Source organism: Apodemus sylvaticus, chromosome 9, assembly GCF_947179515.1.
Source record: "Apodemus sylvaticus chromosome 9, mApoSyl1.1, whole genome shotgun sequence".
Lineage (NCBI taxonomy): Eukaryota > Metazoa > Chordata > Mammalia > Rodentia > Muridae > Apodemus > Apodemus sylvaticus.
In genome coordinates this window covers 61,824,609-62,112,966 of record NC_067480.1, presented here as the reverse complement: position 1 = coordinate 62,112,966, position 288,358 = coordinate 61,824,609, and the positions used below count along the sequence as shown (strand labels likewise).

General features: G+C 35.3%; 1 pseudogene; it reads right to left on the bottom strand.

The window, feature by feature from the left end:
* Window positions 1-253,143: 253,143 nt before the first annotated feature.
* LOC127691909 (zinc finger protein 728-like) lies at window positions 253,144-255,087 on the bottom strand (annotated as a pseudogene).
* Window positions 255,088-288,358: the final 33,271 nt, after the last annotated feature.

Sequence of the window (288,358 nt, the reverse complement as noted above, 5' to 3'; positions counted from 1 at the left end):
AATTTAATCCAAAAATTTTGATAGATTGTTAATAATTTGCATAATGCCAATGCAGTCTTAAAATTATAGGGAAATTGGAGACAAAGACTGCTAGACTACAATCATGGTTACATACTTGGTATAAGAATACAAATTAGACAAAAGTTCAGAAAATATGTGATGAAGCAATGTAATTCAGAGTGAGAAGTTGTGTTTTGGAATATATGCATGCAACATCAAGTACTGAAAAATTAAACATAAACTTGAAAGGTATCAAGAAGAGGTAGATTGGAAAATTTGTGGTGAGGAAGGAACGGGAAATGATATAATTATATTGTGACTCAGCTTGGAAGCCCTGAGATACTATTCAATAATAAAATAAGAGTTGATGTGCTCAACAAATTTCAGAAATCTGTGAATTTCTTCTTTGGTTGCTTTTACAGTGGAGAGACATTTTAACATTCTTTCTATAGAAGAAAAGTGTATTTATGTGTCTCGTTTCCTTCTCTGTTATTTTCTCATTGCAAATGTTTACACCTCCATTATAAATACTCCCTTTTCAGAAGAATTATTTGGTCACTGAAATAAATCCAGTCAATCTGTAACAAAATTTATAAAGTCCATTCATAATAAGACTATAACTTAAATTTCTAAGTCAATGAATTTGTTATGTTACCAAAAAGGCAAACTTCATGTTACATATAATTGATGATAATATTTGCGAAGTTTGAAGAGTGATGTTTTTGTAAAAAATTTTAATACATATTTAACATATAATACTAACACTTAGTTAACATTTCTGTTTTACATTTTTTAATTATTTGGAAAAAAGTCCTAATATCACACTGTCTTCCTAAGTGTGTTTTTCTGCAAACATTCAGTTTTTGTTAATTTACATAACCCTCATGAAACATGGGCAGTAGGCTCTGTAGCTTTGGTTGCAGGTACTTTCATCACCTGAACACTTCAGTGCAGGAAAAACAATAAACTAATGTCTTCTCACTGACTTATCACCACTCACAAAACCACTGAGTATTTGTTGGGTACCATTATGGCTCCATTAATGATTAACCAAAAGCTTTAAAAAATGTAATACTATCTTTCAACTCATAAGTAACAAGTTAGCACAACATTTTAGTTTGCTAAAACAATGATTTAGGTGCATTGTGTTAAAGATATTATATGATATCTTTACCTTGATTACACATCCATGTGAATGTACACAAACATGCTTGAACTCATAAAGCACTATTCCTGATGCTATGATACATTGCAAAATAGCATTGAAAACTCATTCCTTGAGATACAGTTGTCTTTCATTTCATTTTAAAATAATTAATTAATTTTAATTATCATTAATCTTATTTTTACAGTCCAGTCATTCCCTTCCCAGTCCACCCCCAATAGGATGTCCCCACCTCCCCATCCCACTCCACCCTGCCAGGCCTTCCCACTCCATGGGGCTTCAAGTCTCTCAAGAGTTAGACACTTCTCTTACGGAGACCAGACCAAGCAGTCCTCTGCTGTATATGTGTGGGGAGGCCACGTACCAGTGTATGGTGCCTGGATGATGATTCAGTGTCTGAGAGATCTCTGAGGTCCAGGCTAGTTGAGACTTCTGATCTTCTTAAGGGGTCACTCTCCCCCTCAACTTTTTTCAGCCTTTTCCCTAATTTAACCACAGGGCTCCTTGACTTCAGTCTATTAGTTGGCTGTAAGTATCTTCTTCAGTCTTGATCATTTGCTTGTTCAGCTTCTCAGAGGGTACCCATGCTAGGTTTCTGTCTGTGAGAACACCCACGTATCAGTAATAGTGTCAGGTCTTGGAGCCTCCCATTAAGATGGGTTACAATTTAGGCCAATTACTGGAACTCCTTCACTCAGTCTCTTTATTTTTGTCTCTGTGGTTCTTTTCAACATGAGCAATTATGCATCAGAGATTTTGACTCTGGGATGGCAACTGCATCTCTCTAATTAATGTCCTGTCTGCTACTGAAGGTAGACTCTACAAGTTCCCTCTTTCACTGTTGGGCATTTCATCAAAGGTCCCTCCCTTTGAGTACTGAGAGACTCTCACTTCCCAGGTCTTTGATACATTCTATAGGGTTCCCCCACCTCCCACCTCCCAAGGTTGATTATTTCTATTCATGCTGCTGAGTCTCAGGGCTTCACTCCTGTTTTCTAATCTTTGTCCTTCTGAAGTCAATACAATAGTTCTAATATTTATATTTAAGTTCAGTTATATATATATATATATATATATATATATATATATATATATATATATATATATATAGAGAGAGAGAGAGAGAGAGAGAGTAGAACCATTAGGCACCCATATTGTACAAGATAAAGGTAGATACACTTATATAAATGCTATATTTGATCATGGAATATAGATTTAAGGCAATCAATTTAATGATGGGTGTTGGGGAGTTGGCAAAATAGTTAACAAAGTTTGCAGGTCCTCAAGAGTTTGATTTCTAGCATAAATATTAGACAGCTCACAATGGCCTTTAACAAAAGTTCAATTGCCTCTGATGCCATTGTATGGCTCTTGTGGTCACCTATGCACAAGCTTACAATTACATATACACAGAAACAAATAAAAATGAATTTGAAAAATAAACAAAGGACTAGATAATCTTTTCTAACATGGGGTTCCTTACCCTTACAGAAAAGATATCTATGTTGCTGATTTTGTTAAAGATTGAATTCATATAATTAAACTATAATAGGGAATAAGTATATTAAGGCCTTATATTGTATCTTCTGCTTTTCTTATCTCCTCAAATAGCAAACAGGCTTTATATGCAATCTTAATTCTTACCATTTCTATAGGTGAGAAAGCAATTATACTCTATCTACCAGAAATTTTCTTCAAAATGTATTGGTGTTTTCTAAACTGAGAAATAGAATATTTTCAACTCTTTTGGAAATGACTATGCCAGGAAAATATAAACTATGGTATTTTGTATTGAAGTCAGTACAGTTAACTTGCACACTATCAATGGAGTAAAATTCATGTTAAAATGGTAGAGTACTATATTGTTTTAGGTGGAGGACATCTAGAACAAGGCAAAATATGTCAGTGCCACTATGTTGGGACAGAGAAGAATGAAGAGAGCACAGAGGGAACATGGAAGGTGGTAATGAAGCTGTAAAACATTGTGCATGATACTATAATGACAGTTTAATGCTTAGAAATTACAGAGTGGATATTAGATGAACACTTGCAATCGAGTTTATGTAACCAGAATGTAACAGTAGAAGTTCATCAGTTCTAAGAATATCTTAATTGGGTGGGGAATGTTTATATAGAAAAGTTTTAGAAGGTACTATAAATTATAACAAGAATACAAAAATTGTTACAAATTTCAACTGGAAAATATAATATCTAACTAAAATCAGTTTAAAAAGTGTACTAAGATTCTGTGACCAGACTCTGTTCTGAGCCAGTGCTCTGACCTTGGGTGCTAGCGTGGCACCCAATCCCACAACACCCAGAGGAAGCTCGACTCTCAGGCACTCTAACACACCCAGTACCATAGGATCACAGGATCTCAGGAGCTTGGTCATTGCAGGATTTCAGGAACCTAGAGGCAGCTAGACTCCCAGGAACTCTGACACACCCAGAATCTTAAGATCACAGGATACCAGAATTATAGAATCACAGAAATAGCTAGACTCTGAGAAGTTCTGACACAACCAGGACTGTAGGAGGGACAGGCTCTAGTAAGAGACAGCAAGAACAGGGAGCACCAAAGATAACCAGACTGTGAGAGGCAAGCATAAGAATATAATCAACAAATACCAAGTTACTCGACATCATCAGAACCCAGTTCTCCCACAATAACAAGTCCTGGATATATCATCACAGCATTAAAGCATAATTTGGATCTAAAATTGCTTCTCATGGTGATGATAGAAGACTTTAAGAAGGACATAAAGAACTCACTTAAAAAAATGTAGGTAAGCAGGTGGGCAGATGTCACACAGACCCTAAAAGAATACAATTGTCAGCCTAGGCTACTATAACCAGCAAAACTTTCAATTACCATAGATGGAGAAATGAAGATATTCCACGCCAAAAACAAATTTTCACAATATCCTTCCACAAATTCAAACCTACAAAATCTAAAAAGATATAGAACAACCCTTCATATTCATGAAAGGAAGAATCTACCAAGATGGGCTCTCAATTATGAACATCAATTCTCCAAATTCAAGATTACCCACACTCATAAAAGAAACTTTATTAACACTCAAAGCACACATTGCATCTCACACAATAATAGTTGGGAGACTTCAACACTCCACTCTCAGTAATGGACAGATCATGGAAACAGAAACTAAACAGAAATACAGTGAAACTAACAGAATTTAAGAACCAAATGGATTTAACTAATATTTACAGAACATTTCATCCTAAAACAAAAGAATATGCCTTCTTCTCAGCACCTCATGCTATCTTCTCTAAAATTAAGTACATACTTGCTCACAAAACAGGCCTCAACAGCTAAAAGTAGATAGATTGAAATATTCCCATGCATCTAAGTAAAAGGCTTGTCTTCAATAACAAAAAAACAGTGGAAAGCATACATACACATGGAAAGTGAACAATGCTCTACTCAGTGATAACTTTGTCAAGGAAGAAAGAGAGAGAGAGAGAGAGAGAGAGAGAGAGAGAGAGAGAGAGAGAGAGAGAGAGAGAGAGAGAGAGAGAGAGAGAGAGAAATAAGCAACTTCAGTAAAATGGCTGGATATAAAATTAACTCAAACAAATCAGTACACTTCCTCTACTCAAAGGATAAACAGACTGAGAAAGAAATTAAGGACACTGTTCACAATAGTCACAAATAATATAAAATATCTCGGTGTGATTCTAACCAAGCAAGTGAAAGATCTATATAAGAACTTTAAGTCTCAGAAAATAAATCAAAGAAGATCTCACAAGATGGAAAGATTTCCCATTCTCATGGTTTGGCAAGATTAATGTAATAAAAGTAGACATCTTGCTGAAAGCAATCTATAGATGCAATTCCCATCAAAATTCCTACTCAGTTCTTCATGGAGTTAGAAACAACAATTTGCAAATACATTTGGAATAACAAAAAACCCGGAAGAGTGAAAACTCTTCTAAATAATATAAGAACTTCTGGAGGAATCACCATCCCTAACCTTAAGCTGTATTACAGAGCAATTGTGGTGAAAACTATATGGGATTGGTACAGACATAGGCAGGTAAACAATGCAATGGAATTGAAGACCCAGAAATGAATCCACAAACCTATGGTCACTTGATATTTAACTAAGGAGCTAAAACCATCTAGTGGAAAAAAGACAGCCTTTTCAACAAATGGTGCTGGTTCAACTGGTGGCCAGCATGGAGAAGAATGCAAATCAATCCATTCTTATCTCCTTGTACAAAGCTCGAGCACAAGTGGATCAAGGACCTTCACATAAAACCAGCTACACTGAAACTAATGGAAAAGAAAATAGGGAAGAGCCTTGAAAACATGGGCACATGGGGAAATTTTCCTAAACAGAATGCCAATAGCTTATGCTCTAAGATCAAGAATTGACAAATGGGACCTCATAAAATTGCAAAGCTTCTGTAAGGTAAAGGACACTGTCAGTAGGACAAAATGACAATCAACAGAGTGGGAAAAGATCTTTACCAATCCTACATCTGATAGAGGGCTAAATATATACAACTAAACCAAGAAGTTAGAATCCTGAGAATCTAATAACCCTATTAAAAATGAGGCATGGAGCTAAACAAAGAATTTTCAACTAAGGAATATTGTCCAAGAAGCACCTAAAGAAATATTCAGCATCCTTGTTCACCAGGGAAATATAAATCCAAACAACGAGATTCCATCTCTCTCACCATTCAGAATGTCTAAGATTTAAAAAAAAAAAAAAAAAAAGGTTACTGCCGATGCTGGCAAGGATGTTAAGGTAGAGGAATACTCAATTTTTGTTGGCATTGCCAGGTGGTATAACCATTCTGGAATTAGTCTGGTAGTTCCTCAGAAAATTAGACATAATATTAACTGAGAACCCAGCTATCCCACTCCTGGGCATATACCCAAAGATTCTCCAACACAAATCAAGGACACATGTTCCACTATGTTCATAACAGCCTTATTTATAACAGCAGAAACTGAAAAATATACAGAAGTCCCTCAGCAGAGGAATGGATAGAGAAAATGTGGTACATTTACACAATGGAGTACTATACTCAGCTATTTAAAAAAAATTTTGAAAAGAATTTTTCAGAAAGTAAAAACTGTTCAATAAATATTTGTAGAACTAATGACCACATGTACACTTGTTAAAAGACAGTACCAAGAGATTAGAGTACCTGATACTCTTGCAAAGGACCTGGATTCTGTTCTGGTATGCTCACAACCATCCATAATTAAGTTCCATGGAATTTGATGTTCTTTTCTGACCTCTATAGGCATCAGGGTATTTATGCATACTTAAAGGTAAAATACATAAAATAAGATCAAATCAAAATTATTATTTATCTTACACATTTTAGCAGCATGAAGCAATTAATATAGCCATACTGATTGGTGAATATGTATATTTATATTCATATATATATATATATATATATATATATATATATATATATATATATATATATATGTTTTGTCATAGAATATCTTAATTACCCCATCTATGGTGATTTAGAGTTTTGCTGTGTAAAACTCTTGTTTTCTCTTTGGTCTTCATGACATCTGTCCATGATCTTTTGGCTTTTAGAGCCTTTGTTGACAAGTCTGGTGTGATTCTGATATGCCTGGCCTTTTTTAGATTCCCAGTTCAGTCAGGTAGTGGGGCAGGGTCTCACCTTTGAGACTGGTTACAGCAGATCTCTTAGGAGATAGGTGTCTCTGGGGTGGAGAAGAGGTGTAGGACCACAAGGTCTGCTTTGGGCAGAGTTGCAGAACAGAAGGAAGATAAGTCTCAAAGCTACTCATTATTGTTTGAAAAATATAGGAATTTTGCCCTAATTCCTTCTGTATCCTGCTTTATCCAAAACTTTGATTAATATTTAATTTATACACAAATACATACAAGTATATACATATATATGCCATGTATATTCTATATATCTATATATATATACATATATGTATATAATTGTATGTATGTGTGTATGTATGTATGTATGTATGTATGAAGTATGGCATACTTTCACTAAACTTGAGTCATTATTTATTTACCTTTCAAGTATTTGAACACCAATTCCTTTTTTAGGATTTTACTGAGTTTGAATTATCATTCATATTTAATTTTTTAGTTACATAAATGTCTTGACATAACATCTAAGCCTTGTGTTTTATAAAGGCCACAAGATCAGAGTGGTGGGATATATTGCTGTCTCTTTTAGGTGAGTGTGTCCTTTCAGTTTTCCCATTTGTCTAAAATCTATGCTTCTATTATTCAAGGTGACCGTGAGGGACTTCTTGTTATTGCAGGACTGGTGAGGGAATTCATGAGGCTACCACACTTTTATGAAAAACATCTTTCTGTGATTATAATTCTCTACATTCCTGTATGCATGTGGTCACTGACACATAAGAAGGCACAATATTTTATCTACTCAGCAAAACCAGTAGTCCTGTATCTCCATTAGCTACTGAGAATTGATCCCACGGGGTACTGAAAAAGGCTTTCTGTTATCATTAATAGGTGTGAAAGAGCAACGCACCCATCTGATTACTACTGACACAGAAGATGAGCTTTGTTGCTGCCTGCCCTGATGAACAAAATCCCCATTTCAAAGCTCAGTTGTCTATGACATTGCAAGAACTTCTGACAAGCCTACCCTGTAGGCTAGGTGAGAGACTGTGAGGAGTTGAAGGGAGCATCACATTTTGCAAGCAGTGTCTGATTAGAAATAATAATTGTTGTCAAGAAGATCCCTAATTCCTACATGCCCTTCATTTCTAGTTTTTAGTTATAGATGGACAGCTTTCATAGGGTTAGTACTCTATCCTTACTGGCTGGATTGGTTTGCCAGGTTTGCTAGTTCTCACTTGCATAGGAATCCTAATCTTATTTAATGCTCAAGGCCTCACTGTTAGCATTATTTTCTTTAGCTTTCAGAGTCTTATTGTTTCTACACAATATAAAACTTCCAGAGGTTACTCTAACTACAGATGGAAGCAGTTATAAACTTATCAGGAAAACTTCATTTAATACTACAGTTAATAGTAATCATTATTATTACAAGAAAAAAAAGCTTGGTATTTATTATTGTATATTATTGTTTCCTGTTCATTAAAATAAGCAAGTATAATTTAAAAAAGCATTTTGAAACTAAGAAGTAATGTTCTGGTCGAAATTTTAAAATCAGTCAGTATAGAAGAAGCCTTTCGTACAGGAAAATTATGCAAACATATGTGGGTTTACAGAATATTTAATTGGCTTTCACCACACATGTTCTATAAATACAACCCCAATCTATACTAACTTATCACAAACATGAAGCATTAATCTTCTTGGCATATTGTGAAAGACAGTCATCTCATGGGACTCTGTTATTTCTGTTACTCAGCTCGGTTTCTTCAAGTGAAAAAGTGAAACCATGACATTTTATCTGGCATTGGCAGAACAGTGAGAGCCACAGGAAAGATGGACTCTAGTTCTATGACAAGACAGGCATGAAATGAACTTACTCTAAAAACCTGATAGTAAAATAATATCTGTTATTTGATTAATTTTGGTGTATTTCCTAATTATTTCCATATGCTAGGGATCCTGCCACAAAAATATATGTACAAATGTTGTCAACGTGCCTGTGTTGATAGCACATAACCTGAGATGGAAATGTACATAAAATATTAGTGTGGTCACTCCAAAAGACAGATTTTTGTGAAGATTTGTGAAGCATTGCAGAGTTTTAAAAACATTAAACTGATAGATAAAAATTGTTATATCAGTATTATTTTACAATCAGTTTTTAACACTTGAAACAAAATATGTTATGAATAAAAATTGATTTTTTTAATTACATAATCACTAATGTGTACAGACTTTTTAAATTTATTACACAATTATGAATGGTATAGGGCTGAAGAGGTAGATCAGTGGTTTGATCATCTAGGGTACCGTTGTTCAATATCTAGCAACAATCTGGTAGCTACCCACTATCTGTAGATCAAATTCAATGAGATACAAAGCTCTAGTTTTAAGTACAGAGGAATCAGATACACATGGTATACAGAAATACATGCAAACACTCACTCATTGAAAATATAATTAAATAAAATAATTTTTAAAAACAAAAAATCATTTAGTGAGTGCATTAAGTTTTGACCCACAGAATGTATAATGATGAGTAAAACAAAAACAGTTTAATTCATCCATAACTTTTATATTAGTTCCAACATTCCACTTTTAAAATATAAATGAAACAAAAGTGACAGAGGATGGTAGATGTAGGAAGAAGGAGTGCCATGGATCTTTATTTCACATATACTTTTCTTTCTACATTCTATTTCTTCATTGTGACTTGTGATGTAGCATTCTAAAATTATTAAGTTTCTTTAACCTTGTTTTATACTGATTTTCTTTGTTTAGTAATATTTCTCCTTTTAAGCATAAGAAAAGTATCTGAAATGATTCAGATGTTAAAACAGTGTTTTTATTTTAGTTTTAAGAGGTCACTAAAGCTGAACAACAGTAAATTACACTGCTGAAACCACAGTGTCTGTCAACAGGGCACACTTTCACAGCTGGCTTTCAGAGTTAGATTCGCATTTTGGAAATCTTATTAAGGTGCCAGCAAGGGGTAAATTGAGCTTCCCATTTTGATTGGAAATTTTGAAATAGAGAAAGAATATTTTGTTTTGTTTTAATGTATTAAAATATGTTGTATATTTATGCTCTATTGTTAATATAAACATGAAACATATGCATTAACAAACATAATGAGAATCGTAGGTACAAAATACTTCCTATTTATTTTTCTCAACAATTGTCAGAAAAAAAATGTCAAATAGAGATGAAGCTTCTCTTTTTTTTTTTTAGTTTTTTTTATTCGATATATTTTTTATTTACATTTCAAATGATTTCCCCTTTCCTAGCCCCCCCCACTCCCAGAAAGTCCCGTAAGCCCCCTTCTCTCCCCCTGTCCTCCCACCCACCCCTTCCCACTTCCCCGTTCTGGTTTTGCTGAATAATGCTTCATTGAGTCTTTCCAGAACAAGGGGCCACTTTTCCTTTCTTCTTGTACCTCATTTGATGTATAGATTATGTTTTAGGTAATCCAGGTTTCGAGGTTAATATCCACTTATTAGTGAGTGCATACCATGATTCATCTTTTGGGTCTGGGTTACCTCACTTAGTATGATGTTCTCTAGGTCCATCCATTTGCCTAAGAATTTCATGAATTCATTGTTTCTAATCTTCTTAAAACGAGTACAACACAAACGCATGGGAGTCACGTGATAGGCAAAAACATGGGGAACCACTACAGGTTCGTGCTTTTACTCTGTAGAGGAGTGGACATTCCTCCTTTGCTTCCTTCCTCCATTTACTGATTTTATTAGAGTCTAAAAGTTACATCATTCAATTTGTTATTTGTAGTTGAAGAACCTTGCAGAAATAGAGAAGGCGAGCACCTCAGCTGTTTGAATGTTGAGTCAGTCTCTCTGAGTCTACTGGTTATCTCCACATTTGGTAGTCTTGGAAATAGTGCAAATTACAAGAGGGTCATAGTGACAGTTTTTTGTTGTTATTGGGTACATATTCTTCAGTAAGATCACATAATATTTAATTGATTTTGAATTTTACCTTTACGGGCATAAAGGAGAGAGTTAACTATACCTCATGTTCCTGCTATGATGTCACCATGGGCATAAAGCAGCCATGAAGGAAACCTGAAAAACTGAAGCTAAAATGCAATGTTTCATTTTATAAGTAAAATTATCATAGAGCTCCTTTTTACTAACCTAAATAGATTATTTCCACTCATATGTAGAATGTTCCCCAAAGGTATTTGTGTTTGAATACTTTGATGGCAGTTGGTGGCACTTTTTGAAAAAGTTACTCACCTGGGAGGAGGCCTATCCTTGCTAAAGGAATTGTTTCTGGGAGAGCACATTAGACTTTATAACCAGGTTTCATTCTCTATTGCACCTTTGTTTAGAAGAGCAGATACAATGTCATCAGCCAGCTTCTTGTTCCTGCTTAAGGCAATCCCTAAAATCTGCCTTGTCTTCTAAACCAAAAGGACTGTATCCTTCTGGAACTGGGAGACAATGGAAAACTTTTCTCCTTTGGGTTACCTTTGACAGGGTATCTCTCACTGCAATGAAAAAGCAAGACAACAGTACTGAGACATAGAGTATAAAAATGTGTTATTATACATAATATTGAGGTCTTATGTGATAAAATGTTATCATTGAACGATCACTGTGGAATATTTTAGAACAAAGGATGTATGATTTTCTGGCCCTAAGTGTAAAACAGACATCAGATAATCCAGTATGTTTTAGAAACATAATCCTGTATGTTAAATAAAAATTGTTTAGAAATTGTCTATGTTACTGATCAGATTTGCAGTTATTACTCTTTTGCCAGTCACAGGAAGGGATATTGCTTACAAATTTTATCAATAAAGTAATGTGAAAGCACATTATTAGTTTTACCTTTGAAAGATATTTCTTAAACTGGGGATGGTTGTTTTGAGAGAACACTGAAACAATTGGTAAGGTACTCTGTTGCCAAAAAGTTAAAGACAGAGCAATTCAGCTGCTACGTTGTATCTCCCACAAATTTTACCTTCCAATTACATGGTAGTACTTCTTAGGAAATTTTTTTTCTGATGCTACTGTTTCATGGATCATGTTAGAAGACTATTAATATATAATAAATGTATCTGCAAGAGTGTTTTCAGAATCTTCTTTATGTTAGATGTTAAATAAGGGAGAAGTTTCCTCCATGAAGTTGAGCAGCAAGATTTCCTTGACTGGAACCCCAGATAGAGTAGAGGAGGAGGGGGGAAATGTCTATTTAAGGAGTTGAACTATGTGTTGATTGTCAGGATATAACAGACAAACAGTTCCATTCCCACAGGCCATGATGACTGGCCACAACATGGCCCAGTAATAACAGAGACCACTATCCATGAATTGATAGATTGCTTTTCTAAGCCTTGTCACAACTGTAGGAAATAATGAAGACTGAGTAAATTGCAATTTAGTCATCATACCTGTTTTAGGTATGTAGGAATGTTTATTGCAATTATATTAGAATGTAAAGCATTTAGATGACATATACTTCATAATAAAATATTTGATAATATAAACATTAGAACCATGTTCAAAATGAGAATTTTTTTTCAAAAGGAGAATTTAGTATGGAAATAAGGATTTTTTTCAAAAAGATATATACACACTCTGATAGTAGACTGATACTTCACAAAGTAAAAGATATTGAGATATATTATATACAAAGGAATAGTCAAAACTGATTTTTATTTTTGGGAAGATAATGTTTCTGTAGTAAAGAAAACATTTATTAATTTTAGTAATTTTGGATAAACTTTAACAGTCTTCCATCAGTTATAAATCACTAAAGGGAATTAGAAATGCAATGGTGCCATTTTAAAAATAATATTAAATGCTGATAATTTTTATTCGGTATATTTTTTAATTGCATTTCAAATGATTTCCCCTTTTCTGGCCCCCCACTCCCAAAAAGTCCCATAAGCCCTATTCCTTCCCCCTGTTCTCCCACCCACCGCTTCCCAATTCCCTTTTCTGGTTTTGCCCTATATTGCTACACCGAGTCTTTCCAGAACCAGGCCACTCCTCTGTTCACTTGTACATCATTTGATGTGTGGATTATGTTTTGTGTACTCCAAATTTCTAGGCTAATATCCACTTATTAGTGAGTGCATGCCATGATTAATCTTTTGAGACTGGGTTACCTCACTTAGTATGATGTTCTCCAGCTCCATACATTTGTCTAAGAATTTCATGAATTCATTGTTTCTAAAGGCTGAATAGTAAGTACTCCATTGTGTAAATATACCACACTTTTTGCATCCATTCTGCTGTTGAGGGATACCTGGGTTCTTTCCAGCTTCTGGCTATTATAAATAGGGCTGCTATGAACATAGTGGGGCATGTATCCTTATTACATGCTGGGGAATCCACTGGTTATATGCCCAGGAGTGGTATACCAGGATCCTCCAGTAGTGACATGCCCAGTTTTCTGAGGAAACACCAGACTGATTTCAAGAGTGGTTGTACCAATTTGCAACCCCACCAGCAGTGGAGGAGTGTTTCTCTTTCTCCACATTCTCATCAACACCTGCTGTCTCCTGAATTTTTGATCTTTGTCATTCTGACTGGTGTAAGGTAAAATCTCAGGGTTGTTTTGCTTTGCATTTCCCCAATGACTAATGAAGTTGAGCATTTTTTTGAGATGCATCTCAGCCATCCAAAGTTCTTCGGGTAAAAATTCTTTGTTTAGCTCTGTACCTCATTTTTTTTAATAGGGTTATTTGGCTTTCTGGGGTCTAACTTCTTGAGTTCTTTGTATATATTAGATATTAGCCCTCTATCTGATGTAGGGTTGGTGAAGACCTTTTCCCAAGTTCTTGGTTGCCATTTTGTCCTTTTGATGGTGACTTTGCCTTACAGAAACTTTGTAATTTTGTGAGGTCCCATTTGTCAATTCTTGATCTTAGAGCATAAGCTATTGGGGTTCTGTTAAGGAAGTTTCCCCCTGTACTGATGTCCTCAAGGGTTTTCCCTAGTTTGTTTTCTATTAGCTTCAGAGTGTCTGGCTTTATGTGGAGGTCCTTGATCCATTTGGAGTTGAGCTTAGTACAAGGAGATAAGGATGGATCAATTCACATTCTTTTGCATGCTGACCTCCAGTTGAACCAGAACCATTTGTTGGAAAGGCTATCTTTTTTCCACCTGATGTTTTCAGCTCCTTTGTCGAGGATCAAGTGGCCATAGGTGTGTGGGTTTATTTCTGGATCTTCAATCCTACTCCATTGATCTGCCTGTCTGTCACTGTACCAATACCATGCAGTTTTTAACACTATTGCTCTGTAGTATTGCTTGAGGTCAGGGATAGTGTTTCCCTCAGAATTTCTTTTGTTGTTGAGAATAGTTTTAGCTATCTTGGGTTTTTTGTTATTCCCAAATATTCCCAGATGTATTTGAGAATTGCTCTTTCTAACTCTATGAAGAACTGAGTTGGAATTTTGATGGATATTGCATTGAATATGTATATTGCTTGTGGCAAAATGGCCATTTAAACTATATTAATCCTGCCAATCCATGAGCTTGGGAGATTTTTCTATTTTCTGAGGTCTTCTTCCATTTCCTTCTTCAGAGTCTTGAAGTTCTTGTCATACAGATCTTTCACTTGTTTGGTCAGAGTCACACCAAGGTACTTTATACAGTTTGTGACTATTGTGAAGGGTGTCACTTTACTAATTTCTTTCTCAGCCAGCTTATCCTTTAAGTATAGGAAGGCTACTGATTTGCTTGAGTTGATTTTATAACCTGCCACTTTGCTGAAGTTGTTTATCAGCTGCAGGAATCCTCTAGTGGAGTTTTTTGGGTCATTTAGATAGACTATCATATCATCTGCAAATAGTGATAGTTTGACTTCTCCCTTTCCAATTTGTATCCATTTGACCTCCTTATATTGTCTAATTGCCTGAGCTAGTACCTCAAGTACAATATTGAAAAGATAAGGAGAGAGAGGGCAGCCTTGACTAGTGGGATTTTAGTGGGATTGCTTCAGGATTCTCTCCATTTAGTTTCATGTTGGCTACCGGTTTGCTGTATATTGCTTTTACTATGTTTAGGTATAGGCCTTGAATTCCTGTTCTTTCCAAGGCTTTAAGCATGAAAGGATGCTGAATTTTATCAAATGCTTTTCCAGCATCTAAAGAAATGAACATGTGGGGTTTTTGGGGGGGTGGTGGTGGGTTGAGTTTGTTTATGTAGTGCATTGCATTGGTGGATTTCTGTATATTGAACCATCCCTGCATCCCTGGGATAAACCCTACTTTATCATGGTGGATGATTGTATTTATGTGTTCTTGAATTCCGTTGGCAAAAATTTTATTGAGTATTTTTGTATCAATGTTCATAAAGGGAATTGGTCTGAAGTTCTCTTTCTTTGTTGGATCTTTGTGTGGTTTTGGTATCAGCATAATTGTGGCTTCCTAGAAGGAGTTTGGTAGTGTTCCTTCCATTTCTATTTTGTGGAATAGTTTGAAGAATATTGGTGCTAAGTCTTCTTTGGAGGTCTGATAGAATTCTTCACTGAAACCATCTGGTCCTGTACTATTTTTTGGTTGGGAGACTTTCTATGACCCCTTCTATTTCTTTAGGGGATATGGGACTGTTTAGATGAGCTATTTGGTCCTGATTAAATTTTGGTATTGGTATCTGTCTAAGAAATTGGCCATTTTTTCCAGATTCTCCAGTTGTGATGAGTATAGGCTTTTGTAGTAGGATCTGACGATTTTTTTGAATTTCCTCAGTTTCTGTTGTTATATCCCCCTTTTCATTTCTAATTTTGTTAATTTGGATACTTTCTCTGTGCCCTTTGGTCAGTCTGTCTAAGGGTTTATCTATTTTGTTGATTTTCTCAAAGAACCAGCTCCTGGATTTGTTGATTCTTTGTAAGGTACTCTTTGTTTCCACTTGATTGATTTCAGTCCCGAGTTTGATGATTTCCTGACTTCTGCTCTTTCCAAGTGAATTAGCTTCTTTTTGTTCCAGAGCGTTCATGTGTGCCATTAAGCTGCTAGTGTATGCTCTCTCCCATTTCTTTTTGGAGGCACTCAGGGCTATGAGTATTCCTCTTAGCACTGCTTTCATTGTGTCCCAAAGATTTGGGTATGTAGTGCCTTCATTTTCATTAAATTCTAAAAATTCTCTGATTTCTGTCTATATTTCTCCTTTGGCCAAGGTGTCATTGGGTAGAGTATTGATCAGCCTTCATATGTATGTGGGCTTTCTGTTGTTTTTGTTGCTATTGAAGACCACTCTTACTCCACAGTGATCTGATAGGAGGCATGGGATTAGTTTGGTCTTCTTATATTTGTGGAGGTCTGTCTTGTGACCAATTATATGGTCAATTTTAGAGAAGGTACCATGAGGTGCTGAGAAAAAGGTATATTCTTTTGCTTTAGGGTGAAATGTTCTATAAATATCAGTCAAATCCAATTGGTCCAAAGCTTCAATTAGTTTTACTGTGTCCCTGTTTAATTTCTGTTTTCCTGATCAGTCCATTGAGGAGAGTGGAGTGTTGAAGTCACCCACAATTATTGTGTTAGGTGTAATGTGTGCTTTGAGCTTTAGTAAAGTTTCTTTTATGAATGAGGGTGGCCTTGCATTTGGTGCATAGATGTGCAGAACTGAGATTTCTTCTTGGTGGATTTTTCCCCTTGACCAGAAAGAATGGTCCTTCCGTGTCTCTTTTGATGACTTTAGGTTGAAAGTCAATTTTATCTGATATTAGAATGGCTACTCCGGCTCGTTTCCTGAGATCATTGGCTTGTAAAATTGTATTCCAGCCTTTTACTCTAAGGTAGTTTTTGTCTTTGACACTGAGGTGTGTTTCCTGTATGCAGCAAAATGTAGGGTCCTGTTTCCTTATCCATTCTGTTAGTCAATGTCTTTTTATTGGGGAATTGAGTCCATTGACGTTAAGAGATATTAAGAAATAGTGATTATTATTTCTTATCATTTTTGATGTTATTTTTATATTTGAGTGGTTATCTTCTTTTGGGTTTGATGAAAGGAGGTTACTATCTTGCTTTTTCCAGGGTGTAGTTTTCCTCCTTGCATTGGAGTTTTCCTCCTATTACTCTTTGTAGGGCTGGGTTTGAAAGGATAATGTATAAATGATAAGTTTTGTCATTGAATATCTTGGTTTCTCCATCTATAGTGATTGAGAGTTTTGCTGTGTATAGTAGTCTTGGCTGACATTTGTGTTCTCTTAGAGTCTGCATGAGATCTTCTCAGGATCTTCTAGCTTTCATGGTCTCTGATGAGAAGTCTGGTGTAATTCTGATAGGTCTTCCTTTATATGTTACTTGACTTTTTTCTCTTACTGACTTTAATATTCTTTCTTTGTTTAGTACATTTGGGGTTTTGATTATTATGTGATGGGAAGTATTTCTGCTCAGGTCCAGTCTGTTTGGAGTTCTGTAGGCTTCTTGTATATTCATGGGCATCTCTCTCTTTAGGTTAGGGAAGTTTTCTTCCATAATATTGTTAAAGATATTTGCTGGTCCTTTCAGTTGTAAATCTTCACTCTCATCTCTACCTATAATCCTTAGGATTGGTCTTCTCATTGTGTCCTGGATTTCCTGGATGTTCTGGGATACAAGCTTTTTGCATTTTGCATTTTCTTTGTCTGTTGAGTCAATGGTTTCTATGGTATCTTTAGCATCTGAGATTCTTTCTTCCATCTCTTGTATTCTGTTGTTGATATTTGCATCTATGGCCCCTGATTCCTTCCCAAGGTTTTCTATCTCCAAAGTTGTCTCCATTTGTGATTTCTTAGTTGTTTCTACTTCTGTTTTAAGATCCAGGATGGTTTTGCTCAGTACCTTCTGTTGTTTGTTTGTGTTTTCCTGTAAATCTTTAAGATATTTTTGTGTTTCCTCTTTCATGACTTCTGCCATTTGACTCACTTTCTCCTGCATTTCTTTAAGTTTTTATTTATTTATTTATTTATTTATTTATTTATTTATTTATTTATTTTTGCTTTTCTTCTTTATTGGCTTCTATCTCTTGAGCCTTATTCTCCTAAATTTCCTTAAGTGATTTTTGGGTTTCCATTATATGGGTTTCTAGCTCATTCATGTTCCCTTGTATTTCTTTAAGAGATTCATTTATGTCCTTTCTGTGTTCCTCTAACAGCATCATGACCAGTGATTTTAAATCAAAATCTTCTTTTTCTGGTGTGTTGGGGAATCTAGGACTTGCTGTTGTTGGAGAGTTTGGTTCAGATGATGCCATATGGCCTAGATTTCTGTTAGTAGTGTTCCTACATTTGCCTTTTGCCATCTTGTTATCTCTGGTGTTAGTTGGTCTTGTCTCTGTCTAGTGTTTGAGGCTCCCGTGAGGCTGTAAGGCTATTTTTGCAACAATGGATGGCTGGGTTTCCCCTGTCACAGATTGCTGATGTGCTGCCCTCAACTTGGTTGCCCTTGGAGCCCTAGTGTGCTTTGCCCCAGATGGTCTCTGTGAACAAAGTGATGCCCGTTTGCTCTTTCAGGGAGTGCTGATGGTGTATGCTGTGTGGACCTTTTTGAGTGCTGATCATGCTGCCAGGCAACCAATCCCTAAACCGGGTTGGTGCACACAAGGCTAGCCTAGTTTCTCAGGCCCTGAGTTCAGTCAAAAGCTTGACAGGCTTAGGCAATGTTCCCCTCAGGCTATGACTGCTTATTAGTTCTGTCAGGTAGCCAAGATGGCACTGTGTGTGCCCCCTGCAGGTCCCCCGACAGTCTGCCGGGCTGACAACATCCTGGCTGGGTTTGCACACAGATGGCCCACTGGACAGCCCAGGGGCTGGGTGCAGTCCAATGCCTGTGGGGCTTAGACCCCCATGACATTAGCCTCAGGCTATGACTGTTAGCTGGCTTTGTGTGCTAGAACTCTCTGGTGTCCCATAGCCAAAATGGCAGTGCACACTTCCTGTAAGTGCCAGGACAGACTGCTGGGCAAACTACCTCCTGGCCAGGTTGACATACCAATGCCCCCCCCCAAACAGGCCAGGGCCTGGGTGCAGGCCAATACCTGTCGGGCTTAGACCCCCACGATGTTGGCCTTGGGCGATGTCTGCGTACCTGGGGCTGTCAGATCTCTCTGGCATCTGAAAGCCAAGATGGTGGAGAGTCTTTCGTAACTGACTGGCAGGAGGCAGAGTTCTTATGTGGCTTCAGTGTGGTGAAAAGTGCTGTAACTCCTCTGCCACTTGAAGCCTGGCTGGCCAGCTATGGTCAGTGGTAGCAGGTGCAGGGCCTGCCAGGACCCTGTCGCCTTGGTTCCACTGGTGGTGGCCCTTCCAATGGACGAGTTGCTACTTGCTGATAATTTTTAAATGCTGAAAATTTTTGTTTTTAAAATTTGTAGTTTTAAATATAAAGTTACATTTACAAGAAGATAGCAAGAGGTACAGAAAAATGTGGTGTGTAGTTTTAAATAAATATCATAATTCTGACCAGGCACTAGCATTGGAGATTTTGCCCATTCCCCATGGCTAGCTCTATGCAATGGTCTTGCCTGGTTGCCACAGCTAGCTTGATAAGCTAACCAAACCAGTTCAACATGAAATGCCTGGAACTGCATTTTTCGGGCCATCTACCCACTGTGCTTGGTCTGTAGAACCCCAGCTACCACTCAGCCAGCTCTCCTTAGACCTGTGATATGAAAACACAGCAGATTTATGAAGATAAATCTCCAATCCCAAAATGCCCATGCAAAGAACAAAAAACTCCATAATACAATAACAAACTGCATGCTTAGATTGGATAAATATACCAGTACACTACTCTATTGCACATCTATGAAATTCATAACTACTTGCAGCTCCTCCAAGCCACACGGATCTGCTCCACCTTCAAATTCTTCTTCCTTCATCTTCTTCTCCTTTAGTCCTCTGTCTCTCTTTTCTCTTCTTCTCTTCCTTCTCTAAAACTTTCAGCTCTGCCTTTTCTTTCACTGTCCAATCAGAATCTCTAGCCTTTAACCACCTAAGATTTCACCTGACATCAACTAAGTACATGATCTACTCATCATCTGAGCACTGCTCTTGAAGGAGCAGAAAATACAAACAATCTACAACAGAAAACACAAACTAAAAAGAAAATTTCACTTGTATGTAGTCCTTGTATCCATTACTTGAATGTTTGGTAGTTTCCTTCATCAATGATATTTAAAAAAATGGTAGTGATTCATTTATCATGTTAAAGTTTTCCTTTTTTCATCAATAATAGGAAATGTGGGAGTATATATTCAGTATATAACAGGTTTTTATTTGCTAGGATAATTGCTATGAGAATTATCAAAAAGAATGATAATGATATCAAAGCTCCCCATTGTCAACATTCTTGAACTAAATGCAAGTTGCTAATGTTTACAAACAGCTAACACTTTAAAAACATCACCTTGTTCCTAGGAAAACTCAGACAATTTCCAAAAGAATTTAAACATTTGAAGCTCATTTTTCCTACTTTGGTTGTATGAGATATTTAGTTCAATTTTAAAATTCAAAAGCAAAGGAAATAAATAGATAAATAGATAAATAAATAAATAAAAAAAAATCCCATATAAGAAAAATGTGTGAGCATTTTCTGGGAATTCTCCTAACTTACTGCTTGATCATTCAGTAATATGTAACATGCTTCACATGTGGTGATTAACTGAGTTTCTCTAATTGTATATGACTAAATAACTTTACTACTCTGAAATTCTAATCTGCAACCCTGTGACATCCTGAGTTCTGAGTTTAGAAGCTAAGAAAGATAACTATATCAAATTTAATTAGGTATTTTATTTCCATTTCAAATGTTATCCCCATTCCCAGTTTCCCCTCTGCAAATTTATCTATTCCCCCTTTACAATGTTTCAATGAGCGTGCTCCCCCAACCACCTTCCCACTCCTGCCTCACTGCTCTAACATTGGGGCACTTCCATCACTGCCCTAACATTCTTCTACATTGGGACATCCAACCTTCATAGGACCAAGGACCTCCCCTCCCAATGATGCCAGATAAGGACCTTCCAGCTCCTTCATTCCTTCCCCTAACTCCTGCATTGTGGTCCTTGTGCTCAGTAAGATGTTTGGCTGCAAGTCTCCACATCTGTATTGGTCAGGAGTCGGCAGAGCATCTCAGGAGACAGCTATATCAGGCTCCTGACAGCAAATGATTTTTGGCATCAGCAATAGTGTCTGGGTTTGGTGTCTGCATGTGGGATGGATCCCCAGATGGGACAGACTTTGGATGGCTTTTCCTTCGGTCTCTGCTCCACTCTTTGTCCCTATATTTTATTTAGAGTTAGGAGCAATTTCTGGGTTAAAATTTTTCAGATGGGTGGATAGCTCCATTTCTCAAGAGAGGAACCATGCCTGACCTCTGGCTTTAGTCTCAAGAGGTTCTTCCTTCCTTTTGTGGGGTATTTCAGCTAATGTCATCTCATTGGGGTCCTGGGAGGCTCTTGTTTGCCTGAGTTCTGGGACTTTCTTGTGACTACCCCCAGTTTCCCATTCCCACTGATACACACCTTTGTTCAAATTCGTGACTCTGTACATCTTCTCCATCTCCTCCCATACCTGATTCTTCACATATTTGCCCCTCCATAGTCCCTCCCACCTTTTTACTGCTAGTAATACACTCTTGTACTAATGTGCCATATTTTATTTATCGATTCTTCAGTTTGATTCCAATTTCTGACTGTTAAGAATAAAACTGATATAAACATACTTGAACAAATGTCATTATGTAAGGATGGGGTGTTTTTTGGATATATTCCTGTGAGTTGTATAGCTGGATCTCAAGACAGATTGATTACCAACTTTTTGAAAGCCTGCCAAATTCATTTTAAATGGCTGTACAAATTTCTGCTCCTACTAGAAATGGAGGACTGTTTTCGTTGGTCCAACCAACATTGGGCACAGTCTTGGGAACCTTCCTGAAGAGGTAAAAAAGAGGTTATGTAGGAGCCATGGGATTAAGGACATCAGAAGAAAACTCACAGAATCAAAAAACATGGACTCAGGGGCATTCATTGAGACTGAACCAAATATCAGAGGGCATGTATAGGTCTAATGTAGGCACTCTACATACATGTTATGTTTATGTAGCCATGTGTTCTTGTGAGACTCCTAATAGTAGGAGTGTGTGTTGTCTCTGACTCTTTTATCTCCTGTTAGGACCCTAGATGTTTGCCTTGTTGAGCCTTAATATAAGAGGTGGGTTACAGAAGAACAAAGGGAAACTGCTAGAGGGTATAACACATAAGAGAGCATGTTAATAATAAAAATAATCTTTTAAAAATGGCTCTTAAGACAGTCACAGTAGTAGGGCTACATATCTATATGTATACAGCCAAAGGTAAGTATATCTATTATACCTCATCAAAGAAGCTTCATTTTTCACTATTTATGAAAATCCCTACAAGATCAAAAGGCAGAGAACAATTGGCAATGTGGCACTCATCCCTATTTGATCCATCTACAATAAAATTTCTGCACCAAAGTGAGGATGAATATAACAAAATAAAGAGCATAAAGCTTGTAAAAGCCAGAAGACCTAGGCATCTGTGGCTAAATAATGTCTTCTTTTATGACAAGGCTGATGGAACCATTGAACTTTAACAATGTGGTCATCCCAACAAGATGTGCACAATCAAAACAATAGCTGACACCCCAGAGGGGGTATTACAATACCTCACTCCTCAATGAAGCATTATAGCAGTTAATGAATGCTAAGCTAGAGAAAGTAGCACCACCTTTATAATCTCAGTGCCACACAAATCTGCCAGGGGACTTGAACACTTTCTCCTCTCTAATGTTGTTCACAACACAGTTCCATGTTACATGCACTGCCTATATATGGGATGAACCTCCCCATTTCCTCATATAATAAAGACACTATTTGCTATAACTCAAGCACAAAATTCTGAAGCAAAGTACTTGGTGGTCCTTTCTCAAGTGAATTAAGCAAATTATTGATAGCAATGTAACAGTTTTAGTAACTACACAGAAAGGAGTGCCACTAATACATGGGCTATGGCTGTGTTTCTAATAAATTAAGCAGAGATTATTATTTTTAAAATAACAATAGTAGGAGGGTCAAACACAAGGACAGTCCAGGTTTAAGAAATTCATTGGAGCTGCAATAGAGAAAGACTAGTTATTGCAATATTCTCTTTTGGTAAAGTATATGGGTAAAGGTACACTTAAACTTGATAGCATTTTCAAAATTGTATTGCTCCTACTGATGTGCTACTTTAATTTTCATTCCCATATGTTTCTCTTCTATTTCAAAATAAACATTAAAAATAAATTATTAAGTAACATAATTTGAGTGATTTTCCCACATTTATTTTCCAATTTTTCATAGCCCTTTACGCATAACTCTCTAAAATAGGATATAATTATTTAGTATCTTGTCTGCTTGTTTATGAATATTGAAATATATAAGCCAAATCACTACACAGTTTATTCAAGTATGATAATTTAATTACACAGGAAAGGGGGAGATGATGATTAAAATAGAATCACATGGTTGGGAATGATGAAGCTTATTCTAAAGTGTTGGGCAATTTAAAATGAATTTATGTTAACTAGAGGGTTTAGAGCTATCAAAAGATTGTGAAAAAATTAGGAAGTGTATACAAAAATTACTTAGAAAAAACAGTAAAATTAAAAATTATCTTTGAACTTGTCTTTTACATGTCATAAAAATCATGTACATGAAGGTCATTTTCATTTAAAATAGCAGTTGACTTAGTTTAATAAAATCACACATTTAGTAATCTTCCAATCAAGCATAAATTAAAATTCAGTACAAAAACAAAAATATCTTCAATTTAACGAGTGGCCCACAAGTATTATGACATCACCATAAAATCTGACTCGGTCACAGGATTGTCCCAATATAATTTAGTAATTTTCTTTGTAAAAACCTTTATTTATTCATTCATTTAAAAGGGCCATAACTTGATCCAGGCAGGCTTGGAATTTACTAGGTAACCTTAGCTGGACTACAACTCACAAATTTCTTCCAGCTTTCTCATGATATTAAAGGTGTAAGCCACCAACCTTTGTTTATATCAACCTTTGTTTATATCTCTCTCTGTAAATTAATTTTAGAAACACATGGGATAAATGACTGTATGTTTGACTAGGGGATTTGTTTAACATTTTAATTTATGCTTTAGGTGTTATGGGTAACATCCATATAGCCTTAGCACACTACTAAAGATGAAATTACTTAAATAGTAAAAAATTCTTGTTTTGAAGGCTAGAATTCTAATGAAAGCTGAAAGATTTTGTTTCTCCTTGGGCCTATGTCTTTGATCCTTTCATTTTTTCCTTTATTATTAATTTTATATAATATATTTTGATCATATTTTCCCTTCATATAACTCTTCCCAAAAACTTACTACCTTTTTAATGCACAACACTTTATGCCTACTCTCTCTGTATCTCTCTCAAAAACTAATCAAAACAGATATACAAGCAACAAATAAAATATAATAAAACAAAAATAAAAATAATACTCACATAAGCAAAACAAAACAAACAATGTTATGGATTTTATTTTATATTGGCCAAACCACTCTTGGGCATGAGCCTACACTGCAGTGTAGTTGATATCCCAGTGTCACAACATTGGAAAAACAAAGTTTCCTATTCCCAGTAAAAGTCAGTTGTGAAGAGATTCCTGGTTATGGTTTGGGATTATCTCTCCATTTCATTTTCTTCATGCCAGCATTTTGTCTCATTTGAACTTCTGCAGGTCTTCACATTATACAGTCTTTATGAGTCCATATGTCTGTGAGGCCTGTGGGGTGCAAAAAGTTCTGTTTTCAGGATTCATCCATCACTTCTAACTCTTATAATTTTTCCCACCTGCTGTCCTGCATAGATCTTTGAGCCTTGACTGGAGAAGGGTAGACAAAGACATCACATTAATAAGCAACTATTACAATGTCTTACTCTGCATGTTGTCTAGTTGTAGGTTCTTGGGATCAGGAGTCACCTCAGAAACACACAAACACTGATCACAATCAGACAGGGAGAGATTAATAAGCATACCGTGCCTGGTCAATAAGAGCCAAGGTCCAGATTAGACAACTGAACTATGACTGCCAAATTAATCTCTCACAAGATTTTTAACCTCCACATTCATACACTTCTGTGACAAGTTATTTCATCAATCATGATTTAGCTATAAGGGGATTTCCAGAGGAACATGTTTTGTTATACATTTATCCTACTCCTGTTGGCTGGGGTATTTAGCTGTGGCAGGGAACTAGCTTTGTCTATCAGTCTTGTTCTAACTTGTCTATCAGGATGGGACTTGAGTAATATTCATGTCTTAACTTGCCAACCAGAATGTCAGTTAGTCACCTATGTACAGGTCTCGTTTTGCTAAGTTAGGTGTCAGTTCCAAGGGAGGTCTTGGGACCTTAAACTTTGTTGACCATTACTCAAAATGGAAGTCTTATTCCAAATAGTTTCTTATATTGGTGAAGGTGTCTCTCTTATGCTCAGTTGGCAGCTTATATAATAAAAGCTTATGTATGGATATAGGAAGTACTGTTTGGTGGTTGGTTATAAGGTCCAAGCTTATTATGGTTAACTTAGTAAAAGTTATATTGACTTTTATCATGATTGGTTTTTAAAGTCATAGAACAAAACAGAATATGTAAATAATCTTGACATTTAAAGTTTCCTAGTAACAACTAAAGCTTCCCAGAAGTTTCCTTGTACAGTCTAGCCAAGTAACTGCTACCTAGGCCTTAATATTTTACTTGGGCCTTAACAATCTAGGATTTAATATTTTACCTTAATATATGTCTCTGTTTTAATTGCTATCTACTAGAAGACACTTCTCTGATGAGGACAGAACAATATTCTGGTCTATAAAAACATAATTATGTCATTAGAAGTGTCATGAGCTATTTCTATTGTCTAAAAGATATATTTTTCACTATGCTTATTATAGGAGTCATTTTATTGATGTTCCTTTAAGTGAATAACAGTAATAGATTTTAACCCAGCACCCATGACCAATTCAGTCTCAGATTCCTGAGCATCTTACTCCTTGAAGCATCAGGTAAGAGTTTACCTCATGGGGTGGGTCTGAAATATATTAAAAGGTACTACTTACACAAGTCACATTTTGTAAATTGGATGGACCAGCATATTTTACCAGAAGGATGAAGGTTGGAGGTTTTGTAGCTAGGTAATATGGATTGTCACTTTTCTTCTCTTGTATATAACTACTTTGCAGCACTATGAATCTAGGTAGAAATAATGAAGCTTCCAGTTGTGTACCAGCTAAATTTATGTAAGGAAATGATATTTTTGCCCTACTATCAGGTTGTAGAAGGTTACTAATATCCTTAAAAATAGTCTGTAGTTTCAGAGCAGTATATGGAATCCTTTTAACTGCCTTCTTTTGAGGTTTTTCTGTATTCTTTTATATATACATGGTGCATCCTAAGTTTCATCCTATTGTTATAGCAATACTAATTATGGGAGAATAAGGAAATAAATCACATGAATTAAGCTTATCTTAAATGCTACTCCCAACAGTCTGAAATAAAGCTACAATGTGGAAAAGAAATCAATGCACTGAAATGAGAGGGAATAAGGGGAGGATGATAAGATGATAACAGTTCACAAGACATTAATCTGAACAATGTTTCTTACCTTAAACATTATTAGTTCCTAAACTAAGAGACTTAAACATAATTTTATTGTTCTAGAAAATCATGTTGTGTACTTTAAACTTATCAAGATGTATTTTGTTGGTATATAGAAAATATAGTTTATAAAGATATTATTCATATTTAGTTTGCTAAATTTTCATTTTTCAACAAAAATAATAAAAATATTTTAAAGAAAATTGTTTTAGAGCTATCAACATCTGATTATTTTTAGTTTTCATGAGCCATATAAATGTTCTTTAAATAATTTATGCAATATTAACTTCCTTTGACTTTGTCTGGTATATTTCCTGACTAGCCTAGAGTCATCAAGAATACATGGACTTATTTTGGCATTTTTGCACATTAATTTCTCTGAATACAGAATCTGAGAAAAATCTTAATTTTGTTTTAAAAATTCACTCAATTTTTGTCTATGTGATTTTGCTTTTCTCATGACAAAAATAAAGTTTCTACATAAAATTTTGCCTCAAATTCTCAGAAAACATTTACTAATTTATTATTGTTATTATTAGACTAAAACATTTCATATTTAAGTCTAATATTGAATCATATATTTTATTAATATGAAATAATTTAATCACTATTATAATAAAAATCAACAATAATAGAGCAACTTTCACCAGCAATAAAACAAAAATACTCTTAAATATTTTTTATTATTCTTATTATCATTATTACTCCTATTATCATTACTGTTGTTATTACCATCACTATTATTTTAAGTAGAAAATGTGGCTAGAAATATAAATTTGATATTACATTTGTAAATGAAATGACAGGGATTAAAGCAGACAGCCAGCTGTAGAGATTTCAGCTTCTAGCTACTAACAAATATATTCTAATATTTTGACTCACCTGCTGGAAGCAGTTATCAACCTAGCCATCAGGGAAATTAGTACTTTTTTAACTGATATTTGGAGATACAGTGAGATAAGCAATGATTTTTGTTTTGTTTTGTTTTATATTCAATTGCTTTGTCCAGTATTTTCTCATGGACCACAAATAGTGCCTCAGGTATTCAAAAGTATTTACATTTTTCTATGAAGTTGTCAGTTATCAATTGATTCTGATATAGACACTGAGTTTCTCTGGCAGTAGGGAAGCATTTGCATGTCAAAACAAGGTCTCTTTCCTGAGGCAGAGGCAGTCCTGGCTAAACAGTCCAGTAAATTAATTTCAGCCCTAAGTGGCTACTCTGGAGGGTAGTCTTTGTTAGGTGAGCAAAGTCTGCATTTCATTTTCACTACCCCTAAACAGTCTACATCACACAGCAGAACTTACTCAGTATATCTCTGTTTTGAAAAAGCTCTCAGTGATTTAAAACTTCCAAAGAAGTCATATAATTTCACACTCACCAAATTGGATCAGACCATAATTGATGTGAAAAGAAAGAATGAAATCAATTCTCAACTGCATATCCAGTATATTTAAAGACCGATTGAAACAAAATGTAACCACAAGATGCTGAAAATACCTATTAAGATTTTTATTTCTTTAAGGTTTCATTTTTCCATTAGGTTGTTCATTATAAGACAAGATAATGTGAAAAAATGCATTTTTCTTAGATTCTTTTGTCAAATTAGACTTTCTCAACAATGACAGTTTTTGTACTGTTTATGACTGTTTTTTATTATGTTAAGGATTTATTGCTTTTTATCTTGTTGTGTAGATATTTTGTCTCCATATTTGTCTGTGACCCACCTACATGCAATGTCCATGGAGGCCAGAAAATGGTATTAGATAACCTAGACCTCAATACAGAAAGTTTTTTTTTTGAGAATTATATATAGCATATTTTGATCATATTTTTGACCTTTTTTATTAATTTCTGTGCCTTCAACTTTCTGTTCCTTTTCTCTATTAAAAACCAGAAAAACTAAAACAAAACAAAGCAAAATACACACACACACACACACACACATACACACACACATACACACATAACAAATGGTATTCATTGAACGATTGTTAAACAACTATATAAATTTAACAATTTAAAGATTGTTAACCAACTATTCAAGGGCATTGCATGTGTCACTGGTTGAATGTGAATGGAAATCAAAAATTTCCAGTAATACATTATTCAAAATAACCCTTAGAAAAAAATTATTTTCATCCAACAAGTAGCTGTTATTGGTTCTCATAGGTTGACGTGTCAGTTAGAATAATATACTACCTTCCAATAGGCTTCCTTCTAAATTTTGTGAAAATTTTCTTTAAGGTATTAAAACCTAAAAGTTAGAAATTTTAGTTTATAAAATTTCTAGTTAGAAATGTCTCACTATTAAACATTTTAAACAACATTTTGAGCAAATATTGTTTTAATAAATAGTAAAGCTTTTTAAATGCCTTATTTTTTTATTTTTATTTTCTATATTTTTTGTTTACATTCCAAACTTTTCCCTTTCCTAGTTCCCCCCTCCCCATATGTCCCATAAGTCCTCTTCTCTCCATCCATTCTCCTATCTTTCCCCCTCCCTTTTCTCTGTCCTAGTACTCCCCTACAATGCTGGATCAAGCCTTGCCAGGATTAGGGCCCTCTTCTTCCTTCTTCATGGGAATCATTTGATATGCTAACTGTATCTTCAGTATTCAGAGCTTCAGGACTAATTAATATCCACTTATCAATGATTGCTTTCCATGACAGCAACCAACAAATCGGGAAAAAGATCTTCACCAACCCTACATCCGATAGAGGGCTAATATCCAATATAAACAAAGAACTCAAGAAGTTAGACCCCAGAGAACCAAATAACCCTATTAAAAATGGGGGTACATAGCTAAACAAAGAATTTTCACCTGAAGAACTTTGGATGGCTGAGAAGCACCTTAAGAAATGCTCAACATCATTAGTCATTAGAGAAATGCAAATCAAAATAACCCTGAGATTTTACCTCACACCAGTCAGAATGGCTAAGGTTTTAAATGCCTTATAACAACACGTGAAATTCCTATATGGATGGAGCGTTTCTCATAAAACCTCAAGTTTTTTGAGGAGGTATAGGCATGTAATGGTCAGTAAGAAGGAAAAATAGTCTTCTGCATGGACAAAGTCCATCGTAAGTTTTCAAGTCCAATAATCATACCTAAACACACACTCACTCACACACACACACACACACACACACACACACACACACATATATATATATATATATTAATATAAATATAAATATATATATACATAGTGGACACTGTAGTTTGTATTTATATGAACATATATTGTAACAAGAATAATTAAAAATGAAGTAATCATACAATATTGATGTGTGAAAATCTCAAAACATTGAAAAAAATAATGCCTTCCTACCCCCTTTGTTAAGCTTTCTTAAATATTAGTATGATATCTAGTGTGTGAACTGTTGACATAGACTACATATTCATACTAAAATTGGATTTATATTAGTTAATACACATAATATTTTAAGAATAAGTCTTGTCATGTAACCAACGCTACCTAAAAAAAAAGTATATGTAGTATTACAACATATTTTAGAATATAATTCACTTACATATTTAGATAAATAATGCAAGTTTTGGTTTAAGAAATATTAAAGGATTCTTAATGCCTTTTCACTTAATACACAGCTAATTTTCAATAAAATATTTTGCTTAACTAATAGTTTTCAAAACTTTTTGTTAGTAATATTGTTGCTTTGCTTAATCAACAATAGAAGAGATTGTTCTTTGTTAAGGTGAGCAAATGAAGTTATATATTTTCAAACTGTTTTTTAGTCATTCATACAGCATGCAGGTTAAGACGTTATTGAACATTTTCAGCCATATTACACTGTGAAATGAAGCTAGTCTGTACCAACCTAGTAGAATCAAAATTTCAGGAAGGTACTAGTGATTTGCAATAGCTACTTTAGTGGGTGTTTTTTATTGTTGTTGTTGTTTTGTTTTGTTTCTCTGGTACCTATGCCTGCAGTTTTGTGTTGTGGTTCTAACATTTTCTTCATTACTCTTTCCCCAATTACTTTTGTCAGAGTATGGTCTCCATATACTTTCTGCACATTAATCAGAGGGTTATTAATTTTTTACCTATGTAGTTCTAAGAAACATATTTTGTGATTTTGGTATTAAATTTGAGCACACATTAGAATTGTTGGTGCATTGCTTTTGGTTAAAGAAAAGATTCATTGTTATTTATATATAAGCATGTTATGTTTACATGAGATCAAGATTACTGACACAAAAATAATGTAAATAGAAGGAAAGGCATGAAAACCTACTGTGGTATGGAATCTGATCCTTCTGTGCCTTCAAGAAGGTATGTAATCACTGAAGACTCAGATTATTTTCCTAGGTACCCATATTGAATATTCAAAATTTTTCTATAATTCTCCCTATTTGTTTTTACAGTGATGTAGAAGTTAATTCTGGTTTTTTTCCATATCTAGGCTCCAAAAAAGAAGACTCAGATGCAAATTCATTTCCAAATACCTTGACCAGGTAGTTGGGCTCTTCTCTGACTACATATAACCTAAAATATCCCATTTGTTCACGGGGCTCATTACCTATGCTAAGGTACTTTATCTCCAGCAAATCTCCTGCCTACTTGTCCCAGAATTCTTTTCTTTCTGGGATGCCCCACCTCTGTTCCCTGCCTAAGACATAGGCCTTTTTAATTGACAGGTGATGCACCCACACAATATGCAAGATATTCTTTGAGCAGCCAACCCTAGTATAGTTTAAATGTTACTCTTCAGCTAACTTTTCAAAAGCTGACATTCATTTTACATTCTTTGAATGTATTTCTTTTTATTGACTTGCTATAGCCAACATAATATGTGAAATGAAGTAAAAGAATCAACTATCAATTGAATGGCTTCTTCACCAACATAATCAATTGAACTGGGCAGAATTTATAGTAAAGACCAGGTTGCCTGAGGCAGGTCTTGGAAGATTTCACTGACCTCACAGGGGGGATCAGTGAAGTCTTCAGAATGGCCTGGAATAGAGCTTCTTAAAGGAGAATGGGGAGAGTTGTGACATGATGATGAGGTACTGATGCTATAAGTGTACTTGGTGAGTTTAGTGGCCAATAGGTAGGTCTTAGGTCCAGTATTTACTTAGGAGATGGATTTGTATAGTGTTTTTCACAGGCTTCTAAAAGTGTGGGCTCCTGGTCAGAAGAAAAGGGCATGAACCTCTTGGCCTGGGCCATCTTGCCTTGGTATCCAAACCTCCACCTAACAAATGTAAGTCATAAGAGGTTTTGAGATTCTGAAATTTATCTAATTAAAATTCTAGTGAAAGTGACTGATGGAAGCATCCCAAGCCAATGCTTGGCAACAAATCTTACTTACACAGTTCAAATTAAGTCAATTTTACTTTATTCTTGTCACTAATATGATTTATATTTAGAATAGCAATGAATAACTAATACAGTTTCTAAAAAGGGAAAGAAGAAGAAATACTCTTTAACACTTAACTCAGATTTGATAAATCAGAACTTCTCAATAGACTATTGGGAAAGACTGTTTATTTCTGAAATTGTCTTTCAAATATGAGATCTGACAGCTCAAGTGACTAAATATAAAGACAATGGAGGTAGATAGCCAATCATATAATAATGACCTGCCCATCAATTATAAGACTAGCTTCTATTAAATCAAAAGGAAGGGTATAAAGGAGGAAATATAAAGGAGAGAAGGAGAGCAATAAATGATTAAAATAAAGTACATATATATGAGGATTTCAAAAATTAAAAAAATTAAATGTAAAAGTATATGTATACAAAATAATTGTTCTAAAATTAACACCTCTATAGCTTAAAAATTAAAGGAGATTCAACAACTAAAATAGATACAGTTGCTTCCAAGGATCATCATATATCCTATAGTCTCCACATTAATTAGACTGTAAAAACAATACAGGATAGATAAAATTACCTCTTTAAAGAGTAGAAATATCAACTGGAAGACATCATAGTATCTTCTCTATTGGTTCAGGATGTACATATGAAGACTGTATTGAAATGGACTGTAATATGTAAGAGCATTAGATTATAGAAATAGAAGTTCTGATCTGTGCCAATTAAATGACAGAAGTCTCTATTACAATGCATAGTTCCTCTTGAGCAACTACGACTGAATTTAATACCCTCCTAGCTAAATTAAACTGCATTAAATAGAAGCCTTAACTGAATACAGATCAATATGTTGGAAATTATTTAACAAACTAGAAATGGGGACATCCAGTGTTGAATGATTAAGGAGTTAGGCTAAGCAGGAACTGCTTGTGTAATAATATCTTTAACCAATGCCATCATAGCGACCAACATATTCAGCAGTCTGTTAAGATATGCATACATGATATGAAAAAATGCTACCTTTTTGAAAACAGAATTTTTCCTTATAGTCTGGGTGGAGGCAAAAATGGTGAACAGGCTTTCTTTCTTTTCAGGGGAATATGGAATTTCAGAAGTGTAGAAGGCAAATACAACTACCTCAGGCCACAGAAATGGAAAAGTAAACAAATCTCTTTGTCCCTCAAGTAATTTGCACGAACATTGATTTTGATACAAAGTCACAAGAATTGACATAAATGAGAAGATTAATAACAAGAAACTTCATACAATCAGGTAGACCACCACTGCTTCTGATGGCCAGGTATGACATTCCGTTTTGACAAAGGAAATTCAAAACCTATCATTAATATGCTGAACCTGAAGTCATTGTAATATATTACCATCTTCTACTGGTGAATAAAACATTGTATAATATCCTCAAAATTTCTTAGTTATGAGAGTCAGACACCCAGACAGGTAGACAGACAGACAGACACATACACACAAAGGATAGGCAAAAGGAGAGCAGGCAGAATGAGACAGATCTTAAATCAATTTCAAGTCATTTACTGAGTAAATTCAAGTGAATTGTGTGAAGAAAATAGACTTTTGGTGATTATTACAAAATTGCTAAACTGTTGTTTTCTACAGAATTCAAATATTGCATGGAAATACATATGCATATATATATGCATATACATATACATAAACATATCAGATGTTCACTGCTGTAAAAACTACCTGCATTAACTGAAATTAAAGCAGAACAGATGGTTGCAGTAGGAAGTTTATCTCCAGCACTGGAATAGAAAATTACAAATTATGGGTAGCATCTCACATTCTCCCTTGAAAGTTTGCCTCCAATGACCTAAGTCACCCAGCAAAACCCTGCCTCTAACATTTTCCATTTCTTTTTCATAGTGCCAGAGTAGAGTGCAGGCTTTTATACAGCAATGCCTGAAAAAAATATATAATGAAAAAAACAATGAAATAATTTTGATTTGAATTTATGTTATGATATGGGGAATGGACCCTTGATTCATTGATCCATCCTTTGGCTTTGTTTCTAAAAGAAAAGAGTTATATAAAATAGAATTTTTTTGAATAATCATATATTATGACATAGGCAAAATTACAGCCATATAATTTTATCCCAGAAACTTTATAAATGTACATAATCTCAAAGAAATATTGTATGTTTTTTTAAATTTGTAATGAGAAATATTAAATAAATCCTACTAGGTAATTCAATATTCACTGAATCAAGAACTTGGATTGTCTTTAAAATGTGAGTCACATGGGTATATGCTCAGTAGCATCTTGGACTAAGGATATGAAAATCAAACTATAATGACATTAGACTTGTAAACACTAAAACGATTAAAAATAACAGTAATTGCTGAGGAGGCTATAGATAACCTAGACCTATGCACTGCATGTACAGATGTAAAATGGCATAGACACTATATCAAATACTTTGTTATTAAATAAAAAAAGCATGTGGCAGACAATCAAATTATTTATGACTCACTCTGTAAAAAGAACAACTTTATTTTATGTTTACCCTTTTATTTCTTTTTGTAGTATTTTAATGGATCCAAATTGTATTCTTTCCAAGTATCAAAAATGGCAGTCAATATCCCACCATCATATGGTTTTCCAGGGAAGGAAGCAATGAGGACAATGGCAATCACAGTGGCCAACGTTAAGATTGCTGGAGCAGAAGTACTTTATTTTGGGAATGTTTACCATTCTTTTTTTTTTTTTTTATTGAATATCGTCTTCATCTACATTGCCAATGGTAAAATCTTTCCCGATTTTCCCCCTCCTGAAAGAACCCCAACCCCTCCCCCACCCCTGCCTCCATGTATATGCCCCTCCACCCAAACCCAATCCAACCTCACCTCTTGCCCCTTGATTTCCCTTTGTTGGGGCATCTATTGAGCCTTTACTTAAACTCTTTGCTATCCTAACATTTCTAGTAATTGACTCCTGTTGAGAAGCACCAAGGAATTGCATAATTAGTTGTTAGAGTTCTTTTCTTTCTTGCTCCAAAGACTCTTTCTGGCCAGACCAGAGACCTGGACTCCTTAACTCTTTGTAAACCTGAGAGAAAAGAAATGAAAAGAATTTAAATCTTTCACACAGGCAATATGCACAGACTCACAGTCATACACCCACACACTCTGCTCAGGTCAGAACACCTGTCTCATTTACTCCACAATTCTTCACGAATATTTACATGTGTACCTACACACACACATATAAACATGTATATAGATTGACATACAGACATGTACATTTCGATGGATGGACAGACAGATGGATGGGTCACAGATCCCCAAGCAAACACTTTATTTCTTTTCTCTAGCCTTTAAATAGACAAAAGATTTTAGAAAATTACTTCATAAATAAAATGTTACACAAAAGGAGAGTTATAGAATAGTTGATACTAAGTTCAAAGCAGAGTTTCATTCTATATGGTCATAAGTTCAAAGCAACATTTTCACAGGGCCTCACATTATCATTGGGCACACTGGTGACTTCATCCTTGGATCTGACCTAGAGTCAATGTTTTTTCTTAGTCACAAATTTATCTCAAGTCTATTTCTCTTTTTAGTGGTATTGCAAATGCTTGTTGTATTTCTTATCATGCAACTTTTACTTACTTTTCTTTGATGAATGGGTACATATACTTGATTCTAACTTTATGATAACTTTCTGGCAAAATCATTAATTCATCTAAATGAATTAATTCATGAAAGCTTATCTTTATGTTGATCTGCAGGGAATCTGCTCAACAGGGTAGGGTAATTCCCAGGAATTGTTATATTATGCAATAGTGATAAGAAAAATGCATATCAATAGTGATAAGAAAAATGCATATCAGCTACAAGAATCAATCTGAAAATGAAATTTATTTATTTCTTTTCTTTTCTTTTCTTTTTTCTTTTTCTTTTTTTTTTTTTTTTTTTTTTTTTTTTTTTTTGTATTTTGGTTTTTTTTCGAGACAGGGTTTCTCTATATAGCCCTGGCTGTCCTGGAACTCACTCTGTAGACCAGTCTGTCCTCAAACTCTGAAATCTGCCTGCCTCTGCCTCCCAGAGTGCTGGAATTACAGGCATGCTCCATCCACCACCGCCCGGCAAAATGAAATTTCTGAAGACCCTGCAATTCAGAGTTTTCCCATTGCAGCATGTAAAAATGGTGGGCCATCACCAGGAAAGTCACCTGCCTGCCTTTACCCTGTATTAGATGGCTCCTGACATCAAATTTCAATAGACTGATAGTTAATCAAATTTGTTATATGTCACATCTGTTCAAAACAAGGATCTTAACATAATGACTGATATATATAACATATCGTAAAATAACATAAAATAACAAATATTTGTTACTTTTTCAGTCCTTATAATGTTTTGTACAGTGAACCATTAGTATTGGTAAGTAATTGTTGATGGTGTCATTCTTGGGCTGGTAAACTTATGGGAGGCTGAGTCTGTCACGATAAGCAAGCTAGTAACAGCCCCATTCCATGCATGTGCTTCTGCCTCCAGATTTTTACCAAATTTGAATTCCTGTCCTAGCTTTCTTTAATGACAGACTAAAATGTGGAGTGCAAGCCAAATAAACCCAATTTACTTTTGGTCATGCTGTTTCACAGCATCAAGAGAAACCCTGAGACCTGTCTTCTCTCATCTGAGCCTCCAAGCTTAGCTCCAAATCTTCATATGTGAGTAAACAGGTCCGAGTATCTGTACAAACCAAGAAATTAGAAAAGAATCAGTGTAAGAATGGGATTAATAGCAGGGACTGGAATAGAAAGGAACATACAATCTACACTGGGAAAATATGGGGATGCTAGGAGATAGGAGAGGAGAATAACACAGAAAATGGAAGGAATACAAGCCATATGATAGGAAATCTGGAACATTCATAAGAAGTCATCCTAGTAACTATCTACCTAAAAGGCATAAAGTACATCTAAGTTGGTATATACATATACATATAAAGATTAAATGAAAAATTTCCATCTGTGCTGACAATCTTACCCCCAAAGAATAACCTATGTAACAAAAATTACAATGTCAGGCATATCACTCTATGGAGTTTTAAAAAACATTTTTCCTTTCTTTATTAGATATTTTCTTTATTTGCATTTCAAATATTATCCCCTTTCCTCATTTCCCCACTAAAAGGCCCCTATCCCCTCTTCCTCCTGCTTACCACCTCCCATCTCCCACTTTCCTGTCCTGACATTCCACTTCAATGGGGCATTGAGCCTTCACAGGTCCAAGGGCCTCTCCTCTCACTGATGTCTAACAAGGCCATCCTCTGCTACGTTATGGGGCTAGAGCCCTGGGTCCCTCTATGTGTACTCTTTAGTTAGTAGTTTAGTCCCTGCGAGCTCGGGGGTACTGATTGTTTCATATTGTTGTTCCTCTCATGGGGGTGAAAATTCCTTCAGCTCCTTGGGTCCTTTTGCTAGCTCCTCCATTGGGAACTCTATACTCAATCCATTAGTGGAATGTGAACATATTCTTGGATTTAGCAGAGTGGAAAATAGATAAACCACAGATATAATATTAAGAACTTAGAGTTTATTATATCCATTCAAATGATGGTGACATGGTTACTAGCTTTCAAGATTATCTACTAAATATTACTCTTATGCAAAAATATATATTACCAAGATTTTATTTCAAATAACATTAAAATGTATAGTGAGTATATTATACATTATAAGAAAAGAAATAACAAAGTTCTGGATCTTGAAATAGATACTGAGGAATTAGTATCTTATTGTTTATTTGAATATTTGAGTATATTCTAATAGAAAATTTAAAACAGTAATTTTCAAAGGTAACTCATTGTAACTTTTATTTATTAATATGTAAATTAGTATGTTGCGTCAGATTAAAATGTTTAAAATGGTACAATAGAACAAATTTAAGAGTTTCTATTTTGGGATTTATCATATAGTATTGTTTGTAGAGATGACTAATTTGAAAAGGTTTTTAAAAATAGTTAGCAATTGATTAATGTTTTTTGATTCACTTTTATTCTGTAGTTATCAAGTGAAGAAGTTTAGTCAAAACTGTGTTTTCAAATTGCCAATAGAGATACAGATAGTAAGAATACATTATAAACATATTTGGAGAGCCATGGACATTTTACAAGCATTGTGATTTCTATATAATATATAATGCATAATACTGATATAACATGTAATGTGCAATATAAAATGTAATACATAATGTACAATAAATAATGTATATTATATGGTATATAATATATTATTTATAATATATAGCATATAACATATAGTATATATTATATAATATATAATGTATAATGTATAATATATGCTATAATAATATGTATGGTATGCATTTTGCAAAATACTATATAATATACACACAGTATATAACATAGAACATATAACATATGACATAAAACAACATATAACATAAAACATATAACATGTAACATATAGTATATAATATGTAGCACATAAATAATATGCATTATATAATATACAGTATACACATACAATATGTAGTATACAGTATATAGTACATAGCATATAATATGTAATATGTAACATGATATATAGTATAGTATATAGTAGCTAGTATACAATAAATACATAATACACAATATATAATATATTTAATATATACTATGTATTTTATATTTATATATTTACAAAATCTATTTGGTGATTTTTTCCTAGAGTGCTACTGTTTATTCCTAAATCTTTCTATATAATAAAGACAAGATGTAAAAGAATACAAATGAATCAGGGACTGACTATACATCCAAGCAATTTCTGCCCCAAATCCTACATGAAAGCCAACCCTTATAACTACTATTGACACCCTGCTATGCTTACTGTAGATTTAAAATCATTTTTTATCTGATAAAATTTCCACTCTCAACCTGAGAATTCACAGTATATATTATTGTAAGAAAAACGAAGTCCTCCACATACATGATTTCTACTGACTATTCAGAAGTAGTGAATGTGTTATTTCTCATTTGTAATTCATAGCAACATGCATAGACAATACCATTATTTTAGTGCCTAGCTTCTGTAATTATGAAAATGTTGATGGCATTCTTAATTATAGGGTTTCTGGGTCTGTGTGTTTTCTTGCCTTTAACTAGCACCTCACTTGAGTATGGTTGATTACCTGGTGAACAGCTCCCAAAAATCACTGACATTCAGAAACATCGTGAATAATCTAGAACTTCTGGGTTTTCACAGATTTTCATTGTATATGGCACTGCTGCAGAAGGTCTAAACCACCTAGTTTCCTAACTGTGTTAATGATTAAGGTTAACTAACACAGCTTGGCACACTGAAATCACTAGTTTTTGTAAGACTTTTTCACTGTGACTACATGCAGTGCTAAATGGATAGAATGGTAACATTTTGCTCTTTGACACAATCCCTTGCGTGCTCCACTTCTCTCTTTGGTGTTCTATTGAACTGCCATTTCCTCAATATATTACCCTCTACTTGCAATATACCTCTCTCATTTTAAAGCATAACAGCTTTATTAAAATGCAATTCACAAACAATTACAGTTTTTTTTAGTTATCTGTATGAGCCAGTTTGTTCACAGATATCATCACTACAGTCTTAGAATATTTCCATAATTATCATGATTATCCCACTTATGTAGAAAATATAGATCATCCTGATGCTATCCTTCGGAACATGGTCAATTTGATGATCAGTTTTTCTCCTTTATTTTCTCATATATGGTTTTTGATATCTTAACTGAGACTTCATTTACAAATAAAATGCTATTCAGAGATATTTTACGTTTTGTAATCATTTTAATTTTTCCCTTAAATTTATTGTTCCTTTCTGGAAGAACTGTAGGGATGGAAATGGAGAGAAGTCTGAGGAAAAGAAGGTCCAGCAGCAGGCCCAAAGTGGGATCTAGCTCCAGGGGAGATCCCAAAGGCTGACACTATTACTGAGGCTATGGAGTGCTCCTAAAAAGGGACCTATCATGACTCTTCCGCAAAAGACCCCACAAGCAGCGGAAAGACCCAGATGAAGATATTTGCACACAACCAATAGACAGAAGCTGCTACGTCCTGTGGTTGAATTAGGGAAAAGATGGAAGAAGCTGAGTAGTAGAGCAGCCCGGTAGGCGGACCAGCAGTATCAATTAACCTGGACCCCTGAGATCTCTCAGACATTAGACCACCAACCAGGCAGCATACACAAGGTGATATGAGGCCTCCAACACATATAGAGCAACAACAGCAGGATCTGCGTTCAGTCAGAAAAGATGCATTTAACCCTCAACAAACTGGAGGCCGCAGAGTTTAGAGATCTGGTAGGGTGGGCGTGGGGGTGGAGATATCTTTGTGGAGACTGGGGGGCAGGGAGGAGGTAGGGCATAAAAATCTGGAGTTTAAATAAATAAATAAACAAACAGTTAAAGAAACCGTTAAATAAAAATTAAAATTCTGCTGTATTTTGTGTTAATTTGTGTTTGAGGTTCCTTCTTTGACATTGAGATATCCAGTGGACATTATTTGGCCATTATTAAAATGATGTGACTTTAAACATGCGATTTCACTTTGGAACTTTATTCCATTTTATTTGTCTAGGGATAGATTTGTCATTTGCTCTTAATGTACCTCCATAAAATTACATTTGACATGATCAGCAGGCAAATTTAACAAGTGGATTTATACTTTTGAAATGCATTGATATCACAGTAGGAGAAAGGACACAATTGTTGAATTCTTTCTTCAAGAGTTTTGGACAAGATTCAGTAGATCATTCCAGACTCAACAGAGCTTAGGACACTAACATTTCTATTCTTAGCCTATACATATTCTCCATGTATCTTTTTTTTTTTTTTTTGGTTTTTTTTTTTTTTTTTGAGACAGGGTTTCTCTGTATAGCCCTGGCTGTCCTGGAACTCACTTGGTAGACCAGGCTGGCCTCGAACTCAGAAATCCGCCTGCCTCTGCCTCCCGCAGTGCTGGGATTACAGGCGTGCGCCACCACTGCCCGGCCGATTCTCCATGTATCTTACAGTTTCTTTTCTTTTCTTTATTTCCAATTACAATTTAGATTGCTAGAAAATTATTTTAATGTTAATATTAAAGTAATTTATTATTCTGTAAAAGTGTAGACAGATTTGAAATGGCATTGACATAGAAATCTTTTAAAATAATTTATATATGTACATATACTCTGTTCTAGAAAAAATTCAGGATATTTTCACATATTTTAACATGCACAAGGATAGCACATTTATATCAATAGTAGTTCTGTTCTTGTCTGAAATTTTCAATATCTGCAAAGGGTCCATGCAAACTGGGGAGACAAACAGGTGGATTTCAGGAATAATTTGTTAGGTCTAAGTCTACTGTGCCACATCATACTTAATAATACTGAGTTGAAATCTAAATAAAATTCTTTGACTCTTGGCACTTTTACATATTGTCTCTAGAGAAGGCTGGCAAACTGTGAAGGTCAAATAATACACAGTCTACATAATACACACTTCTAGTGTTTAATTTCCTGATTTGGTATATTTAACAATAAATGAATGTATGGGAAGACCTGCAAGTTCATATTTCAGTGCTGTTATCAATAGATAATTAGACAATTTCTACAAACGGACTAGCATGTTGTGCTTTTTGTTAATGAGCTTGTCTGTTGGATTTAGCTCCTTTATCCAGTGTCCAGTCCTGCATAGTACCTCCCAATCCACATTCATAGATATTCTGCTTCTTCATATCATACAGTCTGTTTTCAGTACATTATTCTCTTAGCCTGTGAAGCATTTATCTGGGATACATCTTAGCTTCTTCCATATTCTTTTTTCCTCATTAAGAGCTATAAAATTGCTACCCACATCTTCTATTTATTTCTTTTGTGTTTTTATACCCTCTATTATAGTAGATAATTGTTTTGTAGTGATTTGTAAGTATTTACAAGAATGTTTTTCTTTGAATCACTAAAATGGTTCTTAATCAATTGAATGGCATATACCCACTGGAATAAGGTATATACTTAAATTTTAGATACATAACATTTCAGTATAAAATACTAATATAATATTGTTTATCATTTTAATAAATGTATGACATTTAGGAAAACATTATTTGAGATTAAATTCTTCTCCACCTCCAAAGGCAAGTGATTACTTGTTATCTAGTTACTGCTTTACAATATTATGATAAAACCGAAGGGAGATTCTGATTTTTAGCTAAGTTTTTATAATATTTATTGAATTTCTATCTCTGACAAATGAATGAAGTACTAAATAATTTAATGAATGATAAAAATATTGTCACAAACTTGTTACATGTTACCAGTATATGGAAAATCACCCAAAACTAAATGATTATCAGAAATTATATACATCTATATTGCCAGATTTAAGTTGAAATTAGAATTTAAACAAAGGCTTGTCCTTTATTTTATCAGACATTTACTTTTCTTTGAATGATGATAAAATTAATATATTCTTCATATGATTGTAAAGGAGCTAAATTTTGTACAAAGTCATAATAACATTGTACATTTAATATGAGTATATAAATTCTCTTTAAAATATAATTCTGAATTTTATGTTTGTGTTCACTTAACCTGTGAGCAATGATATCATTTTCTTGAGACAGAAAAGTTTTCACTGTCAATTAGATCGGCCTTCAAATCAAGAAACTTCAGCGTGCTGGAATTACAGACATACCATTTTGCTGTGTACCTTTTTAGCCATAGTATTGTATTGCTTACAAACACAAACACACACAGAAATACAGATACAAATATATTTTATATACATAGAGTGGAACAATATATTTGTGTGTATTATATGTAATCATATATATGTATATATACATATATTCCATAAAAACACATTTAATCAAACATTCTTTCTCATCTTTCTTACCTGAGACAATGCTTTCTATATTTCCTCATGATTTTTCTCTTTTCTTTTTATTAGATATTTTCTTTATTTGCATTTCAAACATAACCACCTTTCCTGTTTTCCCCTCCAAAAGGCCCCTATCCCATCCCCACCCCCTGCTCACTAAGCCACCCACTCCCACTTCTCTGTCCTAGAATTCCCCTACACTAAGACAATGAGCCTTCACAGGTCCAAGGGCGTCTCTTCCCATTGATTGACAAGGCCATCCTCTGCTGCATATGTGACTAGACACATGGGTCCCTCCATGTGTACTCTTTGGTTGGTGTTTTAGTCCCTGGGAGGTCTGGGGTGTACTGGTTGGTTCATGTTGTTGTTTCTCCTTTCCGGTTGCAAACCCCTTCAGCTCCTTGGGTCCTTTCTCTAGCTCCTTCATTGGGGATCTTGTTCAATGGTTATCTGAGAGCATCTCCCTCTGTATTTGTCAGGCACTGGAAGGTTCTTCCAGGAGACACTTATCGGGCTCCTGTCAGCAAGCATAAGTTATCCTGGAGAGAAAAAATTTAGGGTTAACTTTTTAAGGGATTCATTATTTCTGGAATATTTGAAAAGAATCCTTAATAGATGCACATCTTTTCTTGTAATAGAGCAGACCATCCTTCTTCCCTGGATAATTACACTTCAAACTTTCAAACAATTATACATGTTCTGTTTTTAAAAAGGCTCAATATGCTTTCAGAAACCTAAAATTTGTGAGACTTCTCAGCTCTTAGTTCTTTGAAATATTTAAGGTAAAGTTAATATATTGTTCACTATAGGTCATCTCCAAAGAACACTATAATTAAACGTCCAATCTCTTAAACAGATGTCTTAATATCAAAAATAAAATTTATTTTGTCCAGAAGTTAATTTAATTAAATATGTAAATTGAAACTCATATTTAACTGTGATTCATATTTTTAACTTTTAAAAAAATAATAAGTATTATATAAATGTTTTAATTATTATTTTAATAAAAACATGAAATATAGTTTATAATTATGAATAGATTATTTGGTAGAAAAGTTATAATATAGACCTTGGTGGCCTAAATATACAATTAAGGTGGTGATGAGAAGAAGAGAAGAACCCTGCATAAAATGGCTGAATCCTCTTGCAGAAACCATAAACTTTGTCATCCCTTCTTATGAGTTATTTGTCAGAGGAACTCCAGAAACTCTCAAACAAATAAAGCCTACTGTTATCGACTTTGCTTGCTCATTAGAACCAGATAAGTGTCTGTGGCTGAAAATGCCATACATTCTACACAAGATACATAGAATCAAATGGGACTCTTCTGGAAGTTTCCTCCTGGCCACCTCAGGGTACCAGAAAGAGCTGTGTAGGCTACTGTAGGAGAAAATTCATTAAAACTTTTCCAGTTGTAGAAACTATGTGTCCACACAATGTGTTGGCAATATAAATGCCACAGCTAGGATGGCAGTAAGGCTGTTTAGGAGATAACTACTTCTGATAGATTTTGAAATCTTAAAATGATATTATTAATTTTATAATACAATATTATGCTTCCTTTTACCATTTTCTATTAACAAGAGAACTCTACAATTTATCTAGTCAAGCTAGAGAAAATAAACTGTTCACAAAACATTGGCAGATGAAATTTAATAATTTACTGAGAAAAGGCAAAACAGAAAGAAAACACAATCTCAAATCACACTCCTTGATCCTCTGTCTTTTATAGTCTGACAACACCAATAGGCATGCTAATGTAGATGGGTAGAGGTAGGAAACTTACAAAACCTCACCTCTATATTAAAATCTACAACCTAGTCCAGAACACTGAGGCAGGAGAAATATGTTTTCCCCAGGGAACAGAACAGTATTTGTTTATCCAATACCTAATGGTCACCATTGAAAATGTATATACATGTAACATTATAAAAACTCAACAGGTTCTGTTTATGTTTTGGGAATATGTATATATATATATATATATATATATATATATGTATATATATGCATTATATATAATATATTGCTATATATATGCATTATAGCAATTACTGTACAAATAACAATTATTGTAAAAGAAAACGCAAGAATCTGAAATAGATCAAGGAAAAGAACATGGGCAGCTTTTGAAAAAGAAAAATGAAGGAGGGAATGTTATAATTATAACCTCAACAAATAAAATATAATAAAAATTAAAATCCCATAAAATAAACAATATTTGCACTCTTATTTCAGATATTTGGAAATACAACAGGAAGTAGCCAGAACCCTCATTTACCACATAAATAAATTCAAAGTAGAACACATTGATTACAAAGGCTTTTGAACCTAGATATTAATAACAAAATATAAACTTAAGTTGCAAAATCCATAATTAAAAACCTAATGAGGAGAGATGACTACTATCTTCTGTAATTTCCTTGAGTGTTGCCCAGCATTTTAAAAATATAATAACTTACATGCTGTATTGCCCATTATGGTTGACCTTCTGATCCCAAGTACTTATTTTTTTCCCCATTAGATATCTCTTTATTTGCATTTCAAATGTTATGTCCTGTCATTGTTTCCCCTCCAAAAATACCCTATCGCATCTCCCTACCCCTGCTCACCAACCCACCCAGTTCCACTTCCCTGTCCTGGTATTCCCCTATACTGGAGCATTCAGCCTTCTCAGGGCCAGGGGCCTCTCCTCCCTTTGATTTCCAACAAGGCCATCCTCTGGTACATGTGTAGCTGGATCCATGGGTCCCTCCATGTATACTCTTTGATTGGTAGTTTGGTCCTTGGGAATTCTGGGGGTACTGCTTGGTTCATAATGTTGTTCCTCCTATGGGGCTGAACACTCTTTCAGCTCCTTAGGTCCTTCCTCTAGTTCCTCCATTAGGGACCCTGTGCTCAGTACAAAGGTTGGCTGGAATCACCCACCTCTGTATTAATTAGGTACTGGCAGAGCCTCTCAGGAGACAACTATATCAGGCTCCTGTCAGTAATTGTTTGTTGGCATCTACATTATTGCCTGGGTTTGGTGACAGTATATGGGGTGGCTCCCCAGGTGGGGCAGTCTCTGGATGGCCTTTCCTTCAGTCAGTACTTTGCTTTCTTTTTTTTCCCAAGACAGAGTTTCTCTGTATAGCCCTGGCTGTCCTGGAACTCACTTTGTAGATCAGACTGGCTTTGAACTCAGAAATCTGCCTGCTTCTGCCTCCCAAGTGCTGAGATTAAAGGTGGGTGCCACCACTGCTAGGCAGTACTTTGCTTTCTTAATGATTAATTTTGTTCATTTATACATTTGCCTTTTGTAATGACAACAAGTAAATCACCAATGTTTCTAAGTGTAGGGAATTATTATAATCCTTTATAAATAAGAGAAAAAATTAACTAGTCACTCCAAAAAGATAAAAGGAAAACTAACATAAAAACAATTCTAGGATGAATGGTAGTTTAGTATTCTATTAATCTCTTCTGAGCTGTGGTTTATAAAAATATTATTTCAGTTAACAAAAACATATTTTTATAAGTCATATTTCTGTAAAATGTATAAGCAGAACTTATTTACAAAGAAACAGGAAGCAAACCCAAACTGTGACTTGTTCTATAAAATATTGTATAATATACTTATCATGTTATGATTGCTTCTTAAACTACTATGCTTCAGATTATTTCTTCTTATAGGGGAAGACACTAATATTTAAACCAGAACAAAATGGGCGTATTTGTTTACTTGGTTAATAATTTGACTATTTTTACCTAACTTACAAAAAAACATTTTATTGAGCAGAAATTTGAAAATTGAAGAGGTTGGAATAATATGTTTAAAATTTTGATTCATAGTAAGTTAACTGAGAAGGATTAGTATGTTTTTTGTTGGAAGAGTTACATCTTTTTTATTGGTTATTTTATTTATTTACATTTTACGTGTTATCCCATATCCCTGTTTCCACTCCAAAAACCTCTGATACCATCACACTCCCCATGCTTCTATGAGATAGCTTACCCACTCATTCACCCACTCCTGTTTCAGTACTCTAGCATTCTCCTATACTGGGTTATCAAATCTCCACTGGACTCCCTACCCACTGATGCCAGATAAGCTTTATAAGCAGCTGGTGCCATGAGTCTCTCCAACTCTTTGGTTGGTGGTTTATTCCCTGGGAGTTCTGGGTGGTCTGGTTGGTTGATATTGTTCCTCTTCCTTTGGTATTGCAAACTCCTTAAGCTCCTTCAGTCCTTCTTCTAATTCCTCCATTGGGTTTCCCATGCTCAGTCTGAAGGCTGGCTGGTTGCAAGCATCCACATCTGTGTTGGTCAGACTCTGGCAAAGCATCTCATATAAAAGTCATACCAGGGTCCTATCAGCAAGCACTTCTTGGCATCAGCAATAATGTCTGGGTTTGGTGTCTACAGATGAGGCGGATCCCTAGGTAGGTCAGTGTTTGAATTGCCTTTTCTTCAATTTCTGCTCTACTTTTCATCCCTGAATTTCTTTTAGACAGGAATAATTCTGTGCTAAAGTACTTGAGACAGGTGGGTATTCCCATTCCTCAACTGAGGGCCACTGTGCCTACCTTTCGGTTATGGTCTCAACAGGTTCTCTTCCAACTTTGTTCTGTATTTCAGGAATGTAATCCCCATTGGGTCCTGGGAGCCTCTTGCTTTCCTGGCATCTGGAACTTTCTAGTGGCTAACCCCAGGTCCCTTTCCTTCACTGCTACACAACTCTGTTCAATTTCCTGACCCTCAGTACTTCGCCCCATTCTCCTTGCACACCTGATCCTGACCCCTTTTTCTGTCCCCCTCCCTCTCCTTCCCAGGTCCTTAACTCCCTCTACGTCCCATGATTATTTTACTCCCTCTTCTAAGAAGGACTGAACAATCCACACTTCAATCTTCCTTCTTCTTGAGCTATGTACGATCTCAAGTTTTATCATGGGTATTCCAAAATATTTTCCTAATATCCACTTATCAGTGAGTACCTACCATGTACATTCTTTGGGACTGGATTTTCTCACTCAGTATGATAGTTTCCAGTTCTATCCATTTGCATGCATGTAGTCTTTAATAGCTGAATAGTACTCCATTGTGTAAATGTGCCACACTTTCTATATTGATTCCTCTGTTGAGGGACATCTAGATTGTTTCCATCTCTGGTTATCATACATGAAGCTGCTATGAATATAGTGGAGCATGTGTCCTTGTTCTATGTTGGAGCATCTTTTGGGTATATACCCAGAGTGGTATAGCTGAATCCTAAGGTAGTATGATGTTCAATTTTCTAAGGAAATGCCAGACTGATTTCCAGAGTAGTTATACTAGTTTGCAATCCCACAAGCAATGAAGAGTGTTCCCTTTTCTCTACATCTTCGACAGCATCTGCTGTTACATGAGTTTTTGATTTTTGCCATTCTGTCTGGTGTGAGGTATAACCTCAGGGTTGTTTTTCTTTGCATTTTTCTTATGACTAAGGATGCTGAACAATTCTTTAGGTGCTTCTTGGCCATTCTATATTCCCCAGTTGACAATTTTTTTCAGCCCCATACGCCATTTTTAATAGGGTAATTTGATTCTCTGGAGTCTAACTTCTTGAGTTCTTTGTAAATTTTGCATATTAACCCACTATAGGATACAGGATTGGTAAAGTTCAAATTTTTTTCATACAGATCTTTCACTTGCTCGGTTAGAATCATACCAATGTATTTTATTTTATTTGTGACTGTTGTTATGGGTGTCATTTTCCTAATTTCTTTCTCACCCTTTTTATCCTTTGAGTAGAGGAAAGCTACTGATTTCTTTGAGTTAATTTTATATCTAGCCAGTTTGCTGAAGTTGTTTATCAGGTTTAGATAAACCTGGTAGATTCCTCTGGTGGAATTTTGTGGTCACTTAGGCATACTATGACATGTTCTTCAAATATTGATATCTTGACTTCTTTGTTTCTGATTTCTATCATTTTGACCTTCTTTTGCTGTCTCATAGCTCCAGATAAAATTTGAGTACTATATTGAATAGTGCAAGAGTGGGCAGTCTTGCCTAGTCCCTGATTCTTCTGAGATTGCTTCTTGTTCCTCTCTATTTAGTTTGATGTTGTCGATTGGTTTGCTGTATATTGCTTTCATTATGTTTACTTAGGGGCCTTGAATTTCTGATCTTTCCAAGGCTTTTTAAGACGAATGGGTTTTGTATTTTGTCAATACTTTTTCAGTATCTAATGAGATGACAATGTGTTTTTTTCATGAGTTTGTTTATATAGTTGATTACATTGATGAATTTCCATATATTGAACTGTCTCTGCATCTCTGAAATGAAGCCCACTTGATCATGGTAAATGATCAGTTTGAGGTGTTCTTGGATTCAGTTTGTGAGAATTTTGTTAAGTATTTTTATATCAATATTCATAAGGGAAATGGTCTGAAGATGTCTTTCTGTGGTTTAGGTATCAGTATAATTGTGGTTTCATAGAACGATTTAGCTAGTGTTCCTTTTGTTTCTATTTTGTCGAATAGTTTTAAGAGTATTGGTATTAGGTCTTCTCTGAAGGTCTAATAGAATTCCGCACTAAAACCATCTGATCCTGAGCTTTTTGGGGGGGAGAGTTTGGAGACTTTTAATAAATGTTTCTATTTCTTTAGGGATTATGGACTGTTTAGGTGGTTTATCATATCCTGATTTAACTTTGTTACCTGATATCTCTCTAGAAAATAACCCATTTCATATAGATTTTCTAGTTTTGTTGAATATAGGCTTTGGAAGTAGAATCTGATGATTTTTTAAATTTCTTCAGTTTCTGTTGTTATTACCCCCTTTACATTTCTGATTTTGTTAATTCTGGATACTGTCTCCATACCCTCTGGTTTGTCTGGCTACAGATTAATCTGTCTTGTTGGTTTTTCTCAAAGAACCAGCTTCTGGTTTTGTTGATTCTTTGTATAGTTTTTGTTTGTTTGTTTGTTTTTATTTGGTTGATGTCAGCCCTGATTTTGATTATTTCCTGCCCTGTACTCCTCTTGAGTGTATTTGTATTTGTTTTCTTTTTTTGTGTGTGTGTGTATGTGTACGTGTTCTAGAGCTCTCAAATGTGCTGCCACTGATTTGAATGGGCTTTGAAATTCCAAAGGACTTCTTTTCTCTCTCCCTCTCTCTCTCTCCCTCTCTCTCTACCCCTCTCTCTCCCTTTCTCTACCTCTACCCCTCTCCCTTCCTCTTCCTGTCCTCCTGTCCCCCCCCCTCTCCCTTTTCCCTTTCTTCCCATTCTATTCCTCCCTTGATGTCATCCTGTTGATCAATGTATGCTCTTAGGTTTGGCTCCAGCATCATGCCTACCTGCTGTCTGTTTTCCCACCATTATTATCATTGATTAATCTGATTTGTGTGATGGCTATTCCTGGTTGTGAACTTGACTACATCTAGAATAAACTACAATCAAGAAATGGAGGGCACAATTCTGATCCAGATCTTGAAGCTGGAAGAAACAGACTTCTTACCCTGATCTTGATGTGGAGATCTTGAGGCATAGTGGTCATGAAAAACTTAGCCCCAGGCAAGGTAGAACATTCCTTTAATAGATAATGTCAGTGGTGGAAGGAAGGTTTACTCTTCTTTACTTGCACATTTGTTAGTACCTACATCTTCAGGATTCCAGTCTATAAAGAAGACAAGGGGAAATAGTTAGTCCTATATACTGAGCAATTACTAGAATTTTGGACTTCCTATTCACAGCTCCCCATTGTTGTCTTAGTTGGACTACAGATTGTAAGTCATTACAATAAATTCCTTTAATATATAGAGACAGTCCATAAATTCTGTGACTCCAGAGAACCCTAACTAATCCTGTAAGCAAGTCCTCAATTATATGATTTAATTAATCTGTGGCCTTGGTCATGGCTTTCCTCACAGTAACTAGGACAGACCTCAAGAAAAAATTTTTGGGTATAACAATGTGTCCTTAGGAGTCATTTATTGATATGTTTGTTTAGCAATAGGATCTCCCCTAGGACTTATGACCTATGTAATCTCAGGTTGCTGACCATGTTCTTCACATGAAGGAGGTTTTAAATCCAATCAAAAATTGGCTACTTACTCCTGTTTAATTTGTGCCAAGACTATTGAAGTATATATTGCAGACAAGCAACTGTGGTAAATCATAAAGGGTTTGGGTGTTATTTGATCCTTTGTTTTGCATATTTTGTTTTTTTTTATTTTAATATAGATGAAGATATGAGAGAGAAGCATGTGTGTGTGTGTGTATGAGAGAGACAGAAGAAGAGGAGGAGGTGTGAAGAGGGAGAAATAGAGATGTTATGTGTCTATAGAAGTTTAAATGGCAGATAGAAGGAGTTGAGGGATAAAATTGTAAAATAAAATGACCAAAATATAATAGAGAAAAATGTAAATGAAAAATACTTTTGAAAAGAAAGAATCCTGGAGCAGAAATGTTTACAAGAAAATCAAAGCTATGGTAGAAAGTAGAATGGTACATAAAAGGAAACAAAACAACCAAAGCTCTTAGCCCTATAACTTTTTTTTTTAGCACAACTGGACCAATTGGATGTTTAAAACATTTACATCTGATAGAGGGCTAATATGCAATATATACAAAGGATTCAAGAAGTTAGACTCTAAAGAACCTAATAGCCCTATTAAAAATGGGTTAGAGAGCTGAACAAAAAAAATCATCAACTGAAGAATACTGAATGGCCAAGAAGCACTTTAGTCATCAGGGAAATGCATATAAAAACATCCTTAGTCATCAGGGAAATGAAAATAAAAACAACCCTTTGATTATGCCTCATACTAGTCAGAAAGGTTAAGATAAAAAATTCAGCGGACAGCAGATGCTGGCAAGGATGTGGAGAAAGAGGAACATTCCTCCATTTTTGGTGGTATTGCAAGGTGGTACAACTGATCTTTAAATCAATCTGGCAGTTCTTCAGAAAATTTGACATAGTACTACCTGAGAACCTAGATGCACCACTCCTGGGCATAGAGCCAGAAGATGCTCCAACATATAACAAGGACACATGCTCCATTATGTTCAAAGCAGCCTTATTCATAACAGCCAGAAGCTAGAAAGAACCCAGATGTACCTCAATAGATGAATGGATACAGAAAATGTTGTACATTTACATAGTGGAGTACTACTCAGCTATTAAAAACAATGACTTTGTGAAATTCACATGCAAATGTATGGAAGTATAAAAGATCATCCTGAGTGAAGTAACCCAGTCACAAAAGAACACACATGCTGTGTAACCACTGATAAGTGGATATTAGAAAAATAGCTTGGAATACCCAAAATACAACTCAAAGATCATATGTAGCTCAAGAGGAAGGAAGACCAAAGTGTGGATGCTTCAGTTCTTCTTAGAATGGGCAAGAAAATACTCAAGGGGAGAAATATGGAGGCAAGTGTGGAGCAGAGATAGAAGGAAAGGCCATCCAGATACTTCCCCATCTTTGGATCCATCCGATATACAGTCACCAAACTCAGACATCATTGTAGATGCCAAGAAGTGCTTGCTGGCAGGAACCTGATATGGCTGTCTCCTGAGAGGCTCTTGCAGAGCCTGACAAATACAGAGACAGATGCTAACAACCAACCATTGAACTGGGTTTGGGGTCACCAAAGGAGGAGTTAGAGAAAGGACTGAAGGAGCTGAAGGGTTTCGCAACCCCACAGGAAGAACAACAATATCAACTAACACCTGATCCCTCAGAGCACCCAGCGACTAAACCACCAACCAAAGGCTCATGGAGGGACCCATGGCTCTACCTTCATATGTAATAGAGGATGGCCTTTTGGACATCAATGGGAGGTGAGGCCCTTCCTGTGAAGGTTTGATGCTCCAGTGTAGGTGAATGCCAGGGCAAGAAGGCAGGAGTGGGTGGGTGGGGGAGCATCCTCATGGAAGCAGGGGAAGGGGGCATGTGTATAGGGATTTTTCTGAGGAGAATCCAGGAAAGGCAATAACATTTTAAAGCAAATAAAGAAAATATCCAATAAAAGAAAGAAAAATAATATTTTTCAGATGAAGTTAAAGAGTAAAGCTCTGTTTGCCAGATAGCATTGCTTTTAGCATTGTTTCTAAACTCAATTATTTTAAATGTTTTAAGCTTTCCTTTATAATTAGAATGAACCAATAAGGAATCAAATACATTATTATATGCAAAAGAGTTTGCACATCAGTAACTAAGTTGTAAAATTGTCACTAAACACCTATTTAGATTTTACAATCTGAGAAATAAAATGCAAATATTATATAGCATTTATGAACTGAAAATAAATCTCTCCTCTTTTATTCTCAGTCCCTTTCATTTTTATACACAAAACATTTATTTTAATTAATAGCAAAGAATATAGTTAATTTGATTAATAGGTAAATTTAAATAATTATTGGTTTCTCTCTTAGCTAGAATATTTAAATGAACAAATTGAAGTTTCAAGTTTAGCTTTTAATACATATTCTTACAATACCATTTATTTTCTCATTTTATGTTTTCTTTTTATAGTACAGAACAGAGTTTATTTAGAGTATAGGGAGGGGAGTTGAAATAAAGATAATAGTACAGAACAGAGTTTATTTAGAGTATAGGGAGGGGAGTTGAAATAAAGATAAAGGCAGAAAAAGAGACAGAGAGTAGTAGAGTAGAAGCAGGCCATGAACATGCAGATAGGGAGGGAGGCAAGGGAGTGGGGAAATGAAGAGGGAGGGAGAGGAGTGTAAGGGAGCAAGAGGAGAAGAGAAGAGGTCTCATTTTCTTATTAGTCTGTAATTAGGCTGGACTGCCTTCATGCAGCTAATAGGTACTTAGTGAAGCACTTATGACTTGGACAGCCTGATTCCCTCCACAAACATAGAACAAGGGCTTACCTAATTGAACAATGGAGCAAAGCATGCCTTTTTATAGAGTTTTGATGCTTTGTGTAACAGAAAGAAATTGTATTTAAAGTATTAGTATATAATTTGAATGCTATAAACTGCTCTTTAAAAATCTTAAAAATCTAGCAATAATTATACTTATTGATTGATTTCTTAGGAATTACACATTATTCACATGTTTGAGTCTGGTTTTCATGTGTGTGTGTGTGTGTGTGTGTGTGTGTGTGTGTGTGTGTGTGTTTCCATCTAGAATAATTAAAAAGGCAGTGGAGTACATATGACAGAATGGAATGTTAGTACTGAACTACTGTCAATCATTGCCAGCGTAGAAGGAACTAGCACTGAGCATGTCTAACCAGTAAGAAATAAAAATTTGGTTCCTAGAAGTCCACATTTGTATGAAATGGTCTATATTTTAAATTGACAACTTTATTTAATTTCATTTCATTTTATTATTATTCTTTAATATATTATTTTCAGTCCAGTCATTATTCCCCTCCTGGTCAGACTCATTCCATAACTCCTCTCCTGTCTCCAATAAGATGCCCTTTTCTGTTATATGTTCCTTTTACTGTATTTTCCTTGATTATACCTCAACTCTAAAAAATGTCATTTTTCTCAACAATCATCTTAAATCATTAACTTTTATATGTTCCACTACAAAAAGAATATTCATATCTGACAAAGGTGAAAGCCTAGATGACTTGTTTTATAACAGTCTTTTCAAAACTGCCATCTGTGCACTGGTTTCTTGGGTTATAATGCTTTGAATATCTGAATTGGTAAGCTTTTTCTCATTTCTAAAGGAATTGGTTATATTTCTTTAATCTTCAAGCCAAGCAGTAAGAGGCATAAAATTTTACAGAGAATGAAATTAACATCCTCTGGGAATTTCCATACATAATTTCTTCTAACTACGAAGTTTTTATTTTCACTAAAAAGAAACTCAGTATTCTAACATAGAGATGACAAGTAATGTGAATGATCTACACTCTTTACATAGGTCTGATTTGGAAGTGGTTCAGCACATTTTGCTAAAAAAAAAAAAATAGACTCATATGAAACATATAGTGCACATTGAAATTTAGAATGGCCATCCTTCCCCAATATAGGAGAAGGATTTATCATCTTGTGATATGGGAATTATAAGTGACCTACAGAGCATACACAGCTGCTTATGTTACAAAAATCTCAACAGCTAATGAGACAGTGAGTTACAAAGCTATGTTACTGAGTTCATTATTTTATTTCTAATTTTATCAATATATAGCTCTTTCATAAGTTGAGGAGCAACAGCATACAAAAGGATACAAAGAAAAAGCAAGTACAACCATGCTTTTATAAGGCCTGAGAGTATTACAGTAGTACAACTCTTGGTTAACATGTTTGAGGCCTGGTTCCAGTCCTTTACACTGAAGGGCAATTGGTTTCTTACTACTAATATGTATGTGAGTTGCACAGGCTTAATATTACTGTTTCAACTATTTCTTTTATTTTGAAGAGACCTAGTTTCCATTTGCTACTAAAACCCATTAGGTTCAAATATATAAATTTTATTAGAAAATGTAAATGCTGTTATATATTAATTATGAGTTTGTTGATCCTGAGCAATTTTCAGATTTTTGTGAATGACAACAGCATAGACCCTTATGCTTTATGCAGATCAGCTTCTTTTGCAACATATATATGCATACATATAACAAAATACAGACATTGCAAGCTTGAATTGGCTAACTATATTGTTTGTTCTGTACTGAAACTATGGTATTTTAGATTCTGAGGAAAACTTGAAAACACCTACATCTATATTCCTTAACTTGATTTGGTTGTTTTCTGTGAATCTGATGAAAATGTTAGACTTTGTCTTGAGAGGAACAAACACATGCCTTATTCTAGTCACTACTAATGGGATATATTTGCCTAGAACTCTAGTTGATACAGAATAAAATAAACAAGTACTTACAAGTTTTAAAGAAAGAAATGCTGGAATGGCTAGCAGATAAACAAATTAACAAAAATACTTCAGATAAATCTACCAGGAGCTCAAAAATTATTTCTATTCCATGTAGTCCAACGTATGTACATGTAAACCATTTATAATTTTATGTACTTCAAGAGAGAGGTGACTACAGAGAAGTTCAATAGGGAAGGGCGTCCAAAAGACCTTTGGGAAAAGCATACTTTCAGAAGCCTCAAGAATAAAGAGGGGCAGCATGGTGATGGTAGCTATCTGAAGCAAGAGAAGAGACTCAAGTGGTCTGCCATCCCTTCCTAGGTAGTTTACGTCAGTACAAATAAATGTGCATGATTCCTAACATTAGAGACATTAATGTAGGAAAGGGCCTAGAGTTATATGCTTGGATATATAAAGTGATACATTAGAACTTTATCTTACAACTGAGGTAAGAACATATATTTTTCTAATGCTAGGGAGCATAATGACCTCTGCATGTTCACAGGTTTACCTTTCATGCTACAAAGTTCATGATCTTTTCCTCCTGTATATGAGTCTTTTACACATCTTCTGTTCAGACAAAACCATCGTTTTAAACCAGCATTTGAGTGATATTATGATTGCTGAAAGTATTGTGTAGGTAACTTCAGGGTAAATTATAAAGGGCTTTTCACCACCACAGTATAAGAAATTTGAATCCATTTTTTAGAAGGAACTGGAATTAATTAAAATCAATGACTCAAATTTCAGTAAAATACTCAAATTTTCATATGTGCCCAATGTATGAAAAGCTATCATAGATTGAAGGGAAATTACCAGAAATGTAATTAGAAAAAATATCCCCAACATTGAAACTGAGGGGATCAAATTACAATACCCCAGATTAAGAAGGGTAAGACTTGGATTAATTATGAGAACAGAGATTTATAATGTGTTAGGAATTTAAGACTTCCATCTTCTGATTCAATGAGCATACACTAAAAACAACTGGAAATTTCAGGTAATGACTTAAAAGAATCTAATTTCCATTTTCATGCATACATATGCATAGTTGAGGAAAGAGTCCATGTTGGTAACAGTGACTATAAAAAGGGATGTAACAGGATAGGAGGACCATGGATTCTAAGCCACTTCACATACAGATTACACATAAGCACTTTATGATCTTGTATCTTATCACTTTTGCTGAAGATAATAATGATTTCTTATTCTCCAATGCTTACAGCTGAATCATGTAGGACCTTTTATATAATTCTGTTTTCTTTGCATGGTTAATGAATATTGGACAATATTCAATACATGCAACTGATATTTATCATACACCAGTAAACTATATTTTATCTTATAAAACATACATTTCAATGGTACCCTTCCTTTCATCTTTTAATTCTTTTCTACACATAACCAGGTATAAATACCACCTGAAGATCTGTCATCTTTAACTTTTAAAATGTGTATGTACCCTATGAGTGTCCCAGCTTTGTGAGCTCCACAGTGGCTCAAAACCCTGTTTGAACAATGTGGCTGCCTTATGCTTATATCATGAAGCTTTGTTCTGCACACACACACACACACACACACACACACACAGAGAGAGAGAGAGAGAGAGAGAGAGAGAGAGAGAGAGAGAGAGAGAGAGAGCGAGAGGACCTGCTGCAGACTTGTGTAGGTCCGGTGCTTCAGTTTCTGTGAGTTCATATGAGCTTTTCTTAGTCATTTTAGAGGGTCTTTTGCTGTTGGTGTCCTCTGTCCCTCTGTCTCCCTCATTCTTTCTGCCTCTTCTTTCATAAAGTTTTATGCATTCTGAAAGATTTGACTGAAACATCTAGTATAGAAATATGTATTCCAAGATATCTCTCTTTTTTCTCTCTTCATCTCTTTCCCCTACTTCTTCCCTTCCCTCTCTCTCTTTGCAAAATCATAATTTACAGACTTGGACAATATTGAGACACCTACATGCTATTTGCATGTTAACAACTCTCTGCTTTTCTAGGATGAGACTTAGGAGTTATCATTTATTTTCACCCATATCTTCTGGAATTTTCCACTCAATATTCTGTTGCATCTGTCCACAAAAACTCTGAGACAGTGCTTCAAAAACAGCTGCTATGAATCTATGACTATAAATACCTAATAGAGCTAATAATTATCCCCTTTCTCCTAATCAAACAGCATTATCATTCTTAAAAAATAGACATTACTTTCCTAACTAAAAGAAAATGATACATGAGTATGAAATAAAAACATAAGCATAATTGTTCCCTCTAGGCTAAGAGCGATCATCTGTTGTAATTATATTCATTTATCCTATGCAGCTATCTAAGCTAGCATGCTTTGTTAATGTTTTTATTATTTTGTATTTGAAGATATTTTTCTTTAAACTGGCTTACTTATTTGACACTTGCCTATGTCTCTTATTATGAATTTTTGCTTTTTAAACATTTTATGACATTGTATTAAGTTCTCCATATAGCTTGAATATTTGAGCTTTGGCAGATTCTACTCTTCATTGCAAGGGCTGTGCATCTGATGGTTTGTGAGCATTTCCTTAAATCTATTTTATGAAATCTTACCAAGGCAAATGACATGCGTCATACATATGTCTGGTTCTAGACAGGATTTGCATTTACCTCCATGACATGCCTGCATACCTTGCTAAAAAGAGTCATTACAACCACACATTTGGCTTAGATTTTTCATAATATACATTTTATTTTTATATGTAAGCTGCAAATACTGTGAAATTAGATTGCATATTAATATCTCTGAGTATATTTTCTATTTTTTCTTGTCAAGCCTTCATAAACTATAAAGGTAACAAGTTCTGGGTCTATATAATTTATATGTATATATGTTATGTAGCTCTTGATATATTCTATGGTTCATGGGTATTCAGAGTGTTCCTATTTAATTTTTTTGCATCTTTTGGCTTTCTTAGCTTACTTTGTTTCTCACAAGATACTCAATATAACCCCTAACGTTACAGTGCTTCCTAAATCCTTTACAGGAGATTTTTCACACTTCCTTGTGTGCATTCTATTTCTGTTGCAAACAAAACTTAAAGGAAACTAGAATATAACAAGCTCCTCCATGTCACTGAATCCTCATCTCTCCCACCAGCATAAACCATGAAGGAAAGCAAAAAAGTAGCGTTAAAGGGCAATGGTATCAAAGACAGAGTGATGTTTCATTGTCACCAGTTTTATATCAAAGTATACCTAGATATTTAAAGGATGACTTCATGTAACTTTTCTCTTGCATGCCCCACATTGTTTCTCTGAAGGAAAACAGTGTCCAAAACTTCAAATTCATATCAAATTCCTAACACTATGAGGCATTTAAACTTAGCACATCAAGGATTCGTATGGGATATTTGTTCAGGGTATTTTGCTTCTCCACATTTGACTGTTTGCACTGCGACAATTGTGTTATCATTGTAAACCATTATAAACTCTTTGGATTTGCAATCAGTGGCCTAAAGACCTTTGTAATCACTGAAAGTCCACTTGGAAATCTAATGGGATTATCTCATCAGATTAAAATAGAGTTAATACATTCTCCTCTCTCTGGACCACTCTCTCATTATGTCCTGACTCCCAGTTTGTCTTTTTACCTGTGCTGGTTTCAACATGTGGCAGCTAAACATTTGTATGTTAGAATGCAGACCTTGTTCGAGCTCCTGCCCTTCATGTCTTGCTTGCTGAGGCAGTATGATATGTATTGATATTCACTGTTGCTCAGTCAGTCCCTGGCTTCCTATTTGGGCACTGCCACATTTTATGAAGGATGCTAAGAGCAGTTGCCACCTTCTTTATGAGCTTATCTGTAACCTAGTACCATGTACATTTCACAGTTTGAGCTTGTTTACTACAGTGTTTCTCTGCCAGGAAAGGTGAAGGCTATCTTATGGCTGCCCAGATGATTGCCTCAACTTGATACTAATTCTAAGGTCCCTTGGTACCTCATATAGCTTTTTGACATTGACATTCCAGTGGTTTTAGATGCCAGTATGTGTTCTTAACACTTTACCATCTGCTGTCCTGATGTCATTGCAATCTTTGAGTAAAATTAAATGTGTTTAAATCCCATTGAAGTGCTTATATTACCTTTTGCTTCTAATATTTGCAACATTGATTGCAGTTTTAATCTCTCATATACGAATTTTAATGTTTCCCAAGCATTTTGTTGTTTTAATACATTGATAAATCATTTTGATGAGAGACTAATGTTAACATGGCTAGTTAGTTTTCTTAACAAAGGTGTCTGACTAAATGTTTATTGAAATGAAATAACAAGTATTTTATATCATCTATTCTTAAAAGTTTGCCTATGTTTTAAAATCTAATATAGATTCCTTATAAGTAAACTATATGCATTACATTGGCTTAGTTTAAAGCTTTTTTTACAAAAATCCTTTATATTCAATAATTATAGTAATAATAATAACGGTAATAACCAGTCATTACCCCCTCCTGTTCTACCCTTCCAGTTTCTCATACCATCCCTGCTCTCCTTGTCTCTAAGAGGATGTAACCCCTCCCCATGACAGGCCCACACACTCCCTGGAGCTTCAGGTTTCTGGAGGGTTATGCAAGTCTTCTCTTACTGAGGCCAGACCTGGCAGTCCTCTGCTGTATTTGCTTTAGGAGAGCCTCAGATCAGTTGGTGCATGCTGCCTGGTTGGTTGCTTAGTATCCGAGAGATCTCAGGGGTCCAGGTTAATTGAGACTGCTGGTCTTCCTAATGGCTCACACTCCTCCTATACTTCTTTCAACCTTTCCCTAATGGAAACACAGGAGTTCCCTACTTCAGCTCATTGGAAGGGTGTAAGTATCTGCATCTGTCTCAGTCAACTGCTTCTTGGGTCTCTCAGAGGACAGCCATGATAGGTTCCTTCCTGTAATGACACCATAGCATCAGTAATAATTCCAGGCCTCCTCTTGAGATGGATCCCATGGTGAGCTGGTCACTGGGCCTTCTTTCCCTCAGGTTTGTCTACATTTTTGTCCCTGCCATTCTTTTAGACAGGAACAATTCTGGGTCAGAGTTTTTGACTATGGGATGGCAATCCTATCTCTCCACTTGATGAGCTATCTTTCTATTGGAGGTGTACTCTACAAGTGCCCTCTCCCCATTGTTGGGCATTTCATCAAAGCTTCCTCCCTTTGAGTCCTGAGAGTCTTTAACCTCCCAGGTCTCTGGTACATTCTAGAGCCTCCTTCTATCTCTTATCTCCTGATGCTGCATATTTCCAATCATTCTGCTGGCCCTTGGAGCATCTCTCCAGTCCCCCCGCCGCCAATACCTGGCCATGTTCCACTTTTGTCCTTCCCCTCCCCTCTTGCACCCAGATCCCTCCCTCCCTCAGCCTACCTTGATTGGTTTCTTCTCCCTCCCAAATGGGGTTGAAGCATTTTCACTTGGACCCTTTGGCTTATTAACCTTCTTGATTTCTGTGGACTGTATCCTGGGTATTCTGAATTCACTTCATATCTATGCTAGTTATTTATATGTATCCTGTTGTTTTTACTTAGAATAATTTTCATCGAACTCATAATTGACATCTAGATTTATATGTATTCAATCATTAAAGTATTACATGGCATAAGTTTATATAAGCCTTGAAATGTATAATCACATTAGTTACAATTTTTTTCACACTGTTACTACAGAAAACTCCCTAGGACATATTTAGATAAATATGCCATCTTTATAATAATATCAATTACTTTTACTTATAAAAAATATGAAGCTTTTCCAAGATTAATGTGCTATTCTCTCCACAGTAAGCACCATTACTCTTTGCATTGCCATTGTTTTCATTTGTCTTTCTTTGTCTAGAGAAGAGATCAGTCCTAACAGGGACAATCAAGATCATTAGTCAGAGTAGTGTGATGACACAATATCAAGTTTTGAGAAGAGATTGACATAAAATCAGCAAAACTCTTATAAATTACCTTCAAACTAGTGGTCTGAAAATTATATTATCTCCACTACAGACTATTTTATTGTGATAAATGTTTATATAATTTTGTTTTTCTAGTTCTTTTTCTTGTTACATTTATCATATCTTACTCATTTGTATATTCTTCATAACTTAATAGTAAAATGTGATATTAGAAAAATTTAGTATATAATTGACACTATTTACTCATTTATAAATTCCAATATATAATATACTCTCTTGAATTTATCTACACAAATAGTATTGTAAGAGGCTGTGTTTCACTGATATTTCATCTTAGACATAAAATGAAACTATTACTGATATCCTCTTTAATTCACAAAAAAACATATGATAAGCCCCAAAACTAAGCTTGGAATAGGTTAGTGTGTACTTTATAAAGAGGTTGTACATTTTCAATATTCCTAAAATCAGAATTGTTTTAAATCACTATGTCAAACTCTGATCTAGTTAATTAATTATTTGAATACTTTATTATAGCAACAGCAGCTTAATGCCCTGAAGTGATAATTCCAAATAGAAAATTAAGTGTATGCTTGCATCAGTTTAATTTATTTATATATCGAATGAAATAATGTTGTTGTACAGGATATTGTGCTTCAGAGCAAGGGATATGCTTTCAAGCAATTTGTTTAATTGCATCTAATCAATACAGGATGTTGTTAGGTTAATTCAATATACATCCTGTAGAATTGATTGAAGTTTTATTAAGATCACATCTTTATAGAACTTAAGTATAACTGTGTCAGCATGAAACACATATACACAAAACCAAAGAGCATAATTCCCATTTATCCTATTTTTTTAGTACCCGATATAAAAAAGATTTTGTCCTAGAACTGTGATAAAATATCACATATAGAAAGACTTATCACCAAAATTATCTTCGTTTTCATTCATTACATCAAATTAAAAATGAAAAGTAAGATTATGTATATTTCATAAGTGTATAACAGCAAAACTATTTTTATAAGTATTTTATAAATAAAATATTTCAGGGTTTAAAATAATCAAAGTTTGACATCTATCATAAATTTACACATGTATACCTACATCATATATGAATACCAAAATTGCATTCACATAAAATATGCATAAAAATAGTCTTCATTTTAAAATACTTTTGACAACTCAACTGATCTGTACTTTGTTGAAGTGGTATATTAGGCCTCATGATGGATGTTGTAAATGTGTCAGGATATAAAAAAAAAGAGATGATTCTATGGAAAGTATGAAAGAAAGGAAGGAAGGAAGGAAGAGAGAAAGAAAGAAAGATAGGGGAGAGAAACTATAGATTATGCCACATGAAAACAGTATTTCAAGGATTCAAGACAATTTAATGCATTTGTATAATTTAATGCTACTAAAGAAAATAATTTCAGCTAGGCTTATGGAGCCAAGGCCTCTAGAAAACAAGACACCAGATATAATTTTGTTATATAAATGATTGTGGTAGTTTGAATAAGAACAGGCCTCCTTGGCTCATATATTTAAATGAGTGGTGCAACCTGGGATGAGACAAAAGGATCTCCTATGTGTTATGGTAGTAGGTGTGGCCTTGATGGAGGAAGTGAGGAAGTGTGTCACTGGGCGTAGGCTTCCTAGTTTTCAAGGGCCCTAGTAATGCCCAGTAGTCCCCCTCTCTCTGTCTCTGTCTCTGTCTCTGTCTCTGTCTCTCTCTCTCTCTCTCTCTCTCTCTCTCTCTCTCTCCCTGGTACCTGTAGACCTCACCTCTGTGTCCAGTATCAGATCTGACTTTGTGATGCCATACTCACTGTCAGGATGATAATGAATTAAATTCTGAGAATTGTAAGTAAGACACAGAAGACACACTTATAAAGTGTCCTTTAAAACAGTTCCATGGTCATGGTGTCTCTTCAGAGCAATAGAATACCAAGTAAGACAAAAAATGGAACCAAGAATCAGATTAAGTAAATTTAAACTCATTTAATTAATTTATAGAACAAATTTTCTTACATCTGGAGAAAGAAATGTACCTGAATATATATGATGCAGATATTACTCCCAAAACTGACCACAAAAATCCTCTATAAAATTGTAAAAATTCTAAGACTAAAATATAAAAAAGAATTAAAAAACAAAATTACTTCCAAAGTGCCAGCTTACTCATGCATGCAAGACCTGTCAGAGTAAGCAACCAGCAAACTTTTCTTAAGAATCCCTGGCATCCAGAAGAACATTCACTCAGACTATGGAACAAAATATCTACTATCTATAACATTTCAAAATAAACCATCAAAATCAAAGGTACATAATTTTCATCATTAGTAATAGTTAGAGCAATTTTTGAACAATAAAATAGTAAAGATAGCGGCACAGAAAGTTAAATACATACTTTAAACAGAGGAGCTCTCTCTCTCTCTCTCTCTTTCTCTCTCTCTCTTTCCCTATGTGTTTTTGTGAATATCTCAGCATGAGAGAGTTCAGAAAATAATAAATCCCAAGTGTTCGCTAGTAGATTAGATAACAAATATTTTCAAGAATTATTAAATTATTATTATACTTCCCATTGATTTTTTTATGAAAAATCAAAATTATATTTTATGTGCTACTAATGACCATCAGTTAAATTTTCCTTATTTCCTCAAGTGAAAAGAAGAATATATGACTGGAAAAAAACATACAATTGTTTGTTGTCATCAAGAGGATCCCTTTCTTATCATAAAGATTACAAACAATATCAAAATTCTACTAGTAAATCATACTATCAAAAAACAAGACACATGAATCAATAAAAGAAATTAAAGGACCTAGAAATAAACACATACTTTCAGCATTCCGATAAACAATGATGCCAAAACTATTGTTGGAATAGACAGTTAATTTAACAAATGATGAAAGAAAACATCCAAATGTAAAAGAGTGAAAATCAGTTTCTATACTTTAACATAAATTCAGAGGATTTTAATGCTTTAAGAAGTCTTGAACTGAATCCAGTGGGCCCCAGGAGGAGTCTTCAGGTGCCTGCTTTGGGATCTGAACAGCCTGGGCCACAGCACTCGGTCTCCAGGAAGTGCGGGAGACCTGGTGTGCACCCAGAGGCAGTCTGGGAGCTCACAACACAGCTCATTCCTGTGGCACAGAGCTTAGGCTTCAGTTCTGAGGCCTCTGGAGGTAGCCCTCAGACCTCTCCTCTTCCGGGTCCAGATCAGCCTGAGCAGCAACACCACATCTCCAGGTCCTGAAAGAGGCAAGTGGAACTTCCAGGCAGCCAGCAGGGAGAAGTCAGTGTGCTCCGGTGTATCCAGCAGGCCCCAGCGGTAGCCTTTAGGTGTCTGCTTCAGGATCTGAACAACCTGGGCAACAGCACTCTGTCTCCAGGCAGTGCAGGAGGTAAGCTGTGTACCAGAGGCCACCTGGGAAGGGGCAGCTTGCACTGGTGAGTCCAGCATTGACAAGAACAACTAACACCAGTGAGAACTAGATGGCAAAAGGCAAACACAGGAAGGTCACTAACAGAAATCAAGGCAATATGGCAACATCTGAACCCAATTCTCCTTTACCAGCATGTCCTGGATACCCCATCACACCAGTAAAACAAGATTTGGATTTAAAATCACTGTTCATGATGCTGGTACAGGAACACATGAAGGACATACTTAAAGAAATTCAGGAGAAAATGGATCAAAAGTTAGAAGCCCTTGCAAGGGAAACACAAAAATCATTGAAAGAAATCCAGGAGAATACAAAACCCAATAATGAGGAAACACAAAAAACACTTAAAGAAATACAGGAGAACTTTGGTCAACAGGCTGAGGTCATGAAAGAGGAAACACAAAAATCTCTTAACGAATTACAGGAAAGCACAAACAAGCAAGTGAAGGAGCTAAGCAAAACCATCCATGATCTAAAATCAGAAGTAGAAACAACTAAGAAAACTCAAAGGGAGACAACTTTGGAGATAGAAAGCCTTGGGAAGAAATCAGTGGACATAGATGCAAATATCAACAACAGAATACAAGAGATAGAAGAAAGAATGTCAGATGCTGAAGATACCATAGAAACCATGGACTCAACAGTTAAAGAAAATGCAAAAAGCAAAAAGCTTGTAACCCAAAATATCCAGGAAATCCAGGATACAATGAGAAGACCAAACCTAAAGATTATAGGCATAGATGAAAGTGAAGATTTACAACTTAAAGGGCCAGCAAATATCTTCAATAAAATTATGGAAGAAAGCTTCCATAACCTGAAGAGAGAGATGCCCATGAATATACAAGAAGCCTACAGAACTCCAAACAGACTAGACCAGAACAGAAATATGTCCCGTCATATAATAATCAAAACACCAAATGTACTAAACAAAGAAAGAATATTAAAGGCAGTAAGAGAAAAAGGCCAAGTAACATATAAATGAAGACCTATCAGAATCACAGCAGACTTTTCACCTGAGACTATGAAGGCTAGAAGATCCTGGGCTGATCTCATGCAGACTCTAAGAGAACACAAATGCCAGCCAATACTACTATATCCAGCAAAACTCTCAATCACCATAGATGGAGAAACTAAGATATTCCATGACAAAACCAATATTTACCCAATATCTATCCACAAACCCAGCCTTACAAAGGATAATAGGAGGAAAACACCAATACAAGGAGGGAAACTTCACCCTGGAAAAAGCAAGATAGAAACCTTTCACCAAACCCAAAAGAAGTTAAGCAATCAAATTTAAAAAATAACATCAAAAATGACAGGAAGTAACAATCACTATTCCTTAATATCTCTTAACATCAATGGACTCAATGCCCCAATAAAAAGACATAGACTAACTGACTGGATACGTAAACAGGACCCTACATTTTGCTGCTTACAGGAAACACACCTAAGGGTAAAGACAAACACTACCTTAGAGTAAAAGGCTGGAAGACAATTTTACAAGCAAATGGTCTCAGGAAACAAGCTGGAGTAGCCATTTTAATATCAGACAAAATTGACTTTCAACCCAAAGTCATCAAAAGAGACTCTGAGGGACACCCCTTGCTAGTCAAAGGAAAAATACAACAAGAAGAACTCTCAATCCTGAACATATATGCTCCAAATGCAAGGGCACCTTCTTTCATAAAAGAAACTTTATTAAAGCTCAAAGCACACATTGCACCTAAGACAATAATTGTGGGTGACTTTAACACTGTACTTTCCTCAATGGACCGATCAGGAAAACAGAAACTAAACAGGGACATTATGAAACTAATTGAAGCTTTGGAACAATTAGATTTAACAGATATATATAGAACATTCTATCCTAAAGCAAAAGAATATACCTTTTTCTCAGCACCTCATGGTACCTTCTCCAAAATCAACCATATAATTGGTCACAAGACAGACCTCAACAAATATAAGAAGATCGAACTAATCCCATGCCTCCTATCAGATCACTATGGAGTAAAAGTGGTCTTCAATAGCAACAAAAAACAACAGAAAACCCACATACAAGTGGAAACTGAACAATATTCTACTCAATGATACCTTGGTCAAGGAAGAAATAAAGAAAGAAATTAAAGACTTTTTAGAACACAATGAAAATGAAGACACAACATACCCAAATCTATGGGACACAATGAAAGCAGTGCTAAGAGGAAAACTCATAGCCCTGAGTGCCTCCAAAAAGAAAATGGAGAGAGCATACATTACCAACTTAATGACACACCTGAAAGCCCTGGAACAAAAAGAAGCTATTTCACCCAGGAGGAGTAGAAGGCAGGAAATGATCAAACTCAGGGCTGAAATCAATCAAGTAGAAACAAAGAGAACCATACAAAGACTCAACAAAACCAGGAGCTGGTTCTTTAAGAAAATCAACAAGATAGATAAACCCTTAGCCAGACTGACCAAAGCGCACAGAGAAAGTATCCAAATTAACAAACTTAGAAATGCAAAGGGAGATATAACAATGGAAATTGAGGAAATCCAAAAAATCATCAGATCCTACTACAAGAGCCTGTACTCAACACAACTGGAGAATCTGGAGGAAATGGACAATTTCCTCGACAGATACCAAATACCAAAATTAAATCAGGACCAAATAGATCATCTAAACGGTCCCATAATGCCTAAAGAAATAGAAGGAGTCATAGAAAGTCTTCCAACCAAAAAAAGCACAGGACCAGATGGTTTCAGTGCAGAATTCTATCAGACCTTCAAAGAAGAGTTAACACCAATACTCTTCAAATTATTCCACAAAATAGAAACAGAAGGAACACTACCCAATTCCTTCTATGAAGCCACAATTAGGCTGATACCAAAACCACACAAAGATCCAACAAAAAAAGAGAACTTCAGACCAATTTCCCTTATGAACATCGATGCAAAAATACTCAATAAAATTCTTGCCAACCGAATCCAAGAACATATCAAAACGATCATCCACCATGATCAAGTTGGCTTCATCCCGGGAATGCATGGTTGGTACAATATACAGAAATCCATCAATGCAATCCACTACATAAACCAACTCAAAGAAAAAAACCACATGGTCATTTCATTGAATGCTGAAAAAGCATTTGACAAAATTCAGCATCCTTTCATGCTTACAGTCTTGGAGAGAACAGGAATTCAAGGCCCATACGTAAACATTGTTAAAGCAATATACAGCAAACCGGTAGCCAGCATCAAACTAAATGGAGAGAAACTTGAAGCAATCCCTCTAAAATCAGGGACTAAACAGGGCTGCCCCCTTTCTCCTTATCTTTTCAATATTGTACTTGAGGTACTAGCTCGGGCAATTAGACAACATAAGGAGATCAAAGGGATACAAATTGGAAAGGAAAAGGTCAAACTATCATTATTTGCAGATGATATGATAGTCTACCTTAGTGACCCAAAAAACTCCACTAGAGAACTCCTACAGCTGATAAACAACTTCAGAAAAGTGGCAGGTTATAAAATCAACTCAAGCAAATCAGTGGCCTTCCTATACTCAAAGGATAAGCAGGCTGAGAAGGAAATTAGGGAAATGACCCCCTTCACAATAGCCACAAACAGTATAAAGTATCTTGGGGTGACTCTTACCAAACATGTGAAAGATCTGTATGACAAGAACTTCAAGACCCTGAAGAAGGAAATGGAAGAAGACCTCAAAAACTGGGAAAACCTCCCATGCTCATGGATTGGTAGAATCAATATAGTTAAAATAGCCATTTTGCCAAAAGTAATCTACAGATTCAATGCAATACCCATCAAAATCCCAACTCAATTCTTCACAGAGTTAGAAATAGCAATTATCAAATTCATCTGGAACAACAAAAAAAACCAGGATAGCTAAAACTATTCTCAGCAACAAAAGAAAATCTGGGGGAATCAGTATCCCTGACCTCAAGCAATACTACAGAGCAATAGTGTTAACAACTGCATGGTATTGGTACAGTGACAGGCAGGAGGATCAATGGAACAGGATTGAAGATCCAGAAATGAACCCACACACCTATGGCCACTTGATCCTCGACAAAGCAGCTGAAAACATCCAATGGAAAAAAGATAGCCTTTTCAACAAATGGTGCTGGTTCAACTGGAGGTCAGCATGCAGAAGAATGCGAATTGATCCATCCTTGTCTCCTTGTACTAAGCTCAAATCCAAATGGATCAAGGACTTCCACATAAAGCCAGACACTCTGAAGCTAATAGAAAAGAAACTGGGGAAGACCCTTGAGGACATCGGTACAGGGAGAAAGTTTCTGAACAGAACACCAATAGCGTATGCTCTAAGAGCAAGAATTGACAAATGGGACCTCATAAAATTACAAAGTTTTTGTAAGGCAAAGTACACCATCAAGAGGACAAATCGGCAACCAACAAATTGCGAAAAGATCTTCACCAATCCTACATCAGATAGAGGGCTAATATTCAATATATATAAAGAACTCAAGAAGTTAGACTCCAGAAAACCAAACAACCCTATTAAAAATGGGGTACAGAGTTAAACAAAGAATTCTCACCTGAAGAACTTCGGATGGCAGAGAAGCATCTTAAAAAATGCTCACCTTCGTTAGTCATTAGGGAAATGCAAGTCAAAACAACCCTGAGATTTCACTTTACACCAGTCAGAATGGCTAAGATTAAAAATTCAGGAGACAGCAGGTGTTGGAGAGGGTGTGGAGAAAGAGGCACACTCCTCCACTGCTGGTGGGGTTGCAAATTGGTACAACCACTCTGGAAAGCAGTCTGGCGTTTCCTGAGATAACTGGGCACCTCACTTCCAGAAGATCCTGCTATACCACTCCTGGGCATATACCCAGAGGATTCCCCACCATGTAATAAGGATACATGCTCTACTATGTTCATAGCAGCCCTATTTATAATTGCCAGATGCTGGAAAGAACCCAGGTATCCCTCAACAGAAGAGTGGATGCAAACAATGTGGTATATCTCCACAATGGAGTACTATTCAGCCATTAGAAACAATGAATTCATGAAATTCTTAGGCAAATGGATGGAGCTAGAGAACATCATACTAAGTGAGGTAACCCAGACTCAAAAGGTGAATCATGGTATGCACTCATTAATAAGTGGATATTAACCTAGAAACCTGGAATACCCAAAACATAATCTACACATCAAATGAGGTACAAGAAGAAAGGAAGAGTGGCCCCTTGTTCTGGAAAGACTCAGTGAAGCAGTATTCAGCAAAACCAGAACGGGGAAGTGGGAAGGGTGGGTGGGAGGACAGGGGGAAAGAAGGGGGCTTACGGGACTTTCGGGGAGTGGAGGGGGGCTAGGAAAGGGGAAATCATTTGACATGTAAATAAAAAATATATCGAATTTAAAAAAAAGAAAAAAAAAGAAGAGCAGAAAATAAAAAAGAAGTCTTGAACTTCTTAAGCTGGGTCTCCATGATACTCTTAAGACTGCCCATTAAACCCCTCCTCTTATAGAAGATAGCATGTATTTGGGAGTCTGGAGAATGCTTAAAGTTTCAGAAGATTAAACATTGATCAATTTAACAGGAAGCAGGCAGTAATGATAATGAGAGACCACATCCTGATCTGCAGGCAGGCCAGCAAGCAGGCAGGCAGGGGAAAGAGGAAGAAGGGAGGGAGAAATAGAGAAAGACAGGAGGAAGAAGGGAGAAGAGAGAGAGGGGGAGGGAGAGAGAGAGAGAATGGGAGAATGGGAGAATGGGAGAATGAGAGAATGGCCTGGTATGGGATTCTGAAACTTCAAAGCCCACCTCTGGTGAGAAAGCTTCTTCAGCAAGGCAACATCTTTTAAACCATTATAACTCTTCCCTGACAGGTCAACACTAGGGCATGCAAATAAGAGACCAAGACTGCCAATTTCATTCAAACCACCACAGAAACATGGACTGTATTTCTTTTCTGGTGATAAGGTAAAATATGTCTCTTTTTTTTGCCATTTTTTTAATTGTTTTATTTAAAACCAGAAGCTGTTGACTAGTCATGGACAATCAGAAATCTTGAGCTGGTCATTCTAGAAACTGATTGTCAGCATATTTAAAACTGCCTCATATGGGCTATAATACCCACATATGCCTATTGAAACTTATACAAAACTTTAAAATTCAATGATATTATCTCCATTTCACTACTCAGTAACGTCATACAACTCTAATAATAATACAATTTGGTTACTGCTAAAATTTTTGTGAAACTGCTTGTATTAACTTAGAAGAAGAGATTATTCCAGAGAATTAGAATGCAACCAACACAAAGTTTTGCCTAGTAATTGAAAATAATTGCCTGTGCATCAAAATCACCTTAAAATTTCTATTTCATACATATATTAATTTATTTATTCTTACTATTCTAAGTTTGCAAATTGGAAAGCACATGCTAGATATCCCACAACAGAAGAATGGATACAGAAAATGTGGTTCATTTGTATAATGGAATACTACTTAGCTATTAAGAATGAGGTCATCATGAGTTTTGCATGCAATGGATGGAGCTTGAAAATATCATCGTGAGTGAGGTAACACAGACCCAAAAGGACATGCATGGTATTTACTCACTAATAAGTGGATATTAGCCAAAAAAGTACAGAATACCTAAAATACAACCCACAGAACTCAAGAAGGTTAACAAGCCAAAGGGCCCACGTGAGGACACTTCAATCCCACTTGGGAGGTAAAAGAAAGCAATCACAAGGGTGGGGAAAGGGATGGATGGAACTGGGTGTGAAATCAAACAGAGAGGGGGAAAAGGGGAACATGATCAAGTATTGGGAAGGTGGATAGGACATAAGCCCTGAAGGACAGTGAAAAGAATGGAAACAGGAAACCTTGGGAGGTAGGAGGACCCTCTAGCATGTACCAGAGACCTAGGAGGTGAGAGAATCTCAGGACTCAGATAAAATGTCCTACAGAGGGGAGAGGAAACTTATATAGTGCACCTCCAGGAGAAAGACAGGGCAACAAGTGAATGGATGTTGTTTTCATCCCACATCAAAAACTCTGAATCAGAATTATTCCTGTCTAAAAGAACTCCAGGGTCAAAACTGGAGAAGAGCCTGAGAGAAAGGAAGTCCAGCAAAAGGCCAAATTGTGATCTAGCTCAAGGGGAGGCTCTACTATTACTGATGCTACTGTGTGCTTACAATCAGGGGCCTATGAGGACTGCCCCCCCCCAAATGCCGAACAAATAGCTGAAAGGGTCAGATGCAGAAATTTACATCCAACCAATGAACAGAAGATGATGACTCCTGTGGTTGAATTAGGGAAAAACTGCAAGAAGTTGAGGAGGAGAACAACCATAGAGGAAGACCAGCAATCACAATGGATCTGGACCCCTGAGATTGTAATGACACAGAGCCGCCCACAGAGGGTGGACTGGGAGGGGTTAAAGACTGGACTGTAAGAAAAGGATAGAAGGAAAAGGAAGAAGAAAAAGAAGAAGAAGAAGAAGAAGAAGAAGAAGAAGAAGAAGAAGAAGAAGAAGAAGAAGAAGAAGAAGAAGAAGAAGAAGAAGAAGAAGAAGAAGAAGAGGAGGAGGAGGAGGAGGAGCATATACTCACAGAAAAGAAAAAAAACAGAAAATAATGAAGTGAAAATCCTGAGTTGCAAGTATAAACAATTTTTTATCCCCACTTGAAAATTTTGCTGTTTGACACTGTTTAATGTGGTTGCCATCCCACATCAAAAACTCTGAATCAGAATTGTTCCTGTCTGAAAGAACTGATGGGGTCAAAAATGGAGAAGAGCCTTAGAGAAAGGATATCTAGCAACAGGCCAGATTGTGATCCAGCTCATGACTGAAGCCTGTCAATTCAGAGCTCAGTCTTTATAGTTAATTTTTATTGTTGCTTAAAAAAAAGGTGTTAAAGAACAAATAAACATGTGCATTTCTTCTACAAATATTTGGATAAAGGAAAAATCCTAATATTTTTGTATTTAGAAAATAAGTTTAAATCTTGGATTTCATACATATGTTTCAAAATAGTTTTGTATAAGCACATTAAATGCTTAAACTGAGTACTGTGAGCTATAGATTACTATGACATACCTCGGCTCCATATGCACAAAGCTACATGTATGAGGAACAAAGCTATGTATAAGAAGCCGTGAAAGGAGAAGGACATGATACCAGAAGTTTACAAAATGTAATTTTTGGTTGTGTACCATCTCAGGGAAAAGAAGTACTTCAATCTTTTTGAGGGATCCTCGTAAAACCTTCACAATTGCCAATAACTGCCTGCAAAAATATATGCAAGGCCTTTGACCAGGAGCCAGATACATATAAACTGATTCAAAACTACTATATACAGTTCATTATTTCAACTATTCAGATTACCTCCTCTCTCTCACATATGTATATAAATAAATATATAAATATATATATATGTGTGTGTGTGTATGTGTGTGTGTGTGTGTGTGTGTGTGTGTGTGTGTGTACTACTGTGTGCTACTGTGTGCTTACAAACAGGGGCCTATTATAACTGCCCTCCAAAAATATATATAATATTTCATATATATATGAGAGAGAGGTAGAGATAGTATAGATATACCTTATATATTTAAGAGTCATATAAACATATAAATCTTTTTGCATAGATCTAAAATGTTAACAGAGGACAGTATTTTATAAATAATCCTTTGAAGATAATTATTCAGCCTACCATACCAAGACCAGAATACATTTAACAAGGAAACAAGAAATTCATAAAACCACATTGTAATTTTTAGAAGTTCCTCTCAGCCAACTCTTCATTACAACTTGTAGACTCTAAGTTATACTTGAGGGTATGAGAATGGACAATACCTGTTTTGGTTTAAGCTTATTCTGGTAAACTTTTAAAAAGTTATTTTCTTTATTACAATAGATGAGTAATACAATATGACAACATCTGAAATCCAAGAGACTCTTGTATTTTAGCTTATAAATCAAACAATGTATGTCCTAAAGGGCTTTCAATTTTTTACTTTCACAGTGTCCATTCTTAAGAACAATGAGTTACAGTTTATCACTAGAACAAAATGAAAGAAAGATTTACTTTGACAAAGCACCACTTCAAACTGCCAGGCTATAATACAGTTGCTCATCTTCTTCCTTCTTGGTAACCAGAAAGCCAAAGACACAGGAAAGGAAAGAACCGGCATACACTTCCAACATCTGCTCCCCGTACTCTGCTTCCTCCAACTACACTCTGCATTTTTTTAAAATTTTGTATCAAGAGGTAAATAAAAATTTATTTTTCTCTAATGGGAATCTAAGGATCCTCTGCCATTGGAAGAATGTTTTTCATGAAAATAGATGTGAAGTAAAAAGGAGAAATGTAGAAAAAGTAGAGTACACAGAGAAGAAACCATGTAAGCTTTTAAATTACTTCAAAGATATCCTTCTCTTTACATTGTGTGTGTGCATGTGTGTGTGAGTGTGTGTATGTATGTGCAAGTTTGTGTTTATACATTCAGAAATCAGTGAACTAGTTGAAGAAGTCAGTTTTCTTATGAGCCATCTTGTTGGCTCCAAGGATGTCTTAAAGTGTATGAATGAAACAATGAAATATTGATTTTGTAAAATAATATTCAAAGAGCATTAAAGATATTGTAATTTATAATCTTTATAGTTAATGATTTATTAATTAAAGTTGGATTTATTATTATTTTTTCAAAAAGCACTAATTTTGGAGAGGGAAGAGTTTATTTCATCTTATATCTTACAGTATGTTATGAATGGTAGTCAAGACATGAACTTGGAGGGAGGCACTAAAGAAGAGGTCATGAAGGAATAGAATTACTATCTTGTGCAGACTTATTTCTTATTCCAACTGTTCAGGGATGGTTCTTGCAATAGTAAATCATCAGTCAAGAAAATACTTGGAGCAGATCTTGGGAGCAAACTCTGTAGCTAGTCCCACAACATGCAGAGGAAACTCTACTTCCAGGCACTCCACCATGCCAACCCAGGATCATAGGATCAGACATGAGGTGGGCACATCTATCCCAGAACCAGGAGTTACTGGGACCAGCAGAACACAGGGACTCAGGAACTCTGCCCAACCAGTGGCACTGGTTCCTTCCAATCTGAGCTGGTGTCCTGAGCAGACCTTGTGCACAAACTCTATAGCCAGTCCCACAACACCCAGAGAAAGCTCCACTCTCAGGCACTTTAACACACTCAGGATCACAGGATTACAGGATCACAAAATAATAGGAGCACAGGATCACAGAGGCTTGGTCACACCAGGATCTCAGGATCCCAGAGGCATCTTTACTCCCAGGAGCACAGACACACGCAGAATCTCGGGATCCCAGAATCCAAGAATCACAGGATCACAGAGACAGCTTGACTCTGAGGAGTTCAGATACAACCAGGATTAATAGACGTGCAGGCTCCAGTCAGATATAGCAAGGACATGCAGCACTAGAGATAATCAGGTTGGGGAGGCAGGCATAAGGACATAACAACAGAAACCATCTATGACTCCTAACCTCGTTCCTAGGTTTTCTATCTCCAAAGTTGTTTCCCTTTGTGATATCTTTATTGATTCTATTTCTATTTTTAAATCCTGATGGTTTTGTTCAATTCTTTCACCTGTTTGGTGGTGTTTTCCTACAATTCCTTAAGGTATTTTTGTGTTTCCTCTTTAAGGGCTTCTACCTGTTTACTCGTGTTCTCCTGAATTTCTTTAAGGAAGTTATTTATGTCCTTCTTAATGTCCTCTATCATCATCATGAGATGTGACTTTAAATCAGAGTCTTGCTTTTCTGGTGTGTTTGGGATACCCAGGACTCATTGTGGTGGGAGAACTGGCTTCTGATGATGCCAAGTAGCACTGGTTTCTTTTGCTAATGTTCTTGCCCTTGCCTCTTGCCATCTTGTTATCACTAGTGTTAGCTTGTCTTGCTGCCTTTCACTGTGGCTTCTCCATCCAGACAGCCTGTGTGTCAGTACTCCTGGGAGACCAGTTATCTCTGGGATGCTTTTGGGTATAAAGAGCTGTGGCACAGGGTCAGCTCCAGAATGGAGATAGATACCTGAAGGATACTGTCCCAGGATGTTTCTTGGTTCGTGTGTCCTGATGATTCTGGGCTGGTCCCTCTTGGGCCAGAAATTTGAGCAGAAGTGGTGGTATTACCTGTTTTCACAGGCGTGCTAGCACTCCTTCGAGACAAGCTCTCTCCTGGCAGTATTTGGGTATGGAGCACTGTGGCACAGGATCAGCTCCAGATGAAGATGGAAACCGGAAGGAAGCTAGGCTCTGCATTTTAAAAGCTTATTCAGCTATTTGGTGAATTTAGCTTCTTGTGATCCAGTCATATGTCCCTCATACTAACAACCATAAAGAAAACTTTCAAGCACCTAGACTGACACTTTATATATCTAGATTACAAATATTTGATAAATAGTGGTTATAAGAATATTCTGAAGTCTCAAACTAGTCTAGTCAGCAAATGATAAGATAATTCTTGCCACAAGCACTTTGATCAGTATTATTTGATAATTATTTAAATGTTTTTAAAAAAAGTCTTTGGGTTGTATCACGGGCATTGTGAGCTGTTGGGCTAATATCCACTTATCAGTGAGTACATGCCATGTGTGTTCTTTCATGCCTGGGTTCCCTTACTTGGGATTATATGTGCTAGTTCCATAAATTTGCCTGCAAAATTTATGATGTCATTATTTATTTCTGGTTAAAACTTCTCTTTATTGCATGATCGTTTTGTATATTGTGATTAATATATACATCATCCAATAAGATGTTTCAAAAAGTAAATATAATTCTTTACATAGAAGGAAGAAGACATTCAGATAAAATGTGTCTAGTTGTCAATAAGGTCTGCATTATCCATAATCATATAACTGTAGTACTCTCTTTTTAAAATGCACCATATGTTAGTAGTATATTGGTAATGGATATAATGAATACATTGATGACTAACATTTTATCACCTCTGTAAAACAAGTCTTTCTTTCTTTATATTATTTTTATGACACATTTTGATTCGTTTATTTATCTGCTAATTTTGACCTTAATGAATCTATGTGCTTACTACAGCTTTCACATTTAGTAGACCAAATACTGGGGTACAATATAATAAATTCATGCTGAATTCCATCTGTTTTTATTTATCTAATATAATAAGTCTATACCAAAATATAATCATAACCTATATGTGACTTCTATGTTTAATATATCTACTTGCTTTTTACACTCCAGATTTTATTCCCTTCCTTGTCTACACTGTAACTGTTTCACATCCCATACCTCTTCACTGCCCGCTGTCTCCACCAGAATGTTCCCACCCCACTAGACCACTAAACTCCCTGGGCCCTCCAGGCTTTTGAGGGTTAGGTACATTTTCTCTGACTGAAACAAACCCTGCAGTTCTCTCCTGTATGTGTTGGGAGCCTCATTGGTGGTCTAGTATCAATCAGATCTCGAGGGTTCAGGTTAATTGAGACTTCTTGTCCTCTAACAGTGTCACCCTTCTCTTCAGTTTCTTCCAGCTTTTCCCTAATTCAGCCACAGAGGTCAGCAGCTTCTGTCCATTGGTTGAGTGCAAAGAATCTGCATGTGACTCTTTCAGCTGCTTGGTGGGTTTTCTGGAGGGCAGTAATGATAGGTCTGTTTTTGTGAGTGCTCCATACCCTCAGTAATAGTGGAAGGCCTTGGGGCCTCCCCTTGAGCTGGATCCCACTTTGGGCCTGTCACTGAACCTCCTTTTCCTCAAGTTCCTCTCAATTTCCATCCCTGTAGTTCTTTCAGACAGGAATAATTATGGGTCAGAGTTGTGACTGTGGGATGGCAACTCCTTGTTTTCAGCAGTCTTTCTGCTGGAGGTGGGCTCTGCAAGCTCACTCTTTTTATTGTAGGTCATTTGATCTAACACCCCTCCCTTTGATTACTGAAGGTCTCTCACCTCCCAGGTCTCTGGTACATTCAGGAGGGATCCTGCCCCAAACACCCACTCTACCTCCTACCTCCTGAGGTTGCCTGTTTCCATTCCTTATGCTGGCCCTCAGGGTTTCAGTAATTTTCCACCACATAATACCAGATCAGGTTCCCTTCTTCCATCTGACCCCCTGTCCCCTTTTCCTCCAAGGCCTCTACCTCCCTCCACCCTTGTGATTGCTTTCATCTCCCTCCAAAGTGGGACTGAGATGTCCTCACTTGGGCCCTTCAGCTTGTTGACCTTTTTGAGTTCTGTGGACTGTATCTTGCATATTCTCTACCTTTGTTTTTTTGGTTAATATCTACTTATTAGTGAATAAATACCCTGCATGTCCTTTTGGATCTGAATTATATTACTCAGGATGATATTTTCTAGATCAATCCATTGCCTGCAAAGCTCAAGATATCCTTGTTCTTAATAATAAGTAGTATTCCATTATGTAAATGAAACACATTTTCTGTATCCATTCTTCTATCTTGGGAAACCTGGGTTGTTTCCACCTTCTGGCTATCACAAATAAGGCCATTATTAACATAGTGGAACATGTGCTCCTATGCCATTGTTAGAGCATCTTTTGGGTAAATTTCCAAGAATGATATTGCTGAGTTTTAAGATCTATTACAAAGTTTCTGAGAAACCTCCAAATTGATTTCTAGAGAGGTTGTACCAAATTGCAATCCAACCAGCAACAGTGGAGTGTTCCCCTTTCTCCACATCCTCAGCAATATGTGCTGTCACCTCAAGTTTTGATCTTTTATCTTTTTGGATATTTTCTTAAAATATATTTCAAATGATATCCCCTTTTGAAGATTCCCCCAGAAATTCCCTATCCAACCCCTGTCCTCTGCTTCTATAAGGGTGTTCCCCCACCAACCTACCCACTCACTCCAAACTCCCTGCCCTGCCATTCTCCTGCACTGGGGCATCAATCCTTCACAGGGTCAAGAGCCTCTCATCCCATTGAAGCCCAATAATGCCATCAGTTGCTACATATGCAGCTGAATTCATGGGTCGCTCCATGTGTACTCTTTGGTTGGTGGAATAGTGCCTAGGAACTCTGGGAGGTCTGGTTGGTTGATATTGTTTCTCTTTCTATGCAGTTACAAATTTCTTCAGCTCCTTCAGTCCTTTCTCTAACTTCTCCACTGGGGATACCATGCTCAGTCCAATAGTTGGCTGTGAGCATCTGCCTCTGTATTTGTAAGGTTCTGGCAGAGCCCTTCAGAACACAGCTATATCAGGTTGGTCTGGGTGACTGTTTTTCAGTCAGCCTCTTTTGTCCCTGTGTTGTTTCGCATCTCCTGATAGGCCTGTGGCCTGGCTGTAGTAAACCTCCTTTGGGCCTTCAATGGCATGGGGGAAGTGCGGGGGTATGTCTTCAGAGTATCTGGAAAGCTGTTGATCTGTTGCCCTGTCTACAGTAGATTTCCTGGGAGGCCTTCAACTGTTGGGTCTTCAGAGGAGAAGTCAAGCTGTAGTCCATTGTGATGCTATTTTCCAGAGAGTTCTATGGACTGTGGTTTCTCTTTCCCTGTGCAGCAAAAGTCCAGTGAGGCTTTCAGTCTGTTGAGTCAGTTGCCTTGCATGCCACAGAGCCCCAGAATATCTTCAGACTGTGGTGTTGGTTACCCAGTTGCCCTGTGTACAGATGAACTCCTGGGATGCTTTTAGGCTGTGGTTTCACTTGCCCTGTGTGCAGTGGATCTCCTTGGATGCCAGTTGCCACTGAGGGCAGTGGATTTTTTGGCATGCCTCATAATATGGTGCCTTCAGGGGAGCTAGCTAGCAGTCTGTCCCAGCAGCAAATGATGTCATCCTTTTTAATAGCTGAGTAGTATTGTATTGTGTAAATGAACATTTCTTTGTGTATTTTGGCTGTTAGCCTTCTATCCGATATATGGTTGGCATTTTTCCAGTCAGTGGGCTGTGGGCTGCAGGATTGCCCTATTAACAGTATTTATTTATTTATTTATTTATTTATTTATTTATTTATTTATGCCTTACAGAAGCTTTTCAGTTTTATGAGGTCCCATTTATCAATTGTTGAACTTAGAGCTTGAGCCATTGGTGATCTGTCTGTTCAGGTAATTTTTCCCTGTGCCAATGTGTTCAAGGCTATAGCCTACTTTCTCTTTATTAGATAGAGTGTATCAGCTTTTATTTAGATGTCCTTGATTCACTTGGGTTTGACCTTTGTACAAGGTGATAAATGTGGATCAATTTGCATTTTTCCACAAGCAGACTGCCTGTTAGACCAGCACCATTCCTTGAAGACTCTTCTGACTGTGTCTTATTTACTGTGTAGCTGTTAAGAAAAAGAATTTTCACCTGAAGAATTTCAAATGACTGAGAAGCACCTTAAGAAATGTTCGACATCATTAATCATTAGGAAAATGCAAATGAAAATAACCCTGAGATTTCACCTCACACCAGTCAGAATTGCTAAGATTAAAAACTCAGGAGACAGCAGGTGTTGGCGAGGATGCAGAGAAAGAGGAATACTCCTCCACTGCTGGCGGGATTGCAAGTTGGTACAACCACTCTGGTAATTAGTGTGGTAGTTTCTCAGAAAACTGGGAATGACACTTTCAGAGGACCCTGTTATACCACTCCTTGGCATGTACTCAGAGGATTCCCTGGCATTCAATAAGGACACATGCTCCACTATGTTCATAGCAGCCTTATTTTAGTAGCCAGAAGCTGGAAAGAACCCAGATGTCTCTCAGTGGAGGAATGGATACAGAAAATGTGGTATATTTACATAATGGAATACTACTCAGCAATTAAAAACAATGAATTCATGAAATTCTTAGGCAAATGGTTGGAACTGAAAAATATCATCCTAAGTGAGGTAAACCAATCACAAAAGTATACATATGGAATGCAGTCACTGATTAGTGGATATTAATTAGCCCAGAAGCTCTGAATACTCAAGACACAATTAACATCAAATTATTTCCAAGAAGAAGGAAGGAGAGGTCCCTGGTCCTGGAAAGGCTTGATCCAGCATTGTAGGGCACTACCAGGACATAGAAATGGGAGGGGAGTGATTGGGGAATGGTCGGAGAGAAGAGGGCTTATGGGATTTATGGGAAGGCGAGAACCAGGAAAGGGGAAAGCATTTGGAATGTAAACAAAAATAAAACTACCATAAAAAAAGAGAAATCCAAGTAGAAGATTATTTTGGTGGTGTTCTTTTTCAGATAAGAATAAACATTTAAAAATTTTAACTCCTCTTTCAAACGTGGATCGGGATAAATATGTTGGCCCTACATCAAACAACAAAGCAGTTAACAATCATGTTTTGTGAGTTACAGAAGCATCTAGTAATTCCTTTTTTCTCTGCAGTTTTCAGGTTTGACATGTGACTGTGTCTAGTTTTCATACACCAACACATGGATTTACATTAATTCATCTCTTTGGGATGTAAGATAGTTTTATATTGCAAATGCCAAAGACTTAGGAAAAAAACAATAATTGGCATCCTTTGTCAAATATATAATCGATATCAATGATAAGATGATAGATGTCTGATCTGATTATACTAATAATATCAATTGTAAAACTTATCTTTGATAGACTAGCATAATTCTTTTGTACATTCTTTCTCTACTCCTATAGTAAAATGAAACTACTTCCCTTCTGGTAATGAATACTATTACAGAAGTCATAATACTGTGATCAACAAATAATAGTTATCCAGATCTAAAGGATAAATCTACATCACAGCTCCTCACAGAGTCTCACCCTAGTAAAAGACTACAGGCAACTAATGAATGATGGAATAAGGAAAAGTATCCTCTCCTAGGATGAGCCGAATAATCAATTGTCCAATGCAAAATGGTCAGCAGTGAAATAATATTTGTGCCCAGAACAAAAAAAAGGGCTTAAAATATTTATTTACATATATGTGCATGTACACAGACATAAACATATATACAAATACATACACATATTCTTATTAATTTACTTTCTCATATATTGCATACCACAGCTGTTAACTGTGTCAGCTGCTAACTGAGACAGATGCAGATGATTACAGCTAATCATTGGACTGAACTTGGGGATCCCAGTAGAAGAATTAGGGAAAATACTGATAGAACTGAATGGGACCTCAACCCCAAAGTAGGAAAAACAGAATCACCTACTAGAACCCTCAGAGCTCCCAGAGTATAAGCTAACAACAAAAGAGCATAATGGGATAGTCCTGTGAAGGTTTGATGCCCTAGTGTAGGGGAATGTTAGGGTTGTGACACGGGATTGGATGGGTGAGTAGGGGAACATCCTCATAGAATCAAGTGATGGGGGAGTAGGATAGGGGATTTTCAGAGGGGAAATGAGGAAGGGGGATAACATTTGAAGTGTAAATAAATAAAATAACCAAGAATAAATTATTAAAAATTAATTAATTAAAGAAAAACAAAAAAGTGGAGCAAAAAATAACTACCAGCCTAATATAAATAAAAGTCTATGAAGGAATACTAAACATAACTATGAAATTACTACTGAAGGGAGTATAAGCTAAGAGAAAAAAGGAAAGCCCCTAATCTCATTTATAGGAGACCATTATTCTGATTAGCAAACAAAATTATGTTACAGAAGAAGAAAACTACCATCATTTATTAATACAATAATTTTTTAGAATAATAATATATCAAATTTGGCAATAATTAAAACTCTCACTACTACAACTTTACATATTTGGAATTCAAATTTATTTATCATATGAACATAATTTGAAACAAATAGTTTTATACTTCATGCAAAATCTTTTCAGTGTTTTAGTAGATATGGAGCTGTTTTTTAAACTTAAAACTTTTCCATGATTTAAGACATCCAGAAACAAGTAGTTGAAGAACCAACCTTGACATTATAAAGGGCATCTATGAATTTTCCACAGTAAAAATCATGCTAAAATGTCAAAGGCAAGACACTGTTTCTTTTGTATTAGAACTAAAAACAGAGGTGTTCTCTTAGCACTTCTATTAGACACTGTGCTGGAAATTCTACTGTGATCAGTTAGGTATAAACAGTATTAAATACAATAAGTTTGGAAATGATACAAAACTATTTTTAATTGAAATTATAACTAAGAAGTTTGATAAAAACCACCGAAATCATTAGACTTAATATGTCAGCTGTATTACAGAATGTAAATAGTATACAAAATAAGGGGCTGAACATGTGTCTTATTGGGAAAAATCGCTGGCTATATAAGTAGAAGATTCTAAGTTTTAATTTCCAGATCACCTGCAAATTGTATACAAGTATTACAAAGATGTAAGCTAGTGCTTTCACAAAATAGAAGAATCTCTTGCAATTCACTGGTCAGCTAGTCTGGTACAGAGTAAAGAAACAACAAACAGACAATGTCTCAATCAAAGTGAATGTTGAGACATATATGATGTTGTCCTCTCACATCTATATATCTGTAATGGCATGAGCTTCTGAAATAAATCATAAAAATATGTGTACACACATACCCAGGTAATATAGTTGTGCACATACAAAATATAGAATTAAGTACAATTCACTAGCATATATTTCAATGAGTAAATTAATATAATTATTTCTATATTCCAATAGCATAAAATGATAAAACAATTATGAATAAATTTAGCAAAATTCAAAATTTATTTTATTGTAAAAAGTAAAGAATATTTTTCAACTCCTGGGCATATACTAGAAAATGCTCCAAACGTAATTCGGACACATGCTCTACTATGTTCATAGCAGCCTTATTTATAAGAGCCAGAAACTGAAAGTAACCCAGATGTCCCTCATTAGAGGAATGAATACAGAAAATGTGGTACATTTACACAATGAAGTACTACTCAGCTATTAAAAACAAAGATTTCACGAAGTTCTCAGGCTAATGGCTAAAACTAGAAAAATATGATCCTGAGTGCGATAACCCAATCGCAAAAGAATACACATGGTATGCACTCACTGATAAGTGGAAATTAGCCCCAAAACTTGGAATACCAAAGATACCATTAACAGACCACATGAACTCAAGAAGAAAGAAGACCAAATTGTGGATACTTTGTTCTTTCTTAGAAGGGGGATCAAAATACCCATGGTTCACAGCCAACAAATGGACTGAGCATAGGGTCCCCGATGGAGGAGCTAGAGAAAGGACCCAAGGAGCTGAAGAGGTTTGCAGCCCCATAAGAGGAAAAATAATATGTACCACTATTATCCCCAGAGCTCCCATGGACCAAACCACCAAACAAACAGTACACATAGAGGACCCATGGCTCCAGCTACATATGTAGCAGAGGATGGCTTTTTCAGACATCAGTGAGAGGCCATTGGTTATGTGATGGATGGATACTCTAGTGTAGGGGAATGCCAGGTCAGGGAAGTATGTGTGTGTGGTGTAGGGGGGTGGTAAACAGGGGGATGGGGGATGGAGAGGAGTTTTGAGGTGGTAACAAGGAAAGGAGATAACACTTGAAATGTAAATAAAGCAAATATCTAATAAAATATAAGTGGGGGTGGACAACAAACACAAGAACAAGATAGGGAACTTTGCTTCCTCCAGAACATCTGTGTCTACAAAGGCCAAAGTATACCCTCACCCTAAGTTAAAAAATGAGAATGTTTCCTTCCAGTTCCTGCAATGCTGACTCTGACCCTAATTACTTATTATTCAATGCCTAAGCCATAAGCTTTTGCTTGTTCTCTGACTTACTCTTAACATATTATTCCTTTTATTCTAACCGGGGTACAGTTATATGGCCATTTTCCATTCCTTGTCTTATTACATCTGTATCCACCAAGTTCCTAGACCTATTCTCCCCTATATTATATCCAGTGGTTAAGCTACCTGCTGGTTTATGCCTGTCTCCTCTACATTCCCAGGCAAATCTGTGCCTGGAACTATTTACCAGAATTCTCTCTTTCCCTGCTAGATGTGCAATATCTTATTTCCTTCCTCAGCTCATTGGCCATATGCTTTTTATATTGGCAAGGAGATTTTTATAAGATGACTGGCACTTGAGAACACCATTTTGAGTGAGGAAACCCATTTCCAAAAGGACATGCATGGTTATATACTCACTTATAAGTTGGTATTAGCCATAAAGTACAGGATGCTCATACTATAGTCCAGAGAACAAAAGAAGCAGAGCAAGATGGAAGACACAAACAAGGATACTCAAATCTCACTTAGAAATGGGGATAAAATAATCATAAAAGGCAGGTGGAGGGAGAAACATGGGTTGGAGAGTGGATAGGACAGAGAATGGAGGGCATTTACATTTCAGGTCAGGTGTGAAGAGGGACAGGAAAGATAGTCAGATGGCCATGAGAATAAATGGAAAAGAAAATGTATTTGAGGTTCCAAGTTTTGAGTTTATAGATGTTTTAACTTCAAAATTCAGTGTTACCTAGTATAATTATCTAGTTTTTGAATATTTATTCATTATTCTTTGAAAATTACATCATAAAGTTTAAATGACTTTATGAGATTATATTGTGTAGCTGTGTCTAAAACACCTGAGAAAACTATAGATATCAGGGAATGTTTGTTTTGGCTCATGGTTTCAGAGATTCAGTCCATGGTTTTGATTCCATTGTTCAGAGCTTTGAAGCATATCAGAAAATACAGGATGGAAGATTCAAGAATCAGAGTGGTAAAAAAAATGCTGTAAATAGTATCTCATGGAATGAAAGGAATATTTCATTCTTCATCCTACTGATGACTCAGTAATATGGCTGCCAACACAAGACATGATTAATGACAACAATTAATAGAAATGTTAATGCGGAAGGAGGAAATATCAGGAGGAACATACCCAAGTTAAGTATTATAGGAAGTTAATAACACAGAGAGAGGGAGAGTTAATCTTACCCAGTAATGAGTAATATACATATTCATCAAAAACCAAATGATCATTCCTATATCATATATAAACTAGAAACCTAAACAAACTCATATTTTATATATATGCACATATATACTTAATATACACACATATGTGTGTTTATGTGCACAAAGATATACAAAAATATGTCTAATACTAGTAGGCAAGTAAAAAGGAAGTCCTGAACTTACAAGGAAATAAAGTTGGGGAAAAGATCATGTGAAGAACTGAAGAAAGGGACAGAGGTAATGTCAAGGGAAGGAAAGGGAAGGAGAAAGTGATAAAATTATACTCCAATTAATCTTTTATAAGAGTGTTAACAACCCCAAATGTAAATATAATGTACAGTTTAATTAAAAAGGAGGAAGACTATGGGTATACTTTTTATCACAGGGCACATAGTTATTCATTCATACCAAGAAGCATGTTTGGAGTGTAGTCTTATCCAAACATTATGATAACCCAAATTAAAAACAAAAATATGAAAATTACATAAATTTCATTATCCATGCATTAGATATGTGTTATAAATGCAGTGAAATGTTTTAAATACCTACCTCCATGACAGATAAAAAATGCCAATAATTGCAAGTAGTGTCAGAAGTGTAGAAAAAATAATTTTACATGATGTGTGTGGGAGTATAAAATAATTCACCTGTTTTAAAAAATTGTCTGAATGTTCATAAAGGATTGAACAGAACACTATTATAGGTCTTACAATTCTCTTCCTGAAAAAATTATTAAAAGCAATAGCATTTCATGGCCACAACAAAATCTTTACATCCACAATATTCACAGCAGTCAAAAGGCAGAAAGAAACTAAACGCAATTCTTTGATCAGAATACAAACAAAATGAGTTATCCATAAAAAGTTCATTATTGAATAATGTAGATAAACCTTGAATACATTATGCTATGTGAAATTTTCTTACCACAAATTGTGAAGAGTTGCATGACAAATGTTCAACACATCTGAAAGTTTCCAAACAGATAATTCTACAAAGAGAAAACAGACTTCTGTAAGCTTAGAGTTCACATGCTTGGCGAAATGGCAGTAACCTAGCATGTATGGGACTTCTTTGGAAAAAGATAAAAATGCCTTAAGCTTCAATGTTTGTACAATTATCCAAACTTACAAATACAAATATATATTCAATCATAGAATTTTAGGGACTATATTTACTGGATGTAATTATTTTGTCATAATAAAGGTGACATATATTGAATGTAGTCCAACTTCTTGAATTCTTTTTATATATTGGACATAAGCCCTCTATAAGATATAGTATTGGTAAAGATTTTTTCCAATTTGTAGCTTGCATTTTGTCCTGATAACAGTGTCCTTTTGCTTAAAGAAACTTCGAATTTTTATGAGATCCCATTTTTCTATAGTTGATCTTAGAGCCTGACCACTGGTGTTTTGCTCAGGTAATTTTCCCTGTGTAGAACCAAATAACTCTATTAGAAATGGGATACAGAACTAAACATACAATTTTCAACTGAGGAATCTCAAATGGCTGAAAAGCACTGAAAAAATACCCAAGATACAATTCACAGACCACATGAAGCTCAAGAAGAAGGAAGAGCAAAGTATGTGTGCTTAGGTTCTTCTAGAAGGGGAACAAAATACTCACAGGAGTAAATATGGAGATAAAGTGTAGAGCAGAGACTGAAGGAAAGGTCATCCAGAGGCTGTCCCACCTAGGCATTCATCCCATATACTGTCAGCAAACCCCCACACTATTGTGGATGCCAAGAAATACTTGCTGAAAGGAGCCTGATATTGTCATCTCCTGAGAGGCTCTGCCAGAGCTTTGGAAATACAGAAGCAGATTCTTGCAGCCAACTATTCAACTGAGCTCGGGGTCCCCAATGGAGGAGTTAGAGAAAGAAATGAAGAAGCTAAAGGGGTTTGCAACATCATAGGATGAACAACAATATCAACCAACCAGACAACCCAGAGTTTCCAGGGACTAAGCCATCAAGCAAGGGGTACACATGGCTCCAGCTGCATGTATAGCAGAGGATTGCCTTGTCAGGCATCAATAGGAAAAGAGGTCCTTGGTCCTATAAAGGCTTGGTAGATGCCCCAGAGTAGGTGAATTAAGGGCAGGGAGGGGGGAGTGGGATGGGTGGAGGAACATCCTCATAGAAGCACAGGAAGCAAGGATGGGATAGGGGGTTTCCAGGAAGTGGGGAAACCAGCAGAGGGGATAACATTTGAAATGCAAGTAAAGAAAATATCCAACAAATAAAATGTTCAACATCCTTAGGCATCAGGGAAATACAAATCAAAATGAACCTGACATTGTACTGACATTCACACCAATCAGAATGGCTAAGATTAAAACCTCAGATGATAGCAGATGCTGGCAAGGACGTGGAGAAAGAGGAACACTCCTCCATTGCTGGTGGGATTGCAAGCTGGTATAACCACTCTGGAAATCAGTCTGGCAGTTCCTCAGAAAAGTGGACATAGTATTAACTGGGGACCCAGTTATAACTACTCCTTCGCATATACCCAAAAGATGCTCCATCATATAACAAGGATACATGCTGCATTATATTCATTGCAGCCTTATTTATAATAGCCAGAAACAGAAACCAACCAAGATGTTGCTCAACAGAGAAATGAATAAAAAATGTACATTTACACAATGGAATAATATTCATCTATTGAAAACAATGACTTCATGAAATTCTCAGACTAATGACTAAAACTAGAAAAATATCATTTTGAGTGAGGTAACCCAGTCACACAGGAGCACACATATGTACTCACTGGTAAGTGGATATTAAGAAAAAAACTCAGAATACCCATGATATAACCTAACTCAAGAAGAGGGAAGACCAAAGGATGGATGTTTCAATCTTACTTAGAAAGGGGAACAAAATAATCATGGGTGGTAGAGGGAGAGAGGGAATTTGGAGTGAGGGGAGGGGAAAGAGGACAGCCACCAAACCCAGTCATTATTGCTGATGCCAAGAACTACTTACTCACAAAAGCCTGACATAGCTGTCACCTGAGAACCTCTGATAGAGCTTGACAAATACAGATGTGGATGATTATAGTCAACTATTGGAGAAGGGGAGATATCTATTAAAAATATTGAATGTAGTATCTACTTGCACAGTCCTTATGTGGCTTTTATGTCTCTCAATGACTATCATGGTATCATTTAGTACTCATTTGTTTTGCCTATGAGTTGCTACCAGATCAAAGGCCAGCATGTTTTTCATTTCTTTCCAGTGATCACATTAAGAAAGCCAATACTCTTGTAGACATGCTTCCCCGTATATGCAGTGGGCAAGGATGCTGCCAGACCACAAAGGTAGTTTTAATTTAATTCTATTCCATTCCAATAATTAAAACATAGCAAAGAAATTTATGCCCCTGTCAGAAGGCTTAAGTTTACTTAAGTTTATTGACACAGAAAAGGAGCATGGATATACAGTCTTAAAATAAAATCTAAGGCACCTTCTTAAATGTAGCTGGGAGGTCTTGTCCTAACAGAAGTATGAGACTGAAGCTTCCTTGATCTCTACCTCTCAGCATTATCTAGTCATGAATTACTTTTCTGGGTCGCATGTGTGAGCCAACTTGGCTCTTGAAAATTCAATTGAATTCAGCTCTGTCAGAAATATAAATGTTTTTAATAGCATAATTCTTCTTAATATTCCAAATTTTATTGGTTACTTTTATATACATGAGCCCAGAGGCTGAAATATATTATAAATAGGTTCCTTTTCCTTATTTTGCTTATATCAGTTTAAACGACAGTGCTTAGGTTCCATCTGCAGATAGCATATTATATTTTTTTTATTTTCCTTTAAATTTTACTTTTATCACATGTTTTCAAGTTTGCTGCTAATGAGAGTCACTCTGTAAATAGAAACTGTATTGACTTTTAAATCTATAACATCTGAATATTATTATAGTTGTCTTGTGAATATCAAATGAATTTTCCCTCGAATTTCACCAGAAATAAGGACTTATGCATAAAAATGCTCTCAGTTCATGATTTAATACTAATTGTATAAATTGATTTTCCCATTCTGGTAAGCAAATAAAACTCATAATATGGGCAAAATAATCTGCAAGAAGATGTGAGTACAGTCTTTCCTCCCTCTACACTTTCCATCTTCAGCATCACCATTCAGACTATATGAAGAAGTACATGAAAATGATGCACCCAAGGCTCAGGAAACATTTTGGAAGCAGGCGTGTGATCAAAGAGTCTGCTCTGAGACTATCTCCTAGTAATTTCTGAAGCTATAGCCATAAGCTCTCACAAGCATGAGTGCTCAAATGTGAGCTGAACAAGAATTACAATGATGTGCATTCATATTGAATGGAGAAAAATTCACAAGGAAAGCTGGGACAAAGAGTGTCGACCCTTCTCAGGAAAAAGAAAGTCATATGTATACATATGTAATAGCAATTAGTCACAAAGAGCCCATAGATTTGAAAGATAGTGGTGAGGAGTTACAGGAAAGTGTTAGTAGACAGTAAATGAGAAATTCATTTAATTTATTTAATCTCAAAAATAAAAGGTATATGTGCACACATGGAGATTTTATCATACACCTGATGATTATATTGAAATATTTATATATGTTTTTATATATTGAATGTATGTTACACTCTGATGAGTTCCAATATTTCATGGATTCTCAGTCATATTTCATTTAAAATGCAGAAAATCTTTTCTTGAGTTTGCATTTTCCTTCTTTGAAAAACTGATTTTTTAACAAGAGAATGGGAAATAGAGTATACTATTAAATGCCATTGTATGACTTCATGTTTCTATATTTGTTTCTCTAAAATCAGTATTTCTCATAATTCTCAAAAATATGCCTGGTGACTTCCAGGTATAACATTGCACTGACTTATCAATGGTCCTTTACAACTAATTTAAAATTTATAGTATTTGTGAATGGTGGTCTATATTTTAAAATGTGTCAATTACAAACATTTTAATAAGCAACATTATAAAACAATACCAACAATATTCTGATTGATTTTAAATTTAAAAAAGAATGTAAATTGAATTTTTCTTCTTGATGTTAATGTTAATGGCATAGATGTCTTCTTATTTTGCTTCTGTTTTGGTTTTAGTTTTCTTTTGTTCTGTATATACTATGTAACTTTTTCCATTTAGCTCTTTAAAATAGAGAATATTTTGAAAAGAAGATTTTGTTAAAGTAGTATGTTCATTAAAATGCACATTTTCTTTGAAATGGTTTCACCTTTAGTGAGATATCAGGAAGAAAACACATTTCAAATGTCATCTCAAAGTGCCCATTTAGTAAAACATTATATGCCATTTGCTTTGAAAGAGTATAAATGGTGAATATTTTTAGTTGAATTTCACCTTTCTTCCCACTTTGTGGGTGTATGGAATAGGTTCTAAGCAGCACAAAAGGAAACAACATATCATAGAAATATTACAAAGTAAAAATATTCACATGAAAGAGTTGGTCCTTGAGTAACTTCTGAAACAAAACCAGAATTTAAATAAATAAAATAGTTTAATAAATAAATAAAATTTAAAATCTGATTGCTGGAGTCAAGAAGATGTCACTGAAGAAGACAAATGCTTTTTATAAAAGAAGCAATTTTTGTGATATAGTTCTCCTGTGAACCATTTATTGACTCCAGTATTTTCTCCTGGAGCCAATTTCACACACGCATGAATGCTATTTATAAAAGCATAGTTATATATACCCATCTGCATTCGCACACAGAAAGATGAGTAGCTTTTCTGATTCATGAGTGTGTCTAATAAAGTAAAGTGTAATGATGTATTTGAATTCAATGAGTATCCCGTAAGGAGAGTGAAAATTTTATGAATACTACTCCCTTATGTGCCAGACTGTGACTCTTAAAAATTAACTTTATTTTTTCTAGCTAAAATAATGAATAAAATGTAGTCCTTTCTAGACTAAAGAATGGGCTCAAGCATGGTTCCCTTATAATTAAGTAATAAGGTCATAGCTCATGGGTTATTTTTCCAGTGGGTTCCATAAAACATTGCAATAATCACCCCACCTCTGCTTAGCAGCTCCTTCTTCCTGTGAGATTGATAAGAATAAAAAGGGCTAGAGAACAATTATAACAAAGACAACACATTTCTGCTGGAATTTTTAAAGCAAGAGAACAAAATTATTTCTTTAAAATTGTTAATTAGGTTAAGTTTTTCTTACCATCTTAAGCATCATATTCCCTATGTTTTGTACATTGCACTAGCTGTGCAGTTTTTGTACAACCCTGCTTAAAATTTCTATGCTAGTCATAGCTAAGACCATGTATTAAAAAAGGAAAGAATAAAATCCTTATCTATATCTCTTTCAAACAATGGAATGCATGTTTCATGAAAGCAAAAAGTCTTCTTCACCTCATCCACAACATTTACTATGATCTCTGATACCAATGGGTACTGTATACTATGCATAAAATATTTATACATTTATATATATGTGTATATATATATATATATATATATATATATATATATATATATATATATATATATATATGAAGTAGACACTCTACACCAGCAGTTGTCAGCCTATAGGTCCCAAACACTTTGGAACTTCTAACCCCCAAAATATCTATGATACAATTCATAAGTGTATAAAATACCTTATATGAAATAGCACAATAATTTTATACTTGTGGGTCATCACTTGATAAACTGAATTAAAAAGTACAGTTACAGTTTTAGGAAAGTTGAAAACTATTGCTCTACACTATTTATGAAAGAACTATGTAAACAAGCTTCTGAAAGGACATTTGGACTTATCAGACTTGTTGAACAAAAATTGACAATAAGGGTTTATTTTCTGCTCTTTTGCATAAAATATAATGTCACAGTCAATGAAAATATTTTATACTAAAATCATTGTTTGGATTGGCTGTTATTTGACCACTCAAACTTTCACTTATGATCTATAATGTCTACAAAAGAAATCCAACAAAAATTTGATAGTTATTTATTAAGGATTTCAAATTAGTTGTAGGACAATTGCTCATTTAACAAGTACTCTAAAACATATCTGCGCTTCTAACTCTATTCATTAATTTTGTTGCTACAGAAGACTCGACATGAGAACTATATTTCTCCGTGAGTGTTTAAGATTAGTATACATTGTTTCTTTTTTATTGGATATTTTCTTTATTTACATTTCAAAAGTTATCCCCTTTCCAGGTCTACCCTCCAAACTCCCCCTATCACATCCCACTTCTCCCTGACTCTATGCGGGTGGTCCTCCACCCACACACCCACCTACTCATGCCTGCCCACCCTGGCATTCCCTTACCATGGGGCATCAAACCTGTCAGGCCCAAGAGTCCACTGATGTCCAGCAAGGGCATCGTCTGCCACATATGTGCCTGGAGCCATGGGTCCCTGCTTGTATACAATTTAGTTGGTGGTCCAGTCACTGGGAACTCTGGAAGATCTGGCCAGTTGACACTGTTGATTCCAACATGGGGCTGCAAACCACCTCAGCTCCTTCAGTCCCTTCTTCAACTCTTTGATTGAGGAGCAATTCACAAATAATATAAAAAAATCTCTGATAATTATAAGCTTTATATAAAGAATAAAAGTAAACATATTAATAGGTACAGAGAATGGAATTTTAGTTTCCACGTTCTGCATTTGAGTAAATAGAAGTTTGACATTTTCTTTTCAATAACTACAAAACTATAAGATGAATACAAACAGGAAAGGGGAGCATGACTATTGACTTAAAAAGACAAACATTAAAATAATAGACATATAAATATCAACAATTTAATAATAGCTACAAAGTCAATAAATTAATTAAATTATGGGAGAGATTGTCAGAAAGGATTTTCAGTCTAAATTCAAAACTTCCAGCCTTCTGGTCATAATCTGCCAGGAGAGAGCTGGTCTCCTGGGAATGCTCTGACTGCTGGGCTTGTGCAAAGAAAAACTGTCAATTCTGAACATCTATGCTTGAAATAAAAGGGCACCCACATTCATAAAAGAAACTTTAGTAAAGCTCAAAACATACAGAGTACCTCACACAGTAATAGGGGCAGACTTTAACACCCCACTCTCATCAATGGACAGATCATGGAAACAGAAACTAAACACAGACACGGGGAACTAACTGAAGTTATGAACCAAATGCTTTTAACAGATATCTATGTAACATTTTATCCTAAAACAAAAGAATATACCTTCATCTCAGGTACCGTCTCAAAAACTGACCATAGAATTGGTTACAAAACAGGCCTCAACAAAAATAAGAAGACTGAATTAATTCAATACACCCTATCAGATCATCACAGACTAAGGCTCATCTTCAATAACAACAAAAATAATAGAAAGTCCATGTACACATTGAAGATGAATAACACTTTACTCAATGATAACTTTGTCAAGGAAGAAATAAAGAAATTAAAGCCTTTTTATAATTTAATGAAAATGAAGGCACAACATACCCAAACATATAGGACACAATGAAATCAGTACCATGAGGAAAACTCATAGCTCTGAGTGCCTGCAAAAAGAAACTGGAGAGAGCATACACTGACAGCTTGACAGCACATCTGAAGACTCTAGAACAAAAAGAAGCAAATATACCCAAGGAGTAGATGACAGAAAATAATCAAACTCAGGGCTAAAATCAACCAAGTAGAAACAAAAATAATTATACAGAGAATCAACAAAAGCAGGCACTGCCTCTTTGGGGAAACCAACAAGATAGATAAACCATTAACCAAACTAACCAGAGGGCACAGAGACAGAATATAAATCAACAAAATAAGAAATGAAAAGGGAGACATAACAACAGAAACTGAGGAAATCCAAAAAAATCATCAGATCCTACTACAAAAGCCGATACTCAACAAAACTGTAAAATGTATGGATGAGACAGTTTTTTAGACAGATACTAGGTATAAAAGTTGAATCAGGATCAGATAAATGATCTAAACAGTCCCTTAACCCCTAAAGAAATATAAGAAATCATTAATAGCTTCCTAAGCAAAAGAAAACAAAACAAAACAAAACAAAAGCCAGGACCAAATGGATTTAGTGCAGTGTTCTATCAGACCTTCAAAGAAAACCTAATACCAATACTCTTCAAACTATTCCACAAGTTAGACATGGAAGGAACACTACCCAATTTGTTCTATGAAGCCACACTTACTCTGATAACTAAACCACATAAAGACCCAACAAAGAAACAAAACTTCAGAAACATTCCCTTTATGAATATTGATGTGAAAATACTTAATAAAAATCTTGCCAACTGAATCTAAGAACACCTCAAAATGATCATTCATCTTGATCAAATAGGCTTCATCCAGTGGTGCAAGGATGGTTCAGTATACAGAAATCCATTAGCACAGTCAACTATATAAATTAACACAAAGAAAAATAACAGCATGATCATTTTATTGGATACTAAGAAAGCACTTGACAAAATCCAGCACCCCTTCCTGATAAAAGTATTGGATAGATCATGAATGCAAGGGCCATACCTAAATGTATCAAAAGCAATATACAGCAAAACAGTAGCCAACACCAAACTAAATGGAAAGAAATTCGAAGCAGTCCCACTAAAATTAGGGACTAGATAAGGCTGTCTACTTTCTCTCAACTTGTTCTAAACAGTATTCAAAAATCCTAGCCAGAGGAATTAGACAGCAAACGGATGTCAAAGGGATACAAATTGGAAAGGAAGAAGTCAAAATATCAAGATAAGGTAGAGTTCTTAAGTGACCCCCCCAAAAAAAGTAATACACCAGAAAACTACTAAACCTGATGATGAACAACTTCAGCAAAGTGGCTGGATAGAAAACTAACTCAAACAAACAGTGGCCTTCATCTACTCAAAGGATAAAGAGGCTGAAAAAGAAATGAGGGAAATAACACCCTTCACAATAATCACAAATAATATAAAATACTATGGTGTGACTCTAACTAAGCAACTGAAAGATCTGTATGACAAGAACTTCAAGTCTCTGAAGAAAAAATCAAAGATCTCAGTAGAGAGAAAGATCTTCCATGCTCATGGATTGGATGGACTGATAAAGTAAAAATGGCCATCTTGCTGAAAGAAATCTACAGATTCAATGCAATCCCTATCTAAATTCTAACTTAATTCTTCATAGAGTTAGAAAGAACAATTTCCAAATTCATCTGGAATAACAAAAAGTTGAGGATATCAAAAACTATTCTCAACAATAAATGAATTTCTGGTGGAATCACCATCCCTGACCTTCAGATATAATAAAGAGCAATCATGATAATAAAAAACAAAAACAAAAACCTGCATGGTATAAGTACAGTGATAGGCAGATAGATAATGGAATATACCTATTATTCCTTTAGTGTTCCTGCCAGGCTACAGGAAGTGGGCTCTTCAAGTTCCATATCTCCAATGCTGTGAGTCATTGCTAAGGACATATCCATTGATATGTGGGCATTTTCCTTTCTGGTCCAAGGTATTTGTCTTGTCCTGGAGTTGGCCCCTACCTCTCTACCTCTTTCAGATGCAGATTTCCATTCATTCTCATTGCCATCTAGCCAACTTTCAAGTCCTTCTCCACACCTGATCCTGAACCCTTCCCAAACTTCTCCATATCCCTTCCTCCTTCCCTTTCTCTTCTGCCATCTTCCTCTTATGACTATTTTCCTCCTAAGTAAGATCCAAGCATTCTCACTGGTGCCTTACTTCCTGCTTAGCTTTTGTTCTGTGAAGTATAACATGGGTATCCTCTATTTTATGGCTAATATACACTTGTATGTGATATTAAGTACATGCATGAACTTTTGGTACTAGGTTACCTTACTCGGCAGGACATTCTCAAGATCCACTTATTTGACTGTAAATGGATGTCTTTGTTTTTAATAGCTGGAAAGCATTCTATTGTGTAGGTGAAGGAAATCTAGATTGTTTCCAGTTTTTGTTTATTATGAAAAAGCCTGCTAAGAACATAGTTTTATAACTGTATTCATATGATGAATGGAATGATGGAACATCTTTTTGGTATATGCCAAGTAGTTGTATAGGTGAGTCTTGAAGCAGAACTATTCCTAGTTTCATATTTAAGTGGGAGTAGTAGGATCGGTTCTGGGTTCGTTGTCTAACCAGTCATAGGTAATGGGTTTGATTTACAGTAACATAGATGAATTTGATCCTACTGAGAAGTCTTTTACTCCAATTAAATGCCTGTTACCAAATCTCTGTGATGAATAATTTGAATTGGCAGCTTGAAGACATCTAGAGTTAACTAAAACCCAAACATCTGGCCACACTTGTGTGGGATTTTTCTTGTTTGGTTTATTTGAGTTGGAAGATCCTTTCAAAATCTAGATAACTCTGACTAATATATCCCTAAGATGTAAATGCCACTGTTGTACCTTTAGGGATTTCTTTACATATAGGTCATTGTTGTTCACTGTAGATCATGCAGATGTTTGTGCTATTGATTGCTTTGTGAATTCTTTGTGAACGTTCATATCAACTTAGGTTATTATGAAAGCTCGTCCAAGAAGTAGGTGTCTAGGCCAGCCTAATATGATTTCTCCAAATCTTTGACTAAAGCTTATGCTGTCTTGAGCATAAGAACTTGTCTTCTATTGCTGGGAGTAAATTAATGGATACGGCACCAGTCTGCATTTGGAGGGGTTTCTTGTCAAACAATCTATAACTGGGTTTCCTATGCAGGCTTACGAAACTACTGAGTATTTTGTTAGACAAACCATGTTATTCAGGGAATAATACTATAGATGCTCTAATTATATTTCAAGTGTGTACCACACATACACATAAACACACATACACATCTGTACATATACACATACACTTAAACATGTGTAATCTTAGCTAAAGACAAACCCATAATTCGCTTTGGCCTTCTCAAACCTTTTAGTATTATTTTCCAGTCTTTCCCTCTAATTCTATATGGCCTTTCTCGAAAGCCCCAACTAAGTCTCAACAGAACTTCCATGTTCTCAAATATTCCCACCATAGCACCTGCTTCTAATGATTCCTGTCTCTAGAGCCATACTCCCTCACACACATATGGTTCATTTTTGACTTTTCTGATATCTTAGGTAATATACTCACATGTAACAATCTGGAGATTTGGAACTAAGTTCTATAGTTGAATAAGAACAATGGCATTTGTCTTTATGTTTGTGATTTGCATCCCTTATCACTAGATTTTCTACTTCTATTTACATGAAAATCCCATTATTTTATTCAAAGCTTAATACATCTCTTTATCTGTATGTTCTTCATTTTGATCATCCATTTATCAATTGAGAGAAATAGTTTATTTTTCTTTATCAGCTGTTGTGAGTAGATGAACAGATATTATGACTCAGAAAAATATAAAAAGAATACAAAAATGGTGAAAGTCTAGTTAATATCTCTTACACAATAGGGAAAAAACATTGAAATAAGCTTTATTCTGTCTTTTTATGAATTTAAAGGAGCAAGGAGGGTATGTGGGGGGATGTTGAATGGAGAAAAGGGAGGGGTGAAATATTATATTCTTAAAAATAAAAGAAAACAACTCAAAGTGAGACTATACAAACAAAGGATAATTTGTTTTTGTCTGGATATATATATATATATATATATATATATATATATGTATAGATATACATATATAGGTATACATATAGGTATAGATATATATGGATTACAGGACATATATCAGCAAGCTTAGCTAACTTTTTCATGCAATATAATTTAATCAAGTTTTTTCAGCTCCAAGTTTTCTCTTACATTTTCCACATTTCTACCAACCAACTTTGTTTTTTCTCTTCCACTGTCTATAAGCAAATAAGGAGAAAACAAATTATATTTTAAATCAATGAGTGTTGTGAATATGAAATGCATTTTAAAACATATTAAAAGGTGTAGATATAATGCATAAGATAAATTATGGAACACAGCACATGCCTACATAGAAAGCACTTCCTGAATAGATAACATGCTCATACACTTTTAAGTAGGGATTCCTTGTTCTTAAGTCTCTGCTGGACATGCACTTTGAAGGAAATGCATTATCATTTCAAAAAAAGCTTTATTGAGTATGTATATGTGAGGCAATGTAATAGATATTGTGTGAAAACTATACTAATTAAGGTCAAAGTCCACCACCACATCCACATAGCCACTGGGCTTTAAGAAATATGGGATACTTCCTTCATTTGTGGGACTTCACCTTCTCTGATCTTGTCTGGGAAGTCTAAGACTCTAGCTGAGCTATGTCAAAAGGTGTCAGTTAGAAGAGAGGATCAATTTCCTTTCTCATGATAATGGAGAGGTCAGTTCAGGAACTCAGGAAAATTCCACCAGACCCCTCCCCTCCTGGAAGAGAAAGGTCATAGAGCATATAAGCACCCCTCCCCTCCAGTAGGTGGAGAATAATTACATTCCTCAGATCACAGGGAGGACCTCTGATCACCTGCATATAAGAGAAGCCCTTGCTACTTCATTATGCCCTAAGTACCAATCAGTTTAAAAGTCACATTGTTATGCTAATCACATTGGGTCTAGTGGCTGTTGCTCTATTCTACCCCTGAAAGCTGTCTAAAAACTGGCCAAATGGGCTGCCCAAGGTCTCTGCCTCTCCTTTGGGTGTAGGACAACCCCAATGTGCTGGAACAATAAATTCCTCTTGTTTTAGCATCAATCTCCAGCATAATTGTTAAGGACAAAAAGTAAATGAGATATACAGGCTGGAAAAGTAGATAAAAATTTCCAGATGTTATTAATTGAGCCAAGTATTATCAATTCTTGTTTTGTTTTGGTTTTGGTTTTTTTTTGTTTTGTTTTTGTTTTTTTTTTTCAAGACAGGGTTTCTCTGTGTAGACCTGGCTGTCCTAGAGCTCACTCTATAGACCAGGCTGGCCTTGAACTCAGAAATCTGCCTGCCTCTGCCTCCCAAGTGCTGGGATTAAAGGCATGTGCCACCACCGCCCAGTTTTATCAATTCTTAAGTAGAATTTGTGAATCTTACTTAGTAAGTAGTTGATCCTCTAACTTTGTGCTAATCTTTGAAGTAATTAGTGACTTTCTGCAATTTTATTTCTAAACTCTTTTTGAATACTTTTCTGAAATACTTTGAAATTTAATAATATTAATGAATAAAAATGGTAATAATTTGATTTAGATGTTTCAATGCTTGTAAGACTTAGGAATCCTTAGCATTTGAATTTTCCACTCTCTGACATAACATGTTGCTGGGTGCACTTGGGCTTGTGATGACCATCACACCAAATGCTGCTTCCATTTACTTACTAAGTATATATAGTGTTACAATTTATATAGTGTTTATGACATGATTCTCTTTGTAGTCTCTTGAATATGGCTTGTGCAGAAGATCTGCACCATCTTCTCTAGGGAGGAAACATTCTCTGTAGTGACTGATATTTGAAGAATATAAAATGTTTGTGGTACCAGACGTTTATCATAGTGCATTCAAGTGGGGATTTATATAAAGGGAAATCCAAAGGGACTTTAGTAACTGGGAAGTCTAAGTCAACATTTTCTTTGTCATGTGGGATAAAATAATTCCCTTCTCCCTCCCCGCCCCCCCCCCCCCCCCCACAGTATGCTTATCCACCCAATACATGGTTTTATAGCAGTACACTGAAGAACAGCCTTGGAATGTTTCGTTTTTAGGAAGAGGCTCATTTTAAAGAGAAAGAATCTGAAACAGCTTATCACAAATTATACTATTATACATACTATTTTCCTGTTTTCAAACTTATATATCTGGTCTTTTATCGTTCTATACAACATACCCTTCTGTAGGGCTTTTTGATTCCTCAAGACCTAACAATCAGTTCCATAATATTCCCGGCACACATACATCTAACATTATATAATTCAATAAACCAGCACTGTTGGACAAATCAATTTAATCACATTATCTCTAAGAAAAAGAATAATAAAATACTAACTCACTTTCATTTAAAGCTACTTTTTCCCTCTCATTTAAAATACACTTTTAAAGCTGATTATATTTTTTCATTTTATTCTGTCTTCTGTTCTTCCTTTACTTCTTTTATTTTCTGTCACATCTTATAATTTCATGATGCTTTTCTTTCTACCACTGCTTTACTTTTTATATTGCATACTACTTATCTAGACAGCTTCATACATGTAGACATGGGATCTATAAAAATGGTTCAGCAGTAAGAACTTAAGCTTATAGTTATATGTGTAGGACTGACATCTTTCAGGCTTTTACCCAGTCTCAGTTCTCGTTAGTATGTCTATTGTTCTCTTTGCTCAGCTTATTTTTAGGCAGCCATGTTGGTGATGCTGTATCAGTATATCATCTAATTTTTTAGGAGATACATTCACAGAAAACTCATCCTTGATCCTTTCATTTTGGCCTTACATGAATACACACACACACACACACACACACACACACACAAACACATAATTGTCTTAGGGTTTTACTGCTCTGATCAGATACCATGCCTGTTGAAGGGAGGTGCTGATACTAAGGTCTGGTGTTCTAATTGATTCTTGATTTGGTCAATAAAGGAGGCTGGGAGCCAATTGCTGTGTGGAAGGAAGAAAAGGTATGTCATGCTTCCAGGAGGAAAGGAGTTGTAGGGAAAGAGAAGGGGATTTTCAGCTGCACTTTGGAATTAATAGCATGCACCAATCCTGTGCTTATGGAAGCTAGTACCAGTGGCCTCTGCCAGCAGGGGATTACCGAGGAGGCTGTTGGAGGATAACTGATGGAGGCTGGCTGATAAGTTTAGAACAGGAGATTCTAGGCCTAGCAATTGTGTTATTAGGCACATTCTAAAGTACTAAAGTTGTCTGAGTATGTTTTTTATCCACAGAGCAAAGGTGGGTAGAGAGAGAGGCCAGGTTGGTGATGGCAGCATGGCAAAGTTAAGCTTGGAGGAACAAGAGAGAAGCTGAGAATACTGAGGCTGGCTTACAGGTTGAGAAGTTCAGTCCATTTTTATCAAGATGGAAACATGGTAACATCCAGCGAGGCATTGTACAGAAAGTGTTGAGAGTTCTGTATCTTCGTCTAAAGGCTACTAGCACAATGAAGTTCCTAAAGCCCACACCCACAGAAATACATCAACTCCAACAAAGCCATATCTACTCCAATAGGGCCACACTTCTAATAGTGACACTCCATGGGATAAGCATATGTAAATCATCACTGTAAGTAGCAGAAATCTCTCTACATATTTATTAATTATATAATAATTAACATATATTTGTTCTTGAATATGTACTTTATTTAGCCTTTGTACAATCTGATGAATGCAAACATAAACTTCATTTCCCTTGAATATGACATAAACCTGGAAATATATCCCAACTTAGGGTCATTTTTCGTTTTCCTTATCCACTGTATAGTATTTGTTATGCTTCATTTCCCTAGAAGATACTTTATACTTTATGATCTGTGTATCAATGCAGCAGTTTTCTACACTCGTAAACTGAAAATGAAATGTGAGTTTGGTTCTGATTTATAGTGCTAAATATCAAGACTACCACTGCCATATATTAAGAGGCCCTTTTGCTGCATCATTCCAAGGAAGAAGGTATTATACAATGACAGTGTATCAAGGGAAAGGGAGGAAGTCAACCTTTAAGAATGGCACCAATACCACAAGGATAGTGCATTCCTCTTGATGCAATCATTTCATAAAAGTTCTACTACTTACTATTGCTATTATGATGACTGTTTATATTATAAATACAGACATAATTATACTTTTAACTTATTCCTGAACACATATTTTACTATTCTTAAAGCAATAGTCTATGCCTTTAATTATATACATCAGTAATATACAGTGACACAAAACACAAGATCTTCTTTGGAGATGGTGGAGCAGAACTGGTGAGAATAGCTGACCATTGACTGGTCCACACCATTGAGGACCACACCACAAGAGAATATCCATACTTGACACTGCTTGCATGGCCAAGAAATAGAAGCTGGACTACTAAGAGACCTAAGATAGAAGCAAATATTACTTAAAAAAAAAGTCAACAAAATGATTCATAAGTATATTCACTATACTCATAGACTGGATCCTAGTATAATTGTCATTTACAAAAAATTCATTCATTGACTGACAGAAACAGATCCAGAGAACTACAGACAGACAATATGCAGAACTCAGGGAAACTGTAGTTGCTGAAAAGAGAATAATTTAGGAGACAGAGGGGTCAATGTCTTGGGGAGGACACAACCCACAGAATTAATTAAGCAGGACTCCATGACTCACAGGGAATGAAGCTACTACCAACACAGAACCTGAATGCATCTGACCCTGTATGTTTATCTCTGTACATATATTATGGTATATAACATGATCTTCTCATGGAACTTCTAAAGGGGATCGGGGACTACATTAAACTTCTTTACCTGCTTTAGAAACTCCTTTCCTACTACTGGTTTGCCTAATCCAGCCTTGACAAGAGGGTATGTGCCTAGTCTTACATTAATTTCTTATGGTGTGTTCAGCTAATATATCTGGGACCTCCTTTTTCCTAAGGGAAACACAGAAGAATTGGATCTGGCAGAGAGAAGAGGAGGGAGGGTCTTCAAGGAATGGAGGCAGCTGAAACAGTAATTGGTATATAAAATATGAAATAATAATGATGCTGATGTTGATGATGCTGCTGATGCTGATTATAAAGTAAATTGTTCTATAGAATTTACATCTTATTAATTTCAGTTCTACCCTTAGCACTTATCCATGGTATTAGTTTTTGCAATTAATTTTTTTTAGGAAGTAGGACCACCTTTATGCATATATCATTTATTCACAGCCGTATATAAGACATTTTCCACCAAAACATTCTTATATTCTCACATAGTCATAGCATTAACACTGACCCTTCCTTTCAGAAACATTTATATGCTTTCCTATATTTGATAATTTAAATTTTCATTTGTTCCTCATTTATATTTATTTCTAGATACAATCTATTAGCCTGCTTTTACTCACATGGAAATTACTTTCCTCTGAATGCTCATCTCCTGTGTCTTCAAGTACTGTCACAACTTTTACTCTTAAGTCTCACTAACACAAGTGCCTAAGCCCAAGCTGAGAAGAACAACAATACAAAGGTTAAAGTTAACTAAGGAAAGCCCACAGCCCCTGACTTCTACAGTCAACTAAGAGTTGCAAAAATGGTCTTCCTTAGAGAAGAGCTCAATACCTGGTTATCATCCAGTTTCAAATTATCAACTGTGGAAACAAATATACTTGTAACATAATACTGACTGAGCAAATTGTATTTATGTGTTTAGGAATGTGTGTATGTGATGTGCATGTGTATCCGTTCTGCAGGACCTAGTTATTCGCCTGAAAGAGAAAGGGACAGAAAGAAGAGCGAAGCCAAGCAAAAGGGGTGTCTTGTCAAGGCCTCTTTAATGAAAGCAAAATGCCTAGTTTTGAATGCACTGAGAGAGGAAGTAGGGAGGGGCTGAGGAGAATGCTAAAAGCACAGAAAGAGGAAAGGTCATCCAGGGCAGATGCTGACTGTGGCATCCAACAGCTTTTCTGAAATGCTGGTTCCGCCTAGACAGCCCCAGGTGTTCCAGCAAAGATAATGATCAGTTCATTCTCACAATTGGCCTTGTGTGAAGGACAGGGTGGTTCAGCTGTAAACCTAAAGGTCAGTGGAATCTCAAGGTGAGAGTTGTTGAAAGTCTGGTTTTCCCCAGTTTGGTCACGTGTGTGTGTGTGTGTGTGTGTGTGTGTGTGTGTGTGTGTGTGTGTGTGTGTTGTGTGTGTAGGTACCCAAGGCCTGCAAAACTTGTGACACCATACAAGGGACAATTAAGACAATGTATAGGTCTGTTGCCAAGGCAACAGCTGCCGTTTACCCAGAATTCCATAGCCTACCTTTACCTGTAATTATATCATCACCAGTATATAACCTGGCAGTGCTTCTTCCCCATTCTCTTTTTCTCTTCTCTCTTTCTCTCCTTCCTTCCTGCCCGCTACCCCTTCCCTATCTTAAATAAAGTCCCAGGTGGAACTGTTTGACCTGGTGTATCTCATTGCGGCCCAGGGCACAGTGAGCACACAGGACATTTGTGCAGAAACCAACAGTGTGTGTGTGTGTGTGTGTGTGTGTGTGTAAAACAGCAATTGGTGAAAATAGAGACTGTTAATTTGAAAGAGAATCAGAGACCCAACTCAAAACTGTAAAGGTTTTTAGACCCCCTAGCACACAAGCCTCAACATGTTCACTCAACAGCTGCCTGACTATGAGAAAGAGCCCCTGAGGTCAAGTATGCCTTGATCTCGGAAATAGCTGACATTTGCTTAACAGATCCTGAGACACCCTGTTCCAGGAACTAGCTGACCAAAAAGAATGTCTGAATGACTTGCCTTGTGACTATCTTTACCGTGTTTAACTATACCATGCCCCAAGGATGTTTGCTCCAGATAATCTCTAGCCTTCCTTAAGGCATAAACTATTGCCTGACTTCCTCATTCTGTACTTCCCCATCCCCTGCATAATTTGTCCTCCACCCCTTACCTTGTGAATTATTTTCTTTTTCCTTCACCCCCTGCCTTGTGATTTTTCCCTTTTAATACCCCTTACTCCAGTTACTGGGTGTCAATCTCCTCTAGCCCTGCTTAGTTATGAGACGACCCTAGTGCACTGGTTTCTCCCGAATAAATCTCATGCATTTGCATCAAGAACGGTCTCCTGTGAATTCCTTGGGTGTCGTTTCATCCCGAGATTTGACGGTCTCCCCTCTTCGGGGGTCTTTCAAAAACAAGAAAAAATATATGAGAGGATAAGGATTTTTTATTCACCTTATCTAAAAGAACTTAAAGAAATGATTAAAAATACTCACATCATGATTTTATACCCTGTGTGTGTGTGTATGTGTGTGTGTGTGTGTTTGTGTGTGTAGGGAGGTGAACCATTGAATTAAACAGGATTGTTTACATGAGCTTGAGTATCAAATTATTTACTGGCACACAGGTTTCCCAAGAGTAAGAAGATTGGTAAAGAAATTGATTCCTTGCTATGTAGTAGCATTTAACTTCTAATAGTTCCTTAGGGAGGGGTGAGGCCTTTGAAATATCTCAATCTCTATTATGAAACTTTCAAGAATGAGAAATCCAGCAGGAGTAGAAAGATTGTTTATCATCCAGGAGTACTTGCTGCTATTCCAATTAAACCAAAATTTAGTTTCCAGTTCACAGACCAGGCACCTTACAGTTTTCATATTCACGGCTAATTTTTTCATTAACTGATGTTGCATAGAAACGTTATACGATTTATCATTTCAGTGCTGGCCATTTGATATTTAAATTTTATGTTCTTTCCTGGGGAACTTTTTCTCAACATCCCAGCATTCATTAATTGTGTTGTATAGCTTGAGGCATTGTTGTCATTCCCCAAGTGACTTTTGCATTTCTTTTGGTGGCACCTCATGTTTAGTCAGTCATGTGGATGAAACTTCATCACTTTAACTTATGAAATTACTTTTTCCTATCACTTTCATTTGCCTCATTTCCAACTTTGCCAAACAGTAATATATATGAAATAACAAATATGTGTGTATATACATTCATTTAATGAAAAATATAGTAAATATCTGTAAACACATACAATTTGCTTAATATATTTGTTGCTACCTGTGCTTTTTGACTTTAAGAATGACTAATTGCTATTGAGTAGTCAATTGGTAAGCCCTTTCCTGAGGAAGATTATTTCTTCATTTCTCTAGATTTACTAGTTGCCTGCAGTTTTCTCTCTAAGGTTGTGACCTCCTCAGATTTACCATAGCAGTCTGTCGGTGTTGCTCTTGCTCAGGCCTTGTTTCATCAGCCATATCTTTGATATTCCTTTAAAACTTTGACTCAATATCCTAGCTCATCTTAATTTTCTTTATCAGTGTTCTATTTGATATTAGTCCTTTAATCTTTTTACATAATTATATTTAGAAAAATATATCATAGATAGCTAATGAATTCCTATGCTCTACTGGATCACTATTCAACTGGGCATATAGGGGAAACACTAATTAGACTTATTAAATTATTTCCAAAAACTAAAATTAGGGCATGAAATTGAGAGGAATTGTGTTTAGATAACATGTGAAAATTCAAAAGGTATAACATTAAAGATAAAGTCTTGGCAAGTCAACAGTATTGAGAAATAGTGTGAAATAAAGGACTTTTTGGGAGAGGATTAAGGCTGACAAAAATAATAAGAGGAAAATGTGTTTCAACAAAAAGCACAGACATAGATTTACACCCTCAGGCATCACACCTGGGAAATGGCAGTCACAGACATATCTCAGTGTCATATAGTCAGTGTGAATGTGAGGATTCCTTTTGAGTCCATCAATCACTGAGTCTGTGTAACAAGGAAGCGGCTTAGACAGCAGCAATTGATCATTAACTTGACTTTGTGGGCCTAGTGACTGAGTGCAGACTGGTTATGTACACTGGATGCAAAAAACTTCCAGTCATACGTCACTTATTTCAGACATGTACATAAATAGGGCACATCCTGAGACCCTGTCATTACATGTAAGTATAAATAACAGGAGAGGAAGAGCACAGTACTCATACCTATCATAATTCCTCTTAATTTTGTTTTATGCTTCTACATTTTGAGAAAATTTTTCTGAGATTTTATGTATTGTAGTTTTGTATCTTGGTAAGAATAGAGAAATTACTGGTGGTTTTGAATGGGAAATCTTAATAAATATCAACTGCATTGTATACACACTCTAGTCAAAATTTTTCTAGTTCATTTTTATAAACAAAAGGCACGTGAATGGGAAATGAATTTAAATTAAAACTCATCCTTATGCAGAGGAAAGGAGCCTTGCCTGAAACAGTGTTCCAAAGAGATAGGCAAAGGTGATGTACAGTGCAGATAATGCTTCTATGATTAAGTTTATTTTAAAAATCATTTGTGCACATGTTATGAAACAAATAATGGAATAATCACATTTCTTTTAAGGTATTGTTAAAAAAGATTCTATTCATGACTTGACCATTTAATACATTTCAGATAATCAATAAATTAATATTAAATGACACATATTATATTGAATATAAATGAATATTTATAGAAACAATATAGTTATCACTTTAAAAATATAAATTTATTTAACTGCTGAAGTAACACGAGTAGAAATATCCAGAATTACAACAGTTACATATTTAGATATATAAAATGCTTGGCACTGACATGAGTCAAAATATCTTCCTCAGAAATCTTAATATTCTTACTCAAGAAATAAATATAAATTAATCTTTGAAGCATGTTTTCACTGTAAAAATTAATTTATTGAAACACTAATATTAATAATTTACAAATCATGAAATGGATACTATTAATGATTTTGTAAAATAAAGACACAAAGCTGTAAATGTGTTTATTATACCCTTAACACATGCAATCTAAATGCCTCTTTAATACAAGGTCTTAGTTGGTACGTTTAGTGAGTTTTGAGAATAAAGTGAGTTAATACTTATAGAATAGTAAGATTATTAGTAAGATTTATACAATATTTTATAACAGGAGAAACAAAATAAAAATTACCATGCAACCCATAGTCTCAGGGCTCTCACTCTGATCCTCAGCAATGGAGGAGGTGAGAAACCTTGCTCCAGACCTGGTAATAAAGACCTTTATGTATTTGCATTAGAATTGGCTTTTTGGTGGTGTATCTAGAGCCCTATTAGATTTTCTCCTCGTAAAGACTTATCTCTTAGAAGATAATTCTTACACTCCAACCAGACAACATACAAGTTCATGAAACTTCACTTGTATAAAAATTAGGACAGTGTCTTGGCTTCCTACTTATGCCCTGTCTTCAACTCCCCATGTCATACAGCAGATCTGGCCTAATTCTAAGCCATCACATATGGAAGGTCTTAAGCATCAGTCACCAGGTCCATTTTGTTGTCCCTTTTATCTTATCCTAGGTATGGTAAGGTTCATGTAAATGTGTAATGTTGATTGGCTCCTTTTTCTTTTAAGACTTTTAATCACTTTTGAATATTGTATTTCTTCTGGTAAAAACAAATAGAATGATTTCTGAAACATTTTCAAAATGGTTAAAACAATTTTCATTAAAGACTATGCAACCATTTGTGACAAATACCATTTTCCCGCAGGAAGTTTACAGATTCTTTAGAACTTGTGCTGGCTAGTTTTGTGAGTCAACTTGACACAGGCTGGAGTTATCACAGAGAAAGGAGCTTCAGTTGGGGAAGTGCCTCCATGAGATCCAGTTGTGGGCATTTTCTCAATTAGTGATCAAGTGGTGAGGGTCCTTTGTGGGTGGTTCCACATTTGGGCTGGTGCTCTTGGGTTCTATAAGAGAGCAGGCTGAGCAAGCCAGGGGAAGCAAGCCATTAAGAAACATCCCTCCATGGCCTCTGCATCAGCTCCTGCTTCTTGACCTGCTTGAGTTCCAGTCCTGACTTCCTTTAGTGATGAACTGCAATGTGGAAGTGTAAGCTCAATAAACCCTTTCCTCCCCAACTTGCTTCTTGGTCATGATGTTTGTGCAGGAATAGAAACCCTGACTAAGACAGAGCTCAAGAAGCCTCAGTAATAGACAGCTAACATACTTCATTTAACTATAGTAAAATTGAATTAGGAAGAATATTATGTTTACTTATAGCATAAATGTTACCAGCTAGCAACACAAAAATTTAATATTTTAGTTGTATCTTAGTAATAAAGTAGGGAATTTCAAAAATTTATGGAGTTTATTCAAATGTCTGTTTCTTGTCTATGGGGGGATTGCTAGAAGGTCCTCCCAAATGATGGAAGAAAGCAATGTTAGCAATCATTCCATTTTATGTATAATAGTATATTAGAATAAAAAAAGATTCTCATTTTAATATGTGTAAATAGGAGTTTCTTCAACACATATTTTTTTTAAAAAAATCTTAAACAGTTATAACCTAATGACATTACATAAATGTATAAGTCACACCGATATAAACTTTCATTGTCTGGAGATTTCATGAGGTATCATTAAAGTTATTTTATAACTGGCTTAACTGGAAATGCAGACTTGAGGGCTCTTACAGTCGTTTCCCCAGAAAAATCTCACAATAAATGCAATGGGAAGTTTAGTTCCATTAGAGTCATTGTGGGAGGCTGTAATTTTGTACTCAGAGATTCTTCAGTAGTGATTACTGAACTGTGAAAATGTGGTCATTATCAGCAATACAGATTTCTTAATTGTCATAATAGTTTGGTAGAAACTAGACAGACATTCAGGAGAAATCTTAGTGATGCTAACTCCAAAAGTGGCTGAGTTACATTTAGTTCTCTGATAACATTCACTTTGTGACTTGAGGCTTCAGGTTATGCAGCAACTCACTGAGCTGATGAATGGCAGAATAGAACTAGAATGCCTATGTAAAATGTAATGTTAAGGTGTGTTGAGATTATATCTATGGATACACACATATACTCACAGAATGCATTCGTGCAACAATATAAACGATGTAAACATTCAAAGATTATCATTGAAATTATATTTTTTGCATTATTTGATATAATTTTTAAATTTGCTGGATAATGATGCTTAAGAACCCAGATACTTTGTGTATGTAGTAATTATCATTATATACTTAGTAATTGTTGTCAAAACTTTAACACATATTCTATTTATTCACATCTAATTATATTCTTTTCAATAGAATGTAAATCAAGCAAATATAATTATTAATATAATACATTCAATTCCTTTAATAGCTGAGATGAAGATTAGGGTGACATTTCTAGGTAATTATAAATGAATAGGAGAAAATGGTTCTATAAAGAAGCTTCATTAATGAAGATTGTCTGCTTGAGTTCCAAGAGTGTATAAAATTTGTCTTTCCAGGTTAAAAGCTTGATTGGTTTATTCTTTTGAAATAATGAAGAAAGGAAGAGATGGAGGGAGGGATGAGAGATTGAGGGAAGAAAAAAATAAAGAATAAAAGGGGAATGGAATGAGTTTAATCAAGGTTACATTAAAATATCTTAATAATTGCATCACTGAAATCTCAAATGAGTATGTCTTCTTATTCAATACTAATATAAAAGGATGTGAAATGTTTAGAGTTGATGTTTCTTAGAATGTTTCCAATTGCAATTGTACTTTTAAAACTAGGAGTAGCAAAACTCTACCAAGGAAGGAAACAACAACAATAAAATGTCCTACTCACAGGATCACTAGTCAGAAGACGTCCCTAAATGGAGTTTTGTGAAATTACTGAGTGCTTGTAAACAAACTCCAAGAAAGAAAGGCTTGTAACCTCAGTTTTTTCAAAAACACTTGAATTTTGCTTTGCTCTATCCCTCTCCCAGGTGTATCAGATAAGAGTGAGCTTACTTGAGATTATTCATTAAAACTAGCTAATTATATTTATTTATATGAATTTATGGAAAAAATTATCATGTGTGGCTTGCTTGCCATGTGTGGCTTGTCCTTGTAGTTGTGTACTTTACTCTTGGTACTCCTCTTAACTCCCAGAGTATACAGTATCTGATGTTCCAAATAAAACTGGCTATTGGATAAGATTTTAGTCAGTCACATTTATCAGCTCTATTCTTCCATGTGTAACTGCATATTGAGATGCGTATAAAAACTGTGGAAAAAAGATACATGGTAACCAAAATATTTAGCACAAGTTAACTATTTGTGTAGTTTTTGCATGGTGTCAAGCTTAATAGAAATGGTCTGGTTAAGGCTGATATTTCACATTTGACTTTACATGCAGACACAACCAAGAATGAAATGATTTGACTCAAACTTATTGTCCTAGATATTATTCCAATATACCTGTGATGAGCTTACATGTAAAGAAAACCTTGGCATTTAAGTATTCTAGGGAAGCACAAATTAAAATATAGTTGAGAAAAATATCACTACTTGAAGATAATTTTATACCTATAACTCAAGTTTTCATTTAATCTTATATTTCCCAAAAGAAAATATTGAAATTGCTTTTAGGAAAACCTTAAAATTAAATGATTGTCCTAATTGATATGAGTTATGTCTTTAACATAAACATGAAATTAGAAACTCTGGAGAACTTACAGATTTTGATGAAATTCCTACCAATAACCAAGGAGCTATCTGTAATTGATATCCACATGAAAGGAAAAGATTGTTTTCTCCAGTGGAATATTTTGGATATATTAAATATACATTAGGACAGGCTAAGATTCTGAAGTGGATAACCATCACAAAAGAAATAAGTGGTATTTTTGTAGACTATCTCACACTGTTTGGAATTATTTTGTCTTTTGTCTCTACATTATTATTTCCATCTTTGTTTGTTTTATGGTTTTGTCAGTTTGTGCATGTGTGTTTTATCTGCTTTTCTTATGTTTGCCTTTCTTTTTCCTTTCAAATAATTATAGTTTCTGTTTGTTTGTTTGACTGTTTGCTTCCTTTCTTAAAAACATATTTAAAAAGGTCTGACGTTTGGTGGATGAGGAGGTGGAAATGATCTAGGAGGAATACTGGCATGGGGTTAGAATATACTGTAAGAAAATAAATATTTATCAGTTTGAAATGTCATCATAAAACAGGAGGCTGTACCTTTAAATTTTAAGTGCTATTTGGTATTTGGTAACTAATAAGTTGACTTGGATTTTGGGGTTACCAAATTTAAATTATATTGTGTTACCTATTTTCTGGTTTTGCAAGTTTTTTTGGGGGGAAGTTTTTAGGATGTTGACCTTTGTAATTATTTTGCATGTATACAATTCACAAATACAGATTTCAATAAAAATGTTATTACTCATAAGTTCAGGAACATTTAAAAAGAATCCAAAAATATTTCCAAAGTCCCTTTTATTCTCTATCAGGTTTTTTTTTTAACTTTTCTTCATAACAAATACTAGTTTAAGTAAAAATTGAATCATGTCTTTTAACAAACTCTCTCCAAAATGCTTTGTAAAGAACAGTGGAAATTAGTGGTGGGACACAACCATGGCATCTCAGCACTGGGAGAAGTAAGTCATAATCACAAATGGTTCAAGTCCATTCTGGGTATAAAACAAGTCTCAGCCTCATATCACATATAACTTATATTCCTGTAGGCTGTATAAAGTTTAATAACTCATTTCTTTCTTTTTTTATAAAGTTTTTTTTATTCGATATATTTTTTCTTTACATTTCAAATGATTTCCCCTTTTCTGGCCCACCACTCCCCAAAAGTCACATAAGCCCCCTTCCTTCCCCTGTTCTCCCATCCACCACTTCCCACTTCCCTGTTCTAGTTTTGCCCTATACTGCTACACTGAGTCTTTCCAGAACCAGGGGCCACTCCACCGTTCTTCTTGTACCTCATTTGATGTGTGGATTATGTTTTGGGTATTCCAATTTTCTAGGTTAGTATTCACTTATTAGTGAGTGCATACCATGATTGATCTTTTGAGACTGTGCTACCTCACTTAGTATGATGTTCTCCAGCTCCATCCATTTGCCTAAGAATTTCATCAATTCATTGTTTCTAATGCCTGAATAGTACTCCATTGTGTATATACACCACATTTTTTGCATCCATTCCTCCATTGAGGGATACCTGGGTTCGCTTCTGGCTATTATAAATAGGGCTGCTATGAACATAGTGGAACATATATCTTTATTACATGCTGGGGAATCCTCTGGGTATATGCCCAGGAGTGGTATAGCAGGATCCTCCGGAAGTGACTTGCCCAGTTTTCTGCGGAACCACCAGATTGATTTCCAGAGTGGTTGTACCAATTTACAATCCCACCAGCAGTGGAGGAGTGTTCCTCTTTCTCCACATCCTCGCCAACACCTGTTGTCTCCTGAATTTTTAATCTTAGCCATTCTTACTGGTATAAGGTGAAAATCTCAGGGTTGTTTTGATTTGCATTTCCCTAATGACTAATGAAGTTGAGCATTTTTTAAGATGCTTCTCAGCCCTCCAAAGTTCTTCAGGTGAAAATTCTTTGTTTAGCTCTGTACCCCATTTTTTAATAGGGTTATTTGGTTCTCTTAGGTCTAATTTCTTGAGTTCTTTGTATATATTGGATATTAGCCCACTATCTGATATAGAGTTGGTGATGATCTTTTCCCAATTTGTTGGTTGCCAATTTGTCCTTTTGATGGTGTCCTTTGCCTTACAGAAACTTTGTAATTTTATGAGGTCCCATTTATCAATTCTTGATCTTAGAGCATAAGCTATTGGTGTTCTGTTCAGGAACTTTCCCCCTGTACCAATGTCCTCAAGGGTCTTCCCCAGTTTCCTTTCTATTAGCTTCAAAGTGTCTGCCTTTATGTGGAGGTTCTTGATTTAGACTTCTTACCAGAGACCATGAAAGCTAGAACATTCTGGGCAGATCTTATGCAGACCCTAAGAGAACACAAATGTCAGCCAAGACTAATATACCCAGCAAAACTCTCAATCACCATAGATGGAGAAACCAAGATATTCCATGATAAAACCAAGTTTACACAATATCTTTCCACAAACCCAGCTCTACAAAGAGTAATAGGAGAAAAACTTCAATATAAAGAGGGAAACTACCCCCTGGAAAAAGCAAGATAGTAACCTTCTTTCATTAAATCCAAAAGAAGATAACCATTCAAATATAAAAATAACATCAAAAATGACAGGAAGTAATAATCACTATTCCTTAATATCTCTTAACATCAATGGACTCAATTCCCCAATAAAAAGACATAGACTAACAGAGTGGATAAGAAAACAGGACCATACATTTTGCTGCATACAGGAAACATACCTCAGTGTCAAAGACAAAAACTACCTTAGAGTAAAAGGCTGGAAGACAATTTTACAAGCCCATGGTCTCAGGAAACAAGCCAGAGTAGCCATTCTAATATCAGATAAAATTGACTTCAACCTAAAGTCATAAAAAGAGACATGGAAGGACACTTCTTGCTGGTCAAAGGAAAAATCCACCAAGAAGAACTTTCAATTCTGAACATCTATGCTCCAAATGCAAGGGTACCCTCATTCATAAAAGAAACTTTACTAAAGCTCAAAGCACATATTGCACCTAATACTATAATTGTGGGTGACTTCAACACTCTACTCTCCTCAATGGACTGATCAGGAAAACAGAAACTAAGCAGGGACACAGTAAAACTAATTCAAGCTTTGGACCAATTGGATTTAACTGATATTTATAGAACATTTCACCCTAAAACAAAAGAATATACCTTTTTCTCAGCACTGTAGGTAGCTGCTTGCTCCCGCGCCCTTAAAATGGATTGGGTTTCTGCTTTCTGCCTTCCTGCTGGCGGGCTGGAATTTGGGTGGAACCTGTTGAGTCTTGCGCCTTCCTTGTAGATACAGCCTATCAGCAATGCCCACGTGGCTAAGCCTGATTGGCTGGTTATTAGTATTTAAGGGCTGGGCTGATTCTCTCAGGAGTCAGAAGAAGTACAGGGATCCTGAGTAAACTACTTGAAGAAGATCTTCCTGTGTTGCGTCATTCCTTGCCGGCGAGGGTGGTCGCAGCACAGCACCTTATGGTACATTCTCCAAAATCGACCATATAATTGGTCACAAGACAGACCTCACCAATTATAAGTAGATCGAACTAATCCCATGCCTCCTATCAGATCACTATGGAGTAAGAGTGGTCTTCAATAGCAACAAAAACAGCAGAAAGCCCACATACACATGGAGGCTGAACAGTATTCTACTCAATGACACCTTGGCCAAAGAAGAACTAAAGAAAGAAATCATAGACGTTTTAAAATTTAATGAAAATGAAGGCATAACTCATTTCTTTATCTACCTGCTAATACCTAAATTGCTCACTCTCTTTGAGTCAAAACGTTGCTGATAATAGAAATGTGATAATGAGGAAAAGACTACATGAAAAAAATTAAACTGAGCAAACGCAAAGACTTTAAAATCATTAGAGGTTTTTGTTTTTGTTGTTGTTAAATATAGGATATACCCTTTTCTTTTTCTCTGGATGGCCTTTTCTTCAGTCACTGCTCCACACTTTGTCTCTGTATCACCTCTCTTGGGTATTTGATCCTTCTAAGAATAATGGAAGTATCCACACTTTGGTCTTCCTTCTTATTGAGCTTCATGTGGTCTGGGTATTGTATCTTGAGTATCCCGAGCTACTGGGCTAATGCCCACTTATCAATGAGTATATACTATGTCTGTGCTTTTGTTACCACACTCAGGATGACATTTTCTAGTTCTATCCATTTGCTTAAGAAATTCATTAATTTGTTCTTACTAGCTGAGTAGTACTCCATTGTGTAAATGTACCAAATTCTCTGTAACCATTCCTCTGTTGAGGGACATCTGGGTTCTTTCCAGATTCTGGCCATTATAAATAAGCTTACTATGAACTTAGTGGAGCATGTATCCTTATTACATGTTGGATCATCTTCTGGGTATGGGCCCAGAAGTAATATAGCTGGGTCCTCAGGTACTACTATGTCCAGTTTTCTGAGGAACTTCCAGACTGATTTCCAGAGTGGTTGTACCAGCTTGCAATCCCACCAGCAATGGAAGGTTGTTCCCCTTTTTCTACATCTTCGATAGCATCTGCAGTCACCTGAGTTTTTGATCTTAGCCATTTTGACTGTTGTGAGTTATAATATCAGGGTTGTTTTTATTTGCATTTCCCTGATGACAAAAGATGTTGAACATTTCTTTAGCTGCTTCTTGGCCATTCTATATTTCCCAGTTGAGAATTCTTTGTTTAAGTCCATATCCCATTTTTAAAATAGGGTTATATGGTTTTCTGAAGTCTAACTTCTTGAGTTCTTTGTATATATTGGATATTATCCCTACATGGGATGTATTATTGGTAAAAGTCTTTTCCCATGTGTAGGTTGCAGTTTTAGCCTATTGACAGTGTCCTTTGCCTTATGGAAGCTTTGCAATTTTATGAGACCCCATTTGTCCCTTTTTAATCTTAAAGCATGAGCTATTGGATTTCTGTTCAGGAAAATTTCCCCTCTGCCCATGTGCTCAATGCTCTTCCCTTCTTTCTTTTTTATTAGTTTCAGTGCTTCTAGTTTTATGTAGAAATATTTGATCCACTTGTACTTGAGCTTTGTACAAGGAGATAATTCGTCTTCTGAATGCATGCTTGGATATTTATCCTATTTATAAAATGTTTATCATAAATGGAAAAAAGAAGAGCAATGGCTCAAACCCATCAACATAGTCAATGAGTTTTAATAAAGCTACATTTTCACTTGTATTTGAAACTGTATACTACTGTGTATATGGATGTAATGTGACTTAAATGTGACTATTTCATGGGTGGTAATTATTTATGAAATCAGCATTTAACATTGCACATTTATTGTGATTGCTGTAGAGATAGAATACCAGCTTTTTCTAAAAATAATTTTTCTCACTTTTATTAAATATTTCATGTTTTAGCTTGCAACAGTTTTTTAGATTGTTTTTTATTAATCATCCATTCATTTACATCTAAAATGATATCCTACTTCCTGGATACCCCTCAACAAACAAAACCACATCTGCCCTCTCACCACTCCCCTTTGCCTCTATGAGGATGCTACTCCACTCACCCATCCTTTCCTGCCCCACCATGCTAGCATCTTCTTACACTGGAGTATCAAGTCTCCCCAGGACAAAAGGCCTCACCTCTCAATAATGTCAGACAAGGTCAGACAAGGTCATCCACTGCTACATATGAATCTGGAGCCATGGATCCCTCCATGTACACTCCTTGGTTGATAGTCTAGGTACTGCAAGCACTAGGTGGTTCAGTCAGTTTACATTGTTCTTCCTATGGGGTTGCAATCCCCTTCCACTGCTCCAGTTATTGCCAACTACCCTACCTGGGTACTCAAACTCAGTCTGATGATTATCTCCAAGCATCCATATCTGCATTGGTCAGTTGCTGGCAAACCTCCCAAGGAACAGCCATACCAGGTTTGTGTCAGCAAGTGCCTTTTAGCAACAGCAAGTGTCAGGATTTGATTGATATCTACAACAGGATGGATCTTCAGGTGTGATGAAGGGGTTGGGGGGTTCTGAATCTCTCATCCTTCAGTCTCTGCTCCATTTTTCCCCTGTGTTTCCTTCAGACAGGAATATTTCTGGGTTAAATTCTTTGAGATGGGTGGATGTCCCCATCCCTCTACCAGGTGCTGTGTCTATCTGCTGAAGTTAGTTTCTACAGGTTCTATCTCCCCTTCACCATGTATTTTAGCTGAATGTGATCCCCATTAGGTCCTGGGAGCCTCTCACTTCCTAGGTTTTTGGGGACCTCTGGTGGCTATCCCCAGTTCCTCATTTCCCAGTGCTACATATTTTATTCCTTTTCCGTACCTCTCTCCCATCCCTTCTATTACCTGATACTGTCCCCCTATTTCCTCACTCTCTACATTCTCTCTCAGGTCCTCCCTACATCCCTTGATCATCCTGTTCCCCCTTGAATGCAGAACTGAAGCATCCATACCTAGGTCTTTCTTCTTTCTAAGCTCCATATATGGTCTGTGGGTTGTATCATGGGCACTGTGAGCTTTTAGGAAAATATCATCTTATGAGTAAGGATATAACATATGTGTTATTTTGTGTCTGGGTTACCTCATTCAGGATGACACTTTCCAGTTCTATCCATTTGCCTACAAATTTTATTTGTGAAGTTACTGTTTTCATAGCTGAGTAGTATTCCATTGGATAATTGTACCACATTTTCTGTATACATTCTTCTGTTGAGGGGCTTTTGGGTTGTTTCTTGCTTCTGGCTTTTATGAATATAAACATAGTGGAGCATGTGTCCTTGTTATATGTGGAAGCATCTTTTGTGTATATGTCAAGTAGTGGTATAGCTGAGTCTTCAGGAAGATTCTTTCCAATTTTCCCGGGAACCAACTGATTAATTTCCAAAGTGGTTTTACCAGCTTGCAGTGTACATTCTCTACATACTTGTCAGCATTTTCTGTCACCTGCATTTTTGATCTTAGTTGTTTTTGTTCTTATTGGTGTGAGTTGGAATCTCAGGTCCTTTAGATTTCTATTTCCCTGATGACTAAGGATGTTGAACATTTCTTTAGGTGATTCTCAGCCATTGAAGATTCCTAGTTGAGAATTCTCTTTTTTTTTCCCTTTTTTTTCTTTTTTTTATTCGATATAATTTATTTACATTTCAAATGATTTCCCTTTTCTAGCCCCCCCCTCCCCAAAAGTCCCGTAAGCCCCCTTCTCTTCCCCTGTCCTCCCACCCACCCCTTCCCACTTCCCCGTTCTGGTGTTGCCGAATACTGTTTCACTGAGTCTTTCCAGAACCAGGGGCCACTCCTCCTTTCTTCTTGTACCTCATTTGATGTGTGGATTATGTTTTGGGTATTCCAGTTTTCTAGGTTAATATCCACTTATTAGTGAGTGCATACCATGATTCACCTTTTGAGTCTGGGTTATCTCACTTAGTATGATATTCTCTAGCTCCATCCATTTGCCTAAGAATTTCATGAATTCATTGTTTCTAATGGCTGAATAGTACTCCATTCTCTGTTTAACTCTACATCCCATTTTTAATAAGGTTATTTGGTTATATGGAGTCTAACTTCTTGAGTTCTTAGTATATATTGAATAGTAGCCCTCTATCAGATGTTGGATTGGTAAAGATTTTTCCCCAGTCTGTTGGTGCCCATTTTGTCCTATTGACAGAATCCTTTGTCTTAGAGAAAATTTTTAATTTTATGAGGTCTCACTTATCTATTGTTGGACTTAGAGCATAAGTCATTGGTGTTTTGTTCAGGATATTTTTTCCTGTGGGCATATGTTTGAGGTGCTTCCCCACTGTCTCTCCTATTAGATGCAGTGTTTCTGGTTTTATGTGGAGGTCCTTGATCCACTTGGACTTGAGCTTTGTAAAAGGAGATAGGAATGGATCAATTTTCATTCTTATAAATGCTGACCTCCAGTGGAACTAATACCATTGTTGAAAATACCATTTTTCCATTGGATGGTTTTGGCTACTTTGAAAAGGATCAGACATAGGTTTAATTAAACCCATTAACCATATTTGGGTTTAATTCTGGTTCTTTAATACTTTTTTATTGATCCACATGATGGTCTCTGAACCAATACCATACTGTTTTTTATCATTATTGCTCTATGGTACAGCTTAAGGTCAGGAATCATGTCTAGCACTGAAGCTTTTTGTTGTTGTTGTTATTGAAAATAGGTTTTGCTATCCTATTTTTGTTGTTGTTATTCCACATAAATTTGAGAATTGATCTTTCTAACTCTATGAAGAATTGAGTTGGAAATTTGATGGAGATTGCAATGAATATTTAGATTGCTTCTGGTAATATGGCCATTTTCACTATATTTATTATGCCACTCCATGAAGATAGGAGGTCTTTCCATTTTCTGAGATCTTCAATTTCTTTCTTCAAGGACTTGCAGTTCTTATCATATAGATCTTTCACTAGCTTGGTTAGAGTCACTCCAAGATATTTTATATTATTATTATTTTTTTTTACTATTGTAAAGGGTGTTGCTTCCCAGTCCATTTATCTTCTGAGTAGAGGAAAGCTACTGATTTGATAGAGTTAAATTTATATCTAGTCACTTGGGTGAATCTGGTTATCAGCTGTAGGAGTTCTCTGGTATGAATTTTGGGGTCTTTTATGTATACTATCCTATCATCTGCAAATAGTGATATTATGACTTCCTTCTTCCCAATTTGTATCCCTTTGAACTTTTGTTGTCTAATTGCTCTGGCTAGAACTTCATGTACTAGATTGAATAGGTAGGGAGAAAGTGTACACCCTTTCCCCTGATTTTAAAGATAGTTTTTTAAAAATAATTAAAAACCACAGAGTTTTATAACCACAAGTAATAATGCTTTATCAATTTCAAAGTCCAAATCTGAGAGATTTCAGCATTCCCTATGATGGGTTAATTGAATCATGACCTCCTTACTAATTTCCGTTTCCTAGCAGAATTCTTCTTAATTTGCTTTTGCCTCCCTTCAAAATTCAACTGTAACATTAAAACCAATTGTGAAAATGAAATGAACCTTTTTTTTTTGGAGCCAACTATCATCAAGTGAAGAAAAATACATATTGGCTGTGTTAGTTGCCATTTGTATTGTTGTTATAGTATGTATGATAATTTAAAGATTTCTGTAGGCTCATGTTTCAAAGAAGTGGTTAATTGCATTGAATTTTTGCAATCCAACCAGCTGGTAGGCTTTCTAGTGTAGCATGGAGATTTTGCAGTATTCTCTTTTTATAAACAAAGAGAATAGGTGAGAGCCATAGTGAGATATACTTTTCCAGCCACACTGTCTTCATGACTCACATTTGATAAATATCTAGGCTCCAAATCACAAAGTTTCTGCAACACTCCCAGACAATATCACTATTGGGGAACAAGAGGTCAAATCTTTGAGCCTCTTGGCTGTATTTCACATCCAAACCACACATGTGAAAAGTAATTAGTTCTCTTCCAAGAGAATTATGTTCTTTCTGGCAATTGTTATTTGGGCCTATAGCTTCTTTATGTTTTGAATACTGGCAAGTGACTTAAATCAGAAGGATTGCTATATCTCCTAGGAGTTTTATATATAGTTAACCAAATGCAAATGTATCAAAATTTGTAAGTAGTTATGTGTTTAATGGAGCTGTATGGTTGAAGGACTAAATTCATACTTAGAATGCTACCATAAAGCATGTCAGTGAACCTATCACTAAAATTGCAAAAAGTATTAGAAAATTGTCATTTGTCCACAAATTTTATTATTGCATAAATAACATTGGATTTAAGGTTCTGTATGATAAAAAATTCATTAATTTTATACAATATCTTGAATTTCATAGGAAAATTCAACATTTTAAATGCTGGCATAGATGCCAGCTTTATTATTTTCTAAGTTTATTTTCATATTAAGACCAATTAAATCTTATACATTATGAAAATATTAAAAAGTAGATATTAATAATGGCAAGGGTAAAAAAAATCTTAAACTGTACATTTAAGAATTGAATAATTATAAAATGTTAGTTATATGTTTAATGAGACAAATATATATGTTTGATTGAGTAAAATCTTTTGAAATATTTTGGAATTCAGAGTAAACCAAGGTTCAAAGAGAGAGGTCATGTTAATGTGAGCTACTTTAGACATAGTCTATATTCCAAAGACAAAGGTTTTATATTTTTAACAGTTTATGATGTTAGATTGAGACAGTTCATTATTATTAGAAAAGTATAAATACTACTTGCATTAAAACATTTCACATATTGTAACAGTGTTAAAAACTGTGAGATTAAATGAATACTCATAGCTGTTTTTATGAAGATGTTGACTGATTTTCATTCACAGTGCATGAACAATGACTGCTAGGGACCCAACAATTCTATAGGCCTCCAAAGCATTCCTCTAAAATGACACTATAGTAATGTCTTGTATTAAATGCTATTCTGCACTATGATAGCACAAGCTTCTGTTACAAAATTAGGCAAATAATGATTCACCATGCCAGTGTGAACACTCATTTGCCTGATAGTATAATTTGGCAACTAGAAATGTACATCTCTGTAACTTCCTTGTTTGTTTTCTATGCACTCTGTTATTTTTCATAATCAATTTATTATATATTATTCTACTTTTAAAGCCACATTTTAAAATCTATAAAGCATTCTTGACCTTCAGATATCATTATACCTGTAAACCAAATAACTATCACTGGAATAGCTTCCAAAATTGAATATTTGTGTATAGTTTCCTTAAGATATTAAGTGTGCATATACTCTGAATATTTGAACACAAGTGATTGTGTTCAAATGCATATTTTTCATAGGTCTGATATTCAACCAAATTTTAATATCTTACTGCTCCTATTTGCTCATTTAAATTGCTTTAGGAATTTTATTTATGAAAGATTTCATGTTATTATTTCTGCTTTTAGGATATTACATGACCTGTGCTAACTGTAAAAAGAAGGTGAAAATAGTTCCTGAGGTATCCCTTTCTTCTTAAAAGCTTTTATGCTTCTCTACTATGATAAAAGAAAATATGTAGTCTACTCTTAATGCTGCTTTTCCATTGACCTTTGAGTGTCATAAAAGAGTAGTTGCCAAAAATGACTTTGTATAGTCCACATTTTATAGGGCAGTAGTCCTGCTCCAGGGTTCAGAGATGAATATCTTTAGTTGGCCTGTAATGTATATCATTTTATGCAGAGTGACTTTGAAAAGTATGAGATTCAAATGTATACAGGCAAAAGTCTGTTTCTTATGCATAAGTCATCATATTTTACATTTAAAGCATTTAGTAGGAGGCAGTAAGACTTCTTTGACATTTATATATTGAAATACCTTGCTCCATTTACCTCCAAAATACTTCAATCATTGAATTGCTCTAGTTTGACCAATTTTTGAAATATATCTCTCCTTCATTTTTCAGTATCTCAATATTCTTTTAGCCATAGATTAATTTTACTTGTCTGGTAAATATGTGCATGATTATGGGTTTTTCTGCAAATATATTGGCAAAGAAACATTGTATTAAACATTAGTGAGAACATCATTTTAAAGACCAGAATAATATAAAACATAATACTGTTAAAAGAATTTTGTTATCTCCTCGTTCCATTTATTGATAATTGGATTTTGTTGGGACTGGTATGCAACCAATACAGCTCTAACTTTCTGCAGGTATTGTTTTCTTTTGAGAATGTTTTAGTTTTCTGATACTCTAACATCCATCTATTTGAAGGGAAATGGATAATGTTCTTTAAATAATCAGCCTACTTTCAATTCAATCATATTCATTTGCCAATTCAGGAGGTTTGCCACTTTTTCATAGACTTTCAGATTGAAGCTCCATTATATAACATCATAAACTTTCCATCTCAATTAGGTTGTAGCTCAGATGAAATTTTATTTCAACAATTTGTTAACTTAAGAAGCGTTCTCCTTTTAAAAACCAACACACATGCATCAGTTACCTGCTTTCCTCTCAAAATTTTTTCTAGAACAGTATGTCAAAAACAGCTATCTCCATTCCTATCAAAAACCACACTTGCTGCATTTGTGATATAGTCCTTTTTCCTATAGACGTCAGTGCTCCTGTTCTTCATCTTAGATAATCACAGTCCCATTTTCAATATCTTAACAACATACATAATAAATGTCCTAGGGGTAGACTCTTCCTACAGCTTAACTTACATACTAATGCACATGTTTATATATTTTTAATTTATTGATATATTTATTTATATTTCCAATGATTTCTCCTTTTCTGGACCCCCACTCCCCGGAAGTCCCATCAGTCCCCTTCCCTCCCCCTGTTTTCCCATCCAACCCTTCCCACTTCCCTGTTCTGATTTTGCTCTATACTGCTTCAATGAGTCTTTTCAGAACAAGGGGCCACCCCTCCGTTCTTCTTGTACCTCATTTGATGTGTGGATTATGTTTTGGGTATTCCAGTTTTCTAGGTTAATATCCACTTATTAGTGAGTGAGTTCTTTCCAACTTCTGGCAATTATAAATAGGACTGCTATGAACATAGTGGAACATGTATCCTTATTACATGCTGGGGAATCTTTTGGGTATATGCCCAGGAATGGTATAGCAGGATCTTCTGGAAGTGAGGTGACCAGTTTTCGGAGGAACCGCCAGACTGACTTCCAGAGTGGTTGTACCAATTTGCAACCCCACCAGCAGTGGAGGAGTGTTCCTCTTTCTCCACATCCTTGCCAACACCTGCTGTCTCCTGAATTTTTAATCTTAGCCATTCTGACTGGTGTAAGGTGAAATCTCAGGGTTGTTTTGATTTGCATTTCCCTAATGACTAATGAAGTTGCGCATTTTTAAGGTGTTTCTCTGCCATCCGAAGTTCTTCAGGTGAGAATTCTTTAATTCTGTACCCATTTTTTAATAGGGTTGTTTGCTTTTCTGGAGTCTAACTTCTTGAGTTCTTTATATATATTGGATATTAGCCCTCTAGCTGGTGTAGGATTGGTGAAGATCTTTTCCCAATTTGTTGGTTAATTTGAGTAATCTTAAATATATTTATATATACAATCTTAAATATATTTACATATTTAAATTTATTACAAAAGTATATATTTATAATATAAACATAATTGTGTGTGTATGTGTGTGTAGTGAGTGTAGTGTAAGTTAAACAGATTTGTCTGTATTGTCATGGATTCTTTGACATCTTACCTTGACCTGAAGGTCATACTTTAGTGAGAGAATATTATACATCTTGCCAGAATAATGAGAAATTTAAAGAAGATAAAAATATACATAAGATAAATGCTGGAGTCAGGAGACCTTGCATAACCTCTATGCCAAGCAGGTTTATTAAACAGAGCATCTTACAAACTGATTTGTAATGAAAATATTGGCTAAGATTAATGCAAAGCTAAGTCAGTTAATACTGTCTTCTGGTCTGTGATGACTTCTAGTTACAGCGATCATGTACACTCATACAGACACACAAATATTGATGCACAACCCAACACATCAATGAAATAAAATAAATCTTTAAAATGCCTAGATGCTTGCTATACAAAGTTACATTTAGTGCATACAAGGACACAGAAATCACACAGTGATTAATTAAAACACAGTGTAAATGTTCTTGCATTCATCACTGTCATTAAAAAATCTGTCAAGAGCTAATTTTTGTAGAAAGCCTTGGATTATAAATAAAATACATGTAATGAAATATAGTAAACAAGGCACAATGTTTGAAAGGTTTTTCAACATACGGTTGTGGCTTAAAATACTGAGAGAGGTACTATTCAAATTAGGAGACTATACATTTCCATAGATTCCCTAATACGAACTTGCATTATAACCTATGTTTGTCCTAAGTATCTTGAATGTAGGATGGAAGGCACTATTTGCTTCTCCTCTAGAGAAGGAATTTCAGCACTATGCATGGCAAGAAATGATAAATAGCTTGGATTTTCTCTTTCATAGGGAAAAATTATCGTAGGACTATCTCAGAAAGAGAAAGTGATTGGATAAATTTGAGAATTAAATTGAATTTCAATTGAAATTCACAAGAAACTTCTATTAGATTTGGGAAGAATCCATTTTCTTTTCTTTTTTTTATTCGATATATTTTTATTTACATTTCAAATGATTTCCCCTTTTCTAGCCCCCCACTCCCCGAAAGTCCCATAAGACCCCTTCTCTCCCCCTGTCCTCCCACCCACCCCTTCCCACTTCCCCGTTCTGATTTTGCTGAATACTGCTTCACTGAGTCTTTCCAGAACAAGGGGCCACTGGAAGAACCCATTTTCTAAGAGATCTGAATAAACTTAGCACTTTGATTTGTAATTTCCATGACTTGATGGTGTCCCTTCAAAAAATAACCTATTAAAAAGACATGAAGAAAACTATTATAGTGCCTTGCTATCATTCTTTGCTTGTTAGTTTAAAAGAGAATATTAAAAACATCATGCCATTTTAAATGAAATTATTTGAATTGAATTATAGCTTAGTTCATGAGAGTCCATTACCACTCTGAACTAATGGTAATTCAAAATTTCTCAGCAGCAAATATTCTTGAAAGTACCATAATAATATTAAAACTATACAGATAAATTAATATAATTAACTCACAATGTAAGTACTATATAATAAAGGCAAACTGGTTCTTCCATGTTTAAAAGATATGACATCATACATTGGTTTATTTGAAGCCAGAAGACATTTAAACCAATGTGAACATTCTCAAAATAAGATGTGTTGATTCATTTTCTTAAGAGCATTTTTTTCCTGAATAAAAAAATAGCTTTACCTTAGTGTCAGCATAAAAGAGACTGTATTACTTTATTTTTACCATACAAAATAGCATAAATGATAAGATAACTATATGGTTTTGCTCCAAAATTGAAACTATTTGTTGATGGTTTATATATATATATTTTTTTTCTATATTCTTTGTTTACAATCCAAAAGCTTTCCCCTTTCCCAGTTACCCCTCCCCATATGTCCCATAAGTCCTCTTGTCTCCATCCATTCTCCTATCTTTCCCTCTCCCTTTTCTCTGTCCTGGTACACCCCTACAATGCAGGATCAAGCCTTTCCAGGATTGGGGCCTTCTTCTTCCTTCTTCATGGGAATCATTGGATATGCTAATTGTATCTTCAGAATTCAGAGCTTCAGGTTATTAATGATTGCCTTCCATTTGTATTCTTTTGTGATTGAGTTACTTCGCTTAGGATGATATTTTCCAGTTCCATCCATTTGCCTAAAACAATCATTAATTCATTGTTTTTAATTGCTGAATAGTACTCCATTGTGTATATATAACACATTTTCTGTATCCATTCCTCCACTGAGGGATGTTTGGGTTCCTTCCAGCTTCTGGCTATTATAAATAAGGCTGCTATGAACATAGTGGAGCATGTGTCCTTAGTGCATGCTGAGGAATCCTCTGGGTATATGCCCAGGAGAGGTATAGCAGGGTCCTCTGGAAGTGTCATGTCCAGTTTTCTTAGGAACTTCCAGACTGATTTCCATAGTGGTTGTACCATCTTACAATCCCACCAAAAGTGAAGGAGTGTTCCTCTTTCTCCACATCCTTGCCAATACCTGCTGTCTCCTGAGTTTTGAACCCAGCCATTCTGACTGGTGTGAGGTGAAATCTCAGGGTAGTTTTGATTTGCATTTCCCTAATGACTAATGATGTTGAGCATTTCTTAAGGTGCTTCTCAGCCATCCGAATTTCTTCAGGTGAAAAGTCTTTGTTTAGGTCTGTACCCCATTTTTAATAGGGTTATTTGGTTCCCTGGGATCTAACTTCTTGAGTTCTTTGTATATATTGGATGTTAGCCCTCTATTGGATGTAGGATTTGTGAAGATCTTCTCCCAATTTGTTGGTTGCCATTTTGTCCTTTTAACAGTGTCCTTTGCCTTACAGAAACTTTGTAATTTTATGAGAACCCATTTGCCAATTCTTGGCACTACCCACCTCATTCTATGAAGCCACAATTACACTGATACCAAAACAACACAAAGATCCAACAAAGAAAGAGAACTTCAGGCCAATTTCCCTTATGAACATCGATGCAAAAATACTCAATAAAATTCTTGCCAACCGAATCCAAGAACACATCAAAACGATAATCCACCATGATCAAGTAGGCTTTATCCCGGGAATGCAGGGTTGGTTCAATATACGGAAATCCATCAATGAAATCCACTACATAAACAAACTCAAAGAAAAAAAAACCACATGGTCATTTCATTGGATGCTGAAAGGGCATTTGACAAAATTCAGCATCCTTTCATGCTTAAAGTCTTGGAAAGAACAGGAATTCAAGGCCCATACCTAAACATCGTTAAAGCAATATACAGCAAACCGGTAGCCAGCATCAAACTAAATGGAGAGAAACTTGAAGCAATCCCACTAAAATCAGGAACTAGACAGGGCTGCCCCCTTTCTCCTTATCTTTTCAATATTGTACTTGAGGTACTAGCTCAGGCAATTAGACAACATAAGGAGGTCAAAGGGATACAAATTGGAAAGGAAGATGTCAAACTATCATTATTTGCAGATGACATGATAGTGTACCTAAGTGACCCAAAAAACTCCACTAGAGAATTCCTACAACTTATAAACAACTTCAGCAAAGTGGCAGGTTATAAAATCAACTCAAACAAATCAGTGGCCTTCCTATACTCAAAGGATAAGCAGACTGAGAAAGAAATTAGGGAAATGACCCCCTTCACAATAGCCACAAACAGTATAAAGTACCTTGGGGTGACTCTTACCAAACATGTGAAAGATCTGTATGACGAGAACTTCAAGACTCTGAAGAAGGAAATGGAAGAAGACCTCAAAAAATGGGAAAATCTCCCATGCTCATGGATTGGCAGGATCAATATAGTTAAAATGGCCATTTTGCCAGAAGCAATATACAGATTCAATGCAACACCCATCAAAATCCCAACTCAATTCTTCACAGAGTTAGAAAGAGCAATCCTCAAATTCATCTGGAATAACAAAAAACCCAGGATAGCTAAAACTATTCTCAGCAACAAAAGAAATTCTGGGGGAATCAGTATCCCTGACCTCAAGCAATACTACAGAGCAATAGTGTTAAAAACTGCATTGTATTGGTACAGTGACAGGCAGGCAGATCAATGGAACAGGATTGAAGATCCAGAAATAAACCCACACACCTATGGCCACTTGATCCTCGACAAAGGGGCTGAAAACATCCAATAGAAAAAAGATAGCCTTTTCAACAAATGGTGCTGGTTCAACTGGAGGTCAGCATGCAGAAGAATGCGAATTGATCCATCCTTGTCTCCTTGTACTAAGCTCAAATCCAAATGGATCAAGGACCTCCACATAAAGCCAGACACTCTGAAGCTAATAGAAAAGAAACTGGGGAAGACCCTTGAGGACATCAGCACAGGGAGAAAGTTTCTGAACAGAACACCAATAGCATAGGGTCTAAGATCAAGAATTGACAAATGGGACCTCATAAAATTACAAAGTTTCTGTAAGGCAAAGGACACCATCAAAAGGACAAATCAGCAACCAACAATTGGGAAAGGATCTTCTCCAATCCTACAACAGATAGAGGACTAATATCCAACATATATAAAGAACTCAAGAAGTTAGACTCCAGAAAATCAAACAACCCTATTAAAAAATGGGGTACAGAGTTAAACAAAGAATTCTCACCTGAAGAACTTCGGATGGCAGAGAAACACCTTAAAAATGCTCAACTTCATTAGTCATTAGGGAAATTCAAATCAAAACAACCCTGAGGTTTCACCTTACACCAGTCAGAATGGCTAAGATTAAAAATTCAGGAGACAGCAGGTGTTGGTGAGGATGTGGAGAAAGAGGAACACTCCTCCACTGCTGGTGGGGTTGCAAATTGGTACAACCACTCTGGAAGTCAGTCTGGCGGTTCCTCCGAAAACGGGCACCTCACTTCCAGAAGATCCTGCTATACCACTCCTGGGCATATACCCAAAAGATTCCCCAGCATGTAATAAGGATACATGTTCCACTATGTTCATAGCAGCCTTATTTATAATTGCCAGAAGTTGGAAAGAACCCAGATATCCCTCAACAGAAGAGTGGATGCAAAAAAATGTGGTATATATACACAATGGAGTACTATTCAGCCATTAGAAACAATGAATTCACGAAATTCTTAGGCAAATGGATGGAGCTGGATAATATCATACTAAGTGAGGTGACCCAGACTCAAAAGATGAATCATGGTATGTACTCACTAATAAGTGGATATTAACCTAGAAAACTGGAATACCCAAAACATAATCCACACATCAAATGAGGTACGAGAACGGAGGAGTGGACCCTTGTTCTGAAAAGACTCAGTGAAGCAGTATAGAGCAAAATCAGAACAGGGAAGTGGAAAGGGTTGGGTGGGAAAACAGGGGGAGGGAAGGGGACTGATGGGACTTTCGGGGAGTGGGGGTCCAGAAAAGGGGAAATCATTTGAAATGTAAATAAATATATCAATAAATTAAAAAAAATACCATGTGGTTTTTAATACTGTTGCTCTGTAGCATTGCTTGAGGTCTGGGATACTAATTCTGCCAGAAGTTATTTTACTGTGGAGAATAGTTTTAGCTATCCTGGGTTTTTTGTTATTCCAGATAAATTTGAGAATTGCTTTTTCTAACTATATGAAGAACTGAGTTGGGATTTTGATGGGGATTGCATTGAATCTGTATATTGCTTTTGGCAAGATGGCCATTTTAACTATATTAATCCTGCCAATCCTTGAGCATAGAAGATTTTTCCATTTTCTGAGGTCTTCTTCAATTTCCTTCTTCAGTGACCTGAAGTTCTTGTAGTATAGACCTTTACTTGTTTGGTTAGAGTCACACTAAGTATCTTCATATTGTTTGTGGCTATTGTGAAGGGTGTCATTTCCCTAACTTCTTTCTCATCCTGCTTATCCTTTGAGTATTGAAAGGCAACTGATTTGCTTGAGTTGATTTTATAACCTGCCACTTTGCTGAAGTTGTTTATCAGCTGTAGGAGTTCTCTGGTGGAGTTTTTTGGGTCACTTAAGTATACTATCATGTCATCAGCAAATAGTGATAATTTTACTTCTTTCTTTCCAATTTGTATCCCTTTGACCCCCTTATGTTGTCTAATTGCTCTAGCTAGAACTTTATTTCTGGAAACAAGGCATCCCTGTGAAGTCTTGTATTACTTGGAATTATCTTTGTAATCCAGCCTGACCCGGAAATCACAATGATCTGCCTACTTTTGCCTCCAAATAACTAGAATTAAATGTCTGCACCTCCATTGCCTATCATAAGTGGATTTCTTTCTTTATTATTATTTGTTATTCAGATTAAGCATTTTATTTTATGTATATGAAAAAATTTACTTGCACTTTATGCATATCATAATTGTTCTTATAGAAATCAAAGAAAATCATTGGATCCTCAGGATCTTAACTTAGGACTTAGAATCAGGACCCACCATTTGGGTGCTGAGATTGGAACCCAGTTCCTCTGTAAGAACAATAAGTATACCTTCACATCAGCTCCTATAATTATTTTTAGTATTAGTGTCAATCAGCATTTCTATTCAAATAACTGGCAAAAAATGCACATACACATATATACACACACACATATATAATTATTTAAAAGATATTGTCTGCATAGATTTCTTTAATTGTGCACAGTATACTTATTTGAAAAGAGAGGGTGTCATGGCATCAATTCTTCAGAAACTAGAATTGCAGATTTAATACATGGGTACTAGGAATCCAACCTGACTTCTCTGCAAGAACAGGTAGTGCTCTTACTATTAAATTATCTCTCCTTTATCAGACTCTATCAATTTGCATATCAATTTTCTTGCATGTAATAAATCATTCTTGCTAACTTTGACTTTTTATTTTATTGTATCAACTTGACTATATTTAATAAAAAATCTTAAGGTTCATATATTACTAACTTAAAATTTTAATACCAACCAAAGTTCTGGGCACTAGATCCTGTGAATGGAGTTCATATAAGTTGTCTTTGATATCTAAATCTTGCACAGACTTATATTAACATTTCTCTTCCCTTCTATCCCATATTAAGTAATGTTTCATTATTCAACAATAAGCCCGTTGAATGTCACTGTAAATCATCCACATGCTTTTGATAGTGTCATCATTAGAAGGGATATTACTCACTGACATTTATGAACTTGAATTTATACAGTGCCCCAGAATATCATTACAGCAGCCATGCACATCATCATGTACTCAAGGACTTCATGAAATAAATCAACTTATTGAAAAAATTAGTCAGCATTTCTAAGTCCTTCAGTGGATACGGATAGCATTCACAATTAAATTTTAATTCTACAAAGTTTCCACCTTAGTTTCATCCTTGTTTGTCCTGCTACAACCTCTTCAATTTCCATCTACTTTTTTATAGGTCTTAATTCTTCAACCACTTGGCAACATATGTGTTAAAGTTTTGCACACTTCCCTTTAACTTTTATTACATTTATCTTAATCTTGTATGTTATTCCTTAAAGTGTCCACAAAGTAGTTAATTATTTCTAAGATAATAATAGAATTTCATTTAGATAATTACATAGTACCATGTCCATAATGGAGAGCAAAAATAGTTTCAGTCCTGAAACACCCTCCTAGGGGCTAATCTTTTTAACTTTACCTTCTGTAATGGTGTTCTTTTGCTGTCTCCCAAATGACTTTTTACATTGCTAAGAAAATGTTAAATTCTATAATTATACATTTGTATATCTTTCAGGCTTTTCAAGAACTGAGAGTGTTTTATTTTGGATTCAGGAATTAATATAGATAGTGCCACACAACAGCTGATGTATGAAAATAAATACTAATGTAAAAATTGAATGAGGGTATTTTACATTAACTACTCATTGTAGCAATAACGAATTATATGCAAATGAGCTTATGTTTTTAATATTTTATTTTATCATTTATAATTTTGAGTATGTGCATTGATTTGTGAGGACTAAATTTAAGAGGGTTACTTGTTTTTCTTTCATTAATTAATTTATTTAACTGTAGCAGTGAGTAGTTGATCCATTCTGAGTCCTTCCCTGTGGATGATTGAGCCTCTACCCATCCACCCCAGAGCTCTCTAGAGTCATGAATGAAAGACACATGCATCAGCCTAAATTTTAATATGCCCAACTAGCTCAATGACTGGACACTTTTAAATCTCCCTGTGGTTAACACATATTTACTTCTGATATTCCTGAGTTAATATTTGCTCTCTGCTGTCCCAGACCCAGTCAATTTCCATGATTCTTACATGTCAACAGACTTTTTAGTCTGATTTTTCTGCTACCCCATCATGGCAATTTTGTTTGTTCTTTTCCCCTCTCAGTACCTTATGCACACAATCTAAAGGTTGCACCTCTCTCTCCCTGCAGAACCATTGGCTGTACTGACATTTTTTATTAACACTCAAAGCCAGCTGGGGGAAGGGACCTTTTGCATCTGAAAATGTGGCTTCTGGGAGCTGAATTAAGACAAAGCATTATAGCCTATTCCCAACATCTCACACTTTCTGTAAAATAAAATTAAAAAAAGGCTCTTCTCTCAGACATAAATTGAGCACAACCATAACAATTATGTAAAGTACAAAATATGATGTACAATAAACATCCAGTACAACTTATTTTTCCAGTAAATAAATTAACATTTATCCTGACATAAAGAGTTTCCAATTCTATATCTGAATTATGATCTGACTTTAACTAGTATTACCATCTGAGAACAACTGAAGTTTGATTATGAGACTATAATTAGTCTTCATCACCTTCAGAAATTTGAGGATGAATTAAATACTACCTGAATATATAGGAAGCACAAAATATAGTTTTCAAAATTTAGCTTTGTCTCTTTGTCTCTGTATCTCCTTCTGTGGGTATTTTGTTCCCCTTTCTACAAAGCACCCAAGTATTCACACTTTGCTCTTTCTCTTTCTTGGGCATCATTTGATATGTGAAATGAGTCTTGGGTATTCCAAGCTTCTGGGCTGATATCCACTTATCAGTGAGTGTATATCACATGTGTTCTTTTGTGATTGGTTTACCTCACTCAGGATGATATTTTCCAGTTCCATTTATTTGTCTAAGAATTTCTTGAATTCATTGTTTTTAATGGCTGAATTTAAAACTCACTATTCCATTTTGTGTATATACCACATTTTCTGTATCCATTCCTCTGTTGAGAGACATCTGGGTTCTTTCCAGCTTCTGCGTATTGTAAATAGGGCTGCTATTAACATAGTGGAGCATGTGTCCTTATTACATGCTGGAGACTCCTCTGAGTATATGCACAGGAGTGGTACAGCAGGGTCCTCCAGTAGTATTATCCCTAGTTTTCTGAGGAACCACCAAACTGAGTTCCAGAATGGTTGTACCAGCAATCCCACCAGCAGTGGAGGAATGTTTCTCATTCTCTACAACCTCTCTAGCACCTACTGTTTCCTGAGTATTTTTTTTTTATCTTAGCCATTCTGACCAGTGTGAGGTGAAATCTCAGGGTTTTGATTTTCATTTCCGTGATAACTAAGGATGCTGAACATTTCTTTAAGTGCTTTAGAGCCATTTGAGTTTCCTCAGTTGAGAATTCCATATTTAGCTCTGTATCCCATTTTTTAATAGGATTATTTGATTCTCTAGAGACTAACATAAAAAGAACTTACTTGGCAAAAGAGGAGGCCAAAAGAGTATAAGAAACAGAGAAGATGTAGAACCATCTAAATCAACTGAACAAAAGTTATATGAACTCACTGGAACTGAAGCACCAAGTACAGGGCCAAAGCGGGTCTTCACAAAACCCTCTGTGTGTATATGACTTCCAGCTCAGTGTTTTGATAGGACTCCAAGTATGTGTATAAATGGGTCTCAGATTCTTGTAACTTTTCCTGTTTTTTCCCCACTCTGTTTGCTTGCCTTGTCTAAATTTCAATGTGGTTGGCTTATTTTTTAGTTATTTTATTATATTTATTTAGTTGTGTTTTGTTGTTTTGTCTTAGAACTCAGTTATATTGTATCCATGGTGACTTTAGTATGTTTTTTTTAATTTTCTGATAATTAATATTCAGTGATGGTGTTGCTTTTCTAATACTGAATATGATATAATAGATGAGAAATTATATGAGGGGCATTGTTAGAATTTCTTGTCATACTATCATACTATCATAACAGTATGATTTTCATAATATCGAATGGTAATATATTTGAACAAGTGAAAATTTTTTGATATGTTTATGATCTCATAATATTTATAAAGTTTATACTAGGTAGATATTTTCTTATTTGTATATGGGTTTTGTCACATAAAAAATAATCCCTTTTTCCTTGAGAGACTACTAATATTTATACTCTATGCTTTAAAGTAAGAACAAAATCAAAAACTTAAATTCAATATAAATCATTAAAATAATGATTCTCTGGTACTAAATGTGAAGTAAATTCTGCAACTAATATGCTCTATGTTTCCTGATAGTTGCTATTGGGAAACTCTAAGGTAAAGATGTTATGAAATTGGAAATTTTCTGGTTGAATGAGATACAGGGACAGAACTTTTATAATGGAAATAAATGCGTTATAAAACAGATGTAAGAAAAAACTTCAACATAAAGAGGATGGTGATGAGAGATACACTGTAATAAAATAAAGTGGTAAAAATAAACTTATATTCTTTATCAACTGTTGAGTTTATGATATTTAGTTATAATTGTTATAATTGTCATGTGCATTGATACAACAGATACAATTCCATAACCAAACAGCGAAAGCTACCATAAATACATTTAAGCATGTTGTCTTTTGGCAATGTTGTACTCCATTCTTTAGGATAGATTAAAAAAGAAGAGTATGGACAAGAAAGCACATTAAGGAAAGGAGAAAAAATGAAGCAAGAAACAAATGAAAGGAGAAGGCTAAGAAGGTAGTATGAGAATGAATAAGAGAGAAAAAAAGGCAAACAAAGAAGAAAAGACCTGATAGAAGAAAATGAAGGAAGCAGAGACGAGGGGGCTGGCATTATAATCTATCTTCACTTTAGACTGGAACATATTAATGGCATTAGAGAATAAACTCCACTAAACTACCTCCTAAATATGCAATTAGATGCCTTGACAAAGCTGGAAATCATCCCATTTGCTACATAGGTGATTTCAATTAAATCTGAATGCCACCAGTTCAAACTGTTCTTAGGCAAGATGAAATAAATGGCAGTTTGGCATGAATTGTGTAAGGGTTAATGATAGTGAGGCTGGTGGGCTGACAAAAGTGTGAAGTCTTTAAACAGTTCTCTGAGAGGTTGGCTGCTGAAATGTAGGCAAAGTGATTCATTTACTAAAAAAGGAAAATACAGTTTAATGTATAATTAGGAAAGAAAATGGCCTTCAGAAAATAGATTTTGTTTTAATTTGCAAAATCCATGGCTTTCAGAAGTAAACTACATATGTTCAAAATACTTTTTCATCTTATGTGTACAGTATTTACTAGACTAGCATAGTTCAATCTCTATTCTATATTTTTCTATATTCTACAAATTGCATGGTCTTTGCTTTGACCCTTAACTAACTTTGCTAGTAAAAACAGTCATGTGAACAACAGTTAGGAAAAAAAAAAGCCTGTTTATATAAATGATGCATACATTATTGTTCTCTTTAAACTAGAACACTGTAATGTTTATGGTGCTTCACTTGTATATGTCTGAAAGTAATTGGACAGTTCCACCCTAGTGAAATTCTTTACACAAGGGTAACAATCTGGAACGCTGCTGCTAACTGTGTTTTAATCATTCCTAAGTGGGTATTTGAATTTACTCAGCTATAAATCAATGCATCAATTTAGATGGTAGAGTAAATGTTTTGTAAGTATTTTTGGGCAAGGTAACCAAAAGTCACTTAAGTAATATATACAAAGAAAAACAATGGTACTGGACACATGACTCAGTGGATAAAGTGCATAGTGCTCCTAGAAAGTATCAGTTTGGTTACCAGCCACTACACCTAACTCAAATGGATCTGATAACTTCTTCTGACCTCTCTAGGCATCTTCACAGACATGAAATCCCATGCATGCATACACACACACATACAGACAGACACACACACACACACACACACACACACACACACCAATAAAAACAAATGTCCAAAACAAGAATAATAATAAAAGCTTTCAAGCCGAATAAGTTTGACTACTCTACAATTAAGAATGTCTGGTTATTTCCGAAAGTTTAGATATTGGGTTGCCTCACAAGGAAAATATGTATGGTAGTTATGTACCTACAGCTGCAGTTCATTAAAGGGTAATATAGAACTTTAAATAAAAATACTTCTCAGTGACACTTCCATCTATGTGAAAATTAGTAAGTATGATTATCACAAGTGACAACATTTTTCATAATGTGATTTGTGTAGCCATCCAACAGCCATGGAAGAACTGGGTCTGCCTAAAAGGGGGGTTAGAAATAAAAACAGATGGGTGCAAGAGAGGGAGGAAACCAAGACAGTTTCTGATCAAGGCTCAAAGTTTAATATTCAGCATTGCACTTATATAGGGAAAGCCCATAGACCCCATCCTTTGTTTCAGCTGGATTATGTTGCAAAGCAAACTCAAAGAACAGTCAATTCCTCAAAGTTCCTATAGGAAATTGCAAATTCTGGGAGACCAGACAACTCCAGCTAGGTTCTAGAACCATTTTTTGTTTAGCCTACTCAAGGCTGGGGGAAGGGTACAAATGTGGACATTTCTACTTCTAATTGTGTTCAGTGTTTATTTTACATGAAAACTCAAGGTTACAGTATATCATTGAGATATTAAGGCAGAAAATACATGCAGTTTGTTACATTATATCCACAGTCAAAAGCAGGAAACTTTTCCACACACAATATTCATTCATTTCATTTCTGTAAATTGGTATTGCCTGTTATCTCCCAGTCTCTCTGGTTTAACTCATTCTCATCACTGCCCAAATAACCCTTCTCATTTCCTGGTTTCTGCTTTTGTCTCAAGTTATTCACACAAAAGATTAAAACGTAGCATCTGTAAAGTGGATATGGCCTATTTGTGTGTGTTACCTCACCTAGCAGGAGATAGTCTTCCCAAAAGGGAACATAGCTCATTGCTTATCCAGTAATAAATCATTGACTCTGATAACATAAGCATTTATGCAACATTATGCAGACTAAGAGTATTGTATTTTCATGTTTAGGAATACATACATATGTAGGTACATACATATATGCTGTTGCATATGTTTTCTAAATGTTATTAATATATATCAAAGATATTCATACATGTATAGTTACATAAATTTTGAAAGAGAACAATAGGGACTATATGGGAGGATTTAGATGGAGAAGTAGATAAATAATGCAATTAAATAAAGAAATTATTTCTAAAAAAAAAATCAAGTCAGCAAAACTTCTAGCAAAAAACCAAATAGATCACTCACAGGTTTACACCCCAAACTGAGGATCTAATGGTGACAAATAGCTGCTTGGGATTATTCTTGATGGACGGGGGCTGATAGTTGTCGATATTCCTGTCATTGAGCTCATACCATATAAACATGAAACACTAATTTTACTTGGTAGGGTATTGCAAATAACAACACTAAAGAAGACAGGAAATTTGGAGCAGATATACTGGAGGAGATGTTTGAGAAATTGAGTTGGAAAGAATGGTAGAGAAAGAATATAATCTTATTTCATTATATACTTACATGTACTTCTCAATGAATAAATCTCTAAATAAACAAAAGAGCTGTGAACAATAAAACAATGCCTGGGTGCTGATGTTCATAGTTCTCTTCATTTTAAAATTCATTTTTAAACTTAATTAAAATATAATTATATCATCCCTACCTCCTCCTTCTAGCATTCCAATGTATAGGCCTCCAATGCCATCCCAGATTCATGGACTTCTTCAACCATTGTCATAATACATTCATATAAATGAAGAAATAGACATATACAGACTACTTGGTCATTTAGTGCTGTCTGCATATTTAGGCTACTATGGATTTGAACTTGGGATTGTATAAGCAGAAAGCTTATCCTGCAGAAAGACTAACTTTCCATCTCCCTGGAGTTGTTATTTGCTTGTAATTTCATTTAGCAATTTGGCACCCAAGAGTTCCTGTGTCTATTTGGATGGGAACTGATGTTGAATTGTTCAGATCATTTTATGTAGCCCCATTTTGGGGATTTCATGGGTAGAGCCTCCCTGTATAGCTGAAAGGTACAATCTCTCAGCAGGCTTCCTGGTTCTCTAGTTCTTTCAGTCTTCCTGCCCACTCTTTGATATTCCCTGATTCCTACCTGTGCAAGCTGTATTCACAAAGCATTGTCTGAAGCTAGGCACTCTGCAGACAGACCTTTTCTTTATTTGCACAAGTTATAACTTCCTGTGTTGTTTTTTTTTCCTAGTGCAAAAGAAGTTTATTTGATGAGAGGTGAAGTCAGTACTTGTCCATGGTTATAAGTATTTAAAATTCCATTAAGGATTACAGTAGATGGTTAGATTTTGCTTCTTTATCTATCCTGATCATTTTGCTATTTAGTTGAATTTGATATAACTATCAACCTGCTGTATCTACCTGTAACACTATACTATTTTCAGATTAGTTCTTGGTCTTATGGTTTTTTTTTTCCTTTCCTGAATTATTTTGAGTTAACAATATCTTACAGAAGTCATTTGGAATTCATTTCATTGTATCTTTAGCTACCCCTTTTTATATGATTGGGTTGTTGTTGTTTTTGTTTGTTTTCCTGGTGGTGGTTTTCAACATATATAATTTTATTTTTATGGGAATTTGGAAATGTCTGGACACCCTTTTGACTGTCACATTGGACAGTGCTACTGGCATCTAGGAGGAAGAGGCCAGAGATACTGCACAACATCCTCCCACTATCTAAAGATCAGTAGTGGTGAGGTTGAGAAATATTGTTCCATGAATTGTAACCCACCTTTTCAAATTTAATAAATTGCCTAAAATTACTATTTATTTCATGAAAATAAATTGTAATTGTACAGGTAAATGTACTCTTGCAATTCTTCATACTATGTACACTTAATTTTTGCTTTATATAATTATATGCATTTTGAAGAAATCAAAAAGAAGTGTCATTATTTCTATCACTGTAATGGATAGTGTTCTTAATTAACTAAAGATCCAAATTTTCTGGTGTCTCTTCTTCTGGACTTGAAGGACACCATAACAATTTCTTCTGTGAATTATTTTTCTGACTGTACATTGTCTTAGTTTTTGTTCTTCTAAAAATGTTTATTTTGATCAAAATACACTATGTGAAATTCTCAAAAATAAACACAAATATATTTTCACATAAAAAAAAGTATTATACTGTTTTAGGGAAGTGACTGTAGTAAATTCTGAGACCCATGACTTCATCAGCTATGTATACTTAGCTAGGTCTACAGTGTAAAGACTGATTCCATTTCTGCTAAGTGGACTTTTGCCAAGATGCAAATAACACTGATGTGTTCTCTCTATTTCATTCAGGACTCAGCCTCTGAAATGCTGTTATCAAAACTCAGAGTACATCATACAAACAATTCAACACAATTGAGAAAATTCTTCACAGGCATGCCCAAAATGCAGATTAATACAGAGAATTCCTCACTGTGACTGCTTTCTGGAGTGACTCAATACTTTCTCAAGTTCACAAAAGTAGCAAGAAAACAGAACTATTACAAATGGTATAGATAAGATAAACAGATATAACAGTTACCGTGCTGATCTTGCTAGATTTTTGGCTAAATCGATATTTCTAAAGCTCTGGTATGAGAACATTTATAAATGAGAAACATGATAAAGCTCATTTTACATGGGAGTCTTATGATTAATATTTTTTCAAAACAAATATCCATTTAGTAAGGTAATCCAGACTCAAAAGATGAATCATGGTATGCACTCACTAATAAGTGGATATTAACCTAGAAAACTGGAATACCCAAAACATAATCCACACATCAAATGAGGTACAAGAAGAAGGGAGGAGTGGCTCCTTGTTCTGGAAAGACTCAGTGAAGCAGTATAGGGCAAAACCAGAACAGGGAAGCAGGAAGGGTTGGGTGGGAAAACGGGGAGGGAAGGGGGCTGGTGGGACTTTCGGGGAGTAGGGGTCTAGAAAAGGGGCAATCATTTGAAATGTAAATAAAAATATATCGAATAAAAAAAAAGAAAAAGAAATAGACAAAAAAAATTTCAGGAGGCAGCAGGTGTTGGCGAGGACGTAGAGAAAGAGGAACACTCCTCCACTGCTGGTCAGGTTGCAAATTGGAACTCTGGAAATCAGTCTGGCAATTCCTTAGAAAACTGGGCACATCACTTCCAGAGGATCCTGCTATACCACTAGCATATACCCAGAGGATTCCCCAGCATGTAATAAGGATACATGCTCTACTATGTTCATAGCAGCCCTATTTATAATTGCCAGAAGCTGGAAAGAACCAGGTATCCCTCAACAGAAGAATGGATGCAAAAAATGTGGTATATATAAACAATGGAGTACTAATCAGCCATTAGAAACAATGAATTCATGAAATTCTTAGGCAAATGGATGGAGCTAGAGAACATCATACTAAGTGAGGGAACCCAGTCTCAAAAGATCAATCATGGTATGCATTCACTAATAAGTGGATATTGACCTAGAAAACTGGAATACCCAAAACATAATCCACACATCAAATGAGGTACAAGAAGAATGGAGGAGTGGCCCCTGGTTCTAGAAAGACTCAGTGTAGCAGTATAGGGCAAAACCAGAACAGGGAAGAGGGAAGTGGTGGGTGGGAGAACAGGGGGAGGGAGGGGGGCTTATGGGACTTTCGGGGAGGGGGGGCAGAAAAGGGGAAATCATTTGAAATGTAAATAAAAATATATCGAAAAAAAGATTAAAAAGGAAGTACTGAATGCATTTGGACAACAAGTTCATTTCATTTTCTCAGGAAGGTTTAAGAACTGTACCTTGTATATCTGTCTCAACTCATCATTTGAGTTGAACAAGAGATCTTAAAGCTGCATTCTCATGTTCCCATCCAAGTATTTTCACAAGGCTTTTTTTTTTTTTTTACATTTGAAAGAATGATGTTCTGTATGCTTTAGAATACAGTCACAAAAGACACTATTACTATTGAATTAAAAATGTGAAATACCCACAATATTGAGGTTATATTTAAAAAAACTAAAATAATGACTCCTGAATATATTTACCATGTAAATATTCTGTTGGTTGCAGAAATAGTTGTTCGTAGAGACACTTTCAATTTTTTTAATATCATATATACATTGAGAAAATGCAAATCTGAACATTTATTTCACATGAAAATATGTTGCATGATATTTAAATCATCGACTATTAGTGAAATATAAAATAAAAACACCAGGAGTAATAATAACAAAGCTAAAAATTAGGCCTGCAAAAACAACTGCTCTTTTAACAAATGTAAGTGTAATAAAGGACAAAACAGAAACTTTATAGCAGTAAACACCAGGTCATACAACTGTTTAACCATACCAAAATCTGTAATGCTAGTGTTACTTTGTCTTTATTGATCATTTTTCCAGAGACTCATCATATAGATGAAATTATGGTCTGAAGATTGGAGGTCACAGTATGCCACCTCCAAAGTTATTTATTTCTAGATTCAACAGAAATGTTGTTTTGCTCCTAAAAATCATACTTTCATTTGCATTCATGAACATATATACATACATATATTCAGTCATATTCATATATGCACACATATACATAAATATACATATATATTTAATTTTAAATTCTCTTGGTAGTGACTTATAATAGAAATATAAAGAAAGATGAAGAGCAAGAAATATTATAAAATTATATTTTAATATTTCTTACATAAATTATTTTTTATATATTTATCATTTTATACACTCTATATTTTATTCCCTACCCAGCTAACCCTTCTCTACCCTCCAACTGTTACACATCCCATACCTCCCCTCACATTCCCACCCAAATCTCCACATGGATGTCCTCTGAACTGTCCTCTGAACCTGACCTCTAAACTCCCAGGGGCCTCCAGTCTCCTGAGAGTTTGGAGCATCATCTCTGAATGAACACAGACCCAGCACTCCTCTGTCCTATGTGTGCTAGGACATCCCCATCCTTTCTTCCTCCCAAGTCCCTCCAACCCTCAACATCCCATGATTATTTTCTTCCCTATTGTAAGTAGATGCACCCACATTTGGTATTCCATTTTCTTGACTTTCATATGATATGTAAGTTGTATCATGGGTATTCAGAGCTTTTTTCCTAATATGCTTTTATCAGTGAGTATATACAATGCCTGTTCTTTAGTGAATGTGTAATCTCACTCAGTGTGTATTTTTCTAGTTTCAACCTTTTGCCTGTGCATTTCATGAAGTCATTGTTTTTAATGCCTAATAGTACACCATTGTGTAAATGTATCACATTTTCTGTATCCATTACTCTCTTGAGGGACATCTGGGTTCTTTCCAGCTTCTGACTATCATAAATAAGTCTGCTTTGATCATAGAGGAGCATGCGTCCTTGTTATATGTTGGAGCACCTTTTGGGTAAATGCCAAGGAGTGGTATAACTAGGTCTTCAAGTAGTAACCATGTCCAATCTTCTGAGGAATTTCCAGACTTATTTCCAGAGTGGTTATATCAGCTTGCTATCCAACCAGCAATGGATAAGTATTCCTCTTTCTCTATATCCTTGTCAGCATCTGTTGTCACCTGGGTTTTTTATCTTAGCCATATTGACTGGTGTAAGGTGGGTACTCAGGGTCAAATTGATTTTTATGATATGAATTAAATATTTTACAACTTCTAGGTATATTGCAGCTAGTTTTAAGATAATTTTTAAATTTTTTTCAAATTAATACAGATTTTAATATTCAAAATATGTTATCCCACAGAGTGTTCACTTTCTACACCAAAGCACATACTGTGTTGTTCATATCTTTGAACTCCAGATGAATCATAATACTGAAAATTGATATTTACTTTTGTAAAATGATTTGTTGGTTGATTTATGTTCTTTTCTATCTAGCATTTATTAATTTCTCCCTGTCCAGTAAAACACAGAAGCGTCATTCCCATATAATAATTGCGTTAAGATAAGTTGAATAAATTTTTAACATATTATTATAAAATTACAAGAATGGTCATGCATTTGACATGTATTATTTTTTTCATAGATGTTATATAAATATTTTTTACTTATTGGAAATAGTCACGAAAAAAGTATGCAGAGTATTGGTGTTCTTGATGTTTTATGATAAGGGATTATGATTTCTATGAATGCTCCAAAGTCCTGTGTTAGAAATGGCAGCACTGCAATTTCAGTGAACTCCCATAGCCAAGTTCAGACTCTGGATGCATAAAGAAAACACTACTTACAACCTTGTTCATCCACGGTGCAAGTATAAATATACATGGGTGTTTTTGTTGAGCCATAACTGCTGGTACATATAGGAAGATATTTTAAGAAATATTTAGCCTGAACTGAGATAGTTCAGAAGATAAGGGTATTAGCTGCTCCTACATAGAATTTAGTTCTCAGTACCCATATCTGTATTGCTGGCAATTTAAGTTCCAGCATCACTCATACCTTTTTCAACCTCTACTGACAACAACTGTTAAATGCATAAACACATATACATAATTAACAACATAAATAAATCAATATAAATGCTTAGATGTAAATCATTTATTGATAGTCTATTGAAATTGAAATTTAAAAGATAATTATTTTAAATTCCACTGAAATATTTTTCAGTAACACTATGCTGAATATTGTCTGTCACGTAAATTCTCTAAATTGAAAATAATGTATTTTTACCTGATATTATTGAAATTATGTTATGAATAATCATATATAGTTGTGATATATAATATAAATATTGAAAAATTACATTGCTACAAATTAAACTGCTTTTTAAAATATATTTTGTCTTTCATGTAACAGATTTAAATGAATGCCATACTTTTACCATAAGTTTAATTTCCTCTTTGTTATATCATTACATTTCTAATTTTCTTCATACTTTCACATTTTCTTCATACTTTATTGAATATAACTATTTGTAAGGTCTTTCACTGACATAAAAACAACAGCAAAACCAAAAAGAAGCCTAAAGAGAGATTTCTTCAGATGATGCTAGTTAGATTCCTAGTATCCTCATGGTGGTTAAAAAATACCTCTATGTACATTTTCACAAGCCCCATCCCTTCTTTTGTCCTCTTCAGAGACTTTAAACAGGTGTTACCCTATCACGCATGCAGACTAAACACAATTTACCAATAAAAATTAGTTCTGTTATCAAGTTACCATTCTTGAAACCACAACACTTTATGGGGAAAGATTGAGAAGCTTCAAAACTAGCCAAAACACAACAAAAAACAGGGCAATGCTGGGCATGGCAGAAATAGTCTTCCCAATAAAAGGACATTGATTTGTTATCAAATATCAAGTGGTCATCCCTATTTACAGGCAACTTTACAGTCTGAGAAAATTATACAGAATATTAGAAATATATTATTTACATATACTTATAACAATAGTAAAAGATAAGGAGGCTATTTGTTGAAGAGAGAAATTGAGGTGCATGACAAAAGGGGAAAAGCTGTAAGTAGAACATAAATTTTAAAATATTATAAAAATTAAAATTTAATAATTAAAAATTACTATTTTAAATTTACTAAAACTAATTATTAAAATATATTTTAATATTTAAGATATTATAAATAAATCAATTAAAATGATATTATTAATAAATCAAAATTATAGGGGTATTTATGGAAGCTTTCCAAACATGATCTTTTCTCGTCATTCTTCCTTCCATTTTACTTTTTATGTCAACAATTTTTGTTTTAGGAATACAGTGAAAACTATCAACTTCAGGTAGGCCTTGATCTCACTTTACAGACTCAATAGTTCTGGAACCCAAAGCTCACTTCCCCAAGACTCTCCCTATTTCCATTTCATCAGAATATCTTACTATTATCACTTGCAACCTATCTAAATACTTAGCTATCCTCCAACTTTTCTGTTTGAAAAATTATAAGATATGATCAGCCAGTGACATAAAAGTTGGAAGATAGAAAGCTATCTCTGTTAGGCTCAATAAAAATATTTTTGAATATATTCCCAAAATATTTAGAAAGATATTCAAATTTTAAATGCAATTGAAATGGATGTGTGTGAGTTTAAGGCCATTCTTCCTTAAAGAGCATGTTCCAGGGCACGTAGAGAGCTATGCAGAGAGACTAGGTCTCAAAATCATAAATAAAATAAATGGTATTATAACTCAATCCTGTAGTACTGCCTTACAATAATCATATATCTATTAAGACATAAAATATATCAGTTATGCTCTTTGTCAGCATAGCTTCATATCTATAATTTTAACTTTATTTATTTTTCTGTCTGTCTTTCTATCAGACCGTTATATATTTCCCTACTTTTTTGACATATTATATGTAGAATATATGGTAACTCTATGGTATATACTTTCATATAATTTTGAATTATCAGAAAAAACATGTTATATTTTACTGTTTGCATATCTTACTTTGAGTGCTGAATGTTTAAGAATTAAGTAAAGTTATTTAGTTTTATTTTATTGCTTAAAACATGGAATAATGTCCTTATGGGAAAAAACATAATTTTCAAACATTATTGTTTTTGTTCTGAAAATTTAATATGTCTGTATTATGATTTTGGGTCTGTTTATTTCTTCACTACTCTCCTTATTGCCCTCTCTCTCCCATGAAAAACTCTTCTCTACCTAAAACAATCTGAATGTTTATATGGAAGTAGAATCTTAGCAGATATTCAAAATGATCTGGAGTTAATAGGATAATGCGGGAATGATGCTGATACCTGATCTTAGTAGTAGTAGCTTTCTAACATCCATTTTTAATAGTATTGTCTCTCTTCATCTTCTAAATGCCATGTAATTGGCACAAAAGGAAAAATACAATACACAGTCTGACAAAAAAAAACAAGATATAAGTCTATGGAGCTATCACACAATTTTTATTTAAAAAAATTCCAAGAATCCACGCTAGATAAAAGACAGCTTGTTCTCTAAAATTTTAGAAAAATCTAAAATCTACATGTAGAAGAGCAAAATTAAAACTATGTCTCTCATCCTGCACAAAAATGATCTTCAAATGCAACAGAAGCCTGCATTAAAATTTTTAAAAGCATAGATTTAATGTTTCTACCATTAATCTATTTATTATTTTAAATATTTTTGTCTCACATTTTAAAGATTTTTACATTGGTACTGTGTAACATATCTTAAAATATATAGTAGCTTAAGAAGTACAGATTGTCATGGAATATCTTGGTTTCTCCATCTATTCTGATTGAGAGTTTTGCTGGGTATAGTAGTCTTGGCTGACATTTGTATTCTCTTAGAGTCTGCATGAGATCTGCCCAAGATCTTCTAGCTTTCATGGTCTCTGGTGAGAAGTCTGGTGTGATTCTGATAGGTCTTCCTTTATATATTACTTGGCTTTTTTCTCTTGCTGCCTTTAATATTCTTTCTTTGTTTAGTACATTTGGGAAAAAAGCAAGATAGTTGCCTTCTTTCATCTAACTCAAAAGAAGATAACCACTCAAATATAAAAATAACATTAAAAATGACAGGAAGTAATAATCACTATTCCTTAATATCTCTTAACATCAATTGACTCAACTCACCAATGAAAAGACATAGACTAACAGACTGGATAAGGAAATAGGACCCTACATTTTGCTGCATACAGGAAATACACCTCAGTGTCAAAGACAAATACAACCTTAGAATAAAAGGCTGGAAGACAAATTTATAAGCCAATGGTCTCAGAAATGAGCCAGAGTAGACATTCTAATATCAGATAAAATTGACTTTCAACCTAAAGTCATCAAATGAGACAGAGGGACACTTCTTGCTGGTCAAAAGAAAAATCCACCAAGAAGAACTTTCAATTCTGAACATCTATGCGCCAAATGCAAGGGCACCCTCATTCATAAAAGAAACTTTACTAAAGCTCATATCAAACATTGATTGCACCTAACACAATGATTGGGGGTAACTTCAACACTCCACTCTCCTCAATGGACTGATCAGAAAAACAGAAACTAAACAGGGACACAATATAACTAATTGAAGCTTTGGACCAATTGGACTTGACTGATATTTATAGAACATTTCACCCTAAAACAAAAGAATATACCTTTTTCTCACCACCTCATGGTATCTTCTCCAAAATCGAACATATAATTGTTCACAAGCCAGACCTCAACAAATATAAAAAGATCGAACTAATCCCATGCCTCCTATTGGATCACTATGGAGTAAGAGTGGTCTTCAATAGGTACAAAAACAACAGAAAGCCCACATACACATGAAGGTTGAACAATACTCTACTCAATGACACCTTGGCCAAAAAAGAAATATAGAAAGAAATCAGAGACGTTTTAGAATTTAATGAAAATTAAGGCACAACATACCCAAATCTCTGGGACTCAAGGAAAGCAGTGCTAAGAGGAAAACTCATAGCCTTGAGTGCCCCAAAAAAGAAAATGGAGAGTGCATACACTAGCTGCTTAAGGACACATCTGAAAGCCCTGGAACAAAAAGAAGCCAATTCACCGAGAAGGAGTAGAAAACAGGAAATCATCAAAATCAGGGTTGAAATCAGTCAAGTTGAAACAAAGAGAACCATACAAAGAATCAACGAATCCTGGAGGTGGTTCTTTGAGAAAATCAACAAGATAGATAAACCCTTAGCCAGACTGACCAAAGGGCACAGAGAAAGTATCCAAATTAACAAAAATTAGAAATGAAAAGGGGGGTATAACAACAGAAACTGAGGAAATTCAAAAAATCATCAGATCCTACTACAAAAGCCTGTACTCAACACAACTGGAGAATCTGAAGGAAATGGAAAATTTGCTAGACAAATACCAAATACCAAAATTAAATCAGGACCAAATAGATCATCTAAACAGTCCCATAACCCCTAAAGAAATAGAAGGGGTCATAGAAAGCCTTCCAACCAAAAAAAGCACAGGAACAGAAGGCTTCAGTGCAGAATTCTATCAGACTTTCGAAGAAGACCTAACACCAATACTTTTCAAACTATTCCACAAAATAGAAACAGAAGGAACACTACCCAATTCCTTCTAAGAAGCCACAATTACTCTGATACCAAAACCACACAAAGATCCAACAAAGAAAGAGAACTTCAGATCAATTTCCCTTATGAACATTGATGCAAAAATACTCATTAAAATTCTTGCAAACCGAATCCAAGAACACATTAAAAACGATCATCCACCATGATCAAGTAGGCTTTATTCCAGGGATTCAGGGTTGGTTCAATATACGAAAATCCTTCAATGCAATCCACTACATAAACAAACTCAAAGAAAAAAAACCACATGGTCATTTCATTGGATGCTGAAAAAGCATTTGACAAAATTCAGCATCCTTTCATGCTTAAAGTCTTGGAAAAAACAAGAATTCAAGGCCCATACCTAAACATAGTAAAAGCAATATAGAGCCCACCGGTAGCCAGCATCAAACTAAATGGAGAGAAATGTGAAGCAATCCCACTAAAATCAGGGACTAGACAGGGCTGCCCCCTTTCTCCTTATCTTTTCGATATTGTACTTGAGGTACTAGCTTGGGCAATTAGACAACATAAGGAGGTCAAAGGGATACAAATTGGAAAGGAAGACGTCAAACTATAATTATTTGCAGATGATATGATAGTCTACCTAAGTGACCCAAAAAACTCCACTAGAGAACTCCTACAGCTGAAAAACAACTTCAGAAAAGTGGCAGATTATAAAATCAACTCAAACAAATCAGTGGCCTTCCTATGCTCAAAGGATAAGAAGGTTGAGAAAGAAATTAGGGAAATGACACCCTTCACAATAGCCACAAACAGTATAAAGTACCTTGGAGTGTCTCTTACCAAACATGTGAAAGATCTGTATGACACGAATTTCAAGAATCTGAAGAAGGAAATAGAAGGAGACCTCAAAATATCGAAAAACCTCCCATGCTCATGGATCGGCAGGAATAATATAGTTAAAATAGCCATTTTGCCAAAAGCAATATACAGATTCAATGCAATACCCATCAAAATCTCAACTCAATTCTTCATAGAGTTAGAAAGAGCAATTCTCAAATTCATCTGTAACAACAAAAAACCCAGGATAGCTAAAACTATTCTCAACAACCAAAGAAATTCTGGGGGAATCAGTATTCCTGACCTCAAGCAATACTACTGAGCAATAGTGGTAAAAACTGCATGGTATCTGTACAGTGACAGGCAGGTGGATCAATGGAACAGGATTGAAGATCCAGAAATGAACCCACACACCTATGGCCAGTTGATCCTCGAAAAGGGGGCTGAAAACATCCAATGGAAAAAAAGAGAGCCTTTTCAACAAATGGTGCTGGTTCAACTGGAGGTCAGCATGCACAAGAATGCGAATTGATCCATCCTTGTCTCCTTGTACTAAGATCAAATCCAAATGGATCAAGGACCTCCACATAAAGCCAGACACTCTTAAGCTAATAGGAAAGAAACTGGGGAAGACACTTGAGGACATCAGTACAGGGGGAAAGTTCCTGAAGAGAACACCCATAGCTTGTGCTCTAAGATCAAGAATTGACAAATAGGACCTCATAAAATTAGAAAGTTTCTGTAAAGCAAAGGAAACCATCAAAAGGACAAATCGGCAGCCAACAAATTGGGAAAAGATCTTCACTAACCCTACATCAGATAGAGGGCTAATATCCAATATATACAAAGAACTAAAGAAGGTAGACCCCAGAAAACCAAATAACCCTATTAAAATATCGGCTACAGAGTTAAACAAAGAATTCTCACCTTAAGAACTTTGGATGGTGAAGAAACATCCTAAAAAATGCTCAACTTCATTAGTCATTAGGGAAATGCGAATCAAAACAACCCTGAGATTTCACTTTACACCAGTCAGAAAAGCTAAGATTAACAACCCAGGAGACAGCAGGTGTTGGCAAGGATGTGAAGAAAGAGGAACACTCCTCCACTGCTCGTGGGGTTGCAAATTGGTACAACCACTCTGGAAATTAGTCTGGCGGTTCCTCAGAAAACTGGACAAGTCACTTCTGAAAGATCCTGCTATACCACTCCTGGGCATATACCCAGAGGATTCCCCAGCATGTAATAAGGATATATACTACACTATATTCATAGCAGACCTATTTATAATAGCCAGAAGCTGGAAAGAACCCAGGTATCCCTCAACAGAAGAATGGATGCAAAAAATGTGGTATATATACACAATGGAGTACTATTCAGCCATTAGAAACAATGAACTCATGAAATTCTTAGGCAAATGGATGGAGCTGGAGAACATCATACTAAGTGAGGTAACCCAGTCTCACAAGATCAATCATGGTATGCACTCACTAATAAGTGGATATTAGCCTGGAAAACTGGAATACCCAAAACATAATCCACACATCAAATGAGGTACAGGAAGAACGGAGGAGTGGCCCCTGGTTCTGGAAAGACTCAGTGTAGCAGCATAAGGCAAAGCCAGAACAGGGAAGAGGGAAGGGGTGGGTGGGAGGACAGGGGGAGGGAATGGGGCTTATGTGACTTTCTGGTAGTGGGGGGCTAGAAAATGGGAAATTATTTGAAATGTAAATAAAAATATATCAAAGAAAAAAAAAGAAAAAAAAAAGAACCACAAAAAAAGTACAGATTGGTTAAACTTACTGAACAACATAAATGTACATTTTATATTTAGAACATATAATTTAGAAAACATTATTCTTTTAGAAACATGCCAATAACACATATGCATTTCTAAAAACATGTATGCATCAGTGTATGTTGTCATGAATTAGCTTCTCATGTTTCTCTGTATTGAGAAGTTAAGTGTATTTTAGATATTATTTTTAGGAGTGTGCAGTCTGGTTGATTTTTTTTCAAAATCAAATATGAAGTATTTTTACCAGAAACATATGAATTCATATTCAAATACATGCAAAACTTTTAAGCCATTTAAATTATAGGCAAATATATTTTGGAAGATTAATATACCTATTGTATGTATAATGAACATCAAGCTTAAATTTGCTAAGAAATATCTTCCAAAAACAAGAAACAAATCCATACATTTGATCTCTCTAGTATCTAAAATCTGGACTAAGTCTCAGTACCTAAGTTAGCACATACTTGGTTATTTGTAATCATTAATATTGTAACTTTTTTCTTTGACACATTACATTGTTCAGGCAATTTCCACTTGTATCTTTTATTTATATTCAGTATATATCTATTCCAAACATAAATTGTTTTGGGACGAATCAGCACCATTTATTTGACTATAAATTCGAGTACCAATTTTACTCTTTATTTTCAATGTATGTTATCATAAAGGGCATAATATTGCATTTGATTTTTTGTAGTTTTTTTCCTGTGTTATATAAATTTAAGTATAATGATAGACATATTTATATATAAACATAGGTAAACAGGTATTTAACATATTACATTGGATATAAATATGTATCTAGCTGCTTGTTTGTATACATTTTCTTTTTTTGTATTTGCTTTTTTTTATTGCTATATTTTTATATACATTTCAAGTGATTTCCCCTTTTCTGGGTCCCCACTCCCCGCAAGTCCCATAAGCCCTCTTCCGTTCCCCCTGTTCTTCCATCCACCTCTTCCCATTTCCCTGTTCTGGAATTCTCCTATATTCTTGCACTGAGTCTTTCCAGAACCAGGTGTGGGCAAGAATTTTATTTAGTATTTTTGCATTGATATTCATAAGGGAAATTGGCCTGAAATTCTCTTTCTTAGTTGGATCTTTGTGTGGTTTTGGTATCATCGTAATAGTGGCTTCGAAGAAGGAGTTGGGTAGTGTTCCTTATGTTTCTATTTGGTGGAAAAGTTTGAAGAGTATTGGTGTTAAGTCTTCTTTGAAGGTCTGATAGAATTCTGTACTGAAGCCATCTGGTCCTGTGCTTTTTTTGGTTGCAAGACTATCTATGACCCCTTCTATTTCTTTAGGGGTTATGGGTCTGTTTAGATGGTTTATTTGATCCTGGTTTAATTTTGGTAATTGGTATCTGTCTAAGAAAATGCCCATTTCCTCCAGATTCTCCAGTTGTGTTGAGTACAGATTTTTTGTAGTTTTATAGTTAGCCAACAAGACATGTTATTTCTTAAGACACTAGATATGATCTTCTAAGAATCGATCAATTGAAATTAATCTTATTATTTGGTACTTAGCAATTGTATCATTATTTCACTCGATATTTAAGCAAATACATCTAAAAAAACAGTGTACTTCTGAAACATTTCCTATCTACCTATATTCATTTATTTTATTTCCATTCCTACAGATATTGATGTCTCCACTAATTCCTTACTCTTTCTGTAAACTCTGTGATTATATGGACTGTAACCTGCTTAACAAAGACTTTACAGCTAACATCTAAATATACTGACAAAAATATAATGACAAAATTATATTTGTCATTTTGTTTCTCAGTTACCTCTCGTAGAATGTTTTTTTCCTAGCTTAATTCATTTTCCTGTAAATTTCATAATTTTCTGTTTTATTAAATAAATAATATTTTAAATGAATAATGGAATAAATATTCCATTGTGTAAATACATTTTGTAAATACATTGTTTTAATCTACATATATATTGGCAGATATCTAAACTGTTTCTAATTTCTGTTTGTTCTGAATAGACAAACATTACGCATGACTGAGCAACTATCTCAGCTGTAGGATGAAGAAACCTTTGGATATATTTCCAAGAGTGATCTAGCTGGAGGGAAAGAAGTGAGAGAGAGAAGGATAAAACTAAGGGCAACTGTAGGAGTTATATAAAAACCTAATATTGTAAAAGCTTCCTAATAATAAAGCAAAAAATATTAAAAAGTATCAAAATTGAATTACCAAATAACTTTGGGGATAATATCCAAATGAGGCATGTCTTGTCATCAAATGAAATTTCAAGTTCCCAAAATGAGTTAAATTTAGTTGACTTGTTAGTCAAAGGGGTTCCATGGGAACTCCAAACAACTAGGTTATTACCAAGGCAATTCATTGAGGCCCTATTTCAGAAACAACACCTACACAATTCAACAAACACTGATAGGTCAAGCTGGCACCTACCTAGAGACCTGATTCCTACCAACTAGTGTCCATGACATTAAAATTATTTTGCAAGCTATAAAAGAAGAAATGTAACCACCATCCAGATACAAACTCTTTAACCTATACAGGTAACATACCAACAAAATAAGCAGGTATAATAGTAGCACAAATCTTGCTAGAGTAACCAACCAACATCTGATGGGATGTAATAAGTGCTTCATTAGATAGGACCCATCCCAAATGCAAATTTTGTGGCTCAGAACCTGAAGTTATATAGTCCAGGGACCTAGGGGAAAACTTCTACTGATCTGTTTCTGTAAGGTAGAAATACAATGACTCTTAATGATATTCTGCTATACTCATAGATCAGTATCTTGCTTAGCCATCATCATCATAGGAGCTTTTTGAAGCAGAAAGGAACAAATACAGAAACCCACAGATGGACATTTTTTACAGAGTAAGAGACCTTGCTATGTACTCTGTCATCAATGAAATATCTACATTAAATTCCTCCTCGTAGGGCTCAAGCAACTCTGTGAAAGAGGAGATGGAAAAATTTTAATAGCCAAAGGAATTAAAAACTACAATCACAGCAGAATTGGCATGCATATAGCATTCACAGACACTGGCAGCATGTAAAGGTTCTGTACAGGTCTAACCAGATGGGCTTCTAGTGATAAGAGGGGAAGTGCACACGTGCCTCTCTCATCTAGAATCCATTCTTGGTCTGACAAATCTTGTATGTGAAAAGTTTTTTTTGTTTGTTTGTTTGTTTTTTTTTTGTTTTTTTAATTTAATGGATACAAACCAGTCTTAAGGCCAGGTCCTATGTTCAGGAGTAGATGAACAATACAAAATGAACTCATTGGCTCTCTTCAAGGTTCTCTGTCTTATGTTTTGTCATGCATACATTTTACAGTCCTTTTACCTATATTATGATTTCCTGATTTGGGTTTTATGGAATTTCTGTATTTGAGAACATGTGTGAATCTGCATCTATATGTGTTTCTACTGCTTTTACTTTGGCTTCTTTCCTTCTGTTTGTTTGCTTGCTTTATTCTATCTTAGGTTGTGTGGTTTTCTATCTTATTTTACTCTATTTTTATATTTTAGGTACCTGTTTGTTAAGGAGAGAGAGAGAAAGAAAGAGTTCAGATTTATATGGGAGGAGACTGGTGGTTCTCAGAAGAGTTAGGGGAGTGAAAACCACAATCATAATGCATTGTATGAAGAAAGATACAAAAAGTAAACCAGATTCTGATGAGTTATGAAGATGTTTCTTTTTCTAAAAGTCCTATGCTTGAACAATAACTTATTTATTTTTTTATTTCATGCGTTTCATACTAACTTATTCAATTCAATGTGTGTGTGTGTGTGTGTGTGTGTGTGTGTGTGTGTGTGTGTTTAGTATCTGGAGTATAGAGGTCTACCTTGGTCACTCTGTCTTGCTGAAGACTATATGTATATGTATAATATGTATATGTATATGTATAATACACACACACACACACACACACACATATATATATATATATTATTTATAATATGTATATATATTTATAATATTTCTAAAATGTTCCGAAAATTCTGGCTTAGTTCTAAAACTGAATATTAAATGGATGCTTTTTTGGAAGCAAAATAAGAATCTTATTTTTTTAAAAAAACCTGAACAGCAAATTCAATACATACTAGAACATGCAAAGAAAAGACAGATGAATTAATGGATTTTGTCCCTCTTAGACTGAGTACATGGTTATGGAGTGGATTAATAGATATCAATATGTACTTTCTGAAACATGATAATTATACTTCATTCTGTGTCATTTCTATACATAGTTTGTTGTCTATTATTTTTCCAGTATGAAATTGCTAAAAGAAGAGAATTACATACAGAAAAACATTGTACTGTTGTGGATTAACTTTGTCTTTATTTATTTATATTTGTATATATATATAAGTGATAAAAACTGAATATTATGGATTGGATAACTAGGGGGTTACTGAAGGTCACAATTCCTTGATGTGATTGTGCTATTATTGTTTATACATAGAAAATATGGCATGGGCAGAGGACATTCAGAACCACTTGGCTTTAACATAAAAGTCACTCCTTTGTGGGACAAGGGTGGGAGTCCATGGGATGTATCCAAATGAAGAAAGATATCTGTTACAACTTTATGCATTTAAATTAGTGAATTTTTCCTGCAGGGTTCAGCATGGAATCAAAAGCTAATTGACTAAAGTACTAGTAATTGGTACAAATGTTAATGAATCTTCAAAATGTTCAGACATATTCAGTGCTATGCTTTTTGACATTATATGCTTGCCTTTAAAATCATTTTACAGTAATGGTTAATTGGGTTTTTTTGTAATGTCTATGTACTTTAAACATATTTAAGAGGTCAATATCTCATCAACATTTTCTAGTTGTAGGACTGTGCTTATCGTAAATTCTAGTACATATAGAGCTTATCCTTTATGGATGCTCATTTAAAATAAGGCCAAAAGAGAAGAGGTAATGCACACTGTCCAAATTGTCCTCACTAAGGCAGGTACTAAAGGACTTTCAAAATTAATGGAAGAAGAAACATTCAAATAGAAAAGCATAAATAATGCACCAAGGAATAGTTAAATGGTACACTGGTAATGAGCCTGGGTGGACAGGAATGATGTGTGATTTGGTGATTGCTAAATTGATTTCACAAGTTAGCAGGAATAAAATATATGTATTGTATATGAGCCGTATCTATCTAAATAATTAAAATTATAAATTGCCTCTACTATGTTTTAAGCAAAATTTTAAATTTTCTAATATGTACTGATTGTTAACTTTCTTTGGTCTTTATAAGTAAACAGAGGTTGTTCAATTTATATGTTAATCATTACAAGATGTTTGATTATATATATTCACACATGTTATTTTATCAAGCTACAGGAAGTTTATGAAAATTACTTTGAAATAACAAAACTAAGCATTTCCTTTAAAGCATATGAATATATACTACTTTATTGGGTATTCCCAACAATGTTGATTGAAAATAGATATATTAAAAGTTATTGGTAATATTGTATAAACTTTAATAAACATCTTGGCTCTAAAAAATCTCAATGTCTTTTTTCAATTAAGTAGAACTTTATGTTGTCATTGCAAACTTTAAACTGACAATAATCAGCTTTTTAATGTCTGGATTATCACTGCTGTGAAAAATCTCCAGTGATTTGCTTTGAATTTAGTTTCATTTGCTTTATATTATTTTTAAATTTAAAACTATATTCTTATCTAAAAGGATGCTCTTTATTTCTTCTTAGGATTCATTTTATTTTGTATAGATTTTTTCCTCTCACCCTCAAATTATCTATGCTCTTGCCTTCCCTGTGTGCTTTTTCATGGAAAACATTGCTGAGAGTGAAATTTTTTTGCCCTACAAAATTTTACTTAAAATAAGGGATACTAACATAAATAATAGAATTTATTTCAGAAGTAACCCAAAAATTGCACCAAATTGTAATTTTGTACCATTTAAAAAATGTTTAAAAATCTTTTGAATATTAGTCCTCTATCAAATATGGGCTTAGTGAAGATTTCTTCATGATCTGTAGGTTGCCGATTTAATCCTACTAACTATGTCCTTTGCCTTACAGAAGCTTCCCAGTTTCATGAGGTCTGATTTATCAATTCTTGATCTTAGAGTGTGAGCTATTGGAGTTCTGTTTAAGAAATCTCTCCCTGTGCCAATGAGTTGAAGGCTCTTTCCCACCTTCTCTTCTATTAGATTCTGTGTATCTGAATTTTGTTGAGGTCCTTGATGCACTTGGACTTGAACTTTGTGCAAGGTGACCGTTAATGCTCTAAATTATGAATCTTTAAATGAAATGTGCTACAGTGGGGTGAGGGAACTTCTAGAGTCCACCTTCAGGATAAAGACAGGGCATCAAGAGAGGGAACTTCTAGAGTCCACCTCCTGCATAAAGACAAGGCATCAAGTGAGGCATGGGTTTACCATTCCACAGAAAGAAAAAATCAAACTCATAATTGTTTTGTCTGAAAGAACTTCAGGGACAAAAGTAGGCTATGGGGTGCTACAAAAATGGACCTAGCATGATTGTCCTCCAAATGACCCACTAAGCAGCTAAAAGAGTCAGATGCAGTTATTTACACCTAGCTAATGGACAGAAGCTACCGACCCCTTTACTTGAATTAGGAAAAAGCTGGAAGAAGCTGAGGAGGAGGGCGACAGTGTAAGAGGACCAAGAGTCTCAATTAATCGGGACCCCTGAGATCTCTCAGACACTGGAGAACAATCAGGCAGCATACACCAGCTCATATGGGGCCCTAACACATATACAGTACAGGATTGCTGTGTCTGTGTTCAGTCAGAGAAGATGCAGCTAACCTTGAAGAAACAAGTGACCCTAGGGAGTTTAGAGGTATGATGGGGTGGAGGGGATATCCTCATGGATACATGGTGGGAAAGGAGGCATGAGATGTGGAACAGTCAGTCAGAGGGTAGACCAGGAGTGGAGTAAAATATGGAGTGTAAAAATTAAGAAAAATGGCATATAAATCACTTGATATTCACACACACACACACACACATTCTGAGAGTGTAGGGGAAAGCAGTTATTTTTCTTTTTTTTCATTTATTTTAAATTTTCTAAATTCTTTGTTTACATTCCAAATGCTTTCCCCTTTCATTTTTCAATTCTTTTATTTTTGAGATTATAATATAAAGATATCATTTCTACCATTCCCTTTTCTTCTTTCAAAACCCTCATGCCTATTCCTCTTTGCTGTCCTTCAAATTCATAGGTGGAAAAATATATATATATATAAACACTTGAAGCCTTTTCATGTCTTCTGTGAATTTGCTGTGTATTTGGAGAAAGTGTTTTCTTCTGATGACATGGACACTCTGCAAGATTTTCAGAATCTATAAATTCATGTCCTCTGTATGTTTTAGGAATAATTAGCCCACATATCTCCACTGTTTGACTTAATCTCAGGCTGCTGCATCTTTAGTTGTACAAAACTTTACTGCCAGTTTTCCCCAGTTTGCTGCATTTGCAGTGGTAATGTAGGGCCTTTCTTCTAATTTTCAAAAGGCTTTTGTATATTTTCAACATATTTTCCTTTCTGGCAATGAGATTCTATATTCTTAAAGTGGCATAATTTATTTATGTATTTTTGTCTTGTTAGACATTTTTCCCAAAAATATTATAATATTTTCAATTTTATATTTGAATCACATATTTCCACCATTTCTACTCCTTTGTTTCACCTTCTAAGTTTTCCAGAATCTCTGCTCACTCTCTGTCAAATTCCTGACCTTTTCATTACTAGTCATTATGATACACAAATAGATAATATCTCTAGCTGTCTGTTGACTGCCTATCCGTCTGTCATCTGACTTTCTGTCTTTCATCAACTATCATTTTCATCTTCAATTATCATTTATCTATCTGTGGCTTATCATCTATCTACCTGTCTATATATTATCTTTCTATATCTATGTAATGTATATCTATTATATTATATATATATGTGTGTGTATGTGTGTGTGTGTGTATAAGAAAAAGATTTAAAAAGCAACAGTTAGACAGAAGCAAAGAGAAAGAGGAAATTTAGATATAAATAGAGCTTACTGAGCCTATTTAATAGTTCTCATACTTCGTTAGGGTTGAAAAAGTCCTATAACCCATCAGGGACCCAGTTCTGAAGAACACTGATTCTTCCTGTTTTCAACATCCTTGCCTATAACACTTCATTAAGGTGTAGAGTCTTGTAAGATTTCCCCCATCCACATTAATGTGTTAACTGCTGTTGTCACTATGAGAGTCTTCTTTAGAAGATCACACTCTTGACATTTCCTGGATGTATTTTACTTGTTATACATAGAAGGCACTATGTCACAAGGTATTCTCCCCTTGGGACTTAAGTTGTTTCTGTCTTTTCTTCCAAGTTTATTTCCTTTCATCTTGTCAACTTTACTAACTATCACCTACTGTAATTTATCTTATTTACCTTCCTGACATGACTATTTAAGCATAGCAATGTATTCTATGAACTGATAACTTCTAGATGAAAAAAAAATACTCTCTCTGTATATGTATGTCTATCAATGCTTCTGTATGGAAATTTGTATAATTGAAATAAATGCATATATATATATTATATATATATATATATATAAATCAAATGCATGCAAACATGAATGCCATTTATGTATTTATTGTATTTTGAATTTTTTATTTAACTTACTTGAAGCTAATTTTCTCTGTATATATTAACAGGCCTGTAAGAACATGTGGATAAGAATGATGGCTTAGTAAATGCGGTTTTTGATGTTCTTGTTGTTGTTCTTTTTCCAGTATAAACACAGGGAACTGACACTGGAATCCTAGCACCTATGTAAATGCTGGGTATATTGTCACAAGTTTGCATTCCAAATGTGTGGAAAGGCAAGGGAGAAAGGAACGTCCCTACTAGCTCATTGGCCAGATAATACAGAAAAATCAGCAAGTTCTAGGAGCAATGAAAGGCTTTTTCTCAAAGGACAAGGTCAATAGTGAAAGAGAAAGGTGTGTAAGATGGGCCCTTGGCTACCACAGGCTTGTGCCATTATGTACCCACCCACATTAATATTAATACAACACATACATACATATAAAGAATTTAACTTGTTTTATTCGATATATTCTTTATTTATATTTCAAATGATTTTCCCTTTCCAGGATGCCCCCTCTCTGAAAGTCCCATAAGCTGTCTTCCCTTCCCCTGTTCCCCAATCCCTCCCTCCCTGCTTCCCTGTCCTAGTATTCCCTACACTTCTGCATTGAGCCTTTCCAGGATTAGGGGCCTCTCCTTCCTTCTTATTGGGAATCATTTGATATGTGAATTGTGTCTTGGGTATTCAAAGCTTCTGGGTTAATATACACTTATCAGTGAGTGCATACCATGTGTATTCTTTTGTGATCGGGTCACCTCACTCAGGATGGCATTCTCCAATTCCACCCACTTGCCTAAGAATTTCATGAATTCATTGCTTTAAATAGTTGAATAGTATTCCATAGTGTAAATATACCACATTTTCTGTATGCATTCCTTCGTTGAAGGACATCTGGGTTCTTTCTAGCTTCTGGGTTTAATAAACAGGGATGCTATGAACATAGTGGAGCATGTGTCCTTATTGCATGCTGGGGAATCCTCTGGGTATATGCCAAGGAGTGGTATAATGGGGTCCTCCGGTAGTGTCAAGCCCAAGTTTCTGAAGAAATGCCAGACTAGTTTCCAGAGTGATTGTACTAGCTTGTAACCCCACCAGACTTGGAGGAGTGTTTCTCTTTCTCCACATCCTAGCCAGCACCTGTTTTCTCCTGAGTTTTTGACCTTAGGCATTCTGAATGGTGTGAGGTGAAATCTCAGGGTTGCTTTGATTTGCATTTCCCTGATGACTAAAGATGTTGAACATTTCTTTAGGTGCTTCTCAGCCATTCGATATTCCTCATGTGAAAATTCTTTGTTTAGCTCTGTACCCCATTTTTAATAGGGTTATTTGACTCGCTGGAGTCTATGTTCTTGAGTTCTTTGTATATCTTGGAAAATAGCACTCTGTTGGATGTAGCGTTGGTAAAGATATTTTCCCAATTTGTTGGTTGCTATTTTGTCCTTTTGACAGTGTTCTTTGCCTAACAGAAACTTTGTAATTTTATGAGGTCCCATTTGTCAATTCTTGATCTTAGAGCATAAGCTATTGGTGTTCTGTTCAGGAACTTTCCCCCTGTGCCCATGTTGTCAAGGCTCTTCCCCGGTTTCTTTTTATTAGTTTCAGTGTGTCTAGTTCTATGTGGAAGTCCTTGACCCACTTGCAGTTGAGCTTAGTACAAGGAGATAAGAATGGATCAACTCACATTCTTCTTCATACTAACCACCAGTTGAAGCAGCACCATTTGTTGAAAAGGCTTTTTTGCACTAGATTGTTGTAGGTCCATTGTCAAAGATCAAGTGACCATAGGTGTGTGGGTTCATTTCTGGGCCTTCAATTCTATTCCATTGGTCTACCTGCCTGTCACTGTCCCAATACCATGCAGTTTTTAACACTATTGCTCTGTAGTACTGCTTGAGATCAGGAATACTGATTCCCCCAGACGTTCATTTATTGTTGAGAATAGTTTTAGCTAGCCTGGGTTTTCATTATTCCAGATGAATTTGAGAATTGCTCTTTCTAACTATATGAAGAATTTAGTTGGAGTTTTTATGGGGATTGCATTGAATTTGTATATTGCTTTTGAGAGGATGACCATTTTTACTATATTAAGCCTGCCAATCCATGACCATGGGAGATCTTTCCATCTTCTGAGATCTTCCTTTATTTCTTTCTTCAGAGACTTGAAGTTCTTGTCATACAGATCTTTTACTTCTTTGGTTAGAGTGACACTAAGATAGTTTATATTGTTTGTGACTATTGTGTAGGATGTAATTTTCCTGATTTCGTTCTCAGTCTACTTACTTTTGAGTTTGAAGTATTTTATATCCAGCCACTTTTCTGAATTTATCAGCTGTAGGAGTTCTCTGGTGTACTTTATTGGGTTGCTTAAGTATAGTATCATATCATCTTCAAATGGTGATAATTTGACTTCCTCATTTCCAATTTGTATCCCTTTGACCTCATTTTGTTGTCTAATTACTCTTGCTAGAGCTTCAATTACTATATTGAATAAATATGGAGAGAGAGGGCAGGAGTGTCTAGGCCCTGATTTTAGTGGGATTGCTTCAAGCTTCTCTCCATTTAGTTTGATCTTGGCTACTGGTTTGCTGTACATTGCTTTTATTATGTTTAGGTATGGGCCCTGAATTTCTGGTCTTTCCAAGTCCTTTAACATGAAAGGATACTGAATTTTTTCAAATGCTTTTTCAGCATCTAATGAAATGACCATGTGTTTTTTTTTTCATTGATTGTTTATGTATTTGATTACATTGATGGATTTCCATATATTGAAACATCCCTGCATCCCTGGGATGAAGCCTACTTGATCATGGTGAATGATTGTTTTGATATTTTCTTGGATTTGGTTGTCAAGAATTTTATTGAATATTTTTGCATCAATGTTCATAAGGGAAATTGGTCTGAAGTTCTCTTTCTTTGTTGGATCTTTGTGTGGTTTTGGTATCAGCATAATTGTGGCTTCGTAGAAGGAGTTGGGTAGTGTTCCTTCTGTTTCTATTTGTTGGAAAAGTTTGAAGAGTATTGGTGTTAAGTTTTCTTTGAAGGTCTGATAGAGGTCTGTACTAAAAGCATCTGATCCTGTGCTATTTTTGGTTGGGAGACTGTCAATGACCACTTATATTTCTTTAGGGGTTATGGCATCATTTAGATGGTCTATCAGATCCTGTTTAATCTTTGGTAGTTGGCAACTGTCTAGGAAATTGTCCATTTCATCCAGATTTTCCAGTTTTGTTGAGTATAGACTTTGGCTTTTGTAGTAGGATCTGATATTTTTTTAATTTCCTTAGTTTCTATTGTTATTTCTCCCTTTCCATTTCTGATTTTATTAATTTGGATACTGTCTCTGTGCCCTCTGGTTAGTCTGGCTAAAGGTTTAGCTATCTTGTTGATTTTTCCAAAGAACCAGCTCCTGGTTTTGTTGATTCTTTATATAGTTCTTTTTGTTTCAACTTGGTTTCAGCCCTGAGTTTGATGATTTCCTGCCTTCTACTCTTCTTGCATGTATTAGCTTCTTTCTGTTCTAAAGCTTTCAGGTGTTCTGTCAAGCTGCTAGTGTATGCTCTCTCCAGCTTCTTTTTGGAGGCACTCAGAGCTATGAGTTTTCATCTTAGCATTCATTGTGTCCCATAAATTTGGGTATGTTGTGCCTTCACTTTTATTAAATTCTAAAAAGGTTTTGATTTCTTTCCTTATTTCTTCCTTGACCAAGCTATCATTTAGTAGAGCATTGTTCAGCTTCCATGGTATGTGGGCTTTCTATTGTTTTTGTTGCTATTGAAGACTACTGTTACTCCATAGTGATCTGACAGGAGGCATGGGATTAGTTTGATCTTCTTATATCTGTTGATGTCTGTCTTGTGACCAATTATATGGTCAATTTTGGAGAAGATACCATGAGGTGCTGAGAAGAAGGTATATTCTTTTGATTTAGGATAAAATCTTCTATAGATATCTATTAAATCCATTTGGTCCAAAACTTCTGTTAGTTTCACTGTGTCTCTGTGTAGTTTGTGTTAGCCTGATCTGTCCATTGAGGAGAGTGGGGTGTTGAAGTCACCCACAATTATTTTGGGGTGTGATGTATGCTTTAAGCTTTAGTGAAGTTTCCTTTATGAATGAGGTTGCCCTTGTATTTGGGGCATAGATGTTCAGAACTGAGAGTTCTTCCTGGTAGGTTTTTCCTTTAATGAGTATAAAGTGTCCTTCTTTTTGATGAGTTTTGGTTGAAAGTCTATTTTATTGGATATTAGAATCGCTACTCCAGCTTGTTTCCTGGAACCATTTGCTTAGAAACCTGTTTTCCAGCCTTTTACTCTGAGGTAATGTTTGTCTTTGACACTGAGATGTGTTTCATTTATGCAGCAAAATGTTGGGTCCTGTTTACATATCCAGTCCGTTAGTCTATGTCTTTTTATTGGGGAATTGAGTCCATTGATGTTAAGAGATATTAAGGAATAGTGATTGTTGCTTCCTGCTATTTTTGATGTAATTTTTATGTTTGTGTGGTTATCTTCTTTTGGGTTTATTGAAGAAAATTTATTTCTTGTTTTTCCTACTGTGTAGTTTCCTTCCTTTTGTTGGTGTTTTCCATTCATTATCCTTTGAAGAGCTGGATTTGTGGAAAGATACTGTCTAAATTTGTTTTTGCCATGAAATACCTTGGTTTCTCCCTTTATGGTAATTGAGAGATTTGCTGGATATAGCAGTCTGGGTTGGCATTTATGTTCCCTTAAGGTCTGCATGACATCAGCCCAGGCTCTTCTGGCTTTCATAGTCTCTGGTGAGAAGTCCAGTGTAATTCTGATAGGTCTACCCTTATATGTTACTTGACAATTTTCCCTTACTGCTTTTAATATTCTTTCTTGTTTAGTACATTTGGTATTTTAATTATTATGTGACAGGAGGAATTTCTTTTCTGGTTAAATCTATGTGGAGTTCTGTAGGCTTCTTGCATGTGTATGGGCATCTCTTTTTTTAGGTTAGGGAAGTTTTCTTCTATAATTTTGTTGAAGACATTTACTAGCCATTTAAGTTGGAAATCCTCATTCTCTTCTATATCTATAATTCTTTGCTTCGGTCTTCTCATTTTGTTATGGATTTCCTAGATATTTTGGGTTAGGATCTTTTTGCATTTTTTTATGTTCTTTGCCTGTTTTATCAATACTTTCTATGGTGTCCTCTGCACCTGCGATTCTCTCTTCTATCTCTTGTATTCTGTTGTTGATGCTTGGATCTATGACTCCTGACTTATTTCCTAGGTTTTCTGTATCTAGAGTTGTTTCCTGTTGTGATCTCTTTATTGTTCCTACCTCTATCTTTAGATCCTGGATGGCTCTTTTCAATTCCTTCACCTGTTTTGTTGTGTTTTCCCTTAGTTCTTCAAGGGTTTCTCTCTGTTTAATTGTGTTCTCCTGTATTTCTTTAAGAGAGTTACTTATGTCCTTTTTGAAGCCCTCCATGAAGTCCTCCATCAGCATCATGAGCTGTAATTTTAAATCCAAATCTTGTTTTTCTTGTGTTTTGGGATATCCAAGAATTGCTGTTGTGGGAGAATTGGGTTCGAATGGTGCTATATTGGCTTGATTTCTGTTAGTAAATTTCCTTTTGTCATCTGCTTATCTCTGGCGTTAGTTGGTCCTGCTGTCACTGGCTGGTTCTTGACTCTCCTGTGTGCCTGAAAGTCTATCTCAGCATCCCTGGGTGACTGACTTTCCCCTGGCACAGATTGATGTTGGTTGCCCAACTCCTGGGTGCAGGTTGGGCCCTGGCAGACTGTACCCCAAGTAAACTTACACTGGGGTGTTCTCTGCATTCCTGGCTGCAACAGCCTGCTCAGTTGAAGGAGAGAAGATGTTGACCTCACTTCTAATCAAGCGGCTCAATGCAGAGGAGATATTTCCTAGCACACTAGGTGCACAGACTGTGGTGGTGTTGCCCAGCTCCTGGGTGCAGGTGGTAACCTCGTGGGGTGTGTCTCAAACACTCTTTTACTAGGGTGATCCATGTGTACCTGTCTGTACCTCTACACAGTCACAGGAGCAAAGATGGTGGCACCTCACCTCTAAGCACAGGACTCCCTCTAACCATATCCCTGCAGTGCAGATGTGCAGGTACCTGGCAGGGTAGGTGCCCAGCTCACTGTAGTGCTTCTGAATTCCTAGGTGTAGGTGGAATCCTGGTGGAGCATATATCAAGTGATCTTATACTCTGGTGATCCCTGTGTACTTGTCTGCCCCTCTACACAGCCACCTGAGCTTACCTTCTTAATCTGCTCCCTTTTTAATGACTATAGAATATAGCGACCTTTAATTTCAGGGTCTTTGCTTAAAAAACTAAAAAAGAGCCTTTGCTACTTACTAAAGTTTCTACAGATTTAAGTAATTGGAATTCCTTCCTAAGCCCATTTTCTACTTTATGCAAACTTTTTGATATTATATGCTTAATATTATACTTAGAATATTGCTTTATGTATTTATCATATTTCTCAATAATGCTAAGAAGTCAAAATGCTACACTTATTACTGTAACTCGACTTGCAGTCAAAACTGCAAATAATTTTTAGAAACTTTTAATACCATTCCATCTATGAGACTAGGTCAGTCACTTTTATAAAACATCAACACTGGTACCTAAGTACTTCTTATATTCTAAAGTTATTGCTCCATTTGTACAGAAATGGAACTATATCCAACACCATTAAGAATCTTAATATTCTGGAACGTTTTGTTGCAGATTAAACTATTGTAACTGAAAAGAGATGAATATGCACATCACTTTTATATAATATATTTCTACTTTTAATTTTTTATCATTTGAAAGATTTCTAAACTGAACACATTAATTCTAATAAACCAGTGCAGCAGATTATTGAGCTAAATATTTTAAACACAGCAATGAAAAGGGTATTTTAACGTGCATGTCCTGATCTTATGGCTGCTACACATTGCTATTTTCAACAAATGAATCAGTTGTTGTCTTGGTTGTGCAAATTTTTAGGCAGAACATGATTTGGAATTCTCATGGCTGGTCATGAAAATCTCATTCATTTCTATATTGTAAGTGCATTGATATGTGCTGCTGTGTATAAGGATATGTGAACATGTGTGTGTAAGTGCATTGGTATGTGTGTGTTCACATGTGTGTATATCATATACAGATATTCATTGTCCTGATGTTTAATGATGAGACACTGTTATTTTATTCATCTATAGGTTTTACTTTTTAAATTTAAAGTTTACATTTTCAGTTATTATTAATTAATTAATTGAGAGTTTTTGTGAACCTATACAGTACATGCCAATACAAAATTTTGAGGTCAGAGAATGCATTGCACTAGTTGGGTTTCTCCTACCAAGAGGATCCCAGTGTATTACATATTTTGCAAACATTTCCTACAACTGTCTTTCACCATTCTTTTGGGATATTTTTGTTTGTTTGTTTTTTGAGACAGAGTTTCTCTGTGTAGCCCTGACTGTTCTGGAACTCTGCAGACCAGGCTGGCCTTGAACTCAGAAATCAACCTAACTCTGCCTCCCAAGTGCTGAGATTAAAGGCAAGTGCCACCACTGCCCAGCCACCATTCCTTCTGTACTGCTTTTGAAAACTAATTTCATATGATTAATCACAAATGATATAAAAGGTACTAAACTAAACATTGTACATCTTTCAAATTTAATGTTGCAGACAGCTCTTTCTTCATAACTATACATGTAAAGTAACCTATATTATTTATAACAAAATATCAGTAGACAAACCTTTATTAATATCCTTCTTGGTTTAAGAAGACTGGCTTACATATTGCTGGTTGTAGAGGCTACATAGCTTAAGCATGGATAAATTTAAATTACAATGCATATACTTGAGCTTCAGTGTCTAGTAACTTTCCTATGAATATTTAGTATGAAAATGGGTATTAAAAGACCATGGTCTTCCATTATGTAAAACACTTCAGCACTGATTTTGTTTTCTGTTTTTTATTAATTTTTCTTCTATTTTGGTTTATGATTGAATGATGATTGATTGATTGATTGGTTGGTTGAGGCTAAGCTTCAATCTGTAATCAAAGCAATTCACGATGAGTCCTACATCTCAGTTTATGTAGTTTTAGGGTTACAAAAGAGAGCCACAATACCATGATGGAGAGAATCTAGTCTATTTAATTTTCAATGAATTAAAACAAAGTTTATTCATTTAGAAATATCGCAGTCAGGAAAAATGTGCAATGATAGATGTATGCATTTCAAGTCTCAAGTGTCTTTTGATTCCTTCTATCATTTCTCCTTGTTTTTGAGAAAGATCTACTTTAGACAGAGGTTCAAAATTGTGACTTGAGTCTATATTGAAAATAATGACCATAAACTGGACAATAATAATAATCTGGAAACCAGTTCAGACAGGGAGAAATTCATAAAGAGAGTGGGTAGGACACAGTTAGGCTGTCCTCAGATAGAGTCACACTGCAAGTCCTGAGTAAGTGTCCCTTACTCTGAATGTTCTACTCAGGGTTTTTTCTCAGTCACTTTAAAATATTGTAAGATTCTGTCATCACTTTCATTGCACAGGTGAGTTAACCAGATTGCATGGCAGAAACCTAACTCACTTGCGTTCATATAGCTACCAATGATCAATGCTGACAAGAAATTTCCTCATAGTTTGTCCTAGTCTATGATATTGAAAATAGTAGCAAAATACCATGTGTAATGAATGAACTAAGTAGGAAGGAGGTACACATAGTTCACTGCATTTGTCAGCCTAGAAAATCTCTCAAGTGATAACTGGAATACTTACAACAAAGATGAATCAGTTACAAACCTGTAATACAGAAGTGTACTAATGCAGGCTATACTGCAAACCTGAATAACATTGGTGATGAAAGTGACAAGTGAATAATTACTCAATATTACAGCCTCAGACAATTTAATGTATAAACATTTGGTGTGTAAAGGTGTTTCTCAATAGTCCATAGCAACATTGAAGATTGAGACAGTGATATATACCAGGAATAGGTTGGAAGATAACTATTTTAAATCAATATTGAGGAAAACACTTTGTGCCACATACAGGTTATATCCGCTGTTGGTTTTCAGAAAAGAATATTACATTATGAAGCAGAATCTTGCAGACATCATTTTGATGCTTCTCCATTGATTTCTGTTTCATGAAACGACAGGAAATAACCACAGGAAAACCTCACTATACCTTTTCCTAGATGTATTTATGCTACATGAGACAATTTTCTTTCAAACATTCATACAATATACTTCATTCAAACATATAAGGTAAACATCTTTGCCCTGAAATATATGCCTCCTTAAATTTATTAGGAAAGTTATTTAACTCTGCTTAAACTTGTTCTTAGACTGTTTTTTGTCTATGGCTCATAGTTATATACATGACTTGTGATCTACACTTGAGAGACCTGTAAGTTTATTTTCTTGTCTAAATTTTCTGTGAACATTGTATTTTAAAGCACTACAAGAATATTTTTTATACAGCTTTAAATCCTTTATGACATATGGGTAAAATATGTATCCCAGATATCTTTAATTAGTTGGAAAGTTGTAGAATCTAAATACTCCCTTCTCAACTGAAATGTTGTAGATAACAATTGATGCAATTGCTTAAGTATTATAGACAGTGAAAAAACCAAACAAATCCTTAAATGTGACATGATCAGTGAGTAGTTCAATATAGGTAATGTGTGTATATTATTTCCACCAAGCTAAAATTGGAACAGTTTTGTTGAGAAATGTTTCTATTTTTTGCAGATGTATACCCTGAAGAGGAAAGGCAATCAATACATTGAGGAAAAAAATCAGTTATCAAACATGAAACAAGGACCAGCAGTTCACAAGCACAAAGACATCTTTCGCATCAACTTGGATACATGGTAGAATGAAGAAACATAGGTTTTAGAATATTTTTAATAAAAGTACATTGGTCTAGGAAAATGATTCAATAGATAATGTGCTTGCTATGTAGTCATCAATTCATAACTTTGGGTAAACAGCATCTCATGTAGAAAAATTTCTTAGTCACATGTGCCTGCAAACCCAATGCTAGGAGACAGGACCAAGAGAATCCAAGGGTCAGTTAGCATAGGTAGCTGGTGAGACACACTTAGAATGAGAGAATATCAAAAACAAAGTGGAAAGTTATTAAAGAACATAACCAACTTGTATGATACATGATATGCACTGTCATACACACAATATGCACAATATGCACACACATACATAGAAAAAAGACACCCTATTGACACAAACTTCTCCAAAATATCTTCAAAGATGAAATTACTTTATTTGTAGTGAATGATCCATGAACATAGATTGAGCATGTAGATTCAGGCTATCCCAAATTATGTGTTTCAATGTGATAACAGTTTTTTGAAATTTTATAGTAATGGAGTGAAAAGAAATCAAGACCTTTCAATATATTGGTAAAAATATTCAGTAGATGGGTTGTAGAAGCAGAGGAGAAACGGTTCTTTAAGCTCAGATGCTGCCCGGGGCTTTTAGTTTGGTATATTTTAGTAGACACTTAGGTTAATACATCCTTAATGTTTCAAGTGATGGCCATTGTAGATATTGTTGGGTCACAGACAGGATAATGGTCATAGACTGAATTATTCAGAGTCTACGATATCTCAAGATAATCTGTAATCAGTTCCTGGACCTGCAAAATTTTAAAATCTGGCTATTAGAGATCATTAATGCTTATACAGCAGATAACTATAACTTAAGTCCATAGGAACTACCTCAATAAAAATATTTTAAATACTTGAAAAGTTCTTTATCTTTTAAATCTGATCAATATTATCAGTATGTATCTAACGAAGTTTATAATTGAACTGTTAAGATTTTTGACATTCCTACTTATAATTTTTATTTAACTTTATTTTTCAGTTTTAGTTATTCCAAATAATGATCTATCTGGCTGAGTACACACTAGAAAACATGTCATTTTCTGCAAATTTTATGCTAGAAACAACAATATCCATACTCATGGAAAGTTTTAATAGAGTGAGAAATGAATACTTTTATGAGAACTTTGAAGAAATATTATTAAGGCAGATAACATTGACAATAGGTTCAGCAAATCTGTTTTATACATATTTTTCTATTTATCATCTGTGGTGATTAAGTAAGAATGGTCTCCATGGGCTCATACATTTGAATACTTTGACCTCAGAGAGTTATACTGCCTGATTAGGAGGTGTTGCCTTTCTTGTAGGTGTGTTTGTGTTGGGAAGTGTATGTCACTGGTTGTGGACATTGAGATTACAGAAGTCCAAGGAAGGTCCTTTTACACTTTCCCTTCCTGCTGCTTCCAGATATAGAAAATTCACTTACTTCCATATCTGCCTATGCTAACATGTGTCCTGAAATTTACCGTTTTCTTTTCATAAGGAAATATAGTGATTCTTCACAGCAAAGAACAGAGACCAATACATTATTACTCTTTTAAAAGCCATATTGAAGTTCTTTATATTAGAAATATGAGTGTTGTAAAGAAAAAAACTAAAATATCTAAGAATTATATCTCACCTAGGCAAGGTCTACTGCAACTCATAGGATGGAAATGTTGCGGATACATGGAGGAAGGGGCACTCATGGTGAAAGTGGTATTCACATTTCATTAATATAGGGAGAATTTGGCTGTTACCCATCTGCTAACATTTCACCACACAACCTATATGTTCTACGTCAGAGCAGCTTGTTCAGAACACAAGACAAAATGATGAAAGAATAAGCTGGGGGTCGGGGAGCTTGTCTTAACCCTTTAATCATTTCAGAATGGTTACATTGAAATGAGCAAATATTTTCTCTTCCTTTGTCAGAGAAAACAGGGAAGGAAACAAAAGGGGAAACAAAAACTACTGTTGTTTTACAGAAGAAGAAAAGAAATCTTTTTATAAATGGAACATTATGAAGTAAATAAGTTTAGAGACTTGTAAGTAGTAAACAGTGAAGAATAAAGGGTGATCACAACTGTTTTATAGAAAATAATGATTATTCAACACATTTTACAGTGCTTTAAGTAAATTAGGGAGCAGCTAAAAAGCACACAGTTTTACCATTAACAACCATATTCAAGTGCTGAGTATGTTTTTTCTTGTTATTTAATTCTCAATAAAGACTTTTTCAACTAATAAATGATAAAAATGAGAAAGTTCTGTATTAAAGTCTTAATACAGATTAAAACATACTTACCTCCTGATATATCAATATGTTGTATAGCAGTTTTCTACATGGAATAATATGATGCCACCTCAGGGTATAAATTGTCATGCCTTGGAAGTCAGTAATGTTGATCTTCCTAGTAGAAGGAAATAGGAGAAGGGCACAGGGTCTTCACTTGGGACTCTGTCTACTCTATGAGCTTTAAGTCATCTTAGCAGATATTTGTATTTATTCATGTTAATTTCAAGTGGGACCCCATGATGTAGTTCCAGTAGGTCATGATTCATGATGCAATGGGTCTTTGTGGTAGGAGAGCTTTCTGGGTGTTGCACACACCCATGCAATTCCTCACCTATGCTCAGTGAACAAACTTACTTGTCTGCTAAGTAGAACTTTGTGGGATCCTTCTTTGTTCTATGGTAAGTCCTATTGAGGGTGTATATATTCTTGCTTTTATTTTCCCAAAAACGTTAACACAGTACCATACTGTGAACGCATTTCAGCTTTAATGAAATGAACTCTCTTATCTCAATTCATTGTGGCAACGTTTTGAAAGAAAACGAGTAACTATGATGATTCACTTTTCAGTTCCATATGCAGACAAAATGTGAGGTTCCCCCACTGTACCTCTACTTGTTATTTGAATATTTTCATAATATATCATAAATTAATATTTAACAATTGGGAAGATACTTAATATATAATATTTGGTATTTTTGAATTATTGATCCACTGAAGTAAGGGCAGGTATAATATATTTTGTTGTATTTATTTTACCACACTCCTTGCCTATCATTTGTCATAAAATTCTAAAACCTGAAACTTATAGAGATGTATTTAATGACAACATAACAAATCTAAAGTAAAGTAAACAAAACTACAACCAGAGCATCTATATAAACTGTATTCTAGTGAAATTTCTCTAGGTTGATTTGTCCTTTGCTCATGTATGTGTGAACTGAGCATTAAACAATCTTATCATGTTCAGCTCATTTATTCACTACTTGAAGACTGGAAAGGCTCACAAGGCCAAGCATCTACGGAACTACATTATATGACTGTATGACCTTCTACCTAAAACAAGTGCTTGATACTTCACAATTAATATTTTCTTTTCCAAAATTAGTTTTTAAAAATTAAAATGATATATTCTGAAAGTATAAATCAATCAACTACACTGACCATAACCTCACAGGCTTTCATTGTTTCTCTCAATAAAACAATAGTAAAATAACATATTATTAGTGTTTGTTTCTCCTGATATGTCAGAATATTTCCAAGTATAAATATACAAAACATTCCCTACCTACTCATTTGAATTACGTTTTATTCACATTAGAATATTATAAACAAAATCACCTATGAAAATTTTCTATGGACTTCTGAAATATCTCTGATTTTCATTTTCCAAAGGTAAATTTCAAGGACCCTCACTGCTTATTCCTATCGTATTCCCTGCTTAAACTGTCAGAATCTATCAGTTTCTCCATAGGAATTATACCATTTGTAATTCATATTAGTAGTATTTGGATAACTAAATCCCTCTGAAAGCTGACTATCATTTCATGCAGACTTTTCTTTTTGATATTTTATATCCTTGGTTAGGTTTGAATTTTATCAGAAGAGGAAGTGTGAAAACTGGTATGCACCCCAGTGCAGAATGCCAAGAAAAACAATGACCTTGCTTGAGGTCAGAAATGCAAAAAAGTTCTGGAATCCAGTTCATTATTACCTCTTTTTTTTTTTTTTTTTTTTTTTTTTTTTAAGAAAGGATTTCTCTGTATAGCCCTGGCTGTCTTGGAACTCACTCTGTAGACCAGACTGGCCTCAAACTCAGAAATCCGCCTGTCTCTGCCTCCCAAAGTACTGGGATTAGAGGCGTGCACCACCACTGCCTGGCTTCCTTATGACCTCTTAACCTTGCCTAGAAGCAATAAATGAGGAGGTAGTTAAACTGAGAGGCAACACTTTAATGTGATAGGTGGGCAAACTGGACACTTTAACACATCTTTCTCCTCATGCCAACTATGGTTTCTTTAATAGCCTCTTTAAAACATCCCAGGAGAAGAAGGTCTACAATACCCATTCTTGAAGATCCATTCCTGCTACAAACAAGTTACTCTATATCTTACTCTCTTAACATCTTATCAAGAAATTTATAATTAATTTTTCCAGATTTATATTATATGGTTCATAAAGTTATTCTTCAAATTGTTAATACAGAAACATTATGCCCACTGTCATAATTGACTTTAACATACAGTGGGTTCTCTTGTATATACTAAAAACTTGGAATAATTTCTGTTATGCTGATTAATTATTAATATTAATGATATGTTATATGTACTAGTATTATATATTTCCAATTAAATTTGATGTCTCTTGTATATATTCATTTTCAGAAATCATATATCACAAAATATTTATAAACTTATTAGATTTGAAAAGGAATACTTTCCATACTGGTTGGGAAGAACTGTCAGAGATGTGTTTTTGAATGTACATTAACTATGCATTTTTTGAGTCTTTTTTCTATCACTTTGTTAAGGCTTAAACTTTAGAACTGCATCAAATCAACACCTTTATTAAAATACAACGAGAGTTTCTTATGTTGTATTTGATTCAAGGACTAAGAAATGATTCAACAATTACAAGTATTTGCTGTGAAAAAAAGGAGGATCATTGTTTGGATCCCCAAACTCATGTCATAAGCCAGCATTCCTCCACATGCTTATAACCCCATCACAGCACAAGATGAATAATGGCTTCCAGACTAGCATTTAAAAGAGTAGTAACCTCCAAGCACAGAAAAAGGGCCTACCTCTACATAGAATTAGCAAAGGATGGTAGAGCAGCATCCTGTACCTGTAGCAGCTTCCAGTACACAATAACTGGTTCAGTTTGTCTCAAGTGCCATTCCTAGATTGTTTTAAGATGGTTTATGGACATGGTAGAAGGAGGCAGAACATTTAGATTTACATCATTTGTGAAAAATAGTTTAAAACTTTGGAGCAGTTCTATTTTGTACTTTATCTTTATGTGTGAAAATAAAAATAGTTATGAGTTTATTGTTGGCAATATCCTTGTTAAATCTTTCTTTATCAAAGGCAGATATGTGGACTTTATTCTTTTCCTTTTATTTACTTTTGCAATTATAGCACCATATCTCCCTTCCTTCCCTTCCTTCCAAACCCTCCAATATACCACACCAGTCTTCTTAAATTTGGAAACTTTGTTTATTAACTCATTATAGATACAGGCATACACACAAACACACACACACACACACACACACACACACACACACACACACACATATATATATATATATATATATATATATATATAAAGAGAGAGAGATATAGATATAGATTAGATATACATATACATATGCATAAACAAACATATACACATACATATACCCATAAATAATAAAATATAGAGAGTATATATTAAAATATATTATAAATATAATGCATAAATATAACATATACAGTATATATTTACATATAATACATGTATTCTAAATATAAACTGCTCCCTCTATTTAATGAAACTTTTGCATGTGTTTTAAGAATTTACTATCTGACTATTTAGATTCTTATAACCGATTGCTATGCTTCTTGCAAAGGATTTCTATTTCTTTTGCTCTCAGAATTCCTTAGAACCAATAGTTCCAAGAAGAATTAGGGTTGTGGTCTCATGGACTTTGTTGCATCTACACTGGCATATTTATTGTTGTTCCTGGTCAGGTCATGTTCAGGCAGTGAAATTGATGAACATCTATAACTTCTCCTGTTACTAGGAGATACCATTTCAAAAAAAAGCTCATCTATCCTTTTCTCTTACATTCTTTCCAGAGTAGGCTAATAGTCTGTCACTCTTGTATATCTTCTCAAGAATCACCTCTTACATTGGTCCAATTTTCTGTATTTCTTATGTCCATTTGATTTATATCAATATATTGAGATGCTTACATGACTTTTTTATATAGATGACTGATCTATTGAATTTATGTTAATCCATATCTTTAAATACAATAGTAATTTTTGGGTTTTAGTTGGGGGTTATTTTTGGATATTATATTTATTTATACATTTCAAGTGTTGTCCCCTTACCATTTTCACCTCCACAAACACCCTATTCCAAGCCCTCTCAACCCTGCTTCTATGAAGGTGCTCTCCAAACCACCCACCCACTCCTATCTCATTGCCCTAGAATCACCTCATACTGGGCCATTGGGGCATTAAGCCTCAATAGGACCAAAGGCCTACACTCCCATTGATGCCAGATAAGGTAATTCTCTGGCACATATGCAGATGGAGCCATGGATTAATCCATGTGTACTCTTTGTTTGGTAGTTAAGTCCTTGGGAGCTCTGGAGGCAGGGGGCGTAGAGATGGTTGATATTGCTGTTATTCCTGTGGGTTTACAATCTCCTTTTGCTCTTTCAATGCTTCCCATAAAGCTTCCATTGGGCTCCCCAGGCTTAGTCCAGTGATTAGCTGCAAGTATCCGCATCTGTTTTGGTCAGGCTCTCCAGAGCCTCTCAGGAGAGAACTAAACCAGGTTTTCATTGGCAAGCACTTCTTGGCATCAGCAATAGTGTCTGGAATTGGTGTTGACAGAATCCCTAGTTGGTGCAGTCTCTGGGTAGCCTTTCTTTCTTACTTGCATTTTCTTTAGAATGGAGTCTGTGGTGTATCTCAGTGGTTGAGTGTTTGCTGAGCATAGAAAAAGCCTTGAGTTCTATCCCTACGACCACCAGAAATTAATTACACAGAGACATGTTTCATTTTGTTTTAATGAAATTATTTAAATGAGTGTGATTCATGTATATTTGGGATACCAAGTTCTACTTGATTAATGCTTTTGTTGGTTAAAATGAAGAACTATTCTTTATCTCTTCTGTTTAGAGTTTGAAGTCTATTTTGTCAGATATTAGGACTCCAAGGGCTGTTTCTTTGGTGTTTCCCTTTGATTAGAATACTTTTATTCATCATTTTCTTTTTTTAAAATGTATTCCTTTTTCTATTGGATATTTTCTCTTTTTTTTGTTTTTTTTATTCAATATATTTTTTTTTTACATTTCAAATGATTTCCCCTTTTCTAGCCCCCCACTCCCTGAAAGTCCCGTAAGTCCCCTTTTCTCCCCCTGTCTTCCCACCGAACCCTTCCCACTTCCCCGTTCTGGTTTTATCGAATACTGCTTCACTGAGTCTTTCCAGAACAAGGGGCCACTCCTCCTTTCTTCTTGTACCTCATTTGATGTGTGGATTATGTTTTGGGTATTCCAGTTTTCTAGGTTAATATTCACTTGTTAGTAAGTGCATACCATGATTCACCTTTTGAGTCTGGGTTATCTCACTTAGTATGATGTTCTCTAGCTCCATCCATTTGCCTAAGAATTTCATGAATTCATTGTTTCTAATGGCTGAATAGTACTCCATTGTGTAGATATACCACATTTTTTGCATCCACTCTTCTGTTGAGGGATACCTGGGCTCTTTCCAGCATCTGGCAATTATAAATAGGGCTGCTATGAACATAGTAGAGAATGTATCCTTATTACATAGTGGGGAATCCTCTGGGTATATGCACAGGAGTGGTATAGCAGGATCTTCTGGAAGTGAGGTGCCCAGTTTTCGGAGGGAACGCCAGAATGATTTCCAGAGTGGTTGTACCAATTTGCAACCCCACCAGCAGTGGAGGAGTGTTCCTCTGTCTCCACACCCTCTCCAACACCTGCTGTCTCCTGAATTTTTAATCATAGCCATTCTGACTGGTGTAAGGTGAAATCTCAGTGTTGTTTTGATTTGCATTTCCCTAATGACTAATGAAGTTGAGCATTTTTTAAGACGCTTCTCTGCCATCTTCAGGTGACAATTCTTTTTTTATCTGTACCCCATTTTTTAATAGGGTTGTTTGGTTTTCTGGAGTCTAACTTCTTGAGTTTTTATATATATTGTATATTAGCCTTCTATCTAATGTAGTATTGGTGAAGATGTTTTCCCAATTAGTTGGTTGCCGATTTGTCCTTTTGATGGTGTCCTTTGCCTTACAGAAACTTTGTAATTTTATGAGGTCCCATTTGTCAATTCTTGATCTTAGAGCATACGCTATTGGTGTTCTGTTCAGAAACTTTCTCCCTGTGCTGATGTCCTCAAGGGTCTTCCCCAGTTTCTTTTCTATTATCTTCAGAGTGTCTGGCTTTATGTGGAGGTCCTTGATCCATTTGGATTTGAGCTTAGTACAAGGAGACAAGGATGGATCAATTCGCATTCTTCTGCATGCTGACCTCCAGTTGAACCAGCATCATTTGTTGAAATGGTTATCTTTTTTCCATTGGCTGTTTTCAGCGTCTTTGTTGAGGATCAAGTGGCCATAGGTGTGTGGCTTCATTTTTGGATCTTCAATCCTGTTCCATTGATCCTCCTTCCTGTCACTGTACCAATACCAGTTTTTTTAACACTATTGCTCTGTAGTATTACTTGAGGTCAGGGATACTGATTCCCCCAGACTTTCTTTTGTTGCTGAGAATAGTTTTAGCTATCCTGGGTTTTTTGTTGTTCCAGATGAATTTGATAATTGCTCTTTCTAACCCTGTGAAGAATTGAGTTGGGATTTTGATGGGTATTGCATTGAATCTGTATATTGCTTTTGGCAAAATGGCCATTTTAACTATATTGATTCTACCGATCCATGAGCATGGGAGGTTTTCCCATATTTTGAGGTCTTCTTCCATTTCCTTCTTCAGAGTCTTGAAGTTCTTGTAATACAGATCTTTCACATGTTTGGTAAGAGTCACCCTAAAATACTTTATACAGTTTGTGGCTATTGTGAAGGGGATTATTTCCCTAATTTCTTTCTCAGCCTGCTTATCCTTTGAGTATAGGAAGGCCACTGATTTGCTTGGGTTGATTTTATAACCTGCCAATTTGCTGAAGTTGTTTATCAGCTGTAGGAGCTCTCTAGTGGAGGTTTTTGGGTCACTTAGGTAGACTATCATGTAATCTGCAAATAATGATAGTTTGACTTCTTCCTTTTCAATTTGTATCCCTTTGACCTCCTTATGTTGTCGAATTGCCCGAGCTAGTACCTCAAGTACAATATTGAAAAGATAAGGAGAAAGGGGGCAGCCCTGTCTAGTCCCTGATTTTAGTGGGATTGCTTCAAGTTTCTCTCCATTTAGTTTGATGCTGGCTACCGGTTTGCTGTATATTGCTTTTACTATGTTTAGGTATGGGCCTTGAATTCCTGTTCTTTCCAAGACTTTAAGCATGAAAGGATGCTGAATTTTGTCAAATGCTTTTTCAGCATCCAATGAAATGACCATGTGGTTTTTTTCTTTGAGTTTGTTTATGTAGTGGATTGCACTGATGGATTTCCGTACATTGAACCAACCCTGCATTCTCGGGATAAAGCCTACTTAATCATGGTGGATGATCGTTTTGATGTGTTCTTGGATTTGGTTGGCAAGAATTTTATTGAATATTTTTGCATTGATGTTCATAAGGGAAATTGGTCTGAAGTTCTCTTTCTTTGTTGGATCTTTGTGTGGATTTGGTATCAGTGTAATTGTGGCTTCATAGAAGAAATTTGGTAGTGTTCCTTCTGATTCTATTTTGTGGAATAGTTTGAAGAGTATTACTGTTAACTTTTCTTTGAAGGTCTGATAGATTTCTGCACTGAAACCATCTGCTCCGGTGCTTTTTTTTTTTGGTTGGAAGACTTTCTATGACTTCTTCTATTTCTTTAGGCATTATGGGACTGTTTAGATGATCTATTTGGTCCTGATTTAATTTTGGTATTTGGTATCTGTCAAGGAAATTTTCCATTTCCTCCAGATTTTCCAGTTGTGTTGAGTACAGGCTCTTGTAGTAGGATCTGATGATTTTTTGGATTTCCTCAGTTTCCGTTGTTATATCTCCCTTTTCATTTCTAAGTTTGTTAATTTGGATACTTTCTCTGTGCCCTTTGGTCAGTCTGGCTAAGGGTTTATCTATCTTGTTGATTTTCTCAAAGAACCAGCTCCTGGTTTTGTTGATTATTTGTGTGGTTCTCTTTGTTTCTACTTGATTGATTTCGGCTCTGAGTTTGATGATTTCCTGCCTTCTACTCCTCCTGGGTGAAATAGCTTCTTTTTGTTCCAGGGCTTTCAGGTGTGTCATTAAGCTAGTAATGTATGCTCTCTCCATTTTCTTTTTGGAGGCACTCAGGGCTATGAGGTTTCCTCTTAACACTGCTTTCATTGTGTCCTATAGATTTGGGTATGTTGTGTCTTCATTTTCATTGTGTTCTAAAAAGTCTTTAATTTCATTCTTTATTTCTTCCTTGACCAAGGTATCATTGAGTAGAATATTGTTCAGTTTCCACATGTATGTGGGTTTTCTATTGTTTTTGTTGCTATTGAAGACCACTTTTACTCCATAGTTATCTGATAGGAGGCGTGGGATTAGTTCGATCTTCTTATATTTGTTGAGGTCTGTCTTGTGACCAATTATATGGTTGATTTTGGAGAAGGTACCATGAGGTGCTGAGAAAAAGGTATATTCTTTTGCTTTAGGATAGAATGTTCTATATATATCTGTTAAATCTATTGGAGGTCAGCATGCAGAAGAATGCGAATTGATTCATCTTTATCTCCTTGTACTAAGCTCAAATCCAAATGGATCAAGGACCTCCACATAAAGCCAGACACTCTGAAGCTAATAGAAAAGAAACTGGGGAAGACCCTTGAGGACATCGGTACAGGGAGAAAGTTTCTGAACAGAACACCAATAGCGTATGCTCTAAGAGCAGGAAATGACAAATGGGACCTCATAAGGTTACAGAGTTTCTGTAAGGCAAAGGACACCATCAAGAGGACAGATCGGCAACTAACAAATTGGGAAAAGATCTTCACCAATCCTACATCAGATAGAGGGCTAATATCCAATATATATAAAGAACTCAAGAAGTTAGACTCCAGAAAACCGAACAACCCTATTAAAAAATGAGGTACAGAGTTAAACAAAGAATTCTCACCTGAAGAACTTCGGATGGTGGAGAAGCATCTTAAAAAAATGCTCAACTTCATTAGTCATTAGGGAAATGCAAATCAAAACAACCCTGAGATTTCATCTTACACCAGTCAGAATGGCTAAGATTAAAAATTCAGGAGACAGCAGGTGTTGGAGAGGGTGTGGAGAAAGAGGAACACTCCTCCACTGCTGGTGGGGTTGCAAATTGGTACAACCACTCTGGAAAGCAGTCTGGCGGTTCCTCCAAAAACTGGGCACCTCACTTCCAGAAGATCCTGCTATACCACTCCTGGGCATATACCCAGAGGATTCCCCACCATGTAATAAGGATACATGCTCTACTATGTTCATAGCAGCCCTATTTATAATTGCCAGATGCTGGAAAGAACCCATGTATCCCTCAACAGAAGAGTGGATGCAAAAAATGTGGTATATCTACACAATGGAGTACTATTCAGCCATTAGAAACAATGAATTCATGAAATTCTTAGGCAAATGGATGGAGCTAGAGAACATCATACTAAGTGAGGTAACCCAGACTCAAAAGGTGAATCATGGTATGCACTCACTAATAAGTGGTTATTAACCTAGAAAACTGGAATACCCAAAACATAATCCACACATCAAATGAGATACAAGAAGAAAGGAGTAGTGGTCCCTGGTTCTGGAAAGACTCAGTGAAACAGTATTCGGCAAAACCAGAACGGGGAACTGGGAAGGGGTGGGAGGGAGGACAGGGGAAGAGAAGGGGGCTTACGGGACTTTCGGGGAGGGGGGGCTAGAAAAGGGGAAATCATTTGAAATGTAAATAAATTATATGGAATAAAAAAAATTTAAAAAAAAATCTAATTGGTCCAAAGCTTCAATTAGTTTCATTGTGTCCCTGTTTAGTTTCTGTTTTCGTGATCGGTTCATTGAGGAAAGTGCAGTGTTCAAGTCACCCACAATTATTGTGTTAGGTGCAATGTGTGCTTTGAGTTTTAATGAAGTTTCTTTTATGAAAGAGGGTGCCCTTGCATTTGGAGCATAGATGTTCAGGATTGAGAGTTCTTGTATTTTTCCTTTGACCAGCAAGAAGTGTCCCTCAGAGTCTCTTTTGATGACTTTGGGTTGAAAGTCAATTTTATCTGATATTAAAATGGCTACTCCAGCTTGTTTCCTGAGACCATTTGCTTGTAAAATTGTCTTCTAGCCTTTTACTCTAAGGCAGTGTTTGTCTTTGACCTTGAGGTGTGTTTCCTGTAAGAAGCAAAATGTAGTGTCCTGTTTACGTATCCAGTCAGTTAGTCTATGTCTTTTTATTGGAGCATTAAGTTCATTGGTGTTAAGAGATATTAAGGAATAGTGATTGTTACTTCCTGTCATTTTTGACGTTATTTTTTAATTTTGATTGGTTAACTTCTTTTGGGTTTGATGAAAGGTTACTATCTTGCTTTATCCAGGGTGAAGTTTCCCTCCTTGTATTGGTGTTTTCCTCCTATTATCCTTTGTAGGGTTGGGTTTGTGAATAGATATTGGGTAAACTTGGTTTTGTCATGGAATATCTTAGTTTCTCCATCTACGGTGATTGAGAGTTTTGCTGAATATAGTAGTTTTGGCTGGCATTTGTGTTCTCTTAGAGTCTGCATGAGATCTGCCCAGGACATTCTAGCCTTCATAGTCTCAGGTGAAAATCTGCTGTGATTCTGATAGATCTTCCTTTATATGTTACTTGGTCTTTTTCTCTTACTGCCTTTAATATTCTTTCTTTGTTTAGTACATTTGGTGTTTTGATTATTATGTGTCGGGAGGTATTTCTGTTCTGGTCTATTCTGTTTGGAGTTCTGTAGTCTTCTTGTATATTCATGAGCATCTCTCTCTTTAGGTTATGGAAGTTTTCTTCCATAATTTTATTGGAGATATTTGCTGGCCCTTTAAGTTGTAAATCTTCATCCTCATCTATGCCTATAATCCTTAGGTTTGGTCTTCTCATTGTGTCCTGTATTTCCTAGATATTTTGGGTTACAAGCTTTTTGCATTTTGCATTTTCTTTAACTGTTGAGTCCATGGTTTCTATGGAATCTTCAGCATCTGAGATTCTTTCTTTTATCTCTTGTATTCTGTTGTTATTTGCATCTCTGTCCCGTGATTTCTTCCCAAGGATTTCTATCTCCAAAGTTGTCTCCCTTTGAGTTTTCTTAGTTGTTTCTACTTCTGATTGTAGATCCAGGATGGTTTTGCTTAGCTTTTTCACTTGCTTGTTTGTGCTTTACTGTAATTCTTTAAGAGATTTTTGTGTTTCCTCTTTCATGACCTCAGCCTGTTGACTAAAATTCTCCTGTATTTCTTTAAGTGTTTTTTGCATTTCCTCATTATTGGCTTTTGTATTCTCCTGGATTTCTTTCAATGATTTTTGTGTTTCCCTTGCAAGGGCTTCTAACTTTTGATCCATTTTCTCTTGAATTTCTTTAAGCTTGCCCTTCATGTGTTCCTGTACCAGCATCATCACCAGTGATTTTAAATCCAAATCTTGTTTTACTGGTGTGATGGGGTATCTAGGACATGGTGCTAAAGGAGAATTGGGTTCAGATATTGCCATATTGCCTTGATTTCTGTTAGTGACATTCCTGCGTTTGCCTTTTGCTTTCCAGTTCTCACTGGTGTTAGTTGGTCTTGTCAATGCTGGACTCACCAGTGCAAGCTGCCCCTTCCCAGGTGGCCTCTGGTGCACAGCTTACCTCCTGCACTGCCTAGAGACAGGGTGCTGTTGCGCAGTCTGTTCAGATCCTGAAGCAGACACCTGAAGGCTCCCGCTGGGGCCTGCTGGATTCACTGGAGCACACTGATTTCTCCCTGCTGGCGGCCCAGAAGCCCCTCTTGCCTCTTGAAGGACCTGGAGATGTGGTGTTGCTGGCCAGGCTGATCTGGATCTGGAAGCGGAGAGATCTGAATGCTCCCCCCAGAGGCCTCAGGACTGGAACCTAAGCTCCTTGCCACAAGAGCAAGCTGTGCTGGGAGCTCCCAGACTGCCTCTGAGTACACACTGGGTCTCCCGCACTTCCTGGAGACCGAGTTCTGTGGCCCAGGCCGTTCAGATCCCAAAGCAGGCAACTGAAGGCTCCTGCTGGGGCCAGCAGGATTCACCGGACCACACCAACTTCTTCCCGCTGGCTGCCCGGAATCCCCTCTTGCCTCCTGCAGGACCTGGAGATGTGGTGTTGCAGGCCAGGCTGATCTGGATCCTGAAGCGGAGAGATCTGAATGCTCCCGCCAGAGGCCTCAGGACTGGAACCCCAGCTCTGCGCCACAGGTGGATATTTTCTTTATTGCCATATAAATGTTATTTGCTTTCCTGGTTCCCCCTTCCCCAGAAAACATTCTCATGTTCCCCCTCTCCCTGATTCTATGAGGGTGTTCACCTACCCACCTACCCACTCCTACCTCCCCACCCTGGCATTCCCCTACCCTGGGGAATCAAACCTTCACAGGACCAAGTACCTATCCTCCCACTGATGCTCTACAAGGTCTTTCTCTGCTACATATGTAGCTGGAGCAATTGGTGGCTCCACATGTATGCTTTGGTTGTTGGCTTAGTCCCTGAAAGCTCTAGGGGTTTGGTTGGTTGATATTGTTACTCTTACTATGGGGTTGCAAAGCCCTTCATCTCCTTCAGTCCTCTCTAACTCCTCTACTGAGGACTGCTTAATCAGTCCAATGGTTGGTTGCAAGCATCTGCCTCTGTATTTGCCAGGCTGTGGCAGGGCCTCTCTGGAGACAGCTCTATCAGGTTCATATCAGCAAGCATTTGTTGGCATCCACAATAGTGTCTGGGTTTGGTGACTGTATATGGAATAGAGCTCCAAGTGGGGCAGTCTCTGGATGGATTTTCCTTCTGTCTCTACTCCAAATTTTGTCTGCATATATCCTCCCATGAGTATTTTGTTCCTGCTTATAGGAATGACCGAAACACCCATATTTTAGTCTTCCTTCTTCTTGATCTTCATGTGGTCTGTGAATTATATTTTGAGTATTCTGAGCTTCTGAGCTAATATCCACTTAGCAGTAAGTACATACCATCTGTGTTCTTTTGTGACAGAGTTACCTTACTCAGGATGATATTTTCTACCTCTACCAATTTGTGTAAGAATTTGATAAAGGCATTGTTTTTAATAGCTGAGTAGTACAACATTGTTTAAATATGCTATATTTTCTGTATCCATACCTCTGTTGAAGGACATATGGGTTCTTCTCAGCTTCTCGCCATTATACATAAGAATGTTATGAACATAGTGTGGCATGTGTCCTAGTTTATGTTGGAGCATCTGTATATATGACCAGGAGTGGTATAGCTGGGTCCTAAGCTAATACTATGTCCAATTTTCTGAAGAACCACCAGATTGATTTCCAGAGTGGTTGCACCAGCTTACAATCCCCCCATCAGTGGAGGAGTGTTCCTCTTTTTCCACATCCACACTAGTTTCTGCTGTCACCTGAGGTTTTGAACTTAGCCTTTCTGACTAGTGTGAGGTAGAATCTCATGGATGTTTTGATTTAGTTATCCCTGTTGACTAAGGATGATAAACATTCCTTTAGGTACTTCTCAGCCATTCTATATTCTTCAGTTGAAAATTCTTTGTTTAGCTCTACACCCTGTTTTTTTTAATAGGGTTATTTTGTTCTCGGGAATTTTACTTCTAGAGTTCTTTGCATATATTGGATATTATCCCTCTATGGGATGGAGGATTGGTAAAGACCTCTTCCAAATCTGTTGTTACTGTTTTGCCCTATTGACAGTGTCCTTTACTTTATAGAAACTTTGCAATCTTATGAGGTCTTATTTGTCTATTTTTGATCTTAGAGCATAAGTCATTGGTGGTATGTTCAGGAAATTTTCCCCTATGCCCATGTATTTAAGGCTTTTCCCCACTTGGAGGCAACAGTTAGATGGACTTTATTTATTTCCTGATTTATTTCATCATTCTGTGTCTTCAAATGGGTATTTGGAGCCATCATATCATATAATCTAACCATTGATGTTAATTGTGCTAATTTCTGGGCCTACAGTTTGAAAATGTATTCGGTAGAATGAAGATTTTGTGGAAAGAAGGGACTATCTCTTGGTTTTCCTACAGGTCTGCACAAACAGGGTGGGAAACACATATGGAAAAGATTGTGGAACAGGATGTGAGAGATATGGATGAATAAGTGTAAGTGTGTTTCAGAGGTGACTTGGATGTGGAGGAGGGTAGAGGAAGGAGTGAGTGGCAGGTAGGGCAATTCCTGTTGGATCATAGAAGTTGTTTAAGGCCACAGTTGTCGAGACAAATCTTGAGCAGTGAAGGCAGCCTGTGAGGTATAACCACTGGGTTGAAGAGAAGGTGTAGATGGCAAAGGTCTGTAAGACTTACTCTACTAGATCCAGAAAATGGAAGTTTGAGATCCATTATTGACTATGTTTTCAAATGTTATATTACTTATTCTATTGACATAAGTAATACTATGCTTATAAATAATCAATAAACTACTCATGAATGAATTAGGTAGGTGATATAAAAATTAATGATATAGAGTCCAGGTTTAGGTATTTCATTTTACAAGGCAAAGGAAAATATTCATAGACCTATAAAGTTGAGCAATATTGAGGAGCTTTGGACATTAAAATTCTAAAAGAGTAATTAAGTTCTGCCAATAGTTGAAATGTTACTTAAGTAATCAATTCTTTGGAATTATGTAGTTAAAAATTACTGATTTCTTTAAAAGAAACTCTGGATTCATGTTAATTAACATTTTTAAAAAATGTGATTTTTTTTTTTATAGGATGACACAAATTCTGAGAGCCTTGAGCCATGTTAGTTTACTTTGTCTGAATGGTGACATAACCAAACACTGTTCTTAGAGATTTTAAAGAAGAAAGTCAGATTCAATCCAAATTATTTCAAATGGAAACATATGGATTATCATAATTAAGCCAAAAAAATTTTGCTTTAAATTTTTAGTTACATAGCAAATAACATTATAAGACTTAATTTAATTTAGTTAAAAAGGTGTAAATGTTTACAATGAATCATTTTTAGAACTCATAAGCTGAGTCTTCCTACCACTATTTGCACCAGGGAGCCAGGAAACTTCACAGCCATCTGTGCATAGCCTGCCAGGAGAGAGAGAGATCTCCCAGCAGTGCTTTCACTTTTGAGCTCAGAGGAGTAAGGCACAGGCTTACAGGCCCACAGGAGGAATAAACTCCAGCAGAGACAACAATACCAACTAGCACCAGATGGCAAAAGGCAAGCACAAGAACCCTACCAACAGAAACCAAGGCCACATGGCAACATCAGAACCCAGTTCTCCCACCACAGCATGCCCCGGATACCCCACAACACTGGAAAAGTAAGAGTTGGATTTAAAATCTTATATCATGATGCTGATAGAGGGCTTCAAGAAAGACTTAAAGAGCTCCCTTAAAGAAATACAGGAGAACATCAGTCAACAGGTAAAAGTCCTTAAAGAGGAAACACAAAAATTCCTTAAAGAAATACATAAATAAAGATCATGGGTCAACAGGCAGAAGCCCTTAAAGAAGAAACACAAAATTTCCTTAAAGAATTATAGGAAAACACAAACAATCAAGTTAAGGAACTGAACATAACCACCCTGAATCTAAACGTGGAAATAGAAACAATAAAGAAATCAATACATGAGACATCTCTGGAGATAGAAAACCTTGGAAAGAATTCAGGAGTCATGTATCAACAACAGATGCAAGTATCAACAACAGAATACAAGAGATAGAAGAAAGAATCTCAGGTGCTGAAGATACCATAGAAAACATTGACTCAACAGTCAAAGAAAATATAAAATGCATAAAGCTGGTAACCCAAAGCATCCACGAACTCCAGGATACAATGAGAAGACCGAACCTAAGGATTATAGGTATAGATGAGAATGAGAATTTACGGAGCTGGGCGTGGTGGCTCACACCTGTAATCCCAGCACTTGGGAGGCAGAAGCAGGCGGATTTCTGAGTTCGAGGCCAGTCTGGTCTACAGAGTGAGTTCCAGGACAGCCAGAACTACACAGAGAAAAACCCTGTCTCAAAAAAAAACCAGAGAGAGAGAGAGAGAGAGAGAGAGAGAGAGAGAGAGAGAGAGAGAGAGAGAATTTACATCTTAAGGGCCCTGTAAATATCTTCAACAAAATTGTAGAAGAAAACGTCCCTAACCAAGAAAAAGAGATGGCCCATGAACATACATACAACAAGCCTTCAGAACTCCAAACAGACCAGAACAGAAAGTCCTCCCAGCACATAATAATCAAAACAACAAATTCAATAAACAAAGAAAGAATATTAAAAGCAGTAAGGGAAAAAAAGGCAAGTAACTTATAAAGACAGACCTATCAGAATCACACCAGACTTCTCACCAGAGCTGATGAAAACTAGAAGATCCTGGGCAGACCTCATACAGACCCTAAAAGAACACAAATGCCAGTCCAGGCAACTATAAGTCATCACAGATGGAGAAACCTAGATATTCCATGATAAAACCAAATTTATACAATATCAGTCCACAAATCCAGGCTTACAAAGGATAATAGATGGAAAATCCCAAGACAAGGAAGGAAACTATACCCTAGAAAAAGCAAGAAAGTAATCTTCTTCTAACAAACCCAAAAGAAGATACCCACACAAACATAAAAATAACATGAAAAATAACAGGAAGTAATAATCGCTATTCTTTAATATCTCTTAACAACAATGGATTCAATTCCCCAATAAAATGACATAGACTAACGAAATATTTCTCATGTAAATCTTCAGTTTTATCAGAAAATTTTTGTAATTTCCCTTTTAATTAATTTTGTAATTTTTGTATCTGCTATTTTATCTGTATTACTTTTATGATAATCTTCAATTTTAATATCTTTCTATATACTTCCTCTATTTTATTAGAAATGTTTTCAATGTAAATCTTTGATTTTATCACAAATATTTCTAATTCCACCTTCAATTAATTTAGAAAGAGTTTTTATATCTACCAATTAATATATAAATTTTTCCATGAAATCATCGATTTTAATGTATTTGTCTATATATTTTTTGAATTTTACCAGAAATATATTCCCTGTAAATCTTCAATATTATCTGAAAAGTTTTATAATTCCATCTTTAATCAGATTAGATTTATCTTTATGCTTATAATTTTTTCTGTATAATTTCCATGGTAATCTTTAATTTTAACATGTTTTTATATATTTAATTTTATCAGAAATATTTTCCATGTAAATCTTCAAGCTTATCAGAAAATGTCTATAATTCCACCTGCAATCAACTTAGGAATACTTTTATGCCTAATATTATAATATCTATATAAAGTTTTCCATGATAATCTTCAATTTTAACATGTTTTTCTATAGTTTTCTACAATTTTATTAGAAATATTTTCCATGTAAATCTTCAATTTTATCATAAAATGATTCTATCCCATATTTCAATTAATTTAACAATATTTTATACATCTATCACTTCACTCTTTAATTTTCCCTCAATGTTGTTTATCTGAAATATTTTCTATGCAAATATTTTGTTTTATCATAGAGTGTTTTTAGTTCCCTTTTCAATAAAAAACAAAACAAAACAAAACAAACAAACAATAGAACTCATAAGCTATAATTGAGTTGCAAAGGATTGTTCTTTAAATATGACTCATATAATATTGATATTACAATACCTACAGCTATTGTCATAATATATAATGAAATAGTCTCTTCTAGCCTCAAATGCATATAGCCATTGGAAGGATGGTGGTACCGAGATAGCTTGTATCCCTATCCTAATTCAAAAATAAAATTGTTCAACCGTAACTAGAAAATAAGGCACACTTTCTTTTAACCAGTATAATTTGTGTATATTATTGATGCATCAGATTTTAGATTAAAATTGGTATTTTTATCAGTTTGTACTATATATTTGCCAATATGTAGTAAGTAAACACATATATTGTTTTTTATGTTAAAATATAATTTTACATAAATATAACCATAAATAGTCATCTAAGCTAATAATATTTTTATTATTCAATGGGATTCTTACAACGAAAAGAAATTCCTCCCCCCACACCCCAGTCTTCTGTGAGTTCACGTTGTGTAGGCACAATTTTCTTTGTGTGCTTGGAGCTAATAGACTTCCATAACCCATTTCTAAGGATAATCAAGGTGTAGATTTACTTAGTTATCAAAGAATCCCATTGAATAATGGTCATTGAAGTTACTAATATATCTATACCATAATAGGTATAGAATCAAACTCATGCACATGGGTAATATTACTATAAAATCTGAGTTATTTCTATGTATCCTAATTTTGCACTGAGACTTGATCAGAGTTTAATGAAGTTTAAAGGCCCTGAGAAACCCATTAAAATGAGTCATGTTTTGCTTTTTATTTTCTATTTTTCATTTTAATTCATATTAATTTTTAAATTCATATTGCTTTATCCAGTACAAATACAATGCACTTCCTTACTAGTAACTGACAATTTTGACCAATAATTTTGAAGCAGCAAACTGTAGTTAAGCTGAAATCACCTTGGTTATTTTGACTAATCTGTGTGTTCACTGGTATATGTAAGACATCTCTAAGGGATGAAGTGCTGTACACATGATTTTTATTGTTGCAATGGGCAGTGAACAAATTAGTAAAAAAATCACTGAAATAAAACCATTTAGCTAAAAATATTAGATAAACAATTTCTTAAAAATTAAATGAGGAAATATTGTTTTCCGATTATTAGTACTGAAAATTAATCAATGTATTGGGCTTCTGTTTCATTCACTCAAATTGCAATACTATGTTAATGTTTTACAGGAGTGAATATTGCATACTATCCCCAGCATGAATCCAAATAAGACAGGGCAGCTCTCAAGACGATTGCAAACTAGAAGTCCAATAGCTCTTGGTGCTTCATTTGGGTTTCTATAGTTGTATAACTATGTCTTTCTTTATATCAAGAAAATAACAGGACACATAATATAAGCATTCTGTTACCTAAAAAGTCTTTTCAGCAGCAAGTTATTTCATTGCCCATGATGTTTCTAAGGTTCATAGAGCATTACTGGCCCTCCAGTTAAGAGCATGTAAAATGAAATCACTGAAATGACTTCATTAAAATATTTTACAAGCCATTTTCCTTTGTTCCATATTGAGCTATGAAATATGTTATTGCTTAAACTTAAAGCAGTACTCTTGTAAAACATTATCTTTATAGGAAGAAGGTTTTTTTCTTGCTCACTCAAATTATATTTTAAAGTGCTCAATTATGTCTTAAATTAATTATAGACATTGTTTTCATTATTTTTATGAGATATTTTCTTTATTTACATTTCAAATATTGTCCCGTTTCCTGGTTTCCCTTCTGAAAACCTTCTATCCCCTCCCCCTCTCCCTGCTCATGAGTACACCCACTCCCTCTTCCCTTAAACATTGTTTATAAAAACACATTTTTAAAATCAATGTTTAATCAATACTGAACAGTAGTGAGATATAAGAACTTTTCTACAGCATCTTCCTCTTATTTGGTTTCAGTACTTCTATTTGGCTCAGAAATCATAAATGTTATTGCCTACATATAAGTTTCCTTATATTTATGCACTTATAAAATCTTTTATGAATGTTCAACCATAACTATGAATGAAATGTGCACTCTGAGATATCTTTTGACTATTTCAATATCATGAAGCATTATAACAAGAGTACTGTTATAATTGTTCAAATAGCTGACATAGTAATAAGTTGCCCTATTGACTATATAAAACATGAAATATAAATACTTTGGAATATGGGATGGTTTCCATTTTGGATGAAAGGTTTCAAAACAGAATGAAAATTCAACATCATACTTGAGAAGGAGTTTTTTTGGTTTTTTGTTTCTGAAACTGTTTTTCAATATGTTATTTTCAAACTGTGACTGACAAAAACTGTGGGCAGCCAACTTGTGAATAAGGTCAAATTTTGGTACTTGAATACATATGAATAAATATCACCTTCATAATAGAAATGGATGGTATCATTTTATGTGTATTATTGCAAAATGAAGGCAATTTACACTTAAAATGACATGTTTATTACTTCAAAAGCATAAGAAGAAAATTGTTGGTGGTCGACATCGCAATAATTAAAGCATGTCTGACATTTTGTGTTTTTTTAAACTTGAGAGGTAAAGTATTTATTGCATTTCTAATATATCCTTCAATTACTCTTTCATTCCATCATTCTTTTTAAAAAGGTCAAATGAATTGAAGCGATTGACAATGAAAAATTTAACATGCCAGCTAAGTTACAATTATCATTTTAAGAATATCTTTGTTTTGCTTTCTGAACAATGTGCAGGATATTAAGTATAATAGTACACTGTAGAAATACCACAAAAACTAAAAATGAGTAACTGTGATGGGAGGGTAAACTGAGGACGTGTATTATAATGCCATTACATAACCATGAAAGCCTAGAAATAACAAATTCTCTGTTCCATTTAGTGAGGAAGCTAGTAAGGTAAACACACTGTCTCCTTGATTCATCTTGGAGTCTCTCATAGAGCATTTCTTGAACTACACTGACACAATAACTTGCAAATATAATATCTAAAGATCTTTGGGAAACCTCAGGTGTAACTAGCAAGTCCAATGTGAACACCCCAGCTCCTAAAAACATCATGAAACTTACTGGCATGCTCAAAAGAATAAGTCATTAGATGTTTCTCCTTTGAGAAATTCGACAACAGCTTGATAGAAAAATCCAAGAGCATGTTTAAAAGAATGCATCCAGTCTAGAAACCTCTGAATCTCCATGAAACAAAGATAGCACACAAAAACAAATAAAACATTTTATAAATGGGTGACAGAAAATACTCTTAAATAAAATATTAAAAACTGAGTGACAAAAATAATTAGTTGTATTCTCTTTATACATAGGTCCAAATATAAACAAAGTGTACCTGCCTGGGCTGATTTAAAATGAAGTATGCCTTTACTTATGTTTCCACAGCTGAGCTGGCAACATTTGATGGCATGAACCTTCTTCCTCCTTCATAATGATCTTACACCTATGTCATGATTCAGCTATCCTTACTTGTGAAGGTCTCTTCTTTATTATTATCTCTCTTGGTCTCTTGATTGATGGGTATGTTCCAGCCATGCCATACTACCAGGTTTGTTGTTGTTCCACATAATAAACCTTGACACAATAATACAATGATTCCTGCCAGCATTTCCTTTATAAAATGTGCTCCATCAGCAAACATAACTCTTTGTGGAGGGAATATTCTGAACAAAAGTTAAATGAGCAACATTGAGATGTGATAAAGAACATGTTTCAGGGTTACTAAATGGAGGAATTATGAAACATAATACTAATTTTAAGATACTACAGTTTTAAAAACAATTGGTAACTTAAAATTTGTTGTAGATATTTAAATATATTTAAATACATTACACCTCAAATTATGAAAACATAATAATGATATGGAGGGAAAAGGGAATATTAATGTCAGTTTTATGGCATAATGAAGCATTTTAATGCCACTCTTAGACTAAAAAGATTTAAAATGTCTACTATAGGTGAAAAACAAATCTTACTTACTGAAAGCTTAATTTATTAATAAAAACTTAATTTATTCATAAAATTAGAAAAAGAAGGCTGGAAACATGAAAAAGGTAAGTATAACACAGTATGAGAGAGTGCAGCAGTGGCTGGTCCAGCTGAAGGGCCATCAGCAGGGGAACCAATGTGACACAGGGTCCAGTAAGGCCCTGCACGCCCAAGACCACTGACCTTCGCTGGCCAGCCAGGCTGCAAGCAGCAGCGGATTTATGGTGCCTTTCATCGCACAGAAGCCACTTCAGAACTCTGCATCCCACCAGTAACGAGAGACTGGCCTCCATCTTGGTTCTTGGACTCCAGAGAGATCAGACAGACTGACGTACGCAAACATAACCCAAGGCCAACATCACGGGGCTCTAAGCCCGATGGGCGTTGGCCTGCCCCCAGGCCCTGGGCTGTTCAGGAGGGGGGGGCATCAGGGTGCCAACCCAGCCAGGAGGTTTTTTGCCCTGGCCCGGCACGCACACCGCCATTTTGCCTACAGGACGCCAAGGAGCTCTAGCAGGCAAAGCCGGCTAACAGGCAGGGCCCGAGGCTAACATAGTGGGGGTCTAGGCCCTAACAGGCCCTGGAATGACCCCAAGAACTGGGCTACTCGGTGGGACATATGTGTGTCAACCTGCCCAGGAGGTTGTTAGCCCAGCAGTCTCTCCCTGCACTTTCAGGGAGCCTGCATGCATGCCCTCCATCCTGGCCACCTGACAGACCCAATTAACAGTCATAGCCCAAGGAGAACTTTGCTCGGACCTTGGCCTCCCAGGCTTTTGCCTAGACTCAGGGCCTGAGCAGCCAGGCTAACCTTGTATGCACCAACTCGGTTGGGAGATCAGCTGCCCAGCAGAATGAACAGCACGCGGAAAAGGTCCCAGCAGTATACACCCTTCAGCACTCCCTGAAGGTGCAAACAGGCACCATCTGGTTCACAGTCACAATCTGGGGCAAAACACACTAGGGCTGCAAAGGCACCCAAGTGGAGGACAGAACATCAGCAATCTGCTACAGGGGAAACCCAGCCATATAGTGTTGCAGTAATACCCCCAGATCCCCTCAGGAGGCCCAAACACCAGCCAGAGACAAGACCAACTAACTCCAGAGAACAAGATGTCAAAGAGCAAATGCAGGAATGCTACTAACAGAAATCTAGGCAATATGGCAGCATCTGAACCAAACTCTCCAACATCAGCAAGTCCTGGTTATGGCAACACACAGAGACACAAGATTTGGATTTAAAATCACTGGTCATGATGCTGCTAGAAGAACACAAAAAGGACATAAATGAATCTCTTAAAGAAATACAGGGGAACATAAATAAGCTAGAAACTCGTATAATGGAAACACAAAAATCACTTAAAGAAAAGCAGGAGAATAAGGCTTAAGAGATAGAAGCCAATAAAGAAGAAACACACACACACACACACACACACACACAAACTTAAAGAAATGCAGGAGAACTTGAGTCAAGAGGCAGAAGTCATGAAAGAAGAAACAAAAATCTCTTAAAGAATTACAGGAAAACACAAACAAACAAATGATGGAACTGAGCAAAACTATCCTGGATCTAAAATCAGAAGTAGAAACAACTAAGAAATCACAAAGGGAGACAACTTTGGAGATAGAAAACCTTGAGAAGAAATCAGGGGGCATAGATGCAAATATAAACAACAGAATACAAGAGATGGAAGAAAGAATTTCAGATGCCAAAGATACCATAGAAACCATTGACTCAACAGTCAAAGAATATGCAAAATGCAAAAAGCGTGTATCCCAGAACATCCGGAAATCAAGGACACAATGAGAAGACCAAACCTAAGGATTATAGGTATAGATGAGAGAGAAGATTTACAACTGAAAGGGCCAGCAAACATCTTTAACAAAATTATGGAAGAAAACATTCCCAACTTAAAGAGAGAGATGCCCATGAATATACAAGAAGCCTACCGAACTCCAAACAGTCTGGACCTGAGCAGAAATACCTCTCGCCACATAATAATTAAAACCCCAAATGCACTAAACAAATATAGAATATTAAAGGCAGTAAGAGAAAAAGGCCTAGTAACATATAAAGGAAGAACTATCATAATCACACCAGACTTCTCACAAGAGACAATGAAAGCTAGAAGATCCTGGGCAGATCTCATGCAGACACTAAGAGAACACAAATGTCAGCCAAGACTACTATACCCAGCAAAACTCTCAATCACAATAGATGGAGAAACGAAGACATTCCATGACAAAACCAAATTTACACAATATCTTTCCACAAACCCAGCTCTGCAAAGAAAAATAGGAGGAAAACTCCAATACAAGGAGGGAAACTACACCTTGGAAAAAGCAAGATAGTACCCTTCCTTCATCAAACCCAAAAGAAGATAATCACTCAAATATAAAAATAACATCAAAAATGACAGGAAGTAATAATCACTATTCCTTAATAACTCTTAACATCAATGGACTCAATTCCCCAATAAAAAGACATAGACTAACAGACTGGATAAGGAAACAGGACCCTACATTTTGCTGCATACAGGAAACACACCTCAGTGTCAAAGTCAAAAACTACCTTAGAATAAAAGGCTGGAAGACAATTTTACAAGCCAATGGTCTCGGGAAACAAGCAGGAGTAGACATTCTAATATCAGATAAAATTGACGTTCAACCTAAAGTCATCAAAACAGACACTGAGGGACACTTCTTGCTGGTCAAAGGAAAAATCCACCAAGAAGAACTTTCAATTCTGAACATCTATGTGCCAAATGCAAGGGCACCCTCATTCGTAAAAGAAACTTTACTAAAGCTCAAAGCACACATTTTACCTAACACAATAATTGTGGGGGACTTCAACACTCCATTCTCCTCAATGGACCAATCAGGAAAACAGAAACAAAACAGGGACACAGTAAAACTAATTGAAGCTTTGGACCAATTGGATTTGACTGATATTTATAGAACATTTCACCCTAAAGCAAAAGAATATACCATTTTCTCTGCACCTCATGGTACCTTCTCCAAAAGTGACCATATAATTGGACGAAAGACAGACCTCAAAAAATACAAAAAGATCGAACTAATCCCATGCCTCCTATCAGATCACTATGGAGTAAGAGTGGTTTTCAATAGCAACAAAACAACAGAAAGCCCACATACACATGGAGACTGAACAATACTCTACTCAATAACACCTTGGCCAAAGAAGAAATAAAGAAAGAAATCAGAGACTTTTTAGAATTTAATGAAAATGAAGGCACAACATACCCAAATCTTTGAGACACAATAAAAGCAGTGCTAAGAGGAAAACTCATAGCCCTGAGTGCTTCCAAAAAGAAAATGGAGAGAGCATACACTAGCAGCTTAATGATACACCTGAAAGCCCTGGAACAAAAAGAACTATTTTACCCAAGAGAAGTAGAAGACAGGAAATCATCAAACTCAGGGCTGAAATCAATCAAGTGGAAACAAAGAGAACCATACAAAGAATCAACAAGTCCAGGAGCTGGTTCTTTGAGAAAATCAACAAGATAGATAAACCCTTAGCCAGACTGACCAAAGGGCACAGAGAAAATATCCAAACTGACAAAATTAGAAATAAAAAGGTAAATATTACAACAGAAACTGAGGAAATCGAAAAAATCATCAGATCCTACTACAAAAGCCTTTACTCAACACAACTGGAGAATCTGGAGGAAATGGACAATTTCCTAGACAGATACCAAATACCAAAATTAAATCAGGACCAAATAGATCATCTAAGCAGTCCCATAACCCCTAAAGAAATAGAAGGGGTCATAGAAAGTCTTCCAACCAAAGAAAGCACAGGAGCAGATGGTTTCAGTGCAGAATTCTATCAGACCTTCAAAGAAGACCTAACACCAATACTCTTCAAACTATTCCACAAAATAGAAACAGTCCTTTTACGAAGCCACAATTATGCTGATACCAAAACCACACAAAGATCCAACAAAGAAGGAAAACTTCAGAACAATTTCCCTTATGAACATCGATGCAAAAATACTCAATAAAATTCTTGCCAACAGAATTCAAGAACACATCAAAATCATCATCCACCGTGATCAAGTAGGCTTTATCCCAGGGATGCAGGGTTGGTTCAATACATGGAAATCCATCAATGCAATCCACTACATAAACAAACTCAAAGAAAAAAACCACATGGCCATTTCATTGGATGCTGAAAAAGCATTTGACAAAATTCAGCATCCTTTCATGCTTAAAGTCTTGGAAAGAACAGGAATTCAAGGCTCATACCTAAACATCGTTAAAGCAATATACAGCAAACTGGTAGCCAGCATCAAACTAAATGGAGAGAAACTTGAAGCAATCCCACTAAAATCAGGGACTAGACAGGGCTGTCCACTTTCTCCTTATTTATCTTTTCAATATTATACTTGAAGTACTAGCTCGGGCAATTAGACAACATAAGGAGGTCATAGGGATACAAATTGGAAAGGAAGAATTCAAAATGTCATTATTTGCAGATGATATGATACTCTACCTAAGTGACCCAAAAAACTCCACTAGAGAACTCCTACAGCTGATCAACAACTTCACCAAAGTGGCAGGTTATAAAATCAACTCAAGCAAATCAGTAGCCTTCCTATACTCAAAGGATAAGCAGGCTGAGAAAGAAATTAGGGAAATGACCCCCTTCACAATAGCCATAAACAGTATAAAGTATCTTGGGGTGACTCTGACCAAACAAGTAAAAGATCTGTATGACAAGAACTTCAAGTCTATGAAGAAGGAAATGGAAGAAGACCTCAAAAAATGGAAAAACCTCCCATGCTCATGGATCGGAAGGATTAATAGAGTTAAAATGGCCATTTTGCCAAAAGCAATATACAGATTCAATGCAATACCCATCAAAATCCCAACTCAATTCTTCACAGAGTTAGAAAGAGCAATCCTCAAATTCATCTGGAATAACAAAAGACCAGAATAGCTAAAACTATTCTCAACAACAAAAGAAATTCTGGGGGATTCAGTATCCCTGACCTCAAGCAATACTACAGACCAATAGTGTTAAAAACTGCATGGTATTGGTACAGTGACAGGCAGGAGGATCAATGGAACAGGATTGAAGATCCAGAAATGAACCCACACACCTATAGCCACTTGATCCTCGACAAAGGGGCAGAAAACAGCCAATGGAAAAAAGATAGCCTTTTCAACAAATGGTGCAGGGTCAACTGGAAGTCAGCATGGAGAAGAATGGGAATTGATCTATCCTTGTCTCCTTGTACTAAGCTCAACTCCAAATGGATCAAGGACCTCCACATAAAGCCAGACACTGTGAAGCTAATAAAAAAGGAACTGGGGAAGACCCTTGAGGACATCGGTACAGGGGGAATGTTCCTGAACAGAACACCAATAGCTTGTATTCTAAGATCAAGAACAACTCTGAGATTTCACCTTACACCAGTCAGAATGGCTAAGATTAAAAATTCAGGAGACAGCAGATGTTGGTGAGGATGTGGAGAAAGAGTAACACTCCTCCACTGCTGGTGGGGTTGCAAATTGGTACAACCTCGCTGGAAATTATTCTGGCGGTTCCCCCGAAAACTGGGCGCCTCATTTCCAGAAGATCCTACTATACCACTCCTGGGCATATACCCAGAAGATTACCCAGCATGTAATAAGGATACATGTTCCAATATGTTCTTAGCAGCCGTATTTATAATTGCCAGAACCTGGAAAGAACCCAGATATCCCTCAACAGAAGAGTGGATGCAAAAAATGTAGTATATATACACAATGGTGTACTATTCAGCCATTAGAAACAATGAATTCATGAAATTCTTAGGCAAATGGATGGAGCTGGAGAACATCATACTAAGTGAGGTAACCCAGACTCAAAAGATGAATCATGGTATGCACTTACTAATAAGTGGGTGTTAACCTAGAAACCTGGAATACCCAATACATAATCCACACATTAAATGAAGTACATTAAGAACGGAGGAGTGGCCTCTTGTTCTGGAAAGACTCAGTGAAGCAGTATAGGGCAAAACCAGAGCAGGGAATTGGGAAGGGTTGGGTGGGAAAACAGGTGAAGGGAAGGGGGCTGATGGAACTTTCGGGGAGTGGGGGTCCTGAAAAGGGGAAATCATTTGAACTGTAAATAAAAAATATATCAATTAAAAAAAAAACAAAAAAATATTTGAGTTGTATAATAAAACATTACAGCTCTAAAAATGTATATAAAAAGACAATATGAAACAGCTTCAAAACAACTGAACAATTTCAAGAATTAAAGAGAAAACACTCTCTAAAATTCTATACAAACAAACATCACAAAATATTATAAACTTGATACATAAAAATTGGGCACAGGTTTCACTATGTTCATAACAGTCTTATTATGAAAGTCAGAATCTGGAAACAACCCAAATATTTCATGACTGGAAAATGGATACAGAATATGTAGTTCATTTACACAATGGAATTCTAATCAGCTATTATGAACAAGGTCATTATGAGTTTTGTAGGCAAATGGAATGAATTAGAAAATATCATCCTTGGTGAGGTAACTGAGATCCAAATGGATATGCATGGCATTTACTCACTAATAAGTGAATATTGTGAAAAAAGTACAGAATTCCCAGGACACAATCCACAGAACTCAAGGAGGCTAACAAGCTGAAGGACCAAATGAGAATGCCTCAATCCAACTTTGGAAGGAAAAGAAAGCAGTCACAGGAGGCCAGAGGGAGGGAGTAATCTGGGTGGTAAAATAGACTGTGAGGGGATGAGAACATGATCAGGTACTAGGAGGAATGGCAAACAGTACTGGAGCTCTGACGGCCAGTAGAAAGAATAGAAACAGGCAACCTCGGGAGGTAGGAGATAGGGGGGACCCTGCAGAATGTACCAACGACCTGGGAACTGAGAGACTCTCAGGACTCAAAGGGGTGACGACCTTAAATGAAATGCCATATAGTCTGGAGAGGGAACTTGTAGAGTCCACCTGTAATAGAAGACAGGGCATCAAGTGGAGGGATGGGGTTGCCATTCCTCAGTCAAAAACTGTGACCCAGAATTGTTCCTACCAGAAAGAATGGCAGAAACAAAAAATGGAGAATAGCCTGTGAAAAGAAGTTCCAGTGACAGGCCCAAATTGGGATCCAGCTCATGGGCAGGCCTCAAGGTTGGACACTATTATTGATTCTATAGTGAGCTTATTATGATTGCCCTCTAAAAGTCCCAACAAGCAACTGAAAGTGTCAGATACAGATATTTACACCCAAACAATGAACAGAAGCTGGTGACACCTATGGTTGAATTAGAGAGAAACTGGAAGAAACTGAGGAAGAGGGAAACCCTAGAAGACCAGTAGTCTCAACTAACCTGGACTCCCAGGATCTCTTAGACACTGAGCCACCAATTAGACAGAATACACCAACTGATATTAGGCCCATACCACATATACAATCAGAGGATTGCCTGTTCTGGACTCAGAGAAGATGCACCTAACACTCCAGAAACTTGGGACCCCAGGGTGTGCGGGTAACTGGTGGTATGGGGGTGGAGATAGAGGGAGAGGTTGGGACATCCTCTTGGAGTTAGGGTGGGGGATAGGGAGGTATGGGATGTGGAACAGTACGAGGGTATACCAGGTGGAGAAAAATGTCTGGATGGTAGAAAAAGATTAAAGAATAAATATCAACCAACCAGGCTCCCCAGAGCTCCCAGGGACTAAGCCATCAACTAAGGGGTACACGTGGTTCCAACTGCATATATAACAGAGGATTACCTTGTCAAGTTAGATGGGAGGAGTGATCCTTGGCCCTATGAAGGCTTGATAAATGCCCCAGTGTAGGGGAATTGAGGCCAGGGAGGTGGGAGTGGGGTGGGTGGAGGAACGCCCACATAGAAGTAGGGGGAGGGAGCATGGTATGGGGACTATCCAGGAGGGAGGGATCTGGGAAATGGGATAACATTTGAAATGTAAATAAAGAATATATCCAATAAAAAATGTCAATAAAAAAGAAATTACAAATTCTTTGAGACAATGGACACCTTAGAATAGTTATAATTAAGATAATGAACAATAAAAATGCTAACCATGAGAAAAACAAAAACAAAAAAACAAAACAAAACAAAACAAAAACAGGACCTGCATACACAGGAACAAGAATAAATTTCATTAAAAGCTACAACTAGAAATAAATTGGGTAACCTATTTCAAATAAGAAAAACATACAAAGACATAGTAACAAAGTTTGTTTTGAATAAAATTAGTAAATGTAAATAGTAAAATAAATTATTTATTTAGCCATGAGATTCACTCTAAAATCAACTGAATAAATTTAACTCAGTTATAAAATTTCTATAAAAAATGAGAAGAGCAATATATTTAAATTTTGTATTACAGGAAATTTCTAAACACTTTGAGCAATCACTCTTGAAAAACAAAGAGAGTTTAAAGTATAGAAATATCCCTACAGCATTTATTGTAGTTACTGAATCTTATCTTTAGCTTTTTAAATTATTAAGTAGATTTATTAAACTTTCATTTTTTTAGTTATGAATGGAGAATATATTACAGAAATGATCAAGAATTGGTTGCTCATGTTGCCTCAGTTGGTATATCTAAATGGTTCTAGTTATTTACTTAATACACACCTCACTAAAATACACAAGAGTCCAAGAAACTTTCAGAAAATAGACTTCAATTATTTTTCTAGTTCCTAAAATGTTTTCATTGCATATAAATGTAACATGCTGTAATTAAATATTGCTTGAAATAGTTCTTATTGTCTTTGAATTTAATAAGGGAAGAGTTTTGAGATCCAACAGTTTTCATTATATTTTAGAATTTATATTTATTGCTCAAACAGATTCAGCAATAATTTTAAATATTCCCCAAGTTCCCTAAAATTCTTGTAGAAGACTTTGAAATTATTGATAAGAATTGTATATCAACATCTTTCTAATACCTCAGTTTCTGAAAAATATTATCTTGGAATTCTCTGGTTATAAGGAGTTATTCTTAAATTTCAAAAACATCCATCTTTGCTCAAGCAATTTAATGTGAATAAACAGCTATTTATAAAAATATTAGAATAAAACCTCATTGGTTGTCAAGAAATTGGCTCTGGAAGGACAGAGAAAATATTTTTGTACAGTATAAAATACTGGCACTGCCTTTTAAAAAGATTTCTCTTTTTTATAGGGAGAATTCTACTACCCAATCGCTATAAAAAATAACCCAGAGAAAAGGAAATTCATACTCGCTCATGACATTATGCTTCCTACAAATGGCTTCTTGCTCAGTAAGTGGAAATAGCACTCCACATGCATCAGAGCCACAAATTACAAATGTGGAAAGGTAGTAGCTCCCACAGTTTAACTACAGTGAGACTGACATCTGGCAGCTACACTGCTGGGATTCTCTACTTGAGGGCAATTCATTGCTCATTTTTAGCTTAGTATAACATTTTCCCTGCATAGCAGCTTGCTGTGTCCATGGTATAAATTTTGGGAACGCTGAAAAGAAAAACCAAGAATTGTAGGAAAGTGTGGAAGCTCATGAAGAAAGTCACCATGTGAGTTCCTTTCCTCCTCAATAGAAGTATGTCTTGACATACAGTTCATATAAGCATTTACCTACACACCATATGACTTTATGAAGGCTATCGAAGTTTAGTAATTTACTAGAGGTTATATTTTGATTCTTGAATTTAATACTCTCATAGCATGTGATATTATTCATATAATAAATATTTTGTAAATTTAATTTTAAGAGTAGCCTATAACAATTTAAGTCATAATTACAGTAACACATGGTATTGTAATTGTCAGAAGATCTAATAGTTTCAGGATATGCTTATTGTGGAAATTCACAGTGATAATTAATACAATTGTGTGTCTGACAATTTATAAAGTTACAATAACCATCAAATTTTTCTTTACCACAACTCTTGAATTCTGAGACTTATTTGATATCAACAAGCACTACCTAGAAAAACTTAAGAAGTATTTAAATGAAGCATTTTGTTAAATAATTTACTATTCATGTGTGCAGGAACAATTTATTATATTATATTAATTGTTCAGTGAAATTTGATGCAGGTTTGACAAGGATGCTAAGTATCTTCAAATGACTATAGGGCATCTGCTATGCTTGACATATTGATAGGAAATGAAAGCAGTTAGGCTGATATTTTTACATCCTGGAATACTCTCTACAGGTCTTCTCATTACAGTTGCTATTAAGCCAGATGATGTCATAAAGACACATAATAGAACCTCTGAAAAGTATTTGATTACACAGTTCTTTGATAATACAGATTTTTAAGTGTAAAGCAAATAGGGACTAGAAAATAATGTTCTGATTGTTTATAAAATATTTTTCTAGTGCTGAAATTTTTCTTTGGTAAAATGTTGTACTTAAATATTGTGTGTTAAATCTAGATTTTTAATATGTATTTGGAATAAATTAACATAAGCACTATAATTCTAAATATTTGATTGTATAAAAATTTATAATTATCAAAAATATGCAATTGATGCTAGTTAGAGACATAACTTTTAATGACTAGATTTAAAATCTCTACTTTTTGTAGTTTTTTTGTTTTTTGAATAGAATAATTTGAATACTCACTGCAAAAAAGAATCAAGATCACAGTGTTTACATTAGATCACACACTTAAGATTCAGAGTCAAAGCTTCAGTTTTCCTGTAACAGGATGATTGGGCCGCAGATTCAACTCTGAGCAATAAGTACATCTCTCAGTGAATAATGCGTTCCATCTGCCACAGTCTCCACATTTTACCACTTGTGATATGAACCAGGAAATTGTTCTGGGCAGGACACATCATACTAAATAATAGTCTCTTTTTCATGAGTAGTTTGTTAAATCAGAGATATTCCCAATTTCAAAGTAGAAATGGAAATGAGCCAGATCATGGAACTGGTCTGTGCATAGGAGAGTTTTGTATGAATTGGGAAATGTAGCTGAAGCAAAGCAAGGAAGCAATGAAGGAAAAGAGAGCATGCCATAAGGCTTGCTAGGAAAATATGTGTCAACACTATATCTGAGACCCCTTTATTGGTAATTTTATTTTCCTAATTCATCCAACATGTTTTGCTTCATTGGCTCAAACAAACTTCAATTGCTTCAAAATATGCTTAAGAAAAGGAAGTAGAGAATTAATGATCCTTGGTTCTTTGCTTTGGTTGTTTTTTGTTATTTTTATGCTATTTATGAACAATTATCCAAATGTGACATTATTTATAATAATAGATAGTTCATTAACTATGAACTATGTGGCATTTTTTTAATAGACAGTTCATTAATATGAACTATGTGGCATTTTTTCTAGGTAGTGATTCAAACCTTTACCTTTTATGCATTATCTACTAGAGTTCACACAGTAAATTTCAGCTAACATCTTGGTTGTATAGAATGACTAACATAGAGACCTTCACACTTGCTGCCACGCTGGAAAGTCTGCAAGGCTGTGCCTGGCATGGCTCTTTTCCATCTCCTTGTAGTGTCATTGCCTCTATGAATGGTTTTTCAATTAGCAGAGTCTGAATTACATGGTAGGACAATTTCCACAGTAAAAAGGAAAAGGTTTCTAGTAAACAAAAAAGTAAAAAAAATAAAATTATTCAAAATAGCCTTTAAATAATTCAGATGAAAGGAAAGGGAAAACTCTGCATTTGGAAGAGAATTCATGGAATACTTACTGGACATTTTTTATTTGCCAAAGACTAAGATTAGTCAGAAAATATTCCCATTTTACCATATGTGCAGGTGGTGATTATTGAAAAGACTTACTATTTTGTAAGTCAAAACTTTGGTAGGACTTGATTGCAATGTGCTACACATTTTTTCTAAGTCTTCAATTATGAAATAAGAACAGTAATCTTGTATCATATATAATTTGTCTTATCTCATAAATTCTCGCTTGTAATTAAGCATGTACCAGAAATATTTAACAAATTAGGCCCCATTCACATGGTTAGATTATATTTACATAAAACTTGAGACTTTGAAGATTACAATTGACACTATGTGATCTGTATGCATAACTGGATATAATATTAACACAAACAAATCAGTAGCCTTTTTTTTTATACTAATGATAAAGAGGCTGAGAAAAAAATTTAAGGAAACTCCCTTTACAATAGCCACAAATAATATAAAATACCTTGTGGGTAACTCTAACTAAACAAGTGAAAATCTGCATGAAAATAACTTCAAGTTTCTTAAGAAAGAAATCAAAGATCTCAGAAAATGGAGAGATTTCTCATGCCAATGGATTATCAGAATTAAATATAGCTGAAATGGCTCATACTCTACTATTAAGAATTGATAAATGGGACATCAAGAAACTAGAAAGTTTCTATAAAGCAAAGGATAGTCAATAAGAAAAATCAGAAACCTACAGAATGGAGAAAAAAATCTTCACTAATTCCACATCTAATAGAGGGCTAATACCTAAAATATATAAAGAATTCAAGACGCTAACCACCAAAAAATACCAAACAGCCCAATCAAAAACTAGGTTATAAACTAAACTGAGAATTCACAAAAGAGGAATTTTGAATGGCTGAGTAGCACTGAAGAAATGTCCAAAGTCTTTAGTGATCTGAGAAATACAAATCAAAACAACCCTGAGATTCCACCTTTTACCAATCAGAATGGCTAAGACCAATAACTCAGGTAACAACACATGTTGGTGAGTATATGGAGAAAGAAGAAAACTCCTCATTGTTGGTGGATTGCAAACTGTAAATCAATCTGGATGTTCCTGAAAAAAATAGAAATATATCTTCATGAAGACCCAGGAATATCACTCTTGGCAATATTTCCAAAATATGCCCTACCATGCCACAGGGACATGGGTTCCACTATGTTAATAATGGACATAATGGTGATAACCAGAAGTTTGAAACAACGTAAATGTCCCACAACAGAAGAATGCATACAGAAAATGAGGTTCTGTTATTCTAGATCAATTTGAGAATTGCTTTTTGAGTTGGAATTTTGATGGGGATGCCTTGAATCTGTATATTGGTTTTGGGAAGAGGGCCATTTTTACTCTACTAATCATGACAATTCATGAGCATGGGAGATTTTTCCATTCTTCTGAGGTATTCTTCCATTTCTTTCTTCAGAGACTTGATATTCTTGTCATAGAAATCTTTCACTTGTTTGGTTAGAGTAACACCAAAATACTTTATATTGTTTGTGACTATTGTGAAGGCTATTGTTTCCCTAATTTATTTCTCAGCCTGTTTGTCCTTTAAATATAGGAAGGCTACAGATTTGAGTTAGCTGTCTCCTGAGAGGTTCTGCCAGTACCTGACAAATACAGAGATAGATGCTCTCAACCAGTCATTGGACTGAACATAAGGTCCCCAATGGTGGAGCTAGAGAATGGACCAATGGAAATTGCAGCCCCATAGGAGGAACAACAATATGAACAAAGCAGTACCCCCAGAGCTCCCAGGGACTAAACCACCCACCAAAGAATACACACAGAAGGACCCACCGCTCCAGCTGCATATGTGGCAGAAAATGGCCTTTTTAGACATCAAAGGGAAGAGAGGCCCTTGGTCCTGAGAAGGCTAGATGTCCCAGTTTAGGCAAATGCCAGGACAGGGAAGCAGGAGTGTATGGGTTGGTTATCAGGGGATGGAGGATATGGTAGGTAGTTTTCCAAGGGGAAACCAGAAAAGGGAATAACATTTGAAATGTAAATAAAGACAACATATAATAATAATAAAAAAGAAAAAGAAAAAAGATAACAGGGTTCATTTACATAATGGAATACTACTTAGCTACTAAAAATGAGGACATCATGAGTTTTGCAGGCAAATGGATAGAACTAGAAAATATCATTATGAGTGGGGTAACTGAGACTCAAAAGGAAATGCATGGTATGTATTCACTAATAAGTGGATATTAACCAAAAAAGGACAGGATACACAAGATACAGTGCACAGAACTCAAAAAGGACAACAAGCTGAAGGATCCAATTGTGGACATCTCAATCCCACTTGGGAAAGAGAAGAAAGCAATCACAATGGTATAGGTAGGGAGGTACATGGGTGATAAAGAGGACAGAAGGGTGGAAGATGGGAACATGGGTGGGAAAGGAATGAAGACCTGAGGCCTAGCAGAATGAAAGGAAACAGGCAAACTCTGGAGGTAGGAGGTTGGGGACTCTCCAGAATATGCCAGAGACTGGGAAGTGAGAGACTTTCAGGACTCAAAGGGAGAGACCTTAGATAAAAGGACCTAGAGAGGGAACTTGTAGAGCCCACCTCCAGTGGAAAGACAGGGCATCAAGTGAGGGATTGGGTTACTATCCCACAATCAAAACTCTGTCCCATAATTATTCCTGTCTGAAAGAACTTCAAGGACAGAAATGGAGTGGCACATGAAGAAATGGATCTCCATTTGGGGAAAGCCATAAGGCCTGACACTATTATGAAGGATGTGGACCACTCACAAAAAGGGACCTCTTAAGACTGCCCTGTGAAAGACCCAACAAGCAGCTGACAGGGTCAGATGCATTTTGTACCCAACAAATAGACAGAAGCTGCTGAATCCTGTGGTTGAATTTGGAAAGTGCTAGAAGAAGCTTAGGAGGGGAATGACCCATTAGGAAGACCCTGGAGATCTCTCAGACACTGGACCACCAAACAGGTACCATACATAGCTGATATGAGACCCCCGACACATGTAAAGCAGAGGACTGCCAGGTCTGGGATCAGTAAGAGAAGATGCACATAACCCTTAATAGACTGGAGGGCCCATGGAGTTTAGAGGTCTGGTGGGGTGGGGGTGGAGGAGAGACATCCTCTTGAAGAATAGAATAAAGTTTTAAATAAAAGAAATAAAAAGATATCCAGGTAGCACCCAGACATAGCTAGCCTCCCTCTGCTGAAGAGAGTGCAGGTAGGACCACCACTGATGCTTAGACGCACCTGTCTAAAACACTCAGTCAAGAAATTTCAGGAGTCTGTGTCCAGATGGGTATCATCCTCTACCACAGAGCTACGTATATAGGTGGCACAGGGACATAGCTAGACTCCCAAGAGTGTGGAGAGGCCAAGAGCACATATAGGACCACCCCTGCTGCCCAGAGGAACCACCCCCAAACATTGAGGACACATGAAAACAGGGGCAGCCTGGGACAGGACTCTTTCGATTTCCATTTATGACCAGAGCTGATCCTGTGCCACAGAGCTACATACACAAATACCACTACAAGAGAGCTGTTATCCCAGAAGTGCCTAGACACCTGTGTAAACAGGTAAGACCACCACTACTCTTCAAATTTCTGGTCAAAGATGGACCTTCCCAGAGCCATCAGGACACTGGAAACAAGGATTATCTGAAGACAGGATCCTTCTGGTTTCTGTCTGCATATCTGAACTGACTCTATACAACAGCTCTCCATATCTAAATCCCTCCCAGAGAGAACTGATCTCCCAGGAGTACTGATAAAGGGCTTACAGTATACATAAGTCACAGTCAGAGACAGTAAGACCAGCCATCTCCAGAGATAACCAGATGGCAAAAGGAAAACTTAAGAACATTACCAACAAAAACCAAGGTGACATGGCATCCATCAAATCCAGTTCCTCCACAGTAGTAAGCCCTGGCTACCCCAACATACTAGAAAAGCAAGATTTGGATTAAAAATCACATCTCATGACACTAATAGAGGACTTCAAGAAGTATGTAAATAACTCCTGTAAAGAAATATAGGAGAACATGGGTAAAAATGTAAAAGCCCTTAAAGAGGAAACACAAAAATCCCTTAAAGAATTACATGAAAACAAAAACAAACAAGTTAAGGAACTGAAGAAAATCATTGAGCATCTAAAAATGGAAGTAGAAACAATAACAAAATCACACAGGGAGACAACTCTGGAGATAGAAAACGTAGAAAAGAAATCAGAAGTTCCAAGCATCAACAGCAGAATACGAGAGAGAATAATCTCAGGTGCTGAATATATCATAGAAAGCATTGCCTCATCAGTCAAAGAAAACACAAAATGCAAACAGCTCTTCTAATCCAAAATGTCCAGAAAATCCAGGGCACAATGAGAAGACCAAACATAAGGATTATAGGTACAGAAGAGAGTGAAGATTTCCAACTTAAAGGGCAAGTAAATATCTTCAACAAAATTATAGAAGAAAACTTCCCTAACCTAAAGAGAGAGATGCCCATGAATATACAAGTAACCTATGCAACTCCAAAAAGACTAGACTAGAAAAGAAATTCCTCCCATCACATCATAATCAAAATACCAAATGCACAAAACAAAGAAAGAATATTAAAAGTCGTAAGGGGAAAAGGTCAAGTAACATATAAAGGCACACCTATTAGAACTACACCAGACTTTTCACCAGAGAACATGAAAGCTAGAAGATCCTGAGCAGATCTCATATAGATCCTAAGGGAACAAAAATGTCTACCCAGTCTACTATACCCAGCAAAACACTCAATGGCTATAGGTGGAGATACCAAGAAATTCCATGATAAAATCAAATTTACACAACAAAGTTCCACAAATCCAGCCCTACAAAGGATAATAGATGGAAAAATCCAATACAAGGAGGGAAACTACACCCTAGAAAAAAGCAGGAAAGTAATCTTCTTTCAACAAACCCAAAGAAGAAAGCCTCATAAACATAAAAATAACTTCAAAAATAATAGGAAGCAACAATCACTATTCCTTAATATCTCTTAACATCAATGGACTCAATTCCCCAATGAAAAGATATAGACTAAGAGACTCAATATGTAAACAGCATTTTGCTGCATGCGGGAAACACACATCAGTGCCAAAGAAAAACACTACCTCAGAGTAAAAATCTGGAAAACAACTTTCCAAGCAAATGGTCCCAGGAAACAAGCTGGAGTTACCATTCTAGCATCTGATAAAATCAACTTACAACCAAAATTCATCAAAAAAAAAAAAAAAAGATGAGGAAGGACACTTCATACTCATCAAAGGAAAAATCTACAAAGAACTGTCAATTCTAAACATCTATTCTCCAAATGCAAGGGCACCAACATTCATAAAAGTAACTTTACTAAAGCTCAAAACACACATTGCAGCTCACACAATACATGTGGAGGGCTTCAACACTCCACTCTCATCAATGGACAGATCAGGGACACACAAACTAAACTGAGCCACAGTGAAACTAACAGAAGTTATGGACTAAATGGATGTAACAGATATCTATAGAACATTTCATCCTAAATTAAAAGAGTATACTTTCTTCTTAGCACCTCATATTACCTTTTCCAAAATTGACCAGATAATCAATCACAAAACTAACTTGAAAAGATATAAGAAGATTGAAATAATCCCATGCCTCCTATCAGATCACTATGGATGGAAGCTGGTCTTCAATAGCAACAAAAACAACAGAAATACCACATACACATGGAAACTGAACAATGCTCTACTCATTGATAACTTGGTCAAGCAAGAAATAAGGAAAGAAATCCAAACTTTTTAGAATTTAATTAAAATGAAGGCACAACATATCCAAATTTATGGTACACAATGAAAGCAGTGATAAGTGGAGCATTCATAGCTCTGTGTTGACCCCCCAAAAGAAACCGGAGAGAGCATACATTAGCACCTTAACAGCACACCTGAATGCTCTTGAACAAAAATAGCCTAAGACACCCAAGAGGAGTAGATGACAGAAATAATCAAAATCAGGGCTGAAATCAATAAACTAGAAACAAAAAGAACTACACAAAGAATCAAAAAACAAGGAGCTGGGTCTTTGAGAAAATCAACAAGATAGATATACCCTTAGCCAGACTAACCAGAGGTCAGAGACAATATCCAAATTACCAAAATCAGAAATGAAAAGGGAGATACAACAACAGAAACTAACAGAATTAAAAAAAAAATCATTAGGTCCTACTACAAAGCCTATACTCAACACAACTGTAAAATCTGGATGAAATGAACAATTTTCTAGATAGATACCAAACACCAAAGTTAAAGCAACATCAGATATACCATCTAAACAGTCCCATAACCCCTAAAGAAACAGAAGCAGTCATTGAAAGTTTTCCAACCGAAAGAAGCACAGGACTAGATGGTTTTAGTGCATAATTCTATCAGACCTTCAAAGAAGACCTAATACCAATACTCTTCAAATTATTCCACAAAATAGAAACAAAAGGAACACTACCCAATTAGTTCTATGAAGCCACAATTACGATGATACCAAAACAATACAAAGATCCAACAGAGAAAGAAAACTTCAGACCAATTTTCCTTATGAATATCAATGCAAAGATACTCAATAAAATTCTTGCTAACTGAATCCAGAAACACATCAAAATGATAATTCCCCATGATCAAGTAGGCTTCATCCCAGGGATGCAGAGAAAACCATCAATGTGATCTGCCTCACAAACAAAATTAAAGAATAAAACACAGGTCATTTCATTAGATGCTAAAAGAGCATTTGAGAAAATTGAGCATTCCCTTCATGTTAAAAGTTTTGGAAAGATCAGAAATTCAAGGCCCATGCCTAAATTTAGTAAAAGCAATATACAGCAAACCAGTAGTCAGCATCAAGCTAAGTAGGAAGAAATTTGAATAAATCCCACTAATATCACAGACTAGACAAGGCTGCTCTCTCTCTCCATATCTATTTAATATAAAACTTGAAGATTTGGCTAGACCAATTAGACAACAAAAGGAATTCAAAGGGATACAAATTAGAAAGGAAGAAGTCAAAATATCACCATTTGTAGATGATACGATAGTATACATCAGTGACCTCCAAAACTCCAATGGAGAACTACGGATGATTAAAAAAAAAAAAAAAAAAAAAAAACTTCAGCAAAGTGGCCAGTCATAAAACTAACTCAATCAAATCAGTTGTCATCCTATACTCAAACGTAAGTAGGCTGACAATGAAATTAGGAAAAATACATCCTACACAATAGTCGCAAACAATATATAGTATCTTGGTGTCATTTTAACTAAACAAGTGAAAGATCTGCATGACAAGAACTTCAAGTCTCTGAAGAAAGTAATTGAATACCTCAGAAGATGAAAAGATCTCTCATGCTCATAGATCAGCAGGATTAATATAGTAAAAATAGCCATCTTGCCAAAAGCAATATACAGATTCATGCAATCCCCATCAATATCCCAGATCAATTTTTCATAGAAAAATAATTCTCAAATTCATCTGGAATAACAAAAAGTCCTGGATAGCTAAAACTATTCTCAACAATAAAAGTACTTCCGGTTGAATCAGTACCTCATATCTCAAGCAGTACTACAGAGCAATAGTGATAAAAATCTACAGGGTACTGGTACAGTAACAGGCAAGTAGATCAATGGAATAGAATTGAAGATCCAGAAATTAATCCACACATTTGTAGTAACTTGATCTTTGACAAAGGAGCTAAAACCATCCCACAGAAAAAAGATAGCCTTTTCAACGAATCGTACTGGTTCAGCTGGAGGATAGAATGCAGAAGAATGCAAATTGATCCAAAATTATCTCCATGTACTAAGCTCAAGAACAAGTGGATCAAGGACCTCCACATAAAACCAGACACACTGAAACTAATAGAAAAGAAATTGGGGAAGAGCCTTGAGCACATGGGCACAGGGGAAAATTTCCTGATCACCAATAGCTTATGCTCTAAGATCAAGCATAGACAAATGGAACCTGACAAAATTCCAAAGTTTCTGTAAGGCAAAGGACACTGTCAATAGGACAAAATGGCAACAAAAAAATTGAGAAAAGAACTTTACCAACTCTACATCCTACAGAGGGCTAATATTCAATATATACAAAGAACTGATGAATTTAGATTCTAGAAAACCAAATAACCATATTAAAAATAGGTTACAGAGCTAAACTAAGATTTCTCATCTGATGAATATTGAATGGCTGAGGAACACCAAAAGAAATGTTCCACATCCTTAGTCATCAGGGAAATGGAAATCAAAACAAACCTGAAATTTTACTTCATACCAGGCAAAATGGCTAGAATAAAAAACTCAGGTGACAGTAGGTGCTAGCAAGGATGTGGAGAAAGAACACTCCTCCACTGCTGGTGTGATTGCAAGGCGGTAAAACCACTTTGAAAATCAGTTTGGCCTTTCCTCAGAAAATAAGACATAATACTACTTGCAGACCCTACTATACCACCACTGAGCATATACCCAGAATATCTATTAACATGTAATAAGGACACATGCTCCACTATGTTCACAGCAGCCTTATTTATAATAGCCAGAAGCTGGAAAGAACCCAGATGTTCCACAATGGAAGAATAGATATGGAAAATGTGGTTTATATACACAATGGAATTCTACTCAACTATTAAAAACAATTAATTTATGAAATTCTTAGGCAAATGGATTGAACTCGAAAATATCATCCTGATTGAGGTAACCCAATTACAAAAGAACACACATTGTATGTACTCACTGATAAGTGGATATTAGACTAGAAGCTTGAAATACTCAAGATACAATTCACAGACCATACAAATCTCGAGATGAGAAAGAAATTATGGAAATGACACCATTTACAATTGTCACAAACAGTATAAAGTACTTTGGGGTGAAAGATCTGTATGACAAGAACTTCAAGACTATGAAGAAGGAAATAGAAGAAGACCTCAAAAAATGGAAAAACCTCCCATGCTCATGGATTGGCAGGATTAATATAGTTCAAATGGCCATTTTTCCAAAAGCAATATGCAGATTCAATGCAATACCCATCAAAATCCCATCTCAATTCTTCATAGAGTTAGAAAGAGCAATTCTCAAATTCATCTGGAATAACAAAACACCCAGGAGAGGTAAAACTATTCTCAATAACAAAAGAAATTCTGGGGGAATCAGTATCCCTGACCTCAAGCAATACTACAGAGCAATAGTGTTAAAAAACTGCATGGTATTGGTACAGTGACAGGCAGGAGGATCAATGGAACAGGATTGAAGATCAGAAATGAACCCACACACCTATGGCCACTTGATCCTCGACAAAGGGGCTGAAAACATCCAATGGAAAAAAGATAGCCTTTTCAACAAATGGTGCTGGTTCAACTGGAGGTCAGCATGCAGAAGAATGGGAATTGATCCATCCTTGTACTAAGCTCAACTCCAAATGGATCAAGGACCTCCACATAAAGCCAGACACTCTGAAGCTAATAGAAAAGAAACTGGGGAAGACCCTTGAGGACATCGGTACAGGGGGAAAGTTCCTGAACAGAACACCAATAGCTTATGCTGTAAGATCTAGAATTGACAAATAGGACCTTATAAAATTACAACGTTTCTGTAAAGCAAAGGACACCATCAAAAAGACAAATCGGCAACCAACAAATTGGGAAAAGATCTTTACCTTCCCTACATCAGATAGAGGGCTAATATCCAATATATACAAAGAACTCAAGACGTTAGACCCCAGAAAACCAAATAACCCTATTAAAAATGGGATACAGAGTTAAAGAATTTTCACCTGAAGAACTTCGGATGTCAGAGAAACATCTTAAAAAATGCTCAACTTCATTAGTCATCAGGGAAATGCAAATCAAAACAACCCTAAGATTTCACCTTTCACCAGTCAGAATGGCTAAGATTATAAACTCAGGAGACAGCAGGTGTTGGCGAGGATGTGAAGAAAGAGGAACACTCCTCCACAGCTGGTGTAGTTACAAATTGGTACAACCACTCTGGAAATCAGTCTGGCAGTTCCTCAGAAAACTGGGCATGACACTTCTGAAAGATCCTGCTATACCAGTCCTGGGCATATACCCAGAGGATTCTCCAGCATGTAATAAGGATATATGCTCCACTATATTCATAGCAGCCCTATTTATAATAGCCAGAAGCTGGAAAGAACCCAGGTATCCCTCAACAGAAGAATCAATGCAAAAATGAGGTACAAGAAGAATGGAGGATTGGCCCCTGGTTCTGGAAAGACTCACTGTAGCAATATAAGGCAAAACCAGAACACGGAAGTGGGAAGGGGTGGGTGGGAGAATAAGGAGAGGGAAGGGGGTTTATGTGACTTTCAGGGAGTGGGGAGGCAGAAGGGGGGGAAGTGATTTGAAATGTAAATAATAAATATATCGAATAAAAAAAGTAAATATAAGTAAATATAAAAAAATAGAGAGAGGAACATAAAGTTACTTAGTGTTCTGTAAAACAATAGTAAGAAAAGCAGCCAAAAAAATTGAATGAGCCATTTTTAGTCTGCTTCAAATGGCAGAAATGATTACGACTTTGCTTTTCAAATACAGGACATTTGGAAAAGATAGATCTATGAAGTCATAAATTAAATTCCTGGAGTGCAACTTTGACTGAATGATTGAGAAAGAGGCTTCAAGCAAATAGGTTGTTGTTCTATGAACTGTATACAAATACAAGAAGTATCTGCATTTGTTTTAGTCAGGTGCTGGCACAGCCACTCAGGGGATAGCTATACCAGGTTCCCGTCAGCAAGTGCATCTTAGTATCAGCACTAGTCTTGAAGTTCAGTGCCTGCAGATGCCATGGATCCCTAGGAAGGAAAGCCTTTCCTTCAGTCTCTGCTCCAATTTTTGTCCCTGTATTTCCTTTAGACGGGAACAACTATGTACTAAAATTTTTGAGATGGGTGGATAGCTCCATCCCTCAACTGGGGCCATACATATCTAATGAGGTCATCTCTACAGACTCTATCTCTCCTTTGTCAGTGACATCAGATGCTGGCAAGGATTGGAGAAAGCAGAACACTCCTCTAATGTTGATGGGACTGCAAGCTGGTAAAACCACTTTGGAAATTAATCTTGAACTTCCTCAAAAATTGGAAATAGTTCTACTGGAAAACACCACTTTTGGCATATTCCACAAAAGATGCTCCAACATATAACAAGTACACATGCTCCATTATGATTATAACAACTTTATTTATTGTAGTAAGCCACCCTTTGTTCTTCTCTGTTACAAGACGGTGCTGGCCACATGCAGCTCCCTGGTGTTAAATCACTTGAGTACATGCGCAGTGTGCTGTATTCCTTATCTCACTTACATGCTAATGAAGAACTCACTTAGTTCACCTATGAGGAAACAGCTGGTTATCTCCCTGGGCAGAGGAGGCTATCTAGGCTATATAAGGTCAGGCTGGCAGAGAGCCCAGGGCCGCCAAAAGAAGAAATAAGCTTAATTCAAGGTTTCCTGAATAAACCATTAAAAGGGAGAAACTCCCTGGTGTTGCATCCTCTTTGCTGGCAAGGGTGGACGCGACAATTTATAATAGCTAGAAGCTGTAAACAATTCAAAACAGAAGGATGGATACAGAAAATGTGGAACATTTACATGATGACTGCTACTCAGCTATTAAAAATGGGGACATCACAAAATCCTCAGGCAAATGTATGGAACAAGGAAGTATCATCCTGAGTGAGGTAAATCAGACACAAAATGACATACATAGTATTTACTCATTGATAAGTTGATAATTAGCTCAAAAGCTTAGAATACCCACAATACAACTCACAGATCAAATGAAACTTAAGAAGAAAATCCAAAGTGTTGATAATTCAATACTTACAAGGGGAAATAAAATATCACAGGAAATAGGAGAGAGTATTCTGAGAGTGAGAGGAGGGAGAGGAAATCCGGGTATCCTGACCAAGGGCAATATGATAAGAAGCAGGAGAGGAGTAGATGGTCAGAAAGCTGAACAGAAGCATGTAGCAATAGGGGATGGAGAACTAAGTGTAGTCACTAGAAAGTCCCAGAGGCAAAAGATTCCCAAGACTCAATAGGGATGGCATTAGCTGAAAATCCAACAAGAAGAGATAGATATCAGTTATCAATGAGGTTAATAAATTCCAGTTTTGAGTCCTGTCTTACGGATGGCACCTTAAATCAAATCAGACCAATAGGATGATTGTCAAAGTAGCATCCATGCTACTACATCTGTTGCACTGGGTCTGTTTTGGAAGGCCACTGTTATTGGAACTCAAATAATTCAGAGCAGGGTCAGATGGTTTATCTCTATTTTCTTGGGATATCCTGCTTTCGTTTTAAGCACTATCAAGACTATTCAGTAAGGAAAAAACTTTTATGTAAGTGTCAAGTTGAATTTTTCATGTCTTATTATGAAAATTTGTAGTGTCTTCATCTAACACATGCTATCAAAATCTCATGAATTTGTCTTGGGATTGCCAGTGTTTGTGGTAGAAAGCTGGGATTATTTTGAAAAGTGACCCAAAGGAAGGACTCTTATGTCTCCCACTGAACCTTGTTTGTTTGAACATTTTTATTAATTATTTTATTTATTTACATTTCAAAATTTGTCCTCCTTTCTGGTATTCTCTCCACAAGCTGTCAATCCCATTCCTTTTCCCCTGTGCCACTGAGAGTGCTCCCCCACTCACCCAATCCGACCTCACCCTTCTAGAACCTTCTTTCTCTGGGGCATCAAGCCAGCAAAAGACCAAAGGCATCCCCTCCTACTGAGGCCAGATGAGGCAGTCCTCTGCTACATATGTAGCAGGGGCCAGAGACCAGCCCATGTATGCTCTTTGATTCGCAGCTTAGTCCCTGTTAGGTCTGAGGGTTCATTTATTTAATATTGTTGTTTTTACTATAGAGTTGCAATCCCCTTCAGCTCCTTCAGTCCTTCTCCTAACTCTCATATTGAGATCCCCTGACTCAGTTCAATGGTTGGCCATAGGTATCTGCATCTGTCTTAGGCTGGCAGAACTTCTCAAAAGGCAGACATGCTAGGCTCCTGTTTGCAAACACATCTTGGTATCAGCAGTTGTGTCATGGGTTGGTGTCTGTGCACTGGATGTATCCCAAAGTGGGAAAGACTCTGGATGGCCTTTCCTTCACTCTCTGCTCTATTTGTTTGTTCCTTCATTCCCTATAGACAAGAGCAATTTTGGGTTATGATATTGAGATTCCACCTTACACCAATTAGAACTGCTAAGATCAAAAACTCAGGGGACAGCAGATGCTGGCAAGGATGTGAAGAAAGAGGAACATTCATCCATAGCTTATAGGATTGCAAACTGGTACAACCACTTTGCAAATCACTTGACAGTACCTCAGGGAATTGGAAATCATTCTAATTGAAGACCCAGCCATACTACTCCTGGCCATACACCCCAAACATGCTCCACCATATCATCAGGACACATGCTCCACTATTTTCACAGCAGTATTATTTATAACAGCCAGAAGCTGGAAATAACCCAGATATTCCACAATGGAAGAATGGATACAGAAAATGTGGTACATTTACACAATGGAATTCTACTCAGCTATTAAGAATGAGGATATCAATGTTTTTCCAGGCAAGTGGATGGAATTAGAAAATATCATCCTGAGTGAGGTAAACCAGACCCAAAAGGACAAACATGGTTTGTATTCACCGATAAGTAGTTTAAGCCAATTGTTCAGAATACCCTTGATACAATTCATAACCATCTAAAACTTATTAGGAAGGAAGGCCCAAGTATGAATGCTTCAATCACACTTAGTAAGAGTGCAAAATAAAGATAGGATATAGAAGGAAAGAAGGACATATGTGGGAAATGGGAGAGGGAGGGAAAGAAATGGGGTGATATGATCAGGTATGGGAGGAGATAGGAGAGAAGACCAGAGGTCCAGGAGAATGAGTAGAAATATCCAGCTGTGGGGGGTAGGGAATGGGAGGAAACTCCCCCCAAAATTCCAGACATCAGGGATGTGGGAGTTTCCCAGGACCCAACGGGGATGACATTAGCTACAACAGTATAGAGATAGAACCTGAAGAGGACAACTCTATTTATGGCACCCCAGTTGCTTGAACATTTATGGCTTCTGGAGAAAGCATTATCTCCCTCATGTAACATAATTCCAATTAAACTCTTAAATTTATAGTGAGAAACATTTAAAATAGCAGGTTTCCATATAATCTTATTTTAAAATTTATGTCATGTATATGTGCGTTTTGCCCACATGCATGTCCACCACATGCATGCAGTATTTACAGAGGGCAGTAGAGACTGTCAAATACCTTGCAATTAAAGATGATTGCGATTCTCCATGATGGTACTTTACCCTTGTATCTATGATGTTTTGCATCTCTTACATCACTCTCTCTCTCTCTCTGAATGCTGTAAATATGCTGGGTTAAGCAAAATGATCAAAACATTTGAAGTGAAGGTGTACATGAACACAAATGCAATGTTGGTCTTACTTGGATTAATTACCTCTCTGATAATCTTTCTTAGTGACATTTACCTAGAATTTGCATGTTTCCATTCTTCTTTCTGCTGAGTAAATATCATTATGTATATGTACCACATATGCATTATTCCTTTCTAACAGAATTCTAGGTTGTTTCCCTGACCAACCTGCTGTGAATAGAGCAGCAATGTGCCTGTATAATAAGGTATTTATGTAGTAGAATGTAGGTACCTATGGTATTTTTCAGAAGAAGTAGATAAAAATGACAGCTCTATTTATATCCCTTTGCAGACTTCTGAACTGATTTCCATACTGTATGCCTCAATGTACATACCCACCACAGCAAATGAAGGTTCATTCTACCAACACTTCCACCAGTGTTATCCTATGTTTTACATATCAGAATCATTGTGATAAACTGAAATGACATCTTTAAGTAGTTTCAGTTTGACTTTCTCTTATTGCTAAAGATTATCTGCTATACTTAAAACATTTCTTAGTCCTTCGTTTTTCTCCATTGATAATTCTCTAATTTGCTTTTGAATTGTACTTGTTTCTTGATATTTTATTTTCAGGAGTTTTGTACACAATGGATATCAATCTCTACTAACTACTTGGCAAAGATTTTCTCCAAAATTGGGGGATTCTCTTCACTTATATGCTGTTTCCTTTGTTATAAAGAAATTTTCTTAATTTTAAGAAGTCCATTTTGTTGTTTGGGCATTGTGTAAGGGAGTACCAGTACAGGGAAAAAGGAAGGAGGTGATTATTGATGATTTTTTTCTAGTATGTTGTTGTCTTTATGTTTCTAGACATTTCATTAATAACCATTTTAATTAATTTTTACTTTTGAAAATTTTTATTTCATTTTTCTTCAATAACCAAATCATTATAAAATCTTGTGTTACTAAATCTTAAGGATTTTGTTGATTTTCTGGTATTAATTTTTTTTAATTTTGTTTTATTCTATTGTGGTTGGATACAGTACATGGAATTATTCTGATTTCTAAGCTTTGACTATTTTCTAATTTTCAAGTTAAATTTCTATTCATGGTTTTCAGATTTCAAAAGAATTAATTCACTTGGATTTGTTTTTGGGTTTTTTTGTTTTTTGTTTTTTGGTTTTTTTTTACTCTTATATTTTATGGTTGTGAGCCTAGCCTTTAACGGCTGAGCCATCTCTCCAGCCCATTTTTTTACTCTTAAGAAAGGTATTTCATACACTCTAATCTATATTCAGATAGCTCTAATATACATATTTTACTGTAATAAGTAAGTAATATCTCATGCCAATAATGGTGTTAACATTTCAAAATTCTGCTTTCATTCAGACTATTTTATCTAAAGGACTATTGTGTGTCATTACAGAAACTGCCATATTTTGTTGGAACATACCAGATTTGTATTTTTCATTGTGTAATTTCATTTTATACAACAGTTTTAGATGTTGGCAGCTCTTATGTGAGAAACCGTACTTGAGCTTTGTTACTATTGTTCCCTTCCTTGCCTATTTCCTCTCTCTTTCCTTCCTTCCTTCCTTCCTTCCTTCCTTCCTTCCTTCCTTCCTTCTTTTCCCTCTTTCCTTCCTTTCTTTTCCTTTTATGGTTTTCTGAGCCTGAATTTTTTTATATAGCTCTTCATGTACTAGAATTTTTATTATATAGTCCATGCTTACTTCAAACTTACATATTTTTATCTTTATTAGTTTTATAATTAGGCTTGTATTCTACTTAAAAATATAATGTTACATTAGTAGAGAAAAACAGACTTAAATAAGACAAAATGCCTGTTCAATCAATGTGGAATAATAGGATTATTTTCGGCCATCTTATGGAAACATAAAAGCATAGGTTTCAGATATTACACATTAACCAGTGTACAATAATTATCATGGAGGACAGAGAAAGCGTTGGAATAAGGCTTAATTATGTAATATTATTGGGAGGACAGAAAAACAAAGCAACAAACCATGGGTTGAAAATAAAAAATGGCCCTGAGTTTTGGAGAGGAACCTGATGGTATGAAGTCTCCTTAGTTGAGTTTGCTGAGTAATGGAGAGCAAGAAAGCACTACAAAGAAAATTCAACAGATTGAAGATTCTCTACTAGAACTTACCCAGAAATAGAAAAGAATTAACTGAAAACAAAATAACAAAAATAAAACCATTGTAACATTCATCACCTTAAAATCCTCAAAGTTTATGAATAGCACAACTTACCTTGTATTTCAGAAATACCAAAGTACCTAGAAATAAGGCCATAAATATGTATTCAAACAGAAATAAGGATTAAGGTGTTTTTTTTTTTTTTTTTGTTTTTTTTTTTTTTTTTTTTTTTTTTTTTACAGGAGTAGATGATAGATTTAGGATACAATATAAATAGACACATGGCAAATAACCAAAAAAAAAGTGATAAAATGAAGCAAAATAAAGGCTGTCCTGTGGAAACTAAACTATAATACTTGAGATGAAAGGTGATTAAAATTGTAGGACAACTCCAAGAATCTTAATATAAATGTAATTAGACCTTGAGGGAGATGGAAATGATATCCTTTATTATACTTATAATTCAGGATAGACATGAAACCGAAATTGTATGCAGGTTTTGCTGCACTGCCTAAGCTCTGGGAAAAGACTGAGCAACTAGCCTCTACCCAGCTTCCCTTGAATCCATGGATAAAAAAACACAGACACATATAGTTGTTCAGTTTTGACTTGCCTTTTTGGCACAAGTGCTGTGAGCTCCTTATCTCCCACCTGGAGAAGCATGCCCATGTCGATACTCTTAGTTCTGCACACTCTACCCTCAACTTTAGTTGCTAAGTTATATCTAGTCCCAGCTAAGCATCCCAACTGCCCACCTGTACAAGTGGCCTTTGCCCACTCCTTCTGAGATCTCACATGGCTGGTCATCTTTTCTCCTTCAAAAGCTCTCTCTCTCTCTCTCTCTCTCTCTCTCTCTCTCTCTCTCTCCTCTCCTCTCCTCTCCTCTCCTCTCCTCTCCTCTCCTCTCTTCTCCTCTCTTCTCCTCTCCTTGCCTCTCCTTGCCTCTGCCTGCTTGCCTGGGTGGTCCAGAAGCCCTGCCTATTCATTCTGCCCAGCAATTGGCCCATGGATTATTTATTGATATATCATTAACCGACTGGGGAACAGGACTTTAGCATCAGAATCACCCCTATACAAATTATTACAAGAAAATCAGCAAATTTTTGATATGGAAATAAGAAAGAAAATTTAATTGATTGATTAATTAACTTATTTATTTTAATTATGAACTGAAGGTACATGAAATAAAAGAAAGTTTAGTGGGGTAAGCATCTAAGAAACTAAATGTTTTCTATACAGCAGTGAAAATAATCAGCCATGAGAAGCTTCTGGTTATGGAAAAAAAATACCTCCAACTGTAGAGCTTAGAGAATTAATATACAGAAAAGATGAAAGAATCACAAACAAATAATTCCCAAATAAATTATGGGTCCAATTGTTCTATGTAGACATTATTTCAAACAAAAATATAAAAATATAACAAATATACAAAAACCAATATTCAAATCAATTAATCATTAGAGAAATACATAAAAAGGCAATGATTTATTAGCTTCACAATAGAAAGAGAATTAATTACATTAAAAAGTAAAATAATAAAGTTTATGCTGGCAAACTTACAAACTGTTGATGAGATTGGAAATGGTCAGCTTTTAAAACAGTATGGAGGTTGTTATATATAAAAGAGAGGACTTCCTTGTTCATTAAATTATCTATTATAATAGATAAGTTCAATCAAAGGATGAATAACTAATAAATAAATTTATCATTCCAAAATTTATGTAAATATGAATATTCCAGAATAAGTAAAAGGAAAATATTGCCATTTGTATTATACAATGAAACTGTCCAAACATATTAATATATATATACAGATAATCATTTGTGAACCTGATAAAATTTCTACCTTTCAAAACCACTTATGATTAAAAAGTGGTTATAAAACTGAGATTAGAGGGGAGAAATATATTCTGTTTCTAGGTAAGTTGAAAATATATCATAATTGTGCTGTCTGTTTTGAATCTTTAGTTGATTATTTTGCCAGAGATGATATTTGAAGTCATAGAATTATAACTTGGTTTGAGCATAATAAATGTTATAGTTTTGTGGAAACATCATGAAATATTCTGTGATTATTGTGTATTGCTATATACTAATTAAAGTAAATGACTTCAACATTTGATGTCTAAATTTATGAAATTATAAGTAATACATACAAAGATTAGAAAACTGATTATTTTTAGTTTTAGAAAAATAGTTTAAATATTTATTTTATTTTTATGAATGAATATTTTAGATGAATTATTTTAGCATAATTATTTTAAATGTATTTATTATTAAATATGAATATTTTAACATTTGGTAAGAAACTTGAAAGTTAATGATTGACTTTTGAAATTAATACTAAATGCTGAAATGTAAAGATATAGTAAATATGTATATACCAAATAGAAAGAGTATAAAATTATATGTTGCATCCAGCAGAAAAGAAAGTTTTTAAATCCATACTAGGAATGAATATTTTAAACACATAAAACTTAAAATAATTTACAACAGATATTTACAGATAGCAATGAAAAGTGTTTCATGAATCAAGAAAATCTTACCAGATGGAAGTCTGAATCCAAACTAAATTCTGATAAGTTCAAAAAAATAAAATTACACACACACACACACACACACACACACACACACATATATATATTGTAAAATACAACTGGCTTTAACAATAATATTTAAAAAGCAATGTGTGGCTTTGTGATATAAGTATAAAAGAGACAGCAAGCAATTATCCTAATAGCATGGCCAGGTGTCAAGGTTTTTTATTTGTTTGTTTGTTTGTTTGTTTTTGCTAGTATTATAATTAAACAGACTGGCCCTCAATGCTTAGTTGCCCCAGAGATGAAAGAATCCACATATAGACACAAGTCATGCTATGAGACCTTTCCCCCTCCATCCAAGTTTCATTGTTTGATAGGAGAATAAAGATGCCTATAGTCTATAGTTGCATAAGAATTGAGATAGTCAGGGTTTGGGATTTCCAAGTTTGGGGTCTACTGAGAAACATGGGGCGGAGAGAAAGAAGGTGGAGAGAGCAAAAGACTCCATGGCATAAGACTCTTCAAACATGGCTATGAGGACTGACTATTTGGAGTTAACAGTACCCAGAGTTATAACTCAGAGTTATTGATAGGGAAGTAAACATAACAGCATAGAGAGCAATATCTATCCAGATGTAGTGCTGATTAAAGATTATTATTAATGTAAAGGTTATATGTCTTTTATCTAGGAACTGAAAGATCAAATGCAGGATTAAAAATCCAGATTGATATTAAATGTTTTCTACAACAGACAGAGATAAATCAAACTGTGAAGTTTTATAAATGAATATGTGTAATAATACCCTAACCTGGTTTGATGACATAATCATGGAACCCCAGCACTTGAGAGGCTTAGGCTGTGAGATGATAAGTCTCAGGATAGCCTGACCTACATAATCAAATGCTTGCTCAAATAGAAGTAAAAATGTAATACAGGAGAGTAGGATTTATATTGGTAGACTCAGAGTATCGGGATAGCGTATGAAATAATGGCAAGTGTAGATTTAGTTAGATTTAGTAGATTTAGTTAGAACAGGGAAATGGAATAGATAATTATGTATAGAGGGAGGCAGGGTGTGGGGGTTGAAAGATCAAGTAAGGAACAGAGAAGAAGCTGGAAACAACCCAGATGTTCTACAATGGAAGAGTGAATACAGAAAATGTGGTTCATTTACACAATGGAATACTTACTACTCCGCTATTAAGATATCCTGAGATTTGTAAGCAAATGGATGGAGCTAGAAAGTATCATCCTGAATGAGGTAACTCAGAACCAATATGCATAGTATATACTCACTAATAAGTGGATATTAGCCACAGATCTCAAAAAGGTCACCAACCTGAGTACCCAAGTAAGGACGCCTCAGGCCCAAAGTGGGATCCAGTTCAAAGGGTTGTCCCAAGGCCTGACACTATTACTGAGGCTATGGAGCACTCACAACAAGGGCTTTATCATGGCCACACTACAGAAGACCCAACAAGCAGCTGAAAAAGTCAGATATAGATATTTGCACCCAACCAATGGACAGAAGCTACTGACCATTGTTGTTGAATTAGGGAAAGCTGAAATAAGTTGAGAAGAATGGTGACCCTGCAGGAGGACCAGAAGTCTCAATTAATCTGGACCCATGAGATCTCTCAAACACTGGACCACCAAACAGGCAGCATACAGCAGCTGACATGAGGCTCCCAATACACATAAAATAGAGGACTGCCAGGTCTGTGTTCAGAGATTTTGCACCTAATGTTCAAGAGACTGGTGGACCAAGGGAGTTTAGAGGTCAGGTGGGGTGGTGGGTGGGGACATCCCTGTGGAGATGGGGAGAGGGGAGGAAGCATGGAATGTGGAACAGTTGATGGACTGGGGGGGGAGTTGAGAAAATATGGAGTGTAAAAATTAAATTAATTTTAAAAAAGAAGAGGTACAGCAACATTAAGGACCATTTGAGTGGTCCTTTGGAAATCAAAGGCAATAGAATTTTATATGACATATGCATATATGAAGGTGATATAAAAGAAATTACTGAATAATGTGGGGGAGAGAGAAAGAGTTTTACCTGGGCAGTTCTTGTTACCAAAAGCAGTTTCCAGTGGTGGACTTGGTTACATCTAATTGAATTTTTGGTCCAAGGGATATACATCTATAGGAATGCTCAAAGAAATCAGGCTGTTAACTGGAGCATGTGTTGTTCTCCAGAATTGCCCGATTGCTAAAGACAACACCTACAAATCTCACTAAACATGAAGGTGTTAAATTGGTGTGTACAGAGAGCATCCATGCCTACATTCTAGTGTCTTTGGTAAAGCAAAGTATTCTGCACATCACCAAGAGAAACCAACCACAAAAGCTTTAATTTGCCCTCTGTCCTGCCTGTAAAATATGCCATGGCAAAGATGGCACATAGATTATAATAGTAACCAACAAATAAATAATTTGACTTATGGCACACTCCAGTAGTCAAAACTCATACTTGACACTGTTTAGGTGACCAAGGACCAGAGACTTAATAGAATAGGGACCTACAATAAACCGAATAACAGTGATCTTAAAAGAAAAAAATTGATGAAAAGATTCCAATGATATCCTGCCAAAGACATACTCAGATCCTTGTTCTGCTCTCATCAGAGTCACACCCTTTTGCAGCAGGTAGGAACAAGTCATGCATTGCTCAAGCTAGTGATAAACCTTGAAACACTTAAATGGGATACCTAAATGGGATACCTAAATGGGATGCCTTGACCAAATATCTCTCCTCAGAGTTCAAGGAACAAAGTGGAGGTGGAGACAAAAAAATGAGAGATCCCAAGGAGATGGAGAGAACCAAGAATGTGAGTTCCTCTAGATAAACATGATGAAATCTCCTGTTAAATCACAGAGACAGATGAAGCTGGCAAAGGCTCTCTATGGGTCTTCACCAGGTCTTCTGTGTATGCCTCATCGCTTATATTTTGGTGGTTCTGAAATTTCTAAGTGTGCAAATGAGAGAGTATATGATTTTTGTGCCTTCTTTTGGTCATTTTCCTATTTGTTCTGTCCAACTTCAATGTGATTTTTTCCCTTTTTTTATTTAAATTATTTTATTTATTTACATTAAGTCACTGCCCCTCCCATAAATGTGAATTTCTTTATCTTATGTTTTATTTTGTTATAACTTTAAAAATGATTGAATCAATAAGTGGTCTCTAGGATAAATGTCATTAGTTGAACTGCTGTATACTCTAACTTGGAAAGAGAAAATCAGTTTTCTCCAATAGATCTGGTGACACTGGATATATCAACTGCTTCTGGGCTGGCCACATGTTCTGGAGCAATTGTCCATCATTTAATGGACTACAGAGGGTTTTTTTTTTTTTTTGACTTTTTGTTTTTTGTTTTTTTTTTTTTGTTTGTTTTGTTTGTTTTTTGGTTTTTTGGTTTTTTTTTTTTTTTTTTTTTTTAGTTTTTTGAGACAGGGTTTCTCTGTATACCCCAGGCTGTCCTGGAACTCACTCTGTAGACCAGGCTGGCCTCAAACTCAGAAATCCACCTGCCTCTGCCTCTGCCTCCCAAGTGCTGGGATTACAGGCATGTGCCACCACATCAGGCTTTGGACTACACAGTTTTTAGTGTGTTTTCATTGGTTATGGTTTTGTGAGGAGAGTATTGTTTTATTTGTCATTTTAGTTTTGGGAAATTTTGTTGGTTTTATTTTGTTTTATATTTGAAAAAGAACTTAAAGTTTGGTCCATTCAGATGGGGGAAGAATTTGCAAGGAGGAGCAGATTGTGACCAAGATATAGTTAAATTTAATTTTTTAAAAAATTATAACAAATATAATTGTAAAAAACCCTCGGAAATGGACAAGGTCTCTCCTATGGCGAATGTGGTAGCTCCATTAGTAACTATTATTTTTCAAAAATTTAAAGTTTTGAACAAACTGTACTATATTTTGAGATAAATAAATGAGAATTCAATAATACTGAAAAATAAGAACTATTGTATAATATATAAATTAAAGCAGCTGGTACAAATTTCAGTCAGTGAGGGACACATGATGTTATAGTCAATCTTGACTAACAGTTACTAGATTTAAAATCAGGAGATATACCTCCAGGTATAATTTTGAAGCCATTTTCACATATGTCTAACTGAAGACAGGATATACACTGAATTTGGTAACTGAGTCACTTACACAGCAGTATCAAATTAAATACAAAGAGGGAAAAGCACTACGATAACTAAGAACTGATACATTTCTACCTGCTTCTTTACTCAGGATGCAAAGTGGACAGGCACGCCAAGTCCCAGTCACTAGTGCTTCCCTTCACAATGGTGTGAATGAATGCCTTCTAAATGTTACCAACTGAATCTACATCTGTGTGAAATGCTTGTTCCCTCTACAACACACAGACACAAACACACACACACACACACACACAAAAACACACACATACAGGCACACACACATGCAGGGACACACATAAACACGGACACAATACAGACACATCAGACACAGACACACACACAGATACACACATAAACACACACAGACACACACATACACATAGACACACAAATACATACAAACACAGCATTTTAAATAAAAAAGGAAGTCTATTATTTAAAAGCAAATAAAATGCAGACCTCTAGCTTTGCCGATAAGTTCCCTTAAACAACCATGAATTGAAAGTTTAGTCCCCAAGGCACCACTATTAAGAAGTTGATTCTTTAAGAAGCAAGAAAAATAGATGCATTTTAATGTTACTGAGGGCAGATCATGTGTTTGAAGGACAGAGTGGGATCTCAGGCCCTCACTGTCCTCTTTTGCTTCATAATTGTATAGAAAGAATTACTGCTAAATATGATTTTATGATTTAAAAATGCCAGTTTTTCAGCAAGTATCAGTTATATAATTTATTTTATACAGACCGTTTATTTAAAAACACTAAACATTTCTACCTATTGAAATATTGTTATATATTTTTAAATTTATTAAAATAGCAATAAAATGTATGTGGAAATGAACACTAGTTTCTTTAAAAAATCACAGACCCAAATTTTTATGACATTTTAAAGTCAGGCTAATGCATCATTGTCATTTGCTCAATTAATTCAGTTCTTAAGTTCTTAATGCAATATATGTCTTCATTATTAGTCCTCTGTATGACAGATTTACTAGTTTTCTTTTTATTACTAATCTTTTATATCATCCCTACTTATACACAGTGACATATCAGTGACAGTTTCACATTATTAGTAGCTGTAAATCACTAAATACTAACCCAGGAAAAATACATTGAAATGCAGTGTTAAATAAATATCATATTAGAAACAGATTATTATAAAGAAGAGAATGACCCTTTTTAAATAAGACTGGGGCAGAAGAGATGGTTTGTTGACATCTCAGAGATCAAGACACATGGTGCTTGCTAGTTCTTGAATCATAAATAGCTGACATCTTAGAAGCTAACAGGGTCAAAAATGTTTGACACTTGGATCAGAGATGTTGGTAAAGATACTTGCCACCAAATCTGATAACCAGACATTAAATTTGAATTAAATCTGAAACTATTCAATCATTAATACCTAAAACACACATGGTGGAAGGGAAGAATTTAGTCTGATAGGCTTCCTCCAAGATTAATATCTATGACAAGTCACAATTCTACTAACCAATTTTTTTATTCGATATAATTTATTTACATATCAAATGATTTCCCTTTTCTAGCCCCCCACTCCCCGAAAGTCCCGTAAGCCCCCTTCTCTTCCCCTGTCCTCCCACCCACCCCTTCCCACTTCCCCGTTCTGGTTTTGCCGAATACTGCTTCACTGATTCTTTCAAGAACCAGGGGCCACTCCTCCTTTCTTCTTGTACCTCATTTGATGTGTGGATTATGTTTTGGGTATTCCAGTTTTCTACGTTAATATCCACTTATTAGTGAGTGCATACCATGATTCACCTTTTGAGTCTGGGTTACCTCACTTAGTATGATATTCTCTAGCTCCATCCATTTGCCTAAGAATTTCATGAATTCATTGTTTCTAATGGCTGAATAGTACTCCATTGTGTATATATACCACATTTTTTGCATCCACTCTTCTGTTGAGGGATACCTGGGTTCTTTCCAGCATCTGGCAATTATAAATAGGGCTGCTATGAACATAGTAGAACATGTATCCTTATTACATGGTGGGGAGTCTTCTGGGTATATGCCCAGGAGTGGTATAGCAGGATCTTCTGGAAGTGAGGTGCCCAGTTTTCGGAGGAACTGCCAGACTGATTTCCAGAGTAGTTGTACCAATTTGCAACCCCACCAGCAGTGGAGGAGTGTTCCTCTTTCTCCACACCCTCTCCAACACCTGCTGTCTCCTGAATTTTTAATCTTAGCCATTCTGACTGGTGTAAGATGAAATCTTAGGGTTGCTTTGATTTGCATTTCCCTAATGACTAATGAAGTTGAGCATTTTTTAAGATGCTTCTCTGGCATCTGAAGTTCTTCAGGTGAGAATTCTTTGTTTAACTCTGTACCCCATTTTTTAATAGGGTTGTTTGGTTTTCTGGAGTCTAACTTCTTGAGTTCTTTATATATATTGGATATTAGCCCTCTATCTGATGTAGGATTGGTGAAGATCTTTTCCCAATTTGTTGGTTGCCGATTTGTCCGCTTGATGTTGTCTTTTGCCTTACAGAAACTTTGTAATTTTATGAGGTCCCATTTGTCAATTCTTGCTCTTAGAGCATACGCTATTGGTGTTCTGTTCAGAAACTTTCTCCCTGTACCGATGTCCTCAAGGGTCTTCCCCAGTTTCTTTTCTATTAGCTTCAGAGTGTCTGGCTTTATGTGGAGGTCCTTGATCCATTTGGATTTGAGCTTAGTACAAGGAGACAAGGATGGATCAATTCACATTCTTCTGCATGCTGACCTCCAGTTGAACCAGCACCATTTGTTGAAAAGGCTATCTTTTTTCCATTGGATGTTTTCAGCCTCTTTGTCGAGGATCAAGTGGCCATAGGTGTGTGGGTTCATTTCTGGATCTTCAATCCTGTTCCATTGATCCTCCTGCCTGTCACTGTACCAATACCATGCAGTTTTTAACACTATTGCTCTGTAGTATTGCTTGAGGTCAGGGATACTGATTCCCCCAGATTTTCTTTTGTTGCTGAGAATAGTTTTAGCTATCCTGGGTTTTTTGTTGTTCCAGATGAATTTGATAATTGCTCTTTCTAACTCTGTGAAGAATTGAGTTGGGATTTTGATGGGTATTGCATTGAATCTGTATAGTGCTTTAGGCAAATGGCCATTTTAACTATATTGATTCTACCGATCCATGAGCATGGGAGGTTTTCCCATCTTTTGAGGTCTTCTTCCATTTCCTTCTTCAGAGTCTTGAAGTTCTTGTCATACAGATCTTTCACATGTTTGGTAAGAGTCACCCCAAGATACTTTATACTGTTTGTGTCTATTGTGAAGGGGGTCATTTCCCTAATTTCTTTCTCAACCTGCTTATCCTTTGAGTATAGGAAGGCCACTGATTTGCTTGAGTTGATTTTATAACCTGCCACTTTGCTGAAGTTGTTTATCAGCTGTAGGAGCTCTCTAGTGGAGTTCTTTGGGTCACTTAGGTAGACGATCATGTCGTCTGCAAATAATGATAGTTTGACTTCTTCCTTTCCAATTTGTATCCCTTTGACCTCCTTATGTTGTCGAATTGCCCGAGCTAGTACCTCAAGTACAATATTGAAAAGATAAGGAGAAAGGGGGCAGCCTTGTCTGGTCCCTGATTTCAGTGGGATTGCTTCAAGTTTCTCTCCATTTAGTTTGATGCTGGCTACCGGCTTGCTGTATATTGCTTTTATTATGTTTAGGTATGGGCCTTGAATTCCTGTTCTCTCCAAGACTTTAAGCATGAAAGGATGCTGAATTTTGTCAAATGCTTTTTCAGCATCCAATGAAATGACCATGTGGTTTTGTTCTTTGAGTTTGTTTATGTAGTGGATTGTATTGATGGATTTCCGTATATTGAACCAACCCTGCATTCCCGGGATAAAGCCTACTTGATCATGGTGGATGATCGTTTTGATGTGTTCTTGGATTCGGTTGGCAAGAATTTTATTGAGTATTTTTGCATCGATGTTCATAAGGGAAATTGGTCTGAAGTTCTCTTTCTTTGTTGGATCTTTTTGTGGCTTTGGTATCAGCGTAATTGTGGCTTCGTAGAAGGAATTGGGTAGTGTTCCTTCTGTTTCTATTTTGTGGAATAGTTTGAAGAGTATTGGTGTTAACTCTTCTTTGAAAGTCTGGTAGAATTCTGCATTGAAGCCATCTGGTCCTGTGCTTTTTTTGGTTGGAAGATTTTCTATGACTCCTTCTATTTCTTTAGGCATTATGGGACTGTTTAGATGGTCTAGTTGGTCCTGATTTAATTTTGGTATTTGGTATCTGTCAAGGAAATTGTCCATTTCCTCCAGATTCTCCATTTGTGTTGAGTACAGGCTCTTGTAGTAGGATCTGATGATTTTTTGGATTTCCTCAGTTTCTGTTGTTATATCTCCCTTTTCATTTCTAAGTTTGTTAATTTGGATACTTTCTCTGTGCCCTTTGGTCAGTCTGGCTAAGGGTTTATCTATCTTGTTGATTTTCTCAAAGAACCAGCTCCTGGTTTTGTTGATTTTTTTGTATGGTTCTTTGTTTCTACTTGATTGATTTCGGCCCTGAGTTTCATGATTTCCTGCCTTCTACTCCTCCTGGGCGAAATAGCTTCTTTTTGTTCTAGGGCTTTCAGGTGTGTCATTAAGCTGGTAATGTATGCTCTCTCCATTTTCTTTTTGGAGGCACTCAGGGCTATGAGTTTTCCTCTTAGCACTGCCTTCATTGTGTCCCATAGATTTGAGTATCTTGTGTTTTCATTTTCATTGTGTTCTAAAAAGTCTTTAATTTCTTTCTTTATTTCTTCCTTGACCAAGGTATCATTGAGTAGAGTATTGTTCAGTTTCCACGTGTATGTGGGTTTTCTGTTGTTTTTGTTGCTATTGAAGACCACTTTTACTCCATAGTGATCAGATAGGAGGCATGGGATTAGTTCTATCTTCTTATATTTGTTGAGGTCTGTCTTGTGACCAATTATATGGTCGATTTTGGAGAAGGTACCATGAGGTGCTGAGAAAAAGGTATATTCTTTTGTTTTAGGATAGAATGTTCTATATATATATCTGTTAAATCTAATTGGTCCAAAGCTTCAATTAGCACTAACCAATTTTTTAAATTGTACCTTTGAAATAAAGAAATGGGCTAAGAAAAATTAGACTTCCAAAGATTTGATATTTATTATAATTAAATTTGAATTCTCCTCATTTAACAGTTTGCTACATGAACTGAAGATGATTGAAACCTTCACTTGTTAATTTGATGTTTTTCAAATGCCTATTTCTCTACACTTGAGCTCTTGCAATGGGTTAGTCTGATTTACTACCTACAAAGAGCTGTGGGAAAATGTTTAAACTGAAATCAATAGTGAGTGTCCTGTTGTTCATAAACAATACTTTTACCTTCTACCTTATAAATAGCTCCATTTTTGTGCTTGGCAAATGTAGGCCATCAGCTAAGGATATTCACTGTCAAATACTTCTTGGCTTCTGGAGAGCAATAGAAAAATGAAGAGAGTCAGGAATGCCACCAACCCATGTGCCAGGACAGCAAGATACCAAATTTAGGTTATGTTTATGTGACATTTATCTAATAAGCATGGCCAAACAGAATGATGAATGCTTTTCACTATGTTTGTGCACAAATGGGTTTATAAACAGCCACCTGCCATAAATCACAAAAACAGTTTGTCAAATGTAACTAGAAGCTAGATGCATCTTTATAATTACTCAAGACATCTTGTGTTCTGTTTTTATATCTCTGACTCCTCTTTTAGATCAACTATTTTACCCTACTTCTGTACAATTATTCCCATTCTTTTAAAAAGATGAGTTTCTGGCCAAAGTGCTTCTAGGAACATTTCTTCATTCTCTTGAGTGTCTATCAAGATGTCTGATTTAAGTGGTGATGCTCCCCCCCCCCAAAAAAAAAAAGAAAAAAGAAAACATCGCAGATGAATTTACCAGCTTTCCTCAAATCTCCAGTTCTTTTTTTATTCATCAAATGTCAGTATTTTGTTTAAAAATGGTCTTTACTCTTCCCTTATCATCAGAATGAAGTAAGTGACAATTACATTTGAAGAAACAATGGTTCAAGTATACCAAGTTCTCTTGAAAGAGAGCTGTGGTCTTAGTTTGATTTCCCTTCCTGTGATAAACATCATGACACAGAGCATGGGAGGAACTGCTTTAGTAGTCTGACATGTCTATTTCACTCTATCATGGATGGAAGTCAAGGTAGAAATTCAAGCAGTGGAGGAACAAAGAAGTTAAGAACTGAAACAGAAATAATGGGGTGCTGCTCACTGGCTTTCCCTTCATGGCTTCCTCAATCTGATATCTTATCTAACCAAGTTCCACCTGTCCAAGGGTGGCACCATGCACAGTGGGTTAAATCTGCTCATGTTAATTAGAGATGAAGAAAATGTTCCCACAGCTTTGCGTAAAGGGCAATACAATGGAGATATTTTCTCAATTGAGGCTCTCTCTTTCCAGATGACTCCAGCTTGTTGACAAAATTATAAGTAGCACAGGACCAAATAGCTCTTACCAGTAGTTGAAAGCTTATTGTACAACATATAGAAGACTGAAACAAATGAATGTTTAATAATATGAATAATGCTAGGGTGATAAAGAATATTTTTTACCTTCAAAAAATATGTATTATGTTCAAAAGTAGCCTACCCATTTCTAGCAGTACTCAGATTATTACTAATAAGTGGTCTGAGTATAATAAAATATTAGTAGAGAGTATAAGAATTAAAAGTGAAAGAACAAGAACTTGGATAGTTAATGTGATTTTTAATTAGACTTTCTTATAAAAAACATATTTTCATTTGATTTCCTCTATATCAACTACACCTTATCAGTGCACAGGTTTTGTTCAAGTTTTCTAGTTTTCTTCATACCATTTAGCAAACACTCTTCCTGTAATCATACAATAGAAAGGTAAGTATATGACAATAAACACAAAATTACTTGCATCAACCCATGTCATTTTCATTTTTAAGACATTTGATCACTAATGTCCTCATTAAACACAAGAATACTGTGCATATTTGAATGCACTGAGCTATTTGGTCATTGTCTGACTGCTATCTCTGATATCTCTAATGAGCACCACCTCAGCTGCAATGTATACTAGAATGCAAATTAGATATTCTTTTAAACTCACACTTTTAGTTTCTTAATTACTTTATAACTGGTTTATAATCATGATATTGCTACTGAATAATCATCTTTATGTTGGTTTAAGGTATAACATTGTCAAAGAGAATAATTAAATTAGTCAAATTAGTTAGATATATATTGCTTGATATGGTTTGTACAATTTCATAATATTTGGATTTCTATAGATTTAATCTTTAAACATTTAGGTGTTTGCTGATGAATTGATGTAATTAATATATTCATACTAAACAAATTGTTTATGCCTAATTTCATTGTCATGTTTTTGGAATTATATATCATACCTTTATTTCATTAAAATATTTCATCAAAAATTATATATCATACCTTTTATTTCACGGTAAATTTAGTGGGCTCTACGATTATTTCCTATGTCACCTGTGCTGCATGCTATCCTTGCTTTTGCTATGTTGTCTGTATTCATAGCAAAATTTAGTATAATGTTGTTGCTCACATGGAAGGTCAGGATGACACAAAACATTGTGAATGATTCTCTTCTTCTCAATACTCCTTCAAGGGGTAAAACCTTCCTCTCCCCTTTCTGATTTTATAGATCCTCTAGGTGTACCCATTAATCCTGTCTATACTGGGATATGTACTCATGTCCCTGTGGAAACAGCTACTGTCATACTGAATAAGCCTGTGGTAGTTGTTGAAAGCAGTGGGTTCTCCTTGCATAACTGTTCTGAGCTATGTCAAATCAATAGAGACTTAAAATGAGGACGTTATGTCTGATCAACAGAGAGTTAGGGAAGTCTGATCAATAGTTATTTAAAAATAGTTCTTAGAAAGATGGCATCCAGAATTGATAGATACATATCAGGAAAGGTTGCTTGGTACAATTACTATGTTTTTGTATTCAATTAAAAATTTTTATGAGAGAGGATGAAGACTGGACCTATACCCACAATTGTTTAATCTGTGCCTTTAATAATTGTATGACTACATTTGCTATTAGATGGGAATATGCTCATATTTACAGACTTGCCTGGCTAGACATTTATTTTTGCCTTGCTGAATGTTTGTTTTCTATTACTAAATAAGTTGAGGGGATGACTGACCCAGTGGGAGGACAGAAAAAAGAAGGAAAACTCTGAGGGGTTTTTATGATGATAAGCTTTTTATCTAATTTAATAAAATATTAAATGCCGACATTATTATCTCTTTTAATAAAATAACCAATGATATCACTACTTAGGTGACTGTGATTATAAAGTTAAGGATGGCTCTATTTACTAGAGAGCCCTGCTTGATAGCCAAAAGCTGATCAGTATATATTACATTGCCTCAATACCTCTTTCCCATCTAACAACATAAACTTTGCAGCTGGAACTAATCCCAAAGAAGTCAGTCCTAAAAGCACTATACATAGGAGTTAAATGAGCAAGTAGCATTTTCTTTGTTTTGTTTTGTTTGTTTTGTTTTGTCTCCTGTGCATGCCTGTGTGTGTCTGTCTGTGTGTGTGTGTGTGTGTGTGTGTGTGAGCAACAAAATATATAAGAGTCCATAAATTTGAGAGAGAAAATTGGAGGACATTGAGAAATTAAGACAGGAAAGAAAGAAGGGTAGAAATGACAAGTATACAGTATTTGCATATAGAATTCATTAAAAAATTAAATAAATTTAAAAACAAGTTTAACATTTTTAATTAATAGAAAATACAAAAGGAAAAAAATTTAATAAAAGCAAAACTGCAGGATGAACAAGAATATCCTTGCAAATACTGATCTTCAAAAGAAGAGAGAAGATACATAAATTACAATAAAGCACAAAATTTTGCAATATAATTAAGTTCAACTTTTTAGAAATAAAAAGAAATTATGATAAATTGTAAAAGGTTTTCATTAGCGAATGAAATAAAACTCAAAATGAAATACCAGTTAGATGTGATAAGATGTATAGAAATCAGGCTAATTACTAAAAGGTTAATATTTCGTTGTCTTCTTCAGTTCATGTGCTGAAGCATATTTGCACAATTAATCCAGACTGTCACTGTATTTGGAGACACTTCTTTGTAAGAAGTAAATACTGCAACTGTGGGATAAGCATTAATTAAATCTGACTACTTTTCTTGTTTATAACAAAGGCAGACTTAGTAGCAGAGACTTTAGGGAATTTGTGAACAAAAGAAAAGAATAAAATTATTTTAAGAAGTCGGGGAGAGAGGTATCAGAAAAATTCTTAAACTGGCAATTTTTTATTAATCTTTTTTCTTTTCTCTTTTAAATTAGAATAGAATTACATTACTCATCCACTTGGTGGTTTGTGACTGATAAGCGTCTCAAAGGCTTATGTATTTGAATGTTTGGTCCCTAGTTGTTGAGGCTGTTTGAGATGGATTAGGAGGTGTGGCCTTGTTGGAGAAGTTCTATGCCACTAGAAGTAGGCTTTGAGGTTCAAAAGTCCAGACTATTCCTACTTAGCTCTCTCTGCCTTGTGCTTGAGAATCAAGATACAGGCTCACAGCTATTGTACTACCATAATGCCTGCCTGCTCCCATTTTTTCTTTCATCATGGCTATGGACTCTACCCATCTAGAAAAATGAGCCCTGAATTAAATTTGTACTTTACTATTATTACGATGATGATGATGATATTATTATTATTATTATTATTATTATTATTATTATTATTATATACTCTTTATTTACATTTCAAATGGTTTTCCCTTTTCTGGTTCCTCCTCCTGAAAATCCCATAAGCCATCTTCTCTCCCCGTTATCCAATTAACCCTTTCCTGCTTCCCTATCCTGGTATTCCTCTTCACTGCTGCATTAAGACTTTCCAGGACCAAGGGCCTCTCCTCCCTTTGATGTCCAATAAGGCCATCCTCTGCTGCCTATGCATCTGGAGCCATGGGTAATATCATGTGTACTATCTGGTTGATGGTTTTCTTCCTGGGAGCTCTGGGTATACTGGGAGTACTGGATGATTCATATCATTGTTCCTCCTATGAGCTGAAGCGGTTTGCAGCACCAAAGGAGGAACAATGAAATTTGTACTTTCATACATTGCCTTGCTCCTGGTGTTTTGTCATGGAAAAAAGAAATGCAACCAAAACAGTCCCTTTTCTTACTTGATTACAATCTCTCTCAAGTGCTCTACCTCGAATATGTCTTGCAATTTTTAATTTCAATTTGATAGACCATTTTTAAAATTATACATGTTGCTGTGATATAGATGTATATAGACGAATCGGTTCTCTCTACCATTTGGTGGATCTACACATTATATGTAGTTATGTTTTTCTGTAATGCTTTCAAATTGCTATAAGAAAATTCTTTGGATGTAATTGTAGCTACACTTATCTGTGGACATAATGATAAGACAATTTTGCATTTCAAAAATATCAATATGGTAATATGAATAAAAATGTCACTCTTAGGTTCATAGTTTAAATCTTGGTTTTCAGTTAGTGAACTTTTTGGCTAGCATTAGGAATTATGACTGTGTTAGTTTTTCATAAGACTCAAACTAGTTTTCTCACTCTCTGCCCTAGAGCTGTTGTCTCAATTGGCAAGCTCTAAGCTACTGCTCTAGTTGCATGTTGTCAAGCTCCCCATTGTGAGGGTCATGACTAACACTCTGAAGCTGCAACAAGTTACCATACCAACTACTGTTTTTTCTTTAAGTTGCCTTGGTCATACATAATGTCTCTTCACAGAAATATAGAGGTAGTTTAGACTTCAGGAAAATCCATATCTGTTCTGTCAATATCCAGTCTTTGGTAATTTTATAACAAATCTTGTTGGAACACTTTTGGCCCAAGTATGTAGAAAGGACACAAAACAAATAGAAGAAATGAAAGAGTCTAAAACTTCTAGTGTGAACAGAAAATATTTAAATGTTGTGGAAGTTGTTCATTGTTTTACATATACCATTACTGTTTAACCCACGATGTTATTTCTTGATATAAATCCAAGTTAAGGAAAAAATATAAACATGTGAATGTTTATTCAAGGTTCACTGTCATCCTTTATATCAAACCAAAGGGAGTGAAAATGACTTAGTATTGAGATCAACTTATAGACAGTGGGAAAAATTTGAAAATGAAGAAAAATGTGGTTTGAAAAGTAACACAGTATAGTTTGTAATAAAATAATGGACATAAGAATTAACCCTCAATAATCAATACTACAATAAGATTTCAGATAAAACATCTTCTGTCTTGTATACAAATGCATACAACAGTGTAATTCATTCCACAAATTTGTAATCTCATATTTCATAATATTCTCATTTTATATTATAAACAAACTGAAAAGAATTCTAACCTGTATCACCAATAAAAGTAATAAATATGTTATAATATAAACATATTATTAAAATATACTTTAATATTAAGAAGTATAAACCTAAATGATAAACTTGTTTTTCCTATGAGTAATTTAAAAGAAAATTTTTGACAAAATAACATTAATTATTTTAAATATAAAGTGCATTTTCTATCACTTCACCTTCTAGAAATGACATGGATAATTATACCATATGATAATGCAAAATTTATTTCCAAATTTTAAATACTCCAGTATTTTATATTGGAGTGAAAATGTTCCAAAAAAATAGCTATGCCATGATTTTTTTTAGCGAATTTTTTGTTTTGCTTTGGAGTTTACATGTAAATTTCTATTTAGTCTTATTGATTTGAGAACCTAATCTTTTCTAGTAACATAATTTTCTTAATATGTAATTTGCATTTCAGGTAGAAAATGGTTGTATATCATTTGATTATTAAGTGTATTAATTTGATTTATTTTATCATTAAAAATATATGAGTAACCTTACTTTACATGGTAGTCTTGACATCATTTTATAAGTGAATACACATAAATATATACTGTAAAGATTAAAAAATTAATATCTGCCCAGTTTTTAAGTTTATCAATAAAACTTCAACTGTGAAAATCATCTATGTTCATTATATGTTTCTTCAGTAACCATTGAAATGAGTTAAAATATTTCAATTTTCAGTACCTGTTTAATAATTGCACTTAATTATAGTACAAATAAATATTGCAGGAAAGGTTATAGGAATCTTAAAATTAACACCATTTTCATTTTTCATTTCCATCTAATTGCACACTAAAGAGCTCTAGCCTTCATGAAATTTGTTTTATGGTGGGAAAATATAATTGGAGATGTTCTGAAACATTTTATATGAACTTTATGATCTCTGAACGGTCACAAGTAGCTTTATTGTTGTGTATGTTCCTGTTTGTTCTGCATCCTTTCAGTTCATCATAATTAATTGAATAATACTGACAAAAAGTCCTACAAAATTTACATGAACCTTGCAGCATCTCAATATCAGAGTCATCCAGTCATCAGTCACTATACTAACCTCACAGCTGATAAGATCTCAGGCTTTCAAATAATACTATTCTGTTTCCCTTTTTAACTGGGTGATTTGAAATTGCTCCATTTTCTAATTCTTTAGAATTACCACCTCCTCATGATGCACCACCTCTATATAATTCCCACTCTCCAGCTCACCCTTTCAAATCAAATTCCTCCCTCCTCCTCCTCCTCCTCCTCCTCCTCCTCTTCTTCCTCCTCCTCCTCCTTCTTCTTTCTTCGTCTTCTTTTAATATTATTGTTGCCTGTATATATGCAGAAATTAATCTACATAGTTCTTGCAACTTTGGTTTTCTATGTATCCAAAGTGTTTTTTTAGACTCAGGTTGTATACTTAATAATAAATACAAAAGCATATTGCTTTGTTTTCTGTTGCTGTGATAATATGCAATGTGCAGGACAACTTACATAAGCACATGAATCTTTGAGTTAGTTTGGAAAGGAAATGAATTTATTGAGGGATAAGAGTGGAAGCATGACCCCAAGTTGTACTTTTCATCATGAAGCATATGTATAAAAGTAAAAAAAGTAAACATATAAACCATTTGGAAAACTAAAATGCAGTAGGAATCATCCTGAGCCTTAAATCAGGGCATCAAGGGATACAATTGAATACTAACTGCAAATACTTTTAAATTCATTACTTCTTAGTATCACAGCAAGAGAAAGGTAAGTATAGTTTGCAGTATGGATATACCTGTGGTGAATGCCTTCTATAAGAGTAATAGAAAAACTCCTCAGAGTAATTTTAAAGGACCCAGAGTAACAAACAGTAGCCATCTGGGAGAAGCTAAAATCTAGCAAGTGATATTCCTGATATGGTTCTGCCATAGATTGTTAAAGTTAATGACCTAATTGTTTCTTTAGGAATGGTCAAGGAGATTTCATTTGAGGGAATACTCCTACTATTAATATACTTTTCCTGCATAACCCACCATTTTAAGTAGATTTCTGCAGAACAACAAACTGATTTGCAGTTATGCAATATAGACAAAACTTGATTTTGTAATTCTTAATGAGTATCCTATAAGAATTCCTAAAATGATATTAGTAATTAAGCTCTTTTAATCTGCTGTTAAGTCATCTCAAATAACTAAAACTGCAATGAGAACTCTGTCAGTATTCAAGCGTCACAAGTTAATTGCTTCTGAGATAACAAGAGGCATCTACAACTTACAGCACCTTCCAAGAGGTTGTAGAACAATTCACCAAAGTTCATAAAAGGGAACCAAATATTTACTATAGGTACAAGGACAGAAGATAAAACAGTTGGGTTTATGGATACAAATCTTCACTAATAACTTAGTCATAAAAACTACAGTTTTTAACCTTTCAATGAATCTTTTGAGCTAGTGACAGGTAATAAATATTCAGCCAGATAATTACTCTTAATGGATATAGATGTAAACATTCTTGTAAATTTCTTATTCAATTTATGATTTGAATTTATGTTTGAACTTCTAGTGAACTTTTGTAAGAACAAAAATGGTGCTTGGAAAAAATCATGTGATCCATTTTTCTAGAAAAGGTACAAAATACTAGGAGACATTGCAATGGAAGGCATAACACTTGGGGCACAGCATTGGGAACAGAGCATTGAGTGTAATGCATTGGTTGCAAAAGTATGGTTCCCAACAGAGCAGAAGGAGAAAGCAAGATTAGAATGCAGAGTGGAATAACAGAAATTATATGGCAACTTTGAAAAATTAAGAGACAGAATGAAGAAAATAGAAGAAGCTGCAGAAAGGCAGAAGGAGCACACAGGCTTCTCTTTACCATGGGATAGAACAGTTCTTTTTATAATAGCAAAATTAGCTTGTTTTGGTAAGGGGGAGAATGATTTCTCCTTACAAAAATGGGTTTAATTAATTTAGCAATAAGAGGGTAGAAGCTTTCTCTTTCGCTATACAATAAAGATTGCAGCTTATTTTTCATTCCCCAGAATGAGTGAGTTCTTTCTACATTGGTGTTTGGGCTTTTGTTCCATATGTATATGTAAGTGTGTGTGTGTGTGTGTGTGTGTGTGTTTGTGTGTGTGTGTTTGTGTGTGTGTGTATCTGTGTGTGTGAGAGAGAGACAGAGACAGAGACACATACATGGAGAAGAGAGAGAGAGAGAGAGAGAGAGAGAGAGAGAGAGAGAGAGAGAGAGAGAGAAAGAGAGAGAGAGAGAGAAAGCTGGGCCCAACTGGTTTGAATGAGTTGTATGAAGATGTTAATATGAATTTGTATGAGTTTATCCATATTTGCTTGTGTAAAACTTTTTCCTTCTGTGAGATTTTCTCTCTTCACCTGGTTCAATCAAAGTTTATTGCTTCAAACCTTCTTTTAGACTGACAAGTTAGAAGGACAAAAAGGAAAAGGCTCTAGCAATCAATCCAATATTTATTCCCCTGCTAAACAATAGAGACTGCAGTTTGGGCCCTCAAAGGAGCTCAGTCAGGTCAGCTACCACAGCAAAGTAATTTAGAATTTCCCTCTCCACTACCTCAAGAAGAAGCAAGAAGAAAGAAGTGCTGGGGCTAGTCCCCAGTAAGACACAATGTCTAGATCCCATATAAGTAAAATAAACACTTTTAAGAATAAGGACAGACATGTTAGAGACTTTTCGAATAAATTCTGGAGAAGCTCTTACTATAGACACAGTGCATCTAAAGAAATATCTGACTTCTAGCTTTTGAAGCAGAACCATAAACTTCTAAAACTCAGAGAGAATGGAAACTACATGCCCTCCTTTGCTACATTTTTTCAATTCCTTTAGCGTTTTATACACCAATAACAGACCAATCCCTCCCATGACTGATTGTACTCATTTAAATGTGGGGCATGTGGTATATATACACAATGGAGTACTATTCAGCAATTAAAAACAATGAATTCATGAATTTTTTAGGCAAATGGATGGAACTGGAAAATATCATCCTAAGCAAGGTAACACAATCACAAAAGAATACACATGGAATGCAATCATTGATAAGTGGATATTATTAGCCCTGAAGCTCTGAACACTCAAGATACAATTAGCATATCAAATGATTCCCATAAAGAAGGAAGAAGAGGCCCCTAATCCTGGAAAGGCTTGATCCAGCATTGTAGGGAAGTACCAGGACAAAGAAAAGGGAGGGGGAAAGATAGGAGAATGGATGGAGATAAGAGGACTTATGGGACATATGGGGGGGGGTACTGGGATAGGGGAAGGCTTTTAGAATGTAAAAAAAGAATATAGAAAATAAATTAAAAAATAAATTAAAAAAATTAAAAATAAAATAAAATAAAATATATGTGTGGCATGTTACCAATCCCTTTAAGAGAGGCTTACAAAATTCTCACCCAAGTAAAAAGTCCTTTCTAATGATGGAAGTGTGGCAACCGGAGAAAAATGGGCAAATTCACAGAAAAATTCTGCTTTGTTTGAAAATAAAAGTTAATATATCTTTAAAGGATCAGATGGGGAGAATGAAAAATGGTAAAAGCAGAGAATTGAAATCAATTTCTGAAATCAGGCTTCAAACACTATTATATAGTAACTAGATTAATCCAAGAAAATTATTCCTATATCAAAATAACCACACAAAAGAGACAGTATAAGGCATATTATAATCTTTTCCTTTTTGCCATCATATTTTAATTTTTGTATGAATCCGTATTCTTCTTAATCACCAAAAAAATTATAAAATCACGATTATTTCAATCCTATGAAAATTATAGATTTGACCAAGGAAGTCTCCTAAGATTAAACACTATGCCTCTGACAAGTTCATTTTAATCAAGGCATTTTTATTTGCAAATACATAATTAATATATTTAAGAAGCTTGAGTGTTTTGCTGAAATCTAGAGAAATTAGTTATTGAAATAAAAGATAGAATGGATGAACAACAAAGGGAATCAGTATTATACAATAATATTCAAATAATCTAATAATTTCTAATTTTAAATTATCAAAAAAGTTTGAAAATTATTAAAAGTGGAGCTTAAATTGTCTGTTAGCTTTTAATGGAAAGGGAAATTCATTCATACTATGCCTGCCTGCCTGCTGCCATGTCCCAGCCTTAATGTTACTAGATAGAACATCTCAACCTGTAATCCTGCCCCAATTAAATGTTGTCCTTTATAATACTTGTTTTAGTCATTGTGTCTGGTCACAGAAGTAAAACCCTAACTAAGTCAGATCTTATAAACATCACTGAAACTATATTAACTTAAACATTAATACACTAAATTTTAAAAGACCACAGATATTAAATAAGTGTGGGTATTACTCATGACAATAAGAATAATATTATTTGAGATATGAAACTATGAGTGATTAAATTATATTTTATTCATGAGTTTTATAAAACAACATGTGTCAATACAGAAATGAAGGAGAAATTCCTTAGAATAATAAAGATATTCACTAGGAAGCTACTGCATTCATGACAGTGTAATATAGAAACATTTGTTGATAGAGAAGGATGGGACCAGCTCTTTTGGCATCTGAGTCGTCCCTCCTCCCTTCCATCTTGTGGAAGAGTTGAAGAAGAGACTGAGAAACCTGGAGGGAACAAGAACTCTACAAGAAGGCTTACAGAGTGATCTAACATGGACTCTTGAGGGATCGCAGAGACTCTATCATCAATCAAGGAGTGTTGACTCTAGCCTTCTGCCTCCTGATAATTGTAGGAAGTATGCAACTTTGTTTTTGTGGGAGTACCCAAAAAACTGGATCAGGGACTGCTCTGACTTTGGTGACTGCTTGTGGATTCTCTCCCCATAACTGGACTGCCTTATCTGGCCTTAATAGGAGAGAATGTGCCTAGTACTGCAGTGACTTGAGCTGCCAGTGTTGGTCAGTAAATACAAGGACTTCCCTTTCTCATAGGTAAAGGGAAAAAAATGAAATGAGCTGTTTTCTTTCCTTTCCTCAAAGATTCTTACCCTTCAAGATAATCTAAAATAATATATTATAAATTACTCTCATTTAATTAAAATGGGGGAACAGATGACTTATTACATCTATTCAAACTCAGCACTAGAAATAATTTAGATAAATGAATAAATGCAAAGTAATTTTATTTATACTTGCTAATATTTAAAAGAATGTTAAAATCTGATAAATAGGGATGTTATGATATCCATACCTGCTATAAATTATTTCTACACTACTGTTTATAGAAATCTTTTTGACTAAATAATTTGACTTGATGCTAGGTGTCCCAGATCCAGGCGTGTAGGCACACACCTTTAAGCTGGGCTGCACCTTCTGCTAAAGAGCTATAGAAAGACATTGGAAGAAGGAAGATCCTTTCTTCTTCACCTGCTTGCCTTGTAGGACTAAGCAACTGCTAGATCCTTGAATTTCCATTCACAGCTGCTGATAGCCATTGCTGGGGAGTTGAAATATAGACTGTAAGTCATCAACAAATTCCCTTACTGTATCGAGACTACCCATACTTTCTGCGACTCTAGAGAATCCTGACTTCCAGTGATATAACACTGTTTATACCTTCCTGCCTGGTATGATCAGAGACCTGAGTTTTATCTCCAGTTCAGCATATACCCAGTGTAGTGATATCAATCTAAGCCAACAATTGGAGGTAGCAACAAAATATCAGAAGTTTAAGGTCCCATGTGACTATATAGAGAGCTTGAATATAGCCAGAAGTACTTGAGTCCTCATCTTAAAATTAATTATCATATTGCTTAAATAAACTAGCAACTAAATAATTGATGACTTTCCACCCACCATAACCAGTTCTTATTGTATTTCCCACCTGCTCTGAATTACTCAATGATGAAACAAAGATAATTTAAAGAGGAAAGCTTATTTAGATCACCTAAGGTGTTTTTGAAATATTACAAAATTTTTTTAATAAAAAGTTTTTTTGTGTTTCTGCTGCTATATTTTTTAAACAGAGGCTTGCTATTTGCTTAGTCTATCACTGAATTTGGGAACCCCATGCCTCAACATGCTAAATGCTAGCTTTACAGGGGTATGCTACCATGCTCCCACAAATGCAATTCAACTTTTTATTACCATAGGTAGTATTTTACCTGAACAAAAGAAGAATAATCTGATATATGTATTCTTTAATAAGATATTCATATACAACTTCTCATGATCATGATGAGATAACTGTACTAGAATTTAAAACAAATATAAGCATCAGTGGCAATATTTTCTATATGATTGAGTGAAATTTTTCTTATGTAGGAGGAAGAAATTCTTTGACTATACATAAGAATGGTGCATATTGATTTATAAAAGTCAATAAATCCACTTGTTTGGTAGTTAAAAAATGATTAAAGATATACTAACAGCACAATGTTTTCATATTATTGCTCAGGTAGAAAATTTTGCCTGACATTTCCCCAGCATTCCACCCAATTAAGAAGACAGCTGTCATGCTGAAGAAATTGATAATCTATTCACATGTCACCTGAGAATGTTTAAGTTTAGCAGATGTTAAGTCACCAGAGAATGTTCAAGTTTAGAAATTAATGTTTCCTTGGAGTTTTGTCACTGACAGCAAGAAAAAGAGAACTCATTTTGATTGTCTTTCTGGGTTTTTACTGTCAGTCTTGTTTGGCTATGTGGGAAATCACAGAAGACATTTCTTTTTAAGCAGTGTTGTAGAAAGACAAGGAAAATGTATTGTTTATCTTCTTTATAATCAATGAATCTATAGTTATCTTAGTCTGTATCCCTTGGCTCTTCATAATGCCATTAATACTGGCATTCCACTATTAATTCTTTTCTGTCTCTTTCCTCCCTCCCACTTCTCTTTTCCTTTTACCCTTTGTCTTTTTTTGCCTCTTTACTTAACAGGGAAAATATGAAAAAATAAAACTCTTATGAGCCCTTTTACTGAAAAAAATAATTTCTATTTTAAACAAGTAAGTATTTAAACTACTTCTTTAAGATTAATTAGTTCAACTAAAGGTGTCCTGTTGGAGACAGGGAAAGAGGAATGAAATGAGGAACTGTTGGAGGGCAGACTGGAAGGGGGATAATGACTAGACTGTAAAAGGATTAAAGATAATTTATTTTAAAAAGTAGAGGGCATAGGAATATTAGAAAAATTGGTTAGACATCAGAAAGATAGTTTTGACATCTGTTATCCTTTCTCTATATGTTTAGAAGACTCAGGACTTGAGTAAAGTTCATATTGGTTCAGTCTGAAACGCTGGATGAACGCAGTCCATTGGGAATCAGCAGTTATTCCTGATGCTGTTTTGGGAGACAAGTAGCTGGAACAGCTGGTCCGTTCAGCTCCCCTGCTGATTTATCTTGTCAGAGCCATACTTTCTGTCAGATATGAATCTTACAACAAATATTTTAATACTATTAAGATATTCATATGAATTATGCAAGGTATACATAACAGTTAAGGATGAACATTTTGCTCCTTATTTGAGCAGGTGAAAGACCACTGTCCTTTTATGAGTTAATTTGATCAATAACCAATTGTAATGAATCTTCATTCATGCCATGTGAAAGATGGCATGATGAATCTTAAGGATTCCACAACCATCAATATTTATTTTCTAATTTTCACTGAAGTTTGGTTAGAGGTATTTTTGTGTCTAAGCCAGTTATAGGGCTATTCCCATGTAGAGGAATCAGCAAATCATGTTACCTGTCCTGTCTGATTTTCCCAAATCTTTCTTTTCTGTAGCTAAGATTGTCGGGGCAGGGGGGGTGGCGAGGGTGGCTTTTCTTGTCATGTCTGGTCCGTATCACTCTGCAAGGGGTCCAAAGACTTTTCTTCTTTTCTACTTACACAAATATAGTGCTTCTCTCCCATAATAATATCACCTCAGTCTGGTACCTGAAATCATCAAAGCTATAGATTGATTTAATTTAGTAGCTTGAACTCTCTTCCAGAGGATTTTTTATATAATAAACACCCAACTTATAACAACATACATTTTGAAAATTAAAACAATTCAAACAAAATCTGTGTGAACAAAAATTCTATATTCCTATATTCATTTCTATATTCGACAAGGGACTATTCTTTTATATTTCTGTATTATGTTGATCCAAAAACAAGGGAACACATTTTTCTGCATCTAATGTTATTTGGTCTATTATATATTCTCAAGGATTTTAGTCAGCTAAAGCACACACACCTTCTTTTGTCATCAATATCCTTATCCTAAGAAATCATCATTTACATTAAAATTCTTCATATTCTTTCCCACATGACCAAACTTTCTACTCTAAAACACCATGCTACTTATAATAAAATACACCACTATTGATGTTTGTATAACATCTCTACTGCTTATTAATATATTCAGCACTATCAGTCATTGGTTATCTCATGGTTGGAAATTATGCAACAAGTACAATTTACTCTTGTGAATTTCATTCAAATTACCTTCATTTCCTAAGTCATTATCAAAATTATAAACTATATTATAAATCATGTCCAGCTTTATGGTATTTTCCTACTTGTCATATCTCTACCACCTGAATTGTGATATTCAGTGGGATCTATGTCCCTTCCTTTTTTCCTACATTAATAAATTAACATAGGCAACTAATTCACACATATAGACCATGACTTTGCTACTGAGTTAGAATCTAAGTTCTTGCCTTTCATTCATATTTGAAAACATGCTACTTCAACCTCCTGACTGAATAACCTATATTACAAGCTGGGTGTATACCAGGAAGTTTAGCTTAATTTCTTGTCCTTTTAAAAATATATTTATTATTTGTTATTTTTTTGTTTATGGCTCAGGTATGTTCAACAATGCAATGAACTGATACCTACCAAATTTAGTGTGTTCTCCCATCAACAAATCACATCTCAAGCAAAGCAGTAATTATAAAACATAAACTGATTTAAATGCTCAATGCTTTTCATTAGTAGGTCTTTCTTCATGAAAGACCTTTCTCCTCTGGTGTTTCTCACTTTTGATATACTTATGATCTTCCTATGAGTGTATCCTATAAATTGCAGTCTGTCTTGATTCACTCTTTTTCTCATCCTTTACTTTAAATTATGTAGACTTGGTAAATTCCTTGACAACTACCTACCCCAACAGGATCTCTGGACAGTGAAGCTTTGCTTAAATAGGGATATAATTCTATGGCAGCCAATATTGTTTTGAAATCAGTTATCAACTATTTTCATTTTTCGCAATGCATCACACAAAATCTCTATTGTGTTTGACAATAATAAAAGTGTTGACAAGAGTTCAAAATTTGAAACATCATTTTTTAGTGCAGGAATTATCCTCTGATATGTATAATTCTTCCTAACTGATATAACAATTAGAAGATATTTAGGGCTAATTTCCTTCACAAAATAAATATTCTTTTCTACTTGATCATCTAAAACAATAAGATAACCAGAAAGAAGATCTATCCTTTGTTCTCCAAGTATTACATTATTAAAGGCTCATATAATCTTTCTCTCATGTGTGAAATGTGTGTCTCTATCACTGATGTGGCTTCTCTGCAGATCCTATCATTTCTGAGAGAAAAGATACTTGATTTTCCAAAGCAATATATATTGAATTAAACTATCTTTATAATAAAAAAGCATGTTGCAACATCATTTGTATTGATTGAGAAATTATCCTCAGACAACTTTCATGTTTATTATCCATTTAGGAACCAATGAGATAAAATTATAGTTTTGAGATAGAAATATAATTTTGTGCACGCACTTAAGCCTGTTCTTATTTGCTAAGTGGAAATGAGTAAATGTAATGCCAGCATAAAGTAAATAAACTAGCCATCCCTCTGCAAGGCCAGATGACACTCCAACGCTCCTGCTACTGTCATCAACTCTCTCCAGCTAGCCCCCACAGTATCTGGCTCATTTGTCCTGGGAGCCGCTAGTACTTCTTTGGCTATAAACACATGTAGTAGGCAATCTCACATTCCAGAAACTAAATGGAACAACCAACCTCATGGTTGCATATCACAATACCCAGTAACCCAGTAAAATCAAGACCCTTAAAGCTTAATTAACAATCAGATTTATATATCAATAAAATCACAATTTAGAATAGACCAATACAATAATTTCAGAGCCAATTGATAATGATAAAATCTTTATCCCAGTATTTCTAACCTTGTGAAATCATGCTACTTGTGGTTGGTAAACACCATGTGGATTCACATCTGAAGCCAACGTCCTTCTCTTCTGAGATGCTCCCTGTCTCTGCAACTCTTAGCTCTGGCTCCCTTTTCCCTGTCCAATCACAGACCTTGTCTGCACTCATGTAATTGGACAGGGAAAATCCTGTGACAGATTTTTTTACATGTTAGATTATTTGACATGAAACTCTGTTAACTAAATTGAACTTTAATATACTTTATATATTATCAGTTTGTAGTGTCATTAAGATAACCTTTCCTTTATTTGAAGATGAAGCTTACACAAAGTGGACTATATGGAACTAAATGTTTTTAGTTTCTGATTCACATTACAAAATATAAACAAAATATACAGGAAGTTTTATATGAAGACTCTCTCTCCCTCTCCTTTTGCCTCTGTCTCTCTGTATCCAGTTAACCTTGTACAAATTGATTTACAAATATATATTCCAAAACATCATACATACTTTTATTATACCTTAATTTTTTGAAAGGTCCACAAAGTATTTAATCATTATAACACTATGAAAGACCACAGTTCACATGTCATGTGCGACTCAAAGAAATCTCAACTGTGAGTTCCCACAACATAAAAACAAGTGAATATTTTTCTACATACTAGAATAGAACAAGTGCTTAAATTCTAAAATGGAAGAAACAAAACAGCAAGAAAGGATCAGCTTCGAATCCAGAAGGGCAAACACACATTCTAACAGTTCCACCTTTGAAATGATTGTATGAATGATTCCAAAGCCTTTACCTCATTCGCCACACTTATAGGGCTTCTATTCAGCATGAGATTTTAATAACTTTTAGGGTCTGAAGAAATGTTAAGATTTTATGAACATTTTAACATTTGAGCTATTTCACTCCAGTTTGAACTACCTCGTGTTAAGAAATATAAGAAAGCTTATTAAAGGGTTTGCAATATTTTTCACAATTGTACCATTTCAGTCTAGTATGAATTATGAGGTTTTTCCCAAGTTTGACCTTAGCTTTTTCTTCACACTTGTGTGGTTTCTCTCATAAATAAATTCTTTGATGTTTCATAAGACCAGAAATCTGATAATAATAGTGTTTGCCACATTCTTCATATGTGTAATGTTTAACTCCAATAGGAATTATCCTATGTTCAGACCATGCAATGGAATTCAAAAGTATTTGCCACATATATTTTTTACATTTGCATAGTTCCTTTCCAGAGATAATTCTCTGATGATCCCTAATTTGTTGCACATTTTGACATGTTCTTTTCATCTCTAAATATTCTATACATTTTCAGGTAATTTGTGTAGATAAAGGTATAATTTTGTAAAGGGGGCTTTTCCATATTGCTCACTTTTGTATGGTGTCTCTCCATAATGAGTTATCAAATGAGACGAAAGAATCTGTAAAGTTCTAAAGGACTTAACTGATATATCACAAGTTTAGGGTTCCTCACTTGTATGGATTCTCTTATTTTCAGAAAGTAATTATAAACAATAGAAGACCAGTCCACATATTTCATAATTGTAGGGTTTCTCTCATGTATGAATTTTCTTATGTTTGTAAAGTCTTGATGGATAATTGAAGACCTTGCCTCATACTTCACACTTGTAAGGTCTCTCTCCTGTATTAATTATCTTGTGTCTAGAAAGTAATGATGGATATAGGAAGACCTTGCCACATTCTTTACACTTGTATGGTTTCTCTCCTGCATGAATTTTCTTATGATAGGAAAGTCTTGATAGATAATGTAAACCCTTGCCACATATTTCACACTTGTAGAGTTTGTCTTCTGTATGAGTTCCCTTGTGAGCACAAAGTGATGATGGAGAGCAGAAGGCCTTGCCACATTTTTGCTCTGTATGAATTATCTTGTGTTTTGAAAATAATGATGGATAATGGAATGACTTGCCCTATACTTCACACTTGGTTTCTCTCTTGTATGAATTATCTTGTTTACAAAGTAATGAAAGATAATGAAAGAACTCACCACATACTTCACAATCTCATGGGTTCTCTCCAGTGTGGATTCTTGTATGCTCAGAAAGTGATAATGGAAAATAGAAGACATTTCCAAATACTTCACATTTGTATGGTTTCTTTCCTGCATGAATTTTCTTATGGTTGGAAAGTCTTGATTGACAAGGCCTTACCACATACTTCATACTTATAGGGTTTTCTTCTCCTATATGAATTATCTTGTATTTAGATGGATAGATAAGAATGGGTAATGAAGGCTTTACCACATACTTCACACTGGTATAATTTCATTTCAGTATGAACCTTCTTATGTTTGGAAAGTTATGATGGATAATTGAAGACTTTGTCACATGCTTCATACTTGAAGGGATTCTTTTCTGTGTGAATTATTTTGTGCTTAGAAAGTATGGATGTATAGTAAAAGGCCTGGACACACACTTCACAGATATATGTTTTTTCTCTGATATGAATTTTTTATGGTTGAAAAGTCTTGATGGATAATGGAAGGCCCTGACACATACTTGAACTTGTAGGGTTTGCCTCTTGTGTGAGTCCTCTGGTGCTTACAAAGTGATGATGGAGAATGGACCGACTTTCCATATAGTTTACACTTTTATTGTGTCTCTCCTGTAAGGAGTGTCTTATGGCTGGAAAGTCTTGATGCATAATTAAAATCTTTGCCACATACTTCACAAATGAAGGGTTTCTGTCCTGCATGACTTCTCTGGTGTTCACGAAGTGATGATGGAGAGGGGAAGGCCTTTCCATATACTTTATACTTGTATGGTTTCACACCTGTAGGGTTTCTCTTTTGTATGAATTATTTTATGTTTAGAAAGTATGGATGGATAATGGAAGGCCTTGCCTCATACTTCATACTTGCATGGTTCCTCTCCTGAATAAATTATTTTATGTTTTGAAAGTCTTGATGAATAAAGGCCTTGGCACATACTTCACACTTGTAGGGCTTTTCTTGTGTTTAAGCTTTTCTTGGAAAAGTTTTGATGGAACATGGAAGGCATTGCTACATATTTCACACGTGTAGAGTTTTTCTCCTGTCTGAATTCTTTAGTGTTTGGAAAGTAATGATGAAAGATGGAACTACTTGCCACACTCTTCACATGATTAGGGCTTTATGCCTAAATGAATTATCTGATTATTTCAAAATACTTTTATTCCCTCAAAGACTATGCTATATTCTTTGCATGTATAGCTTTTTCCCCTGAGTACTTAGCTATGGCTCCTTTACTCTTAACATCAGAAGGCTCTTGTCTTTGCTCCAGAAATGTGACCAGGTATAGCTTAGAGGAAGCAAGACCCAGAAACAAACAGTTGTTGTGATTCTCCAACATCACGTCCCTGTATAATTTCCACTGAGCAGGACCCAGGTATACCTACTACTCTGCAGAGAAATATATTACCACATCCCAGAATAACAGCATATCCTCCATGTCAGAGATCCAAACACAGCACTCAACAGGACAGTCACCTAACTCTGAGGAGAAGCTAAGTTTGTACATCAAATATAGAAGTTTGATACCAACAGCCAGCCTTCTCATGTACCTTAATTTTTAATTAACACTTTTAATATTGTTAATTTAAATTTCATATTTCATTCTTCATCTCTGTTGATACTTAATTCTCATTCCAGAGTCAGCAACTCTGACCCATAATTGTTCCTGTCAGAAAAAAAACTCCAGGGATAAAAATCGAGAGGAGCCAGAGGAAAAGGACATCCAACTCAAGTGAAGGCCAAAGGCCTGACACTATTATGGAATGTTCACAAAAAGGGGTCTATCATGACTGTCCTCCAAGTGATCCAACAAGCAGTTGAAAGAGTCAGATGCAAATATTTACACCCAACAAATGGACAGAAGCTGCTGACCCCTAAGACTGAATTAGGTAAAGACTGGAAGAATCTGAATAGAAGGGTGACCCTGTTGGACTATTACATGTATATATAAAATATAGTACATATATGTACAATTAAGACAACAGCTAAAATATACTTTCAATAGCATTCTTATTCTTCACATCAAAATATTTCAGCTAAATAAATATCTCTGAAATTGAAATATTAAATAATGTTATTTTATGACCAAATATATCTATTTTAATATTCTTTAAACAAAATCAATCATCCTTTCATGAAATATTTAATCATAATTTATCTCAGGCAAGCTATATTTGCAAGAAATTAAGGATTTAAAGAGACTTATGAAAATATATGAAAACATTTTCAGATTCATAAAAAGTCAATATAATAACAGATTTCTGTGAGAAATGTAATTATTTACTTACATATCTATCATGTTTTGCTAACTGAAAGTTACATTTTGATTAATTTTATTTTTATTTTAGGACCTACATTATTACTCAAAGTAACATTGTAATTATGTATTAAGGAAGGTTAAATATAGTTTCATAAATATTTAAGATGTTAAGTATTTTTATATTACTAGAGAACAAAACATGTATATGACCTGATTCTAAATATTATTTTTTCATAAATCTCCCTACAATTTCAAGTATATATCATTCTTATTACTCTGCTTATATTTTATGATTTACTCTGAAAAATTTAAATTTAAATGTTGAATAATTTTTAGGATATTATAACTATCATTGCTATCATTATAAATTATTAAAGGTCAACTATTCAGAAAACTTCAGATAAAGTGTAGTAGTTGTAATATATTTTAATCAATTTTGTCATGTTATAAATCAACATTTTCAATAAAATTATCCAAAGTAAAATAAATTGGGTGACTGTTTCTGTTTCATTATTTTTTTGGTTTTCGATTTTTGGTTTTCCATTGCACTTGATTGTGTGAAGAGGTCTTTCATTTTATTTTGTTTTCCTTTGTGATCCAGAAACCCATGAATTTGTATGGCTCACAACTGACTCTACTCCTTTTTAAACTAGAATTTTATATTTCATGTCAAAGAAATAATACTATTGTCTAAAGGATAATATATAGGACTGATTTCTTTATTCATAAATAAACCCACAAAAATAAATTTTAAACAACTCTATATCTTAATTTAGATTTAATTAACTAATCTGTTTGAAAAAAACCTTCTAAAGATTTAATTGGAACTTGTAAAAGCTAATAAATATTAATAATGAACAAATTGTTCCTTTCTTTGTAACTTAAGGCCACATAATCACTTGCTGTTTTATAAGGTAACTCTCATGTTGAGGAGCCAAAGGAGCCAAGGACACCACAAGAAGTGAGCCACCAACCAAAGAATATGCAGGGGCTGTACCTAGCACCCTCCTCCCCTGCAAATACTGAGCAGACATGTACCTTGGTCTTCATATGGGTTCCCTAAAAATCACAGTGGGGGCTGTCTCTGTTTCTGACTATGTTACCTGGCTTTGGATCCTCTCCCCTTAACTGGATTACCTTGTTGGGCCTCAGTATGAAAGAATGCTCTTAGTACTGCTGAGAGTTGATGTGCCAAGGTTGGTTGGTACAAAGTCTAGGGGTGGGATTCCCCTCCTCTAAGAAGGGAGTGAGCAATGGGTGGAGGGTTAGTGGCAGTAGAACTAAGAAAAGAGGGGAGCTACAATCAGTAAAGTGAATACATACATACATTCATACATACATGTATATATAAGTGAAGAAAAAAAGGAACCTTAGTGGTCATTTGAGTAAAAGAAAGCTGAATTGTTTTTTCTAGCCTTTGTCATTTGGTACAGAATTATTTATAAGATATATTAACTGTTTTTCTAGTCTTTACTGTAAGTCTTCAAATTTGGAATAAGCCAAAAATAGTCACTTATTATGACACTTGGCTAACGCTGCTAGTCTCTGAGCATAATGTGTCTTTTAGCTAAATGAAAACAGATTATTTAAGCAAAGACATAATTTGTGAAATTAAACTCAAATAATTAGGCATTAGCTTATGTTTTAAAGAGCAGTTTTAATTATATCAGTGCATTAGCTGAAGAAGCTAAAGAGATGAGTTTCTTTTGAGTGAAAATATTGATGACAATCACTAAATAATCTAATAAAACTGTCTACCATGTATTTTTATTCTTCATCATCGATAATACTTGTTAATTTGTTCTATTGTAACTAAGTTCAAGAGAGTATTCATAGTAAAATCTTATTTGCAAAATTCAAATTCTGCAAAGCTTCATGTCAAACTCTGAATACACATACAACTACTTTATTGATATCCTTATCTGTTTGTATACATTGTATTTTACCTAAATCTGAATTGTTGAAATTGGGAAAATGAAACTAGATCCTTAGTTTTCACTTTTTACAAAATCAACTCCAATGAAATCAATGTCCTCAACATGAGATCTTATAGCCTGAATCTGATAAAGGACAAAGGTTGGGTTTATTTGAAGTTGTTGGGACAGGAATGAGCTTTCTGAGAAGGAACTTGCAGACATTGAACAACACTTCATATATTACACCTTCTAGAACTCAAATAGGACAAAAGACAATATCAGTTGATAGAAGATGCAGCATACAGAATAAAGTAAATATCTTTACATGCTAGACACAGGATGGTGGCTAATTGTAAAATATGGAAAGAACTCAAAAAGACTAAACATAATTAAAACAAACAACTCAACTAAAAATTAATGCAAAAAATTAACAGAGTTCTCTAAAGATGAAACACATGTGGTGGAGAAATATTACTTTTAATTTTTACCATCCCTAGACTTCAAGGAAATGCAACTAAAATACATTATTTTTATTGGTTACTTCATTTATTTATATTTCAAATGGTATCTCCCTTCCGGATTTTCCCTCCACAACTCCCTATCCCCATGCCCCCCCCCTACTTTTATGAGAGTGCTCCCCAACCAATCAACCAAACAACTAATTCCCCTCACCATCATAGCATTCCCCCATGTTGGGGCATCTAGCCTCCATAGGACCAATGGCCTTCCCTAACATTGATGCCAGATAAGGTAATTCTCTGTTGCTGCTGGAGCCATGGGTCTCTTCCGTGTGTGCAATTTAGTTGGTAGTTTAATCCCTGGGAGTTCTTGGGGTCTGGCTGGTTGATATTGTTTCTCATCCTATGAGGTTGAAAACCCCTTCAGCTCCTTCATTTCTTCCATTCTTTACAAGGGTTAGCTGTGAGCGTCTACATCTATTTTGGTTAGGCTCTGGCAGAGTCTCTCAGGAGACAGCTATAGCAGGCTCCTGTCAGCAGACATTTCTAGGCATCTGCAATAATGTCTGGGTTTGGTGTCTGTATATGGGGTGGGTCCCCTGGTGGAATGGCCTTTCCTTCAGTCTGTGCCCCACTCTTCATCCCTGCGTTTCCTTTAAACGGGAGCAATTCTGTGATAATATTTTAGAGATGGATACTTGGCCCTATCCCATCCCATGCCTGCAACTTTCATAAAGTCAATTTTTTCATAACTGAATAGTACTCCATTGTGTAAATGTACCATGTTTTATGCATCCATTCCTCTGTTGAAGGACATCTGGGTTCTTTCCACCTTCTGGATATTATAAATAAGGCTGCTATGAACATAGTACAGCATGTATCCTTGTTATATGTTGGAGCATCTTCTGGGTATATGCCCAGGAATGATATAGGTGGGTCCTCAGAGAGTACTATGTCCAAATCTTAGGAACTGCCAGATTGATTTCCAGTGTGGTTTTACTAATTTGCAATCCCTACAGCACTGGAGGAGTGTTTCTCTCTCTCCACATCCTTGCCAGCATCTGCTGTCACCTGAGCTTTTTTTTTTATTCGATATATTTTTTATTTACATTTCAAATGATTTCCCCTTTTCTGCCCCCCCCACTCCCCAAAAATTCCGTAAGCCCTCTTCCTTCCCCCTGTTCTCCCATTCACCCCTTCCCACTTCCCTGTCTGGTTTTTCCCTATACTGCTACATTGAGTCTTTCCAGAACCACGGGCCACTACTCCATTCTTCTTGTACATCATTTGATGTGTGGATTATGTTTTGGGTATTCCAATTTTTTATGCTAATATCCACTTATTAGTGAGTGCATTCCATGATTAATCTTTTGAGACTGGGTTACCTCACTTAGTATGATGTTCTCCAGCTCCATCCATTTGTCAAAGAATTTCATGAATTCATTGTTTCTAATGGCTGAATAGTACTCCATTGTGTATATATACAACATTTTTTGTATACATTCCTCCATTGAGGGATACCTGGGTTTTTGATCTTGGCCATTCTGACTGCTGTAAGCTGGAATCTCAGTGTAGTTTTAATTTGCACTTGCCTGATGACTAACGGTATTGAACATTTCTCTAGGTGCCTCTAGGCCATTTGCAATTTCTCAGTTGAGAATTATTTGTTTACCTTTGTCACCTCATTTATATTAGGGTTATTTGGTTCTCTGGAGTCTAACTTCTTGAGTTCTTTGTATATTCTGGATATTAGCCCTCAATTGTATGTAGGGTTGGTAAAGACCATTTCCCATTCTGTAGGTTGCCATTTTGTCCTGTTGACAGTGTCCTTTGCCTTGCAGCTTTTCAATTTTTTGAGATCACATTTTTCTATATTTGATCCTAGAGCCTGAGCCATTGCTGTTCTGTTCAGAAAATTTTCTCCTGTGCCAATGTTTTTGAGGCTTTTTCCCAATTTTTCTTCTATTAGATTCAGCTAATCTGGTATTAGGTGGAGGCCCTTGATCCACTTGGCTTGAGCTTTGTATAGGGATATAAACATGAATCAATTTGCATTCTTATACATGGGGATCACCGCTTGAGCCATCACCATTTTTTTATTATGCCTCCTTTTTTTTTATTCCATTGGGATGGTTTTGGCTTCTCTGTCAAAGATCAGGTGACCATAAGTGGGTGTGTTTAATTATGGGTCTTCAGTTCTATTACATTGATCTACCTGTCTGTCTCTGTGGAATAATTTGTATTACCCTAGTCAGAGTGGCTAAGGTTTAAGAAATTGATGCTCACAAATGCTAGCATGGATGTGGCAGGTGAAAACATTTATTCTCTGACAGTTGGAGTGTAAATTGGAACAGTTAGTTTTGAAATCTGAGTGTGGATTCTCAAAAATAAGTTAAAAATATAGTTAGCACATTTTAAGGCACATAATTTACATAATATATGTTTGATTCTAAAATATTTTGTACAGGATTTATTTTCATTCATATTTTTAATAATGTTACTTAAGTTATTTTGAGCTTTACTAATGGGTCCCTGAGACAATATGTATACTATATTTTTGTTTTGTAACTGTGGTTTTTTGCATCACATAATGTTCAGTGTCACCAAATTATATATACACAGAACTATGCCACAATTTTGAAGCTGATTTGGGAGTGGGATGTGGGAGAAATTGAATAGAAGAAAGAGAAGGAAGAAATATTATATCTGTATTATAATCTCTGAAAAATAAATTATCACTAACAAAAATAAATATGGACTAAGAAAACACATGATTGTATATGAATATTAAGTGAAAAGAGTTTATGTAACTAAACGTGGAAATGAGAAAATGCAAGAGGACAAATGCAATAGCAAATATAGGAATGAAAATGTACTTAGGACTGATTAAATAATTATAAAAATAAATATCATTAATCTTAGAGAAAATAGTTTTCATTGCATTTAGTCTCAATTTTTATTGCATATTTTATTTAACTATCAAATGTTATTCCCTTTTCCCATTTCCCCCCAAAAAGAACTCTATCCCATGTCCCCTTCCTCTTCTTCTATGAGGGTTCTTCCCTAACCACACACCCACTCCAGCCTCCCCTCCCCAGCATTGCCCTACACTGCAGAATCAAACCTTCACAGGACCAAGGACCTCACCTCCTGTTGATTCCTGACAAGGACATTCTCTGCTACATATGTGGCTGGAGCCATGGGGCACTCCATGTGTAATCTTTGGTTGGTGGTTGAGTTCCTGGGAGCTCTGGGGTGTCTGTTTGGTTGACATTGATGTTCTTTCTATGGGGTTTCAAACCCCTTCAGCTCCTTCAGTACTTTCTCTAACTCCTCTACTGGGGACCGTGTGCTTAGTCCATGGTTGGCTGCGAGAATCTGTCTCTGTATTTGTCAGGCTCTGGCAGAACCTCTCAGGCTCCTGTCAGCAAACACTTCTTGGCATACAGAATATTGTTTGTGTTTGGTGTCTGTATATGGGAAGAATGCCCAGGTGGGGCCGTCTCTGGATGGCCTTTCATTTCGTTTCTGCTTTTTCTTGTTTTTCAACTACTGAGCCAAGAATGTAAAATAAGTATATTTGAGCCATGGTTTATCTGAATTCTTTTTGTATTAATTTTAAATATGTGTGTTACATACTATGTGCACAACTATACAAGAATATAAAACTGATGAAGGGCCAGGAAGTTGTGGCACACGCCTGTAATCACAGCACTCTGGGAGGCAGAGGCAGGTGGATTTCTGAGTTCGAGGCCAGCCTGGTCTATAGAGTGAGTTCCAGGACAGCCAGGGGTATACAGAGAAAACTTGTCTTGAAAAAATCAAATAAAAAACAAACAAACAAACAAAAAACTAATGAAGGTACCAAAGATTTTTAGATTCTAGATTATAATGCTGAGACTTCAAACATGTCTAGTTGATTACAGAATAGTCATTTAACGACAATACAAAGTAAATTAATATAGAAGAATAAACTTTGAAAAAAATTAGGCATTCACTAATTAACTATTGTCTCATAAAATCAGTGCCGTTTATTGCATTAGTATAAAAACTTCATTAACATTATGCTATTATATGCAAATTAAGCATGAACAATTTAGTCTTCCAAAAGTGTCTACTTATTTTAAAGTTATTGCTTGTTACATACTATTTATCTCATAATGCAAAAGCTGACTGATTATGTGCATTTTATATTACATAAATTATATTTGATTTGTTTAATACTTTTTGTTAGGTCTTTGTTTTATTAATATGATAGAAGTAGCAGAAAAGGATTAGAATTCTTCAAGGAAACAAAAAAGAGTATAGTCTTGTTCGTATTGAAAAACTGAAGTACATGTAATTTAAATTTCCACTTTGGATATTTAACTACATATTAACCCACTAGATAACTTTCTAAATGAAGAAATGCTTTATTTCTGGTACAAAATATCTCTTGATAGATTTATGCATTAAATTTTTTCACCAACTGCCAGCACTCTTCAGAAGTGACTAGATTGGATGAGTTGGGCAAGTAACTAGATTGATGAGTTCATCACTAGGCTAAACATGTGACAAATTTCTAGTGATTATTATGCATGCATTAATACACATAGATGAAATGGTCATGTTTGTTGGCTCCTGCAGTTTATGCCTTATCCTATTGCCTTTCTCTCTTGCTGTTTTCTGCCAGGACTAAATTGGCATATTATCCTCTAGTATGCCTTTCTGACTTATGCTTCTGTCTTGGTACAATTTCAAAAGCAATGGCCCAAGCCAGCTGTGGAATAAAATTGGTGACATCATAAGCCAAAATAAATACATCCTTACTGTGTGAATTTTGCTTGCCTGGTCAGGGAACCAAGATTAACTAACATACTGAAATAATACTGAAAAGGCTAAATAAATATTAAAAGAAAGATAAAAATGTGAAAGATAGAAAACAGTTAAAACAGGTGGAAATTTTTTATTAAATTATTTTATTTATTCACATTCCAAAATGTTGCCCCATTTCCCCATTACCACTCCTGAATTTCTTCACCCCATACTCCCTCCCCTTTACTTCTGACAGGGTGCTCTCAAAAAAAAGTTGAGGAAGATAACACATCTGTTTAGGCTTTATTACTGTATTATTTCATTTTGAGTAATGGTATGGTGAATTAAAATACATAATTTTACAAGTTCAATCAAAATCAGGTATCTCTTTGTTTTGAAGATCCATGGAGAATGGTGGAACAATGACATCTATTGGAGCATGAGCTGAAATCCCTTTAAGAAAAAGCCTACAAAATTGGGGTCATGTTTAATACATCATCTCTTTCTAAAGCTTTAAGTGAAATTAAGCCATGCACAGTTGATATGGATTTCTAGTAAAATAAAATTTCATCTTAGATTAGATTCTATCTTAATAAGACAGAAGGTTTTTTGAAGTATTGGAAATGTTTGGCTAGATTTTTCATTATTGGAACAAATACTAACAAAAACAGCACAGGATAGCTAACTAATTTTGTCTTATAATTTCAAAGGCTTTAGTCCACCATGAAGGGACAGTGTTGTAACACAGAGCAACTCCTCATCATGACAGATAGGAAACAAAAGCAATTCTCTGGCTAATTAGCCTTCTGCTTCTCCACATTAATTCTATGTGGACCCTCAGGATATATATAGATTTGTTCTTTCACACTCAGGACAGATCGCCCACATTAGTCACTTCTCACTGAAATGACCTCAAAACACTCACAACATACTCATTACATATATTCAAATTGTACATATTTTACAGTCCAATAAAATTGATAAACAGGAACATTTATTAAAATAAACATTCAAAAACCCTATTAGCATAATAAAGTGGATGCCATTCCCATAGCTTTATGAAAGAGAAAAAAAATTTATATGTTCTTCAAATGACAAATAGATAGTGAAGTATGGTACATCTGTACTATGGAATGTCATTTAGACATAAATAAAAATAAAATAATAAAACTCACAAGTAAATGGATAAAAGTAGAAAATATTATATTGATGAGTTAACCCAGTAACATAAAGACAAAAATCACATGTTCTTTCACATCTGCAGCTCCTCTAATTTGTGGTTCTAAGCTCCAAATTTTTAGATTTGAATATATTACTTGGAATAATTGCAAAAACCTGTAAAGTAATAGGAGGACTTTTCAGGGGTGGGAAGATGAGATATAGTAAGTAGCAAAGTGCCCTGAAGTTGAAAAAGAAAAAATAGTGATGTCTAATTATAAAGGATGAAAATAAAATTGTTGTCTTTAAAAAGAAAAAAAGGGTTGACAATGCTTTCAAGGATCACATAACCAAAACCCTAACACAAAGCGTAAGAAGCTCTCTTCTGAGTTGAGTAAGAATACCTAAAACAGTATATTTTACTGAAGTTGACAAAAATTATTCCAGTCCCTAGAGACAGAACAAAAGTCCCTATTTCTAAAAATATTGTGCACTTAAGTCACAGAATCAAGAGTTGGAAATTACTTGAAAGCCTCTGCTGTTACTCACCAGAGTACTGGCTTTGATGGTCCAAAATGGTACCATATAAGATTCCAAAGGACAGAAGCAACTAAGAGTTCTAGTCTACTATAATGCCTATATATCACCACAATGACGAGCATGTCAAGATAACTTTAAAGGTGAAGTAATGGTAAGTACACCTTGATGTTAACCAACAGTCTTCTTATTGTATTTAATACTAAATAAGAGGGAATTCATGCATGATAATTGAAGTCTAGCCAGCTACTTGGAGTAGTGAAGTCATGGATCTTGGGGAAGAATCTGCAGTAACAACGTTAATAAATGATCATAATTAAAAACAGCCTTATAAATATTTGATTTTATATGCCCACAAATAAGTATAATTATCATCCCTCATCAAGCGCACATATTTTTGGAGTATTTCAGAAAACCTAAACCAACCAAATTTCAAAATTATGGAACCCAGTATCAATTGATATTTTTGTAATAAAACTCCTAAGGTTTATGGATCATTGTAGGAGAGAGAGGTAACAGCTTAAAGACCAAGAGTTTGCTAGGAAATCATGTCTCCTAGAAATATCAGAAGTAATACCCCCAATATCTGACCAAAATGATTGCCTATACATTAGTAGATCAAAGAAGTCAAAACAAAACATACTAGCATGGATCTATGTAAGCTCACAAAGCCTCCAGATACACAGAGAACAACAGGAAAGTAAGGAATGCTGATTGTTAGAGAACTAGCCCTCCTCAGGAAAGTACAACCAGCTGGTTATTTAAGTCAATATCAACCAACCAATCAGCCCTGAAAACATACTTAAAACTAATAAATAAACTGAGAAGTCTACTTTTATATGTTTAGAAACACACAGACACACACAGACACACACACACACACACACACACACTTTTATAACAGCAATGTAAAGGAGGTCAGGAATTTGAAAGATAAGAAGGTGGAACATATGGAAGAGTTTAGAGAGAGGAGAAAATAGAAAATGTTTAACTAATTTATAGTGTCAAAACATCAAATGAATAATTCTTAAAAAGAACTTAATCCATTCTGAAAATGATTGAAAATTTAAAGGTTCTATAAAAGCAATAAAATGACTAAATCCTCATAAAAGCAACTTAAAGATACAGCATTATTATAAACAAAAAAAGAGGAAGCCAGGAAGAAAGGAAGAAAAGAAGGAAGGGAAAAAATGGAAGGAAGGAAGAAGGAAAAAAAGGAAGAAATGAATGAACAAAGAATGTAAGGGTAATATAAGAAATGATAAACTTCAACATAATACTAAAAGAAATATGGCTTGAAATCCCTCCTATAAAGTATGCCACTAAACATCAATGAAGTGTGGGAGAAATGCTCAAAATCTTTCCTCTTCAACTGTATTTCTATGAAAATCTAGACACTGAGAAAAATAAAAAACAGCGGTTTGATCATGTTCATATTTGTGGTGGCTAGTTTTATGTCATGCTATATATGCTAGAATCATCAGAGAGGAGGGAATATAAGTTGAGAAATGCCTGTATAAGTTATGGCTGAAAGAAAGCCTGTCAAGCATTTCCGTAATTAGTAATTGATAGAAAGCGAAGAGAATCTGGCCAGATAGAGTGTCATGGGCATGGCACTGGCAGACTTGACCTGTCTCCATGATTTCCTCTGGTTTGTGGAAAAACAATTAGATTATATTTCTAAAGCAAGCCACAAAGTTCTATTTCCTTATTTGTCCAAATCCTCCTCCTGAGGCTGACTACCAAGGTCCAGCAAACAAAAGTCCCCTTTAGCTCACCTGATTAATATGTGCAATTAAAATTAAAGAACCTGTTGAACGTTTCTTTTAAGTGTTTCTTGGCCATTAGAAATTCCATTTTCTCTGTTTATCACTGTACCCCATTTTTAAATTGGGTTATTTGTGCTTTCCTTTTTGTAGTGGGAAGCAGCAGAGTCTGGAAGGATTGCTGTGGTTTCCCGTCTCCTGTGTATTCAGAAGCTGCTATCATAAGACTGGGCCTTGGGAATGGGATCCTCTGTCCTTGCTTCCTCTCAGGGTGTCTACATGTCAGGCAGGAGGGGAAAGGCAGAGAACCCTGGACTGGGGTGGAACCTGGTTTGATTTACAGAAGATTTAGCCTCAGCTCTATACAAAAACAAAGGCCTCCACCCTAGGCAATCCTTGATGAAGTGACAGTCCATGCTTATTCAAAGTGCTTAATTTGATGGTAGATGTGAATGCATACTCCTTACTCAGAAAGAACCAGCGGTTAAACACCTTTTGTAGGATGGAATGCCTAGGAAGGGAGGGATTTGGGGGAGGGGCATTGTGAGGGTGGGTACTGGGAGAAGAGGGCTATGATTGGGATGTAAAGCAAATAAATAATGGCCAAAAGGGTTCTAAATAAGGACACAAAAATACATTAAATTAAAACCTCATCCAAACACAGAGATCCTCCCATACCTTTATAAATTACCATTTTCCTATGTGTCTGTCTTCTCTCTATCCAGAATCAGTCTTTTGTCCCTATTGAACAAATACCCCTCAACTCTCTGCATTGTTCCTTTCCCCTTCTTCATCCTCTACACCCTGTCTTTGTCTCTTATTCTATGATCTTTGTCTTTCTGGAGCAAGTAAATCCCCTTTGTACTGAGATGGCAATACTCATCCTTGCAGGAGGGCCCCACCCATTGTGGATGGTGGTTGTCATTCCTGGTCTAGTGATATTGCTTTCTATAAGACAGCATGTTGATAAGCCCTGAGGAATGAGCCAGTAGGCAGCACTCTTCCATGGTCTCTGCATCAGCTTCTGCCTTCAGTTGCCCTGCTTGAGTCATTGTCTTTACTGCTTTTAATGATGAACAGTGATATGGGAGAGTAAATCACATAAATCCTTTCCTCCCCATGTCATTTTGGTAATAGTATTTCATCACAGCAATGGTAATCCAAAATTAGATAATATTAAATAATAAAGTTGATTTCCACCTGAAATAGTACAGTGAGTCAAAATATCCCTATTTTTATTGAGAACATTTTTTAAACAGAAGAAAAATGGTAATTTTTCTTAGTTTAAGGATTATAGTAAACATTAAATGACAGATGCAGCAAGAGATGAGAGGTAAAACCTATACCCTTGTTATCATTGGCCACTGAATAAAGTTTTAACGTCAATGCATAGAGAAATGGGAGACTAAGAAAATGTACTGGAGTAAGAAAAATTATGAAAAAATAAATTCATCTTATTTTTCACCCCTACTATTATTAAATTAATTTCAAGTAGATCAGAAACCAAATCATAATAGCATAAAAGCATTGATGTAGCATAAAAGTTAAGATAAAAGTATTAAATTATAATATTCACATATTTGCAACAATTTTACTAAAATCTCTGAACCTGAATAGGACCTCAGTTGTGAAATATTTTGTTTCCTTTCTTTTCTTCCAGTTTTGATATAGGTCTTGAAATCAAACCCATTCCCAACTGAACTGTTTTACTTAGCTATGACCAGTCCAAACTACCAATTACTCTTAAAACACTTTTATGAAGGATTAGGATTCCCTCATTACTTGTTGCTTAGGTACAGTTGTAGATGATGTAAGAATATGACAATAGTTGCTTATTAATCTCTGATATGCACACTATAAAATATGGGAGGTTTGTTCTCTTATTTCCTGAAGGGTCTAATTTTAATATATAAGTATATATGTAGTGTAAAAGAACTTTATTTTATCTTAATTTTGCATTTCCACTACTTTATTTCAAAAGTATTTGTCATATTTTTAAAATCCCCAAATCAGGTCAGAGTAAAAGTTAAAAATGATCAAATTCTTTTTTCACAAACCAAAAATTATTTACAAATTTAATCTTGAAATACTAGGTACAATATCCATAATCCATTGATGTAATAATAGCAATTTTTCTGTAAACATTGATTATTAATACTTTTTAAACACTAGCCATGTGGTATACTAGAAATTAATTTTTGGGCTCTATTAATTACTCATTAATTAATAAGTTGTCTAAATTTTTCTTGAAATATATAGCTATATTTTATGCACAATGTATTTATAAAGAAAATAATTAAAAAAGTCAGATCTTAACATAAGCAGTCATATGTATTCTAACTTTGATGTGATACAAAATCATATGAACCTTTCCAAAATGCCCATACTTTATCTTATGCATCGAATAACTGTATATAAATTTTACCCCTGCTTTCATACATGTATCATGGTGCCCTCTTACACTTACAGTATAAGTGACTGCAAGCAAGACCTTTCCCATAGAATCTAATAGAGAATATGCAAGTTACATGACTTGGAAATGAGGGATGTTTTGCTACTGTGGAGAAGAAAGATAAGATAAAAAGTATGGGTACACACCTCTAGGTATAACATAGGAGACAAGCAATACTGCTGCCTCTGAAAATAAAACATGCTGTGCAGGTTGCTTGGGAATGTGGCTATGAATAATTCACTTTGCCCTTTAAAATTAATTGATTGAGTACTAAAACTAGAATTCAGCCAAACAGCAATTTTAACTGAGTTGCTCTGTACAGAGGAATGCTTGTAGCTACAGTTGCATAATGGCTTTATCAGCCTTAAGGCATAGAAAGGTTTCCTACTCCTGTGCACTGACTCACAAATCACAATCAGTGGGGTATCTAACAACTTCTACTTACTATTCCACCTTTATTCAAACATACAAGAATATTTTACATCAATGATTGTTTTGATATCAATTTTAATACACCTATAAGTATTAATAGAATATTAATAATATATAAACATATTTTAATCTTGCTATAACACTCATAACTATAGCTACATTGTCCATTCTCCTTATCCTCTCTCATATTCATATATTCATCCTAAAATATATACAATATAGAATACGCCTTGATAATACAATAATAAAATAGCAATTATAATATCTATCTGTCTGTACTTAAAGTGTATTTGTGTTTGACATAGTGGCACATGCCTGAAGTCTAAGAACTTGGGAGACTAATGCAGGAGGATGAGTCCCTTGCTAATCTGGACCACATATTATAATTTCTTTCTCCTCTTCCTCCTATATGGAGTATCTCTCCATACTCCTATCTCTCAAACATGCACACACACACACACAAGAATAAAAGAATTTATGGCCATATTTTCATGTCATGCTTCACTTATATTTGTGTGATTACACCTCATTTGCATATTCTTGAAAGAGTATGAGTATGTTCTAAAATAACCATACCTAAATGTACACAAGTCACTCCTTTCTATCTCTTCAGTGGAGGTCTGTATACTGACCCAATAGCACAATATACAGTTATGTGTTTTCAATGTCTTGCAACAATTTAAGGCCATTTATGTATATTTTATGACACACTCTGAATGATATAAATCTGAAGTATAAATTCTTCATGTACTCATTGTGAAAACTAAACAATTCTAAACAGCCATTCCCATCCCAGTGTGTGTCTCATGCACTGCTGAGACCTGTCTTTATTATAGTTTCTACAAAAGCAAAGAATGGCAAATACAACAATCCCTAAAGCTCCAGCCTGAAAGCCTTCAGGGTTTATTCAACAACTGTCATGAAATCCAACCTCTCAGCAGGTAAAGCTAGTGTATAGCATCTTACAAAGAAACGGGACACAGTCACCTCTAATTCAACTGCTGAAAGCCAGTAATGGGATATTTTTCACATTTCACAAAACTTCAGTCTACCCCATGATATCAACTTTAGCTGATACACCGCTACATATTGCTTTTCTATCTTGTTTTGGCTTTGTTTGCCTCTGTTGCTTACTGTCTAATAGAATGAATAGTTACATCTCAGGATAAAATGGAAAGAACTTGATAAAAGGGTTTATCACAATGCAATTTTAAGTGTACATTTTGGTCAGATATAGCATTATTTAAACACTAAGTTAAAGATTTGCTTACTATGTTATTAATCTATTTATTTTAATGCATGTCAAGTTTGTATGGCTTTCCTAACATAAATTTTTGCTGTCATTAAGTGCATACATAGAAATCCTTCATTAAACTAACATTATAAGAACGTAAAAAGCCATAATATATATATTAAGACATTTAATTATGTGATAATCATGTAAGTTATACATTAAATGTTACATTTAAATCTTCATGTTCAAGAGAATGGTTATTTATTTTTAAACAATTAATTTTTATTTAATTTACATCATGACCATAGTTTCCCTTCACTTCACTCTTCCCAGGCTACCCTCCTCTCTGCAACATCGGTTCATCCTTTTTTCTCTTCTGAAATGTGGAGGTCTACCAAGGATATTAATTATACTGGTCACATCGAATCATAATTCAGACTAGATGTTTCCTCTCCGATTGAGATTAGAAGGGGCAGCTCAGTAGACAAAGTGTCCCAAAGGCAGGCAACAGAGTCAGAGACAGACCCTGCTCCTACTGTTGGGAGTAACACATGAAGACCAAGCTGCACAACTCTTTATATATGTGTAGAAGGCTTAGGTCAGGCCCAAGTCATGCTCCCTGTTTAGTGGTTCACTCTGCGAGCACCTATGAGGCCACATTAGTTGATTCTCTAGGTTTTCTTGTGGTATCCTTGAACCCTCTGGATCCTACAATCATTCCCTCCCCTCTTTTGCATAATTCCCTTAGTTATACTCTATGTTTATGGATATCTGAATCTGTTTCCATCAGTTGATAGGTGAAGTCTTTCTGATGACATTTATGTTATGCTTCTGTCTGTAAGTTTATCAGAATGTGATTAACAGTGTCAGGGGTGGGATTCCTCTCATGTCATGTATCTCAAACTGGGCCAGTCATTAGCTGGCTATCCCTTCATTTTCTGTTTTATCTTTGAACCTCAATATCTTGTATGCAGGAAAAGTTGTAGGTCAAAAGTTTTGGGGCTGGGTAGGTGTCTGAACCCTTCCTTCTGAAGGCTTACCTGGTTAAAGGAGATATCTGCTTCAGGCTCCATTTTTCCCATTACTAAGAGTTGTAGTTATAGTCACCCTTATAGATTACTTGGAGTTTCCATTGCACTAGGATTCTAGTTCCTCTCAAAGATTCCTCCTTCACCCCATTGTCTCTAGCAGTACTCTCTCTCTCCATCCTTCCTCACCTGATCTCTCCTAGTAATGGGGACTATGGAGACTAAACTAGATATCTTTCCTCTCCCCTCTCCAATCAGTTCCCGCCCTCTCTCTGCTTCCTGTGATTGTTTTCTTCTCCTTCCTAGGTAGGATTGAAACATCCTTGCTTGGGCCCTTCGGCTTATTAACCTTGAGTTCTGTGGATTGTATTCTAGGTATTCTGTACTTTTTTGTGAGTACATTCTACTCATTAGTGAGTACGTACCATGATGTTCTTATTGGTCTGAGTTGCCTCACACAGGATATTCTAACATTCCATCTATTTGCCTGCAAAATGCATGATTTTCTCCTTTTTTTTCCTTTTTGTAAGCATGATCCCAAGGTGGAATCTTAGGGTATTTGGATTTGCATTTGTCTGATCACTAAAGAATGAACATTTCCTTAAGTAACATTCTATTAATTTTCTTCTTTATTTACATTTCGAATGTTGTTCCCCTACCTGATCTCCCCAAGGGCCTCTTTTCCCATTGATGTCCAACAAAACCATCCTCTGCTACATATACAGCTGGAGCCATGGATCCCTCCGTGTGTATACCTTGTTGGTGGTTTAGATTTTGTGAGCTCTTTCTATGAGGTTGCAAACCCCTCAGCACCTTCAGTCCTTTCTCTAACTCCTCCACTGGGGACTCCATTATCAGATCAATGGTTGGCTGTGAGCATCCGGCTCTGTATATGTCAGGCTCTAACAGAGACTCTCAGGAGACAGCTATATCAGGCTCCTGTTAGCATGCACTTCTTTGCATCCAAAAATAGTATCTATGTTTGGTCACTGTATATGGGATGGATCCCCAGGTAGGACAGTCTCTGGACAACCTTTCTTTCAGTCTCTGCTCCATACTTTATCTCCGTATTTGCTTCCAAGAATATTTTGCTCCTTGTTCTAAGAAGGACCAATGTATACACACTTTGGTCTTCTTTCTCCTTGAGTTTCATGTGGTCTGTAAATTGTATCTTGGGTATTCTAAGCTTCTGGGCTAATATCCACTTATCACTGAGTGCATACAGTGTATTCCTTTGTGATTGGGTTGCCACACTTAGGATGATATTTTCTAGTTCCAGAAATCCATTTGCCTCAGAATTTCATGAATTCGTTGTTTTTAATAGTTGAGTAGTAAGTACTCCATGGTATTAATGTATCATATTTTCTGCTCCATTCCTCAAACTGATCCATTCTTATTTCATTGTATGAAGTTCAAGTCTAAGTAGAGCAAGGACTTCCACAAAAAACAAAACAAAACAAAACAAAACAAAACAACAGATATGTTGAATCTAATAGAAGAGAAAGTGGGAAAGAACCTCTAACATATTGGCACAGAGAAAAATTTCCTGAACAGAACACCAATGACTCTTGCTCTAAGATCAACAATTGACAAATGGGACCTCATAAAATTAAAAACTTCTGTATGGCAAGGGACACTCTCAGTAGGACAAAATGGAAACCCAAGGGGTAAGAAAAGATCTTTACCAACCCTACATCCTATAGAGGGCTAATATCAAAACTATACAACAAACTCTAGAAGTTAGACTCCAGAGAACAGAATAACCATATTAAAAGGGGGTACAGAACTAAATAAAGACTTCTCAAATAAGGAATCACAAATGACTGAGAAGAACTTAAAGAAAGGTTCAACATCCTTAATTATTAGGGAAATGAAAATCAAAATGACCATAAGATTCCACCTTACAACAATCAGAATAGTTAAAACCAAAACTAAAATGACAGTACATACTGATGAAGATGTGAAGGAAGAGAAACACTCCTTCATAGCTGGTTGAACTTCAAACTGGTACAACCACTTGTGAAATTAATCTGGCAGTTCCACAGAAAATTGGAAATAATTCTATTTAAGATCCAGATTTAGCATTCCTGGAAATATACTCAAAAGATATTTCACCATATCACAAGAACACTTTCTCCACTGGGTTCTCATCAGCCTTATTTGTAATTGTCAGAAACTGATAAGAAACAAACAAACAAAACATCAGATGTACTTCAACTGAAGGGCAGATGTTGAAAGACTAAAAGAAAGTGACAGGCCAAACTTGGGATCCAACTCATGCACTCACACTAAATCCAGACACTATTACTGAGGCCATATTTTGCATACAGATAGATATCTGGCATGGCTGTCCTTGAAAAAGCTCTAGCAGCAACTGACTTAGCCAAATACAGATATTTTTAGCCTACCATTGGACTAAACTCAGGGACCCCCATGGAGGAGTTATAGGAAGGACATGAAGGAGATGAAGGGATTGCAAACTCATAGGAAGAACAACAGTGTCATCTAACCAGGACTCCTCAGAGCTCCCAGAGACTAAGCCAAAAGTCAAGGAGCATACATGGGCTGGTTCATGACCCAGGCACATGTACACCAGAGGACTGCCTTGTATGGCCTCAGTGGGAGAGGATGTGATTAATCCTATGGAAACTTGATGCCCTATGGAAGAAAGATACTGGTGTGGTGAGGTATAATAAAGGTGGGTAGGTGGGGGAGCACAGTCTTAGAGGTGGAGAGAGACACTTAGGGAGGGGGAAAGAGAGGGAGCAACTTTTGGAATATTAATAAATAATATAATTTAGTAAAAAATAATTTTATTTCCCATGGTATGTTTTTGATTTTTTTTTTTTGGTTTGTTTGTTTTTCTTAGAATGGTTGAATTTATTCTTTTTGCCTTGATCTACCTAGTTTCAGGATCTTGATCACCCTAGCTTTGATGAGATGGGTTTTTTCTTGTGGAGTAGGCCTTTAATCTAATCAGATATTTAGTCACTACTACAGCTTTGTGCTACCATTGCCCAGGCATACCTTAAAGGTACAACAGCATTGTCGACCAAAGGTTTTGTAGATGGACTGCTGTTCACATTTTCTTTCAATGGCATGCTGAGTATCTTCATGTACTAAAAACTCTAGGACATAAGGCTTTATTTATGCTCTAGCTCACTTTCTCTATATTCAATGAGCTGTGTTATCTTAGGGGGTTGCTACCAATTTGTGGAAAGATTCTCATGGAATTCCTTTGGACAGAAACTCAAATAGTTAAAATCCAATCAATGCACTGGTGATTCATCTGATGACAAGAGATTGGCATTTAGAGATCTTTCCCCCCTTCTTGGCATTGAGTTGACTATCTTTTAGATAGCTATCATATATGTATTTATTTTAGGAAGCTTTTACTGTGTTAGATTTCCTTAATTTGCCCATTATTCTACCTGTTTTCATATTCTTTCCTTCTTTTCCCTCCAGCTCCTACTTGATGCTTATATTTCTCTGACCATTCTTCCAGAACTATATATTCTCTTTCCATTATTTGATGAGAAATACCTGAATCCACTAGCCCTTTATTCTATAACACTCTCTGAAGTTCAATGGGTTGTAGTTTGGTTATCATTAACATAACAGCTAATATCCACATATAAATGAATACTTAACATATTTATCGTTCCCAGTATAGGATCCCACACTCTGGGTGATTTTTTTTTTTAGCTCTATGCCTTTGTCTGTGCATTTAATGATTTCATTTTTTAACTGTTGAGAAAATTTTTTCTGTAAACTAACTACATTATATTTATCCTTTCTGCTATTGACATCTAAGTTATCTCTATTTTTTTGTTATTATGAGTAGAGCAGCAATGTACATAGTTTAGTCAGAATCTCTGTAGTAGGATGAGGCATATTTTGGGTGTATGTCTAAGAATAATATAGGTAGATCAGAAAGTATATATATTTCTTTTTTCATGAGGAAAGGCCACTGATTTATATAGTACCTCAACATGTTTGCTCTCCTTCAAATAATGCTGGAACATTCCCTGTATTCCATATCCTTGTCAGAATGAGTTGATACTCTTTTTAAATTATTTTATCTTAGCTATTTTAGCAAGTGTAAAACAAAATATCAAAATAATTGTGGTTGTCATTTCTCTGATTGCTAAGAATTTAGCCATTTGGATTTACTCTATCAACTGCACCCATTTTTACTCTGGTATTTATTTATTTTCATGATATCTAGTTTTTGAGTTCTTTATGTATTTAGAATATTGTCACTCTATTGTTTGTATAGTTGGTAAAATTCTGTTCCCATACTATAATCTACCACTATATCCACATGACAGTATTATCCGCTATGTAGAAGCTTTTAAGTTTCATGTGGTCTCAGGTATTAGTTTTATACTTAGTGCCTATACTGTCTGCGTTTTGTTCAGAAGACCTTTCCTGCACAAATGTGTTCAACGCTATTACCCATTTCCTCCTCTATCAGGCTCAGTTTATTTGGTCTTATACTGAGGACTTTGAAATATGTCAAGTTAAGTTTTATGCAGGGTGAATAGTATTTTTATATTCAATAGAAGTTCACTAGGCTTCAGTGCATGAATCTTAAGTTGTTTCTTAACCAAAGACTCTTCATTTAACTCTCAGTTTAATGTTTGTGAAGGGTAACCTGGCTCATAACACTTCAGAAAGCTTGGTTACATGAAGATATACTGCACAGGATTATTCTGTATACAGAATAATGGTACATTTGCCATACATGAAAGTCAAGATTTGCTAACTATTGTTGTTGACGATGTTGTACTTCCCTAATTTCATGTAAGTCAATGACTAATGCATTCCCTGAGAAAATCCCATTGAAAAATGTGAATAGTAAAGGAGCCAGCCTATGGCAGGAATAAGTATATGTTTATGTAAAAAGGATCACTTCAATTTTATTTTCTGATCTGAAATTATAACTGGTAAGTACCCATTTATATGCTAGACCATATGCCATTTAATATTCTAGTGATGATTAGGATATTCATAATAATAATAATAGTATAATAATAATAATTTGGCTTATGTGTCTTTCCATAGGACAATATGCAGTTTGCTTCATAAGACACCTAAGATAATGTTCATAGCAGCCCTATTTATAATTGCCAGATGCTGGAAAGAACCCAGGTATCCCTCAACAGAAGAGTGGATGCCAAAAATGTGGTATATCTACACAATGGAATACTATTCAGCCATTAGAAACAATGAATTCATAAAATTCTTAGGCAAATGGATGGAGCTAGAAAACATCATATTAAGTGAGGTAACCCAGACTCAAAAGGTGAATCATGGTATGCACTCACTAATAAGTGGATATTAACCTAGAAAACTGGAATACCCAAAACATAATCCACACATCAAATGAGGTACAAGAAGAAAGGAGGAGTGGCCCCTTGTTCTGGAAAGACTCAGTGAAGCAGTATTCGGCAAAACCAGAACAGGGAAGTGGGAAGAGGTGGGTGGGAGGACAGGGGGAGAGAAGGGGGCTTACGGGACTTCCAGGAGTGGGGGACTAGAGAAGGGGAAATCATTTGAAATATAAATAAAAACATATATCGAAGAAAAAAAAAAAGAAAAAAAAAGACACCTAAGATATAGAAAATGAATTTCTTCAATGCAGATGCCTTTATTTACCATAATTAAGCAATGAAGAAGCCATAACTGTCATACTGAATATTTTAAATATAGCTATTAAACCAAAATCTCACCTATACTGTAGAAAAGATAATAAAACCATGAATAGTAGGAGGCAGAGATCTTTGAGTACATGTTCAATTCTATCATACAAACAATAAAAGGAAAGAATAAAACAATTATTTAGAACATAAATTAGTTGCAGGAGCTTATTTCTTTTAAGCATACAAGCAGAGAAAGATGGAGGAAAAAATTATGTAAGATTGTAATCGATTGAAGGGCTAGAGATCACCTAATTTGTGTGTGCTCATTTGCAAGCATCCTTTAAAAACTTGCACATTTGAAGAGCTTGGCACACTGCAATCAGAGCACTTTATCATGACTTTCAGAAGAAATTACCTCTAAATTATGCAAATTGCTTTAATCAACTGGATAATATGAGTGTGAACAACTCAAAATGTTTTTGAAAATTCTTTGCTGTGCAAGCCATCGTGTTCATCATGCTTATTGTCAGCTGGAGGTCTGTGAGAAGCCTGGAGCAGCCATTCACCCTCTTCTGTCTATTCCTTATTTCTGTGGATGTCAGTTTGTCAACAATGTGCACAAACCCTTGAAAAGTTAAGTGGATTCAATGTTGTTTTGTTGACTAATTGCATTTATTCACTGACTATAATTTTATAATTTTACTCACAAAATTGCTCATTTTGTCTATTATGACACGAACCACATGAAAGAAAGTACAATAAATTATTATAAAACAGTAATCTAAATATTAGTAAATGCATTTTTTGATACAGAAAAATTGTATTGACTAAAGGTCAAAATATGGAGACAGATTTGTCCTTTAGACTGTGGAAAATTAATCATTGAGCTGGAATGGGCTTCCTAAATTCATTCATAGATGATTCTAGACAAGTGATTGTTCAATTTTTGATTCTCAGTTACATGAATAGTTTCATGTAACATATTCCCTCCCATTTTTTGGGAATATTAGTTAAAGATGTTCTCTGAAATGATGAGTACTTCTAACATGTATTTTGTACATCTTCCATTGTATCTAATCTAATAATTGGATTGCAAGAATAAACAATCTCTATTTGTGCTATATTTATTTTCCAGGAACTACTGTTTGTTTTATTAGCTTCTGAAGTCTTGTGTTTATTAAGTATTAAATATTTTACTGTTATCTACTAAATCGATCCTTTATAATTCAATCTGCATTTTAGTGGATTTTTAATCTTTTTCAGGATTTCAAATGTATATATTATCCCAAATCATTTTTGTCTGAAACAATTTATGGAAAATTACTTATTTAAAATTGTTGACACAAAACAAAACAAAAATCTCATAAAAGATATGTCACAAAATTTCTCCAGTACGTGCCTTACTTGAACATTCATAATTCATAATTATTTTGTCTTCCAGTTATTCCAATAGTTTAATATATTTTAAATATCCATTTAGAAGCCAAATAATCAATAAGAACTTGACATTTATGTTTAGTTTGGGTTTAATGATTCTACTATATCTCCGATGCTAATCTTTTGCAATGTTACCTGAGATAGAAAGATTGCAAGAACCAGAGGCTCAGAGAGTTTGCTATAAGATTGTGTCTCCTAGCAATGACAAGATACACATTCACTAAGCCTCAGCAACATGACTAGCCAAACACAAAATTAACAAAATTGGGATGAGTGGACACGTCAAGGTTTGAAGGAAACACTTTTGGAGGCCTGAACTCTTAAAAAAAAATCTACAAACAACTAAAGAATCCTGAGAGTTGGGGAAATTATTTTTTCCTGAGATGAGTACACTAGTAGTAATATAATCATAGAGGATCAGCCCTGAAATCATCAATCTGAGAAACATTATATAGACTGAGTAAGTTATATTTAGGAAAATATATATATGTGCATATGATTAAAATTAATGAAACAGACACAAACTTGAAAGACAGCAAAGATATATGAAATGATTTTATGGTATGTAAGTGAAAGTGAAAAATTACAAATATATTAACATTTCAGAAATGAAAGAGAAAATGGTATTTCTTCTACTGGGTCATGCACTTCCATTAAATCACTGTTGCATTCAGCAGATACTTTAAAATAATGCATTCTGTAGCCATTGTGTCCCTTGTCCATTACACAGGAAAAGAAATATTCATATATATGATCATTGTTTACAGCTTCACTTCCAGTCTTCAGGACTATTATCTTACAAAGGAAAAGTTACAAGGTAGCATCAGGTCCTATTTGGGGGAGAATATTTTTATACAGATTTTGATACAATAATTGAAAATCAAGTTGACTCTTTTAAGAGTTGAAGATACTGTGACTCACATAAAAGTAAATAATAAATAGATATTAAGTATAAGAACATTTTACAGGTTTTGTATAAAATTTCTGTGTGAACTATAGTCATATAAAATGCCATATATCTATATAATTGTATGAGGTATACAGCAGTTACATTAGGAAGAAGTGTGATATATGATGAAGACAGCAGAAAGCATCAAAGGACAGCTTTGTTTTTTCTTTTTTTTTCTTTTTCTTTTTTTTTGTCTTCTTTTCTTTTTTTTTTTCTTTTTTTTAATTTTTTTTATTCCATATAATTTATTTACATTTCAAATGATTTCCCCTTTTCTAGCTCCCCCACTCCCCGAAAGTCCCGCAAGCCCCCTTCTCTTCCCCTGTCCTCCCACCCACCCCTTCCCACTTCCCTGTTCTGGTTTTGCTGAATACTGTTTCACTGAGTCTTTCCAGAACCAGGGGCCACTCCTCCTTTCTTCTTGTACCTCATTTGATGTGTGGATTATGTTTTGGGTATTCCAGTTTTCTAGGTTAATATCCACTTATTAGTGAGTGCATACCATGATTCACCTTTTGAGTTTGGGTTACCTCACTTAGTATGATATTCTCTAGCTCCATCCATTTGCCTAAGAATTTCATGAATTCATTGTTTCTAATGGCTGAATAGTACTCAGCTATTGTTTTTTCTTTGTTTTCCTTTTGTTTTGTTATATTTTATGTGTAATACATTCTGGTCACTCATTTTTCCCTCCTTCAACTCCTGTCAAACATTCTGTACAAACCCACATGAAGAACTCCATGCTTTCTTGCTTTCTAATAAACAAACAAAATACACATACAAAAATCTACCAAAAAAAAAAAAAACACCGCTAAAACAGACATCAAAATATATAACAGAAAACTGAAAATATATAAACAAAAAACTAAAACTGTCCAAAAAAATCAAAATGAAGCAAAATCTCTAAGAATACCATTTTGGTGCCATTTACTGCTAATTATGGAGTCTACCTTGAAGCATGGTTAATATACTAAGGGAGACTAGTTGGGAAAAATCTAATTTTACATTGCTAGGATATCAATTACAGGTATCTTCTTGATTAGGGATGAAAGCCTATGTCAACTTTCACATCTTTTTCTCTTTCCTTTAACTGCTGTTATATATATATATATGTGTGTGTGTGTGTGTGTGTGTGTGTGTGTGTGTGTGTGTGTTGTGTGTTTGTATGCACATAATTATCTACACACATATATATTCCTAAACATATAAATACAACATGCTTAGTTAGCACAATGTTTATCATGTGTATATTTTCAAAGCTGACCGTTTGGTATTTTGGTGTGCTTTTTCTTTTGGAAGACTAATTATGCAACCCTCAGAATACCTTAGTTAATTGTAGATATTTGTATATGGTGGAGACCTTCTGAGTTTCTCTAATCCATGTTAGCCTGTTTGTGTGTGTATGTGTGTGTGTGTGTACATGTGTGTTTGTTATCTCTGTTCAAGTAAACATACTTCTAACATATCTGAAAGACATAGTCATACAAAAAAAAATCTCATGTCTTTGGCTCTTATAATTTCAGACCACTTTGTCCCCTTCTGAAAGGTTCCTTAGATGCAGGAATTGGGCTTGTTTTTAAGCAGTAAAGTTTCCTTTTACTACATTTGTTTGTTTTCTGTTTCTTGAGTTATGGTCTCAAACAATAGCTAAGTTGGTGTGTAACTTTCTATATTGCTCAACTCATGGCAATTTTCCAATTGAGGGCTTGGAATAAAGCCACCACACCTGTCTGTAGACTTAGTTGCTTACATGCTTGACACAATCAGGTCACTAAAGCAATGGCATCCATTTATAACACCATTTTTTCATTCTGAACCTCCAAAGAAGTGGTGAAGAAAATACATATTAAGTAACCAGGACATTCATGCTCTAGAGTGGAGGTGAAGAATCACAGCATATTAAAGGAAATGAAAAACAAGTAGCAAGGAATGGAAAACAGTTGCTCTCAAATATGTGCTCTTTTTTGATGTCCTCCCCTCCCCCAGGGGCATAGAGAGATAGAATATCGATGGGGTGGATAGTCTCACCTCCGGATTGTACTGCTCTTGGTTCTGTAGCTTGCCTGAGGAGGAATTTCAGACAGTTACCTGGGATCTCATTTGAGAATGAAGATAGATGGCGGAGAAGTTTGGTATTTCCAAAGCCTTTATATCCTCTACACTTAGATATATAATATTTTAGCTTATCATTGATGATAGGAAGAGATTGCTGTACTAGAACCAGGAATTTGCTTTTAACTGGTATTTTTACACATAAACATACTTCCCTTTAAGCAGGGAATTCTTTTACATTTTATTTTCTGTACCCAAAAACTATATTCAAAACTTAAGTATTTTTTCATTTTTCACGTTTATACATTGTTGAGATGTGTTGCTTTGATATATACCTAGTCTGAAATCTACACAATGATGCTCTAAAAGGGCATTGTTTAACCTGGCCTATACGCATCTGTAACTTTCTTCTAATATGCATTCTACATCAGTGTGCACAATTGATACAAACAAGCATTCATTACAGATAATGAGGTTCAGTGATATATGTGAAAACCAAAATGTATCCTTTAAAAAAATCTCTGTGGGTAAATAGTGATATTAATTTTACTACATGTGTTAAGACTGATTTGTACTAAAGACAATCATTTTACCCTTAATCTTCAGAGAGTAGTGTCCAGGCTTCTCTGCACACCATAGAAAACCTGGGAGTACAACATGTAGATTTTAGTGCACAGTTGTCTCTGCCCTCTACAAATAAAAGTACAGGCAAAATACTTTTCATGTCTTCAATCCCAGCAAACCCTGAGGATGTCAGATTGGTCTTTAATAAAAAGAAAAGTGGCAGAGAAGTGTACATGTAGCCTAATAGAACACTTTATCTTGTGACACTCAAGGTGAGTAACAATAAATCCTTCCCCTCCTGGAAGAGAAACCTGTGTAGTTCACTGTAGGGCAGTAGACAGAAATAAATAATGGCTTTCATTTTATAAATCATAAGTTCTATCTGATAGGATTTGTAGTTTATAAGAAACTTGTCTTTGAAGTATCTAGTCTGCTTGCACTATTTTCAGAGTTTTTAGCACATTAATTTATGTAGATTTCACTTTTATATCACTGAACCTAGGACAATTCACCTTATATATTGCTAAAACTTTGTACAGTTTCTATATATTCTTTAAAGTTTTATTCTTACAGCCAATGTTTATAAAATTTAGCCTTACTAAAAACCAAATATTTTCAAGATTAAGAAAATTATTGTCCTTTGGGTGATTTAATAGTATATTTTCAATAGTGAATGACATGATTTATAAAGAGAGAGAAAAAACATACATTTTCCACTAAAATAAATGATACCAGAAAAAAAGAAATAGTACCAGAAAGATTTCTCATAAAATTATCAAATCTGTTATATGCCCCATTTTTTCCTTTTGTTTCTGCCTATGAAGACACCATAAAAATACACAGAATGATTCTAAAATATCTTAGTTGACTTGATGGTAATCAATTATGCTACTTTATTATTTTATTTGTTTCTACAACACTATTAATGAAATAGTGAAGTTTTAGCCAAACTGTCAACTGTTGAAGGTGACATACACTTGAAAAACCAAAACCAAACCAAAACAAAAAAACAATGATATTATTCAGGTGAAAGACAAAATATGTTTACTCTGTAAGTGATACCTATTACTCTCAGATATTACTCAGTATCAATTCAGCAGCTGTCATGTCATGCAGCAGTGCATGCTATGCTTCTGACTCCCCTGGGCAGTGTCATCAAACCTCTATCTTTTCCTCAAGACTGTATTTCAACTTTCTCTCAAGCCATTTTCCTTGAGCCTTTCTAGCAATCAATTTGTTATGTCTTCTTCTAATACTCCTTCAACCTTTCCAACAGGAATATTATTCAACCAAGTGCAATGTTAGTTGCACCAGTTTATCTGAAACTGCCTGTGTCCACTGAAAGATATGTCAATATTTTCATATGTGACACTGAAACACTTCCTTCATCTTTTTTATTGGATATTTTCTTAATTTACATTTCAAATGTTATTCACTTTCAAAACACCATATCCCATCTGCCTCTAAAACACCTTATTCCATCCCCTCTCCCCCTACTCACCAACCCACCCACTCCCAATTCTCTGTTCTAGCTTTCCTTATACTGGGGCATTCATCCTTCTCAGAACCAAGGGCCTCTCCGCCTTTTGTTGACCAACAAAGATATCCTCTGCTTGAGCTTCCTTTCATCTGTGAATTGCATCTTGGGTATTCCAAGCTTCTGGGTTAATATAGTAGCCAGAAGCTGGAAAGCACCCAGATGCCCCTCAACAGAGAAATGGATGCTGAAAATGTGGTACATTTCACAATAGAATACTGCTCAGTTATTAAAAACAATGAGTTCATGACATTTTTAGGCAAAAGGATGGAACTAGAAAATATTATCCTAAGTGAGGTAACCCGATCACAAAAGAACACACAAGGAATGCACAGAACACACAAGGTATGCACTCGCTGATAAGTGGATATTAGTCCCTTCATCTTTGAAAATGATTGTTGACATGTTTACTTTTTCCTTATCCATTTAAGTCAGTACTGACCTTTAATATTTTAGCTGCTATTTCAACAAGGAATTCTGTTCTTACTTGCTTTATAAATATATACATACCTAATTCTAGAAGTTAAAACAAAAATACCAAGTAAAAAGTTTTAGCATGATAATATGTCATTTATTCCAGACTAGAACAAATGAAGGAAACATTTCAAAGCTGGAAGATTAATAATAATAATCATCATCATCATCATAATCATCATCAGGTGAAAGACAAAATATGTTTATCTTGTAAATTATACCTATCACTCTCAGAAGTTATTCAGTATCAGTTCAGCAGCTGGCATCACATCATGGCAGCATATTGTTGATAGTTAATACTACTGGGATTTTCTAGTTGAATGAGCTTCGGAGTTATTAGAGGGAACATGCAATACTTATATAGTATGGGAGAGATGTGATAGAAGTTCCTGCCTTGAATCAGTTTATTCATAATTTCTACTTGGATAAAAAAGGGATGTGTGAGGATTACCAATCTATGAAAAATATTTTCATATCTAATCACTTTTATAGAAAAACCAGTTTATTCATGTAGTCTCCTTTTTAGACACTCTTGGATCTGAATTGTGCAATAGTTTTTGATTGTCTATGTTTTTCATACATTGAATGGAACAAAAGATTAATTAAAGTGTAGCATTTTGTGTTATGACAAAAAATATCCAACCAAGGACCAGCTTTCATGCATGAGAGATGATACATGATTATGACTCCTAAATATTTCATTAGCCACAAGTTCCCACTTACCTCTGAACTAGGATAGAAAAAAACATTTCAGTTTCCTATATTGATCTCTTCACTCAAAAATGCCTATCATTGGATGTATACAGTGAATTATTTTGCATTTATCAATTTTGCTTAGTATAATGGTAGAAAAGATCTGCTCGAATCTGGAGTTTCTCAATCCCCATATTAATAGCATGCTGTATGTATATATACTAAAAGTTCTTTTGAAGTGTCTTTTATCCAGATTCCTGTGCAAGCTTTATAACACTTGATAAATGCTTCTTGGTTGTTGTTTGTACTAGTTTCTAATTATTGACTTGATATTACATCAATTCTTTTCAAAATATTTTCATTTGAAAATTAAAAACACTATTTTTAAATTCTTCTGAACATTTAATATTTCTATCAAAAATATATGAATATCTCAATTGCTCTATACCTTAATCTGCACTAAGTATACTGAGAATTTTAAGTTTTAGACATTCAGGTATATATCAATGATATATGATTTTGCTTCATCCACATTTCTCATATATAAATATATATATACACAGATATACAATGTATCCATATGTTATAAATATCACTGTGCTTTTCAAACTGTAATTTTTCTGAATTATTTATTTGCAAGTGAACATTTTAGGAATAAAGTGAGCTTAAAGATATTATTCACATTTTATTCCTTTTCCTTGGTGAGCACGAACACAGTTGCCATGCTGCTAGTCGTAGTCAGAAAGCATTATAGTTTTCTCTGTTACTTCTAAGATTCACTGTAAATACCTCATCAATTTTTTCTCAAGCTGAAGAAATTTCCTTCTGCTCATTTTGTTTGTTTTAATCATAACTCATTAATCATTACTTTCCTGTGTCAATTGATAATATCACATTAGTTTTCCTCTTTAAATAGGTTTATGTGGATTACACTAACTGATTTACAAATATTAAGACAGACTAGAATGAATCCTACATTTTGTGCTTTCAAATCCTTCATGTATATTTTTGAATAATATTTATTCATATTTTATTGAGTATGCATCTATGTCCATGAGAGGTATTAGTCTATAGTTTTTATTCTAAGAATCTTAATCTGTTTTAGAGTTAAATAGTTTTGTAACTATTTTATCCAAATTGAAACTTTACTCCTAGATTGAGGAAGGATGGCTAGGAACTAGGAATACTCAAAATAAATAATTTAAAATGCCGTTTCTACAGGATAAGTGCCTAATGTCTTAAGTAGAACACAATACATACTGCCATTTTCACAGGTGAATCCCACTCAATATTTAGGGAAAGAATGAAATAAAATGTATAGTATAAAATGACAACGGGAAACATCCTCAATATATTTTATAAAGTCCACATACTATAAAATTGCATATTACTAAGTGACTCTTCTTGAGGATCTAGAAACAAACATCTGTTTACCCGAGAAAGGATATCACATGAGATCCCTAGAAGCTAGTGATGTTAGGACTCATATAACTCAAAGTTTTATAAACCTGGCCATGTCAGTGTACAAGATTCATAAAGATCTTTGCCAGGAACATCTAAGAAGTGAAGTATTGCTCTGGAGATTCCTAGATATAGTCTGGCTGGAAGCTATTCTGGATGCCTCAGAGGCACAGTTTGAGGATTCCTTATCCAGGAAGAGGTATGATATTTGCTGATGCAGGTGCCTCTGTTTAACCCAGCATTCTGTATATAATTTCTCACTCATAATCCAGTAACAAACTCCAAACAAGCAATGAGTTTACTCAGTAAACATTGGGTCTTGGGTGAACAGATGTTTATCTACAAATATCTAGGAAGAATCACTCATTAACTGATATTTTCTATTGATTGGATCTTATAAAACAAATTATGGGAGTTTCCTTGTTTCATTAATTTTTAGAAGACAAAGTGTATATTTTATGTAATCTGTTCCCTAAATTTTGGTTAAAATTTACCTGTAAAAGACAGCAGAATGTGTTATGTATTACGTGTTATGCTCCATTTTATACATTAGGCTCTTACCCTTTAGAAATGTCAATTGTGGTTATATATTTTTAAATAAAAAATTTAAAGAATCACTTCAGATATTTGAGTTTAATGAGAAGTATGCAGAATTTGCTAGAAATCGCAATTGTATTTTAGCATGTGAAACAGTCACTGATAGTGGATGAGTCACTATGATGAGAAGAGCATCCTTAGACATGAACTTGAGAGTCTAAGTGCATTATCTAAAGGAATGGCACATAAGTATTGAATACTTCCATTCAAGGTCATTGTGTTAATAATCCTGGAACACATATGCATGTTCACTGGAGTAAAATAATTTAATGCATAAACTAAGCCCATTTCTCATTGCTAGAATGATAATGCAAAGACTGGCAAGATGTGGAGGTTACACAGATTGGTGTATTATAATTAGGAAAACACTTAGAAATTCATTTTCAACTTTATATAGGTAGAAATCATTGCATACACTGTTATAGTGAATATAAAGACTTTGACTTCTCAAAATGTTGTTGTTAAGTATCATCTGGAAGGGCTTGGAGAAAAGACATCAAAATAGCAACAAACAAACCTAGAGAAAAAGGAATATTTTGGGTCTCTATCTGTGCCACAGAGTTAACACTGTGGTATAGCTCTCAAAATGCAAATCCCACCAGGAGAGAGCTAACCTCCCAGAAGTACTGTCTTTCCTAATTTCACAAATGAGACAACCACTATTGTTCCAACAACTGGCCAAAGAGGACCATAAAAATCATTGACAGAACTGTCAAAGAATATGCAAAATGCAAAAAGCTGCTAAACCGAAATATTCAGCAAATCCAAGACACAATGAGAATAACCTAATGAGATATAACCTAAGGATAATAGGTATAGAAGAGAGGGAAAATTCACAAATTAAAGGGCCAATTAAATATCTTCAACAAAATTATTATAAACTTCCCTAATTTAAAGGAAGAGATGTCAATGAACATACACAAAGCCTATAGAACTCCAAATACACTGGACCAGAAAAGAAATTCCTTCCATCACATAATAATCAAAACACCAAATGCACAAAACAAAGAAAGAATATTAAAAGCAGTAAGAGAAAATGGTCAAGCAGCATATAAAGGCAGACCTATCAAAATTACACCAGATTTCTCAACAGAGACTATACAGAGACCACAATGATATATAACCTAAGGATAATAGGTATAGAAGAGAGGGAAAATTCACAAATTAAAGGGCCAATTAAATATCTTCAACAAAATTATTATAAACTTCCCTAACTTAAAGGAAGAGATGTCAATGAACATAAACAAAGCCTATAGAACTCCAAG